At 40.1% G+C, this 288,358-nt stretch overlaps 1 protein-coding gene across 1 annotated transcript; it reads left to right on the forward strand.

Annotated features, from left to right (window-relative positions):
• Positions 1-18,765: 18,765 nt before the first annotated feature.
• On the forward strand, positions 18,766-156,881 carry LOC119661585 (protein bowel). Its single transcript, XM_038070987.1, has 3 exons — positions 18,766-20,579; positions 85,426-86,285; positions 154,051-156,881. Exons 2-3 carry the CDS (start codon positions 85,447-85,449, stop codon positions 155,468-155,470), a joined length of 2,259 nt encoding a protein of 752 aa, XP_037926915.1. The 5' UTR covers positions 18,766-20,579; positions 85,426-85,446; the 3' UTR covers positions 155,471-156,881.
• The last annotated feature ends 131,477 nt before the right edge of the window (positions 156,882-288,358 follow it).

The raw sequence follows: 288,358 nt of genomic DNA on the forward strand, positions 1-288,358 counted from the left end.
ACGCTTTTTCACCTGTTAGTCAGTGGCAGGATAGGATGCCAACTGGAGTCAGATGTCTGACTACCGATTCCGGGTATATGTCTTTTCGGCATTAATGCTTTACAAGTAAGCCGTGGTGATGCACATATGAAATATTCCATTCAAAGAGATGTCTGAATAAAAGAAATTAAAAATTCAAAAACGGTTCCCACCTTACTAGATTTTTACTTTAAGCAAATATACATATTCCAGGGACTACTGGTCGCCTTCTTCGGCGCTTGGATTTGAATGGGAAAGGAAACCCAGAATTCATCTATTTCTATTTCCTTTCTAAGGTATTGCGAGTAATTAAATCCTCATTCACTTGTTCCCTCCCATTAGTTGTTTCGTATTTTAGTTGTCAAGCCAAGAGTCTCCTTTGCCTTTATGCCTGTTGAGAAGTGCATCTTTCGGGTTCTATAAATTTCCTGACTTTTGGTCACGTCTAACTTCCTTGTATCTCCTATATATTGTTTCAGCAACCTCACGTTTTCCCTCAAAACTTATTTAAGACTATATTTTCGCTACCTTTAATCTGAGTACTTTCGCATCTGCTTTACTCTCAATTCCGTCTTCGTTCAGGCGCTATCCAAGACATACTTTTACATTCCTTCCGATTTGTCCAATGTATACTCAACTGTAATCTGAGGAATCGAAGGGTTTAAAACTGTAGTAAAAGAATATATAAAAGAGGCTATTATTTGCATGGTTGGAAGTGCTCGTTTGATGTCCGTTGGTTTCCTCTAGATCCACAATTCTCATTTCTTTTGCTTCTCCCTCAACAACAGGTCCAGGAATGTAGTCTACTGAAGAAGTCGAGCGTTTTTGGACTTTCTTTCCCTGATGATAGATACCGAGACCGATCGAAGTGAACTTAGTTTCTGGGTCGACCATTAAGATCACGTTGATGAGCGGTGAGAGGAGGTTCCCCTGCCTTGTTTGTAATGCTTCCCCAATATAAAACGAATGTAGTTTTTCTCCATACAGATGTTGATTAGCTTCATATATTGTTTTAACTTTCCTTTCCTTTGTGGTCTTTCTGGTTGTTCATATAGCCAGTCCTTTACTATAGCGGTTGCTTTTTTGATCACGACACTCGAAATGACCTCGCCGTTTCCAGGGAAACGATTTTTCTGATCTAATTTCCTAGTTTATTGATCGTGGGGAGCCCTTTGATCTTCGGAAGTCCTGCGTTTTAAAGTTTAAGTCTGTTGGTTTCCAAGATCGGCTTTCCTTAATAACTCTGTCCCAGCTTACGATCTGTAGTAGAGGATTGGTCCTAAGTCTTCTATGCGTCCCATTCTTTGGCTTGCCCTTCTCCTTTTTTCGTTAACCTCTTTGTCTAATATGACTAGTGGTGTATTTTGATTAACTTTAATATAGTAGACACAATTCCTTCTGAGATCTTCCGCTCTGTTGGTGATGAGAAGTCCGTCGTTTAGAAGTTTCAACGGTTGCTATGTGAAGGACACGACGACTGGTTTGCCACGAATTTATCGATTTGGTGGACATAAAATCCAGACGTTCTCTTCAGCTCCTTCTGCCCTAGACCTCTTCACAAGGAATTTCCTCTTCCTTTTACTTTCACATCTTTTGCTGTTTTCACTTTGGTGAGGAATACCAGGAATGCATCGGGGTAAAGACGAACTAATTTCATATCAAGGTTGCTCCTTTCCAGCTTTGATCTGAGGAGTGTAATACTATGAGATTAAACTTTCTTCTCTATTTTACTTATTTTAGTGCAGTCCAAATATTTTTACAAGAACGTTGCTTTCAAAACTGTTGCACCTACTAACCAAATAACTGAGAGCTTTTTAACATTTAATAAAGGATGGGTGGTATTTTCATATCAACGTCGAGTATAGGGTATGCACATTGTCTCTCCATTTAATCTGTAAGTTTATTTTACTACAGCTGCTTAATATATTGCCAACTTATAAAATGGAGGATAGAAGTATATCTGAATGTCAGAACAGTCGAAGTTTGCTTCCAATTTTATCGATTTAAAGAGGAACTATCGCTTGAGGTGCCGAATCCCTAGCATCACCTTCATAATGTGTGCAATTGTATGCAATTCATTACCCAAAACACTAAAATGATAAAAGCTTCTCCCGCTATGAGACACTGCAACTCTGAGAATAAAGTCCTACCCAATACGTTCTGGTCGTACCACTCAGGAAACTTGCTTACACTGGCTTGTTGAGAGAATAAATGTGTTGGGTTAGGACCAACAATTCTATCTCTCAAAGTCAATACCGTTGAATGAAATCCAACGAATGGACTACACAGAAACAAGCCTTTAACCGCAAAAGGCGAACTTTATTGAAAAAGTGGAATAAATCTTGCCTGCCTACATCAGGTGTGCAATCAAATTTCTGCTTGGTAATTTTAACAATAAGACAAAGCAAGTACCAAAATGGATTAGATGCAGTAATCATAAATAAAATCAATTATTTTGAGATTGAATCTACAATAAGCGAAGTCTACAATCTCATCAGAAAGTCTATCATGGGATCCAGACATAAACGCCTGTGGCCCTAGTCCGTAAAGTAAGTAAAGGAAATGACCCAGATAACATTCTGAAAGAACATATGCAGCAAAAGGGTTTAGTTGGTGTTGAAGACGTTAGGCAACGAATCAATGCCAGCCGACTTAGACATTACTTTGCTTTATTTTTAAGGAGAATAATGGAGCAATAATAGAGGTATTTTATTGCTGAGCATTATCTAGAAGAGATTTTCTGTTATCTTATTTGAGGGGACGCGCACATCACCATTGCCTTATATTGTCGAAGTTTTGAACCAGGATAGCAATAGCAAACAACTAGATAGTTTCCCTGTCGCAGTGTCCGGATCGCTCAGTGGTTAGAGCACAAGGGTGTCATACAGAAGGTGGTGGTTCAAATCTCACTGATGGTATTGAGATTTGTATGATGAGTTGACATCGGATACCAGTCAACTCAGCTGCGAATGAGTATCTGAGTCAAATCAGGGTAATAATCTTGGGCGACGCAATGCTGACCACATTGCCTCCTACAGTGTACGGTAGCATACCGTTACGGTCTTGAATAAAGTGCTCAACCACACTCTAAGGCCTGATCCAATTGGATTGTCGCGCCAACGATTAAGAAGCGAGACCGAATCGTTGCAATTGATTGCGAGGATTCGCATGGTCACTGCTCTGGATAAACCGTAACTGGACGGTCTTGGTATTCCTCATAAATTCCGTTGCCATGTAGGCTGCGGAATTATCCATCCTTATGTAGGAGGCCAAAAATTCTTCGGAGGATTCTTCTCTCGATAGCTGCTAAGAGTTCCGAATTTTTCCTGCTAAGCACCCAAGTTTCCGAGGAATACCTGAAGACTGGCAAAGTCATCAACTTGTACAAGATGAGAGAGATAGTTTTGACATTATGGTGTGACGTTTCCAGCGGAACAGTGTTTTAAATTGAAATGTGCTCTGTTGGGAGCTGGTATCGGTTGTGATTTTCGACCTAGGTAAGATGAATTATCAACGATTCCAAAGCTGTAGTCTCCTATCTTCATTGTTCTCATTTGAACAGTGCGATTTGACTTTGTCGCTTCCTTGTTATTTGTTTTTCGAGGCACGATAATCAGAACAAAGAGCGTCTGTCATGGAATGCTACTTCATCCAAGTTGCGCTAATACGCGAAGCAACTTCATTACACACTGACGCAATTTCATAACGGGCTGATAGCATAGGTCTGTTGAAAAAGGTTCTATTTCATTCAGATTCAGCGAGGTGCTATATTGTATGCGGCGATCATTTCACTTTCTCTTTCGTTTCTCACAGTGTTCCCCAATCATGCTTGGAACAGAAGTCGTGAAGGAAAACAACCAAACTAACAACGCTTTAATACAATTTCACACTTTATTTGTTTAAATAACAATTTTAACATGTTCACAAATCACTTGAGAATTATCTAGGGTTCTGTAAATTAAATTTATGTTATTTTACTGTTTGAACCTCCGTTTTGATGACTTTAGCTGGTCGACGGACAGGACTCGACCTGGACCTGACATTTGCAAGCCCAGTCACATGTCAGGCCGTCAGCTGTTTCTACGGCCATTGAATACAACAGCAAAGGCGAATTCAAAATGACGCTCAGGTTCGCGCTTTCGATGTACAGCCACAGTGTTTTTCCATAAGTAACAGCGCAGTATCCGGATAGCTAAGTGGCTAGAGCACAAGAATGATATACGGAAGGTCGCGGTTCAAATCTCACTGGTAGCAGTTGACGTCGGATACCAGTCGACTCAGCTATGAATGAGTACCTGAGTCAAATCAGGGTAATAATCTCGGGCGAGCGCAATGCTCACCACATTGCCTCCTACAGGCTATCCTGAGATTAAAGTGAGTTTCATCCGGTTATCAAATCGAAGGATGGCAATGCCAACATCGTATTCAGTGCGTAAGCTGCCGAAATAAAGAATTTTACAGCATTTTCACCGGATTCAATATCTCAGCTTTTGTCCCCTAATAGTGCATCTATAATAGTTTCCGCCTTCTCCGAACGGCTCTTGCGGTTTCCTTCATCTCATCAGTATGTTTACCAATATTTATCATGCACACACAGGTTTTTGTGGCTCATAGTAGTTTGCTTACGTCCTGATGTCTTCGATACGAACTCTTCTTCGTTTCCCAACAGGGCCGGACCCGTCTTGCCGTCTTAATTGAGGTGGATACGCATGCTTTTGCTGGACCTATCGCGGAACCTGCTATCAAGAGCGATGAAGTAGGAGTTAGCATAGTGGAATAACTCCTACTATACCTACTATACTATATCGCTGATCTCATAATTGCGTTTCTACATATGTTACTGATCGTCAGGATAGTTTTTTCTGACAGCATTTTGTGTGTCGTGCGATGAGTATTCTTTACAGGTTTTATGTTTCACTTCTTGTCTTTCTCTATTTTTTATATTAGGCAAACTTTTCCTTTTCATCAGGTTTCAATAGCATCACATATTTCACGGTAGTTTGAATCATTGTTCTTTCTTTCAATTAGGCGTCTTAGGCGAATTAATTTCCAGAATCAGTTATTATCAGAGCTAGTTCCTTCCTGCTTAGTTGTGCGCGCATATTGAAAAACACGCCACTATCAACAAACGACTATACTATATTAAACCCTTTCTTTAGAAGAGTCTTCCAATTCTAGAATTAATGTCAAAAACTAGAATTTAAGGACTATACATTTCAGGAACCACTAAAATAGTTGATATGTTATTTTCGTGAATTTTCTGTTGTCTCAATTGTCACCAGCATCCATTTTTTTGGAAATAGAGTCATACGAGTGAAAGTTGCTGGTCTACGGAAAGTGGTTATGTACATATGCAATTACCTCTTCTTTTTCTTCAGCTTTTATCCCGTGCACAAGCGAAGACGCCCCTGTCGCAGCTTTTCGGCGCAACCCTATATCGATCGGGGATATACTCATTTCGAGTGAGATCAAAACGTGTAACGCCAATAGTCCAATGCAACATCTTCTTTTCCATTACCGCAAGACGTAGTTCATTGTCTTTTATAGTTGGCCAACACTCAGAACCATAGAGGGCGATAGGACGAACGACATTGAGATAAATTTTAGACTTGAGACGTTCGTTGATACGTTGATCACACAGAACACCACTTGTGGAAAGCCACTTCATCCAGGTTGTGTTAATGCGTTCATAGCGCAGTTCTCCATTGGCTGATAGCATTGACACGAGATACTTTCATTGCTCAGTTCTGGGCAGGTCGCTGCAGCTGACAGTGATTGTATCTGTTTCATAGGGAATGGTCGTCGAAAACTCTGTTTTACTCAGATTTAATCTGAGAAGGTGTTGCATGAGGTGATCATTCCATTTTTGGACAAGTTGCCCGAGACCATATTTGCTATTAGACGCTAGAAAAAAAAAACAAAGCATAAAGCAGTGTATAGGGCGCTAGGCGTTGGATATCCCGTGTGACGGTATCCATAACAAGAACGAAGAGGAGTAGTGATGAACACCGGCAGAGACAAGAACCCAGCGCACGAGTTCTTCTGGCATTAAGTATTATTTTAGAACATACCAGATTAATTCGTGTGGCACACGGTCAAACGCATTCTCCACATCCAGAAATGCAATGTAAAGAGGGCTATGCTTCTCACGGTGTTTTTCCACGAGTAACCGCGCAGGCTGTATTACATCACTAGTTCCACAGTTCTTGACAAATTTGGCCTGATTTACGGTTATTTGACTTATTTCGCGAATACGATTGCTAACAATGCGTTCAAAAATCAAAAAAGTAACCGATCCGGTTACCGACAATTGAAACATTCTGCTGGACTACTTTCCTTTTTCCATGTTGGCGCTGTGGTGCCCTCTTGCCTGTAAGATGTGTTCTACCTTCCTAAATAACCCCATTGAAAAATTGACTGAGCCACAGTGTTGAGTCCCAGTTCTTCGCTTTGTAGAGCTCAGATGCGATGTCATCAGTTCCTGTTGCTTTCCCCGATTTCATTCATTTTATTGCTTCCTCACATTCAATTGCGCTGACAGGTGGAATTGCTCCAAATATCGGCGATGATTATGGAAGTGGAGGATGAAGAAATATTTCGATTGAAATCTGCTTGAAATATTCTCGCCATCTATCCGTTGCGGCTCGACGGTTGGTAAGCAAAGTACCGTTCTTGTCATTAACGCAACAGAAGTGTTCGATATCCTATGTTCGTTCGTGCCAAAAGCCGGCAAGTCGAGACAGATCTCTCTCGCCAGCCCGAATGTCCAATTTATCGTAAAAGTTTTTGTAATGGGCCACTTGGGTGATAGCGATCGCTTTCTTTCTAATAAATTTGCCAATGGACGAGCGTTTTATCGTCGAGAAACCTGTGGTAAAGGCGTTTCTTTTCACGGACCTTCATTTAAATATCGTCATGCTAAAGCCAAGTATCTCGGTTAATATAGCGCTTGCCTGGCTTGGTGATCCCGCGGGTTATAGAGGCCACTTTGTGGATCGTGTCTTTCGTTTGGTTCCACGATTCTTCCACATTCGTAATGGTTGGGAACGGCTTTGCAATCAGTGACAGTGGTAAAATGTCGGCGTCTTAGGAGAATATAGTCGATTTGCGTTTTACTATTCCCACTATAAAATGAAGGAAGATGAGATAATGGTTTGATGAACTTTATTTTTTAAATATTTGACTTTTTTTCTCAAAGGTGCGTCCTCTACCACCCCAGAAACTGGCTATCGCGCGGAAAGAATTTGAACAACTTGTTCATCAGGGTATCTGCAGGCCCTCAAACAGCTGTTGGTCTTCCCCTTTACATATGGTCCCTAAGCCAAATGGCGAATGGCGTCCCTGTGGGGATTACAGAAGGCTAAACGCACAGACTGTTCCTGACCGATATCCGATTCCACTCATCCACGACTTTGCGCATCACCTCGCGAATTGCCGCATCTTTTCGACCTTGGACTTAGCCAAGGCATACCACCAAATCCCAGTAGCTCCTGAAGACATTCCAAAGACGGCAATATGCACACCCTTTGGACTCTTCGAGTTCACCCGAATGACTTTCGGATTGTGCAATGCGGCGCAAACCTTTCAAAGGTTCATTCACTCAGTCCTGCGAAACCTCGATTTCTGTTTCGTCTATTTGGATGATGTTTTGGTCGCTTCTTCTACTGAGTCTGAGCACTTAGCCCATCTCGAGTGCATTTTTCAACGTCTCCTTGAGGCCGGTTTAGTCTTAAACGTTGAGAAGTGCAAATTCCTTCAAAAACAGGTGAGATTCCTCGGCCACTCCATTTCCCCTGAAGGAATACAGCCCGACCCAGACAAGGTGCAAGCAATTACAAGCTTCCCGCGTCCAAAAACAGTGAGGGAGTTGAGGAGGTTCTTGGGCATGCTAAACTTTTACCGTCGTTTCCTGCCCAAGGCCGCCCATCACCAGTCCGTTTTGAACGCGTACTTGTCTGGCCCCAAAACAAAAGACACACGAGAGATTGTGTGGTCTGAAGAGGCTGCCTGCGCGTTCAATAAATCCAGACAGCAACTGGCTGATGCTACACTCTTGGCATTTCCTCTACAAGATGCACCCCTAGCCGTTTTTGTTGATGCCTCTGACATCGCAGTAGGTGCTGCCCTTCACCAAAAGGTGGACCAAGTTTGGCAGCCGTTGAGCTTCTTCTCGAAGCAGTTGAATCCCGCTCAACGGAACTACAGCACCTACGATCGCGAACTGCTCGCCGCATACCTGTCCATCAAGTACTTCCGTTTCTCCCTAGAAGGCAGGCCGTTCACAGTGTTCACGGACCATAAGCCTCTCACGTTTGCTTTGAAACAGAAGCCCGACAAAGCGTCCTCTCGTCAGCTTCGACACCTGAGCTTCATAAGCCAGTTCACGTCAGACATCCAGCACGTGTCCGGGAAGGACAACATTGTTGCTGACGCTTTGTCTCGTGTCTCCGAAGTTAACATCCCCGCCTCACTCGATTTCTCGGCTATTGCCAAGGCGCAAGTGGATGACGCAGCACTTCAGAGCCTCAAGTCCAACCCCAAATACAAATTTCGGGAGTTGCCCATCTTCGGCTCAAACCTCTCGCTCTGCTGCGAAGACTCGGAAAAGGGACCTCGGCCATACATTCCGGCCACATTTCGCAAGGAAGTGTTCCACGCAGTTCACGACTTGGCGCACCCCGGCATCAGGACAACAAACCGGTTAGTCACCGGAAAATACTTCTGGCCCTCCATGAACAAGGATATCAATTCCTGGGCCAGAGAGTGCATCGCATGCCAGAAGTGTAAAGTCTCCAGGCATGTAAGGAAAGAAGTGGGCTCATTCCCCCGCACTACCAAGCGTTTCCACACCATACACCTCGACATAATAGGGCCTTTGCGAGACTCGCACGGTTACAAGTATTGCCTCACAATCATCGACAGGTTCACGCGGTGGCCTGAGGCAATACCTCTGAAGGACATTACGGCGCAATCTTGTGCCGAAGCCCTCTGCCGAGAGTGGATACCTCGCTTTGGCGTCCCTGCAGTGGTCATCACTGACCAGGGAATGCAATTTGAGTCCACCCTTTTCTCCGAGTTAGGCATACTCCTGGGTTTTAAACGCCAGCGGACTACTGCATACCACCCGCAGTCCAATGGGATGCTAGAACGTTGGCACCGGACGCTGAAAGCCGCCATTATGGCACGCGACGACCCGTCCTGGACTCAAGTCTTGCCTCTCGTCCTACTAGGCCTTCGTACAATCCGCCGAGAGGAATTTGCTGCCAGCCCCGCGGAGCTGGTTTACGGGGAGAATCCAAGACTCCCAAGCGATCCGGTCTTCGACAAGAGATCGGGTCTCACGGAGTCGGGGTTGGTGCGTCTGCTGAGGGACAATCTCCGACGCATCAAAGCGCCACCACCCACTCGACACTCGTCCATACCTGCTTGTTCGCCCAAGGAACTGGACACATGCACGCACGTGCTGATCAGGACGGATGCCGTCCGGAAGCCGCTGCAGCCTCCATATGAGGGCCCGTACCGCGTTCTCGAGCGGGGAGAACATTTCTTCCAGCTCGAGATCGGTGGTCACAAAAAGGCGGTCTCTTTGTCCAGGCTGAAACCCGTGTGCGCCCCGAAGCAGCGTCGTGTCCGCTTTGTGGATTAACGGCGAACGAAGTTCGGGGATCCGTCGCCGAAACCCCCTAGGTTTCGTCTGGGGGCGGAGTGATGTGGCGCGGCAGGATCTGCAGCATTCGAAATTTATTTCGGATGTTGCGGATGCGGACGGGTAGATGGCGCTGAACTCCGAAACTCTCCACTCACTCGTTTTCTGAACGCACCAGGGGAGTGGAGAACCAGCGGTAAAAAAATGCCGTTGGTTGGGACAGTAAGGACCGCATGGAAATAAGTCGGTCTCTTCTGTTTCCAACCACGGCGGCGTTGACACGAATTGCAAATGTCCGGTCGAACTGTTCGAAGTTTACTTTAAAAAGTCAAATATTTAAAAAATAAAGTTAATGTGTACAGAGTTTTGAATTGCTGATGTTTGTTTTGATGAAACTTAATATTTAAATATACAAATTTTTATTTATTGCCAACGAGGAGATCGAAACATCATAAGTAGCGTAAGTGCTAAATATTCATGAGTGGATAGTCATGGGTATCCGCGAAAACGCTCGCCATATTCATTGCGCCTCCTAACCCCTTTCCCCACATGGCACCTGTTACCGTCTTCCTTTTCACCCACATGACCATTAAGGTCGCCGGCAATGATGATGTAGTTATCAGCAAGCACATTACAGGTCTTTTCATCGAGAAGTTGCCAGAACGCAGCTTTCTCGGCATCAGGTCGACCTGTCTGTGGTGCATAAGCGGTGAAGAAGTGAATAGCGTGATTAGCTGATATAATGGTGTGCTTCTTCCGCCAGTCATCAAATTGTTCGACTTCTTTAGGGTCATCGTGAAAACCTTCTGAGATGGCAATTCCAACACCATATTGAGTGTGTGGGCTACCAAAATTGAGAAGTTTATAGCCGTTTTTACCGCATTTGCGCTCTATGGCGCAGCTTTTGCACCAGACTATCGGGTTTCTTACAGAGCGCAGATGTTAATGCGCCTTTTCCGAAGAACTCTTGCGAGTTCTTCGGTCTTTCTAGTTAGGGTGTCGACATTTAGCGTGGATACACGTATTTGTTTTGCTCGGGCTAATTTACTTATGTCCTGACGTCATCCATGCGTCAAGAACAAGACCGGAACCCGTCCTGCCGCATCGACTGAGCATTTTTCCGAAGCTCGTTACTCGATCCGGTCATCTTGTCTCTAACGACATTGAATGCATTTTGCTGGTTGGCCTGTCGCGGGATCTGACAGCAAGAGAGATCTGGTTGGCTTTATCTTAGTGGAATAACGCCAATTATACTGTGCCTGGATAGCTGAGAGGTTAGAATACAAGGCTGTCGTACGGAAGGCCGCGGTTCAAATATCACTGGTGACAATGGGATTTGTATCGCGATTTGACATCGAATACTAGCCGACTCAACTGAGAATGAGTACCTGAGTTTAATCATTGTATCGTATAGGGTACTGTAATCCTGAAGTGTACCCTTACGGTCTTGAATGAAGTGCTCTAACACACTTCAAGGCCCTGATTTCATTTTTGTTTTACTGAAGATAGTACAAAGTATGTTGCCCCAAACGCTCCCTCCGATGCATCAGCAATTGTGTTATATCCATCGCCGTTTTAATAGTTCAAACGACTTTTTAGAACTTCACGGATGTTTTATTTTCTATTGCCAGCTTCGATCACAACTGTATTGCAGTGTCGTCTAAAAGAACAATTAGAAACTATCTTTCCCCATATGACCCTTAACTAAAAGCTCTATTGTTCACTTTCTGGTCATTATCGGAAAGATGATCGTAAATTCTAGGAAACCATTCCCTTTATTGGGATTTTACATTTTGATTTTAAGTTCCTGTTAAAATTACGTCTGCCACTATACATATATGTGAAAGTAAATCTGAAACAAATGGATTGTTGATGTTATTTTCTTATCTATTACGAGTCACCAAAATAGTAACGAAAAAATATTTGGGTTTCCTTCCAAACATACGTAATATCGAATAAGGTAATTATCTGAACTCAGAAGCTCTAGGAATACACACTCAACAAAGATACATCTGATTAGAATGCATTCAGGCCAGCAAAGTTCAACAAAGGGTTACAGCTAGTAAAACAAGGAATAATATGGAATAGGAAATATCATCACGTATCTAGGAAACAATCTCACCGGCTTATCTTATCAGACAATTTTGTATGAATATGTCAAGCCCCGGTAAATAATCGTATAAGCGTACCCCAGATATGTCAGAGAATTTCCCTACAGACAACACCAATAACAACAAAAATCCAACATTCAACTCCATTACACTTTTCTGTACATTAAAAAAAGATACTAAAATGAGAGCTATGCCACCATTGACTGACTGTTTCACCTGAAGTAGCTGATAAAAAGCCAACAACAAATACTTTTACAACACAAGAGAATTTTCCAGTTTTTATTTTACTTTTTTTTTGTTCGACTTTTAGTGTTGAACATAAAACATTCATTTATTCATTTAGTAGGTATCTTAAGGTAGTAGTAGAATAGTAACGCTGTAGAAGGTAGAGGCAGCAGTGAAAAAAGGTAGAAAACCAAAAATCCAATAAAAAATCAACTGAAAACCGGCTGCGGGTACATTACCTCTCTTTCTGTTCACCTGAGATGTGTGTGGAAGATTTTTCCTTGCTCACCTTAAGCCGCACTACTTTGACACGGCTAAGCCACTCAGATTGAAATTTTTCGAAGTATTTTGAATTGTTGTTGTGTTGCTGGTGTAGTTGGTGTTTTGTTGGTCTTCGGTAGATCTTCATGTTGAGATTAAAAACTGGCTATAAGAGTCCAACCTAAGAATCTCAGTATACGAGATTTAAAGTGATTGCCACTGAAAATATGCCAGATATCCCGGATGAATATTGACGACTCTAGGGCTTTAAGTTTTGAAACCGAAACTTCCTTGATGAATTCTAGCGTTCATTGAATTCTGTTCTATGGAAAATCAAGGAAATTTTTCTTCTGTTTACCATCTCCAAACAAACTTAACTACCAAATGCTTCACCGAATTACTTCCTACAATGATTTGTTGTCACTAACATAAATGGTGCAGGATGGCTTAGTGGCTGGATCACTAGGCCCTCATAATGGAAGGTCACGGTTCAAACCTGCCTGGTAGCAGAGGGATTTGTATCGTAACTGGGTATTGGATACTGATTCTGGAAAGTAGGGATCATGGTGTCCTTTGGCCCTCACTAGAAGTTAATTCCCGATACCAAGCAAGGGGCTTCCCCAAGTCAACATCTTCCCGCTCATCTGTGGAGTAAGCTCAAAGTAAGCACTCGCTAAGATCATTATCTGACTAAAGAGATATCTAAATAGCGCAAAAATAATAAGAATAGTTAAATGTTAAAATATTTTGCAGAAATTTCTGTTTGTGTTTGCATTCTCTAAATAAAACTTGGATTCCATCCCTTTAATTTCTAATAATTCGAAGAAAGCTTTTTTGCATATTACAGCACTTGGGAAAGGAGGAGGACCCTACAATCATAGCGATTTCCGATTTTAACATTGAGAATTCAAAAACAAAAACACTGGTCGGGTAAGGTACTATATTTGTGCTGCCTTTCCAATTCTTTGATAAAATTTTGCTTCAATTTTTCTTCGACTCGTAAAGAATTATCCATGATCATAACCGCCCTTTTCTTCAACCGAAAATAGCTGTAGGCCATACGCCTAACTGGAGGTTAAGCAGTTTCAGTCGCCAAAACAAAAGAAAATTCGGATATGTAGTCAGGAAGGAGTACACAGATTCTCTGCATGTTTACTAGCCTTCACGAGACAATACCAGATAAAGTCCAGGAAAAAAAGAATGAAGTTGCTCCGCTAACAACCAAAGTACCATTTAACCAATGCCATGAGCATACTGAGCAACAAGGCGGCGCCATCTTTTTAGTACTCTAGCTAATAGGTACGGATGAAATCCTAAGTAATCTCAAGAGCTGTAGTAGGATGAAGGTCGCAGCCTATGCCAACAAGGGTGTGTTGTGCATATTAGGTACACTCTCCACCGTTAAGAGCGAAATTTTTCACTATGCGCTGTAAACAACAGGCTAATTGGTCCTCAAAGAGGATAGTAGTAGTAGGGTGTGGCTCTCAGATTCAAAATAGGCCAGATTATCTTTCTACTCTCCATAGCAACGATGGTATTGAGAGTTGTGGCATAAAAGCCGTCATAAAATAAAGTTGACATGAGAGCGGCTACTTGTGAACCTTATCGTTCAACATCAAGAAAAGTTCAGAGAAAAGTAAATGCAAAGCGAGGCACTCTAAGTCCCCCGAGAGGGAACGGAGATAACAGCACACGAGGAGGTAATAACCTAGAGCTAGGGAAAGAGATATACGGAACGAAAATCTGCCTCATGTTCTTAGCTCGGGATAATGCTAGTATTTGAAAGAAGAGCTGTGGAGAATGAAAAGTTTAAAAGCATAATGCCACAGTCATGCTACAAAAGCAGCAAGGAAGGCTTGTGCTGTGGCTTGTCAATATTTACCGGAGCTATATCTCTTTAGGGTAAGTACAACACCCGTAAAGACCCTGGAGTGCATTCTGGAAATCCTTTTAAGGATGATTATAAAGAACATGCCCTTCTCTAAGTCCCAATGCGCCTAATTTAAAGGCAAATACACAGAAACCGCTCTTTGTTAGGTAATTAGCATGGCTCTATGGAACAAATATTATACTTTATCTGCCTTCCAGAAGAGGGAGTACCATCAAGCAAGCCTGAACTGACCAGTATAGGAATGGAGGTGTCTTATGCTTTGGAGAAAATTGTCCTAGTCGGATCATCCAGTCTGATCTGACAGGTAGCCACTTAACCAGAGTTGTGAGCAGAGGTACGTCCCTGGATGGCATAATTTCTCCGGTGCTCTGATTGATAGTGGAGACGTATGCAGACGACTTCGTTTTTGTACTAAAATTTGAAACGACTGTAAAGCTTACAAAAAATTATTTAATCAAAATAGGTGCCAGTCGATTCAAAACACTTCTCCCAGCGAGATTCAAGTGCATTTATGCCAGTTTCGTAGAAGTCCAACTGTCGGGTGTTGATTAATTCGTCGAAAACAATTTTGAGAGCCTCTTCGTTGCTAAATTGTTTTTCCGCCAAAAAATGGTCCAAATGCTTAAAAAGTGGTAGTCGGTTGGCGAAAGGTCCGGTGGATATGATGGATGAGGCAGAGTCTCATACCGCAATTCGTTCAACTTTTGAACCGTTGTTCTGGAAACATGGGGTCGTGCATTGTCGTGAAGGAGTATCACATCATCTCTGTTGACCAATCTCGGCCGTTGAATACTCAATTTTTGGTGCATTTCGTCCCTCACAGACTGACGTGTGTCGGATTCGACTAGCAAAGGCAGCTCGTCGTTGCCAATCGATGGTCCTGGATGTCCACGTGGCTCACTTTGACGATTTACGTCACCTGACCGGAATTTTTCGAACCACCGCCGTGTGGTTCGTATCAGCTCCAAATGCCCTGTTAATGTTCTTGGTCGCATCGGTCGCTTTATGACCGAGTTTGAACTCATACAGAAAAAAGTATACGTTCTTGGCTCTTTTCCATCCTTTTTTTTCTTTCTATTCCCTGTTATCCCAACGATGGTCAAAACTGAAATGACTCCTTCATTAAATGTAGAAATATTCATACTTCAATATTCAACACCAACAGCGCCAATTGGTGGTGGTTTGATACACCAAAATCGCAACTAACTTCACTTGATTGCCAAAACGGCCACTTTATGTGCAACAACCTAATATTACTGTCAGGGATGTTCTCCTTCGTTATGAAAGAGGTTATGGATGGAGCATTTCGAAAGGTGTTCTTCTGGACCGTAAAATGTGGACTCGGCACAAGTCCAACCAAGACAGAGCCACGAAGATGAGGGTACTACTTCCCACGGTTAATTGAATGAAGATTGGTTCTTTCCTCCCATCTGTGTGTAATCCTGGACCCGAAACCAAATTGAGATTTGAGAGTTAAGAACGATCTATCGGTGTCGGAATTTTCTCGGATATACATAGTGTAGTCGAGTCGTACCTTCTCTCGGGATTCACCAGTGTACTCCAAGCGGAAGTACTGGAGATCCTGGGAGCCTGTTAAGGGTATGACGTGAGAACCAAAAGTAATATAGCCATTTTCGCTGACATACGAGCGGCCATAAAGGCACTCAGTGGGGACATCTCTAGGCTTGTGGAGCACGGCTAGAATGTGCTGAACAGTCTGGGTGGCAAGCAGGAAATCACCCTCCTCCGGGTATCTGGTCACAGGAGATGAATGAGTGGGCTGACAGAATGGTTAGATGGGGCTCTCCTCTTGCCAGTCGCCCGGTGGGCACAGTCCGTGTCCCCCTGGCGGCAGTTAGGAATGGCATCAAATCGCACTACTTAGGAGCCGTGGACTTCATATGGCGAGAGCTCACCACCTGTGCCAAGTCAAAGACAACTTGACTCTCATATAATAAGACTAAATTGTAAGAGCTCTTGTCGCTTCCAAATGCATAGACGATTACGGCAGTCTTCACGAGGCACTGACCTATAAGGAAGAATTCCGCATTCCCTTCAATTTACATTGCCGGATCTGCAGGGAAGACGGAGAAACTTTCAGGCACTTCCGTTCCGGTTACTCAGCTCTAGCTAGAGCCAAACTACAAAGATTTGGTAAATCATTCTTTGAGGACTTCAGAGAGATTTCTTACTACAATATGGGAGAGATGATTCCCTTCGTAAATGCTACGGGCTAGTTCTCATGGTCGGTTCGAAAGTACGACTGCTGACGAGCTAATTAGGTTTTATCTCAATGTGCAGTATCGGCATTAGGGTTCACAATCATAATATTACGATCCATGCCGTTGCGGTCTGGTGTCGGAGTACCGTGAACTAGCTAGTGGCCGTGGACAAAGTTTCACAGGTTCGTTTTACGAGGAGTACCCTTTCCAATATTACACACTTTTCAAGAAAATCTCTACACCTTGGAGGATGGAATCGAAAATATGAAAGGAAAACTGTTAATTAGAGGAGAATCGAATGCCGGAGCAATTGGTATGGCACAAACGAACTATCAAAGAACAAAAGCCTTAGAGTGTGATGAGGTAGCTTATGAAAAATATAGCGTCATCTAAATTGAATGGTACTTCACGGACAGTGCTGAAACTCTTATTTAGGCATGAGAAGGTTTCACTCCTGGACGCGTCCAGTCTATGCCAATGGGTGTTTTCCATTCCTGCAGAAGATTGCAAGATTCATGCTGATAAGTAAAAATAGATGGAGTTATGAGTTGCTGTTAGTGTACAATCCTTTCGGTATATTAAACAGAGCAGGAAAGCAACTGGAGAAGATCGTCAAGTGAATACTGGCTGGCTCGATTCTTCCTAAGGAATTGCACTGATCGCGTATAGAGATGATGTTACGCTAATTACCGCAAACTCCGTTCAACAGGTCATGCACAGACTGAGATCTGGCAGGCGTCCTTTGCTGATGAACTCAGTTCAGCCCACTTTCCTCTGTGGTTCTGAAGTCCAAGTTTGTTCTCTCAGGAAGCAAATCTACATTAAACGCCTTCCAGGTCCAGGAGTGGTAAGTTTTGCCATTACTCGTAGCGTCCAATTGTCTCACTGTTTTGGAACTAGGGGTATTAGTGATAGCGGAGAGAATTTCAATCATTCTGCATGCTGCCAAGCAGAGAACATCAGTACATTGTACTTAAGAAAAGATGGGGGTGATGAGAAAGCAGTTGCTCGTGAAGGGAGTAAGGCCAGCAAATTGCAGTTAAGGGATAAATGAACCATGAACAACCTAGCAGATACGTAGAACCGTGGTCCAGCTGAATTTATGGTGAGATTGATAATAACCTAACCCAGTAGCTCTGTGGACCGTGGATTTTCGGTCTTACCTGCATAAAATCGGGAAATTATTGTCACGTGACATTACTTACCGATGGGGGCAACTATTTCCGGGTACATTGAATACTGCAGGAGTACGGTTACATGTTGTATTTATGGCATACTTGAGACCCCCTGAACCATGGGTTATAAGCTCCTAAACAGAATAGGCCAAGCCCGACATATTGATTTAAGCGGTTTCAGGCTAGTAGGCTACTAGAAGCATCATAGAAATGTTTTAACCGGCAATATATCACAGAGCGGGAGTTTGGCACCCATGAAGAGATGCACTTCAGCTTCCCAACCAGAAAAAACTATAGGCCTGATTTCCTAGTCAGTTATACATATCGATATAGCTCTTTGATAAGCCTTGTATCCGATTAGACTATTTGTATGAGGTGACTCAGGAATGAATTTCCGATTCTTGGATTATGTTTAGTTGCATAACAGCCTAGGATAACATAAGATAATTTGATGTGAATATTGTAATGACTGAACCTCTAGCCGCCTTTGGTTAAATATGCGGATTTCACTCAATAACGTGGAAAGAGCACTGATCTAGAATGCTGTAAACTTGATGGGATTTTTAAGGTGTGGTACCTCCGTGGGTAGGTAGCATATCAAAAATATAACTGTTTCAGTGTTGAAATAAAAAATCTTGAGGAATAGTGCTGTTCTGTTCATAGAAAGTAAGTCCGCTTAACACCTCGATTATCCCTTTGAAATGTTGTGTAATGCACTTTTTTTCGAACAAAAGTGGGGGAGGCATATTTTCTAATTTTTTTCTGTCAGAACATTTAATCCACTTCGATTAATGTTTCACTAAAAGACATTATCTGAAATAAGAAAAAATTAATCTAAAAGAACGGCAAACAGCCAACCAATGACAACACAAAAAGTAATAGAAAGGGCTGACAAAATTCACTTTCTGAAGAATCCTCCCCACATTGGGCGCCAATTTTAAATTTTGCTTAAATAGTAAATTAAAATAATTTAGGTATTTGCAAAACAAGGCTCTTTAATTACCAAATCTGCACACACATAGGCATTTTAGGGAAATGAACAAAACTATCGTTTTTCTTGAATCTTTAGTCAATTAATTTTATAATATAACACGACATGTACAATTTTTATTGTGCCACAACGTAAAATCTTATCCAGTAAGTCGCATTAGTGGACTCGCCTTCACAGAAGATACAAAGATACACACGTACGAGGTTACTCTGGCTGCGGTAGAGATAGAATGCTGTTCAGTAGTTTGCTGTGAACTGTGGTGCGGCTTTAGAGATCGAGCCCGGTCTGCAAGCACCTTAGCGCGAAACGAATTCCAATCCGATCTGATGCCGTGTCTGAAACCCTTGCTCTTGAAGTCTTGTTGGATTGAGTTGAGCTGGTGCTTCAACATAAAGAGTTGAGGCTGAGGAATCAAAGAACTGAAGCATTGAGACCCGGAGCCGAAGAATATTGTCCGTTTCTTATGGGTATTTGGTTTTTTGTTGGTTCCCCGGTTGTTCGTTCGGTGGTTGCCTCATGGTGAGGTATTTTTCTCTGTGTACCCTCCGTGCTGCACCGCACCTCTAGCCAACTACTCTGGAAGTCAGCACTCTGGATACCGACTGGTCTGTCTGTCTTTACGGTTGGTGTCTATGGAAGCGGGTAGACAAGATCAGAGATCCAAGATGCGAACAATGCGAGACTACCTAAGTCTCCTCAACTTGGTGTGCCCCCGACGGTGTTCCTCATTCTTCAATGTTTCGAAGTGGCTTTCTAGTCAGTCTTAAAGAGTTTATCGTACCTTGCGCACCTGTGTAAACGAGTTTGGCGGAACCTGAGCAACAAGGTGCTCAATTTTTTCCATCCTACTCTCACGACCGAGGGTTTTCCATCGGTCTATCTTTATTGTACTGAAAGTGAAGAAAGAGTGAAGATTCAGAGCTGTCCAAGGCGTTTGCCACTGAAAATCGTCTCATTTTCTCGTTTTGTCGTCCCGCAACGTTTTATTATTCGGTCGAGAGTTGGTAGCGTCATCTGGGTACTACCGTAAATGTGACGCAGACGCGAGCGCGCAATTCAACCCTCATTTGCGTAAAGTGTCGCTGGAAGTGCAATGTTTTCGCGTATAGCATATTGGAGTTTACTGCACAAGCAATGATAACCGTAAAGGAGTGCTAATCTTGAGGATTTTATACGGAGCTAATCTTCAGGTGCAATAGAGCAGGTTAGGTGTCAGCAATGTTACAATGTCGTCCGTAATACGATAGTGTAGTTCAATCGCGGACGTAGATAAAACAACTCGTTCCGGTTAGCTTTCTGTGCTGCCTACCACTTCCAATTGGGCTTTATGACTTTCGAGTACGGAGTTCATACGTTCGCCGGGTGTGTGTGGCTAATAAAATGAGAAAAATTTCAGTAGCCGGAGCAGGAGCCGTGTGTATGGGAAATGCATAATAAAATTGAATTTAGAGGGATTTGTCTTAAAATTCCATCGAATTTACTGCCAGTACTACCGGTAGTCAATAAGTCCTGGCATATTAGTACTCTTAGAGCATATTCGGTTGATGTGAATGAAAGTTGAATTTGTCGGATTCCTAGTGCCCGCATAACTAGATGCAAATCGATTTAATTCAACAGAAAAATTATTTTATTGAACGGATCCGGTTGTAATAAGATACAAAATATTGGAGTGTTGTAAAATTGCTACTGATCCCAGTGTGGTGCCGCCCTGAGGGTGTACATAATTCAGTAAATCAAGTTTGTTTTTGAATTCGGAGTCGACTTGCGTGTACTATTATTGTGTTGCCGTTCGAAATCAACATAAGTTGAATGTAAAATTGTTAGTATTACTTTTGATAATTGATACGTACATATGTATAAATGTAGCCGTGTGTTGCTGGATGATGAATATTGAGCACGTTCCAAACATTTCCAATTTATGAAATATTGGCCTCGAACTAGTGGATACTATAGGAGTGGACACCTATCAAATGGATACAAACCGCTTTTGTTTGAGAGGATTATATTGTTCTTCATTCTATTTTCACATTTGATAAAGGGTAAGTGTGATTAAATTATAAATATGGTATTAATTTAAGGATTGTTGGCAATAAGTATCCTATGCACTGTAGCAAATATATAGGTTGGCTTTAATATTCTGCAATTTGGTTACCAGTGCCTTTATAATTCGTCAAATTATGTTTGGTAACTAAATTTCATGCAAAAAAATCCTTCATTCTCGACTTAATACTATAATATGCTACTTCACAGCAAGATTTTCGATATTTTTTTAACGAAGCGTAAGAGCCTGACTTTAATAAAAGCATCAAACTTTGTCTATGGATATGACCAAGAAAAGAAAGGAAAGGATATGACCAAAAATATATAAGACCCAGAGGAAAGATACCATGAAAAAAACACCCCAACCCAGGATTACTTTTGGGATAATTTCAAGAGGAATTGCCTAAAATCACTTTATTATTTGGTGAACCGATGCTATAAAACAACATTTTAATAAAACTAATTCCAACATGTCGAACAGGATCAAAGTACATCATTCAATTGAGACAAAAAACTGGATTATTCGCTTCCAGCGGAGGATATTTAAGGGCCTTAGTCTCAACGAATATATTAAAACAGCTCTGCTCTTTTTATTCCTAATCTTTGCACTTTGGTTCGGGGAGGGGAGGGAAGAACGCTAGAAGGATTCTTTACAGGATTTCATTTTAGTGTTTCTCGTTTGAGCGTAGCGCATATTTGATTCGATTCTAGTTACTAAAATATTTCTGCATCCTCTGATGGGATTTATTTACACTATGACTTGCTACAGACTTTCAACTTACTAACAATAAATGAGTGACATATGATTATTATTATTCTGCTAAGGGAAAGTCGCACCACGTCCTTAAAGAACTATTGTGCCCCTTTTACTAGTTACAGTGTACCTATTAATCATAGTATCTCAATCAGGCCTACAACCGTCAGGAACTTTATTATGTTCCCTACTTCCAGATCTTTCAGCTTTGCATCTGGTATTAAGTGGTCCCAGGTGCGTCGACCTACTTTGCATAAATGCCGGACACTGTCCCAGGACGTGTATAGAGGTTTCGTCATATTGCTCACAAAACCTGCAGACAGTGTCCGTAGATATCCCTAGCTTCCCTAGGTGATAGTTCCGCCAACAGTGGCCAGTGAGAATTCTCACTATGATTCGGAGGTTCTTTTTGGTGAGGTTTAAGCAATCCTTTGTGCGTATTGGTTCGTATCCCCCAATAAGCACCCTCGACTGCTCCATCCCTGGTAGGCCCGCCCAGTATAGTTCCCACAACCGCTCCTCTTCATTTCTTAGATTCATAGCCATGAAACCGTCTCCGATTCCACAAAAGGGTTCTGGCTCGTGTAAAGGCGTCCATGCGCCCTTCTTGGCTAGTTCGTCCGCTGCTTCGGTGCCTTCCAACCCAGCATGGCCTGGAACCCAAAGTATCCAAACCTTGTTGGACGAGCCACGTGTATTCAGTCTCTCCAGGCATTCCCACAGCAGTTTAGAGTTTACCTGGTTGAACCTAAGTGCATTGATCGCTGCTTGGCTATCGGTGAGAATAGCTATGTTCTGCCCCTTGTAGTTCTTTTGCAGATTAAATGAGGCACATTTGTCTATAGCGTATATTTCCGCCTGGAATATGCTAGTGTGCCTGCCCATTGGCTCAAAGTACATTTTCCTTGGACCAATGACACCGGCACCCGCTCCCTCTGCTGTGAGGGATCCGTCAGTGTACCAAGTAATCAGTTGCTGGTTTAAGCCGTATGTCACAGCCACGCTCTCCCCGTTTGCCTTGTTACTCTAACGTGTTTCAAACTTCTTGTCGAAGTGAAACCTCTTTGTCATGTTATCCCTTAGTATCAGTAATTCGGGATACCTCCTCGAAAGGGTATCAATCTTCCTTCGATTTAGACAGCTCCCCGCCTCACTCATACTACCAGCCATCCTGAATGTTGCCCTCTTTGCCTGACATATGATACCTATATGGTCTATTTGAAAGTGAAGGTAGTAGTTAAACTCCAACCAGGATCTTCACTCCATCATTTTTAGATCCTACTTGTCTTCTAGGTTTACTCAAATGCTTCTCCAAATTTGCATAAAGAACCTTGATCGCTTCGGTGTACAAATGTAATCCCAGGGAGTAAACCAGTATTATAAATTGTTGACAACGTAATTAAAAGCAATACTAATGCAATAATAAAGGCTTTTATTTAGTCTCGCAGATAGAAATGGAAGGCAAACTCATTAGCACACAAATAGCATACTCCGCGGAAGCTAAAATCAGTCACAAATACTATAAATTTATTAAAGCCCGACTTTTAAATGGAGAACGGTCCATCGAACGAAATTCAGGATGAAGTTTTATACACAAGGAGCTTCATCTGTGAGTAGATAACCAAGATTTCGCCAGTGTATCAAATAGAAGCTCAAATTTAACACAGCTATCGTTAGTTAAGGAGAATCTTTAAACAAATTAAGGAGCCCCACCCGAAATTGGGCAGGGAAATAACAATATTCTTCCTTTAGGGCTTCCTTGCCGATTAAAAATCTCAAAAACTGGCTGTAACTCTTTGAGGTAACACAATCGAGGTGCCTATTAGGACCGATAATTAAGCTCAACATCTCAAATTGAGAGGAATCTTTCAAGAAATTAGACACTGAAGTTCACTCGAAATTGGATAGGTTAATACCTGCATTCTTTCACTAGAAGTTCCATGCCAGGAAGGAACAGCCGAATTTGATGAACTATTTTGGGTTAGCATTGTCAATAACATGGCATTTTTGGCTCAAAATGAAAAATCTCAAAAATATCTAAATGAATAAAAGCAACATTCCACTCTGTTTCTCTGTCGCTACTTTATGGGCTATAGGGCATCCACACCGTCTATTGTTATATTTTGCCAAATTTAATTTTCAACGTGATGGTGTGTGGTGGCCACTATAAGTTCCTTCGTAATGAGAAGGATGAAGGTTCCAGGTTTGGAGTTGTGTAGGCCTGACAATCCTGTACGGAAAACCGAAGTTACGAAGCCACAATGGATTGATTTTATAACGACGAACCCGGCAATGAAGATGCGATTTGCGCATTTTCTCATGAAATGTGTGCTCTCTATATAGACCGAATGCCCTGCCAGCAGTTATGTGATACCCTGTCTCAATATAAGGCAGATGAAGCAGTGCTACAAACGATGCTCTGGACATGGCCAGGTTGCCTGGAGAAGAGCCACTATACCATATATCATAGTTGCCATCCAGTAAACCATGTGCCCGGAGTAGGTTTAAGTTATCCGAAATATGAAACCTATGCATTCTCTGCCGTCTCGATGCTCATCCTGCCGAGATAAAGAGGGAAATCTGATTTTCGATAGAATGGACATATTGGAGCGATGGGTTGAGTATTCTGATGAGCAGCTCAACAACTAGAATATCGGCGAGTTACCGGCTCTGTCAACTAAAGACGACGGACAAATACTGCCACCACCGCATTTCGTCGTCTTAAAAATCATAAATCGCAGCAGTTGAGATTTCCTCTGTAGGCCAAGCAATGGAAAAATTGTCGACTTAAAAGTTGGTAAGGGTAAAACTGTACACCGCCATGAGAGAATACGGTATTCCGACGAAATTGATAAGATTAACTAGGCTGACCCTGACCACTATGGGAGGTCACATAAAACCAATAGGATCGCTCTCGAAATCATTCAACAGCAACAACGGTCCAAGAGGAGGAGTAGCCTAAATAAAATGCCTATTGTGTACCCCTTTTAAGAGGCACCATCTTCTTTAAGTCCGCCCAACTGGCCTATGGTGGCGATCTCAACATCCATATCGAGCACCAAAAACCAAAGAGGCAACAACATCAAATATCGCTGATCAAATAAGAACATTAAAAATGTAAGACTACAACTTTGAGACGTTTGATGATTTCTCCTATCTAGGGTTGAAATCATAACCGATAACAGCTAAAACGATGAAATCCGTGCACGGTTGTTGGCAACAAACAGAGCCAAGTTCAGTTTACGAAAACTGTTTCGCTAAAAACGTCTCATCAATGGGTCAAAGCTTTTACTGGGCAAGACAATGATCTTGCCAGCCTTCATGTATTCCTCGAGTTAGGTTCACAAGCCGCGTTCGAATGAAGAATCCTCTGAGGAATCTTTGGCTTCCCATATGGAGATGGACGATTCCGAAGCCTACATAACCACGAAATTTACCAATACCACGGCCGTCCAGTTTTGAATAAAATCCCGCTCAATAGGCTACGGTGGACGGGTCACTTAATCCGTATGGGTGAGCGATGGCGTACAACAGGGCGCTCGACAGCTTTTAGGGATATCGAATTGGTGGGCCTCGGTACAAAAAACCTGAGGCAGCCCTAGACAGGATGCCCGTTGTTACTTCGTTGATGATGGGGAAATCCTTGATAACAAAAAAGAATCAAACATTTTATGGTAGCATTGTGGCTTTACTGTGTACCACGCGCTAAAAAAAATTATAGCTATCGACAACGTTCGAAAAAAAATTTGACAAATTACGGAGAAAACGCTTTAATATTATAGAACCGCTTCGATAAGACTGTATTTAACAGAACGAACGAAAGAAAGATTCCATTTCTTTCCAATGTAAAATTGGTCTTTTCTCTACTGAAAGAAATGAGTTTATTATATAGGAACATCTAGATGGGGGATTCCTTTCTCTACCGTAGATCTCTCATCATCAATTGTATACTTTCACGTTAGTTGACACGAGTTTGACCCTGAGCCCAGTTTTTCCTCCCCAAGCGCCCTTGAATTGATCTTATTTAACATGATATCAGAAACGGAGGCGCTAATTTGGTGAAATTGTCACCTTATACAACAAGTGTCTCAAATTCGAAAAAAAAAAGTTTGACTATTCAATAAGTATAAACACCACTGCGTGTGGGATTTCTAAATGTATGGCACGAGCATTTGGTCATAGACTCCAAAGTTATCGCCCCCTTAAATCAGTCAAAAAACCATCAGTGGAAACTGAGTATCCATCATTAAACATTAAACTGAACTTCACAGAAGTTACCTAATTCTTGCCAGTAATGCCTCTAGCTAATTGATTTCGGACAAGCAATTTATAGATTGGTCAATTTTTTGCATGGTGGACAATAATACAATAAAATCTCCCATAAAAAGTGTGAACTTTGCCTATAGTGGCATATGGGGGTTGGCTATGAGTCACTACGTTTTGCCCCCAAAACACTATTTAAAGTCATTCTTCCTAGGCCGAGGATAGAAGTGGATAACACTCTTCACAAGATGAATTTGGTAAACTGCAAATCATATTAAAAATCGCATGGGATTTAAATGTCGACTGGATAAATCCTTTTCAGTTCCACCACTTCAAAAGGCAAGTGAAATAGATAGAGTTAACTCTCAGAACATTCGCCCCGGCAGTGCTCAATTCCCCGTAGGCTCGCACCCTTCCTCCATTAATTGGTGTTATGTAGCGATTCGCTCATCAGCCATTCTAGGATGGTGGATTCCATTGCAATGACACATAGTTGCCGCCATTTTTCATGTGTAATCCATCCATTACCGCTTCCATCCTCTCACCAATATGTCTACGGATATCTGGCTTCTACGGTGTCGAATCTTTAATTCAATATTGTTTTAGGCTAAAGTGCTCTGAAGCCGAGACGCAAATATGAGTTATTTTAAATCTGGAGCTTTGGAGTAACAGTGGTAGTCACTTTTTATGTGCTATTTCTATAATATATTATGACGCAAGGTGAATATTGATGTTGATGTTTGTTTTGAAGTGGCTGCATTTTCATTTTTTTAACAAAACCACAAAAACTACAAAACCACACTCTTAATACGTGGGCTAACAATAAGTTCCGTACGTCGATCGATTCGTATATCTAGAATGCGCTGATCGGTTTGTATAGAAACGATCACTACGCAGCATACGAAGGCCCACTAGAGAGAACCTACTAGAGAAAACCTTAACTCATTGATGTTGATTTTCAGTCCGATACTGCCTATTGAACATTTCACCTTAAAAATCTTCCCAGGTTTTACTTTGATCATCATATGTCACTCCGATGGCAGCCCTTTCAAATACACTCTCTGCAGGAGCGGTCGAAAGAATTTTCGAAATCGGTAAAAAGCAGTTTTTCTAAAGAGCTTATGATTCAGTCCCAGTGAATTCCACAAGAAATGTCAATCAGAGCGGTTCATCGCTCAACAACGATCTCTGGGATAACACAGTGTTTTCGAAAAATGGTACAAGGATCTTTGAAAAGACGAGTGTTTCAAAACACTGCCTAGTATGGGGAGACTACAAAATTAAAGCTCTAGCTAAAGACATATTACAAGCCCCTAGAGCAATATCGGAGTTTGTTCAAATGCCTAAAAACCTCCACAAAATATTCGACCTTCTTTGAAAATTCATATTATCTATTACGCAACCTTTTGTTTTTTTTCCTACGATTTTGGTACTCCTGGATCTTTAGAGGTTCTGTTTAAGCTCTCTCTGCACTGATATTTCATTTTATACTAAGCTTATTTTGGTTTTTGAATTGAGAAAGTCATGAGCCTGCTGTCTACTTGATGGTGGAGCAAACCATTTGCTCTGGACGAAATCGCAACTCGTCTAGTTCAGCTTAGTTTGTAAATCCGGGCGTGTTACTACATGTGTATACGACTTCGCTACTTATTTGCAAATGCAAGACAATTGTAGGGTTTGGCCTTGAATAAGCCCTAAATTTTACCTGAATGAGGTGCCCATTCGGTACTCACAATGCGATTAAGGTAAACTATACTATATTCTGTTTAGGGATTGAGGAGTCCTAAGTCCGCAACCATTTGATGTCGGACCGTACCAAATGAGGAGCAATCTCCCTTTTTCTTTGGCCCATGGACCCCCCCGTTTAAGGTTTAGGAACCCAACTCCGATAAATATTAGGCGAAGTCGGTCTTCCGGTTTCTTACCAGGGCAGAAGCAAATCGTCAGACGCTGTAAAGGAGCATTTAACATCTGGGAGCCGCTTCGGTCACGCTGCTCCCATGTGAAGCAGTGTCTGAAGATTTGCCTCTGCCCTGGTAAGAAACTGTAAAGCCGTCTTCGCCTGAACTATACTAGTCAGATGAAAGTAGTGCCCATATGTACCGAATAATACGATCAGTCGATTAAACCTCTTAAGCATTGATTTTTCGTTCATAAATTCGATATGATATTCAAAAGAAATTTAGTTACCAAGATTTTAGATAATTGACTTCCTTTAGGCCTGGCTAATTTCACAATTATTCGATCAACTCTTATTTACTTTTCTTGGCATGTTTCAGCGACAATCATTATGATAGGGCTTGTGATCAGCTCAAGCGACTCGTATTACCTCATGTCAATTGGGTACTGCATAAGAATTCACGCTGGAGTGCACTGATTTTTCATCCTCACTTGGCAGATTTTCGGATTTATGAGATCAATAACCGCTTAAAGTGCCTTCTTCTAGTGACACTGATATGTATGCTGTTCACTTAATAATCACGCTTTTGTCCAAAGAAACCGTAAGTTTATAGGTAGTTTTTTGTATAGTCCGCACTTGCACATAGTGCGTGGTACGCTCTAATTCTTCTTAGAGTGCAGAAGCTTTCCAATTCAAAAATTTTATTTTCAATATTTGGAAATGTTCCCACTTTGGAAATCCGGGTGAAAATCATGCAGACTTCGGTTTGAAGTCCCAATGTAGATCTAATTTTGGTTAAGTTTCTGCTCCACCTGCTCGAAAAGTTACCGGGTTGGGATGAATAACTCTCTTTCTGCGAACCTTGTTGCGACGGTGATTGATAATGCAACAAAACTCAAGTTTGATTTATATATATTAGTTTGGAATACATATTTCATTCCACAACAACACTCAAAAAGGTAATTTTAACAGAATTATTGTAATTGAGGTTACGTGATTCAATACATGAGCTAAAGTTTTGTTTGTCCTGTAATAATTTCACTATTGTTTTCGGAGATAATATATTTTGGGAATCAGTTGTATCCTTTTGAAGAAAAAAAAAACCCTTTTACTCATTCTTGAATTTTGAAAATAACCTGTCGAAACCTATTCTGTAAGTCAATTGTGCTAAAAAATAGGCATGCTAGAAGTATCACCTTAGCAGATAATGTGAATCCTCTCACTCAATGATATTACATTGCCCTAACCGTACATATGATACTACAACACCAACATCACATATTACACTCAGCAGCCGATATCACTATAGTAAAAAATTTAATTCATTCATTATACTATAGTCATTTATACTATAGTCAGATATGTTCATATGCAAAGGACAGGCAATCACGATTTTTGCAAATGAACATTATTTATCACTTACATATAACTGTGTATATGGATTTTTTATTTTTTTGTTCAGCATTGCGAAGAATCCCTATAGTTGAACGTTACCACACACAAAAATGAAAGCATTTCCCTAGACAATAGAAAGCGAAAAGAGGAAGGATCTCAATAAGAAAAGATTCGTACGCAGTAGTCGGCATCGGCGCTCGGTACCGCCATCGCCAATTGTACCAGGAAGAAAGGTGCAATATATCAAACAATGCAGTATTACTCGATGATGTTTAATGATGTCTTATAATGTGATATCACATCGCCATAGACATTTCAAAACATTACTTGTGGTAATGGCAATATCATCATCACTTTTCTACTTGGTGGTGATGCGATGATGTTAAGTGATGATGATTGGTAAGTTAAGGATTGCCCTCGGAGTTGGCAATATCACATTTATGATATTACGATACATACATCACTATCTCTATTGAAAAATATATCGCATCTCCCTGCAGTCGAACCAGTTCTCGCGAATTTCTAGACAATAACTGATATGCGAATCTCTGCTTCTATAGGTTCTGAATATCACGACTGTGCCAGCCTATTTATCACCCTGACATCACATTTGACTTATTATTTTATCCGTACATATGTCATTATCGAAACAATATGGAAATAAAGAGGCATTTCTACCTGATGTCAGTGTTGAGCAATTGCATTCTTGGGTTTACATAGAACATATATTTTTTAGCTGCACGTCCGGTAACGTTGAACTCAGGGCGGCTATTACAGATATTACGCTAATTATATAGAAAATTCTATATTTTTTCACTTCTAATGATATTTTCTCACTTTTATTTGAGGTTTTGTGAACCGAAGCCTATTAGAGCGGGTACCACTTTGCTTCTCATTATATCCAGAATCATTTACCTTGAAAAGGTTATAAGATGTCATCCAAGTTTCTTTAGCAATTTCTATTCGCTAAGTTTAGTCTTAGCATTATTTTTTCATTGCGAACCTAAAAAAATCAAATCTTTTGCTATACAGACTACTACCTTCGTGGCTTCATACCATAGATGAATTCTCACTGGCGGCAAAAGATTTCGCACATAAATTTTTCTTAGTTTTTTTACTTATCTTATATAGATAACCGATTTTAAAATTATAAGTTACCGCCTTACATGTACTTCCCACTGTTTCTACAGTCTCACACATTCTTCCATTTTGCGCTACTTATTTGTCTCCCTGTGTACGTTTGCCCGCTCGAATTGGAATAAGAGTGAGGCAGTGAGTGAAAGACTGAGGAAAGCCCCAAATATACACAACTTTTAATTTATTTTAGTCCTTATTGGCGCAAAATAAACGCATAGATTGCCTGGTATATCTTGGATAATTAGATTTATAATATTAAATGCAAAGATTCACTTTAGATTTATGGATTAGGGGTTCAGCAAGGAAAATGTGAAAAGGTTCAATGTAATGAAGTTGAATAGAAGTAAACGACCCAAAAGGGGAGAATATGCTTGTTATCTAAGCTGCATTCAATGCACAACATTCACCTATTTGCTGGCGCTGGCGAATCTTGGCTCATTCGTAACCATCTTACCTTTTCTCTTTTCGTAATATTAGCCGTCGTTATACCTTTATCTGCTTCAACATTTGGAATCATATTGTTCCTATGTTCATTTTTACTATAAAGAGACGTATCAATCAATCGCAACCTCAGTTTGATAGATGATATACCCAAACTTCATTATATTTGAGGTCATCAGCCGTCTACACGGGAAAGATAGTTTTTAGGCTTGTCTGTTACTTGGATGATTTCATACCATTTAATTGATCAAAAGCTAGCATCCAACCATATTATATACACGTACATAGGAACCTAAAAATTACCTAGATGGAAAAGATTCGATTAGCAACCATTAGGAGGGGGTCAATATACGTCTAGATAAATAATTTGCATCTTATCTCTTAATTGTCTACTTGTGAGCTAGCTACTTTAAATGAAACTAGAAAACAACTCTTATCATGGTTTTTTGAATAAATTATTCGGAGATCAAATTTTGGAGATGATATCGTGAGTTCAAAAATGCAAATTATTAAAGATCAACTAATCGGTCTTAATAAGTTTATAATTTTTCTACACTATTTGTATGGTTCTTTTGTTTTTATTTAATTTTCATAAATTAATTACCATTTATTAACGCACGTGGTTTAAGCGTTGGTATCTTCTACCTTTTAGACAAATTAAGAACTAATCTGGAATAGATAAAGTATAAGTGCAACCGATTTTCTTATACTAAATGGATTCCAAACCAATAATATAATCAAATATGCAGATAAATTGATTTAAATTAGGATTACGTTGACTTAAAATTGATAATTTATGGAGAAAATGTTTTACCAAGACTTATCGTTCAGCATTTATCATCTTATAATCATATGCTGGAATCAGGTATTTTTTTCCAAACAGGATTTTTTAATTGACTGTTAATATCGTACTCTCAAACCATTTCCTTTTTTCATTAATTACTAAGGTATCTGCGTTTACAATCCACATCAAAATCGCATCTTATCTATGCCTCTTTATCTAAATATCTTAGACGAAACTTGATAGTCAAGTTTTTTTTCGGATTTTCTTTTTTTTCATTCGGAAAGAGCAAGTATAAATTGACTTGGATCGTGAGTCTCGGAATAATCGTTGGATACCTTTTTACTCTTTTTTTGTTCTTCGGCGTTACTGGTCACTCCGATATATTAACAGAAGTGGATATTTTTATGTTAAAAAAACATGTAAAGAAATTAAAGTCAGAAACAAGCAAACATCGCTGTTAATAACTGGAAAGTAAATGAAAAAAAAAAAAGATCATCAATTATTTAAAAGTTTTGTCCGATTACCGAGCTTAATTTGAAATGACATTTTTGGGACAGTCGGAAGGATTAAAGAGAGTTTCAACAACAGGTTGTTGCAATTTCAAACCTAGCGTATATTCAAATAGGCAGTTATTTTTATTGACCAAAAATATTACATTGGAAACTTGTACCAAAATCTCAAGTTGGATGTTTTTGTCAATAATACATAGTTGAGCTCAAAATGATAATGCCAAATGTGAGAAAGCAGACATTTTTCACTTGGATTGTTATTTTCTCCGTAATTTAGCAGCATTTAATTTTTTACTTGGAGAACAGTTAAAGAAAACCATTATTAACTCAGTGGTCGAGGTTTACAAATTGTTTGAAATTGGCTTGTCCTTTGCCTATTTTCCCAAGTTAACGCTTCTGTTATTTGAAAGAAATCGGTAGATTTGATTGTAACTGAACTCAAGATTTTTGGATCTAAAATTTAGTCAAGATTGGATAGAATATGGAACAAGAAACTATGTATCTAGAAGCATATTATACATATTGTAGAGACTCTAAGAATTTGAAAGTTTAAACCTGAAACCAGAAACGAATAAGACCAAATAAGATCTCGCTCGCCCATCGTCCACATATCAGGTACTATACCATATAATTAGACACTCAAATATATAAAGGGGAATCAAATATGAGCTTTTAACTTCATCATTATCGGTGTCCAATCTAGACCTACGCCTTCGCTTCAACTGAGGTAGGTTCTGCCTAGTATTCTTTTTCTGTCATATGTGTTACTCCAGTAGACCTTCTCAGCTGGTTCACCCCCCAAAACTTAATAGAAACTGAAATTATTCCGTTTTTTCACAAATATGTCCTAATTTTAAAACTCCACCCAGACAAGGTTTCCCCAATTGCGTCTCTATTTAAACAGAGTTTGGCAAATCTTTCTTGAAGTTTTAATCCTCGATATTGAGAGAATATCCGATAGCTCTCTAGAGAGTAAAGACAGATGTAGTATTTCGTGAAGAGAAATCCCGATTCATCTTTCTAACGTAGCATTTCTAGTTGATGATGCTACGTTGAAGACGAAAATCGATATGTTTCATACATTTAGAGCAATTTAACAATTTTTGTCCTCCTGTCATTTTGCAACCATTTTTGTCCTCCTATGAACAGGCATAGTGCGCTTAGATGGGTTATGTTCCCCCATATTGCAATTTATTTCGTTATTCTGCGGTCTCTATGACCTACCAAATTTCTAAGGAGATAATTCGTTAGGTGTATCTGGTACCTTTCTTCAGAGTTTGCTAATCCCCAGGTGGTATGTTTCCACCTGGAGAGCGCCGGGTAGTCTAATAACTGGTTTGACCTCTTCAAAGTCAGCATATTGAATCTTGGTTAAAGATTGCCATCGTTGTTTTCATAGAGGATGGTGACAGTTGTTAGACCTGCAAATGCTTTAATTTTAAGTTTACTTAGTTTCAGGTGGGGGGAGGGGTTAACTGCTTGCACTACTAATTGGTCATCATAGCTGTGGCTTTCTGAGTGCAAGTCAGGTTGCGGTCCAACAAACGATGTTTCGGATCACTTTATTGAAAGTTCATCCACACTCTCTTTGCATAAACGGTTTTTGGCCCCGATTCCACGTTATCTTCATTTTGCTTGTATTAAAATACCAGTTTAGATCTCAATCAGATCGGTGATGCGACGACCTTCAATACCTCGGGTTTATTCCATGTATTCCCACCCTAGTCTCGCCTTCTTTCCTAAATCTATTTGTGTACTTCAATATGTGGTTCCACAGATTATCATTCCAATAATTATAATGAGCTCGGCTTGGGAAATACTACCTGAGTGGTCGCCCCCAGAACATTTTTATATTTCAGATCTCTTCACTATTTCCTCTCTTTAAGACCCAGTGTAGGGTCGTAGATAACACTTAATTTACACATTATTTATTGTTCATCACTCGACTTCCTTCAACACTTGCTCCAACGACTTTTGGGTAAACATCTTAGTCCACCCAATTTCGATACGCCTAGAGGACTTATCTTCATAATATTCCGGTTTGTATTCGACTCACCCCTTTTCCTATCAAAAATTTGGTACATATGGGTGAATTCAAATCTGAGCTGAGTATACTGTTTCCATAGGTGTAACTATTCATCATCATCAACGGTGCACCAACACTTATCCGGTCTAGGTCTGCCTTAGTAAGGAACTCCAGACTCCACCAATTTCATATCCTTAAAAGCTGTCTGGCGTCCAGACCTACGCCATCGCTCCATTTCAGGCAGGGTCTGCTTCGTGTTCTTTTTCTACCATTAATAGATAATAACTGTTACATTGGGCTAATTAAACATCCACCTAGCTGTGGCGCATATCGCTGTACTCCCGCCAGAGAATCGCAAGATTTTTTTGGAACCTTTTGTAGCTGTTTAATACGACCTTGTTACTATTCAATCGAATTGTCAGTTGAGTTAGTTACTTTTGATAATATGGAAGGGCAAGTTTCTATTTGATTTCTTGAAAACTATTTCTCCGCTCTGGACAGGACAGACTCAGAAGAATCTGTCAGATTTTAAAAACTTGGGACTTGTAACATTTCTTACCAATTTATTGCAATACTAGCTTAGTAAGAGGAGACACTTTAGTCAGTCAAGGTCTACCAATTCCCACTTTAGCTAAAATCTAAAAATTGAATCCTAGTATGCACTTCACACAGACTGGGCTGGCTGACTTTTTACCAGCTGATTTTTTTGGACTGGCGATCAACACTAGAACCTGCCGTGGAGGACTGGTGCATATCCGTTGTTTACTGGTTTTTAAGACATTGAAAAAAGGAGTAGGCGGCTTGCGTAGCCCTTTACGTGCCCCCAAGAGTGTGGTCTCATGAATCGCAGATTTAAAGATAAAAGTAAAGTCTAAGGACCGACTTATTCCCTCATCGACAATATGGTTGAAAAATAGAAGGCTTGCCAATTCATCCAGCGCAGAGGCAAGTTATCGATTTTGCTTAAACTCTGTTGGGAGTGCGTAATCGAAGCGGTTACTAGGTGTCATTCACTCCTTTTATGTGAATTCCCAATTATGACGTGGATGGGAATTATATTAAACTAAAAAAATCGTCTAGCTAGTTCTGGCTTAAACCGGCCGAAGTAAAACTACGTAAATTTTTGCTTTGGAGGTGAGTAATTCCTGAGCATCACCAGAAGGTAGACCGGGCCAATTGGGAGGAAGCTTTCTCCTACCGATTTTAAAAAACAGGCGCCCTGAACGAAACTGTAGGTCGTCTATTTTTTTTTAGTATCAGCTCAGAACGTGTGGTCTGTAAACCAAAAATTGTGGGAGAAAATTTCTCCCTAATTGGTTTGGTCCGCTATCAAGAGACGCACTTAGGACTCCCTCAAAATTCGTTTGCATTGGGTGAAAAATAGATACCATTTTCAGATAAATATTTAATGACGCCTTTCGCACAAGAGCCGTTTAGTAGCCCTCCTGAACAAATAACTGAAGTTCTTGATTAGGGTAAATCACTCGTCAATCTTCTCAGAAAACCCTCTGAGCGCACCTTTCCACTTCATCTTCTTCAGGCTTTGTCCCGTTCAAAAGCGGGATTTCCTCGACCGGAACGATCGCGCCATTTTCTTCGGTCGTTGACCTGATCGAGATGGAATCGAGCGGCTACCGTATTATACCATCGTGGTATCGGCCGGTCTTTTGGTTGTTTTCCATCAACAATCAGGCCAATTATCGCAACTCACATTTTTTCAGTACCTGTTAGATAGCATTTTCAACAGTTTTCGAATTCATAAAAACTCACAAAAAATTGGGTTTTTGCGTTAGAGTCACTGTTGCTTGGTTGATACTGCATCTAGTTCTAGTCATCTAAATATGCCTTCTAATCAGCTCATTTTGCATTGTAAAGAGAATGTAACTGCGACCCGGTTCACAATACGAAACGGATGGTAAAGTAACCGCATTTCTAGATTTTACAGTAAATAATTTGGCAATTAATTCAATTTGACAATTTATCCCATTGACAAGGGTAAAGAAATGGACTTTTGACAATCACGAAGGAAGAGCTAACCCAAAAATTGAAAAACGAAGAAAGTTGATCATGTAAGTCAACCAGTATATTTATGTATACATGAATGCAGGTCCACCGAAATATCTCTTAGACAATTCAATACTTCACTCACCCATCATCATGTACAAAGGGAAGTTTTAACGTGTTTGAATACCATAGCGTATGGGTTCGCATCAGAGTGAAATAGAATGCAGAAGTGTGGGCTAATCTCTGAAAAGTTACAAACTGCACTAAAAGTTAAATCGTAAATAAAAAAAATAATGGTTCGATGGCAAGCATTGAGCCAGAAAATTGAAAGCCCATGATTTTTCACTAAATTCATTAGGGTTTTTATGTTGTCTTCGGTCATTTTCTGTTATGGTCTTTAAAAACGTACTCACTTCTTACAGCCATCCAGTGCGAAGCCATGGTCTTTGTCGTAATCGCCGTGATCGGATCATGACTGAAAATGGTGATGCTTCTATTGGGTGACATTTTTATCATTCCGTCGACTTCGAAGTTCCATCTTACCAAATAAAATATTCTACTTCGTTCAAATCGTACCAATTAAACGGACCTCATAAGTTCCATGTGGTAGTTTTGCTTGATAAACACTCGCACTCATATATAATATAATTTGAAACTAGTAGTGCCTTCGCTAGTTAAATTGCCCACCAGTCAGTTCAGAAAAGTATATATGGACTGGCTCCTTGGATTGTACCAAATTTTTTCTCCAAATAGGAAATTTTAAAATGCACGCTTTCATTCATAAACTGCATAAAGATTCCAAATGGCAATTCTCTTTCCGTTCGACCAAAAATAAGCGGAAAAATATAGCACAGAGCCCGGGCGCCGAATCCTCGCATGAAATCCTTCAGACTGCGTTAAAGTGATAGTGAACTTCCATCGGATACCGGAGGATCGCCATGTAAAAAATGTCGGAGGCTGGCTAGATTGCAATCGTGTGAAGGCCGGAGGATGCGATCCTCCAGTACACGTATGCAGACATCCGCTGCATTTGAATAACATTCGTCCTCTTTGAAGCTATGAGAGATTGGAATGAGTTACGAAGAGTTTTCAAACAGGAGGATGAAAATGACCTCGCTTTAGGTAGATGATCCGCAGAAAAAATGACACCATCTTAAACGCTATCCGTTTAAGATTTGTCACGGTTGATTGCAAGAATAACCTCGCAGTTTTGATTATCTTTTCTTGCGTGTAAACTCTGCAAGGAAGATTTACCCTGAAAGTTTTACGCTGTGAGAATACAGCGAAGTAAAACAGTCTGGTGTGGTCAATTGATCTTTCGTTTTACACATTTTGAACTTAGAACGAAAACAATTAATCATACTAATTTATTTCGCGGTCGTCGATAACTTACCCAACTTTTTTGTATTTCCGTCGATAAGTCATTGGTAACCGAATATTTGAACTCACTTGAATATTAAGTTATTTGGGCTGAATAAATGCACATGCAAACCGATGTTCCCAGCATCACACGACAAAGGGTCATGTGCACAAGTTTGACATGCGATAATAGCAATTATGTCCCTAGGCTTCTTGTCCTTCCATTCGGTTCTCTAAGTCTGCAACCTAAAAGCGTCTGCAGAAACTGTAATTCGACCATCGATTCTCCGTCACTTTCAATCTTCAACCCGGAGACGCGTTTTCTAACAGTTTCTGTATATCTGCCGTAAGGAACAAACAAGTTTCGTCAACCCTTCTTAACCTTCTCACATACCAGCTGAGAGCCCTAATCTCGCACCACATTCACCCTGTATTAACATCATGTCAAATCCTTCCATGTTGCCGATGGGGAACTGATCCTCGCGCACCTTGAATACAATAGTGTCTATATTGCATTCTTGTGGATGAAAATTTGCGCGAGTTGGGGTTCGATCCCCAGCAATAAATTTCTCTTTCAGTACGAAGCCACAGCACATCATGCCTTCTATACTAATTTTCTTCTGACAGAGAAACATAAAATGGCGGGTCCTTTGGAATGCTCTCTAACAAGATCAGGAATCATTTGATCCACATTTCGGTGTTTTTCGCAAGAGTATATCTCGGCTTCAACACCTCTTACGACGGGTAGAGGCACTCCGAAGAGGGTTACAATCAAGCTTGATTCAGGTTTTGATCAAATTGTCCAGCCATTCTGTGCAAAAATCACAGGGATTAATAAAATAGTTTGAAATAATAATAACTTGGTATCAGGACAACAGAATGCTGCTTCTATTTCATGATGACACCTATCGGAGCTCGATGGCGAAGCTTCCACCTTCCTTCAGTCTGGAAGGAAGGTTTCAACAAAGGTAGAGGTTTTCCATCACCTGAAATGTTGATTTTGTCGTCAAATTACGCATGGGTACCAGAACTGCCTCCGACGTAATATCTTTTGCTACAAGTGTGGTTCTCCCTATTTCAGCAAGTCACAATACAGCGGTATACTGAATCAAAAATGCCACGACACCCAATTTCCTTCCACCATCTCTTCCGGTGCGGCTATTGATCCGCTCCGTCTTTCTGGATCCGATCTTCACAAGTTCGAACTTAATATCGAAAATACTTTTGAATAACCGCCATTGTCCCCAGAGTATATTCTGTGATTTTAAAAAAGTTCTGAAGCATTTTCCACGTCAAAGCAATGGAACTTAGTGACGAAGCAATGGTTATTCAACTAGATTCATATCTTACCATAAATCACTCTTGGCGTACGACCAGGCTGTGAGCATCTTCTACGCAGTCTTAAATTTCATGGATAACGTCTTTGATATAATCTGTAATCCAATATTCCAAGTTTTTAGACTGCGAATCACAGTTTGTTTCTATATTTAGCGTTTAGCTCGGAGGTCAAAGCCCTCCATTTCTTTGATTTGACGTTTCTGCCGATGAATCTGAACTCAGCTGATATAAATGCTCGAATCATATAGGAGGCAATGACATGAACCAAAATCTGGAGACCTTAAAGCCGTTTTCTTATAGCCTTAAGCGTTCTACAGGGACGCATCTTTGGTTTCTCTGCCAGTGAAAGTGGATGCAAATGCTGTCATAAGTTTTTGCATAACTTTCATATTTCTGGATACTATGTGATATCCTAGGCAGCTTTGGGCACCGGCACCCATTTGATGAACTCTTTTCCGCGGCCTGGAGGATCAACCATAGCACGCATGACTTTCGAAATAATCAAGCCCATACAACCAGACCTTTGTTTGGGTATAAATGGGTCCTTATACAATAAATGGATATGCATGCCTGGTATACCAGTTGAGTTTTCGGTTAGGTGTAGTTGCTATTTAATCTTGGTAACCTTCGACTGGTTGGCAACTTCTCTTGCCCCTCAACACTTTATTTTGATCTACACATAACCTTTTATATCCAAGTGAGGTTGTTTACTTCATGGTATTAATGTTAATAATGCACGTTCTGGGTTTCATCTTTTCGAACTACGACGAAAGTGGTTTATTCAGTCGAAATAATCTCAGAGGATAGTATGATATCAATCCGTTGAGCAAGTCTAACAGGGAATCCCCAACTGCTGATTTATAAACACGTTATCACACTCTAGTAAGGGACAATAAAGTCTCTGTCTGCGTACATGTCAGCTTCGACGTTTCACTGCTATCTCTTCCAAACCCGCAAACTCTATGCCTATCTTTATCTGCAAAACAATAAAATTTAACAAACATTTAATTATTCAGGTTAAATTCATGGTGTCAAGACGATGTCCAACCGAATTTTACTCATATTCAACTGAAGCCAGTTGGAATTCTGTTTTAAATAACATGAACGGTAGCGACAATGATAAGCTTTTAACGTTGATACTTTCAATGTGAAAATGTCACGACAGACAAAACTAGATGAAAATGGAATGAAATGAATTGTGCAGTAATAAAGTAGCGAAGTATGTGACTTAGTCAAGTTATAAAATTAATTTTTATTGTCGTTTCTACTTTGTTAGAAGTTTTTTGCACAGCAATAAAAACGAATATTTCGAACAACAGAGCGTGGTAACCGGAATTTGTTTATGAGCTTTCTACAGTGTGAGATACCTAGAGTTTTTATTGGCTCAGTTTATTTTCCATCCCAGAAACCCCGATTTCTGATTATATTTTGAGTTTCTGTGGATGCCCTGATATAAAGCAATTCACAGCTTCCCTAAATGACGGAGCTCATTCAAATAGTAGGCATAAAATTTTAAATTTTGTAAGATATCCAGATAAGATGTCCGTTGAAGCTACCTGCGTGCATTCGTAACCATAATAAAATGTAAATGTACTATTATTCAGCTAGTATCTATTGCAAGCGTCTACACTACCGTCCAGAAGTTATCAGCGCTTCTGTTTTGATTTAAAGATTGTACTTTATTGGTTTTCATTTAATTTTCTGTTTAATGCTCCTGCTCCTCCTTGTCGGTAAAGATAATCTTTTCGACAACTTACTTTCGAAATGTGCTTACTTCCGGCAAAGGTCACTCAAATATAATCAACTAATTCATCAATATAGGATAGAAATATGCGAAAAATTACAGTAGTATCCTGGAAAACATGAGAATTCTTCAGGGAGCACGTGAGAGTCAAAGATACATCTTTCATTTACAAGGACTTTTAGATGCAAGATTTTAGTTAAATTTCAGTGGGTTTTTTACTTGTGTGCCTATCAGCCTTGCTCTATATTTCTTCGTAAGATTAGCACTTCTATCTATGCTAGCTGGAGTTTTAATACACTTTTCATACCTCATGGATGTCCGGATATTTTCAGCGCATATCGCAGTATGGAAGTTACCATTTATAGGCAGATCCGAAGGGGAAATCATTTGAAGAGTGTAAATCAGTGAACTCTGTTGAGGATTTCACCTGCCGCAAGAATCTTGGATGGCATACATATTGCCACCAATTGAGTGGGAAAGTTTTTAGGCGAAACCTTAGCTAACCAATCGATTAACATGTTCCCATCTAGTAATATCGAATATCTTAACACCAAATTCAGGATACCTTCCAACGAAGTTAACCGGCATCTAGTCTGGACTCTACACTAACTACCTGCTGTTTTGTAATGCTTTTAACAACTCTTGATTGTCCAAAGAGGTTTGAATGGTGTTTCTGTGCCAGTTTTGCTGCAGATATTCTTTTGCTATCAGTACAATGGTTATGTATATATCATCCAGGAAAGTGGTCATTGTTTTCCCGGCGGCTAGGTTATCTCTGGCCTCATATTTTCCAAAAGTACCCCAAAACTTGGTCTGCAGAACTAACCGACCAATGGAGGTCGCATTGTTCATAATTTGTAATTGTTGTCTCTTTATTTCTGCAACTGGAACTGTTATGGAGAAAAGATAGATGTTCATGTCTTCATTCTTACAATCTTATAACAACATAGGACTATAGCCTAGCTCAATAGAAAACTATCTAAAGACCTAGTTGTAATCTTAAGATGAGAAAATCATGTTGCATCTTCGAAGAAGGTACGAGATTTACCAGCATCCGTTCAATACCGGGAGGTTGAGTCAATTTTCTTGAAATTTTTGATTGGTGAGTAGTAGCGTAACATGCCATGATCTCATCTGAGTGGGGACTTCCGCAATCGATATATACAAAAAATTACGAAACAGGGGTCTTCGACAGTATAATCATGTTATTCGCGCTGCCAAGAACTCAATTGCTACTATCAGAACGGCATTTGAACCGCGGCCCTAACGTGGATGGGATGCAGTTGGTGTGTCAGTTTAGACTGTTCAGGTGGGAGGTGATCGCTTGTAAGATGATTCTACCAACTGGCCAGACATGTTTGTTTAGGCCGTGAACGAGAATTTTATGGTCATTTTAATCGTTGATGAACACTCATGAGTGCTCACAAATAAAAATGTCTCAAGTTGAAAGTTGAAATAATGTTGTGACTCGCTGGTATATCATCAGTGCTTTCAGTTCAACTGGCGGCCTGCTGTATTACGGGCTCATCCGGTGTTACTGACAGGCCACACTGAAAGTGAATGGCGGGCTTTATGTTCGACTGAGTATCGAAATCGCTTGGAAACGACCAAAAGGCCGACAAAAATAACGATGGGTTGATTCGCTGGATAGCGTTTTAATAATCTCTCGATTCCACCCAGATCAGACCTATGAGACCTATGGCCGAGAAAGGTGGCGCACGACGAGCCGACCACGCCACTGAACGGGAACAATGCTAATGAAGAAAAAGCTCTGGATTACATGGTCTGGCTGTCAGCTACCACTTGAGAAAATAACTCATGAACAAAACTTTGAATAAAAAATGTTTTTCTATGTCTCGAAAGGGGAAGAAATACAATTATAATGAGATATAAATCATTCAAATGACGCCTTCATTAATGATACAAAGCCGTAAAAACTCGGGCCATTTTGCGACATATGTACGCAGTCTTTAACGATATTTTGGCGGCTTTTGCGGCGATGCTTTGTTTGAGCGACTCGATGTTTGAATGGCATTTTTGGCATACATTCCGTTCCAAAATGTCCCATAGTTGGTAGTCCAGCGATTTCCGGTCGAGGTTTCTCGACGTAGAGTCTCCAGCACGGATAAATGCTGAACGATTTTCCGCGAGAGATTGTTCACAACGTTTCAACTTATGCGCCGACTAAGAATCATGTGGGAATATATAATTTTCACCAGCAGAGAGAGTATCATTGAGTGGCTTAACTACTGTTTCGAGAACAGTTTCTTCGTAAATTTTAGAGATGATTCTGATTCCAAGAATGCGGAATGGAGGAAAGGAGTGATATCTTTCCAGAAGACTCTCTACCAAGCCATGGAAGAAGTCGAAGCCGTGGGACTTTGAATCATTTTGCTTGCTTCAATTGCGGAGTAAGGAGCCTAGTATCGTTTGTAAGCTTTTAGTCTCACATCTCCGCCCAGAATGCGAGATATAGCTGTTGCTTTCGACAAGCTTTCTCGACCGCACCGCTCTAACCACTTTCTCCGTACGAGCAGAGCGGGAACAAGCTTTTCTCAGGATTCCCTCAATTCCAAGCAAAAATTATTTCAACTTCGGCGGGCTTGGGCAGTTTTGTCCTTGATATAATTCTCATAATGTGTTTGCGGATTAATAGAAAGGAATGAACTGCATCTGCTTACCATTTCGGCCACGCTGCATCCAGAGTTGAGGCAGAGCCAGCGTCGTTGCCTTTGCACTGGACGAAACCGTAGTTGTCTGTAAAAAAATTTAACTAGTAGTTCCTCTCTAATTGGTTCGTTCCACCATCAAGTGGATGCCTGATTCAGGACTCCTTCAATTCCGAACAAAAAAAAGCTTCATGATATTCAAAAATGAGAGAGCCATCCAATTGAATAATGACTATGATTTTTAGTAACCAGTTGGTCCTATTTGTTGATCCTACCATCGAGGGATAACTTTCTCTGTATTCACAATACCCGAAAGTACCTCTCGATTTCATTCAAGCACATTGCTTTTCGTCGTGGTGTACCAGCGGTTTGGAAATGTCGTGACCCCATTTGAGAAATGGTGGGAAGTGGTACCTGAATATTCTTTCGTATGGATAGGTTTCGGATATACGTTAAAACATAATGCTTGATCATCCCCTACACAAATTTAAGAGCGCGCGTGAACTCAGCTCATCTTCCCTAACTAGGCCAGCATCAAGATATGAAAGTGCGTGTTGGTAGGACATTTCATTGGAGCTTCTTGCAAGTGCTGGCCTACTAATGCGGTCAACTTTTGGCCGAAGAGTCATTACAAATGGTTATACCTCTATGAATAGTTCATTAGAAATGATGCCCAATGTGATGAAAGTAAAACGCTCGTCAGATTTGTAAATGTCCTTTTTGACTTCTGGTAATGATACAATGGGACACTTAAACATCCATTCCACAGGAGTAGGTTTCTGACAAATATTAAAATATAATGTTCCATCGTGCCTTACTCTAATTTCGCCGACTTCCATAACAAACCTAATATTTTCTGACAACTATTCATATGGTTCAAGGATTTTTTACTCTTTTTTCCGTTCCGAAAGGGGAATATCAAACTAACCTTTCACCAATAACTTCGGAAAAGCAGCTAATCTAACTATTCACAATGCAGGATGCTTTTATCTATAAGGAACAGGTCGAATGAAAAGTTTACGTTTCTAATAGGCACTAAAGAAATGATCGTCAACAAAGAGAACGAACCTTCGTCCTTGATTCCAATAGACTGTAGATTCAGGAAAAAATTATTGGTAAAGGGAATATCTGACTCTCAAAATAGAGTGTGAATATGTGGTAATCAGAAAAAAAAAGTTTTTTGTTTAATCTGGGAGTGAAGAATATTAGTGAAGGGCTGTCAATAACATATTTTATCAATTTTTTCACCATACCTCCACTTGATAGTTCACCTTATAATGTGTTAAACCCAATCCTCCTTCCACCCATTTTTGGTTATTTTCGCAGTATAATTAGACATTCAACACTTTAAGCAATCACGGGGTGAACCGCAATTTTTGATACAGGAGATGGTAATATAACTGTATTTGCGTTAAACTTACGCAAGGATCAAATATAAAGTAGAATGCATTCAGCTTTTATACCATCGTCAGTTCTCTCTGGGGTGACTTTATCAAACAACTGCAATAGCGTGCATAACTGAGCAGATAGATTCATACTAGAGTAGTTTGCCTGGAATATTATTGAGAGGGGAAGGCACGATTCACCTAATTTCAACTTGCGGTAATCATATTACATATAGATGTGATATAAGCATTAAAAGATAAATTTGTAAAAAAGTAGTGGAAATATACTTTTAGCTCAGAGACTAAATCCACTCAACATGACTATGAGTTCGGCTACAGGTCAACACTATATTGGTTTACATTTCCAATATGGAGTCAGATCGTATTTTGCTCTTAGCATCTGAGTCTCAAGTAAACAGATAAACAAAACTTCGTGCAAACATGACTACAATGCTCTCGTGTATGCAGAGTGTATAACCTTTCGTGATCCTTTCAGCAAGAATCAGGGTTCAGCCCAGAGCCGGACGCAATGTGTAAATACAATATATGAATGAAAATGAAAATTCCGGTCGGGCTGCATTCAGATACAACATGAAAACACTTCGTGTAAACGTTGAACATTCTTCGGTTTCTTGTATTCATAAAGCAATATGTGTATATGCACATCTGTATATTTACCTGCATACTTCGGTGTACAGGTAGATCTTGCAGACTCGTGGAAGAGTCGGCAGGACTCTAGTGGAGCCACATGACAAAGGCTTAAGATTTTAGCCGAAAGAACAGGAGAAACGATAAATGTCTATGCAAATGTGTACTAAGAACAAGCCAACGGATGAACGTGTTGCATCGCTTTGAGTTTCAAAAGTTGTGCATTAACTTGGGTCAATTGTGGTCAAAACTACACACACATGTAGGTATAGATGAGCGCACATGACTGAGGCTCAGGAGTTACATACTGTTTGGTAAGAAATGCACTATTACCGGGTTTCGAATGGTCAAAGAAACTTTAGCTGAACTATTTTTACTGGAAAGTTCCTTTTAATACAACGTGGTAAATAACCATTTAAAAAATCCGAAAATCAGCTTAATTATATTTCCAACTGAAAACATTCCATTTCCCATTTCCAATTTCACTGTTGTCACCGTTCCTTGAAAATTGTGTTCTATAAATCGGAGGGGTGCGGGAACGGCAATTTTCAACTTGTGTTTATATCTTACCAAAAACAGTTCCAATTTCTCGCAACAGATTGTACTTGACGGATCTACCTCCGATATTTTGAAATTAAAAACCAGATCGACCAAGAAACTCAAGCAAATAATATGGTTAAGGAAAACGTAAGGAAAGGTACGAAAGTCACGAACAGTATTTATGTAAAGTCAGGAACATAGTCGAGGAACAATACCGCAGTCTCGAATACAAAGTCCGCTTGCATTACAGTAGAAAACATCGTGATTGAAATTGAATTTGGAATCCGTGAACGATGAAGATTTATTTTTTATGATAATGGAAGAAATACGTCAGAAGTTCGTCTTTTCCCATTTATGAAAGTAGTTATTTTAGCACCTGCATAAATAGCCTTCAGTGAATTGAGCATGAATGTGTATGTTAGCAAACAGATGCTGGAGAGGAGAAATTATATAGAAAGATCTGTATTTTTAAAAATTTGAAGTTTAATGGAAAATTAAATTTCGGTTTTTTGATAGTTGCATAAGTATTCGTATTTTATTGCGGAGATGGCAACTGCATTTGTTTCAAACTTTATTTGTAGTCACTCGTCCCATCACAAAAAGTCAGAAGAAAGTGGCGAAAACCAACTGTGGAAGCGGGCCTGTAGTGGTCAGCACCAATCTTCTTCTAGTTTGTTGAATGGTAATGACGTCAATCCTTCTTCTTCAAAACTTCTTGCAGAAGTCAGTGCTCAGTTGCCTAGTTCTTTTTATGTCTGGCAAAATAACTACTTATCAAGGTTTGATACCCTGTTGTTCGTCCTGGACCTTAACATCTGCAAACGATCGCCTTGCAGAAGTCACTGTCTGCTGCCAGGTGATGATCTGATCATCTTAAAAGTGCCCTTTTATTCCCTTTTGTGGATACAAATTCTTTCATTTGCAGACATTTTTAAACTTTCATTATGTTTTCACATTCTTCGCCAGAAAGAAGGGTATGCTCGAGGCTTTTGGTGAAATGATTCTAGATATTTGACATAAAACCTCTGCACCTAGAAGTATTCAGTATTCTGTGTATTGTCGTGGACATAGGGGGTAATCTCTCCAGTAGATTTTCAGTTCAAATTGCTACTCAATACTTCAATGAAACCGTGCAACCGCATTTCTAGCCAATAGGTCAGAATAGACTGAATACGAAAGAACTTAACTTCTGCAATTGCTCACTGTGTTAAACGTGGAAAAGCGATCTTCACATATCGGAGTGGTTACCGGCCAAAATTTCAACCCAATTTCGACGCTACTAGCTTGTATGTAAATTACGAAAATTTGACAACGACCCAGCGTGGTCGTTTGTAGGATCCCGCCTAGGATGTAGACGGTAGGTTCTCTATACTCCACAAAGGAGTGAAGAGGGAGCATATGACGTGCTAAAACTCTAAATGGGCGATGGCCATCTCTTCGGATTGCACTTAATGGATTTTTTAACAATCTCTGGAGGAGTTAGATCCCGGGAGAGCTCAAAAATCGAAGAAAATCAATTTTCGAGAGAAGGAGTGCAGAGTGAATTGACGTCAACTTGTTGGTAGATTCTATTAAAGAGAAAAACGTCGCAAATCAGGGTTCCACTCTTCTGGGAAAAGTGGGGTTCAGAGGTACCAAGAGAAATTTTTGACGATATATTTGATTTTTATTTCTCGATCTCGCATATCTTTTCTTATATATTATTCAGCACTTTATCATTCCCTCTCAGACTTCTCGAAAGCTTCTGGCTACTTATATTCTTTTCTATCACTTACGTGTTTCACTAGTCTTGCATCCTCCATGGAAATGGTGTAGTCTATCAAGACGATGAACTCCACTGCCTACACTGTGAAGTCTGCCGATTACATTTTCTCCGCCAGTTTTGTCTTTTTCATGTGCTCTTCGAGACTTCTTTCGACTTTCATTCTATTCTATTCTGATCTAAACCACGTTTTCCCTGCTTTCCCTGCAACGTGAGGGATTTGGTTAAATCCCAATTCTATTATCCTTTTGGGCTGCTGATACGGAGTAAGCTTGGTGTGTGCTTTGATTGGTGTCTATCAAAATGACCTCTTTTACCTTTCCTTCTTTAGGAGTCACTCTAGGATATAAAAAGACACATTTTTATGGGAATGTAAAAATAATGCCTTGATCGCGATGCTTTTATTTATCACTTACATTTAGGTCCACAGCGCAGCTCTCCCTATATTTTCCAACGATTTTGGATTTTAGATACATTCTGAAGGTTCTCATTCTGAGGTACTGCAAAAATGTGAAATTTTGGACATGTTGAAAGTGGAAAGTGTCCAAACCGATTGATCTTCCCGAGCTACGCTGGAATAGAAATATGCAAGCCAGTGTTGAGCCGACATTTCATTGAAGCTGCACTTAAGTACCTGCCGTGAGTGGAGAAATTTGGACTCTTGCCGGCAGACGAAAATCCTTGTGAAGGAGCCTAGGGCCATTAGAGCGGCATTTTTGTTGTCCCTTAAGAAGAGGAACATGAAAACCCGAGTAGGACTTTTAACGGGTCATTGCTCCTTAAACTACCATATGGAAAAGATTGGGGTAGTAGTTTCGGCTATGTGCAGCCAATGTGAGAAGGAGGAGGAGACGGCTCTGCACTTTTTATGCACCTGCCCGGCATCCTCAGATCTCAGACGAAGACAACTTGCAAGGTTTTCTTCAATGAAGAATCTGCATACTCTCTGCCTCTGCAGAATGTTCTCAGATTCGCTAAAGCCTGCGAAAACCGTAGGTGGGGAGCCGTTGAATAGGCGATTTACGGAGATAGTACAATGGGCCTAACAATGACCTGAGTACTCGGAGCTGCGGCTCCCCCAGTAAACTAAACTAACTAACTAAGAACTTGCGGTCCTGTATGGTGAACTGATCTCTATTTTTAACGTTTGGTTTAAAACAACCCTCTGTCTCACGGTTTGTCTGTCTGTCATACTCACTTTTCTCAGAAGCAATTGTACTGCTTGCCACCAAATTTGGAGAGAAGGTGCGAACTGTAAACGCCGACACACGCAGCGAGTTACATCGTTCTAGGTGGAACTTAAAGGAGTCCCCATACTCACCAGAAAAATCTGAAAAAATGGTATCGAATACCGATATCTACTAAAATAAAATTAATAATTGTTTATTAATATATTTTCCGTAAAATTAATATGGGCTTTAACATGGAGCAACCTACTAGAAAGTTTGGTAGAAATCCTACTATTATTAAGAAAGATACAGTAGCAAAGCAGCAGTAGCAAAATTGCTCCATTTGCGTCAAATTAGTACTCCTTAAGCGATAAAATGTCAGTACCAAATCTAATTGAATAAAGAGTACTTTCGGCGTACTTCGAGCTATGTATAAATGAAAACATCGTGTACCCGAAAGCTATTAAATGAAAGATCAACAAAACCTCTCATACTTGAAGCACCTAGCTTCTGGTTTCTCTACTTGTTTTTCTTGATTTCCAAATAAGTTTGTTCTATTAACTACAAAATGTTGTCAAGCCGAAAGGAAATTTGACCATCACCAACAGTCAGAGTTATTACAAATGGTTAGACAACGATAAATATAATAGTTCACTTGTCAAATTTCTCCGGCTCTCAGACATGTCATTTTTGTTAATGACATGCAGGCGGAAGTACCAGAACGGCGAGCAAGCAAATACCAACAACAAGTAAACTATACGTAGATGGTGATGGCCTAAACTGTGAAGATTTTTGGAATTTTGATCGTATTCGCCAAAAAATTAGTTACCATTAAAAGTCCAAATTATTGATATATTCTTTAGTACTGTGGAATCTCGACAGTTCGTATCCTCATTATTCGTATTTTCGGCTAATTCGTACAATTTTTCGTTGAGAGGCAAAATCGATAATATCGTTGCGTGCTTTTTCAATAACCAGGACGATTCGACATTATACGCAAGGTGGATGTACCCAATAGATAGGTGCCAGATTCGGGGCTTAACTCCTCTTCTTTAATTGACAATCTACGGAACTCAATTGTGTAAATAAGCTCATTCCCAGCGAAAAGCCTAATCATTTAGTCTACTTTTAAGAACCACAACGTCAAATTTAAACCGAAGGAAAAAATGTCAACTCTATTTTTGCCAGAAATAATGTAAGCCTTCCAATTTCTAGGATCGATTTGATAAATGGAGTTGATATCAAAAGAAAAGTCTGTATTGGTGAAATTTCCGAAAATTTTGAACATTGACAGAAATCCTGCACTTGCAGAGAGAAGATAACTGATATCCGAATCAAAAGCTACAACTCGGCACCACCAATATTGGCACTCCTACGCCGGAGGCCTGGATGATTCGAGCTAACAATGGGGTCCATGGTGGTTTCATGTCCACGAATTGCAAACAGCTCTGGAATTTCCTTTCTTTTACATTTATAGTAAATACTAACAAACTTGATAAGAAAATGAACCAACCAACTACTTTCAGGTAAAACAAAAAACTAGAACGTAAACTTTTCCTCGTTTTTCCATAGTTTTTACAGAATCTGATGTTTCCAAACGTTTTCCAAAAATCAAAAACCTCATAATTTAGGTCTAGGAGATGCGTGGTTAACTGGGCTCCTTTTATTTTTAGAAGTTTTGAGGTCTACTTCTTCTTTCGATTTGGGATAGTACTTTGCCCCATGCTTTTCCAATATTTTGTTTTTTTTTTTATTTAGTTGCCTTAATTTTTCTGAGAAATGCCTCACAAAAATGTTCGTTTCCCGCGAACACGAACACGAGAAAAGAAGTATCAATATTTAAAAACCTCTGCCAAAACCACTTAGAAATCCACAGATAAAAAGTTTTAAATTATTTCTATTAGAAATTTATAATAACTGAGCCATTTCCAACGCTAGTAATGGCTAGAAGCTAGCCAAAAATTCTTCAGAGGATTTTTCTTGCTAAGAGGTCTCGCGAATGACGACTTGCAAGATCATTGTCTAGTATGGTAAGAGCTTTGATCCTAGGGAGAGGCATTTCGAGCAGAACACCTTTGCTAGGCTGAAATATGCTCTTTTTGCAACCAACAACCGTGCACGGATTAGAACATCGTAGCTATTATTAGTTGTAATTTTTATTTACCATTAAAATGATGATGATGGTGCACGTGACTCAGGTGGACCCCTTAGATTTCAGGACCATTGGACTTTTCGTCCGTGTTTTAAGATTAAAGGATTAAAACGGAACACCATCTCCGTCGCTAGTAGTGATTTTCTATTCGACATATATCGATATTTCGAGAACAACTCGTTCTCTTCTTCAGTGTCTAATGTATACCTAGATTAGTTAAAGGCTTAACAGCTTCATTTCTTGCTGCCAACGCTCTCTATTATAGAATCAATTCAGCCCACTTGAAACTACTATTGTTGAATTCTCATGCCAACAATGGACAACTATGAAAAAGTGCAGTTTCAGTAGCATTTTAATTTGGTAAGGTAGCACTCATATTAACTGACCAAATAGCTACGTGACCAACAACATTGGCTGACTATAGCGCAGCGCCCGCCATCGAAGTTTTATTCAGATTAAGTTGCAATTTTAGATTATGGCCAATCATTTTTGAAATTCAGTTGTCGCCAGTCTTGTTATTTCCATGATATAAAACCACCTTGTCGATAGTAAAACATGACATAAAATCTATTTAATGATAAATTTCGTTAAGATTGATCATAAAAATGGCCGCCTGACCGAATACATTCTATTTTGGGAAAATAGCTTGAAAAGAAATTGATTGAATGTGGTGCCACCGATCAATTTTAAGTTTTTCTCTGGATGATTGACATTTTTCAATTTTTATTGGAGCCATAATATTTCGAAATGATCCCGTTGGACAGGTTTCGTTCATTATGTTTGGTCAAAAAAGCAGTAGAAATGTCGGAAAATATACAAGTAAATGGAGAGATATAATTATAATGGTCAATTAAAGGAACGTGGAGAGTCGTTAAGTCTTGAATTCTCCTAGTTTTAAGAATCTAATAAAAATTAAGAGCACTATCATTAATTGGTGATAATTCTATCGAATGTTATAGGTTAAGTAGAGTTAAGTTGCTACGACGGGAAAAAATGTCTGCAGATCATAAACTATTCTGGGCGGAGAAGAACGACGGTACCTGGGTGAGTGGGTTTTCCCAAAAGACATTACAATATCACCTTCCCTGAACGCCATTAGATATAGAATTCAAAATGTTAAAATAATGTTTACGTTCTCTCCCATTCGACCAGTTATCGAACAAGCCAGTCGATTTGTTTTTGGTTCTTCTGAAGTATCTAAAAGCGGAAGACATAAAATTTAAATGAACATTTGATCACAGTTTGAACTGTGTTTTTCGTTGTGTCTTATAATGAAAGCTGGTTTAAGATGTCCCAGAATGCTATAAAAATTTCGTCGTATTTGTTGATGGAAGTGATCATGTCAATTTTTGATGCTGTGAATATTCAAAAGCTCCAGGAGATATATTGCTTGTGATTTATCATTCGGTGATGTTTGCTGTTTTGCTAGGACTTTAAATGCTTAGTAATATAAAATAGATTTAAAGCGGTTTTGTAAAAGTCATTGAATTGCAAATTTGTTTTACTTTGTTATACGAATTCTAACTCGATTGTGAAAACATCTATCTGATTTTATCAAAAAGTCTGTATCGGAAGAATATGATAAGCATGAGAAACAACGTAATCAATATTAAGGTTTTTGAATGAAAATTCAATTGGGAGCGGAATTTTTGTCTAGAATCTAAGTTTCAATCGGAATTCGTAACCTACAAAGTAAATCCTTGGTTTAGCGTTAGATATAATCTAGTAAAACCTGTTGGCATGCCCTCTTTTTAGGTCAATGGTATGAACAAATAAAAAATTTAATGAAGTGAGCTACTTATGGTAACATTTGCTGTTTCTTGATATATTTGTTATGTTCAGGTAGTTTTAAGCTAGATAAGCGGAACTAATCACTGTCGAAATATCTGCAGATATGGGAGATTCTCCCAAAGTATATATGGGGGTGTATAACTCTCCCTACCGAATTTGAAGACTGGACCCCAAGTGATAGTTTATCCAGCAGTGACCTATGATGAACAATTCTGCAGTCGTTTTTCATATTTCCCCATGAGTTCTCTGGACTGTTGCATTCCTGGTAACTTTATCCAGTATAATTCATTCCTAAACACCGTGACTATAAACCCCTTCCCCGATTCCATGGACGCCAATTCAGTCCATTTAGGGGCGTTTCTTTTCCTTTTCCGTCTTTTTTATCCACCGCTTCATTGCCCTCTACCGAAGAAAATATATACAGGACATTCTTCAATCATAGGCGTGTAAACAATTCCGCACATATTTTTGATACTGTTGGGGTCGTGGATATAATACATCGGATGGGGAAACACACACAAGAAAACCACCTAGACGTCATCGATACATGCGCCAGCCTAACTCGCATAGTGCGTAGAAATTCAATTTGCATCTCCTATATACAGTCTTCTTGCTTCTAGCCCAATATGGCTCTGAATCCAAAGTACCCAGATCCCATTGTGGAAACCACGCGTAGTCATTTTATTAAGACATTTTTAAATCAGCCTGGAATTCGCCTGCTTTGACCAAATTGGTTAAAGTTAAAGGTAGCACACCTATTTATGGCATATATTTCCATGTAAGATATGCTCGTACTCTACGTCTACTTTCCCATTCATTCTGAACACTTTTTTCTTGGATCACTGACCCTTACACCCACTCCTTCTCTTGTGAGAGGCAGGTCAGCAGATGATCAGTTGTTGTTTTAAGCTCTGCTGTACTGCTGTAATCTCCCAGTATCCCCAGCTGCTAAATATTTTTTTCAAAGTTTCTCATAAAAATAAAACTTTGTTATTATGCCATTCCTTGGTATCACTAATTCGAAAAAACCTTTTAGAAAAAATGTTAATATTCGTTCAATTTATCAGCTCACATTGTTAATACCCCTGAACATTAGGATTGCCCCCCAAACTTATATTTCCTAGTGAACGATAATATGGCGGTCTTGGCTTAGTAATCCGGAAAATCTTCTATTTTTTCTTCAGCCTTTATCCCGTTCACAAGTGGGGTCGGCTCGTCGTGATCGGTTTCGCCATTTTATTTTATTAAATGCCTGGCCTGGATGCAATCGAGAGGTTTTAAATTCCCATCCATCGTATCAAGCCACCGTTGTTTCGACCGGCATTTTGGTCGCTTACCATCGACTTCAATGTCCAGACCAATTTTGGCCAGTGAATTCTCGTTACCGTGAATTACGTGATCATACCATCGAAGGTGCCTCTCAGGCAGTTTTTCCACGGTCAGTGCAAACCCATATCGATCGCGGATATCCTGATTTCGGATGTGATCAGAACGTGTCACGCCACTAGTCCAACGCACCATCTTCGTCTTCATTACCGCAAGGCGCCGTTCATTTTATAGTCGGCCAACACTCCGAGCCATAGAAAACGACAGGATGGACGACATTGTGGTAAATTTTAGATTCGAAACGTTCGTTGATAAGTCGATCGCAAAGATTTAGTAATACGGTAAATGGTCGCTCTTTTTTCTTTGAACTTATACTCAATTAAGCTCTTTCAAAATATACCATAGGTAATGAAAAGTGGACATGAGTCTAGTGAAAAAATCATCGAGACTGAATTATTTTTTCTACTACAAATATAGATCTGCACCTAAGGTTCCACAGAATTGTATGTTGGAATGCTAGGTTGTTAAAGAATATAATACAGCTTTACTTGTTTAAAGAGACCAAAGTGCAGAGTGAATCCAATTAAAAATCACCCTCAGAAGGAGGAGATAGTAAAAGAGTTAACCTATAATTAGAACTAAAGCAGAAAGAGCAGTCTAGCAGATCACTCTGTTGTGCGTTATAACTCCGAAATTGGAAAGTGGTCCACTCGGAGAACTTTTTCTTAAAGATAAAGGATCGGGTGAAACTTTTTCAAGGACTAGACAATGACGGTTACCCCAAGATTTCCAGAAGACTGAGCAATGATACTCTACAATATGTGTTACCAAAAAGTTGAAGAATATTAAGGAAGGTTAATGAATGAATTCAAAATGAAGAGAGAAACGGAATATGAAGCTACACATTCTGGAAACACGATTAGTGCCATCAAGGGAGTATTACAAGGTCTTGGATGGAGTTCAGGTGTGATAAAGTATGCTCGACAATAGCGTAGGAAGCTACAGGGAATATAGGGGAACTGAAACAAGTGGTCGATTATTATTGTTAACTCACTCATTAATTATTGAGAGGAAAATAATTAAAGATCATCGTGCGCCATAACGCGCATCTTACTATTTACAGCATCTTATGATTAATGTAAGACACTTCCCTTTCTGGAAAATCTGGCCAACAATTAGTAAGGTAGATACGGGGTTTCAAATTAGTTATCGTAATAAATTAAAAATTATATTATTTAATAAATCAAAAACAAAAAGACTAAAAGTCTATTGAAATCATTTAAATGAAGGAAATGATTATTAGAAAACCACAAGGAAATGATAATGACCCCTATACGAATTCACAATGCCCATTACTAGGAGCAGAAGGGCTGCCGAGTCGGTTCAAGGAATTGCAAAGAGCAACTCATTATCCCCTCGGTAGTTATAGGCCAAACAACCAGAGGCCAAAGAAACCTTTTTAGCTGCTATATCAATTATGCTAATGACTTAGCCAGCGTCCTGCACACCTGGTTAATCGATGTCCTCCGACAGTATCGCATTGATCCCAAACTAATAAAGTGTTTGGCAACAGCCATGAAAGTGTGGCACAACACCTCATTCGGATTCGCTAAGTCTTCTTTGGTTTTGCATGGCACTGAAACCCTTTTCATGGCTGCTGAATGATAGAAGGCATGGTTTTGCGATCAAATATGACCTAAGTGCTAAGTGCGAACTGACACACTTGATGCACTTTTATGACATCAAGTTGTACGCTGGTACTAACAACCACCTTGAAAGTCTGTTGCAAATAGTAGTCATTTTTAGCCGTGATATTCAGATGGAATTCGGATTTGACAAGTGTCGAGTCCAAGCCATCCGTAAAGGTCATCACGTGCCGCGTGCCGGACATAGCATTGGTGAACTCCACATCCACGCTATGAGCCAGACATTGAATGTTTTCGTTACCCCTTCACCGACTTATCCTTTTGGAATATTTCCGTGGACGAAAACCGATCTGGAGAACGTCCAGCGGCTGTTACGGACTACTATGTCCAAATTCGAATGCGTAATCTAAACTGTGCCATTGAGCTGATGAACCTGTCTTGTGACATCGGAGACAGGGGTATGGTTAATGTGACGGCACAACATCACCTCCAAATGAACTCACTGCGCGTTTATCTTTACAGGAACCAGCAGACCCTTGCATGCAGCTGTTTGTAAAGCAAACTGTGGACTACTTCTATTATTGAGTGGAGTGAAATCAGGCCAAGCGCGAATTGATAAATGGAAGTCGAAAGCAATGGACGGTATGCTCCTGAATTGTCTTCGGCAGCCATTTGTCGATTTGCATTTGTCGGACAGGTGGCTGTACGCTGGGGAGCTCTTTGCTGTGACTTGTGTGACCCGCAGATAGTACTTGATAGTTTTGTTTACAGCATGTATTAAACCGGCAAGTTCTAAGTGCACAACAAGCCATAAACATCCAGTTTCATATTGGCACCGCGACCTTTCTTGAATTTTAACCTTTGCTATAAGTAAAACTTTATTCATGTACCATATTTTTATTCTGGGTTTCTTTTAAGTGTTTATCATATACATACATCAGGCGCTGAGCAGCAAAGTGGAATCAAGTTTAACGGGTTACAAAGGACAGCATGCCCATATCCTACTGGATATCTATAGTTCTGTCCATTAGATACCTTTGTTGTACACTCCACTTCATAATTGTCACTCATATTAAATGTGCTGTATAATGTGGTTCTGTCAGGCTCCATGAGTAAAGCTGGAATCTATTCGTATATTTGACAGTCGCTGGCTCCAGATGGGCAAAGCTCATCACCAAACGGCCGGAATAGTGTACAGAATTACATGTCAACATTCTCATCAGTCCCCACAAATTACATTGTTGAAGCTGCTCATTTGTGATTGCCCGGCTCTAACTAGAGCCAACCTGTGGACATTAGGTAAGCATTTCTTTAGCAACCCTTATTGCAGGGCGCATGTAGCGGGCTAATTCTAAAGATCGGAGCCGGCTGGATTCTGCTTCCTTTGTTCTTCCAACGGCAATCAAGGTCTTAAGAGTTTATGGCATAAAAATGGAACACTATAACGCTAATTTGGCTCCTCGGAGTGACCACTTATATCTACCTACGTACTACATAGCCAATCCATTATTTAATATGGAAAGTGTTGATCTAATTTGCTTTTTGCAATTGCTAACAAACACTATAATGGTCAAACTGCAATAAATTACTGGGTGGATGCAGATTATCGAATAAAATTGGTGAATGCAAATGTAATCCTTAAAGTCAATAATAAGTAATTAATTCTGAAAAAAATCAGAAATCTTGCAAAAATTTATAACCAATATAGAGAAACGTAATTCCTCCTAAAAATGGTTCTGGCAATATTCCGATCATAACTTTTGAATTTTCTTATGTTGGCTGATGAAGTCGTAATCTCCTTGTGTTAGGAATGTGATGTGTTAGGAATGTCATTTTAATTCAATAAGGGATCTATTTTTGAATTAAAACCATCCATCGCGTTCCTTGCGCTACGATTGATTTTTTTTTATTCAGACGTGTTGCCAACAGTTTTCTACGCACATTGAATTTTAAAATAGATACATATGTATATACAACTGCCGTAAACCACCATGTGGGGTACAACGCGCCAACCACACCTATCATATCTATCGGCTCATTTGACGCACTACAACATTTTCAGAGAATTATAAAGATTAAGTAAATATTTTCTGCTTAAGTCAAGTCAAGTTTTCTTTAGAGTTTTGTACACCTATAAACTGTAAAATGAATCTTAGAGGCTCCTGAGAGTACTAGGTATAGTCGTTTCCATCATTCTGATGAATTCGCCCAATTTTCTTATGAACAATATAATCATATCTCAGCCCATACGGTTTCTAACGCCCAGAGTTCCTCAGCATCTCCAAATTTAATATTGCAACTCAGTTCAAATTTCAAAATCTGACAGCTCAGAGCTGGTCAAATGCATTACTTATATATAATAAGCTCTTTCAATTTTTTTCTTCTAATTGCAAAATTCACTTTCACTCCATCAAGTTACGGGATCATCAAATGTATTGTGAAAACTTCTTTTATTTAAAAGGAATTATTGGAAAACATCTGATACTTTATTTGAAGCACATTATTGTCTTCATTATGCGGCTAACTTCTAAAACAACAGCTACTTTGGGAGAAAAGGTCCCTTCATCCATATTTTTCAACTTTCATCAGAAATATCACTCTCGTATCCGTCATTAGCCACCTCCATTCACCTTCATTTCTTGAAAGGCCTGAATTTTCGGTTGGGGTAGTTTCTGAGGATGATTTCTTAAAATAAACGGCCACTTCCCAACCCCCGTATTTCCTCTCTTTTCAACGAATGTCAACATTAACATTCGTTTCGGAAAGTGTCAAATCGAAGCTGCACTGGGCTATACCATGTTATTTAGTGAAAAAATGTTTACATACTTTTTGGGGTGTATGAGGACCTCTCCTTGAATTGAATGTTGAAAGATATGATTTGTTGGATGCATGGGGATTTGCAACTCCAACCTTTTTACCAGGATCTCACGCAAAAGCACCACTGGCGGCTAGTCTAGGAACTTACAGGATTTGTCATTTATTTCCATTAGTGATTTAATACCATCAGACTGTGGGGCACCCTGTCCAAAGCTTAAATTTCTTTCAAATTTGAAGACAGTCTCTGCATCACTGAAAATCGATAAATGACTCATGCTACTTTCGAAATCTATTCGTTTATTACTTGCAATGGATTTGAGGGTTTTGTATATTTTCAATACTTCCTCTATTAAACCCCTTATTAAAAATATTGGTGCTAACATTTACTGTCGCATTCAGAGGTTTTCTAAGTCTATACTAGAAATTTAGACAGGTATTTAGCCCTTGGCTTCCCTAAAAGCCCGTATTTAGAAAAAATAAGGGTCATCTTACTATCCCTTTCCTCAAAATTTCAGTGTATTTTCTTCTTCTTTTTAATTTAGGTTCTCAAAAGATATATCAAAGACCGAGTCCTTACTTGACTAGTTTATAGCAACCGAAAAATATTGCATTATATATTTCCAACAACTGATTCCACTACTTTTCAAAAGGCTGTTAACTAATGTACGAGAGCAGGAAAAGATGTCTGCGTAATCTACACAGACTTCTCAAATGTTTTTTATTACATTCAAAAGTTCGTATATTTGTCTAAATTCCATTCGGCCGACTTTCCAATAATAGGCTCCTTCTAACCTCAGTAAATACATTATAACGTCTGTCTCAAGACGTTATCGGTATTTCGCCAGTTCTCCATATTCAGTAGAAGTAAATCTTGATGCAACTTCCGTCCCCATTCTTCTAAATGTTCTCTTATTAACCTGTTCTAGTTCTCTCATTATCAACTCCTGCTATAGCTACTATATTTCATACTAGTTTGTACAGTCTGTGGAAAGGGAAAAGGTGTCTGCCTCCTTAGGATTGAGTTATTTCAATAACTTTTACTCCAATTAAATACCTCCAGGTTCTCTTAGTTGTGATATTTAAAAAAATATTTTTGATTGATATCCTAGCTTCTTTACGAATCATGGATAGTTTCAGATATTATTATGACATTATTACTGCAATATTTCAAAATAAGATGACTAAAACCACTAAATAATATAATCAATAATAAAACGAAACCCGCCTTAAGAAAGTGATGACTCAATTCTTTTGTCGGAATATTCTTTGCATTAAAAATGTTAGAAATATTCCACTGATAGAAATCTGCATTCAAATGACAAGGACCAAGCTAATGCAAGCATTCTACAAATGTTTGTGAATTTGATATTAAAATCTAAATATGGAAAACTGGTTCTTCTGCAAAAAAAGGAACAATGCAAATTTAGTGGCGCCATAAAAATAAAATTTTGTTTGAATAAGAATAAGAAAAATACATATAAAAGGCCATTAAAATTCCTGCCTGCAACTGAAATTAACATAATATTGTTGTGTAGCTTCGGAAGCATCAATTCATTTCAAAAATTAAATTGGGGTGTTAAAAATGTGGGATTTATTGCAGTTTTTTCAAATAAGCTTTTTATGGACAATTCGAAAATTGAGAACTATTGTAAAAGATACAGGAAAGGAGTGAATTTGAATTTAATTACGAAACAGTGGTAGTCATTAGGAATAAAGTAAAGATGAAATAGATGATTCATGTTTTGCAAACCAATAATGTCCAATTATAATATAATAGACCTCTATACCCCAATGATAAGTAATTTTTGGCTTCATTATTTTTTATAGTGCAAATTAGTCGCATTTATCTAAACACATACGAAACTATAGGGTTCAAACGTCAATTGTTTCTAAAATTAATCAATATCATCATCAACATCAACGGCGCAACAACTAGTGTCAGCTCTTGCTGGAGGAGCTTCAAACATTTCGATTTTGCCCCGAAGTCAATCAATTCAATATCCTTAGCAGCTGTCTGGAAAATTAGACGACCCAGACCGCATGCTCCATAACTGAGTGATCAGAAAACATATGTATATATAAGTTTCAAAAACAAGGGAGCTTCACCATGTAGGTTTAGTTAGACCCTCGCCATCGCAACTCCACACATTTCCAACAAGGAAGTTTGATGGTGATGTGAGTGTCAATCGTTGACACGATGATGATATAGAGAAATTAATATCCTCTAAACTTCTTTCTGGAGTGGAGAGCACCCTTTAAATTTACTATTAGACAATTCAAGCCTATGCAAGACCCTATTGCATCGGAGCTATAACAAAGAATTTGAATTTGCGGCGCCCATTGTATATATATAATGAACTAATCCGTGAAGGTATCTATTCGTACATACTCGTATATTAACCGAAGTAAGGTAGGCAACCATAATGCCTATAAGAATTGTAGTCAGATGTTCAAGATGAAAACTTCGAAAACAGTTTATGTAGAATAATAGTAATAATCGTTGCCTAAACAATCCATATTGGATCAGGGCCTTGAAGTGTGTTAGAACATTTCATTCAAGACCGTGATGATACACTATAGTACACTGTAGTAAGCAATGTGGTCAGCATTGCGCTCGCCCAAGATTATTACCCTGATTTGACTCAAGTACTCATTCATAGCTGAGTCGACTGGTATCCGACGTCAAATGACAATATAAATCCCAGTGCCACCAGTGAGATTCGAACCGCAACCTTCCGTACGATAGCCTTGCACTTTAACCTCGTAGTTTTCCAGACACACAACGATTATGGCGCGCAATAATCCGTCCTGGTCACAGGTCATGCCTTTCATTTTAGTTGGCCTCCAGGTAGTCGTCTCCGAGGATTTGGCTGCCAGCTTTGCTGATCTGGTGTATGCCACGAACCTACTAGCCCTCGGCGACCACGCTCTCTACAAGAAAGACTGGCTTAGAAACCCGATTATTGTGTCTATTACAGGAGACCGTTGTTAAATTTAAGTCGCCTCAGCCATTTCGTTGTGCGTAGGCAGCATTCCACAATCGCATTGGGCTCGAAGTTGGCCCCCACGTTCTGACCAGGACTGGTACCATGCGGAAAACCGCTACAACCATCATATGAAGGCTCCTATAAGGTCCTCCAACTTGGTGAGCATGAGTTCAGTCCGGAAGTCGGTGGCTGACCCAATTCATGTGACTGGCTAAAGCCATTATTCCAATAGGCAGACGTTATTGGGAAAAATCGTGAGCATTCCGTCCATTTTGACATTCGCCAATCAGCCGCGGTTAGGTAGCTTCACCAGGTGTTCTCGCCTCTACTTACATGACTTATGGTATGGCTTGAAATAGCACACATTGACAGGAAATTTTCAAAGTGCTTTTCGCGGAGCTTAAATTTTATTTCAACGGTTCTAGGGCTATCCATGTTCGTGGTGTTACAGCATGGTGTTCTAATTTCTTACTAATATTAAGTGTTAAGCTTAAGCTTCTCCTTTCTCCTCTTTCTAGGAGCATATCAGACGACAGCCTTGTGCTCTATCCACTCAACTATCCGGACACATAAACAAATATATTTAGCCAAAAAGGAAACAGCTTGTTTTCCTCCCTTCCAAACTTTGCAAATTGGTTAAAGAAATATTATATACTCCATATAACAAGTACGAGATCTCTGGATGTTCTTTCCGAATTCATTGTTACAAGATAATCGTCAAGGTCTGCACCTCGAGCGAGCAGTTGGCTCTCACAAAATGACTAATTTTTTCGAAAATAGAAAGAAGGTTGCGAGTGCGGGTGCGGGCTCACTCGATACACAGAGTTATAGAAGACAAGTAAGCCAACGAGACTGCCGTAGACTTTATATTTACGATGTTTCTTTCATGTCATAGTTCACTATTGACTGAGAATACCGATACTGCGTACTTAAAGCTGATTCTGACAGTGATCGTGCTCGTCTTATTGCGGTTGACCGTCCGAAACTATTTCTTAAAATTTGACTGTGAAACATGCTGCATGCGTCAATCATTCCAAGTTTGGACTAATTGCTCAAGATAATTTTTTTGGGAGGACGCTAGGAAAATACCATCTGCATAGATCAGTACGTAGAGTACTCGGAGTTAGACGCTCACGCCCCCCAGTTAAAAATTCGGGGTAGAATTTTCAGGTAAATTTATAAAATATATTAATATGCTATTATTAACTTTATTTGAGCAGATACCTTAATGGAATGTATTTGAAGCCCAGATTATAAATAAATGCATCCTTGTCATTTTTTTCAGACTTTTAGTTTGGATAGGCTCTGAGAACGAGACCCACAACACTTTTTGAGGCACACATTTTAAGTCCTTACTTCCCTGCGTTTCATCCAATATAAGAGATAAGATAATTTTCGGAAAGTGCTAATTCATTTGATACCCCATATAATCATATTTTGTGAAAAAAAAAAATTTGTTTGTCGCTTTAGCGTATATGGGGAGCTCTCCGATATAGCTAATTCAAAATGTTGCACGCATAGCGGTTTATAGGCCACATATTCTCACCAAATTTCGTAACAATAGATCTAACGGGTCAGGAGTAAATTTCATATGACAGATGGACAGATGGGCACGCAAAACTTAAAAAATAGAAAAAGGTACCACCTGGTCTGTGCCCGTGGAGGCGACCAACTCGAGATCCGAACGCCTGATCCCTTGGATCAGAATTGTAGTCTTTGGGGCTGCAGCCCTAGACTAATTTAGGCCATAGTAACTTAAATGATAGAGTGTAGGCGATACTCTTCGTTCAATTAATTGAAAATGTGAATCATCAGGATGAAGAGATGGGCGAAATAAAATTTAGATCGAATACGGCAGTTGTCGTTTGACATGTTTATTTCATCTTAAATGTTTCATTCGTCTTGCCTTAGGATTCCAAACGAAGAAGATCCTGATTTGGGTATTCTCGACTTTACTACGAGGAGCAACTCGATCGATGTTACCCCATTGATAACGCGGTATATGTTTTTGTTGATGCAGATGGTGTAGACAGATTTTTACGGCAAAATGATGAGTCCAAAATTTTTAGGAGGGAAATCCTCAATGTCGCTAAAACTTTTTCTTGCCGTCCCCTATTTCTTACTTGTTCTCATATAACGAATCCTATAGGGAACCATCACGTCGTCTTTCTTGTTGGCCACATGTTTTTTGTAATCTATTATAATCTGTGCGTTGTTGGATACATTTTCTAGCTTCTTCGGCTCCATTGTTCCTTTGGATTTAGGTAATTTAATTTACTTAACTTCTGATATATTTTGCAAATGACCCACGTGTTTATAGTAACGTCACCCACTTCACTCTTATAGTAACTTCCACCCACTCACCTCTAACTACCGCGAAACTCACACCAAAACAATAGAACATCCTCCCTTTTTAAGGTTTTGTGTAACCACAAAAACCTTATTTAAATCGGTTTACTGCCTGTCTGTCTCTCTGTCTGTCTGTCTATCCGTCTGTCTGTCTGCCTGTCCGTCTGTCCGTCACGCGCACTTTTCTCGAAGATGGTTATAACGATTGACACCAAATTTGGTAGAAAACTGGGAACTGTGAACGCTCACGCATACAGTGAGTTTCACCCTTTTACGAAGAATTTGAGGGGGTCCCCATACATGCAAAAGGAGGGCGTAAATTTTCTTTTCATCAAATATAGTCACGTGGGGTATCAAATTAAAGATCTCGGTTAGTACCGGTCTTACTTTTGACATTTGTTGGAAAGATGGGGAGTGCGGGGGATTGAAAGTGATCATTCCTTTAAGGGGGCCATTCTCAGAAACTACCCAACCGAAAAATCTGAAAAAAAATTAGGAGGCTGCCAGTATATGGTGCCTGGGCTCCGAAAAACCTTCCATACTGACATCTGTACAAGTAAAGTTAATAATAGTTAATGTTTAGTGATTGGCTACAAAACCCCCCTTAAGTTCATGCTAGCACCTCGAAATTTCGCAACAATATAGCCTATAACATAGAGCATGGTCTCACCGACCCCCCTTAAGTTCATGCTAGCACCTAGAAATTTCGCAACAATATAGCCCTTAACATAGAGAATGATCTCACCGAGTTTGGTGGAAATCGCACTATTACTAACAAAGTCATACTAGGTCAAAACTGTCGTTTTTTGCAAATTCAAGACTATGAAAGTCAATTTCATCCGAAAGTGGATATTCTGACATAATATATGCATATATTACTCGGTACGTACTAAGAAATACACAAAACCTTTCGTACCTGAAGCGTCCAGCTTATGGTTACCCGACTTTTTACAGCCTGGAGTAGAGCCTTTTTCATCTTCCCATTTTTAGCTACGCGTCTATTTAGGTTTCCATTTCGCGCGATATTCCTATTTTTCAGGATTTTGTGTATCCCACATACCGGATTCAAGGACAAAACTTCTGATATTAACATTAGAAGGACTGGAGACCCCAAAATAATCCCCCCTCCCTATTTTCGAACCTTGCTAGCACACGGATGTACAAACGCTTATTGACAGGTCATTACAGTGGAGCTGCGTTAATTGCGAGCGGACTTTCATGGTGAATTTCGCTATTTCTTTAGGTTTTTGGTGTAGACTCCGGTCAGCTCAAGTCTTTTGGCCTTGCTATATCCCTTAAGTCATTACATTATGTTAATTTGCGTTGCTTTGACTAGTTAGCACAGTGAACTTGGATTAATTGACAATATAGAGCAAATTTGTCGAGCATCCCTATTTTCCGATCAAGTAAACCAGAACATCAATACTGAAGCATCCCGAAAATAAGAAAAGAAACGGAAAACTATTTACAGATCAACATGTATTTGATTTGGTTCTAGTTAAGATTCGCCATTTATCTCTGATCCGGTTGGAGTCGAAAAGTTTTTAAATCATGATCTAGCGTATTAGCTTATCAAGCACCCGCTGTTTTGCTCGTTCTTTCGGTCATTTCTCATCGACTTGGTTAGGTTAGTTCTAACTAGGAAGTGTAATCAGTATAGATTGCGTAATCATGCAATCGAAAATGGCTTTGTTGTAATTCTTCTACGATGTTTGTAACCCCATCCCTTTCTCCGGGGTTGCGTTCATTATCTTTGGTAGTCAACAGGACGATTTGGCGAACGAAATTTTGGACTTGAATTATTCGTTGATGTGATGAACACAAGGAATGCCAATTCTTGAACACCACTTCATTTGAGTTGCGCTGGCGGCAAAATTAATTTCGTAGCGCAGTATACAATTGGCTCAGAGCATTAATCCGAATTATGTACATAAATTGGTCAGTTTTGGCTGTCGCTGTTAGCAGTGTATGTGGTATTCATTTGACTTTTGGGTAAGTCGGCTTTGTGCTGAGACGTTAGGGGAACATCATCGCCTAGGGCGTATCTTTCGCTTAATAGCATCTATGACAAAAACAAAGAGGAACGTCGAGAGAGGGCGCTTTGCGTATGAATACCGACTCTTTAATGCCATCACGAAAACTCTCATAGATTACAATACCCGCGCCGGGGCTACTTTAATTCCAGTTTGAAACAGAATTTATCAATGAAAACACTAGGCGGGGCTCAAATTGATAAAAAGAGTGCCTATATTAGGAACCAGTGATTTGTCGCCATACTGATTTAGCATTCGGGGTTATTTTAAACTTCACAAGGCGCCGTACATATTAAGGAAAAAGAACACCACAATTTCAATCTCCTTCTCTTCAATCATTTCAAAGTCAGTGCTAAAATACCATAGTGTACATTAGCATAAATACTATACTTAATAAGGTTTAGCATGCACAAAGCCAGCCACGTCACTTTTCATAATTCCATTTAGAATCTAAAATCTAAAAATTTAAATCAACCAATAAAACTCCAATTAGCATAAATTGTCCTCCACTTGCCGACAGCGTTTAGTGAAAAACGGCTAGAGCTCAATAATTTGTCATACATTAATATATAAATATGTAGTTTTGCAGGTGGGCGACACAACAAAATTGCCTTCAGACCCAAACGTAAATTTAAGCTTCTGAATGAACTGAATCGACAAACTTCAGATTGAATTGTAGACCCACACGCCATGCGATAAATACTCAGAGGTTCTTTGCAAATTCATAATTTTAAAGTGTTGTTTTCCCGTCATTCGAGCTACTAGCGAGCAACTTGTAAATATGAATAATTTTCCAATAACACGAATGCATAGAGTGTGAAAAAGTAGATTAATTTATCGCCATTGCCTATTTGAAAATGAATTTGGCTAAATCGGATTGGTATTAGATACTTGCTTAGATACTTTAACTAATGTGTTGTTCGTGATTCTAATGGGGAAGGTGTGTGCACGTACATCTACGGAATTGCGAACATAAGTATAATAATTCGAAACGATTTAAATTGATACGCTTTTCGGTTGGCCCGTGAGTGCTCCCAACTATTTCGATATTACTTTTAAGAAAGTTTCATTTTATAGATCATAACTTCCACTCCTACCTGTTGATTATGGGTATTTGATAGTGTTTCATAATACAGGTGACGATTTTCTCATCTACATATGTTTTTAACAGCAGGGGACTTCCAGGTCTGCGCTAATTTAGTATAAGATATTGTAAATTTATTTAAAGGAACATTTGGAGATTTCGGGTATGACGAAATCTTTGGTCTTGCTTGGGATAGGAATGCTATTTCACTACTGCATATACGTATATGACATCAATTGATTTTATTGTGATGAATGGAATGTTAGCTTCCTTATTCTTTATTGGTAACGTAAAGTAGGTACATGCCAACTTCGACTAATTTTTTTCAGAAACTAAATACCTGTTCATTCATTCAGGTTGTTGAGAAATCAATAAAATTCAATGTATTCCGAAAATGTAAGGAGAATATGTAATTAATACTTTCCCAACATCCCATTATTGCATTTTTAAGATAATCTCATTCTCCACCAAAAGATTGATCTCGTAAACAAGTAAACCGCCATTCATACTATAATTTTCAAATCTTGCAACCTCCAGCAACAACTAAGCAGCGGCTTTTCAAGATTCGTCAAGCATGAAGCGCTGTAGCGTTCCACCTGGGCGCAGAGGTGTTAATTACTAACTACTGTGCATTCCCACACATTTGTACCTCATGTTGATTGTGAATGGCTACTGCTAATATTTGGCTACTCGTTACCGTGCTAATTATGCATTCATTTAATTTTTTTCTTGCATGCATGCATGCATATCGAGATACTCATATATGTATGCCGCTTATTTAGCTCTGTCAGAAGAAAAATGAAATTTCCTTGGTTTTGGCGTGGGACGGCACATCTTTATATTCCGTAAACGCAAGTGATTTTAAATTTAAATTGTTTCTATAAATATTACATGAAATTTAGATAATAGTTGTGTAGTTTGTTTTATGTTGGCTTAAGAAATAAACAGAAAGCCTGGAATGCATTCGTCAGAACACGCGAAGTGCTATGTTGTGTGATCTGATAACATCGGAATTAATTTAATTATTCCCTGGAATTTGTTTGGCTGTTCGCACTTTCGCAAAACTAAGGTTTCTGTTAACCAAACAGTTTCATATACCTTAGTACGTATATTGAACTAAGAAGTAAACTTTAAATGATCTTCAGTGTACCGTATAAATATCCAAAGAAAAACCTGCAATTCTGACAGGATTTATATTAATAGTGCCATACCCGATATGGTTGAGTATCAGATTCTTGACCTTGGTGCCTCGGGTTCAAATCTCAGTTAGATTCTGGATGTTTGAGTTCATCATTGTGCTCGTTTCGCTACTGTAGTCTCATAACTTGCACAGCATTAAATATGTCGATAAAGGCACCGAAACGCAATCTAATTCCAAATGAAATGGAATATAATAACAATAGGATAAAGGATCCTCTTTGGATGCTGCAAATGTTACTAATGATTTTCTAGAAGTTCAACTTTGATCAAACTTAATCTCTGCTCTTTGGTTGAGGATTGTAAAAGTGAGGTATGTAAAGATTGTAAAAGTTGAATACGTATCTCATATAGTCATCGCTCTTAAGCCATTGACAAGTGGGGGAAAGGTTTGTCTTTCTTTGAAAATGTTGGTTTTGCTGCGTCGATTTTTATACTTACTTACTTATTAGTGATCCTACTAGGTAACTTGACTTATTGAAATAATTAAGACTTGCCTTTTCTAAGCACTTCATCAGTGCTAACAAGTTCTTCAAAATATTGGTATTTGTATTAGTACAGTTGGAGACTTTCTGCAGGGAGAGAAATTTAATTTTCAAGGACAGGTTTCTTAGGTTAAAAGCTATCTTTGGTGCCATCCTCATCCTTTTCCAAGTAAGCAAGTATTGATCATTTTCGTGAATTTAGGACTGTTTGCTGAAATATTGGTCGGCCCGTTTAGGTATAAATTTGGAGGAGCACCACCGCATACTGCTTCTCTTGTGGTGAAATATTATGCTTCTCAAAGAGTACCCCAATTTTCACTGTGACAAGGGAAAGGCTGAATCATGTAAGTCCGCTGGCAACGGAGTCCTAATTGAAATTACTTTTACTCTTTTATCCCAAATTATTTGGCACTTTATATGATTGGGTTGCTTTACTTGTCAACTCTGTTCTTTGTCTATTGTCCGGCCTCTCCTTGCGATTGCTTCTCAAGACTTTGCGAAGAATTATTTAACAGTCTGGCTAAACTTTTTGCTGTCACGTCTTCCTCTTTTCGTTTCTTCCTCCGAGAAAATTTTAACTTTCCAATGTTCAACTGGTCATATGACGCTAGTTTTCTAATCCTTTTTTCCTTCATGAATACTTACTCTGGCCTGCAATTCAACACCACCGGGAAATTCTTGGACTATACTTTCAACATCTTCATTTACAACCTACCCAGGCGATCTTGATTTTTATTTCCTTCTACCTCTCTCTACTTCCTTCACTATGGCCAAATCGATGTTCACCAAAGTGGAACTGTGTCGGTTTAACTTCAATTTGTAACTTAATTTTAGCATGATTCAACTGGAATTGCACATTAGCCAATTAATGTGCGATCAGCCCCTAAAAATTCTATACAGCATCATATCTACTCTCCCAATTACGTTCCTACTTCGCACACGTATCTGTGCACCTATCCAACTTGCTTCACCATGACAATTCACAAAAACACTCACTTGAAACATGCACTACGACAGAAGTTTCTGCCTTCCAGAAATGTCACTGGCCTTGCTCATTTCAAGGCTCTGGATTTCGCTGTGAAATTTATAATGGAAAAGGCGTTCTATCGAAATTTGATGAGTTTAATTTTATTTATTTTTATTTATTATTTAATCCCTTCTCTTTCCATCAATTTTACTGGTTCCACTGGAATTTCCCCACAATAGCCATATGACTTAATTGACTTAATTTTCTTTTACTTTTCTTCTGTATTAACCTCGGCGATTCCTGCCTTTTCTACGCCTCTTTTAGGTGGAGACTGTTCTGAGTCGCTCGTCAATACTCTGCTCCTTCCTCGGTTGAGTTCCTCATTGATAAACTTTACACAAATAACAGGTCTGATCCTAATGCGTTTCCTAACCTTTCCATAATTAACTGTAAACAATACAATTCCCTCTCTGTAGTCATATGTAGTTTCCAACAAAAGTTCCGAAGAGTTCTCCTTCCCACAAAAGGGCTCTGTTATCTCTATTCTCAAAAGCGGGGTCCTACTCTAATTGCGAAATACTGTCGTATCTCATTCTCCTCCTCCTGTTCCTAAATTCTCACGAAATGTATATATCCACTACGGTCAGATAGTGGAAGAACAAAATTGCTGAACCATTGAGCTACTGCCTACAGCTTCGTTGCTAAATGTCCTAATTCACAGCTAGAGGTGCGCGCAACAACATACTTCTCCCCTTCACACAACTTTTGGATGATTGCTTATCCCGTGCCTTCTCTCCCTCCACTGTTGATCTCCAAGGTTCTGTATTGGACCCCTATTATGTTTATTGGGGGTTACCCTTCTATCCTAACTTGTCCATAATTGCTCTACGCAGATAATATTAAACTGTTTCCCTCTGTTTCATCCCCCTGCACTGTGATTTGTTGCAGTTCGATTCAAACACTTTGGTCAATAACTTGGAGGGAAGGGTTATGAGAAAATAATAGGAGTTAAACGAGAGAAGGACCAATGGCGGGCATGAGTTGTATTATCATAAATATTTAATGACCCCTGACGACCCCCCTCCCCCACAAAATAATTACACTTCGGAAACAATATTTTGACCACGTTAAACGTATGGATGCTAAAATTGGAGGATATGATCGATGCATTAAGATGGCTGTCTCTAATCTGAAGGCCAGGGACCGAAATTGACTGGAGAACCCCAGCAACGGTGACAACAATTTTGGAGCGTTGATGCTCAGTGAAATTTTCGGCATCACACGCCAACAGTTGCTATTCAATATTTTGCTCGATTAAGCCCTCCACAACATCCTTTTCCTACTCTCTTTGTCATTTTAAGGCTTGGGTGGAAGCTTCAATGAGCAGTTCTTTTTGAATTCCCACTTTGTCGACATCTTTACTCATGCTTGCTAAATGGGTGGTTTTACGCTGCATTCCTGTTTCGACTTTGCCTCAATCTAGCTCTCCTTACCACTTTTCAACTTACTTATTAGAAATACCCTTGAATATGAAACTTGAGAATTCAAATTCTTCCGATCCTTTCTAACTCTACACTATTAATCGCCAGTTCTGTAATTGTCCAGTGAGCCGTATTGCTTTTTGTAGAGTTTGATGCCTACTTTCAACTGTCGATTCCAAGCTAATGCCAATCTTACAGTCCCTTGCAGCTTAGTCCTTTCGGTAGTTAGTTAGAGCCGAAGGTTTTTGTCGGTTTTGCTCTTTTTACGCTGTGCTGCTTAATATGTCATCTGTCCTTCGTATTGTGATGCAATTCTCTTGTTTTGGAATTTGGCGATCTGTTGAAATTCTTCGCCTGGTAAGAACCTATATACCTTACCCAGAATGATGGGATTATACGTTCCTTTTCTATCTTCTTCGCAATATTACTCATAAATACCATAAATACCCTGTTAAGTAAAGGAGAAAGGTGCCCCTCATGGAGAGGTATATATATCTCCTCCAGAAAGTAAAATAGGCTTTGCTCGTGCAAAGGGAGACTAATTTCATATATCCACGAGCCTTTTTTCCTCATTCTTTCCTCTAAGGGAAGTAAACTTCCATGTAGCACAGCACCTCCTTCCAACCGATGCTGAAAAACGGAGCTTTCACTTCGAAAGACACTACCACCACGTCGTTTACATTTCATTTCAATTCCCCCCAATCCCAGGCCGCTTAGTTTCGCTACAAGTTTGGCGAGTTCGTTGCGGCAAATACCTCCCTCATTCCGTTTTCAGACTTATGAATATCGGAAGTATTTGAGGAGTGTTAGTTCCTCTTCTCAGAAATTTTCTTTGGACCTGTTTTAGTGCTTTTTGTTTCTTCTTTGTTAGCCTTAGCTGTAATTTTCTCAACGATGCCTGTTCGTTCTTCTGTCGTGCAAACTAATTTTAGGCATTGATGACATGCCCAGGGAATTGTATTTTCTAATTTCCTGTAAAAGGAGTTGACTTTTTATTATTTCATCATCATTCTTTCTAATTTGATTTCCAAGCTTTTCGTCGTTTTTTACCGTATGGATGACGCGGCTATAATACATTTTCATTTTGGCAGGCCTTAATTATCTGCACAAAAAAAGATCTCCTTCACAATGGAGAAGGAAAAAGACTACAGTCTCCCTTTTCAGATCCCGAAATAATGAACAATTATGGGAAGGTGAACTTTGACAACCACACACCCAGACACGGTATAGCATCTCAACGACTAGAGAGAGAGTAGCATTTTCACTTTTCTTTAGGAAGGTAATGTGAAAACACTGGGTGAGCTTTCAATAAAAGCTACTGCTGCTTAATCCTGCTAATAAAAATTGGAATGGTAGTCTTAGCTATATGCACGCAATATGAATAAGAGGAGGATGAGAGGTCTCCATTTCATACCCAGTTGCTCGGGTTTTTCAGACCTTCGACGAAGACAATTTTTCAAAAACAAATTCTGCGCCGGCTCCGCCTCCAGAAGTGGTTCTCAAATAATTAAAAGCCTGCGAATGCCATGGTCAGGGTGTCGTTGATAATATGATGGACATCAATGCAATAAACAAAAAGCATAGACATGTTCGTAAGAAAACTTGAGAATGTTATGGATGAAATAGTTGAGTGTCGATCTAGTCGTCTGGGTTCGAATCCATATGTACAATGAGTCTAATAAAAGGTTTGAGTGCTTGGAACTTCGACTCCCCTTTGCCTCTATTTTTAGCCTAACTAATCTGCTACATAGTTATCCTTAGGCGGAATTTTAGTCACCTCTCTTCTATAAGCAAACCATGTTATCGAATATTCCGAAGGGTGTATAGCTTCAAGGTGCACAGGCGACCTTGCATAAGCAAATGAACCAAGTTATTTTATTATAGAGTCTTTGAACAAAAACAAAACTAATTGGATGAATTTTTTTACAGTTTGCTATACTTTCCTTTTTTTCAAAGTTAACAATCTTATTTTATTTTTGTATTATATTTTATAATGGAGTTGGAAAAGACTCTACTTTTATATGCGAATGCTCATTGGTTGTGTATTTGAGTAAACAAAATTTATTTATTGTGAGGCAAACATCCAACCGCTGTAGCTTCAAACATCATTAATATTCGCCATGGAACATAATCTCAACGATAGATGTTCGTACTAGCGATACTGAGCCTACCAAAGTTACTGGCTTAGGCAGTACCTTCTAACAAATAGAAAAGTGTCTAAACTAAAACAAATTGAAGGCTTTCTCAATTTGCCATGTAAATCATATGCCTACAAGCCAACCTAGTCCGTTGTATTTTTTTCCATTCTTCGGTTATTATGAACGCACAAGCCATTCTTAAAAATAATTTTGGAACGGCTGGAGTGATGGTACCAATCGATTAAATGTCTTGCAAAAAAACCCAAAGAGCTTGAAGACTCGAAATTCCTGCCCGTGGGATAATAATGATGGATATCACTGAAGTCATTACCCTCCAACTGACCGCCCAAAAATTGCAGATAATGTATCATAGGTTGAATCATTTCATAGTAATTTTTAGATAGGTTAGGGAAAATTGGGTATTATGAAAACTGTATAGGTACATAGTATATATTATTTTGGTTTACGAACACTTTTAAAAAGTAAGCGATATATAGCATACGATACAGCAGCATGATGGATTTTAATTTTAATTTGGAGTGAAAGTAGTCTTTTCGAAATGCACTCATCAGTACGCTACAAGCAGTTCTAGGGCGAAAATCGAAATTACCTTTTGGGTTTACAACACTTGCCTTCCTTTGCCCTACGATGATAGAGCACGCTCCTCGGCTATAGACTTCACATTCAAGTTCTTATAGAAATAGTGCGTTGAAGCCACATGCCTTTGAGCCCCTCTATACAAACTAACATCACTGTGTATCCAGAGCAAAGTAATGGATCCAAAATCGATCATCTTAAGTGATCACAAGCTGTTCGGAAGGCCACAATCTATTTCCATCATGGTACATGTAGTGTGTCGTTACAAACTAACGAAACAGCTTTTTTTTGGGGTAACTGCCCAATGGTTGCCCACCAAGCGAAAAAAAAGATACGAAACTGACTACAGGTCAGTATCTTAACGTAGATCCACTGCATAGTTGATGGTATACCCAGACAAATGGCTCAGTGATTCAAATAGAAGCGATTCCTGTAGTTTTATAATAGGTTTTTAGACTCTCACCAAGATCGGTTCAAATCTCAAAAGACCTCACTTGCCGTTTGGTCCATATAAGATCTACCTTAATGGGTTCCTGATTTGTTTTTTTTTGTCTCATCTGTTCGTTACCCATCTGTATCTTTTAAGGCACGACGTTTTTCTAGAGTACTGATAGTGAAGAACGTACACTTAGAGGGAATGGAATTTGAACGCGTAAAATATTTATCGGTTAGATTGATTATTGAGTTTGGAATATGTCTGATAGTAAATCTTTTATAATTGGCAAAAGTTGAAAGATTTTCTGTTTTAAGCTGGAGTATTTTATTTTTTATTTAATCACTTCTTTATTGGTCAACAAATAAAATTCTGAGTCAAAAAAAAAACAAAAGTTATTTATTTTTTGCAAGTTATTTAATTTTGACTAGTTTTCAGTAGTATCGGCTTCATGGTTGAATTCCTTTCAATTGAAGTGGTCCTTATTATGTGCTTTGTTTTTGGAGGAAATCACCCCCGTTTAGTGTGTTTAAGGTAGAAGTATTTAAATCAATTCCAAAAATCCTTTATGCAAATTAGTTTAAAAATGAAAACTATTCCTAACTCGCTAAACGTCTCCCAATCCTTCACCTCAATTAATAACAACCATACAAAGATCAATCTTACTTAGTGTATGCACTACATTGTAACAATTTCACTCAAATGCATCTTTTCCTCCTAAAATGAGTCTATTGAAGATTTTCCATTTTCATTTTATCATCTGCGGTTTCATCGTATCCATAGAGCGAACCAAGATACTTCGTTTCACGGTTCATTTCATGTATAGTCGATTTATCGGAAGATCTCAAGATGCTTATTGTTTTCTTGTTGTTGTTACTATTATTATTGTTATTATTTCTTAGCGGTGCGGTGATTTTTTCTTTTTCTCCATTACAATCATCTTATTCCCCTTTCTTTTCCTCATTCTTCACCCCAGGCTGGACTCGCTTCAACATCATTCCGTATTATAGTCGTAGAGGTGCTTATACGTGTATGTATCTGCATACCTCGAAATTCGGTTAAAAATCTTAGCGTCGCTTGGAAAGTTATTTATGTGTACTAACTTCTTACGATATCAGATTGTGGTTTTATCAAAGATCTCTGGTTACAGGCGGTGTGTACGTTAAGATGCTTAAGGTGAACATCTTTTGTACGCTTCGGAACGCAGGTTCGTTAAAATGAAAATCTTCCAATAAAATGTAAAGGATGAGCCTCTAGTTATAATTAATTAGAATAAAGAAAAATCTGATATCAAGCCATAGAAAAAAAAGTTTTCTCAGGTGTTTGATGCAGTCCTATAAGGAGATGACTATGTAAAATAAGGCAGAGTTGGAACCAAAATTGGAAACTGTTTAAATTGGTTCGGTTAATCAAGAACATTCTAGAAAAATTGCATAGGACATATGCAATCTATACTCTTGCCGCAAGGATAAATTGGCGTATTCACTTCGCTGATAATATTTTTCATTTATGCGTACATAAACTTTACATTGCGTTCAGGACAAAGTGTGAAAGTAATTGGCGCTAGGTAGCCATAATAAACCAAAATTCCCGAAAAAATGGTTACGCGTTCTTTGGCTACTAAATGTCTCCAGAAATTGTTATAAGGGGCGGTTCAGTTAGCAATTAACAACTTCAATTTTAACAGACATATAAATCAATTACTACAATTTTTTAATCAGAGGTTACTTAATATAATAATTGCAAGAAAATAAAATTGAATATCTGATAATCGATCTTCCTTTTTATCTGCTTGTTGGATTTCTCAATATTTTTGTTAAAGAGTGGAAGGAGTTGAAATTACTCAATATCCAATTTACTAAAATAATTATCTTTTCTGATGCTCGTAGTCTTCTCTGATACTAAAAATACATGGCTTACTTATAATTTGGTAGCTAAAGTACTGAAGCAGGCAATTAACATGTTAGTTCCCGAAGTACGAATCTATAAGAAATAACAATTTTGCAGGAGAAAAAGTTTCTTTCTTTCTTTCTTTTTGGTCAGAAGTTGAAAAGTCCTATATCCGCATCCACTTGATGTCACACTGAACCAAATGGAAAACAACTTGCTCCAACTTTTCGTGCCATAGACTCCTTTTTCCGGGCTGAGTCCTCAAGTATCAAAAATAAAAAAGCGACAAAAACGGCTTTCAGAGTCGTACCAGCGCAGAGGCAACTCATGAGACGCTGTCTCATTTCTACCCTGCGAATACTCTTCGTCGCCTCTTGACTTTTAATACTTTTAACAAGTCGGAATACCGGAATCTGGACCCTTCATAAAAAAGGTATAAAGGTATAAAGGTTTTGTGCTCATCTTGTGTGGGAAATTTCCTATGCACGTTTCCCCATTCGTACATACCTAAAAGTTCTAAGTATTTCTTGATGTGTTTCCAAATTCCAACATGGCCGTTCATATAGTGACGACGGCATATTCGATTTAGAGCGCCATGAATTCACGTGAAATGCACAATTTTAGCCTTCGATAACTTTGTTAATAATAGTTGGATTTCTTCAAAGTTTGTTTGTTCACCCCTTTTCACATATGTGGGGAGCCCCCATAAAACTCAACATAAAATGGCGCCACTTGCAATATGTAAACGGATTCATAGATCACATCTTCTCACCATATTTCGTGACAATTGGTTCAGCCGTTTCCGAATAAATTGAGTGTGACAAACAGACATCGACTCCATTCCAATAAGATTTTGTATCATACAAAACTTCAAAAATAAAGGTCAAATTTGAGGAATAAAATAATTTGATTCAAAAGTGAGTTCATATAAATCTAACTAAATAATTTAAATGGTATGAATTTTTGGATTGTTTTTAAACTACCGTATCAACTTCCTGTAATGAATATTCGCTTTTATCACTTTGCTAGAAAATCAGGTTATGGTTTGCGAGAAGTTGACAGTCTGCTTTCTGTTTTCTAACACTGTCCTCTTATCTAAATTTTCTTGCAACTATTCTGCTTTATTTGTTTTTTCCTCAATACTAGATAAGTGTTTAATAAAAGTTCTTCGTTAAGATGGATTAATTTAGATATAACCTTCTTACCCACAATCATTTCATTAATGATTACAGTCTTCACTGGTGAAGAACGTCTTTGCTGGTCTTTCCTGAATCTCTGTCAACATCACATTGAGTTTGGATTTGAGAATACATTGAAAGTGTTCCTAGCTTTTTGTAAGTGAATGCTAAATGGGGTAGAAACCTTCGGCTCGGTAGTCTGCAAATTTCGAAAATTTCTTCCGCAATTTGGATAATAGACAGCCTCACAGTCATTACTATCAAAAGAGGATTATGATCGGTGTCTGGAATATATGGAAAATCATGCAGACACGGCAACGAAGGCCCCTAGAATGCTTGTTTTCTTCAACTTGAACCAAAATACCTGGAGGGAAGTAAAGAAGTCAAAAGATGAGGCATGGGAGAGAAATTCTCTTCGTTTTCGACACTGTATGAACCCGGTGTCGGTCGCTTGCTAATGTATACCTCTAGGCGCGCTCTCTTATCTTGGGGGCTGGTTTCCGTCAGGATCCTAACTACGAGATTCCAGTTCAAGTTGAGAAGAATTACAATTTTGGGGTACTATGCATCAAGGGAGATTTTCTGTGAGTAACTTTACGCAGCTCCAGGCAAGCTTTCTACAGGTGATGTTGTGATGTTGATGGGTAATTTGAATGCCAAGGTAAGCTCTGACAACATTTTCTCCTTGCATCACGTGCGAAGGTAAAGTTCTGCTGGCCATAATACCAATAGTTAAAGTTTTGCAGAATTCCGCAACTTTCATGGCCCTATCAATGGCGCCACACTTTTCAGGCACAGAACTTACCATAAGATAATGAGACCGGCAACATCACGATCATCAGTTGCGAAGCTGTTGTGTCACCCAGCAGTGGGAGAAATTTCTAACTGCGCAAATGACATAGACTAAGCAACCCATCCAAGAATACTAGGCAGCACTGCAACGCAACCAGAAATGTTTCACCTCTGGCATCGGTGAAGTTGTTAGCGCCATCTCAAAAGACGTCAAAAAACCTGACTGAGGTGGCTTTCTGGGGTACGGGGGAGGGTATTTACGATTGGCTATGCATCTACGATGATAAGTTACTAGATAGAGAAAGAGATAAAAAGATGCGAGAAGCACTTCACCACGATTCTGAATCGCTTAACACTCCATGACGCATCAAGTTTCCAGGATGATATGACTGCATGCAATGCAGGTATCGATTATTCCTCCGGACAGAAGCGAAATTACCCTTATTTGGAACACACCCAAAAAAAGTAAAGTCACAGACCATCATAAGATTCATATTCCCGAACAGGGCACTCGCCTTGGGTTCTTTTTGCTGCTGCGAAGATAGTGGCTAAAATCATCCTGGAAAGTATTAAAAACACCTCGAAAACATGATTCACCGACATTAGACTGGTTTTTGCGTGAGTGAATTTTGAACCGCGACCTTCTGTATGACAGCCTTGTGCTCTGTTTTTTAGTAAATATTCCTTCTATATTCCTTTGCTTGTAACTTCCTTAAGGCAAAGGTGCAGTTGCACAAATTGTTTCTCCATCATTTTCCACGGAGTAATTTTCCCTTCGCTTTTCCAAATAAAGCGATTTTCCATGGTCCATGATAATTCGAAATAGCATCGTTTGGCTAGTCCCCTTAGTTACTGTTTGCTGAATTGATTTTAGAAGGCTATTATTTAAAGGATATGGAAAGGCTCTATGATAGTAACATTTGTAAGAATAATAATTAAGTTGTTTGTTTACTCATTCTGAGTGAAATAATAAGAAATTATGAACTTGAAAACCACTGGTGAAACTCTCGATTGTAATAACATTATGAAAACCAATGCGATAAGACCAGTCTAAGAAGCATAAGTTCTCATGCGGTTATGGAGCAGAGTAGAAATTGGACTTTTATTTAATATTAATTTATTAATATCTTACCCCCGAAGCAAGAACGTAGCATACTATTGTCTTCCCTTAGCATTTTTTTTTGTTCACTGTGGATATAATATCTCATTGATCGATTAAGCGATTATTCTGGATAATTTGGACCTACTAGTGCACTTCAATTTGAAGCAGCAAATTCTGATTTTGAAATCGAAAAGTCTGAATTTGAAATGGCAAATCCTGAAACTGAAGTTGGAAAAATATTAAATTGTTTGGAAAATTCTGAAATTGACTGGGGGGGGACTGCTGGGAAATTGCGAATCAGCCTTGTAAAACCTGTATATTTAATACAGATTCCATCTAAATCAGTTTCCAGCGAAAGAGCGAGTGGACTAGATAGTCAAAATGGACGTAAAATTGAACTTGAACACTCCTGTGAATCAAATTCTAGAACTACGTGCCGTTGCAGGATAATATGAATCCGACATGGAGAGTACAGAAGATACTGAAGACCCAAGTAGCCCCAGTTGTGATTCCTGCGACGAAGTTTCTCGCATGAAATTCTACATAAAGGGCTGAAAACACTCGATCTTAGGGTCGGGGTATACATCGCATAACGCAAAAAGGACTGTTCAGAAACAGCCTAATCCCTGTAGATCTGTTCTCAATTGATATTGTCTTCTAATTTTCTTTTGGAATTGAGAGAGCTCTGAGCCCACCATCCATTTGATAGTGGAGTAGACCAATTGGAGAGAAACTTTTCCCAAACTGCTCTGGGCGAAACCATAGTCGTCTGTACATTTTCGAACTTTGGGTAAAGTTGACAGAGTGCAAGTGCAGCATTTAAGAAGCAAATGGTTCCCGAAATATTGGTCTATGCGAATTAGAATAAAATACTGGTGAGGAAAAAACAACCGTCTAATGGTTTCCGTAAGAAAATACTTAGGACAGGGCAGAGGTGAGGCACCATCAGATGAGTTGTCTCTATTCAGGACTAAATCGTATAATTTGTATACTTTCTTCTAATCGCCGCTTCAAACCATCGACTCTTTTACTATGTAAATATACAGTGTATATAGAGAGTGTTTAAACATTTTATTCGGTCAAGAAGAAAACACGATACAACTCCAAAAAGAGCGCAAAATCAGTAAAGACTGTGAAATTGTGATTGCCAAAGGAAAGATCTCAAATTCGCGTACAACATCAAAAACTTCCTTCTTTCAAATGTCGCCTACTCAGAAGAGAGGTAACTTCTAAAAAGGTTTTGCATTTGGTTGACCGACATCCAAACATTCGTTAACAAATGTTTGTAAAAGAACTATGAAACCTTTGAGGAGTTTCGGGGCAGTGACCTCCGGATGACTTTGACCCAACCTCCGTAAAACAATGAAAATACCAAATAAAACAATTGGCCCGGAATGTTTAAAAGGCCCAGTTCCCAACTAGCCAATGTCATTGCAAAGGATTGTATCTGTTTCAATAGATTTAGACCGTTGAGACCATGCTATGTAAAGCGATTATCCTGGGCAATGTCCATGACCCCAATTCTCTCAGTTCTTGCCAGTTGCGAGGATGTGTTTCCTTGAAGAACACCGGCAGAGACAAAGAGTGGCTTTAATATATCTGCCGTACTTTAAATTTTGCTCTTTGGATCCCAGTGAAGCAATTTAACCCAGTAGAATAGTTCCTCTAGCAATAGGAGGTGTCGTAATGCTTACCCGATGAGTTTGTTTGGTGCACACCTAAATGCCCTGTCTCTACTTGCCTGGGGGTAATTTCCAATATGCTAACCTTCATTAAACTCATAGCTATTGGCATCTATCGTTTTCTTCAACCACATGTCGGTTTAAATACATACTTGCCTACGTTCGTTTAAAGAAAGTTGAAATAAACATTCAGCGGTATATGGTATCTCAACGAACCTTGGTCTGCAGAGAGTAGATACATCATACGCTCACTATACGTCGTGGATATACTGAATTTGAAGCAACGAATCAACAAGTGAGGGGAACCACGTATCAAATGAGAAAATGTTGACGCCGTTTTACTCCCTATAGGAGTTGAAAAGAGGTGCTAGGTTGACCTAGCTTACGTTTTTTTCTCAGAAAACATCAAAAATCCACCTGCTACCATGTTATCATAAAATCTACTTCATACAATCAATTTTACACATCCAATTAACACAATATTTCGAGGTAACCATTTAAAAGCTCAGGTAGTTGATTACACCTTAAATAAATGCGACACCATGTCTACCACCTTTTAATGAACCGAACCACCTGCGGTGACAAATTATATATAAATTTTATTGTATTGGTTGTCTGTTTCGTAAAAAGCTGAAAATTATGAAAGGAATCAATATCATAAGAAAAAAAAACATGTTTTGAAATTCTACAGTTTTGTCTTATGAATTCATATTGTAATTGACGATTAGTTCAGGACTGGTTTTCAGATATTTTATTTTTGAGTAGTTTAATGGTCAAATTGTAGAGGCTCCAACGGATGCTTCACCCCGAGCTGAACTAATTCAAGTTTATTGAATGAAATCGATAAGACGACCTTTGGCATGATCGCCAATAATTTTTTAGGGTGTGAACAGTATTTTGTTGGCAATAAATTAAGCAACCAGTTCAGATCAATTGTTAAGATTACTTTCAATAGTTTTGATTTGTAATAAATTTTCAAGCACCTATTAGACTATTGTTCAATGTTTCGTCACCCAGAAAGAGGTTGTAATGAGGGCGTTCGATAGGTTCGTTTTTCATAAAAATCGACTTTCCTTATGGAGCTAAAGTAACAGCAGAATCCTAAAGTTACTCTTGCAATGTAAATCTGTAATATGCTTGACTACTGGAGATATAGCTTCTCTGAATATATATCAGTAACACTAATTTTCTTCTTAGAGAAGCTTGAAATCAGGGAGCTCGTTTTTAAACTGCTGTATCTTGTCGACTTTAAACATCTTCTATCTTTACTTACTCTGCACTATCTCTGGAAAGATACCCTGTTGACTTCTATATTTACCTGTATCTTTCATGTATTTTTGTTCTCAGAAATATCTTTTTTTTATAAAAGATAATAATGAACAGAGCTTTTAAATTCTTTCCACTGTTCTTGCCTTATCAACCAGGAAATACTTCTGAAATACGCGCAAGACGGTGAGGTCTTCGTAGTGATACACATACATTTGTATACGAGTTTTTCGTATGTAGATACACAGAGTAGGTATTGGTGTTTATTCTTTTTGTACAAATTGTTAATTTAATAAATATGTGCGTGGTATTTTAGTTCTGCTTGTAAAATCAAGGTACCGCCAAAAGGCGTAAATGAAATTTGGTGTTCCGAAAAAGTTAAAAAAGTGCATCTAATGCAGTGCCTACTTAAAATAAATAAAATAGTAGACTGCATTTGTATGTGCATTTTGAAGTGTACATACATACATATAAATTGAATTGGTTCTAAAAGATCCGAGACTTCCTTGAAAAAATATTTAAACTAAACTGAATTCTTCATGTTATTTGGAAAGTTGGGTCGCAAAATTGATGAAAATTTAAATATGTATATAATTTACTTTGAAAATTAGTCCAACATTTAATTTTTAGTTTTTTTGAGAATTGTGGGGTCCTAAGTCCGCATCAACTTGATGCTGTGCTGGACCAAATGGGGAGCAACTTACTCCCTCTTTTTTTGGTCCACGGACCCCTCGTTTGGGGCTTAGTACCCAAACTTTAAAAAAATGTTAGGCGACTCATCGCATTACCAGGGCAGAGGCAAATGGTCAGACGCATCAAGTTGATGGGGACCCCACAATTCTCAAAAAAAATATTTTCAGCTCTGGCCAAGCTTTGGTCAATAGAATTGGCGGATTTGCGCGGAATATAATATGCACTTAATATCTGCGAGTCGCTTCAGTCTCGTTGCTCCCAGGGCAGAGGTGGGGCAGCGGCCTGGTAAGAAACCGCAAAGCCGTCATCGGCTGACATTTTTTTATTAAAGTTTTGTGTAAAACAAAACCTTATTAAAATCGATTCAATGTATGTCTGTCTGTCTGCCACACACATTTTTCTCCAAAACGGCTAAACCGATCCGAACGAAATTTTGTGGACAGATGGGAGCTATGAAATCCCACGCATACAGCGAGTGGCATAAATTTAGGTGAAGCTCCCCCATACATGCAAAGGGGGATTCAAACATTTTTTTCACCGAATATAGTTGTGTAGGGTGTCAAATGAAAGGTCTCGGTACTTTCCGAAACTGACATTAGTTTTGGCATAAATTGCAAAGTGCGTGAGTAAGGAGTCAAAATGCAGGCACTTGAAGTGAGACAGGACTCATTTTCGGAAACTACCCAACCTAGCCTAGATGAAATCTAGGCCTCAAAATATGTCCCAACCCGATATCTGCTCAAATAAACTTACTAATAGTATATTACTACTTTTTAGAAATTTACTGAAAAACCCCCCTTAAATTCATCCGAGGACTTCTGGATACCAGCATAGAGGATAATATTTTGTGTACATGCGCTAAATTTCATAGAAATCAGGCAATTAACGCCAAAGTTATAGCAGTTCAAACTTAGCAATTTTGCGCGAATTTACCGCTTCCAAAGCCATGCAAATAAGATGCTGACGTCATTATTACCCGGAATAATTGACATTCGCGTGAAATATTAAAGTCGCATTTGTGAGAATTTATTTATCTGCAGCCCTTTTTAAGGTTTTGTGTAAAACACTTATGTGAAATCTAATCTTCGAGAGATGTTCCATTCCGGTATCTGCCCAAATAAATTTACTAATAGTATATTATCAGCTTTTAGAAATTGACTAAAAAACTCCTTTTAAGTTCAACCAAGGTGTATCAAATTTTGCACCGACATAGAGGACATACACATGCCAAGTTCCATGAAAATGCAACTATTAGTGTCAAAGTTATAGAAGTTCAAACTTATCAATTTCGTGCTAATTAAGCATTCTAAGCCATACAAATAAGATGCTGACGTCATAATTAACGAGAATAATTGAAATTCGAGTGAAATATTAAAATTCCATTCAAGAAGAATCTAATTCTCCCTAGCCCCTTTAATTTAAATCGCTTTCTAGAAAATAGAGGGCAATGGAATTTTTAGCCATATTACACGGAGCTGTCGTGCACTCGTCGCTCCTCTTTTTCTTTTTCTTCAGCCTTCAGTTCACAAGCGGGGTCGGCTCGTGGTGATCGGTTTCGTCATTTTATTTTATCAAATGCCTGATCAGGATGTAATCGCGAGACCTTTAAATCCCCATCCAGTGTATCAAGCCACCATTGTTTTGACCGGCTTTTTGGTTGCTTACCATTGCTTTCGATGTTCTGACCAATACTGGTTGTTGAATTCTCGTTAGCGTGAATTACGTGACCACATCATCGAAAACGCCTCTCTTGCAGTTTTTCCACGATCCATATCAATCGCGGATATTCTCATTTCAGACGTAATCAAATCTTATCACGCCACCAGTGATGCCGTTCATTGTCCTTTATAGTCGGCCAACACTCAGAACTATAGAGAGCGGCAGACGGACGACATTGCAGTAAATTTTAGTTTTGGGACGTGCGCTGATACGTGGATCACAAAGAACACCAGTTGGGGAATGCCACTTCATCCAGGTTGCATTAATGCATTTCATTAGGCAGTTCTCCATTGGCAGATAGCATTGACTCGAGATATTTAAATCGCTGAGCTCTGGCAATGGCAGTAACCTGCCCAGAACTGAGCGATTTCAATATCTCGGGTCAATGCTATAAGCCAATGGATATGCTCCTCACATAGGGAAACACAAAACCTTTTATACCTGAAGCGTCAAGCTTCCCGTTTCCCGACTTGTTTAATTTTTGTTGTAACATTTTGGGTTCCGCTCAAGCCAAAATTACCAGAACTTTCGTTTTAAAATCAACCGAACTGCCACAATGATTTGAAATCGCATACAGTATTTCCGGGAATTTTGTCGAGAATATCATATGAGGTCTCTAATTTCAAGAAAATTCCCAATAGTTCCCAGCAGAAATATAACGCACATTCAGAAGATCATACCACTCAAAACGTTGACTTTCTGCTGCAGAAAGCACGTTTCCATAACCAGTAAAGTGACTACCGCTGGCTGTCACTTACTTACCCATTCCATTATTATCAATACGAACTGAATTCCAGATAAGAATTTTTCATTTCCAAACGCAATAAAACATCGTATTTCCACAATAAATAGATACTCATGCACCACGGTGTATATGGTACCACATTATTGTTGTTCTACTTAACAAAAAGTAGCTCTCCAAGTTCTTCTTGGACAAACAATGCATTCATGCTTTCTCGCCCTATCAGTTATTTGTTTTTAACTGACTGACGGCATATTTTATCTATTTTATCTAAGTGTAGTTTCGGTGTGTGCCGTAAACCGATGCATATAGTACCCACAAGCACGCGTTGTGTAAAGTGAGTTTTTACTCAAGAAATAACAAAAAAAAATATATCAGTAGTTATCAACGATAAGAATAGTTTCATATGGTAGAAAGCATATATTTTTTGGAGTTATAAAAGTTTCAACGAAACATTTTTTTTCTTTCCAGTGATAAGGTGATTAAACGATAATGCCAACGGAAGGAGCATCTGTGATTGAGGATCGCGCGCTTCCTCTCGTCCGACCGTCGCGTATCGATCAATTCCTCCAATCGCCCGGAAATGGGTCGAATTCAGGAAGTTCTAGTTCGAGCTCGGTCAACGCATCTGGAATGCGTAGTTCCTCTGGTGGTCGTGCGACAGCATCCTCATCAGGAGCATCAAGTTCCAGTTACGAGTTATACCAACATCATCTATCAGCAGGGATACTCAACTCTCAAGCGCAACATCATCATCGTGAAACCTCGGCATTTGTACCTGTTCTTCCATCGAGAAGCTTACGTGGCCCGCCATCCCTCTATTCAGGGATGATTGATGCAGCCGAATCTTTGGGCAAAGATGTTCCACCTAAAAGGGGATCATCATATGAACTGATTGCCATGATGGCAGATAAACGGAAGGAGTTGGCTCTTCGGGAGGCTGCTGCAATGCTACTTCCCCGACCCGGAGTGAATCCAGCACCAGGTGCTCCACCTCCACCTCCAGGAATATATCCACCACCCGGATTTTTAGGTGGTCCTGGCCCATCTCCTACTGGCCCTGGAACATTTGCATTTCCGTCAGCAGCGGCATCACTATTCCCACCAGGCGTACCGCCTGGACTACATGCAAGCCTCGATCGACGGTTATTACGTGCACCAGGACGAGCTTCACGTCCGAAAAAGCAATTTATATGTAAATTCTGTAATCGACAATTTACAAAATCTTATAATTTACTTATACACGAGCGGACACACACCGATGAGCGGCCGTATTCTTGTGATATTTGCGGTAAAGCGTTCCGGCGACAAGATCATTTGCGAGATCATAGGTATGTACTGTGATTTATATAAATTTTTATGAAAAATATTTAAATTGAGTGTTATTACTCGCTTCTGAAGCCTTGTATTGGGTTAGGAGGCTACGTAGCCACCAAAGATCACCAATTTGCTACCTTTTTAATGCAAACGACTTTTCGATGAATTTCGAAGGGAGTTTTTTCAATTTTGAGAAATTTCGATTAATAATTAAATTTTTGTGGTAAAAACGATAACAGGTGAGAAATAATTTGGATGGACAATTCGCACCAATTTTGGAATGAAAATGGTTAAGTTTGATATAAAATCCTTTATGAGATGATATTATGCCTTTTAAGTTCAAGATTGAATTCTATGGACCTGAAAAGTGAAAAGTAGAGCAGATTCGTGAATTTGAATTTGTTGATGCTAAAACAAAGCATGTACAATAACTCTAAGTAGAAAATGAAAAGATGACCTATAAACAGTTCTCGGGTCCTAGAAACATTCTTCATACTCAGTGTTTGGTATATCCACAAGATCCATGTGCAATTTTTCCATTGCCTCTTATCGATCGCTTAAACTTGTTCTCTCTGGTGATTTTTTTACTCAATTGAAAAGACAGCAATCGCAGGGAGCCAAGTCAGATGAAATGGAGGGCTGTTGGATAGCTTTGTTCGACCGTGCGTCACCGTGCTTTAATATCCATAAATTCATAAATTGCTTCAGGTACACGTTTCATAACTCCCTAAAAATATTCCTTGTTCAATGAATAAACTTCAGGCAAAAGTTTTAGCGACTTATCAATGAGCTCATTACCATCGATGCTGGTTACAGTCCAACACTAACTGTCATGACATAATCATTTATCGATAATAACGCCGATAAACTATGGGAAAAGATTAAAATGATACGAGCCTACTAGTTTTGTCCTAAGTATTCTTTTGTTGCTTTCAAAGTAGTATGTATCTTCACCTGTCTTGAGTTAACATTGAGTAACATTCTGCTCTGCTCCACGTGTCTTCGGTCTGCAGTGTAGCCTCCCACTCCCGCAGAAGAAGGACATCGTTGCCGTAAATGTAGAAAGGCCAGCGTGAGTTCTCGATTATGTGCAAGTAAGTCTTAAGATACCTGTCTCCTCTAAGTGAGTCAATGGAACCATGGTGACACGTCTTTGAAGAAATATGCAGTCAATCTACCCTTATTTCCCGCAACTTTTCTGAGGTATTCTATATAGTCCTTCGTTTTGCAGCATGGAGAGCGATCGGAATAACTCTTGATACCACAATTACAGCAGGCTCCAAGACGATACGATCGGGCGACGCAACTCGCAAACATCCTCGACGTTGTCTTTGAGGACGCCAATCCAGAACCGTAAAGGAGAATGGACTGAACTGCACTTTCAACAAAGGACGCCTACTAGATAAGGAACCATTAGCTGTCAACTCGTAGCTTTATCTAAATCTGCATATATTCGTGTCTATCATGATGTCGAGATATTTCGCTGCCGACTTCAACAAAACCGTGATTTCCACAATATGAATAAGGGGAATAATGGAAATCCTCTTCTAGGTAAGGACGGCCGCTTCGATTTTCTTTGGAATAAGAAAGAATCCTTCGATCCATCCATTTGTCAATTCATTGCATCACCATTTCTAGTATGCGTTGAGCTTGTTCGACCGAGCGTGCTTCAACTAGTGCCACAATATTATCCGCGTGCCCGACTAGATGCGATTCATCGATCATCTTGTGTCGTAGTAAATTGTTGAGGTGTTCCTAAGGTTCGGGTCAACGACTAAACCTTGAGTCACCTTCGATATAATTATCATTCTACATTGTCTTCCTGGGTTTGTAGGGCAGGCCGTCGTCGCTGGAATATGGAAATGAATTTTCAGAACATATCGCACAACCTGGTAGCGTCGAAGGCATTCCATATAACTGGTATCACAAGGAGCACCATTTTTTGACAGTGACGACTGTAGGTCTTACCCAGTCTCAGTGCTTGTAACACTTTTACAATTGCATCTATAGTGGATCGACCGCTCATATTGTTTCGGTGAAAAATCTCTCGCAGCACATATTGCGTTAATAAATTTTGGCTTGATGATCTTCTCAAGCGGTTCCCCCGCTGTGCCCATCATACTAACAGGGCTACGCTGACTGAACTTGGGCGTCGCCTTTGTTTTTCTTATCAGCACGAGTCTCGTAACCTTGAGAGCGTAAAACTTGCGTTGTCAAACATGCATTGAATGCGCTAATCAACAGGACCTTTTAATTGAATTCAAGTTTCAGCATTTCGCTGAAATTATCATCTAGGCCCGATGTTTTTTGTCTTTCGTGGACAAGACCGTCTCCTCCAGCTCCTTCGCAGTGAGGAGTACGCATTTCTTAGTACTCCATCTTTCATCGGTTCGCTCGGATGGGGTAAGCAGAAAAAGTTCCTGTGCAATTTTTAAATGGTTTCTTACCAGGAAAGTGTTTTCCATGTTCATTTTCTGCAAAATTGGTATAAAATTAATTCGTATATTGTATATTGGTCCTTATGGCATTTTCGTTACGATTCGGTTAATTAAGAACGGAAATCCATTCCTTCAGTCCTGATTTTTGAACTCCTCCAAGGAGCGCTGAGAGACTAGCATTCCCATAAACGCCGTAATGAAGTTTTCATAAAAAGTGATGAGGAATTGAACAGAATTGCAGTTGAGAAGGAAATGAGTCTGATGGCATAGAACATTAAAAATTGGGAATATTATGGCAAAATGTCAACTTCCTCTATTTCATTTCCGATAGTCGTCATCTAAACTGTTTTCTCTATCATGCTTTAAACCCTGGATACCAGGAGAACAGTAAGTTCGCCAGTAATTTGGGTCTTTCACTGTAACATCTAAATTTGTCTTATGCATTGGATAATATTCATCATAAGAACTGGAATTGTTCAATCTGAACCTTGAGTAGATGTACGCCCTATTTTGCCGCCATCTCTCCTCCTGCTTGATAGTCATGGACGAAATTTTATAAGTATTGGACAGGAGCGGGGTAGAGCCGGTGGCGTATGCCCGATGACTTCGTCACATTAGCATCATGGATGTGCCCCTTCATTATGAGTGACATCATGGGAGGAGCGTTGAGAAAGATGTGCCTTATGGCCGCAAGGTGCATACTCGGCATAAACCCCACCGAAACAAAGCTGATGCTAATCATCACCAAGGCTAGGGTACCCAAATTCTAGTTACTGCGGCTAAATGAGCCAAGATTGGTTCTTTCCTCCAATGCAAAGTATCTTGGCGTAATCCTGGATCCTAAATTAAATTGGAGATCGAACACAGAACTGAGTGTTAAAAACGCATGTATGGCTTTTTATGCCCGGAAGAGTACCTTTGCAAGGAGTCTCTGGCGGAGGATGGTTCCCTACATTTATACAGCCGCGGGTTCTACCATATCGTGTGATGGCAATCGCTGAGCAAAAAGTATAATAGAATAATAGGATTCAAAGAAACACGTGTGCAGGTGCAGGTCTTACCCGGTAGATGATCTTCATGTACTTTTACATCTGCACGTTAAATTCGCTCTAGCACACAGTTCTGTCAGGCTGCGTTAGTCCGGATGTTGGACAGCGAAGGACTACGGTCATAGTAACATCCTAGACGTGTTGAAAGGTCGTGGCACAATAATGCCGAAACTACGGAGAAGTGCGAAAAACCCGCAGGCACTTCCCTTGCGGCTGCCCATCTCTAGCTAGAACCAGGCTACCGAACTTAGATGAACCATTCTTTGAGGGCCTCAGAGAGATTTCTAGCTGCACCGTGGAAGAGCTGCTTCCCTTCGTAAACACTTCGGGCTGGGTTTGAAGATCTGAGCCCGATAGGGTTGGCCCTTGCTCTTACCACAGCAGTCGTAGTGTTAGTAGTTTGTGGCATCTCAACAATGCACCAAAGCGCTACTAGCCACTGATACCTGCCATCTAACGCAATCGATTGGACATGTTTATTCATTCGGATTAATTACTCCTCCATGCACAAAAGACGTCCTAAGATCTTATATTACGTTCATAGATACTACATATTTTAAAATAGGGCTCGTATATATGTACTTCATAATAACAAAAACTACCATTAAGTGTAACTAGAGCACGAATATATATTGTATACACGGTTACCGCGTACTTTCTTAAGGCCAATCTGAGGTTAGCTCTGAGTCTACCACGTTAGAGTAAGTGATTGGTTACTACTGATGCATACTGCTTGGGTTTGCAACAAAGTTGCAATAGTCTACCTGCCTCTTAATCCCTGTAAATTATATGTATTAAAACTTTTAACTTCTGTATGAAAAGTGATCTCTGAGGTGACGATCATTTTTCATTTATGTCTCTCTAACAAAGTTTGTGTAGGCTGGGAAAACTAGCTATGCACGGCCGGTATGGATGAGGTATACATGAATGTCTCCTAGGAAACAAAATTTATAGGACTTCATGTCAGGGAAATATCTCGTCACGCTTTGTTATGCTTACGGAAATTGAGGTAGAAAAGGGGTTATTCGATAGATACTATTTCACCGGGTTTTGTGATTTGTTTAAATTGATGCAATAATCAAGTTTGTAATACTACTTCAGGTCATGAGTTTTTCCTTATTCTTGGAAGTAACAATCCCACAGTTCTTTAATCCACATATTTCATTTGCTTCAATCCAGAGCGTAAAATTTTTAATTAAAGCCTCATACCCTGCAACCGATTCAAATCGAATACTACTCCTAATTTCGTTCTAGTACGCTTAATGCTATATTTATATTCCGCGACGTGTGTAAAATCCAATTTTCTCGGAGGTTACCTTTTAGATTTGAATTATTAACGTTGATGTCTACAGCGGGACGTGCACGTAGAAAAAAGCCTGGCAGAGAGCATTCATTCCGCCATTGTTGGGCTGACTGACAGTGCGGAGCTATGTAAATGCTGTCGGCGCTATTGACCATAACTACTCCCCTATAATTACCTGGGCATTAAGCTTGGGGAATTTTTTTATAGAGTGTGTGTCTAAAAATGTATACTAGAAGGCGCTGCTTCCAGAAACTCGGTAGTGACAATGTGAACGCGAGGAACTGTGCAAATATCAGGCTTTTCTATTATTCTAAGCAACTAACAATGATTTTCTTTAAGGGGGTCATCCCGTGTGTCGGGTTGGAGAAATCGATTTTTTTTTTTTTGCATGAATTGTATCTATATATAGTGGAGAATATGTGGGCAAAGGGATTTTCCGATATTCCGAGTCGTTCAGAAATTACAGCGTTAAACAGGTAATGAGTCTGCAACCGCGGCTAGAGTACTCGATGAGAAAAAGCATCGAATCTTTTTTTACCTGTTAGTTTTTTACCTGAGCCTTATAAATTCGAACACAGGTATAAATATAAAAAGGTGGAAAACCAATCAATTGTCTAAACTTATTTGCTGTTTGGAATAAAAAGGATAATCCAGTCTAGAGTGAGCACTGAAAGGCTTTCAAGCTATACTCAGTTATATTTTGGTGTAAGTATTGTGCTGTTTGTGTGTTCAGTGATTTTTTTAAATGGATGGTACGAAGGGATATCGCTTTAACGCTCAACGTCATGCTCGCACTGAAAAACGAATATTTCATGGGAATCGATACTTATCAGAAAAGAAAAAGGACTTCGCATCAACATCAGCAAAGAAACTTTTAGCAAGCATGAACATGGATGTTCCAATTGTGACAAGTTTTGTATATTGTATATTGGATTTTGCTGGAATTTTCTCCGGTATTTCTGTAAATTTCTGCAAATAATAAAATATACGTATTAGTAAAAAAGGAATGCGTAGGACATCTCGAGAGAAGAATGGGAATGTGGCTTAGAAATGCAAAGAAGAATCACAAAGGCATTGGTAGAAAAGGGGCTGGAAAACTTACTGATGAGGTTATTAACGATCTCACTACATTTTTGGGCTAGCTATTCGTCGACACGCAAATTCGATAGAAGGAATGAAGCAAGAAATTTGGGCAACTTTCTTCCATAAATGTTCTACAGACGAAAATCCTCAGCATCAAAATTGTCCAGCAGGCCAGGACAGTTGGTGCAAATGGCGCAAAGCGGAAGCTAAAGGAGCACTGAATAGTTTCCACCACGAGAAGGCACCTTTGACTGAAGAAGTTCAAATAGTCATCAAACCAATCTACGAAGATTTGTCACAAGATGATCTCTTGAACAAATGTTTAGGAGCAGAGACCCAGAATAACAATGAGTCGTTAAATGGACTTTCGCTCCTAAACACCTTCATTCTGGGGCCAAGGTCGTAGAAATAGCCACTTTTCTGGCTGTAATTATTTTCAATGAAAGATTCAATGGCATTCTCAAAATCCTAGTGACAATGGGATATCAAGTTGGTCACATATGTCAGGTTTACGTCGACTGCCATAATGAAGCGCGAATTTGGCGGTCCCAATGACGATTGACTGACCTCGCTAAAAGAGCCAGAATGGAAACCAGAGAGCAACAATCGGTCTTACAAGACTTTTTTGAAGAAACGGAGGGTGCTCTCTATGGACCAGGTATAGCAGATTAATAGTGGGTTAAAATTTTACTATTGATAACCACATTTAAATTTTCAAATGCGTTTTTCTCGAAACTGCATCTTGAAAATCGGCTGCCACCATAGCTCAAAATCTATCCAACCAAATTCTTTGAAATTTTCACGACTTCTTTAATACATATTTCTACGGTCCGCAAACTAGGATAATTGCAATCGGATGGGTAGTTTTTTTTTTATTCATAAAAAAAGCCGTAAAAAAACCCCAAAATTCAAAAAATTAAGTTTAAAAGCCCACCAAAAATGTACCTTTTAACATTTTCTAATTATCCTAGTTTGCGGACCGTAGAATATTGTCCACAATAAAATGCCGTTTAGTTTTTTTTCCTCAAATGAACACAGCGCCCTCCAGCGTGGCAGCAGAAAAACACCTTTTTTTGGAGATGGGTGCATAAATTGACACGTATTCCAAAAACAAGTTACGATATCAAGCTGAAAAATTTATCACATATACTAGAGATATCAGTAAACATATGGTGAAAAAATCACATTTCTAACTTTATCCAGTCCTCCAAAATAATTTTTCAAAAAAAGGCAAAAAAAACGGCCTTCACACGGGATGACCCCCTTAAATTAAAATTACAAAATTACAAAAAGTTTAGCCATTAACGATGGATTTTGACCTCCCCAACTTGTACAACTAAAGTACACGCATTTTCGAACACAACCTGTGCTAGCAGATTATATGTTATGTATGCTCTATAGAAGCTCTAAAGAAGCACGATAATATAGTGACCTCAGCAAAAGAACTGGTCAGACCGGGAGAATTATCCCATGGCTAGTATTTGTAGAAGCATACGAAGAATCGCTTCAAAGAAAAACACTGTCTTATATACTAGATATATCCGTACGTGTGTGTATGCTTGGGGGATATAAACATGAGCCTCTTGTAAGAGTAGAAAATAATATAGCCGACAGGTAAACAGGTGAGTTTTTGCAAATATCTGAATGTGTTCCACATAAGGAAAAAAATTATGATGAACTTTTGATATATGAAGGTACTGTAAAGTTTAATGGGAAAGAATAAAAATTTCTTAGACGTTTGTAGAATAAAAATTCTTCTTAAAAAGGAGGATGGAGAAAAAATGATGTGGCTTGATATTTTTGAAGCCCATATATGAATTATATTTCAGTACATTGCGCTTCTAGTGAGGGAAAAAATGTTTAAGTGTGACCGAATTTACCGGAATTGTGGTTAGTTTTTAGTCCACAAGCGGAACATGGTACTTTGATTCAGGCTGACCCAAATCTTCTTTCATTTGAATGAAATGTCGACTCCTTATGAAACCTCTATATAGTGAAACTCTAGAAGCTGGTTAAGCATAAGAAATCTGCATAGATTATGGATAAAGATGGGTAGATAGTATTAAGTTCTGTTATTTGATCTTAGTGCAACTTCTCTAACTGTGTACGTTTCTGTCGATATGATCAGAACCCATCAATGCTCTGTTTGATATCAAAGCAATTGATAGTTTCGTCAATCTCACAATTGGAAACTCATTGTTAAAATTCAGGAAAGTACGTCAGTATTCTGAAATCGTAATGACTTGCTATTCATATTTTAGACTTAAAACTACGATGTAAACAAGAAATTTAATGTCAGTGACCCGAGATAAAAAAAAGTGGCAAAACTATTGCGTCAATAAAATGCAGACAGTTTCAGATATCTAAAACTAGGCATGACTCGACAATAAAAATTCAATCACAATCTTTTTGACGCTGTAAAAAGAATTGCAGTATCCCACCCTTCAGAGAAAGCATATCGGTTACTCTACAGTTGTTGGTTGCATATAAAAGCTCATCTAGGTACATCGATGTGTAAGACGAAATGGCGTCAGGCTTTGGCTAGTCTTGGGAAAAATCTTGCACGTTTCGATGATGAGCAAATTTTTGTTCCCTAGTTCCTCAACTAAAAAAAAGAAAACACCCAACCATTGGTATCTCTCAATGGAAAGATTATAAATTGACTAAGCACCATAATCTTACATTAACGATACAGGGACCTTTCTCCAGTATTGCTGCAAGGCGGTTGAAGTTAAAGGCACAGTGCATTCCCCATTATGAGAAACAACCCTCGAATCCAAGGTGGTTGTCACATGAAGTTTTTCTGATTATTCTGTGAATCAAAGTATCCTTTTAACATGTAACTATACATTTAGCACTAACATCTGAAATTTGAATAAATGGATTCCTCGAGTCGTGATGATAACTATTTTTAGGAGGACAATTCATTGGATCGCCTTAGCAGAGCAAGCATATGTATTCAAACCAAGAAATGCAAAGGTAATTGTTTGCGAAGGATATGCAATATTGCTGTTTGAACAAAAGCCAACAGGAACCTCAAATATTATTATTATTATTATTAAAGGCGCTCGGCGAGCTTAGAGAATGTCAGTCTTCGCTGCTCTTTCAACTGCAATGATGTTCATCAGTAAATCCATGTAATTCCTTCGCCCGTAATATTCTTGAGGATGCTTCAGTAGCATGGTGTCCTTGCCATTATTGTGACCGTCATCCTATTGAAACTGTTCAGAGGTAGGTTACTGGAGAGGGAAGGTTTGTATGCGGAGAAGAGTACCCACCAACGATTTGCTACGACTTTTTGAGGAACTAACTGTGGAATTATAACACCACTACGAGAGCGTTTGTATTAAAATCCTACCGAGGATAATGTCAGCACTTTATTTATGGTTATGCCGTTACATTTGTAAACTACCCCTCAGGGTTTCGTTGGCTAATCCATTGCCACTCAGTCCTTGGAATAAATTTTAAGATGCTACCCCGAAACTGCTTTTTGCCACCAGCATGGGATGACAAGTGGCCTTAGACAAAGTAAAAGGACTATTTTACACAAAGACATCGTAATGAATTTGCCAACCACTTTGGAAGCTTAGACTTAAAAAACTACGTCTGGAACAGTGCAAAATGTTTAGTAGGGTAAGCAAAAATTGTCCTGGACGAGTTGCCTTTCATTCAAAAAAGTGTTCTTCATCGAAGGGAAATTCAAGTTCAAGTTCAAATGATAGAACTTATGCACGGGGCTATTATGAGGCTATCGGAGAAGATCCGCGGGCCCAGCGGTGCGATCATCCCACCTCAGTTATACTCTAGCGGACTGTGTCGTCTCACGAGACAAGGGAAATCCATTTCTGTGAAAGGGTGGTCAAAACTAATGACGCCGCCTATCGGAATATGTTGGACAAAGAAGTTCAACTTGTTTGAGGGAATCTCTTCCAAGATATCAGTGGAAGAACGGAATCTGGATCCTAGTCCTTCGATTACCGGATCTGGACCGTGTTGGAGGTGATTGTTTGTAAGCATACCACCCAATTTTGGATTCCTCAAAGAAAGCTGTTGTTAAAGCTGCGCGGAATTTCTCTTAAAATCCACATGAATCCGCTCAGACGTCTCGGCGCTGTATACAGCGAAAGAAGAGGGGAGGATAATTTAGAATAATAATTTTAGGGCATTTTATATTGACTAAGCTACATTCTATTTGAATTTTAAGTCTGAAGTTGCTTCCTTTTTTCTTAATGCACTGACAAAACTGGAACTAGGTACACCACATGCTGGTATGAATTTAAAATTTCACTTTTAATTTGAATTCTAGACTGAGATTGAGAGAAAGGTGATAAAGTATAAGACCTATCTATCTCGAATTTCAAACGCAAACTTATTCAATCGCAGTTATTTGTCTTCGCACAACAAAATTAAAGACTCTGCGGTAGAGTCATTACTAAGGGCTCTCTGCTTGTAAGGGATATTCTTAGAATCGCACTAGCCTAGTATGTGGTAATTATTCCAATAAAAGCAAGAAGATATATTCCTGCTCTCTGGGTTATCAAATTTATCAATTTATTTTACATCCATATTGGATGCCACTCGTAATCAATCTCTGCTTCTAGGCGCCTCCTTTTAGCGGATCCATGTCATGTTTGCGAATCTGGTGAACCACTTCGATCACGCTGTTCCCAGGGGTGAGGTAGCATCTGATGAGTTAGCTCTACCTTGGACGAAACCGAAAGTCGTCTGTTTTTTTCAAAATCGGATGTCCACGGATTAAAAAAAATAGCAGAAAGTTGATTTCCAATTGGTCTGGTCTGCCATTAAGTGGATGCCTTTAATGTTTAAGGATTCATCTATTTTTTTTCAATACACCAGGAGTCGAAAATTATGTTCCACCTTTTTCTAAAATAAAAGATTTTATTTATTCCCGACTTGCTCAAAGAATGGGTTGGCTACCTTTTGTTTTTGATATTATCCTTTTCTTTACTTCTAGACACTGCTAGAAAACCCCTTATCCTTCTATTTCCAATATCCTATACATCATAATCCAAAGTAATGATAAATTGGTCTTTGGAAACGTTTGGGTGAAAACGTCCGTTACTACTTTTGCACAAACGACTCTAAGATTTGTAGACAATCTTTTCGAAACTCATATTGAAATCCATGCATGCGTGCATTTTCGTAAACAAATATCGTGGTCAATTTTTCCAGCAGCCCAACTGCCAATTCCTTCCTCCGCCTTGCATTTAACCTCGGCTGCTTTCCTGGTTTCAGTTTTTAATGACGAGGGGGAAAAGCACAAAGCCAAACACAAACATACATCATTGTAACTAAAATTTCTTATCAAGGGTATAAGCTCAAGGACTTGGTATTCAATCTCCTCAATCGTTGAGCCATTTTCCTCCTATTTGGGCAAAAAAAAATGGCCAAAGTTCGTATGCATCAGGATCATCTCCAAAGAGGATTCAATTTAAGCCTACTTTCAAACTTAATGGTTTGTGAGTGAAAGTTTTTAAAGCTTGATAATGGTGGTAAAGGTGATGAAGGTTTCCTGACCTTTCCTTTCCTTGCACTCCATCTGCCGCTCCATTGTCAAATCGAGACATGGGATGTCATTCCAACGCAAGATTTTCATGATGGCAGGGTGCGGTTCCTATATATTTCATTATGGATGACTTTTCGGTGAACGATAGTATATCCTAGGGATTATTCTAAATATTTCAGCAGTAAATTGTCAGTACATATAACGAGGCATTAATTTAAAATATTTTTAGCTGTTAGTAGCTAATAGGTTGGTGCTTTTACTAGTAGTCAAGATGTACTCCTGAGTCCACTTACTGGCAGTTTTCTCGCTATTTGGCTCCAGCCAATGTTGCGTAATGTGTCTGTTCCAGGTCTAACGCCTGGTAGAAGTCGGCGATATATAGACCAATGTGGCGTTGTTCTCCAGGAAGTCGCAGGCGAATATTAAAAAGGTTCTAAACGCCAGGGGTTTGAAAGCATAAATTTCCGGTCATTGCCGTTGACTTCATTCATCAAAATGAATGGGTATCAGATAAGTTAATGTGGAGCACGAATGAAGGGTATTGACATAGTTGGAGAAAGCAATGCGAAAAATAATCCAAAAGCAGAAGAGCAGAAGCTGAACAACACTAATTGTGGTTCCATATCCTTTGATATCTATGCTTGTTACAAATCCCTAGGTGGGGAACAATGCATCAACTTTGCCCACAAGTTATCGCTGTAGACTCCTGGCACTGTGCGTCAATCCACGACTCTCCGGGAAGTGTATACTCTTCTTCCACTATTCTAGACCACGTAGTTTTAGGACGACTCACTCGCCGGCGATCCTAAGACAATAGCTCCCATTTCATGATCTAACCAGCATTAATTTGTCATGCTTTCTTAATGTGTGACCCATCCATTGCCACTTCCGCGTTCTCATAAACAAACCCACGGTCATCTAGTCCATATTTCAACTTCCCTCAATTGTGGTGGAGCAGTTTTCAATTTTCCACTATCACTATGCGCTACTTATTATTAAAGTTAACCACTGCTCGGTATCTTTTCTCCAAAACAGCATTGTAAAGGTTTTCCCAGGATTTCGAAGATGATTTAAAGAAAACTGAGAATATCACAGTCAAAAAGGATGAAGGCGATTAACGATTCAAACGATAATTCAGCATAGAAGCATTTACCTTAATCTTTTACTTGGAAAAATAGAAAATTTCACTTTGGCATATGTCCCTAACTTTCTTGAAATCATTTGTGTTCTGAAAAAGTGAGACTTTGGATTGGACAATACAAAGAATACGGAAGGCAAGCTTCTTCTACTTCTTCGGTCTTTTTCCGGTTCAGAAGCGGAGTCGGCTCTTCATGATCGGTTTCTCGATTTTTCTCGGTCAAAGGCCTGATCTGGACGCAGTCGCGAGGTTCTCAGATCACCATCCAGCGTATCCAACTACCGTTACTTCTGCTGGTCTTTTGGTCAATCTTGACAAGTGAATTCTCGTTAGCGCGAATTGTGTAATCATACATGGAGGACAGGAGAGTTGTCTCTCACAAGTTTTCCACGATCAGTGCAACCCCATATCGATCGCGAATATTCTCATTTCGGATATTATCATTGGGTGTTACTTAAGGCAACTACGTATAATGTATGATTCATAATTTTCATTTCATCCTTACTTCAGATGAAAGAATTTTCAGATATTTTGGCTTCCAAAACCTTCAGATTTTAAGTTGGGGCAACAAATTTGAAAACAGCAGACCGAATATGGAAACAGAAGTTGAAAAAGTGACTTATTGCATTTTCTCTCTTCAAAATTCTGTTCAAAATTTTGAAATTCATTTAGCCAAACCGCCTTTAAATTATGGAAGATTTTCACACCGTAAAAAAGTCACCAAATGTTCATGTGCCACATAAGGAACAAATATATATGCCTCCATCACATTTGTGCTTGTCTGATGAAGACTAACAATACTTTGTCCGCCCTACAGCTCGGAGCGAGTACAGAACTTCACGCGTTTTTCAGCAGCTAAAAAACCTCCACATTGCAAAACACATCTCTTTTCGAATGTTTAGTTCTACCTTCACACGAGACTATCAAAACATACTCCCTCTAGAACTAGAAGGCAGTGACACATGGTCTGCTTTGAATAAATAAAACTGAAGTACCTTAAGTACCTTCCAAAAGTGGGTACTTCATCAAAATTTCGGACAACACACCATACCTAAGTAATCTCAGAATGTTTCCTATATAGAGAAGACACAGTGAAGACGACTAGAAAAGATCAAAGCTATCCGCGCTTTATTTTCTTGCAATTCACTTCACATTATACGTGCATACTCGACCACGTATCTACTATTATAGATCTGAAATCTGTAGAAAAATATCTAGAGATCTTTTACAAAAAAAGCCTTGAATCCAAGAGTAAGTACATACTCGACCGCAAAGCCCCCAAAACAAACTTTTGAATAGACTCTTAAGATTTTTTAATTAGTATTCATAAGGAGTAAGTTCAACCCACTGGCAATTTAGTTTTTGTCTGTTATATATTGTTGACCCATCTGGATAAATGTTGTTAGCGCACCTTGGCGGCGGGCACATGTGTCACATATTCAAATTTCAGATGATACGTATTTGGTACATTAAAAAAAAAGTCCGCCTGAAAATCTAATGGTCATTCGTTCCTAGCAAACGGTTCTTTGCTGCCGGCTTTTCTAAGATATCTCATCTTTTTCAAATGTAGTGTAAAGTACTTGAGGCGGTAAGATGGAATGGTCACAACTTGTAAATGGAAAAGTAAATTTTTCCAAGTTTATCCTTCTCATATTCAGGTATCTTCGTTTGGTGTTCGATATGGGATTCGGTGCAATGTTGTTTTTCACTTAACGATGTTTGGCAGATATTGCTTTTTTGGGTCTGTTTTATTAGCTCAAATAAAGTGATTCGATTTAGGTGCCTAAATCGTACCGCTACATTCAGAGGTTGGTAATACACACTTTGGCCAGAAATTGGCCAAAATGGTTCAATACTAACTGCATTTGCTAAAGATTTTTTTTGCAACTTTCAACAATTTCGCTCAAAACTATTGGCCAGAAATATCCATTATGTTTAGAAAAATATATCCATTACTGCATTAGTTTTATTAGTTTAAAAAAATTAATCAATTTTGCCTCAGACCGAACTTTTACTTGATTCAATATAATTTATGGGGTCAATGAGTGTAAGCAATACCGCCGAGGCGGTGACAATTTATACTATCCCACGTATTTCTAGGGTTACGGGGCTGATTTTCTCATGAACATTGGCCTTCAGATACCTTTTTCTTCAAGTAAGCCTATAGGAAAAAATCTGGCGCCGTCAAATCAAACGAGTGTGGTTGCCAGACAAACGTGGTTTTTGGGGATGAATCGCCAAAGCAATATTGTGTTCAGTAAACTCGTCATCTGATTCGCTGTATGGCATATCTCATCCTGATAGAACCAGTAATCTTTTAAGTGATTTATCTTAATGAATGGCTGCAAACATTCGGTGCCCAATGAAGATCACCACTGACAGAATAGGCAAGAAACTTCCTCAACTGGTCTTCTTCGAGATCGATAAATCAAGGAGTGTCCCAACTCCAAACTCTACCGTAGGGTCGTTCACTTTGCCACCCTCCACAACTCCTAATGTTGGTGGACCATCAAAGGCAATTAACGCCGTCTCGCGGTAATGGATCTCCATGTTCACATCCGAAATGAACACTTCCTTGTCCGATATGGAGTTGCACTGAACGTGGCAAAGTTGCGAAAGAGGCGCCTCCGATGGTATGGTCATGTAATTCACGCTAACGAGGACTCACTAAAAATAGCCTAAGCATCGAAGTCAACGATGACTTGATAAGCTAAATGGTGACTTGAGAGCTTCTCGACTCCACCCGGACCTCAAGCCTATGAGAGAGAGAAAAGGGGCGCATTCGATCCAGGCGGGTAACCCCCGCCACTGAACGGGCCAATAGTTAAAGATATGTTCCACGCTTAACTATTGAGGTTTCAATCAGTTGTCTTGATAATATTATATAAAACATGAGTTGTAGCTAAACTAGTGGACAAAATCATGAAATATTTCTTACTTAACCCAATCAAACCACCAATTTTATTGTTGTTAGATCTCATCGAATTCGCCCAAGCTGTTTCCTTGAATAGTACAGTACCGATTCTACTAGTTTTACTTTCTAGATACCTTAGCAGAGTTCAGTAGTAATCGGGTGTGTGTCAATGTTACCAAAAGGTCATCACTTTTGTAAACCACGAGGGGAGAAATTAGTCGTACTTTCTAAAGAGCCCAGAACCAGACTGAAAGCTACGACGGATCGTATTCTCCCGTAATGTCCGGTAATATGTCAACAATGTCTGAGATGTTCCGTTTTGCTTACTCCATATTTCTTAAAAAGCGCTTTTCCTTTTTATATGTCATTAAATATTTGAGATTTAACATTTTTATGAGTAACTAGGACTTCCAGGAGTCTCTGGACATACCAGATCTACGATCCTTTGCGCGTATGAGCTGAAACCTTTCAAACATTTCGTTTCTTATCTCTACGTTAATGATACCCCTTTTTACTCATTTATTGTGAAATGTAAATTGATGGGCTCTAAATATTATGAAATACGGAGGTCATTGTCTGGCACTGTATCGTTCCGCTTCGAAAATCTCTTCCCCATTTAAAGAGAGAGCAAAAATTTCCTGTTTTGGATTTAGCCTGAGGTTACTTTATAATGTGTCGAAGAGTCACTTGTTCTGTTATTCCTTTTCTGTATTGAGCTCCTGTTTTCCTCTTTCTTTTCTTTTAAGGTTTTGTTTGTCTGTCTGTCTGTCACAGGCACTTTTCTCAGAAATGGCTATACCGATTGACACAAAATTTGGTGAGACGGCGGGAACTGTGGACCCCCAGACATGCAGTGAGTGATATCCTGGACCTCGGCGCAAAACCGGGATGCCTGGAGTTCCTTATTAAGGCAGGCCTAGACCGGATACAGGGTGTTGCGCCGTTGATGATGATAATGATATCCTTCAACGGTGAGATTTAGGGGGGGGGGGGGGGTCCCCATACATTTAAGAGGGGGGTGTAAATTTTTTTTTCACCAAATGTAGTTATGTTGGGTATCAAATGAAAGGTCTCGATTAGTACTTTTCGAAGCCGGTCTTAGTTTTAACATTTGTTAAAAACGCGGAGAGTGGGAGGGGTGCAAAGTGATGATTTTTTTAACGGACCCATTCTCAGAAACTACCCAACCAAAAAATCTAAAAATATACGGTGCCCAGGCCTCAAAATACTCTCCATATTGATATCTGTTCAAATAAAGTTAATAATAGTATATTACCACATTTTTGGGAAAATTGAGTAAAACCCCCGCTTAAGTTTATCTCAGAGTTATAAAAGTTGGTAATAGTATAAAATATAATATGAAGCATATTATCTCCAAGTTTGATCAAAATCATACTATTAGCAACAAAGTTACAGTAGCTCAAAGTTGTCTGTACCGTGTAAATTTACAACCCGAAGTGCTAAATCCGATATACTAAATGCATATTCTTAACAGGCTACGCACAAATGGGATAGTTCTACACTCAAATATACTCACACAAGAAGCAAACAAAACCTTTCATACCTGAAGCGCCCAGCTTCCGGTTTCCCGACTTGTTTTGTTTATTTTGGGAGCATCTTGCGGAAATTGACACTGGAGCAGTTGGTGGAAAAGTGTTCACAAATGTATCGCCAAATTGATTTATTTGCCTAACTCGTATGTCATCTTCCAATCTTTGTTTTTCCTTTTTTATTGAAGGAATTTGCCATATCGTAACAGAGTTATTACTCTTGTCTCGTGGTCATCTTTGCGGAACTATATAACAGTTCTGCAGAATTTTTAAAATGGGAGTAGCATCTGTATGGTCATTGTTCCCACATTTAGTAGCCTTTATTCCTTTATTTTATCCATTTCATTTACCAACTAAGTTAGTCAATAATTTCGCTCCTAATCTACTAATTGCCTGACGTTGTTACGAATATGGAGAAAATGGGGCAACAGGCTGGGAAAATATTTCCAGAAAGGCAGGAACTGCTCAGAGATCACGTAGCTACTAAGAACACTGTCGAGGGAAACTGTGATAACCTTTGATACGCTATCGTTCTTGAGCAGCATTCAATCTCCCCGCCAAGGGTCATTCTGACAATTCTGGCGCCACCATCTAGTCCAAACCTCTGCAAGTCGTTTCGATAGAATGAACTCCAATGCTCGATGGAGATTTAAATGCAAGTTGATTGTCTACGTTCGAAATTTCTAATATAACGGTGATAACCTATTACGCTAGATGGTGATTGGAGAGCCTCTCGACGCCCCACCCGGAGCAAAACCCTGATCAAAATAAAGGGCACATACGGTCCGGATGAGTCATCCCCACCATTGAATGGAACAAAGCCCAAAGTGTCTATATCGGCAAAATTCTCCACCAATTGATAGTTTAAATATAGTCTAACATTCCCCATGGTTCCCAACGACGGAGGGAATCACATTCAAATTGGTAAATTGTTAAACACGATTATTTCAGACTTATAGACCACTAGATGATCTAAAATAAAAGCGTTTTCGCATAGTCCATCGTGGTCCCTCATTTATCCGGAGTGGTGTTTCCTTAATAATGCAGGGTGGCAGCATTGGTCAGTTGTGGCCCTGATGCTGATGGTGATATAACAAAACAGCTTTTAAGCCAATAAAATAAAGTGGTAATTTTATTATTGTTAGACTTCACCCGACCTGATGGGGAACTCTCCTGGATAGTTAAGTACTAATTCGACCAGTTTTCCTTCTCGGGCATCTAGCCGAGTTCAGCAGTTGTTGTTTTTAATGCATTATTTTACAAAAACCACTAAAACTTTTTCTTGTATGAAAGTCGCCAAACGGCCATCCCTTGTTATCTTTTATCAACCACGGGAGAGATCTGCAAAAGTAGTGAGCCTAAGTGTAGGACCGCAGAAGCGCCCGGGAAGTGTCGATCAACACATGTTTACAAACCACTACGGTATATATAGGCTGTAATCCTTGACACTTCTATCAATTAAAGGTAATAAACCAAAAATAGGCATGTTTATTCATCGACTGTCTTTGCGAGGGATGGGTCTAGAAACCTAAAAGAAACAAAAAATGTGACCAACGCTAAGCGCTATACGGAGAGGGGAAAAGTGACTGTCCTCCACACAGCTAATACTACTTTTGAAATGTTTGAGTCGTCCTCTTTTTGTAAAGCCTTACGGGAGTAATGAGAGAGAGTAAAGACAGTGCTATCAAAACCCTCAAAAAGTTGAAATTCCGCTAGGGCACCATTCCGGAGCCTTAGTAACGGCGTTCATCTTGGGCTTCGTAGTTACGTTTCCTAAAAATAACCTATCTTGGCTCTAAACGTAATTTTGGACTGCGGGCTAAAAATTACCTTGGTCGGTTCAAATTCTATCCCTAACTCTGCGTACCCTGAACTATGTGTGTACTGTTACTCCCTGGAGTTCGAGAAAAATTCTTTTCTTTTTTTAATTTGTTCCCAAAAAAGTTGACATTTTTGTAAATGATGTTAGGTTTAACTACCAGGGGTCTCTGAATATAGGCTATGGAATCCATTGCGAACTTTAAATTGATTGGCTCTGAATACTGCCGGAAATATGGGTAGGAGGGATAGCTCGTTCTATATTTCTCCCTCTGTGAATGCTCTTTTCCTATCTTTTTAGATAGAGCTAACATTTAATAAGCCCTTATTAGAACAGACATTAAGAAAGTAGCTGGAAGGGCGTTCTCAAAAGTGTCGCTGAATTTATCAACTTAGATTATTCTTATGATATTTTCTGGTGCTTGCTTTTCTTATTTCTTTATATTGTATTAAGGATTGGATATATTGCAGCCAAGCAGTTATCTTCATCCGCAGCTAGGTGCGCGGCAATGTATACTGGTTCTGTAATTGTTCCTTTTATGGGATAGAATCTAAATCATTATTTTTGTCCATTCATTCATTAGGCGACCCGCCTACCGCAGCCTATTCTGCAAAAAAGTCATGATATCACATGAAAGATTTTTCTTCGGAAGATTCTCCTCTCAAACGCTTCTTAAAGCTTATCTTTTTTTGCTTAGAAGTCTCCAACAATCAATGTCTTACAGAGAAGAAGCCCTGACCGTACCGTGAGACGCTTCGAGCGAAACAATTTTTGTAAATTAAAATGTGATCCGTCCTCAAAAAATAACGAAAAAGCTGACTAGCGGTTTCGTCCAGGGAAGAGACAACTCATCAGACGCTGCCTCACCTCTGCCCTGGGGCAGCGTGATCGAAAGTAACGACAGATGGAAATCGCTCCACTTAAATATAATCGCAAACACGTAATGGTAAGTGAAATCCGTCATAAGTTCAGACCTAAACCAGGCCGAAGTAAATTTTTTGTTGAAGATGCTGGGAGTCCTGAGTCCATTACTAACAGCCGTATCCAGTTTTCCTCAGCATAGCTGGTATAGATTGCGGTTTAAACCCTGGATGAGAATAATTTTCAATGATATTGAATGTTCTTACCTTCACCTTTGATGTGACTTCATTAATGTGCAGCCCAAAATTTGTGGCACCTGTATATCCCAGGACGATCCTTTCATTGAAAAAAATAGTGTCTCTGACATAGGCTTCTTAATAATATTCGTAACGGTTGACGGAAGAATTCAATTTAATCAGGGCCTTGAAGTTTGTTAGAATACTTCATTCAAGCCCATAACGGTATACTACAGTACATTGTAGAATGTAATGTGGTTAGCATTGCGCTCGCCCGAGATTAGTATCCTGATTTGATTGAGGTACTCATTGACAGCTGAATCGACTCGTATCCGACGTCAAATCAAGATACAAATTCCACTGCCACCAGTGAGATTTGAACCGCGACCATCCGTACGACATCCTTGTGCTCTAACAACTCAGTTATCTCGAGACACGGTTTCTTAAGGACAGGTTAAAAAGAATGCGCGAAGGAACATCCCCTAGCGTTAAAATTTCGAGAGTAATTCCGCCTTTATTTGGCCTCGAGGATTGATCAAGGTCAGCTTAGTCTGTCTTTCTAATTTTCTCAGAATTCCGCCTTGACTGTTCAAAGTTTTAAAACAGCTTGGCCTGCCCTTAGAGTCAAGAAAAAGATGGTGCAACTAACGGCCTTATTCGAGCAGTTTGCCACAGAGAGAATTTGATTGGTTTATGACTTGCCGGGAGTGATATCTCTTTGTTATGGACTTGTTTGCTTTTGTGAATGTCGGTCTGGCAACATAGGAAGAAAAAAAATACTGTCGATGGTGTGCAGCAACTTGATACTTTTATAACTGGTGCACTGAGTGATAGCTTCCTTTTTTGTACGGGGCTGATTTCCAATCATGCGTTGATTCTCCGATCCAAACCTTACGCCTAACTTTATGAACTCATATACTTTGTTGCTTGCATATTTAACGATTTAGACTGTAGTTCTATCAGCTCCTGACGATTCATGGTTTCAAATGATCCTTACTAACCCAGAAAATGAAAGGCCACGATTGTAAATTTTTGTTTGCTGAATTTGTACAAATGATGATGTGCTTTTGTAAACAAACAAAAATGTCCGTTTTATCAATTACCTGGAAAGGATAATTAACATAGACATATACTATCTAATATTTCCCATTAATCGATTAGTAATTTATGCTGAATTTCGTGATAAATTGTCGGTAATAAAATTACAAAGAACGCTGAACCGATAACTAAAAAATAAAACCGAAAGCAAAACGAGTTTTTAAAATCCAATATTTGACCATACATCATATCAAATGGACCAAAGAAACCAACGAAAAAAAACCTAAACAAAATCTACCAGAAAAATAATTGGACTTCTTTTCTATTCCTTTCGTTTTTTCCGTTTTTTTTTTTCGCAAAAGGCATATTATTTTGAAATTACTACACCTAAAAATCCCTGTAGGATGGATGATGTCCGATACTCGCCATCGCCTATCATTTGCAATTTCAATAATGTGGAGTCTGAAAGTGAAAAAAGCGTAGCATTCGAACTAACTATAATTATTCATTGTGTCTATCCCACAGTTTCAAACAATAGCGTTCGACCGCTGGGACGAGTTGCTGTAGGCAAAAAACAGCACCAAAAAATTCCTTCAGTGAGAATTTCAAATTCCAATTAGTGGTCAGCGCTTTTTCCTAGCCAACCATTAGATACACATTGTTGGTTCGACTCGCCGAAATTAGCTCCAGTCACACAAAGTCTAATTATCGATAATTTCGGTAGGATGGAAGGCTGAAAAAAGAGGGGACGCTCTGAATGTCTTAGATTGCTTCAAAATCAATCACAGTCAGCCAGGTTCAACGCGACGTAAGATTTTGAATGTCTTATTTGGAGACAATAGGCACCACTTTAAAATAAATTTCATCGAATTATTTCAGTATATATCCACAGTTTTGGTCTATTATTATTCACAAATGTCTAATACCAGTCATTGCCCTAAAAGTTAATTATTATAAATATTTTATAAAAGAAATTCGGGGAGTTAATGAGCTGATTTCGCAATTAAATCTTTGACCATACTCTCTTTAGCTTTCCCATTTTCCTATTTATCGCTTGCTGAGGCTTTTAGTGTTGAACTTTAAATGTATCGACCTTCAATTAAAATATATTCAAATAAATATTATAATATCAAAGTATCTATTCCTTATTAAACATGCCAAAAAAATTGTTAAAATTCGCAAGCCTTCAACCCTGGTTATTTGGTACTTAACCAGAATTGTAAAATTAAATTGAATATAAAAGAAATTCGTCCTCCTTCTTAGAGCTTTGAACACGAAAATAATTACTCCTGGCGCCGGGAAATTTTACTAGATATAAAATATTTTTGCACACAAACTGGATGGGCACACCGTTAGCTAAATTACAAATATAGATGAACTTCTATCTCACAGGAATCACAATATAGGGTAACTTGGAATGGGTCGGCTTAACAGCCTTTCCTTGATCCACAATAATATGGCAAATTTTGGACTGCTTCCACGGCAGTAAAAGTGGCAACCACTCCGATAATGTCGCAGACTCTCTACAGACCCATACAAAAGCATAATCTAATTTGAGCTCCAGGCAATCTTTTAACTTAAATTCCTCTTAAATTGTAATTTATAGACAAGTATAAGTCAAAATGCTGTGCATTTTAAGGTAATTGTTCCCTGTCATCCTTATCCGTTGGAAAACTCTTCTTCATTTACAGAGAAGAATTGCTCAGGGTGCGATTCTGGATCAAGATCCATGATTTTTATCTTAGTCTATCTATCCTGTGCTACGCTTCCAGTGTCGGTTTCACCCCTAGTTCATTCACCATTAATGCTGGCCTTCCTTACTCCTCAGAAAACCATTTTCGAAAGCTTTGGCTCTAATGCTATATTTTCTTGAGATCGTTTTATACTGAAGGTTGGCCCTAAATCCAGTCATAAATAACTGATCAATTTTGTGGGGGATAAGATGAACATTCGCAATTGCTGGAAAACTCTTCCTTCCCAATGATGCAGTCCTCTCGCTACTTGCTTTTTTTTCTGACTCTCAGCTTTAACCATCCCAGCGCAAATCTCTTGTAAGGGTCTTCACTAAGCTGTCAGTTGTCATTGCTAAATCAACCATAATTATCCATCATCCATCTAATTGTCCACTGGACCACATAACATAGTAACAACGAAAGATAGATACTAATACGAATTTTAGTTAGGAGATTCATTATTGATTACAATGTTTGATCCGTACTCATTTAGAAATTAGATAGGCCAAAGAAGTCAAGAAATAATGGAAAAAACACAATGTCAGTAAAATCTTAGCTATTGAATGATTTCTTGAGACAGCTGGATATTCTACAAAACACGTTAAGGATAACGATATGGTATCGCTACTCTGCACCTGATAATTTGACTTGTGACTTAACTTTAGGTTCAGCTTGCCTATTCAATCTGGTATAAACCTCCGACCGATATGGTCATCGCAGGCAAATTCTATGGAAGCTGCCACGACTTGCTACGTCTAAGGTTGTGCAACTTTGAGGCAAAGCATCTTATCATTAAAAGGTCTCACCTTCATCAAAATTGACATGCGATATAAGCAGACCAAAAAGAATATCGGCAGGAGTGATAACATATGCCCGGGTTGGAGGAAGGTGCGCAGCGGATGTACCCTACGTAGATACATTCTGAACACTCGGTACATATCCATTGTGTCAATTGCGTCAAAAGTGACCTAAGTACCTCATTGGGAGTTGTACCTCTTGTGTATAGTCTCTTTGAAGCAGACCAACGGTTTTGTAAACCCTTCTGCACAAACTGAATATGCAAATTTCCTTCATGAAGACCTCTACCATACTTCTAAGCAGTATACTCTTTAAGGTCGAGTATTCTAAGATCAGAATAAATTACAGTGGTCCTTAGATACATAAATGGTTGGAGAAACATTAACCCTTTCTACACAATTTGTTAATTCCAGAAAGAAGCTTATGCAAAAATAGTAAAGAACCATGGACTTTCATGGAGGGCAATTTGCGTCTTCTAGGTTTATTCATACCTGTGCCTGAGAATTATATTGGACATTCTACGAATGCATGAATTATCAACATGTAAAGATCAATGTCTGTGTCTCAGTTTATAGAATTGTCTAAATAGAAGCATGCAACCTTCTTTTGTTTGATCTGGAAGTAGTACGTCAAACGGAGCAACTGCATGAAACTTTTGAGTAACGAATGATAAGAAACTGGCATCATTGTTCTAAAAGCTACGTCAGGGATAGTCCTTGAACAGCCTGAGAAAGAATTATATGTATTCTTACCAGATACTTTGGCTTTAAATAATTGGAGACTAGCTTAACATCCATAGATACTTCTAAAAGGTGGTCAGACTGAAATATGTAGTGAGATTTCTCTGAATTCCCCTTTGATTACGAAACCCAGCCATAGTCTCCTGACCTGATTCACTTGGGAATGTAAAAATTTAAATAAACCCTCAATCGGGACGAGTCAAAAAACTTTAATTTTGGAGAAAAAGCATATCATCTCCCTCAGACTCAAATCTGTTGGTTACAAGCTATATAATACATAACGTTTCTCGGTAGAGTCATTACTTCTTCCCAAATTACCATGGATCTCATTAACATGCGTGTTTAAAAAGTCAATGGGGCACAGTTGGGGACTGCTACTCAGAGAGGACTGCGCATTTGCCAACGTTTGGTAGGGCCCATTATATAATATAACATACTGTTAAAAACACCAGCATGTACATCCAAAAAATGGTAGCTTGCTTCGCTAAAGAACTTATTATCATTCGACAAACAACCTGACAGTTTCGCAGACTCTACCAGAAGATCCCAAAAATAGACTGTCGAAAGTATTAGAGCTGTTCCAACCTATCATCGACAATATCGAAATAAATTGCTAAGTGAAACTTTTCCATAATCTCGCGGTCAAACCCCCATAGAGCAACTCCTCCCTGGAAATAAGGTGCACCATAGCCACAGCAGTGCAGGGTAATCAAAAATACTTGCTGAAGACAGTTACGATGTCATGGCCACATATGCAGCACCAGTGGCAAGCTCTGTGTGCAGCTTCACTTAACCAAGGTAATTTCAACCTCCGTTTCAGGACCTAGAACATCTCGGTTCTGACGGTTTTGTGATTCTACACGCCATCAAGCAGGTCAAAAATGAAAAGGTCAAAAAGTTAGCTATCATCTCAGAAACTCTATATGCTTGTAAACTCTTTTCTTTTGCCTTCACCCACTATCTCTCATTCTAAATACATAATGCAATGGAGGAAGCGAAGTATTACAGGGTCAAACTACCTCAGTGTCTCGCACGAAGTGGTAATAATTTAAATCCATGTGCCCACAAACCAACAAAACCCTTAACAAAGTAGTTTCCGTAACAGTCGAAACAGCTTTCACTAATGCTTGTAATGTTCTAAATGGGAAGTTTTCTTATGAACTTTTCCCAACTATCCCAGTTGAACTATGCATCTTCTCCTTTGCGAAAGTCATTGAGGTCAAGTCCATAAATTACCTTCTAATTAACCAGGTATTCAAAGATATCACATCATTGTTCACTGCGTCAAGCATGAATCTCTAAGAAACAAATACTATTAGAGCCATGACGATGACTCTGCTGGTCACATCTAGGAACTAGCTGAGTTCATTGCGACAGCGAGACTAAAGCTTCAGTTCTCTGGCTTCGTCTGTTTAATTTCTTAGTTCACCAAATTACTAATTAGTATTCAAGATGGATGGGTTGGGTAATTCCCTTTTTTGTAGTTCCTTTTCAAATACACTCGTCGACATAGAAAAGAAATTCTGAAAGCTATATGATCATATCAACAGCCAGCGAAGTATAATCCACTACCTCTGATAAAGTCGATACCGCTGGTGGCATAGGAAGAAACCTGTCATTCATTCATCTGAAGTCATCGTCAACAAAAATGGCTATCACGAGGCCAAAGTAAGAAAAGTTCCCAAGTTCATAAAAGTACTTCTTCTTCTTCAGCCATTGTCCCGTTCAGGAGAGGGGTTGGCTCGTCTTCATTGGTTACGCTACTTTGTCCTATCAAATTCCTGATCTCGATTCGAAGCGCTCTCAAATCACTATCCAGCATATCAAGCCATCGTTTCTTCTGCCGGCTTTTGGTCATTTCCCATCGAATTCGAGTCTAGACCAATCTTGGCGAGGTAATTTTCGTCAGCGCGAATTACATGACTATACCATCGAAGACGTCATCATGGTATTTTATAGTGAGCTAACACTCAGAATTATATCGAAAATGCCTTCCTCGAATGTCCTCATTTCGGATGTGATGATTACATGTTACCCCACAACCGAACGATTGTTGCGAGGCGTCGTTCATTGTCTTTGATGGTCAGCTGGACTCAGAACCATAGAGGGTGCACGACACTGCAGTACTTTTGAGATTTAAGACGTCCGTTGATTCATAGAAAACAAAGGATACCAGTTGTCCTGTCTTCTTTAAACTCAAACTGAGACCGTGTTGCGTGAGGCGATCATTCCAGTTTTGAACATGTCGCTGGAGAACAGCTTGATGCTAAGAAAACCGCATCTGCATAAAGCAGTATACACACAATCGTTTGATACAACTTATATTAGCAAGTGCAAAGTGTTGAGTGTCCCTAAAATTGACTATATGCTCGCTAATTTCATTGCGTGATTCAAACCTGCCCTTTGGTATATGGTACCAGTTGCTGTCTGCCCTTTCACCCACATTAGCATTAAGATCGCCCACACTTACGATGCAGTCATCTGCAGGAATGCTACAAATCTTTCTGTGGGAAAGAAAGTTGCCAGATGGCATCTTTTTCAGCATCAGCTCGATCTGTCTGTGGGGCATATGCAATGAAGAGGTGAATCGTACCGGTCATCAAATCAATTAAGAGTGTGAGCTACCAAAAGAAGGATGTTTATAGCCGCGTTCGTTTGTGTTGCCTCTGGTAGGTGTGCTATCGAGTCTCTTATAGAAGGCAAATGTCAATGCGTCTCTTTCGAAGGACTCTTGGGAGTTCCTTCAATTTCTGATCCAACATGAACTAAAAAACGACTTTTTTTTTCAAAGAAAGCTTGTGTTGCATGCTGGAACTGATGGATGTTTGGTTAAAATGTGATGATTGATATTCTCTGAGAAGGGTTGTATCCTATAATTCCTTCCTTGTTTGTGCCAGTATAAGATATCGGTGGCTGCTATCTTGGGATTTTGCCATATTTCAACAATGCAGTCGTCTGTCTTAACCAGGGGTTTTGGAATAATAGACTGATTTTGACAGCTTATCAAAGACGTCGGACTCCTGCAATGGGCCCGGGAACTGATTTCCTTCAGAGTTTGGAAGCTGTTGAAGGAAAGGATAATATCGTTGAGCTCAAAACACGTCGAATTTTAGTTTTCTAGATCACAAATTTATCTTCTGTCGATATATTCAAGACTAGTTTATAAATCTTGAAAACATTGGATTTATGATTGTTATATTGATTCGTCCTTCCATTTTCTTAAGAACTATGTTAACTCAAGTATGCTCAACAGAAGGATGCAAACACCAAACAAAATTTAAATGGTATTTCTCCTGAGTATTTTATTTTGAACTGTCCCCTAGAAGGAAGCTGCAATTTTTGGAAGGTCGACTCTTCACTTCTATCTTCTATCTAAAAAAAAACCATAAATTTTGCTAACTTATATTATTCATAAGAGGGACAATATAAATATGACAAAAACAAGCCAAGTTTTCTACCCAATCGAATCGTACTTTTTTAGTAAAGCATTCACAGTCTACTCTCAATATGCTAATTGAATTGAACACAACAATAAAGTCTCAATTTTGTAATAACAATATCAATAACACCGTATTCTCGTAGCTACTTCATTATTGCTTCGACGAATATCATCTTTGTCATCTTGAAAATTTATTGCTACATGCCACCGTTTCCTCCGTCACTCTAGACTAGACTGAGAAAAGGTAACCAAATGAAAAGCAGAAATACACAATAAGAGATCAGGAAAAAAAAATCAAGAAATACTGGATTTTCATAATTCTGTGATATTAAAATCTAAAGCTTTTAATATGGGAAATAATATTGGTTAAGAGTGGGTTGAAGATGTTTATAATCCAAATTTATATTAAGTGGTAATCCTACAATTGATGCTCCAGACAATTTTAAAAAGCGAATATAATGGTGAGGGGTTTGAGAGATCTCGTCTTAAATATGGTATTTATATGTTAAGATTCCAATTCAATTATATCTATACGATATTTATGCATTTTACTTATTTTGTATTCCTCAAATCGGATTATTTCAAATACCTTGAAAATCCGGGCATACATCATGATTATCGGAAGCTTCTAATTATCTAGTTAGGTGGGAATACACAAATTTGCATTTAGTTTCATTGAAAGACGTTAATTGTTGGTTGTCGTGATGTGGAAAGAAATGAGGTAGTAATTATTCCCTCAATTCACGCATTTCAAAGACTGCAGGCTTGCCTACTATTACTGACTTTCATATGTGGGAAAACTGAAAACCGTTTACAATAGAAGAAATATTTACAAACGAGATAAGAGGTGCAATTAATGGAGGTACGATCTCCATACTGATTATTTCTGAGAAAAGTAATTAAGTTCCTTTGAAATTACTTGCGGGCAGCATGTGAGACGTCGCGTGCTTAGCTGCTCTAATTCAATTCTATTTTTTACGATTTAGATTTCAACGATGGTATCATAATCCGCCTATTCCTTTCTTCCTAATGAGCTGCTAACAATCTAGAGGCTTTCAAACTAGCCTAAGAATCCATTTAAGTTTATTAGCTTGGGTAAAAAAGTGAAAAAAGATATTTTTAAAAAAATATGGGAACGGTACGCGTTTTGCGTTTTGCGTTTTTAAGTGAATTTTGTTATAACTATATTTCAAGAAACTGTTCTAAAATGCCTAACGGTTTCTTTTCCCTGATCCCTATTCCAGCAATATCAGCTACTTTAACTTTATGTGGCTTTCGTGATCACCTAGGTCTTTAGGTTATATTTACCATAAGTAAAGATATCTCTAATAACGAAATATCTGTTAGTAAAGAATATCCACGTTAAATCCATTTTAGATTAACTTTAAATCCAATTATTTTACTTGCCTATTTAGATTAAGTGGTGCCTATAGATTCATGTGGCACTCAAGGATTGTACAATATATGTACATATGGACACCTGTATGGAATGCTCTGAACTACTGTGTTTCTTATTGACGTTGGATCCTATAAAGATAAAAACCTAAAGCATCACCTTCAACGGTCAAATAAAACTGAGTGCATGGACGACTTTAAATGATTTTTCATGCCCTGAAACGACTCGTAGCGTCATTTTGAACGATGTTGTGTACCAGGCACATTGGGTGACTATAAGTTTTTCAAGTATGCACCTACATCATGCAACTTATACATATTAATGCATATCACTCACCTTCTATACAAACGGACAGTCATTAGAAGAAAAGTGCTGAATCTGACGGTAAGACTCTAATTAGTGCTACTCTGTACCGTAGTTCGATGGACCGCCATCGGACCAGTATCTTTGAGTCCATTCTGTGTAAATGCATGCAGATAACCTGTAGCCTTGTCAGTGTTGGAAAATTAAGTGATACCTGTCCAATGACCCGAGTAATTACTATGTTTCCCAGACGACATTATAAAAACATAGTTTCTTTCTGTGGTCTTCGTTTTTTGAGTCGTTATTCATATCTCAACTTGGGTTGAAGGATTGACTTTTGACAAGAAAGGCAAACATTATCATCTGCAATGCACGCAATATTTAGAAAGATGTGGGGATCCCATACAGGATATTTGTTATTTTCTTGCAAAAATTGAACATTTAGAAATAATTATGTCTACTTGGACGGAGTGATTAGGCTGGATTGATGTCGTTCAAGCATTTTCATCAAACTTTGTATTTTAACCTATTCGTGATGCAAGTTTTGGTTTTTATTTCCAAGTTGGCGTTTTCCTTTTATAAAAACATCTTCCGCGCTAGGGCGTAATGCATATAGATATATTATGTCAGAATATCGACTTTTGGAGTGAAGTGATAATTTGGACATATTATAACTTTGTTAGTAATAATAATAACTTGGTAAGATCGTGCTCTATATCATTGCTTGTATCACTCCAAAATTTCATGATTCTAGGATGGACTTAAATGGGGTTCTATAGTCAATTACCAAAAATTATATTAATATACTATTATTAACTTTATTTGAACAGACATCAGTGTGAAGGGTATTTCGGAGCTAGGCATCACAAAGTGGCACCCGGCTGATTATTTTCGGATTCTTCGGTTGGGTAGCTTCTGAGAATGGCCCCGTGAAAGAAATGTCTCTTTTCCGGTTCCCACCTTCTCCTCATGTGAATTAAATGTCAAAAATGAGGCCAGTTTCGAAACGTACTAATCGAGACCTTTCATTTGATATCCCATATGACTACATTTGATGAAAAACAATGTTGCACCCTCCTTTTTGCATGTATGGAGTCCCAGCCCCTCCATTTTTAAGGTTTTGTGTGAAACAAAACCTTATTAGAATCGATTCGATGTCTGTCTGTCCGTCTGTCTGTCTGTCTGTCTGTCTGTCTGTCCGTCTGTCTGTCTGTCTGTCTGTCTGTCTGTCACACCCGATTTATTCGGAAACGGCTAGACCGATTGTCACGAAAATTGGTAAGGGTATGTGATCTGCCGTTCCCTTTACATGCAGCAACTGGCGCCATTTTGTGTTAAGTTTATGGGGGGCTCCCCATACAGGTGAAAGGAGACTGCAAATTTTTTTTTCACAGAATGTAGCCATGTGGGGTATCAAATGAAAGGTCTCAATCAGTACTTTTCGAAACTGGTTCAATATTTGATATTGGGTGAAACATAGGGGAGTGAGGACTCAAAATGTGACCCCCAAAAAGTGTAACAGGTCTCGTTCTCAGAACCTATCCAACCGAAAAATCCGAAAAAAATCACAGTAGTGCATCTCTATGAAATCTAGGCCTCAAAATATATCTGGTTCCGATATCTGCACAAATAAAGTTAATAATAGTATATTTCCATATTTTAGAAATTTACTCGGCACGCCCCTTATGTTCATCGCAGAAGTACAAAATTTAGCACAGGTGTAATGAAGGACATGGTGCACAATTTGGTCAGGTTTGAAGAAAATCCGACTATTATTAACAAAGTTATAGGGGTTGAAACTTTACAATTTTTTGTGAATTTGTTGCACTCTACAACCTGCATGACGTCATCATCATATGTCAATTCGTCAATACCACAACGAAATGAGTTCTTATGGATGGGGGCGGAAAGAATTATTTTGTTTTAGTTTTTAGTCATTTGTATATGAATATCAATTACTCCAACCAGACATCTGTGTATGTAGGTATATAGTATATTCGTGCTGATGAACTTTGCGGGTAGTGCCTATTCAGATAGATATAAGAAGTAAATCGGAAATATGGGCACTATCAATTGATATACGTGCATATATGTGTACAGTATTCGGAAATAGGCAGTTTGTTTGTTTAGGGTGAGCGTAATATCTACGGCTGTAATATGTACGTATGTCTCGTAGTTTGGAAAAATATGAAGGAGTATGTTGGATTTGTAACTATATACGGATAGAAAAATGTGCGTTGAAATTTCTTAGATAAGATGAACACAAAACCTTTATTCCCGAAGCGCGAGCTTCCGGTATTCCGACTTGTTACACCTTAAAAGGGAAACAATGCGGGATTTAGGTTAGTGCTCATAAAGAGGATATAAGGAGGTTTGGAAGATTCGCGGTTATTTCGAAGAATCTTTCTATTAGAATTAGAGCAAACTTTTTTATATTTGCTCGCCGGAAGATTCCGAGCCGCAAGTCAGAACAAGATTCGCCTATCGAATGCCACAAATATTCCCATGGTTTTCGTAGAGTACGCGAGTAGGAGCTTTACAAGCGCTTTGTAGAGAGTCAGCTTGGTTTTGATACATAAACCTGCTCTCTTGGGAAGAATGGAATGTATGCTACGAAAGGTGGTTAATTCTCTCGAACTCATGAACCTTAACTCTCAAATCCGAGTTGGCAGAACCTATATACTATATGCGGACCATATAAACATCGTGGGGCGATCTCTTACATCAGAAAAATATATTTTTATAAACCTCGATAAAATAACAAACGAAATTGGTCTACGAATTAATGAAAACAAGACAAAAATTATGATGCAATCGAGAAAATGAGTACAACCTAGAAAACTTTATATACTTGCCATAAAATGATGAAAAATGGAAATGAACATGACGAAATAAAATGACGAATCCACCTCGCAAATAGAACCTTCTACTCGGTCCTACCGATTTTCTAAGCCAGCTGCATACACAGGAAAGCAAATCTCCAAGTATACCAAATCATAATCAAACCTATTCTATCTTGCAGACGTGAAACATGAACCCTAACACAAACTTTCGAAAAACTGGTGAATATCGTCAGAGAAGAGTCCTGAGGAGAATAATATGAGTTAAACCAGAGAACGACTAATGGAGTTGAAGATACAACCATGAGTTGTTGAAATATTTACCCACCCTGAAGTCTCTAAATTAATAAAACTCCACAAGTTTCAATGGAGTATTCGAAGGGTTCTGCCTTCCCGAAGACCAGTAGGAAAACCCCGCGGGCGCTGGGCAGATTCTGTTGACGAAGACATCGTATCATTGCTTGGATTTAAAAATTCAAGAACGCGATCGATGGATCGAGGTGTTTGGATGAAAGACATCCTAAAGGCCAAAGCCTGAAATGGGCTGTAGTCCCTCGACGACGATGACGAATTCCAAGGTACTTCATTGATCGTAAACTATTTACTTTGTGGATAGATCTCGATTTACTGTACCTAGACTGTCTCCGAAATGTACAGATTTGCGTTTTGGCGTCATTGACTTTCATAATTAAGGTGTGGTAGTGTTTACCAAGAACTACCAAGTAGTTTTCAATTGGGACGAAAACTCGAAGACAAGCAAGATTGCTAAATAGAAATGGCTATGTTCAATGAAGCTTACAGGAAATCCAATCGGGGTTGTTAATTAATGGTCAATTATTTTATATATAAGTCTGTTCACCCAAACGGAGTGAAAGGCCTTTCCTAAACTTAGTAGACATGCTATCGCATCGTTATTGACGATAAATCTGCTACTCACGATATCGTGAAGACATCTCACTGAGTGTTGCGATTCGTGTGTATGTCGGAATAATACATCCTACTACCCTGCAGTCCATGCGTTCTCGAAAGGCTTAACCAAGTTAATAATAGATAATAGGGTCTGAAGTGTTGAGGTTCGTGGGAAATATCTTTTTCCTTATGGCAACTATCTTTGCTATCTTTCAGGTGCCAGACTGCAAGAAGAAGTTTCATTGATGTTATAGGCTTGTTTTCAATGACGAAGTTAGGGACTTCATCTGGTTGATTTTTTAGTAAGTTCCTTGAGTTGACATAAAGTCAACATTTCTGTCATGTCAGACGATAGAGAAAGCTTTGAATCAACAAACGGTAGCCAAGTAGCGACGGGGCAGAGGAGTATTGAGCTGGTGTTTAAAATATTTTGCTGGTGCTTGCACCTTTTCTCCGTCACTACCCGTCAGCCTATTTATGCGTTGAAACATATTTCGCCCATATATCTATTGAACTTACCCGTTTTTCGCCAACTAACCGTTTCCTCCATTAGGATATTCACCCAGCTAATCCGCCATCATCTTTTTCTTTCCCGTTAAAATTGTGGGCAGTATCGAGTCTTTTTCAGGTTAAGCAGACTTGAATTTATCGCAATTAGTATGGGTGAACAATTTCATTGTTTCGAGTATGTTTGAAGTTGTGAAGAAAAGATTAGTTTGAATTGAACTGCAAAATGGTTCAGACATTGTTTGACATAGCCGCATCTGAACGGAATGTTTGGTTCCCTCAGATAGAAGGAAATAGTCGAGAATGGACTGACTAGTGAGCCTTATGGTTGTAGAAGATTTCATGCTGGTTTAAAACATGCTGGCTGCTGATCTTTTTGAATAAGGTTACCCCAACTCGATTATTGAATCGAAGTTGCCAGTGAAAATAAGGTATATTACTTAGACTTTAACTGGAATTCGACCACGAGATCTAAGTCATGTCCTATTTGCTTGGTTGGGGAGTTGCATTTTATGCAGACAGAAATTACCATGCGTTGGAAAAGGTTAACAGGGCGTCGATGACCTCAAATTCATAGTCTCTTCTAACTATTAGGACAGCACGGTGAAAATTCAGAAAAGCAGCACGTGACCGTTTGGTACATAAGACCAGCAACGAAGAATTGAATGTTACGACATTTGACTCAAGAGATTTATGATGAGTTTAAAGCAGCAAATTGCCGCTGCTGCTGAAGCAAGGACTTCGACTACTTGGGTAGATGCGGTAGGTATTGGAATGGGGATATGTTAGCTTGAGGTTGTATGAAGTGGTTTCCTAGTGGCTTGTGCGTAAGAGGCGCCAAGACGTTTACTTTACTGGAGAAAGTTCAATGGTTTTGTTAATTTGGCAGCTTCGTTTCTAGCTTACATTTCTTTATAGGCTGAACATCCGTCGTGGACCATAGGCCATTCTCGACGGCCACTTTAAAAGACTTTACAATTTAAGGCAATGTGCTTGAAATGTTGGCAGTTGTAACACTGCATCTCTTTATAGCTCCTGGTTTTATCCGAGTTTAATTTTTAGTAAAGAATATATTTCGCCTTCACAACTTCATTAATTTCTTAAGAAGACTCGAAAGAGAAAACCCGGTCTATAGTTAATTGAAAGCGTGTGGTCTTCCCTGTGCGGAGTCTTGGCTTTCCTGCTCACAAAGTTTGTAACCAAACGTAGCATGGCCGGTTTTCCAGAGAAAACCCCGGATAATTATTGACACCGTCTTTAGGGTTAAAACAAATTGTACATTCCCTATAATAATAGCAATGATATTATCACAAAGCCCAATAACACTTAGCTTCCGAGGCTACGTCAGCATATGCGCCTAATAACTTCTGGTATCGTTGCGGTGTCGGGCAGCAGAACGTCGGGTTAGTTTCTCCAGCAAGCCACTTCCTAAAAGTCACAAGAGAGCGATTTCGATGATGACTGGAGACGGATTTCTTAACAGAAATTCCAAAGAAGTCAATTTTCTTTGTTTTCCAATTGCGATCCCAAAGACTTTCTGGGTCTGCTGCTGACAGCTGACTTGATTAACACCTGGTGCCTGGTTTATTATTTCCGAATTTTAGTGAGAAAAGACGTCTCGACAGCATTTAGCATGTTTACAGGATGGTATATTCCTGCATGATTTGAATCAGATTATTTTCGAGTCCCAGGACATTAGGGAAAGCACGAAGAATTTAGTTACAATACCTGAAGCTGACAATATAATGGGAACCACCCTGTCACATGTTCCCGTGACTTCAGTACCGGAAATGCTCAATTCAAAATGTGACCTAAAAGTCGAATTATTAATTAGCTCTCGGCCATGAACCCATGAAACACTAATGGACTAAACCCCATTTTTGCCATTTTTGTTCATTATCTTAACAGCTATGTCCATTCGATTAGTGATCAGCCGTATTATAAGCTATTTTTGAAATTCCAATCAGTAAGATAGCCATGTTTCCATCCAAAGTAAGATAGCCATGTTTCCATCCAAAGGAAATTGTTTTTAAGAGAACAATTTTGAGAAATGGCATTAGAACCTGCTTGCAAATATCAATATTTCGGGAACCACTTGTTCCCTTCATCAGTGTTAACAAGTCATTGTTCCTAGAATTTCATTACAGCCAGCACTGAAGTTTTGCTTCTATGGAACAACATATCCTTGGCCTCTATGAAAGTTTTTGTTGATTTGGATTCCTTGATCACGTGACTCGCCCTGAGTCAAAGATTGATTATGAAGAGGATCTACCGAATAATATCTCTCATCGACAACATAATCAATTCAGTTTGAAACTTGTTGCCCCCTCTCCTCATGAATAGAAGGTAAGACGGTAGATTTAGTCGATCAAGTTTACTCGACAAATGCTGTAGCAGGCGTGGTGTTTGTACACTTCGTATTCGTTTCATTGCTTATAAAGGAAAACAATGTTAAGTTTTTTTAACTTTAAAAAGCATATACAGTTTTCATTTTCAGTACATCCTCATTTTACATTTTGAATTGAGAGTGCCAACAGCTATAGTGTCAAGAATTCTGAAATGAACCAAAAGGGGTACAAATTAATCGTGCTCCACCAAATTACCAGGGGACGGAATCACCTGTAATAAATATTATTCAGGCGCATCTCGATAATATTTCAAAAGACAAGTTTGCGGCAGACTATGGTAGTCAATCTGTGGTGGTCCAACGCCAAACTCTGCGCGAAAATCAGCTAAGTTCAATTTCCACATAGCCAACTTTGGCGCTCTCAACTCAGCTCTAGGATAAATTAGCTCAGTTAACGTGCTATCAACCTGTCAGTCATTTTTAACACATCTTTCCGATCTTTTTCCCCGTTTATGTCTCTGCTTCTCCCACATGTCTGCGGTCTGATCCTACTTGATTCGTCACGGAAATTCTGTCCTCCAAAAGTGCCACTGACCTTATTCATTGCAGAGCTATTCATTCCTCTGAGAAATCAGGGATAAAAATAGCGCTTGAGCAATACTAGATTAGCGTCGAGACCCTCGTTGTTAGCATATTTTGAAACCCCGCTCAATCCTACTCCATTTTCATCAATTTTGCTGGTTCGAATGGCAATTTCCTACAATGATCGTCCGGCCTACTATATCCGTATTTCTCTTTTGTGTTTACCTTCTCGCCGACATCCTCTCTAGGGTTCTTCCAGGTGCAGGCTATTATGATTTGCACGCCACTCCTCTCTTTATTCCTTGCTTGGTTGAGTTCCTCATTGACAAACTTGACACCTATTACATTAATGACCTTCTCTTTTTCCTCGACTGCCCGTGCATACTTCATGCAAATTGTTTGCCTCTGTTTCGGCTTCGCTGCATTGTACTCTCTTGCATTTCAACTTAAATAGATTCATACTCAGTGAACAAACTGACACTAAATGTAAGCAAATGCCAGTCGATGGCTACTCACTTAAATCCTCCCCAGCATTTTTTCCTACCCCCACATTGGACAACCACTATCAGTCATCATCCTTTCAAGACCGGAGTAAACCTTCAATGGCAAGCTTTGTTTCAATTCCCACTTTGTCGACATCAGAAGCGGGTTGAGGTCTCGAACATGGTTTAAGGGAGTGGTAGAAACTGTCTTACTGAACGCATTGGCTGGTCAATGTTGTAAATTTATTTTCCAAAATATCAATTATATCATATACTGACCTCTCTTGATGTTCTATATGCCTATATACTATGTGGGAAGGGCTCTTTCTTGTGTATGTAGGTGTTGAAACACACCTCTGCGATTCGCTACCAAACAAAAGTGTTTACAGAATGTGCCGATATTTGAAGGTTGAATATTTAATATAGCTTCTCCTTTTATACACATATATATATGGTTGCCCTTCGCATCCACCATACCTACGCGCCATCGACCGCGATTACCTGAAATGCCCTTCAGCTCCCTCCACAACTTTCCGAGACGGTCGCATTCGTCTTCTACCACACTTCTACACGCCCAATCCTCGGCCATTTTAGGAGAGAACCCGCAATGCAATTGTCGTCCATTCTTAACGTGTGGCCTATCCATTGCCACTTCTGTCTTCCGTACGAGTGCCAAGCTTGTGCGCCGATCAAGTTCTTCGTTTGAGGCAATGTCAGGCCAGCGTACCCCGATGATACGACGCAAACAGGTATTGACGAAAGCTTCTCCTTTTGGCAGTTGATTATTGCATTTGCAATTGGGTTACTTCTTTCTTTCTCATTTATTCAATATGTCTGTAGTCTAATGTAACTCAAGAACAAAAGATAGGTAAACCAAGGAATGAGGCTGAAGTTACTGAGTGTTTCGGCTCTGCTAAATCAGTTATTTGTTCCAGGCGAAGGTGACATTTGACGAAATTCCACCCGAAAACCGAATTGGTACCGGACGACTCAACTTGAGGGTTCATTTTAATACAAGGTCCTCTAAATTGTTTGTTCTTCTTGCCAGTGAAGCACTTAAAAGTAAACTGCCTAATTTTGTCACCATATTCCAACTTTTTTCAGCTAATGGTTTAGTTTTCGAAATTCGCTTCGATTGACGTTGGACGATGTACTTCTATGAAACCAAATTTACGGTCAACTTTGGAAATATACAATATATTTTAAGGCAAAAACAAATTCTTTTGTTGCACTTGCCTTCGTTTTTTTCCATAAGTTTCTGCCGCGATTGCTTCAATAAATCAGAGTAACTTACCTTCCTCTTCTGTTGTCACTCCATTGGATTTGTTTCGAATACTGGATTGTAATAAAGAAGTATTGATTCATCTCCAACTAAAATGAATCTGGCCAGTCCAGTATTTTATTCTTTTTTGTTGGGACTGAGTCACAAGGCGATGAAATATTGACAGATTATTGGTGGAATGTAAAAAGACCGAAAAAATATAGGTTGATCGAATTACAGTTTGTTAAATTTTTGAATTACAATTTGTTTCCAGCAGGGTTTATTTATGATGAAAGCAGTGTAGTTTGTAGGATGAACTGGATTATTTGAACATTATTTCCATTGTTAGTGCGTAGCCCCCAACATATTTAATAACTTTATTCATTTACACATATTATAGTGGAATTGTCAATTTTCTTTTCAATGGTTTCTGCTGTAGATAAATTTTTGAAAGAGTTGGGTTTTGAAAACGTTTCAATTGCCTAAATGAAAATTGCTTTACAAATTGTGAATATATTATATAATAGTTATAAAATATTATCACTCTTTACTATAAAATAATAAAAATAGGCTAAAACAAATTATTTCTGGTCAAGTGTCCGCCCTTATGTATACACGTGTCCACTTGTCTGCCTAATTTATTTCACATCACATAAGAACATCATATCCAGGCTTTACCAAAAGAGAGAATAAAATAAAGTAATTTATATTTCTTATATTATTTGAATTTATTTTAGTAAGAACATTGAAGGACAATATTAGCATTCAATTAAACAGATTGCCAAGAACTATCTTGCAATGAAATAGGCGTAATATTTCCGAATTTCCACAGCAATGTATCATCACATATTTCCACTTTAATCAAATTGATTCAATTAATAGATAGTAGTTATAAAAACCTGTTTCACTTTAAAATTCCTTAGCACGCGTACAATCCATGACAGTGTACTCTCAGCTCTTCACATGAAACCTTTAATTACGCATGCCATCAAAACGTTCACCTGTACGTGATTGCAAGAATCAATATTAATATCAGTAATTTTCAAAAATATCCAGGCTATAAGTTAACACTTTTATACGGATCTGGTCGTGACATTATCTTGGCTTCATGAGACATGTACATGAGATACCATCCAGGTTACCAAGTGTCACTGATCTCTTGGGTATGGCTGGCATGCCATCCATGATGGAGCGTCTTGCTTTTATTTCAATATAATTAATGCCATAAATTATACAGAGGCTATCTTAATTAACATTAACATAATATTCGCTTAAGACTTAAGACTAACGTTTAGAAGAAACATTATAGAGTCAGAGACAAAAAAATGAAAGACACAAGATTGAAATCTTTACATAAGTGATGTTGAGGTAAATATTAGCTCTTCTGCTTCGGCTCTTACCTATGCAGACTGATCGCAAAGCACAATGTTAAAGTGGTTCAAGGAAGTATTTTTTAAGAAGACTTCATCAGAGAACAATTCTTCGTTCGAGGCTATTTTACGCACGTTTCGATACTCTTCCAGAACGCATACCTTAGGAAAAAACTGTATATGTAGTTTGGGCTATATAATCCATTAAGACATTTTTTCTTGTCTTCAGGAACCGGTTACCGAGCATCTTTGCAGTTACCTTTTAACCCACTGTAGGATCTTGCTTACAATTTTCTTGAAGAAGATTCATAGAACTACTGGTTGAAATTTAGATTTCACTTAATTTGTATCTAATAATGCTTCTTATCTAATTTAATATCATTGTCTCATCTTGGCACTGATATTCAAAATTCAGTAAGAATACTGTTTCGTTTTGTCAGTGACGTATGACACTTCTCTTAGGTATACATATGGTATATGGTGTACTTATTCGATCTTATAAGGAAATATATTTTCAGATAATTTCATCTATTTCATTAAAAATCCCATAGTCCTCCGAAAGGGTTAAATAAGCAAGTAGTTTTGAATCCCCATCAAGATGCCTTTAGGTTATCATCCTAAGTGTACCAAATCTTGAAGAAAAATCTTTTCTCCTCTTTCTCATTACCGCACTATATAAATGGAAGTAAAAAGAAGCACGAATAAGAATAAGAAATATTGTAATCATATATGAAAACACTTGACTCACTCTTGAATGCTGTTCGCTTGTGCATGCAATCAACATTAACATCAACATCAGCATGGCCTTCGTCATCATCATCAACGTCACGTACATACTCATATATTGTATCTTAGATATGAGTACTTATATACTCCAGTATCTATGATATACTTACGTACGTAGGAAACGTCTAGTTTGATAATTTAGTAATAGTGTAAGTTACAATACGATACCTATAAAAATAATATACCAAAGGGGCAGTGACTGGTGAAGGCTCTTGGGTGGATTGAAAACTCTAAAGTAATTACACTTAATTCATCCATAATTACTTGCACAAGATTGATCGTAAATTGTTGTTGCCGTGTTTTAACTGACTTTTTGAGATTAAAGATCTCATGTGCATGATTGTTCGTACTTGAGTTTAATTCCCTGAAAAGGACAAAAATTGCTTGGTGAAACAGAGGTTTTGCACTTAGTTTTGAGGATCTCTCGTTTATGTGGTTCTTAGTTTCAGCATATCAAATTAAATTTTTTGTTGTCTTCTTGTAAAAGGCCTTTCTCTTCGATATACTCGGAATATCTCCACAATTTAACGACCCCCATTTTCAGTGATTTTAACAATTGTGTGGGGGTTTTGAAAACTATTTTGACGAAAGATGCTTTGCTTTGAAGTCTCACCAGCAAAAAGATACACATTCTTCTTTGGCTAAATATTGTCATTTACGTCAAATAACGAACAAGATCACTAAAAATGTCCATCAGATCTCCGAGAGTTGTTTGTTGTCAACTGCGAAAAGAGAGCTTCAAAGTTTGAAAAATTTTTCTGTAGAACATACAGAAGTAAAAACTGCCAATTAAACAAATTGGAAAAAAACCTGGTTGAAAATTTATCGAAAGTATCTATATGACAATGTTCCGAATTCCAGGCTTCAATATCTTAAAAACCATGTAGGCACTTTGTGGTTTGAAATTTTATTTTAAAAGCCTTCTACACCAGCCGATAGGTTCTGAACTATCAACACACTTCATGATAACAAGGTACTTCTATTTCGAATAGGTTAAAAGAAAAGGCAAGAAAAGGGAACATTACTAGGGAGTACATGATCATTTTGAGCATTTTGAAATTTATAGATGATTCAGAAAAATATTCCTTAAAGAAATGTAATGCTTGATTTAAATCAATAACAGGAAAATACAGGAGTATCAAAGATTCGTATGCGCCCAGGAATGATATACAGTAGAATAAATTCGTAATTCGTATGGTCGAGGAACTGACGATTTGGTACGAAATATCGGGATTACCAATCATCGAGAGTGCGAAATAAGGAAAATTAAATTTGGGGATCGTCAAATTTGTACAAATTACCCGGAAATACGAATAATCGATGTACCATTTATCGGGATTCGACTGTATCACATAGAGCATGTTGTAAAATATTAATAATAATTATCGAATGATGACTAAAACAGTTTACTAACAACATCACCGGTTATGACCAAAGCGTTTTCAGATCCGGACATTCGACAACGGACTTGATCCGCGTCGGTGATCCAGATGCTTGAAAAATGGTAGGAGTATGAACTTGTGTGTTCTACCTAGCCTGTGTGAAAGGACTAGAAATCCAAGAAAACTAGTGCTGTTAGAAATGGTACGATGGAAAAAATTAGAGCCAAATAAGAGTCCAAAGGCGAACTGGCGAAGCTTTCCAAGGAGGTTCGGTTTACCGAGAGTTCGACTGAGCAACAGCTGAAGTAAGACCCAAGACCAAAGAGCTGAAAACAAAATATGAGGCTAAATTGCGCACTAGGATCAGATATATCAGTTTGTCCACTATTGGTGGCAATTAATTCCATGAAATTCAGCGACGAACCACTACCGCCAAAACATTTTAAGCTATCCTGCCAGCTATCAGCCAGAAGAGATCCATAAAAAAAATCTACAAAACATAATCTGAATCAATATATTGATAATAAACGGGCCGGAAAAGCAAATTGAAGTATTTGAGCATAAATTTTTCGAAACGAATATGGGACAGTCAAGAGAGGAGCCTCCATCAACTTCTACTAAAGGCAAGAAACGACTAACGAAACTGCAGAAAAGGTGGGTGGACTCCCTCAACGCTGGGAGGAGGGACTAATTTGACTACTTCGAGGATATTTAATTTGAAGGATGCTGACATAAATATACGGAATAAACGTACACTAGGCTAAGTCTTGACATGGGAAATACTACCATTGAAGTAGGGTGGAATGATATAAGGATGAATAAATTGCGACTTTAAATGCTCTACGCTCCTTTTCTACCTTTTAATCAAGACGTTCATGGATTCCTGGTCAATAATTGCTATTCCTACGAGATTTTACCAGGTCACAGAATACCGACGACTTGTTACAGAAAGTGCTAAAATATAATTAGAACTAGTGCGAAAAAGCCTCAACTTTATGTAGACAGTAAGGTGTATCTAGCTTTTCAGATTGACAGAGACATTTGTACTTGGAAGACTTTTCCAAAATAAAATCGCATCTTATGCAAAAATATTATAAACCCAGTAATTGCTTCGCCAAGGACTATCATTCTAAAGGTGTTGCGTTTGCATACATGATCTTTGAACGCAGTGACCTAAAGAGGAGGAACAATTTAAACGCAATCAAAGGATTTGAAATAACGTGACAAAAAACAGATGATAAAAATTTCCAAGAACCAGGGTTCCAGTAGTTTTACACGGAAAAGCAACTTTGAGCTACTGTAACGTTATCAGTAATAGTATGATTCTGATCAAATTGGGGGATATCGTGCTTCATACTGTATTACTGAAAATTTTTGTAACTCTAAAATAAACTTAAGGGAAGGAGTGACTTTTGTCAATTTCCCAAAAGCATATTAATATATTATTATTAACTTAACTTGTGTATATATTGATATGGAGAATATTTTGAGGGCAAGACACAGTATAGAGGCAGCCTCATAATACTTTTCAGATTTTTCGGTTGGGTAGTTTCTGAGAATGGGTCCGTTTGTAGACCTTTCATTTCACACCTAACAGTGCGTATTGACAGACAGATAGACGGACAGACAGACAGGCAGATAGACATTGAATCGATTTTAATAAAAATACCAAGTGTGGAGCTGGAAAACTAGGGACTGAAGTAGTGAAACTATGTAAGCCTTCTCTTCGTTTTGGTGTGACAGAAAGAAGCACAGAAGTTTCCCAACTTTGCTCCCGGCCGCTTGACTTCATCTTCTAAACTTTAGATTACACACGTTTGCCTCATTTAGCAAATGTTCCTTAGGCTCATTCTTATCCCACCATGTGAATTAGAGATCACAATCCTATTCTTCCTTAGAATATCTCACACGACTACGATTCTTTGCGACTATGTGCTGAAAGGTGTGCCCTTCGTGCTTCCGAGGATTCTCCTTCCCTACATGTGTGTCAAACTGCAATTTCATCGTTAAATTTTTGACATTTTTTCCTCTTCTCCAAGGGAGGCAAGATGAAGCTTTAATCAAATACAAAGGCTAAAGTTGTGTTTACTCCGTCCTCAGTGTTTAACCCTCACTTTTTCCTTTCATTCTAAACGAGGAAGATTTGATTCTCGTGATCCCCTTGTGCCTCATTCTGGTATCGTATGCTCTACGACAGAGGTCCTTTTTCCTTTGCAAATACACTATCTACCGGAATTTTCCTTGTGGAAAGCTTGCGTAAAGTTTACGGGCAATTTTGTGGTTGAGATCACTGCGTTGGATAACGACCACATGTTAAAAACTACAACCTTTCTCTTCATTTTTCTTATGATATTATAGCGCAGTTGGAATTTCGGCAGGCTTAGACCCTATCCGGAATGCATTTAGTCCAAACTTCGAACCATAAGTATGGAAACCAAGAAAAATCAGGACCTTATTTCTTATGTATATTTAGTGACACAGCTATCCAAAATCGGAAGAGAAGAGGAAGGAAGAAAACGTTGATCACGTCAATTCCTATCGAGCCAAGCGCAGTAATATCATATACACCACGGTACACTATGGATAGGTCGAAATATGTTTTGGAGCACTATTCAATGTGCTAAATTTATTTCAATAGAAAAGACCTGAATGGAGTCTACACTTTCATTTGAAACTTCAGAAGCTAGAAAGCTATTCTGCACAAAAAATAATTTCGATTATGATTATGCTTTGCATATTACCACGATTATAGTGGAGAGGAATTTTCATTGGGAATAGAACTCATTCATCAAAAAATTGTTATATATTTAAACATCTACCGCAATTTAGAGTACGCCGGACGGCAGAACGTAGTTTGTTACTCAAACGTTGAATAACCTTGGAAAGGATTTCATTCCGCCGCTAATCGGATTTGAACATTTTTCGATCGCGACCACCGCGATATGGTACACCTTCAGTTCTTATCTTAATGAATCTTTTACGTGGAAACGTTTCAATTGAAGTTGAAAAGGCAGAAACAATTCCTTCTGGATACTAACGCCCCCAAACTAGTATTTATGCAAGAATTTCGTGTTAAGATTTGGTAAACTGCTTCATGCTGACTTTTGTCTGTTATTTGAGTTCTAATTGCTATATAAGCATAGTGAATAATATACAGAAGGTGACACACACGACTTCGAATCAACAGCAATTCCTTACACTGATGCATCCATAGTCCTTTTTAATCTACTTAAACCTGGCAATCCGACAGGTGAATCTGCAATATGCTTCGGTATCTGTCAGTTCTGGATTCAAATGATGTATGTCGCTTGTTCACTGCTTCGTAAAGTGTATGGCATTAAAACAGTCTCTTCTTGCCTGTTGTCATTCTTTCACTTTATTTTTGCTGTGTATTTCATCATTATCTCACTTGAAACTATATAAGTGGTTATAGTACTGAGATAAATACAAAGGCGAACACAAAGGTCCATGACGACAGCGATTCGAACCCAGGGCAAAGAGATCGAGAGGCTTACGATCAGTGAAATCTACCATCCCCCTGTTGTAGGATTAGGCTTAGGAATTTACCTTAACACCATCTAGATCTGACGCTTCTTCTTGAAGATGGTGGATTTCGTGGTCTAAAATTTTGTCAGTTGTCTTCAGAATCACATCTGCGGAAATAGCCTGTAGAACTTCTAGAATAACTGCACCTAAAGCACATATCAAATCCTAATGTTGATGAGGTTCCTTAACTTTTCGGCGCTGTTCCATACCTTTACTGCTGGCTTGAATGGGATCTTCCTTAGTGGCCACTTCCTTAGTGGCTACTTTTGAAAGACGACTCCTCCCTTACTGAGTTGAGAGTGCAACTAATACACACTGGAGCGAAACTAGGAAACGGTTGAAAAAAGAAATGATAAGGTCTCCTCTCTCTCATGATTAATGGGTACCTTCTTTCTACCATTAGGCAGCATCCATGGTAATGGAGCAAATTTAACAAAGATGTTCCAGTGGAATTTTCGGGGAGTCCCATAAATATTTCGGTCCTCCTAAGCGCTTTGCTTGAAGTTATGATATGATGCAATCTAGTCTAAATAGTTGGACGGCGTCTTAACCATTACTTGCTTGGTCATTATCTGGAATGAAGTCTTCAGGATCTGTTTGAAAATTTCTGATTGGCTGCTTGTTTTACCTTTTTTTCTCTCTTTTACTTTTCTAAGAAGTTTCATTCGTTTCTATTGAAATTACCGAATCCGGTCGATAGATCGAGTAATTTGATGATACCACAGTTCCCCAGTTCTCGCAGACAATCCGCAAAATATGAAAAAAGGCTGTCATGCGCCTTAGAAGATTAAGGGATAGCTGGCTGTGAAGATCACAATGATAATGTAGAAAGATCCAGTGCTCAGGAACAGTAAAAAATTACGTCTGTTTAGGATCAATACTCCAAATAAAGTATCTGCTTAAGTAGATTGGGCTATGCAGGTAGTCGGAGCTCATAACTGAAAGCAGTAGAAAATAAATTTTTTTTTCGTAAAGGCCAATTGAAAGAGATAAAGTCAGTAGATTTCATCATCAAAATTTCAAGGAAACTTGTAGGCAAGCAAGAGCCTATAGACAGCAAAAACAAAGAAAGCTGGAGTTCCTACCGACCACTTCGGCCATGCTACTCACAGGACAATTGGCTGTCACCCTCGATTAGATGGCGGACTCTGGACTCCCTTCATCCCAAAATAAAAATGCAGATGTGAATTGTTATTAAGCTAACCATTCGACACTTTGAAGAGTAAAAATAATTTTCATGCTCCAATCGAGAATAAAATTTACCTCCTAAATCTCTACTCTTAATATGTTGACAAATTAACAAAACTTTAACATTCTTTTTGTATTACAAGTATCTTCTTGAGAATAAGATATAAATGTATGCCTTTCTCCATTGGCTCTAAAGTTGAAGGCCACGTTACTGAAATTCTCGGTTTACAGCATTTGATAAATTTTTAGAATAAAATGCTAACTCGTTGATAAAATCTAACCCTATAGAAGCGTTCCCGGTTTGTATCCTAAATAAAGATGTATCACAAAACAAGAATCTCATAAAGTTTGCGTGGTGTTAAATTTCCACATCCGGTTTTCTGGACATCTCGAGTAATAAATATATCCCAACATCATACCTAAGAGTAAGTGACCGTATATCCAAATATAACCATACACAACTATGTTTGTCTAGTTCCATTTGAAACTTTATCTCGGCAACAAACTGAATTTTAATGTACCTCCCAAAAGAATCATTAATAATATTGTAAAAGGTACGTACGATAAGGACCGGGTGACATTGTCCGTAATGTGTATGACCCAATTGGTAATGAATTTCAAAGGAGTGGTCAATTTTGATATTGAAGAGTGGTGGTCATAGGAATTGTACAGTTTCAGTATATTTATGAGAAGATCTGGTTTTCGAAGAAGCCAGCAGAGTGGTTTGATAATCACAACTGTGAGCCAAGTTCAATGAAACTTCCACGCAACGAATGGGGCACCCAATGGGGTGTTTTATCGTAACTAATGCGCCACAGCGGGTGGTTTTGCTCCATAATACTTGCATAAATTGAATCGATAATGGTAATTTTTATTAGATTACCATTTTGTTAAATGACTAATTAAATAAATTCAACGCTCGTTTGGTCCATTTTGAAACACACCTTTTCAGGTTGGTATCAAGAGTTTTGCAGCCTGCAGTGTATCCAAGAAAATGACATCAATTCAAGAAAGCTTGACTTAAGATACATGTTAGTTGCCTCCGAGAAATAAATACATATTTGTTCATCATTATCTTAACGCAAAGATTTGACGATCTGTCCAAAACGTGATTGAGTAGCAATCGCGCAGCATGGTGTGGCTGAAAGAAGTGTATTCAGTGTCTTTTTATTCAAGGAATCGTTGCAAATTAAGGTTTGCCTTGAGGGCTCTCTACACTCCTAAGTGGCTTTATGAAAGGCGTCATTTTAACTGTCTTTGTTCGTCAACGAGAAAAAAGAAACGTTACTTGCACGTTCGTATCGCACAAATTCGTTTGTGGTAATTCATCAATAATTCATTATGTTATGAAGAAATAATATCAAGATATTTAGTACCGAATCTTTATAGTGGTATTTACCCTTCGAATTTGAGCTTGTATTTTTTAGAAGTATACAATATATATCGTTGTTATATAGATACATGCTAGATTCTAGTGTTCACTTCCTAGCTTAGCCTAAGCCGCGTATATTATTCCAACTAGTTTATTCAGTTGTAGGCGATTCAACTAGACGAGTGACTTTCTTTTCGAAAGCTGCACAGAACGATACTAGTGGAACGAGCTTTAGACGGTCAGAGTCATGTAACATTCTAGGCGCAACAAAATTAAAGTAACACAAGAACTCCTCGTGTAGCACTGCAAAAGATGTGAAAGTACAGCAGAAAGCACTTAAATCGCTGTCTTAATTTTGTCCTCTCCAACCTTCCTATGCGTTGCTTTTCCCAATCCCCTGTTGTCCTCTCTTACGTTGTTCCTGACGCTATCATCCTTCCCTCGAATTTGAAGTTCAAATCACCCGACTCCACTCCTCTGTCGCACAGAAGTCCGATAAGCTTAACTTTCGTAAAGTAGGCTTCGAAGTTCTGATCTCACCCTTCATCATCATCAACGGCGCAACAACCGGTATCCGGTCTAGGCCTGCCTTAATAAGGAACTCCAGACATCCCGGTTTTGCGCCGAGGTCCACCAATTCGATATCCCTAAAAGCTGTCTGGCGTCCTGGCCCACGCCATCGCTCCATCTTAGGCAGGGTCTGCGTCGTCTTCTTTTCCTACCATAGATATTGCCCTTATAGACTTTCCGGGTGGGATCATCTTCATCCATACGGATTAAGTGACCCGCCCACCGTAACCTATTGAGCCGGATTTTATCCACAACCGGACGGTCATGGTATCGCTCATAGATTTCGTCATTGTGTAGGCTACGGAATCGTCCATCCTCATGTAGGGGGCCAAAATTCTTCGGAGGATTCTTCTCTCGAACGCGGCCAAGAGTTCGCAATTTTTCTTGCTAAGAACCCAAGTTTCCGAGGAATACATGAGGACTGGCAAGATCATAGTCTTGTACAGTAAGAGCTTTGACCCTATGGTGAGACGTTTCGAGCGGAACAGTCTTTGTAAGCTGAAGTAGGCTCTGTTGGCTGACAACAACCGTGCGCGGATTTCATCATCGTAGTTATTATCGGTTGTGATTTTCGACCCTAGATAGGAGAAATTGTCAACGGTCTCAAAGTTGTATTCCCCTATCCTTATTCTTGTTCGTGCTTGTGTTTGACCAGTGCAGTTTGATGTTGTTGGTTGATTCGTCTTCAGTGCTGACGTTGCCACCATGTATTTTGTCTTGCCTTCATTGATGTGCAGCCCAAGATCTCGCGCCGCCTGCTCGATTTGGATGAAGGCAGTTTGAACGTCTCGGGTGGTTCTTCCCATGATGTCGATATCGTCAGCATAGGCCAGTAGTTGAGTGGACTTGAAGAGGATCGTACCTCTTGCATTCACCTCAGCATCACGGATCACCTTCTCGAGGGCCAGGTTAAAGAGGACGCATGATGGCGCATCCCCTTGTCGTAGACCGTTGTTGATGTCGAATGGTCTTGAGAGTGATCCTGCTGCTTTTATCTGGCCTCGCACATTGGTCAGGGTCAGCCTAGTCAGTCTTATTAATTTCGTCGGGATACCGAATTCTCTCATGGCCGTGTAGAGTTTTACCCTGGCTATGCTATCATAGGCGGCTTTAAAGTCGATGAACAGATGGTGCAACTGTTGTCCATATTCCAACAGTTTTTCCATCGCCTGCCGCAGAGAGAAAATCTGATCTGTTGCTGATTTGCCTGGAGTGATGCCTCTTTGGTATGGGCCAATGATGTTCTCCGCGTATGGGGCTATCCGGCCTAGCAAGATGGTGGAGAATATCTTATAGATGGTACTCAGCAACGTGATACCTCTATAATTGCTGCACTGTGTGATATCTCCCTTTTTATGTATGAGGCAGATTATGCCTCGTTGCCAATCCTCAGGCATTGATTCGCTGTCCCATACCTTGAGCACAAGTTGATGAACCACTTGGTGTAACTGGTCGCCTCCATATTTAACCAATTCGGCTGTAATTCCATCGGCTCCTGGCGACTTATGATTTTTTAGCCGATGAATTGCACGGACTGTTTCTCCTAAACTTGGTGGTGGCAGTATTTGTCCGTCGTCTTCAGTTGGCGGGACCTCCAACTCGCCGATGTTCTGGTTGTTCAGTAGCTCATCAAAGTACTCAACCCATCGCTCTAATATGCCCATTCTGTCGGAAATCAGATTTCCCTCTTTGTCTCGGCAGGATGAGCATCGAGGTGTATAAGGCTTCATCCTGCTGACTTGTTGGTAAAACTTCCGCGCCTGGTGCGGTTGCTCCCTGTACTTTTCTAGTTCACAGACTTGTTGGTTCTCCCAGGCTTCCTTTTTCCGTCTGTGAAGTCACTTCTCCGCTCGACGGAGTTCGTGATAAGTCTCTGCGCGTGCCCGCGTTCTTTGAGAATGCAACATTACTCGGTATGCGGCATTCTTCCGTTCCGTTGCTAGCTTACATTCATCGTCAAACCAGCCGTTCCGACTCCTTTTGCGGCTGGGGCCAAGTATATTTGTGGCAGTATCCATGATAACGTTCTTCAGGTGGTTGTGAAGATCATTAGTTGATGCTTCATCTCCAGGTCCTCTATTGACTGCGGTTATTGCGGCATCCATTTCCCTCTTATAGGTGTCGCGGAGGGTTGTGTTGTGGATGGCTTCAGTGTTCACTCTCACCTGATTGTCAGAGGGGATTCTAGGTGGTATTGTTATTCGAAACAAGTTACTTCCAACAACCATTTCGTGTGACCCTGCTAATTGAATAGTCCGCAATCCGTTATCATTTGTTTTTTCGTGTAAGCTATGGGAGCCAACGTATCGCCTGAATACGGGCTCCTTCCCTACTTGGCTGTTAAAATCCCCAAGTATGATTTTGATATCATATCTGGGACAGGCTTCGAGGGTTCTTTCTACTGCCTCGTAGAAGGTATCCTTCTCCGACTCTGCAGTCTCCTCTGTAGGGGCGTGAACGTTTATGAGGCTTATATTTCTAAACTTGCCTCGCAAGCGCAGAGTGCATAGCCGTTTGCTTATACTTTCAAAGCCGATAACAGCAGGTTTCATTTTTTGGCTGACTAAGAAACCTGCTCCGAGCACATGGTTTACTGGATGGCCGCTATAATATATGGTGTAGTGGCTCTTCTCCAGGAAACCGGTCCCTGTCCATCGCATCTCTTGCAACGCTGTTACATCAGCCCTATATTGGGACAGGGTATCGGCTAGCTGCTTATCAGCTTCATCTCTGTACAGGGAGCGCACGTTCCATGAGAAAATGCGCAAATCGTTGTTCTTTCCTTTGGTGTCGAATTTTTGTTTGAATTTTTTTGAAATATATAAGGTCTGGATTTTTGCAAACTAAAATTCTTCGAAAATTTAACATTCGACACTTGAAGATGTGGTTATGTTGCTCAACTACGTGGCTGCTTCTACCGGTGCCACTAGGTCTGACCCTGCGGAACCACCGTTCGGTTTTATATTATGGAACTTTTACCATCCAACTTTAGTTACGTTGTCTTCTTCCGTTTGCCCGATTGTTATCGTGCTTTCGTGATTTCGAATATTTTTCTAATTTACTTTGGATCGATCCAATCATGGAGTTGGTCACATACCAATCCGTTTGGCATGTTAGCATTTTCCGTAAAAGACTTTCTGACACCAGCAGTTTTCTCCTGACTTGTCCTTTCATCAAGAGACCTTTGGAGCATGGAATAATATGTGCTTCAAGGGATTGGGAACTCCGTCGCAGTTCCAATCAAGGGAAGTTTTTAATTCAAAATAGTAGAAGTGCTGGCGGTACCCACTATGTTTTTGAGAAACTGAACTGAACGCATGCTCTCCTGCTCCGTTTTCTCCCTGATGGCAAGGATCAGCTTCGCTTACGACGCTTCATGATTTAGGTGCCACTACAGAGCTTCGACTCAGTATCCTTATCATCGTAACCCAGCAACTGAGCCTCCTTTAGAACCAGAAAATTAAGTATATATCATTTTGCATGGTATTCGACAATAGTGGGTCCAATATAGAGCGCGATGAGGTTCTCGTGAGGCAGCGTTACGATTGGATCTGTCATCAGTATCATACCAGAAACTTCTTTTATCTATGTAGCTCTCAACTACGGCAGCGAAATCGTTGGGAATACCAACTGTTGCCAAGAAGTTTTGTATTAGGCTCCAATTGGCCGGATCAATTGCATTCTCAGGTAAGTTCACCACACCACACACACCACACAATATTTGTTGGTTTGTTGTTTGTTGGTGACTATACCTTCCATGAATGCATATTCGCCAAGCTAATAGCCAAATTGTGAACTTCTAATGCTTCCGTGATGCGAGAAATACCCCTCAAACGTGTACGCTTCGGATAATGCAGTGAATATACCCGGTCTAACCCTCACACCTTATTGGTATGCCACTTACAATCGGGACTTCATTATCCTCTATTCTATTCTATTTTGTATATTTTTAGCATTACACCTGGAGTCACTATGCAAATTGTCAATTTGGAAACCATCAAATTGTTTTGACCGAATATGGGCATGTACTGTTTCAAGGGAAAGATTTCTGTCCAGTACTTTTTGGAAAACTTTTACTTTTGTTGATCGTACGAGGAGGGAGTCCGCGGATTAGAGGTTGCACATTCAAATGTATGATGTATTTCCAGAAACTACCTATCTCAATAGTTAGACGAAATGTGAACGCCATATTGAAGTAAAGAGTCTGTCATACTGCGTGCACGTTCACAACGGACTATGAACTACCCCCATCGTGCCTCGAAATATTTCTACAAGGAAATACACAAAATTGTTTATACTTAAAGCGATGAATTTGCAACTTGTGACTTGTTTTATCTTAAGTGAGGAATGGTTTTCCCAGTTCCATTCTTGTCCTCAGGTTTTTGTCCTTCTACGGAAACTTTAGCTCTTTCTTAATTTGCCGTGATCCTGGGGTATGGCAAAATAGTGGAACCGATCACCTCAAGCCCGCTTTTGAACGGCTAAAAAAAACAAGAAGAAAGTCCCATTTTTCTTCTGAAATTCCTTCAATGCGTTTTTCAGTATAGGCAAAATAGGCAAACCGAAACATAAATATCGGGCCCAAAACTTTTTCACATCTTCGAATTACCATATTTCCTGGCAAGGTGTTCTATCGTCATCATGAACAGCGCTGCCTACCTTAGTAAGGAACTCCGGATATCTTGCTTTTGCGCCGAGGTCTTACAGATCGATATCCCTTAAATATCACTCCATCTGAGGGGTCTTGTCTTATATGTATTACTGACCATCGCTATAGACACTTGGGCTTCGACGAAATCTGAGATATGTTTCGCGTATTTTGGGAGAAGACAATTAGTATTAAGTCCAGAAGGAACTCATTTGGAATACGCTAGGACAAATTTTCATTAGAAATTATCTCATGTTATGGGAACAAACAAGATTGATGTCAATTTGGCAATCAAAGCTTATTTCAGTGATTGATTGTTGGTACCTTTTTGTTAAGTCGGAGGTGTTAAGTATCGGAACTGAACTTACAAAGTACAACTCTAGATATGGTCACAAAGGCAATCCTTGCCTCAAAAAGGTCGTTGTATATATTTACACAGAAGTTAACCATCTGGACTTTTATACTGTTCCCTGTTCACATAGTCAGACTCTGCTTCACACTTAAGGCTGCGTAAGTAGTAAGCACACAATAGCGGTACAAACACAAGACAAACACAGACACCCATTTGGGTCGATGGGATTCGTACACAGTGCAGTGAGATTGAGAAGCTTACGCTTTACCCCCTCAATCATCGCGCCATGGACTTTTATGGCTTTTAATAACTATTCCCTTTGGATGAAAGTAAAGAAGTTCAGTTTTTCATCAAATCCAACTTTTCCTTTCTAACATGGATGTGTTAATTGGCAACAGTGTGTCTTGAAGTCAAATGCGCTCATTTCACGATTTTTTTGGGGTTAGATTGGAGATAAGTCATGCATTCTTAAAGCTGTTTTGAAGCACTATCGGATTGCTTCAAACGTTACCGTAGGTTGATCTTCCCTTCACGCCCTTCGATCCAAATTAACTCATTCAGTCAATCTTCAACTTAAATAAACAAGTCAAAAGAATTCGAACGAAATAACTCCAGCATCTTCTTTTGAAATGCATACATATTCTTACTATAAACAACATTTTTTCAAAAGCAAACTGCCTCCATGTCCAAAATTCAAATTTAATCACATCTTAAAAATACGAAAAACTCAACACCGCCTTCTTGTCGCATCGATGAAAGACTTAAGAAAAAAATCAAGTTTTCATGAGTCTCTAATCCCTCCCCATATGCATACTTGTAAATGGATAAAATAAAATAACAAAAACCAAAAAGTAAACGAAGTATTTTAAGAAAACGCTTTTGCGCGACCAATTGATAGTCATAAATCTTGGAATTTTCTTCTGGCTTTAAAATTTTGAAATATCTTCCAGTCAATTTGCATTTGAATCTGCCAACGTTTAGTGTCTTCTGGAAATACGTTTTCAGAGCATTTTATACAGAGGAGGTTAATGCGGTGTTAAAACGGTAAGCAAATGGACACAAGCCATATGAATTGATCATTCAATGCTACCTACATTCAGATTTGTGTCTCTGGCTATATTACTTGGCTATATATTATTGAATGGATATAGTTGGGATCATAAGTTTCAGTTCAGGTGATGAGAGTTGCCAGCTAATTAGCATCTTGATTGTGATTTTGGTCCTCAGTTGCAGTTTCCCACGTCCCTTGAAAGGGTTTCATTATGGTCCTAGTGTGCAAACTGATTATTTGGTGAAATTTTCACTCAAAATGATTCAAATCATGTTTTGTAGGTTCGCCTCCCAAAAGTTGCCGGAGCAGATTCCAACCAAAAAATAACACACTTTAACCTAATTTACAAATGATTAATTAAAGTTGCTATGCATTGAGACGTCTCCACTTCTGGGTGAATCGGTAACACGTTTATCAAAAACACTCATCTAACCAAGCACGTATATTGAGCTAGACGTCTCATCTGAAGCTGAAACCTCGTTTTCAAGTCTACTTGATCTCGCCTCGCAAGTCTTTCGCGCTACAAGTCGATGCATCAAGCAGAAAAGTCATTTTAAATTAACATTTCCGAGAAGTAGCAAAGTAAGGTAGCAGAAAATTTAGCATCGAATGAATATCTTCTGAATATCTTACCGATCGCAGCAACTGTCTAAGAAAATGCACCATTGATCCCAAGCAGCATCGTAGACAGCAACCTTACCTAAGACGATCGTTAACTCCGCACTCATGGCGGAATAAGATAAAGGAAGCCGTGCGAAGAAATTAAAAAGACAGTTCAGTCGTGATGCTGATGACAACTTTTGTAGCAATAAGACACGTTTACGAGCTGGTTGTCGCGATTGCAGCTCGTTCGTTTGGAAAAATTTATCAACACTTTCAGATCGTCTTGGCAACGAGGATGTGACTAGAAAATTTATTTACGAACTTGAATGTACGGCAAGGCGAGGTCGGAATCGTTTTATCTTTTAAAAACTAGCTGATCTGATTAATTTATGTGGCTACTTGGAATGGGGTTTATTTCCAAAGTTAGACCTCATTTTCGCTGTTTCTGTCACCTTTAAATTTGTGTCGTTTTAGAAAAGTTTACTGCTTGCAATACACAATTTGCCACTTCGGGTCCGAACGAAATAAAAGATTGAAGCGAGAAACTTTTGTGACGACCATAAATTTTATTAGGATTCACTCTAAATTAAATAGTGTATGGGGGCCACATATATATATCTATGATTGTTGAAAGTTACAACAGTAAAGCATCTCCCTGCGGATTATGAAAGAACTGTTATCATACAATGTGTAAGCGATCTGTAGCCGAAAACGTGCCAGCTTTTGACCGGATTCAAATCACTGAATTCATGTAGCTCCTATACCACTTAATTTAATTTTTTGGATAACAAGAAATGATCAATCAAGCAGTGGACCTGCATTACCTCACCGAATAACAATGGCAAATAAGATTTTTGAAAAGAAATTTGTTATTACATAAAATAACGTGCAAAGTGTGCTCATGTAGGTAAATGTCTCCCAAAAATCCATCAGTAAATTTAAACTTGATTCAGACAAGATAACCTGCGTACACCTGCAATGCTTCTTTTTCGAGACAGATTTATGTGTGTCCATTTGACATAAAAAATATCTTTTACGATACGCTAATTTCCTTCCTTCACCCACAACGGCAGATACTTTTAACCAACAATAAGGTCAAGCACATTTAACGAAGTGCACTTTCGTCGACTACTTGGATCAAGTGCCCATAATTGCAACTTACAAATTTCTCGTTTGTTATTATTTGTTTCTTTTGAAGATAGCAAAATTAAAGGTAACTATAAAATATTGTATCTAGAAACTACGTGTTGGAGTATGTTTTTATGACCTGATCTTACTCCGGGTTTTGGACAGAAGGCATTGTAAACTTGGTGAATGATGGTTTGGTGAAAATGTAAATCAAGTTGAATTGTTCGCTTAGGCCTCTAACGAATTCTGGGTGATTGGGCGGTATTGTACCGTTTGACAAAATAGTTTTGCACATGCCTATTTTTGCTTTATAACAGATGTATTCATTTAAATTGGGTTAGAAGACGGTGTTACGCCGAATTCTAATGATTTAAATTTTACTTAGTATGTTGTTTACGCTAACTTCTTACAAGCATTCAAAAGCACTCAAGAAACCTAGATGATTTTTCGAAAAAGTATCCTCAGAAAATGTCATGCCTAATCATCAACGTCTTTAACTTATAGTTGTTTGGTGAATTTATACAAAGCGATCCTCAATTTGCATTTTTCACATATTTATTTTAATAAATTTATTGCCAATGCGCTGGAGCCAAACGTTTCTGAGGAGGAGTTTCAATTGATTAGCATAAATAGTTTTCACGAACTGGGTGTTAAAGTTGGCAAAATTCATAATTATATTCGAAAGAATGTGGGAATGGAAGAAAAACAGAAGATTTTTAATTTGTGAATATGCCAATTAGGAATGAAAAAAAAAAATTATTGAGATTTGAGAAATTATGAATTCAGACAGTTCATATTTTGGGAAAAAGTTTTAATTGACAGAGATTGACGATGGTGTCTAGTGAATGTTCGTATTTGTCTGTATCTGCAGATTATACCGCATACAACAGGAATTTTACTAGAAAATGATATCCACGCGCTGAATCAAATAATTATAAGCGCATAAAATAATAAAATAATTTTTCGCCTTTAAATGTCAGTTTGTTCTTTATCACTAGTAGCTGGATTCGAAAAAATAAAAGAGCTGTCTATTGAACGCACTTCAACATACTTCAAAAAGCTTGGTGTCGATCTTATAAGGTTAAAGAATAAATTAACGCCCACTTTTGTACGCTATTTTTATTGTCGATTAAAACAATAGGTTAATTATTAATATTTTTTCTCTTATTGTTTATGATACCCACTTTGCCTAATTTACTGAAAAATGTAGTCACGATCGAGCTCCTTCGACAGCCAGTTTTTATGGTACTGGTATTCATCTGCTTCTACTTAGTCTTTTTTCCTGTTCAGTAGCGGAATCAGTTTGTCTAGATCAAACTAGTAATTTTTCGAGGAAATATATTTCGTGAAGTCCCAAGATGCTCGGATTATGACCAAGCTTATCAACCCATTGCTGTTTAGGTCAACGTTTTCATCATTTCTTATCGAATTGGATGTTAAGGCAAGTCTCAGCTGCTGACATCTCGTCAGTACAGATCATATGACAACCCCATCGAAAACGCCGGTGTAATCCCATTTCAATCCCGGATGTCCTCACTTTAAGTGTGGTCACAGCGCTCTATTCTACTGACTCAAGACAATGTTTTTGTCTCCATTATCGCCAAGTGGCGTTCATGGTTTTCGGTGGTCAGCCAGCACTCAGGCTTACAAAGACCAACAGGATGAATGACACTGCATTAGATTTTTATTTTGGGACATTTGTTAATGCGTCGATCAAAAGGAACGCTAGTTATGGAACACCAAGATGTGCTGATGCATTGACTGATATTGTTGACTTGAGATAGTTATTTTCACTGGCATTGACGGTGCTTATTTCGTTAGACTTGCTTGTCAAAAAACTATGTTTTATTCAGACCCAGTCACAGAATACGCTGCATGAAGACACTATTCTACTTTTCGTCAAGCAGCTCGAAATCAGTATTTTTATGAAACGCTAGGGAAACATCATCTAGATAGAGCAGTTTGTAGGGTACTGTGTCGATGACAAGAACAAAAAGACGTGGTGAGCCGGCGCTTTTTCGATGGGTACGAACATAGATAAGTATCGGGTTCGATATACCTGCCATACTTCGAACCTTTCTCTCTGCCGTTCGAAAATCTTCATGGCGTGAGGTAACAACTGAAACGATGAACTCGAATATTCTACTTAACGTCTCGTTTCTTTTTCCATATTGGGGTGGTCGTACTTTCTTAAAAGTTAGATGGTGTTTTACCCTCCCCAATTAGAGGCTTGAGATCCATATGTTGGCTTCCCGAACTTGGCTGCGATCCTGCTGCTTTATCCAATTTTATTCGACTGATTTCCTGTTTCACTCCTATGGTGCTGACAGATAGATATAGCATATACCCGACAACCGTCCAACAAATGCATGCAGGTACATTTTTCGCGCACAAGTTCGCGGCATTGCAAATAATATTCAAGTTTTTGCAATTACCGAATGCATCTTGCTACTGGTTTGACTGCGCCGCCCGCTTGCGAAGCACCGCGCGCAGTATCCGTAAACATAATTAAGTTGAATTGTCAACGTTTCAAGAATTTGGAAAAAGAATTGCAAATGAATATCTAAGCCGAATTCAATATTCCAATTGCGTGTCATTCAATTAGTGCCTACAACAGTTTCCTAAATGAAGTCATGCGAATTATTCCCATTTAAATGTAACAGCCGAAAACGAGAAGCGTCGCCATACTGCAAACGGCTGTTACCTGTCATCAGACCGAACCTTGCCGACGTGGAGCGATCTTTGCCAACCTTAAATCTGCATTGTACATTGAAGCTGTGTGCCGGCCGCAGCTTCTCGCATCTGCGTGCCGGACGCAACGGAATTGTGTTTCGGCCATGTTCGACTACCGAGTGGTACTCTGACAGAGAAGTGCAGCTGGATATGATTAAACAGACGAGATCGTTTAAAAAAGGGGCCAATAATACCAATGGCAAGTTCTTAAGGGCACTCAGACATCTCAAGGAGGACTCTTGCAAGTTGTAGCAAAAAAAGACAAAGTAAAGATTTAATTCAACGACCAAAGCAGATAGGTCACGGATCAATATTGCGCCAAGCTTACATTTGAGTTACCAAAAAGTGACGCTTCTGTCTATCGTTACGAAAATCCTGGAGTGGAGTTTCTTATAACTACTGGCGGACCTATGAAAGCGTTGCTAGAGTCAATGCTATAGCCCAGGTATTTTCATTGACCTAAACCAATGACTCATGGAAAATATTCTGCGTCACTACGGTACTGACTTCTTGGACACCGCCTTCGAAATTTCGAAGGCTTAAAGCCTATCTGTTTCAATTTTTCTACGTCTCACATTATAAATAAATTGTGTGCTCTTTCTGGTTGACTTTCCCTAACAATGAGATATGTTTCTAATCGTAGATGCGCATTTTGGGCACCAATTGTACCCTTCTTTAGTACGCTATCAACTGTCTCTTCTGCAATTTATATATGTTATCTTACTAACAAGGCAATCCGAGAAATCGCGGGTTTGATGAGACCGAAGGATATTGTACTTCTCTTTTACCACCGAAATTTATTTCGAATGTCGCGAATACCAGCGGACAGATGACGTCACCGGCGCTCCACTCAGTTCAGACCTCGCAACAAGAGTGAGGAACAGAGTAGGTAGCGAGAAATGTCAGATAAAAAATAATACTAAGAAAAAAGAGTGAAGAAGATAGTTGGCAGTCATTGTGAAAAGAACGAGTTTTGTGCAGAAAGAAAATAGTTACGGACGGAAATCAGTATAATTTCTAATATCCCTGAATTATAATAGGAGTACTTTTTTGAAATTGTATATTGAACGTTGTTAAATACAAGCTCCTAAACTACGTCCTTTCAATATGATGTGCTCTTCCTTTCATTTTTTCTAGCCGTTTCCAATTCTTTCGCTTGTTCTCTTCAGTGATCAGTCTTTTAGTTTACCCTGTATAGCTTTTCTCACTTTGTATATTCCACTGTACTCGTGTTTATTTGCTGTTTTTGGGAGATCCTAGCCTGGTTTTGATTTGGTGTATCCTGCTCGATGGCACCATGTCGATATTCAACACTTTCATCATTCCTTTAACTTAAATGTGTAACTCCTATTATTCTCTTCTTCTTGATAACGTTGACGAGGGATGTCAACACTCGTACCAGTCAGTGTTTCGTTATTTTCTCCATGAGGCTTTCAATGACCCATGGTTGGAAGCTGCTTTTAACCGCAGCATCAATGATAGTTTCTTTGCCTTTATAATTTTTCTGCACTGCGAAGCACGGAGGACAACCGGTGGATCATTGCATGGAAAGCGATCATTTTCTGTGGGCGGTAGGGGTTCGAATCTTCCGGAATCGTTTGTTGTATGTGTCAAAAATAATCCTCTTTTCTCCTCTAATAATTCTTAAATTTAGGAATAGAGCAAATCATGTCCAAAATGCCCAAGCGTTCATCGAATAATGCGTGAGCCCCTGGGGGTTGGTAGGACTCGTCTCTGGGTAACTACCAACGCATAAATGCCACAACTACAAAAGATTCAAACGCATTATCATGTATTGATGATTCACTAAAATATGGTAGTTTTAAAGGCAAACAATGGAAAACCAATGCGCCAAAACAGTAGAACTACCGTATTTAAGTGAATTTGCTCCATATCAATATGCGTAATATTTCCAAATTTTCCACAATTAAGCCAATCATTTCTATACGTCATTTGAAAGTTAACATAATGAGGCAACTTTTCTCAACTTTGCAGGTGTGTAAGTTTGAAATAGCGTTACAATAATGCATATTGGAATTTAGTTGGAAAATCGATTTTGAAATTTCTTTAAAATTGGAACAGTTACATTTTCGAAGGGATGGTGACCTCTGCAATTACACACATATCCACCTATAAGAAATTTTACGTAGTTTCCGAAAGTGGTATCATATATGGGATTAAATGATTGAGAGAGTGAGGAATTGTGATTTTTTTGGGAAGGGCAAGTTCTTCGAAACTTTTCACGAAAAACGCTACAACTGCGTAATGGTAAAAGTTAGAGTACCCATTTCTTGGACCAATTTTCGTCAAAGAAATGGTACTGCCCACCATTGAAATTTGTACCTACGAGTTGACAATCACCAAGCGAAGGCGAGGAACTTCGATTCTGATAAAACCTTTTTTCGTAACTCTATTCAGAAGTTTTACATTCCATCAACTAGCATTCACCCTGAGAGGGGCATTGAACACGATTCAGCGTTTTATTGAATATTTCTGTGAAGGCTTACAGGGTGTTTAATGCTTGTGTATTTAGATGAATTGATTGTGATATCAACTAATTCAAATTACATACAAACCGTTCCGAAAATGTCTTCACGTCGTCCCCATTAAAGCATTTGCATCATCGGATCATCTGAGGGCGAATTTTGATTGATCCTCAATGAGATATCACGCGGATCTATGAAACGTGAAGTGCAGTCGTTTCTACAACCGGCGAGTTGGCATCACAGACGCGTCCTTTGAGTTAGTTAACCAATTTTCGTTAGAAATAAATTTAATGAATTCCCTTTTGAGCTTTAGTATTAAGGCATGTGGGTGATACTAAACCATTTACCATACATTCTGACGGCAGTGGCTACACCCTGGTTTCGGTTTTGTTTCAAAGGGAAGATTCGTTGAATCAGTATCAGTTGATCAGTATTCATCGGGACGTTCATGAGAGAGGTCATGCTGTAGTATGGGCTTTAAATAAGTTTTCCGGCTACATTGACGGTTCGCGGATCACTATTGAGACGAATCATCAAGCACTTCCTTGGTTTCTGCCTTTAGATCCTCCGGTAAATTGGATGAGTACTCTAACTTCAAGATGTCAGGTTTAGCATTAAACTTTCGTGGTGGAAGAATGTGGTGGCTGATACGCTTTCGAAACCACCTTACCTGCTCAGGAAAGAATATCCAAATGTGATTTGATTGAATTATCGATTGAACCGCGACGTCAAGGTTGCTCAGAAATAAAAGATGAATAACAGTAAGATCCGAAAGTAAGGTAAATTATTTCTTGTTTTGAGGATACCGCCAACAATACTGCATTATAGACTTATCGAAGCTATTTAATGCCTGATGGGATATTTTACAAGTCGTCTTCCGAAAAAGTAGGTTATTTCTCCTCACGAGCGAAATAGTGATTACGAGGCAATATTTTACTGGGATGCAACATTCTGTGGCTAAATATATTAGCAAACGCCCTGAATGTCAAACATATAAAGGAAGCAATCAAACGCCGTTTCCACTGTTACAGACACCTGTATATTATCAACTTGAAAGCCGTTTGCTCAGAAATGATCTACTGCCGAAGGATCTGCTATGTTGCTAATCAAGGACGTTTGCCTATGTTATAGACCGTCCAGAAAGATCATATCTAATAACGGTGTCCAAATTGTCTCTGCCGCATGGTGGCACATTTGCTTTGCACTTGGCATTCAGAAAGACATCATGCCATTTGATCGCCCTTTCGTCAATATTATTTAGAAGAAGGGTCGTGATTGAAAGCCAAAGTTACCGACTTGAGTTGGTTCAGAACTTTCTCCTGAGGAACTACCATTGATTGATAACTTCCACTCCGTACTGTGTCAAATTACTAATAAAAGTTCACTTTTTAACAAAAAGCTCCACCCAAAGTTCGCAATATCCTTCGTAAAATATTTCACACACATACAGGTGAAAATGGAGTAAACCCAGGAGCTTCACATAGGAGTAAGAAAAGAAGGCTAACCATGCATGAAAAGTAGTCTCTCCTCGGAACAAATATGAAGTACTTACTGGACAATGAGCCACTTGGCCACCTTTTTACTCATAGGCACAGAGACTAATCTGTATTACGTGGATGAGTGCTGGGTGTTAAATGAATATTATTAAGAAGTAATTTTAGAAATACAGTTGCTAATATAATTATCAGCTGAGCATTGATTTTGGAAATAATTCATAAGTTTGCGCGTTCTATAGAATCTCACCCGTCTTTTTGTGAGAAAGACATCAAGAGAAAGCATAAGGCATTTCTAAAAATCTTGCATCTGCCTGACATTTTTCAACATCATAGGAGAATGCGTTATAGGTGCGTCTTTATATTATTGACTTGTCTGCAAGTACTTAAAGCAGAAATTGTTTTCGATTCTCTGTCTTTTAGCCTATGTTCTGTGTACTTTATTCTCTGTCCTCTGTTCTCTGCTCTCTGCTCTCTGTCTTTTGTCCTCTGTCCGCTGTCTTCTGTCCTCTGTCCTCTGTCCTCTGTCCTCTGTCCTCTGTCCTCTGTCCTCTGTCCTCTGTCCTCTGTCCTCTGTCCTCTGTCCTCTGTCCTCTGTCCTCTGTCCTCTGTCCTCTGTCTTCTGTCCTCTGTCCTCTGTCCTCTGTTCTCTGTCCTCTGTCTTCTGTCCTCTGTCCTCTGTCCTCTGTCCTCTGTCCTCTGTCCTCTGTCCTCTGTCCTCTGTCCCCTGTCCTCTGTCCTCTGTCCTCTGTCCTCTGTCCTCTATCCTCTGTCCTCTGTCCTCTGTCCTCTGTCCTCTGTCCTCTGTCCTCTGTCCTCTGTTCTCTGTCCTCTATCCTCTATCCCCTGCCTCTGTCGTCCCTTCTCCTCCTTCATCATATCAACAGCAAATGCTCCAGAAACATTCATTACCTCGTAGATCAATCCGTCATATACCTGGAAAATGTCACTGGGCGATTTCCTGTGGTACGCATACTTAATCTGCTCAAAGAATGCCTCCTCATGTACAGAACTAAACTAAACCAGGTAGATATGCCGCATTAATCTGACATTATTAAAAAGGCAACTGATGATTTCGTCTAAATCGGAGTCAAATTACTAACCACACCTCCGTCATGAAAACAGGGTGGTCCCTAGATATTGATAGCTTTCTTATTTCTACCACGCTCGCAAACTATATGAATGTGAACTATATCCAGAACAAAAGTCGTCTAGTTCAGGTCTGACCTTAACCGAGATCCATTGAACAAAGTAACACTAGTCTGGAGGCAGCACCTTTTTCATCCTATGCGTAACACCTTCGTTCTATACCCTGGAAAATTCTGACATGTGAATCCTGATCAATTTTTGAATGTATTCTTTTTAATTGAAAATGGAAGTCTCATATCATTTGAGTAATAGTTTTACAAACAGTTTAGAGATGTTAAGCAAAGAAGAACAGGGTTCGTATGATGTCACTTGCATAGCTGACGTCTTTGGTTTCTTTAGCACAGTTGACGTATTTTAATGCGTGCCTTTATGGAAAACGTGCTGGGCGGAGAAGTGTTATTATAATGACAACTCTGTTCACCTATTACTAGTGAAATCAAGGAATCTGATTACATCCAGTAGCCTTCTTCGCATTGAAATTAACATCTGCCGTTTGTTGCAAGCATGACAGGTACAGATATAGGATGATGTTGGAGCAAGCAATATTGGCATTTTTTGGCGAATTCAGAACCACTGCCTCTACGCATTAAGTTAATATATAAATCCTTATGTATGAAATACCGCTATATTAATACAGACCCCGAATAGACATGAACTCGCCTGAAATGCAGCAACTATTCAACAAGTGATTTTTGACGGAATATATATATTTCAAATATATCTTGATCTCAATTTCATTATTCCAACTGCATTATTTCTTCTTCAATTCCATTACCTCATTCTTCTCATCTTACACTATTCAAAAACCAAATATGCAAAGTCATCTCACCACATAGCCATCTAACCGAAACCACATTCAATTTGTGGTTTTAATTTATTGTAGTCTCCCATACTTCTTGGCACATATAATAATCCTAATCAATAACAAAAATAACATCAAAGAAAAAATGCTGGAAATTGAAAGAAACCTCAGGAACATCTCCAATTGAAGATGCTGGACTTATAATTGAATGGTTGTGAATAGAAAAAAAAGAATAGATATCTGCTCGAAATAACCAGGCGAGATGAAAGACTTTAAATTTGACCTCACCACGAAAGTGGCATAATGGACACCGCAATAGATCAGCCGATGGTGTTAAAAATCATATAAAAGACATTACCAAGTAGTGTTGGTCAGGCGCGAGTTGACCGCATAGTATTTAATCTTGATTAAACTTGGTAAAAATAAGCTCAAGCAGCTGGAAAATTCTAGTAACTGAAGTAATGAGAGTTCAATTTCTAGATGTGTTTATTTCTTTTCTTAATACCAGCATAAGAATGCTCCATCTGAATTATACGACTCTGCGTCGAGAAATTCGACTATATTCACTATTTTTTAAGGTTTTGTGTGAAACAAAACCTTATTAGAATGGTGACGGTGTCTGTCTGTCCGTCTGTCCGTCTGTCTGTCTGTCTGTCTGTCTGTCTGTCTGTCTGTCTGTCACACCCGATTTATTCGGAAACGGCTGGACCGATTGTCACGAAAATTGGTGAGAGTATGTAATCTGGTGATCCCTTTACATGCAGTAAGTGGCGCCATCTTACGTTAAGTTTAAGGGGGGCTCTCCGTACATGTGAATGGAGGGTGCAAATTTTTTTTTTACAGAATGTAGCCAAGTAGGGTATCAAATGAAAGGTCTCAACTAGTACTTTTCGAATCTGGTTCAATATTTGATATTAGATGAAACATAGGGGAGTAAGGGTTGAAAATATGACCCACAAAAAGTGTAACAGGTCTCGTTCTCAGAACCTATCCAACCGAAAAATCTGGAAAAAATCACAGTGGTGCATCCCTACGAAATCTAGGCCTCAAAATATATCCGGTTCCGATATCTGCACAAATAAAGTTAATAATAGTATATTTCCACATTTTAGAAATTTACCCGGCACCCCCCCTTATGTTCATCCCAGAAATACAAAATTTGGCATGAGTATAACGAAGAATATAATGCACAGTTTGGTCAAGTTTGAAGAAAATCCAACTATTATTAACAAAGTTATTGGGGGTGAAACTTTACAATTTTTTGTGAATTTCGTGCACTTTACAACCCGCATGACGTCATCATCACATATCAATTCGTCAATTCCACAACGAAATGAATTCTTATGAATTGGGTCACAGACAATTATTTTGTTTTAGTTTTTTAGTTATTTGTCAACCAGACATGTGTATATGTAGGTATATAATATATGCGTGCTAATGAACTTTGCGGCTAGTGCCTAATTCAGATAGATATAAGACGTAAATCGGAAATATGGGTACGATAAATTTAGATACGTGCATATATGTGTACAGCAGGTAATAGGCAGTTTGTTTGTTTAGGGTGAGCGTGATATCTATGGCTCTAATATGTACGTATGTCTCGTAGTTTGGAAAAATATGAAGGATTATGTTGGATTTGTAGCTATATACGGACAGAGAAATGCGCGTCTCTTACATAAGATGAACACAAAACCTTTATACCCGAAGCGCGAGCTTCCGGTATTCCGACTTGTTTCATTTTATGCTTCCATCTCCTTGCAATCTTACTCCATTATCAATAAATTTTCACAAGCACATCAATTATAATAATCTTCCATCGCATTCTTCCCATGCAACATATTTTTATTCCTTAAAATGAATAAATATAATTCAGTACATAATTCATCGTATAATGACGTTTTAAGCTGCTTTAATCTAATTGAAATATTCGTGGAATTCTTCACTTAATCAAAATCAGAAGAATGTTGAGGGTCCAGGAATTTCTCTTAACATGCTTGCCTTACTTTTAACAACCTGTTTTGTTCTAACTTTCTTGTCCGACAAAAATACCAACGTCATTTGGTTGACTGGCCAAGGGTACTGCAGGGTACTGCGAACACACGAACATATAGATAAGCAGATAGATGGTTTTGTCATTAATTTTACCTTATAAGAAAAGTGAATGTTCTAGCAAAAAACAAGGTTGCCGTCTTAAATCTTATGTTTTTACAATGTTTTGGAGTAAACGCCCAACTCCTAATTAACATTTCATTTGGAGTATTTCTTTGTTAAGACAAATCTTTTCCATTGCCGCTTTAGATACCGGAAACATTTATCTTTAATAACGATCATCCCATTTTTTGAGACTTTAGTCCAGTCAGAATTTTTTTCGCATTTCCTTCGATAAATATAATCTAATAAAATCAATCCAAGACGGTATCACTGTTTCACAGATCCACGTTCTGCGGACTTGGTTTTTTAAGGTATTAAAACCGTCTCTGCTAGCAAGGTGCTGTTACCACTTCAAATTTTTGCAATACACCGTAAACTTAATGGAAATACTTTGCTTTTTAGATAAAAAATGCAAGTGCACTTTTCAGGTAGTAATTGCTTAGTAAAGTGTACCTTCTAAAGCCTCTCTGGGAGGCTAAGGGTGGAAGGGTAATAGTAAAAGCAAGTTGAATTGAAGATAAAAGACACGTAAGCGTTAAGTGAAATGCTCACTTGTTAATAAGCAAATATACATGCTCTGAATAGATAATTGGGATTATGTACGAGTAAATTAAAAAATAAAATTTCCATAATACATAGTATCTAATTTATTCAATTTTATCTTTCTTCTTTCCAGATATATTCACTCGAAGGAGAAGCCATTCAAATGTACAGAATGTGGAAAAGGGTTCTGCCAATCACGCACGTTAGCTGTGCACAAAATCTTGCATATGGAAGAATCACCGCACAAATGCCCTGTTTGCAGTCGAAGTTTCAATCAACGGTCAAACTTAAAAACACATCTATTGACCCATACTGATCATAAGCCATATGAATGCTCATCTTGTGGCAAAGTTTTTCGGCGAAATTGTGACCTCCGAAGACATGCCTTAACTCATGCAGTTGGCGATGTTCCCTCAGAAGTATTGGATGTGGGCGAGGAAGACCGTCATATGAGCGGAGATGAGGAAGACACTGTGCTTGAAGTAGATTCACCTCGTCAAAGTCCTATGCAACGCGTAGGGTCTCCAATTCCTGCGGAAGGGAAAAACTTCCGAGATGATGAAGATGATCTAAACGAAGATGACGATGACGATGATATTGATGGTGAAGATTTTATTGAGCAGCCTTTAGAACTTAGTAGGAACAGTGTGGAAGTTTCTGAGGTAACACATTGTCATCACGAAGGAGCAGGAGATTCGTATACCATGCGCCCTCTGCATGATTATCGACCTTTGAAGGAAAGAGATTCTAACCAAGGCATTCAAAATATGCAACAACCGCTCATGCGATCGCAACCCATTTCGACACTCCCACCTCCAAATCACACCCCGCCATCTAAACCACCTGAGCCCTATATTCCAATGTTACACGTTAGACGGGATTTGCACCATAAGAATCCTCCAAGCAATTCAGATCCACAAGAGCAGACATTAGGCACTGGTGCATTAATCTCCACTCATCCAGGACCATCTTCGCAAGTTACAATAACCAGCGGGCTACTTGATCCAGTTCCAAACTTCCTAGGATCTATTCCAATCCGAAAACGTGCAATGGGACTCGATGGAGAACCTCATCCAATCCTCCATCACCGTAATTTGTCTGGTGGGCATCATCACCATCAAAACCATCATTCCAGCCATCACTCAAACCACCCTCATCATCAGCCACATCATATTAACATTGGACTTACTCGCCATCACAATCTTTTAAAACCTCCTGACGAAGTCCTTTTGTCCCCAATTTCACCTTCAATAACTTCGCCGCCTATCGTGCTTGAGCCATTAGCCTTGCATCAGGGTGCCGCTGCAGCACCACCTCCAGCTGTTGTTCAGCCACCAGAAGCTGTTGTTGTCACTGCTCCAACAATACCCAGAACTCGGCAAATTATGTCGCCACCATCTCAACTCCATCCAACTTCATCGCATCCAATGTCAGTATCTCAAACAGTGCAACAACAAACTCATCCGCAACCTTTGCAGCCTCCACAACAGCAGCCCGCTCAACCTCCTGTTCGTCGTACTGGATTCAGTATAGAGGACATTATGCGACGGTAATTGAATCGATTGCGACAGCGTGGGTAGAAGATTTTCAATCGATCAGGCAGTACAAAACAACCTGAAGACTTCCAATTTATTCATATTGTAGACAATATCTTTTGAGATCATAACTTATAGAAAGAATGCAAACTAGGTTTCATAAGTGAGTTTCTGCTGCGGTTGGTGGCGGGTTGGTGAAAATATTCATAGTGCGAGCGAGGTTTCCTTCTGAAGTATGACTTTTGTACAGTCTTCATCGACTTTCCCCGTTTGATTCTCCAGACCAGATTTATTTGTATTAATAACCATTATTTCAATCAAGACGATTCAGCGAATCTATACCGCGAACAATTAAACATATTGCAAGGAATTTCGTCTCATTTTGAGATAGTAATAAATTATCTCATTTTCAGTTCCTTTAATGGAAAAATTAGGTTGAAGAGGATATGTTGACCACCATAATCCATAATATTATGCATACATTAACTGCCGATTGTTTAAAACATACCTGCCATAGCTAGCGAGCAGTATTGGCTTGCTCCACAAAGGTTTGAAATAAACAAGTTTATCTTGAATTCGACAAGTGCTCAGTACTTTCATGGGAGCCTATTTGGTTTTTTTGTTCAAACTAATTTCGATGTAGCCCAATTATCACCATCTTCTTACATCCAACTCGCCAAACATCTCAAAATATGAATAGAGACTCATTTATGTGCCATAGTTCATACTTTTGTTAACAAACGTATGCAAAACGAAAGATTTGAGCGAGTAACTCGATATTTTTTTCATATTCATTCCAGTGTTTTGAAATATTGAACGTATTATTTAAAATACAAATTATTTATAAGAACAGTAACATAGCTTGTAGAATTTCTATGTGATGATTATAAAATACTGTTAAGACCCATAAGCAGCGGAACAGTTAACTGTTCAATGTATTTTGTGCTTCCTACAAGTAACTTTAAGTGGCGGCGAGTATTCCTAAGCATCGCGAAATATTTCAACTTTAGTTGTACGTTCTTGCATAACAATCTCTAGAAAATTAAAGTCTCAGTTACTGAGTATTAGTTTATTTGATTTAGTATACCAGTATCTCAAGTAATGAAAGAAGTAAAGTAACATAAATATTAGTTTTTACTCAAGAGTTGTGCCTTTGGCTAAGCGTATTTGAAACGGTATAATGTTGTGCATATGTGGTAATTTTGACATTCTTTAGTAACATTAAGGATCTCTATAGAGCGAAGCGAATAATTTTAGAACATCTAGATTTCATCTTAGTTAAGGACTTAGTTAAAGGAGATTTTTCATAAGTAGTTTAAGTAATTATTTTACATAAAGTATCAGAAATGTAGTTTTAATGGAATTATATAAGGAAACCATTTTTTAAATTTTCAATTGTAATATTTTTCAGTATATCATTGAATAAACTTGACAATATGAATTAAATATGAAAGGACGTTTTTTATTCCAAGTTCGTCATCTATAGTGGTAGTTCGCAAGAAGCGCTGACCACAAATATAAATTCAGTTTACAGTTTGCCAATGTTTCATGTCACTAAAGAATGTTTACTCACTGATCACCTATGGAAAATGCTTTATTTAATTTTGACCGTGGCAGTTTTGATGGTTGCTGGTCAGTTAGAAATTAATTTTCAAATTTCTTCACCAATCTTGAAATCGGAGGCCTTATCAAACTCATGTCCCTCTACGGAGGAATCCGTAAAAAACATGCTTTCCAACTCAATGGAAAGCTTGCATTTAGAGCCTTCGGCGAAGCAAGCCAGAAAGGAAACTACGACAAATCTCACCTTAGAAATCCGACTACGGTCGGCCCGTTCTCGAAATTACGCCAGTATGTCGAAATGAAGCCAAGCGGGTCGGACACTGTGAACATGGGGAGACTCCAAGCTGGCGGTGGAGGAAGCCACCGAGGAAGAAAGTGCAGCACCTTGGGAATGAGGACATGGATGCACCACCGCGGTATTGTCCAGAGAAATCATACGCAAGGAAGGTGGGAGCAAACTGGTAACCCCGGTGAGCCTCGCACTGTGTGCATCAGACTCCTTTGTCAGCGGTAATGCCTACCCTAGCGCCTAGATCCGCACACCCTCGACAGGATTAGGACCGGTCTTCCGTCATCAAATCAACGAAAGAAATTTCAACGGAGCAGGTCTCTTCCACAGGAATACGGACACGAAGGCGGGAAGAAAAAAGACGTATGAGCAGCCCCATTTCTGACTGCTGCCCTGGGAATTTTCTGAAAGGCGCCAAAATGCCAGAGAGACAATTTAGCTTCCTCCGGAAATGCCTGTAGAGAAAAATACTGGAGCTTGGAAAGAAGCCAAGATTTAACAATCAAGGTTTTCGCAATGTCCTTCTCCGTTTGGAGTGCATTGATGAGGTTACCTATTATGAACACTGAGCTGCGCAAGACAGAACGTCATGGATATTGATTATCTGACCCTCGAAGCAAGACAGGGGACATTATACGCATGTTTGGTGAATAGAACCCGTGCATGGACTTCGGACACTGGAGGATAAATTTGATGAATGTGAAGGACAAATCTACAAACGTGGAGAGTTTGAGCTTGGTATTTGAACTGGACCAAAAGAGTCTGAAAGTGCTCAGGGACAATCACTATACGTTGTCCCGCTCCTTTCTCGATAGATTGAAATTCAATCATGTCAGCAAACCAGTAAATGTGTTAAGTTGAAAAAAGACGAATGCTCTGCATATCAGATGAGACTTTTCGTGGATGAGGGCTTGTCAACTGCCGTACCTCCGGTATGGTATGAGGAAACCCTGTAATGCGCCAACCATGGGATACGCTTCTAACTGTTTTTCATTACACATTAGACTAAGTTTATGTTGAAGAACTTAAAGATTAGTCAAATAACCCTGCAGCATATCAAAGCCTCCTCCTATCTGCTGACAGCAAGGTTAACAAAGCTGCAGGACTACATCTACATTTTTCTGGTGCAATAGCCTGTGGCATTGGATCAGTAAAGGGGCGAGGATCTTTTACGATGAAAGATTCATAAGACCGAGAAATTGTGTCCTGATGTCAAGACGGTTAGAGGCGACCATGATAAAACAGTTCTGTTCCCAAGACCTAGTTACGGTCCTCATACACTTCCACATTAATGGCGAAAGGAAAAACATCATAGTTGCGTCTGCTTAGCTATCCTATAATTCCTTGTGTCCTCCACTGACGCAAGAACTAAGGGATCTAGTGGCGAAAGCAGAAACAAATTCTCAAACTCTCAATAGGTTCCGATGCGAATGCTCAGCATATTTATTGGGACCATAGCAAATGCAATATCAGAGGAGCGAAAAATTTGATTTAATACGTCAGCTGGTCTCATGACTGCAAACGTAGGACGCGACCCTACATTCATGAGGGCAAGAAGAAGTGAAGTAATTGACCTAACAATCTGCATACAAAATTATTAGAGTCAATTAGAGAGTGGGGAGTGCTAGATGAAATCTCACCCTCAGATCACCGTTACTTAAAATTTAGTCTGACTATTGCAAGAGAACAGTCCGTAATAAAAATCCTAGGAAACAAAGTGCAACTCCCTATGCTACTAAGGTCTCCTTTGGCGCTTGAAGATGAATTGAAAACTCTGAATTGTACACTGTTGGAGTGCTATGAAGAGGCGTGTCCCATTTCGCGGGGTCAAAGCGGTAAAACGGTTCCTTAGTGCAACCGTGTACTGCAAAATTCAGTAAATCAACCAGATGACTTCTGAACCACGGTTCTTCTGAAAGCGATAAGAATGAAGACCGGTTATATTTCCGGAACTCCCAGCGTCAATATAAGAAGCTCGGTAATTGTTCGGAACCGGTCCCTTTAAAGCGTACTGTGAGAAACTGGAAGGCGAGAACAGACTTCAAGGCTATGCAGAGTCCTTCAAATGGATAAGTTGGCCAAGTTAGACTCTCTTAGAAAACCCGATGGTACTTTCACGAGCTCTAGATAGGAATCAGTATAGACCCTCTTGGAAGTACACCATCCGGGAGAACTAGTGAGAGAATTGGAAGGAGGAGTGCTGGCAAGGGGGACACTACGAAAGCGGTTGTTACCAATGAAAAGGTGAGAGCGGCTGTACTGTCATTTGCACACTTCAAAGCAACTGGTATGGATGGTATCTATCCAGCAATGCACAAGGAAGGTATAGAGCACTTACAGCGACTGCTAAGAAATATCTAGCATGTCTTGCTTTTCACTACGTACCTACCTCTTGGCAGAAGCTTAAGATAGTGTTCACACCGAAGCCTGGGAAAATGACTATACTATGTTAACGAAGTAGATGTCGATCGCTACCTAACAGCAGAAGCAACGAAAGGCTGCCCTCAAGGAGGAGTGCTACCGCTATTTCTGTGGAGTATGCTGATCGACTCACTATTATATGAGCTGCAAAATTTGTCAATACGCGTCCAAACTTATGTGGATGATGTGACCATGGTTATTGCTAATCAGGATCTCGGAACAGTACGTGAAAATAACACAGTTAGGAGGGGTTTATTCAAATAAACAGTTTACCGACAGGGCAGCGGATAGACTTCTTTTTTGGAACCCAGTGTACGCTGTGGTGTTCGGCTTTTGCATTTCAAAGGAAGGAATGGTTGTAAATTTTACGAATGACGTGCCAATAGCTGCATTACCAGAGCACGTCGGAATTTTCAAACTATACGCACGTGAAATCATTCATATCATCAAATCATGGTTACAAATAGTGAAGTTCGTCTTGGTTGAATAAAAAACGTCAGCTATTGTTATCATCAACAGTATGAAAAATATCGAGGATAGTAAGAAGGAAGTTGTCTCAAAATCGACAGTTAAGAACCGCGGATGGATGATCGATATGAGACTGAGTTTTAGAAGGTTCTTATATTTATATTTTATTTCTCCTGTTTACTCCTTTGTAGAGCATAGCGCATCCCCGTCATCACACTTAATGCTGAACAAGTGATAAGCTTAGAGTAGAGGGGTAGCACGAATAAGAATACCAATAAACAAGATGACTGGAATTGGAACCCGAGGTAACGAGATCACATAACCACCTTGACCACCGCACTCGTCAGAAGACACTTGGTTTGTATAAATCCGTGAAAAATCAACAAGGGCTAGCTCATGTTTGCAAATGAGGATTCCAACGAAATGTAGTCATGATGTGATCATGACCTCAAAGGAGTGATTGATCCTACTATCCTATTGGACGACAGCACCACTAATTTCGGCAAATTATGTAATTGGATAGAGAATGTGTAATTCATTTTGGGTAACTTTGTTACCGTAAGAATGGTCTGTATAAATCTTTTAGTAACTTGCATGCACTAAAAGATATATAGAGAGGGCAGAGAAAACAAATCTGTCTGCAAGCAGCACTGGCGGAGAATAATGTATTGAGAAATGGATTAAGCTAAAATACAAATAAGTAATTGAAGTACGACCCGCGGAAATTGCTGACGGAAGGTTATAGAAGAAATTTGCATTACTATGAGTTGGATTTCCAAGCTACCCTAAATGCACAGCTATGCCGGATGTCGCGGACCACATTATGTTCTTTTGTCCGAGTACCAGGAGTTAGAGGTTAAGTCCTGGTGATTTTTGTGAGTTCCCGCCATGTAAACCTAATCTCTCTGTCCGGTCTGTTTCCTCGTAACCTCTGAGCACAATGGATAGAAGGTTGAAAAACATGAATAGTGTGGACAAGATCACTTAGGAAAACTTCACAGCGATGAAAACCGCAATAGTAAAAATACAAAACAAACTACTATGACCACGGCGGATCGTCACGAGCTATTAAGGCAGCCTCTAGTGTCCAGTGCCAACTTTCCAGTATCCCATTAGACTTTGGATGGTATGCAGTAGTCCTGTTATGTTTGAAACTAAGGATGACTTCGGCTGGCACAACAAATCGCGGGATCCATTCTCGACCGAGGTATTTTCTCAGGCCATCACGTAAACCTGTCGATGATGGTGGGGCAATACTTGTATCCATGCGAATCTCACAAAGGGTCAATGATATCGAGATGGATGGTGTGGAAGGGCTTGGTCGACCGAGTGAATAAGCCTACTTCCTTTCTTACGTGCTTGTTGATTTTACACTCCTGGCACGCGAAGCACTGCCTGGCCCAAGAGTTTACATCCTGATTCATGGACGACCAGAAGTATTTTCTAATGACTAACTGGTTGGTCATCCTGATGCCTCGGTGCGTAAGATTATGTACTGTGGGAAATACTTCCTTCCGAAATTAATGGCCTAGATCCCTTGTTTGAGGTCCTGTAGGGTAAGTAGGAGTTTGAACCGAAAATGGGAAACTCCTTGAACTTGTATTTGGAGTTTGGCTTCAGGCTCTGAAGCTACGCTGAGCTAGGTTGAGTTGTTGCACCTGTTAATGATGAGCAGTGCCTACCGCTGTGTCTGAGGCATCAACAAACACAGCCAGGGGTGCAGTTCGTCGAGAAAATGCCAGTACTGTAGCATCCACAAGCTGTTGTTTAACCGTTTCAAACGCCAGGACGGCCCCAGTAGACCAGGCAACCTTGCGGGAGTCTTTGGTTTTGAGCCCAGGCAAGTAAGCGCTGATGATCGCTTGGTGATGAGCGGCCTTGGTCAAGAAACGACGATAGAAATTTAACATGCACAAGAACCTTCGTAGATCCTTCATCGTGGTTGGCCGAGGAAAGTTTTTTTTTTGCTTCAACCTTATCTGGGTCAGATTGGATTCCGTCAGGGGTAATTATGTGTCCGAGAAATTTCACCTGCTTCTGTAGGAATTTGCATTTTTCAACGTTTAGAACGAGTCCAACCTCAAGATTCGGAAGAAGAAGCGACCAAAACATCACCCATGCATACGAAACAGAAGTTTAAGTTTCGTAGAATAGAGTGTATAAACCTCTGGGTATCACTAAATTTTTCGTATTTGGCTAGGAAGTTCCCTCGAATTCTACTACAAAAGGGTAAAGCACAAAATAAGGACTGAGATTGGAAAATTTGTAGGTAATCGCATTATTATTGACAAAGTAATAATAGCTAAAATTGTCTATTACGTGTGAATTTGTTGTACCTTAGGACAACATAGAATGTACATACAATTTGTTATGTCAACTATGTGCAAGTGAAATCGTCGTGAAACGAAGTATTCTTACAAATCAATTACAAAGAATCTTTCATACCTGAGACGCTGCGAATCCGGTTATCCCTCCACATTTATTATAATTTCATTTTTTCTAAACCGTTTTAAGCAACTTCTTAAAATATACACTTTCTACATCGCTCATTGAAATCGTCCCTTATTTTTGCTTCTGAAATCCTTATGTTTGCATTACATTATACTACATTAAGAAAAACCTTCGTGTAGAGCGTTTAAGTAAAGTTACGTAGAAATCTGAAACCGTTTCCGATAACTTTACTAGAATTTTTTTTGCCTAGTTCCGCATATTTCGACGACTACTTGCTGCGTTCCCCAGTGCTTGGATAGCATGATTGAAACTAGGATACTGTCTGTCACTGATTCCAAAATTAGAAGGGTCACCTTGTAAATGCCGTAACAACTGAAATTCATCCAAGCCTTTCCAGCATATAGATACAATTGCATATATTTACAAATCTCTAAACTCCCATATTTGCTCCAAAAATCAAATCGCTGCGCATTTTCTATAAAAATGTTTAAATATTATTTAAAAAAATATTTACAATGCTGAAAATCTTTCCTGAAAAAGTAATAAGGTAGCACGTGCGTGAAGATAATCTTGAGTTATGTTTTTTAGTTACTTTGAAAACATCGTAAAATCCCAAACGAAATTCTGTAGATGTGAACGTTGGCTTTTAAGCTTTATTTAAAGTATATTTATTCAAATAAAATTGTTTAGATAAGCAATCTGAACAAGTCTAAGCTTGCCTCACAGATTTAATCCGTTAATGGAGTTTAGCACTTTGATTCTTATTTTTAAAGTTTGCAATTTGCATTTGGGTTATTTAAGTTTGAATCAAGAGAGACTGGACCAGCTGCAAAAGTTTGCTAAAAACAGTTATTTATTTCTACGTCAGTCACTTATAGAAAACTATTTTTAATTCCAACATAAATTATCAAAATGCGTTGCAACGCGAATTCAATAATGTCGCGTCAATGTTACTTTCAGATTGGAGGTGACTCAAAATTCGAAACTTATCAAAATTTGTGTAAGAACGGACAGAAATTGACATAGTGGAAATTCAAATTCAAAAACTAATTAACTGTTTTATATACCCGTACTTACAACCTAGTACACGGGTTGTAAGTACGAGCAAATCGTGAGACGCCGCCGCACCTCTGCCCTGGGAGCAGTGTTCCTTTATATAATTCGCAGAAAACAACGGGATTACAAATTATATTGACCGTAAATCCGCCCATACTTTGGGCTTATTCTAACTTGTTGCTAAGAATAAATTCAAGAAGGTATTCACCTCTTTGATTGGTGTCCCTGCTTCTCGAGGCTTTGTCATGGGCGTTGGAATCGCTGCCGAGGAGAAGTGGTAACGCCCTATTCTCACAGTACTTCACCAGTTTAGCGACTTGTTCCAGTGGAACCCGGATGTCGTCCCCTGAGAATTATCCTGATGCCACGACTGCCTGTCGAGCGCTTCTCCCTGTTTCCAATGAGACTTGGATAGTCACAATGTTCCGGTCGGGAACTCTGAAAGAAATATATAGTGTATTTTAAATTATGTTTAAGAATTAGGCAAGCTCTTGGTTTTTCACAAGAGGAGTCCCAAATTACATGCTTCCTCTGCGCCAATCTGCCCCGATACACCCAGGGCTCCTGAGCTAGCACTATTCCAATGTTCTCCTTGGAATTTGCCCTTGCATGGTGGAGGTTTATTGGTTGCATCACCGTTTGGAGTTCTTCTCCACAGTCGGAGTATCGTCGTCCTCTTCCGAGATGGTGCTTTCCTGCGCGTCGCTGGCCAACCTGAGCCCTAGAAGTCCTAGGTCTAGGTCGCCCAGCTTCTGCTCTTCACTGAACAACAGGTCTTTCCCTGGCTAATCCAGTCCTTTCCGCCTCTATGGCTTTCGAGACTTCTTCGGGGATATCGGCATGCTTTTCACATGGTGCCCATCCAAGGTCTGTTTCCTCGGCTTTTCTGTGTGCACCCTTGCCATTTACCTTGCTTCTGAAGACTCTCCCAAATCGCATATGGAGATCCTCATTCTGAGCGATTAGGAGAACCATGAGACCATGCGCCTCCATTGTTGTGGCTTTCGGAAGAAAAACTGTCACCATTTGTGCTCCTGGTATATCATGGTCGAAAGTGTATCTATCCTTTGCACATCTGCCTGATGACTAAGTCTTCGATAGTTTCCTACTCCTCACGAGTGAGTATTTGCCCGAGAACCATTTTTGGCAGTATCACCAGTCGAATGGCGGGCCTGCTGATTTTTGCCTCCACCCCTGACCTGCCTGTGTTTTCTCCCCCGAGAGGTGCAGTCCTCTTCAAGTCCACCCAACTACTGGCCTACGCTGATGATATTATCATCATGAGAAAAAGAAACTTAGATGTACAGTCTACCTTCATCCAGATCGATGTCAGCCAGCAGAGCCTATCTCAGCTCACAAAAACTGTTCCGCTCGAAACGTCTCACCATAGGGTCAAAGCTCTTACTGTGCAAGACAATAATCTTGTCAGTCCTCGTGTACTCCTCGGAGACTTGGGTTCTTACCAAAAAAATTACTGCGAACTCTTGGCGGTATTCGAGAGAAGAATCGTCCGAATTGTTTTTGGCAATCTACATGAGGATGGACGATTCCGTAGCTTACATAACGACGAAATCTATGAGCGACCCACGACCGTCAAGTTGTAGATAAAATTCGGCTCAATAGGCTGCGGTGGGCGGGTCACTTAATCCGTATGGCTGAGAATAATCCTACCCGTAAAGTCTGTAAGGGCAATATCTATGGTAGAAAAAGACGCAGACCCTGTCTGAGATGGACTTCGGCACAAAACCGGGGTATCTGGAGTTCCTTATTATGGCAAGCCTGGACTGGATACCGGTTGCTGCACCATTGATGATGAGATGGTTTATCAACGGCTCCCCAAACCAGTCTATACCAGTTCTGGCGAAATTCAAGAAGGATCTACAAATACGTCTGATTTCATATTTGGACTGATATTACTGGTTTTTTACCAAGTGCAAATGAACCCGCAGACAATTACCCTTGACACGAATAGAATGATGACGACTGTTAAAATGTTTTCGGAGGCCGAGAAGCTATTCCCTATCAACAATTTATTTTCCATTCCTATGAGTAAACAAGTCATCTATTTAGGCGCCACCATCACTTATTCCAAAAGCTCTCACGTTAACAAGGCACTAAATCACGTGGATGGTGCCTTCAAATGACTATATTCTATCCGGTCGGTTCCATAAATCCACTTCACAAAAGGTCAACTTTTTCATGATTCAACTTCTGGACGGTTATCTCTCCTTGATATACAGAGAACTGCATCTCAGGGAATAATAATAATATTGTCAACGGAAGGTACACTGTGCCCCATTAAATCGTGTCTCTTTAATGGTTATAGTATACTTATTAACTATAGTATGTCGACCAAACCTATAACCGGGCAGAATTTTAAGATGTTCCCTACTTCCAATTGCTTTAGTCTAGGATCTGAAATTCAATCTTCCAGGTAGATTAACATACTTTGCACAAGTGGCGGAATCGCCCAGAGAACATGTATAGGAATTTCGCCATTTTCCTCACAGATAATATCCGCAGATAACCCCAGCTTCCCTAGGTATTAATTTATCCCGCAGTGGCCAATGAGTGTTTGAGACACTTCATGGTGAAGTTTAAAAATACTACGAGCAATTGGGTTCGTATCATCCAATGCCCTAGTAAGTTGGACCAGTGTATGTAGTTACCCCAGTCGTTATTCGTATTCTATTCCGATTCCATAAAAAGGTTCTGGTTCGTGTAGTGAAGTTCCTGCCTCTTTACTGGCTAACTCATCCTCGTGCCTTCTCTCTTAATACGGTCTGCCCTTATTGTGAGAGCCGACCGTACTCAGGATATTAAGACACTCCTATACCAGTTTAGAATTCAAAGTTTCAGCCCACCAGTCCAAGATCTAGTCGAAATGATGACAAGGTCTTCGATGATTTCCTGCTCCTTATAAATGAGTACAGCTCCGGAAATAATTTTATCAATGTAACCAGTCCCCCACGCCCCTTCCCCTCCCAACATAGCTAACGTCGGGCCGCTTGACTACTACTTTCGGCGCTGACCTTCCATGGATTTCCTGCTTCATGGGTTTGGATTTTTTGAGAACTTTGCCCTCTCGTAGGCTGATCTCTGCCACTCCTCTTTTCTTCGATTTACTTGTTCAACGCTTAGGTCTATTCTCAATCCACTTAAGAGCTTTCCTCCCGATAGTGCTAAGACCATCTAGCGCCTACGCTGCTGAGGTATGTCCCTTTCCTTACGTCTGATATGATTGCCTCAGAACACCTTTTGCTGATTCTTTCTTTCTAATCAAGGACTTTAGTTGATTGCTGTCTTCACATTTGGCAAATGTTGATGTTGTTGAGGCAATGTATTATAGCTATTGCCTGAATATCTAAACTCTCTCTTCTTGGATATAATCACCTGGTCGTCAATATTACCGATATGTCCCTCCGCCTGGTGTACCAGTTTGTGTTCGACTCGAGGCCTCGCTTGTTAGCCGCTTTTTTTATTTTTTTAAGGTTTTATATGAACCAAAAGCTTGTTAAAATCAGTTCGATGTCTGTCTGTCTGTCAGTCACCTCAAATTTATTCGAGAACAGTCAAAGTTATGATTACGGAATTTGAAGAGAACATATGGATTATGAATCCCTCAATATGCAACGAGTGACATTATTTTATTTTGTGTTTAAGGGGGACTCCCCATACATGTAAAAGGGGCTCTATTTTTTCACAGAATATGGTTATGCGGAGTATAAAATGAAAGGGCTCAATTAGTAATTTCCGAAACTGATATAATTTTTGGCAATGGGTTAAACCTAGGGAGGTGAAGAATCAAAATATGTCCCCTGAAAAGTGTGAATGGTCTCGTTCTCAGAATCAATTCAACCGTGAAATCTGTTAAAAAAACACAAGATCCCATTTCGATATCTGCTAAAATAAGGTTAATAATGGCATATTACCATGTTTTAGAAATTTACCCGAAAACCCTGCTTAAGTTCATCCTAGAAGTACAAGATTCGCCATCAGAATAAATAATGATAGCACATAATTTTGGAAAGTTTCAAGAAAATCAAACTATAATTAACTAAGTTATAGAAAGTAAAAGTTTTTTACTTCATGTGAATTTATCGCATTCGAAGACGTGTGTGACGTCATCATCAGATAAAGTAAACTCATATGAATGGCGGGTTGCATGGGATCATCTTATTTTTCTTTTGTCAGCGTTTTCTGTATCAATGACTCGCAGACATATGTGTGCATGAATATGATGACGAAGTTTACGTTTAATGTCCATTGAAGGTAGATATACATCTACGGTATTGCCAACAATATTCAATTTATGAACATATGCATGCTTGCGTGCATGGGGTGAAATGGAAATATTCACATAGATCCCATCACATAAACATATCCATCAGGATTCGATAGTAACTGGATAGCTAAGTGGTTGGAGCACAGTACGGAAGATCGCGGTTCAAATCTCACTGGTGGCAGTGGAATTTGTATCGTGATTTGACATCGGACACCAGTCGACTCAGCTGTGAGTGAGTACCTGAGTCAAATCAGGGTAATAATCTCGAGCAAGCACAATGCTGACCACATTGCTTCCTACAGGTTTTCCTGTAGTCTACCGTTACGGTCTTGAATGAAGTGCTCTAATACACTTCAAGGCCCTGATCCAATTGGATTGTTACGCCAACTATCATTCTTATTATTATCAGGGTTCGGTAATGGACAATAATTCGTTGTTTCATCATCAGCATTATCAATAGCGCAACAACCGGTATCCAGTCTAAACCTACCTTAGTAAGAAATTCCAGACGGTTTTGTGCCGATGTCCTCCAATTCGATATCACTAAAAGCTGATTGGCCGACTTACGCCATTTCTCTATCTGAGGTAGGGTCTGCTACGCCTTCTTTTTCTTTTTCTACCACAAATATTGCCCTTATAGACTTCCCCATTGGTTTCATCCTCACCCACATGGATCAAATGACGCTGCCATCGCACTTTATCCATAACTAAACATTCGTGGTGTATATAAATTATCTATAAATTAATTAAATTGTATAAATTTCATTGTTGTAGAGGCTCCAGAATCGCCCACCTTCATGTAGGTTCTAATTCTTCTCTCGAGTCATTTCCCCGCTGAAAACATCGTGACTGGAAAAATCATAGTCTTGCACAGTAAGAGCATTGACCCAATGGTGGAGCGTTTCGAGCGAAACAGTATTTGTGAGCTGTAAAAGGCTTTACTAGCAACAACCTCCATGCTTGGATTCCATCGTCATAGCTGTTATCCGTTGGGATTTTCGAGCATACATAGAAGAAATTATGAACAGTCTCAAAGTTGAAGTGTCCTATCTTTATTATTCTCGTTTAACCAGTGCCATTTGATGTAGTTGTTTCCTTTTTTTTTAGTGCTGGCTTTGCCACCATGCAGTTAATCCAGCTTTGCTAATGTGCGCCCAAGATCTAGCGCCATCTGTTTGATATGGGTGAACATAGACTATACATATTGGGTAGTTCTCTTCTTCTCATAATGTCAACATGGTAGCATACTGGCATACTTAACTGGACTTGAAGAGGATGGCGCCCCTCTCATCAACTAACATCTGCATCATGGATCACTTTTTCCAGGGCCAGATCAAAGAGGACCCATGACAGGGTATCCTCTTTTCTTAATGATTCGTTGTTCCGCACCTAGAGCACCAATTGATCAGCCACCCAGTTTAGTTGGTCGCCTCCATATTTAACCAGTTCGGCTACAATTCCATTCGCTCCTGGCGATTTATTATTTTTAAGCCGATGGATTGCACGAACGGTTTCATCTATGCTTGGCAGTGGAAGCATTTGCCCGTCGTCTTCAGTTGGCGGAACCTCCAATTTGCCGCTATTTTGGTTGTTGAACAATTCATCAAAGTACTCAAACCATCGCTGCAAAATGCCCTTTCTGTCGGAAATCAGATTTCCCTCTTTGTCTCGGCAGGATGAGCATTGAGGTGTATAAGGCTTCATCGTGCTGACTTTTTGGTAAAACTCCGCGCCTGGTGCAGTTGCTCCCTATACTTTTCAAGTTCACAGACTTGTTGGTTACCCTAGGCTTACTTTTTCATCTTCTTCTTCTTATTGCGACATACATTTTCCTCTTATAGGTGTTACGGAGGACACTATATGTTCTGGCTGAGATGTGGCGGCGTTCGATTAGCACATAGAGAATTTTGTTAAAAGTGGTCCCGCCTGGAAAGGCGCACGGGTGTTTGTTTGCTTTCCGCGCGAACCGGGGACTCTCAAAAGCCTTTTCATATTACACTGCTAGTTGGATAGTCCGCCGTCCGTTTTCGCTGGTAATTTTGTGTAAGCTAATGTATTGCCTGTATATGAGCTCCATCCCTACTTGACTGACTGTTAAAATCCCCAAGTATGATTTTAATATCATACTTGGGGCTAGGCTCAAGGGTTTGTTCTACTGTTTCGTAGAAGGTATCCTTCTCCGACCCTGCAATCTCGTCTGTACAAGCATGAACATTAATGAGGTTTATATTTCGAACGCAGAGCGCCTAGCCGTTCACTAATATTTTCAAAGCCGCCAGCAGATTTCATTTTTTGGTCGACTAGGAAACCAACTCCCAGCAAATGGTTTACTGAATGGCCAATATACGGTGTAGCGACTCTTCTCCAAAAAACTGGTTCCGGTCCAGTGCATCTCTTGTAACGCTTTTATATCACCCCTATATTGGGACCGGGTAACGACTAGCTCCTTGGCAGATCGTTTTCTGTACAGAGAGTGCACGTTCCATTAGAAAATGCGCAAATCGTTCGTCCGTTTGCGTTGCCGGGTTCGTCGTTATGTTGTCAATCCAGCCTGATGCTCCATTCGTGGCTCAGTGACTTGAGTTTTCCGTGTCAGGTTGTCATCCCTACCCGACTAACCTGGAGGACCACTTGTCCCGTTTTAGCGCGGGAGAGTTGCCTTCATCCATCTAGAGTTTTTCATTAAGAAAGTGATCACCACGTCGAAATGGAGACAGAGTTTGATATTAGAGCTATTGGTGTTGGTTTAGCGGGCATATTGCAGGATCTATGCTCCAACGTGGGTACCAATTCACTTCTCGCCCTGGGGCCTATACTATACCCTTTGACCGCTGGTATATATGGTAAAATTGCTCTTTTACAGAAACCAGTGAACAGCACATTTCTTCAAACACGCCTTATATAGGAACAGGTTGTTGGCTAGCTAATTACTATGTATTGCAAGTGCTAGTTTAATGAGAAAATGGCAAATCGTTGCACTTGTCTTTGCGGGATCTGTAGAAATCTGTCTTGCCCAGCGTGAAAGGTCCGGTTCATGGTTTCACAATGGGTAGCTTTGCTTCCATCGTAGAGGACAAATTCGCATACAGAGGTTGTTAAGTTTTAAATTTTGAACGGGCCGGCATTGTCCTGCTCTTCAAAAACTTTTTTTTAAAGTTGAATTTTGACCCAGGGCGATCCAAAAATAAAAATTGCTGAGACGTATATACCTATGCATTCGACGATAGGAGTTACATTAGGTTCTTATCTAAGATGCATCCCACTTGCAAACCACCATTTTTTCCGAATTTATCTTTAATGGCGGTCCCATCCTGCTTTTCTAGATCATGCCATTGCTACTCTCCGCATCCTTCTCAATTTACACATTGAACTGCACGACACTTATCATCCGCATGGCTTCTAGTTTTCTGCACATTTGCATCTCTTCATAAATCAATGTTGGCTGACATACTGGCCTTGTTGTTTCTCAAACCGAATTCATTATTCTGACTGACACCTTTGCATGAGACTCCTATTGGCAGCGCTCGCTGCAGGTATCTGATAAAATCTCCTACTGAAATCGTAAATTTAACATTTTTTCAGAATGTATTGCATGCCTACGCACATAATCCTTCGTTTTAACTTACCTCGCCTAACTGTCATGTGTACTACTGCAAAAAACTGGTACCCAATTAAATCGACTTTGAAGATCAGCAATCTCGATACCAAGAATGCGATGTACAGTGAAAACTTTGCGATGATGCAGAACCTGTTTTACCACACATGACTATCTTTGTGGTCTGCCGAAAAATGCATCATGTCATGAAAAGCTGCAGGGACGGCTGTAACAAGTTCCGTAACACAAAGTACTTGTACCGAAGAAAACCTGGCGTCCGTTTGCATTTATTAAATTTGTCATCTTGCATTATGGCCAGGAGCTTGAAAAGCCGAAATCATTTATCAGATGGCTGCTAGCACCACAGAGCCCACTATGATTGGATCATCACGAGCTCAATCACCGTCGGAAGCAACAAGTGCATTGGAATAATATGTTCGTGGGTCGATGGTGCATGTTCACAGTCCACGAATCCTGTTGAGTTGCGATCGTAATACAAAGCAGTTCAGAGGAATTTACTTGACACTTTGGAGCTACAAGGATATTGCAATCATGATCAGTAGAAGGGTTGCAGTAAAAACTCTTAGATATCACCTTGGAATTGAAACCATAGTTTGAATTTCCGTTGTTGAGGTGGTTTAATAATAACATGCAAGGTTCAACTAATCTGTTCCCACTTGCATTTCCAGCAGTGTTGATCCATCCTCACGAATCAATCGCCATTGCATGGCCGATTGCGCTGAACACCATCGACCAAAGGACAAAGCCGATCAGGTATTGCATCAAAGTACAAGTATCTTTGGAAGCTGTAGCTTCTCTTGACGTTGCACTCTGCACAAAGTGCAGTGTCATTACTTATCATTAGCCGAGTCTCGTGCGGGTTCTTGCAAATAATTCATTTCATGCCGGTTTTATTGAAACCGTATTTTTGCCGATGGTATTGGCACTGAAGTTCACTTCTAATGCACTTCCATAGTAATTATTAGATATATTGATGTTCGGTATGTACGTGGAAAGATGGGAGAGTGATTTGCGGTTAGGAAAATTCCGTAGCTTTTTCAACTATGGATACGCGACATCTTAGGGACAGTCATAAAAAAATTATATTCTGCGTTTAGTTCTCCTTCAAATATCCTTAGTGGATCAGGTGGATGTACGTGATAAAAACTGATTACTTAGAATGGTTGCATCCATCTCGTGCTTCCAAGAAACAAGATTTCTGGTAATGTTCATTCGGCACGAACCAAAAATCGAGAGTAGGGTAATTAAATGCTCCTGTTCGCAAGCAATGCGTTCTATCCGAATGACTGCTACTGGTATAAAATTAATGACCCTTGCATCTTGTTCATTGCTTTATGAGTTTTAATTACACATCTAGCATGAATCATATTATTAATGAGATTTGCCACAACGTCCATTTTACCGGCGTCAATGGCGCGTCCGTCGTAAACTCACGCTAACTCATTTTAAAGACTTGGCTTTTTGAGACTAAATGCTAGTTTAGCTACTTTGTACCGCTGCAAGGCATATTTAAATTTAAGAAGTGGTCTATGAAGTAAACTGTGCAGTGGTACATTCGCGACTTTTATTTATTGTCAGCCATTTTGAAAGAATTATGAGACAATATCTCTGCAAGCTATTATATGTACCAACGTTGTGAAGAAGTAATTTCAGAGAATGGGCGTTGGAAATGCTCAAACGTTTTTGCATATCATACGATCGGCGAAGGAAATTTAAATAGTTTGTGGAAAAAGATAAAATTTACTCACTTGTTCGTTGTTTATTACTCAAGTCTTGGTGAAGATTCGCTGGAATGGTTGCACATGAAATTCATGACATAATGAAATTATGTTTATATGAAACACGTAAAACGCAATTCTCAGTACAACAATATTTAATGTGTAGTCAGAATCAGTGAGGACAACTTCAAATGCAAATAGACGATCGAAAATTATAATTTACCGCCTAAGTATCCCTTTTATAAAATCAGTTAAAAACACATAGTAAACTCCGCCAAATTATTTACATAGCATGCTGATCTCAAGTCCAGATAAAATAGGAGGGTTTGAGGCAACTGACTTTGTACTATCCTCAGTAAAACAAAAACGAAATTCTGAAATCAGGGAAAGAGGTAAATATTGTATAGTTGGAGTTATGCCACTATACTAAATCCTACGTGGTGACAGGTCCCGCGACAGGCCGATCAAGAAAATGCATCCAATATCGTTAAAAATAAAATGATCGGATTGAGTCACAAGCCTCGAAGAAATGCTGCTTAGTCAACGCGGCAGGACAGGTCCCGGTTCTGTCGAGAAATGGGCAAGGATTCTTGACATATGAATGGCGTCAAGACGGAAGTAAATTAGCCCGGGTAAAACAAATACGTGTTTGCACGGTAAATTTTGGCACCCTGACTGGAGAGACCGAGGAATTCGCAAGAGCCCTTCGGAAAAGGTGCGTTTATATCCGCACTCTGCAAGAAACCCGATGGTCTGGTGCAAAAGCTGCGATATAGACCGCGAACCTGATAAACTACTCTATTTTTGTAGCCCACATACTCAATACGATGTTGGCATTACCATCTCAGGGAGTTTCCGTGAAGCGATTAAAGAATTCGAATACAGTCACACGAGTACGAATACACACTGGCTGCCGCATATTAAATGGTGGTGATTTCGTGAGAAAAAAGAAGACGTGATCACACTTACGCGAATATTAACCATTATGTGGAATGTGGAAGAATCGTGGAACCAAATTAAAGAAACGATCTACAAAACGGCCTATACAACACTCGGAGCCACCAAATCAGGTAAGTGGTTCATCAACCGAGTTACTTGGTTTCGGAATGTTCAAATGAAAATCCGTGAAAAGAAATGCCTCTACCACAAGTTACTCGACGATAAAACGCTCACTAATTGGTAAATTTACAAGAATGCCAACCGAGGAGCATAGAAAACGATCGATTGATGACAGTTGGAGCGATTCCATCTGTCAGTGCAACCGAAGTCGAGGAAGCAATAAAACCAATGGAATCGAGGAAAGCAACAGGACCTGACGACATTGCATCGAAGCTCTGGAAAGCGGAGAGATGAGACCCAACACTGTGGTTCAGTGAATTCTTCAATCGGGTTATTGAAGAAGGCAGAACATCATCTGACCGGCAAGAGGGTATCACAGTTCCAATATGGAAAAAGAAAAGCAGTCCAACAGAATATTCAAATTACCTTACGATCCGTTTACTTTCCCATACCATGAGAATTTTTCAACGCATTTTTGACAAACAAAATTGTTGAACTGTTGGGAATCAAGCCGGGTTTGCCAATAACTGCGGAACTACTGACGCAATACACAATGCGTGGTTATTCATGAAGAAACATCGCCCTCTTTACATTGTATTTCTGGATCTAGAAAAAGCGTTTGACCCTGTCCCACACTAACTCGTCTGGTATGTTCTACAGCAAGACCTAGTACCAGAAGAACTTGTGCGCTTGGTTCAAGTGCTCAACCACGACCCGAAAAGTAAAGTTCGAAGTGTGGCGAATGCATCAAGACCGCTTCGTGTCTCTGCCGGTGTACATCAGGAAAGTGCCCTCCCACCACTCCTCTTTGTTCTTGTTATGTACACTATCACACGAGAGATCCAACGTCCAGCGCCCTATACACTGCTTTATGCAGATGATGTTTTTCTAGCGTCCAATAGCAAAACTGATCTCGAGCAACTAGCCCAAATTGAATGATCGTCTCATGTAATACGGTCTCTGATTGAATCTGAATAAAATGTTTGAGACCGATCCCCATGAAACAGGCACTATCACCGTCAATGTCAGTGACTTGCCAAGAAGTGGAGAACTGCGTTATGCAATTGCTTCACGAAACGAACGTTTCAAATCTAAAATTTCCCGCAATATCAATAGAAAGCCTCGTAACTGCATCTAAATCAGACTTTAAAAAGAACAAAATGGCGCAACTGATCACGACAAGCCAACCCCAGTTGTAAACGGGGCAGATTCTAAACAGAAAGAAGAATTAAAAATACATAGTGAAGAACTGAAGCTTCTTGCCATTGAAGTTTGATAATGAGTACAAAAAGTTATTGTAATATTTTAATGCTCGGTGGGAGATTACCGGCAACTTATTAACTATTCTTATCCAAGCAATAAAATTATTTAAAAATATAACCCTTCTGTAGCCGATGGAGAAATGAGAAATGATGGGCATCTTCAATCCAAATAGGCCCAACCCAAAGGCGTCCAAAAAATCACCTGAGTAGGTAATGTGATATCATACCACTTTTCGAAAAGTCACCTTTCATTTCCTTAACCATACATATGATGTCATATTAACACTTGGCAGCAGATAGTACCAAATACTACTTATTACTAGAATAAATCTCTCTGCATTTATTACATTCATAATGACAGTGCCAAATAGGTATCAATGAAGAATGAATGGACCTTTCATGCAAGAGAAGAAAAAAAACACAAAAGAACCTATAACGATATAAGATAATAGCTAGCAGATAGATATAAGATAATAGCTAGCAGGCTATTTTCACAGAGAAAGAGCGAACATTACATCACTAAGAAATTACCTCTGTTTCACGTAATCAAAATATTGTCTAACACACACACACATGATTCACATGAAAGGCAACCCAAAGAATAGATTCGCCACTGATAGTCGGCATCAATACTCAGGCGGTCGCCTCGGCCGCTTATACTAGGAAATATTAGCCGACATTCATTCTAATCCATAACATTACTAATCAATTACTTAAAGCCAAGAATCTGCATCCCTATATTCACATGCACCCGAAATCGTTTTCTATCCTGAAGCCAGTCCAAAACCAACTTGAAAGCAGCCCAACAGCTAGGCCGAAGCCAAAAGCCAGCCCGAAATCAATCTGAAGCATGCCTAAAGCCAGCACGTTACTCAATCCGCGACCTATGCTACGAAGAACGGCAATGTTGGGTGATATGTTGAAATTTGATACGTATTAGAACATCACTTTTGAAGTGCGCTAATGTTTGGTAATGCGGAGATGTTAGGTGATGGCGAAATGTTAGGTGAAGGGGTAATCTTTAGATCGCGCTCGATGGTGGTAATGTGATGTTACATTTCAAGATAATATCCCTTTTGTAGTATTAGATACATCAACTATCCATCCCAAAAGGAAAGTGCAACAAGGTTGCACAGGTCTTTCAGAGCATTCACGGAAGAACCAACTATGACACGTGCTGATTAGGTTTAAAATGCATGACAGTATTAACACGGAAAGAAGAAATTCAAGGTGTTGCCCGACTTGTCCTGAGATCTTGTAAAGGACATTCCTTCAAAAGGCACGGCTCGAAGTCGATAACCGTGGAGCTTTCTTGCTCCCCTTTATTAATCACTGTTTGTTGAACGCTGATTTCCCGCAAGTTTGAAATGTATACAAATTACATTTGCTTCAAAAAAAAAACACGAAAACCCGTCTTTCCAGATAGTTATAGGTCTATCTCAATTTCTGTCTCTCAGCCGAGCTATAAAATCAATCACTAATAGATACTGCGATAGAAATTCAAACTTTCAGATCATTAAAATTTGTTGAACACCTTCTTTCTGGCCATTAAAACCGATATCTTGCTCAGAAATGATTGCAAGACACCAAGCATAGCCTGTCTCCTGGATATAATGAAAGCTTTCCTTCCTTATGGCAATGCAGACTCGCTTATGAGCTGAAAAACATATTTAACTTCCACAAAAGTTTCCCAACAGTTGTCCTGATTGACGGCAGATGCAATCAAGCATGATGCAATCAAGATAATTCAATTCCCCACGTAAGATATTGTGTGCGATTAGGCTCGTCTGAACTCACATTTGGATGAACATTACCGATCCTTTAACAAATGGAAATTTGTCCTCAATCCAAGGCACTTCCGGTATGAAAGGTTTTGTTGACTTCTTATACAAGAATATTTGGTCACACGATGGCTGCAATTATATGCGGCTGTAAAGCCTATAGTATATACACGTTGAATATACCCGATATTCAATTTGACGAGGTACCGACATTTTATCTCTTAGCAAGTAGTGTTTTGATTCGAAAGGAGCAACTTTGATCTACTGTAACTTTGTTTATAATAGTAGGATTTCCAGCAAACCTTCCACTATGATCCTGTCTACTAAAGCCTATCTTGTTACAATTTTGTTGATCTAGAATCAAGTTAAGGGGGTCCGCAATAAATTTTCAAAATGAAAGAAAATACTATTATTACCTTTTTTGAGCAGATATCGTAAGGGAAAGTATTTTGAGTCCTAGATTACATGCGCACGGATCACAATAATTTTTTTCAGATTTCTTAGTTGGGTAGTTTCTGAGAGCGAGTCCTTGAAGTAATTGTCACTTTTCAACACCCGCCTCCTCCCTGTTGCAATTGCACGCGGCAATATTCGGTGAAAAAATTTACACCCTTCTTTTAGGTGGGGGGACCTTCCCCCCTTAAGTCCAACGTGCGGCAGTCTAATTCACCATATAATGTTAACTTTCGTATGACAATGGTGATTTTAATTTTAAAAAATTAGGGATATTACGGATTAAATGGGTAGTAACGTAGCGAATCATGGAATCATGGAAAATTGTGATTTTATTGCGCCGGTCAAGCTTTTTGACGCTATTTAAGATAAATGCAATAACTCCATAACGGTAAAAGATAGAGCTGTGATTCCATGGGAAAATTCTCCTCGAACGGGTGATACAATCGTGAACCCTGTATATAAGGGGGCAAATAACACCTTGTAACCTCTTCGGCCACACTGCTCGCAGGGCAGAGGTGAGACAGAATCTGAGGAGTTGCCTTTGCCTTAGACCAAGCTATTTTGTCATCTGCTTTTTCTATGAAGTGAGTTCCTGAAAAGCGCCCCTTTGAAACCCATGCTGCTCCTTCGCAGTGTGATGCTTTAAGCAAAAGGAGAGTTAGCCTTTAACATACTATTCCAGAATCTAGACATACTATAAAGCAGAAAAATTATATCGGGCTTTTTTCCTCTAGAAGAATGTTAGATGCCTCTTTCTGCTTGTTTGACTAGGTACCTTCAGATCTTTTTTTCTTAAATTAACCATTGGAGAAGAGAAATATGCTACATTTTTGTCGTAAAAAACTACTAAAAAGTAGCGAATATATCGAAAGATGAAAAATAATTTCGGAGAAGCTCATATGAATTATGAGATCATGAAATGTAACCGACAAATTATACATTTTCGTGGATATGTTTGGTGAGAGACCAGGATGGGTAGACCGGCAGTGGTCGATCTAATTAAGGGAAAATTTGGGTCGACACAGAGATGAAAGGCTGGTTGGGATATTTAGTTGAACGGACTTTCGCAAGCATATCAAAAAATTCTTACACCAGAGACACTGGACAATACGGCACAGCCCAGCCGGGGCTTAACTAGATGATAGAGATAGCTGTTTGACGATTATGAAAACACCTCCACCTATAAGTTTATCAGAAAGCTGCATATCGCAAACACAACGCATTATCAAAGTGATGGTGATATTACTTGTGTGATAGGTAATTTTTTATAATGTGATATTACTTTACAAAACATCACCTAACATCAACGCTTTTCTCAGTCCAAGTAACGTATCGTAGTTGTGGTTGTGTGTTCTTTGGGCTGGCTTCGAGGTGGCCTTAAACAAGTTAGAGCCTAAAAAATGATTTCAAGTGTATGTGAATATGGGGATTCAAATTCGTGACATAGTTGATTTGCAATGTTATCTCTTAATAATGAATGTCGACCGCTGATTGATGTGTATATGGCGTTGGTCTACCTAATATTTTCTAGTATAAGTGGCCGAGACGCCTGTCGAGTGTCAATGCCGACTATCGGCTTGCTTGGATATGAAAAGATTAATTTTGATTCGAGAAATTCAACAAATAGAACCCATCAAAGGTCACGTGGATACGTGATTCTAAATGGCGCTAGAACTCTGTCCGAATTAAAGCTAAGTACGCAGGTTGCCCTTGCATTCATTTGTGATTCAACTTAATAGTCTTTCCTTAATCGTTTTTTCCAGGATAATTCATTGCTTCTGAGAACAAATGCATTATAGAATTTTCGGGAACCAACCGTAATTTAGCTGCATGCAAGGATCGTATAAAGCACCTCACGATCAATCTATTTAAGATTAGTTGTAAGGCGGCAACTTTCTTACATCCCAATTCTTAAGAGTCAATTATAGATAGAAGTAAATCTTGAAAAGTGCACATACATGTGTATATATTCTACGATCCTGCAGTCCAATATAATGAAATTGAGAAGGGTATGTCTGCACATTGTCGCGTTCAACTTAGATAACACATTTTTCACTAAATGCCAGATTTCCATGTATTTCTGGATGAAAACTTTCAATGAATTACAAAGTTTAATTAATTTTACTTCGATATTATACTTCCTGATCTCGTGGACAAATTGTTATATATGTATGGAAGGTTTCTCTTTATCCATTCAAAATGTATAATTGTAGTTTCCTTTGTTTTCCTATTTATCGACTTTTCGGTTCGTATAGTAACCTGCTGACCGAAAAGAAAAAGTCACGACATATAAAATATGTATATGTAATATTGGAAAATTTCTTTTGTTTCTTGGGTTTTACCACGTTGCCACTCATATATCTATTTCAATCCATGCATGCTCAGCCAGTATATGAAAGGTTACTCACAATAGATCATCCGCATGATCGAACAAACATTCTTTATCTAACCGAAACAAGCTGCGGGAGCAATCGAAAAATATCGAAAGAAGATATTTCTCGTCCTCGATCAATTAATCATGTCAAAATTAATTATCTCAGTTACAAACTGATCTCCTAAGCTGCGATTTTCTTTGACTGATCCGTTTCAAAGTCGACCAGTACCAAAAAAACAACATTTATATCATGTGAAATGTTAATCCGCTTATCCACAACGGAAATCTTACTAGTTTTTACTTGGCATTTTGAGACACATACGAGTTTTAGTAAGTTTACACAGCGATGTCTACCTCATATGCAAAGTCAGAGCAGTAGTGGTCCAGGCACCGCCTATCAAGTGACTGAAACCGTCAGCCATGATTAATAGCTGGAAGTTTTTGATCTTAACATATTAAAATGTAGCTGAAGCTTTGGGTAGTCACGCATACACAGCTATGTGTATGTTTTCATAAGATGCGATGGACTCAGCTAGATAAATGTTTTTCTCTCAAAACGTAAATGATTTCATTTTGAGCTCAAATTTTCTTCTAGCCTTAGTGGTACTGCTCCATAGCCGATACTGTATCTTCAATTCTTCTTTCTTTCAAAAATAAGAATTGATTTCACTTTGCACAGATAGTATATGTGTATATGGATACCCTCTGGTCATTATACTCTTCTATCTGCCAGATTGCTTTTTCCCTTATTATTATAATTTAGCCACATACAATAGGCACAATAAAAGGAACAGATCCCATATTTTTACCAGCGCTTGGACATCACGAATTTCTTTGCTTCTTCCTAAATTCTGTATGTTAACAGAGATATTCGCACTTAAAATTTTTCAAATGATTTGCTCCCTATGGGGAAATTGAGATGGTCATGCAATTCGCTCTCAACGGAATTCATTAGCTAAGATCGGGGTAACCATCAAAGTCGATAGGAAATGTCTAAAAGGCCGACCACACAACGATGATAGTTAATACGCCAGACGTTGATGTGAAAATAATAGTCAATTCAATCCAGGCGATCTGACTCGATAGCCCTTCTAATTTAGTTAGCATGAATATATCAGCGTTAGTTGATTTCGATGAGAGTTAAAGAGAGCAGTATCCTCAGTAGTAGAAGTAACCTTGACGGAATAAAACGTCGAATTCAGCTCGCGAACAGAACCTTCTACTCGGAGGCAGAGGTGAGGCAGCGTCTGATGAGTTGCCTCTGCCCTAGATGAAACCGTTAGTCCCGATTTTTAAATGCTTTGGTGTCATGCCCCAAACGAGGGATCCGTGGACCGAAAAAACGTGAGAGTAAGTTGCTTTCCATCGGGTTCGGTGCAACATCAAGTGGATGTGGATTTAGGATCCCCCATTATCGTAAACAATAAGGTAGCTTTAGTCTAGCTTAGCCTAAAACTATTCGTGGTGTCACTTGGATATAATTCGCACCCTTGACGTGTTTTTTGCGAATATATAAAGGAGCGTTTTCCACTTGTTGCCACTTACAGTCACACTGCTCCCGGGGCAGAGGTGAGGCAGCATCTGATGAGTTGCCTCTGCCCTGGACGAATCCATTAGTCCCGACTTCTACCCGGTCCTACCGATTTTAAAAGCCAGCCGCTTACACATGAAGCAGGAAGTGACAAAAGGCACTTATGTATTTGTGGATAAAATGATATCCAATCAGCAAATCAATAAAAATACCAAGGTTGGCGCAAAGCAAGTTATAATTTCTGCTTGAGTTATCCACTAAAAGTAACTTTACAATAAACCCAACACCCTGGAGTATAGAGGAACTACCAAAAAGTGAAAGCCAACACGGGTGCACACGGAATATTGAGTACTTCTGCTGTATTCGTCACAATTGTTGAGCCGCGACGGACAAACAATAGGAACAATTCAAGAAGATATCAAAGGAAGAAATTGTTTATCTAGTATTTCAGCAAGCGGCTATCATTTGGCGCTATTCCCACTGTCAGCACCCCTTTTGCATATATGGGGACCCCCCCCCCCCCCTTAAATTCGACGTAACAGGATGTACTTCACTGTATGCGGGAGCGTTCACGATTCCCATCTTTTTACCAAATTTGGTGTCAATCGCTATAACCATGTCTGAGAAAATGCGTGTGACGGACAGACAGACTGACAGACAGACGGACAGACAGACAGACAGACAGACGGTAAACCGATTTTTTGTGTTTGCACAAAACCTTAAAAAGCGAATCGAACGATGGAAATCAGGGAAAGAAACGGAGCCTGAATCTGAGGTATAAGCCATAGTGTTGCAGTACTCATACATTAAATCATTGTTGTTGGCGGATGGAACAACATCTGTTTAGCTAGACGGCGCAACAGTTCCAATATGGAAGAAAAAAGGCAGGTGGTGGAAGGTTTCACATCTCGTGAAGAACATATTGGTGACTAATACAATCCTGACATAGTTGAAATCATCCCCAACCTTCCTCGGGTATTCCAAATCCGGGGCACTACTGACCTTGCCTTTTCTGAATTTCCTTTCCGATATAAGAGGATGTTTAACTTGGTATCGTATAAGCCCCCCTCAAGTGTTCTACCACGATCGATGATCACTTAATACAGAACCCTCTGCAGCGTAAGATCGCCGTGATTGACAGTGACGTAAGCAGAACTGAGGAAATGAAGTAGTAGTGGAAGTAGAGATAGTGCACTGGGCCACTTAATTACTATCAACGCAACCTGGATGAAGTGACACCTCCCAATGGCGTTGTTGTGAAGGATGATTCAACGAACGCCTTATATACAAAATCGATTGCACCGTAGTGCATTCTTTCGTCCTCTATGGATGCCACTTTAAGGATACTAAAAACAATAAACCTCTCCCCTGTGGTTTGTGGTCCGAAGGTATTGCGCGAGATCAGAGGTACAACTTCGTAGTATTATATTTCAAGAGGAGATAATCACACTCGGTATGCCATCGCACCTATCGTCGCGAAGTTTCAAAGAAAACACTTTCAACAGCCCGCTCATATAATACGGACTGGAAATAACTCGTTAAGTGCGATTGAGCCAAACATCCGATAGAAAATGATTCAAAGGCCAACTGTAACAGCAATGGCTCCGCACGTTATATTGTAAGTTGGAAGCGTTTCAACTCAAGCGAGCTTATTACCAAGAAAAGTGGCTTACTCGTTTCAGAGGAGCAACTAAAAGAGAAAAGCTAAAAAATATAGTTGCTTTTAAGGTACGTTTTTAAATGTGTTCTTCTCATTTTGACAATTTCATTAGCTTTCTGTCCAACCAGCTGATATGCTGCTTTCCAGCGCTCTCCCATATCTAAACTGGTGAGCAACAAATCTTGCTACTTCCCCAGAATTCGGTATGTTAACAGAGATATAAGAATTTAAAATAATTCCGGAGACTTAGTAATAAGCAACACGCTTTGGATGCTAAAAATTGACATCCAAGCTTACTATTGCCAATCATTCACCATCGCAGAGTAACTCCAACGTTGCGCCTGTCGAAAAGCCATTACTATTATTATTCTGTTATGAGAAAGTTCCCCCGCGTCCTTAAAGAACTATCGTGCCCCTTTTACTGGTTATAGTGTACCTATTGATCGTAGTATCTCAAGCAGGCCTATAACCGTTAGGAACTTTAGTATGTTCCCTACTTCCAGATCTTTTAGCTTTGCATCTGGTATTAAATGTTCTCCCAGATGCATCGACCTACTTTCCACAAGTGCCGGACACAGTCCCAAGACGTGTATAGAAGTTTCGTCATCCTCCTCACAAAACCTGCAGGCAGTGTCCGTAGATATCCCTAGCTTCCCTAGGTGATAGTTCAGCCAACAATGACCAGTAAGAATTCCCACTATTATTTGGAGGTTCTTTTTGGTGAGGTTTAAGCAATCCTTTGTGCGTATGGGTTCGTATCCCCCAATAACTCCTCCTGGTAGACCCGCCCAGTATAGTTTCCTCAACCGTTCCTCTTCGTTTCTTAGATTCATAGCCATGAAACCGTCTCCGATTCTACAGAAGGGTTCTGGCCCGTGTAAATGCATCACCGCTCCCTTCTTGGCTAGTTCGTCCGTGGCCTCGTTGTCTTCCAAACCAAAGTACCAGAGCTTGTTGACGAGCCGAGTGTATTCAGTCTCTCAAGGCATTCCCATACCAGTTTAGAGTTCACCTGGTAGGATCTAAGTACCTTGATCGCTGCTTGGCTCTCGGTGAGAATAGCTATGTTCTGCCCCCTATAGTTCCTTTGCAGATTAAAGGGGGCACATTTGTCTATGGCGTATATTTCCACCTGGAATATGCTAGTGTACCTGCCCATTGGCTCAAAGTACATTTTCCTTGGACCAATGACACCGGCACACGCTCCCTCTGGTGTGAGGGATCCGTCAAAGCCCTTGTTAACCGTCTTTATCCCCTCATTTCCCACTTGCATAATTTACAAGGATTATCAGTCTTTGGTACTCCAGTTTGTTTGACATTTTCACCAGAATGAACGTCAAAACTCATAAAAAGAGATAAAATATGGCTGAGACAAAAGGTGGAGAGGAAATCAAAGACCAAATAGCGGCTCAACTGGGGCCAAACTATTCTCTATCCGGATCTAGCAACAAAGGAAAGAAAATCCTTGGGTTGCATCCTTATATGTTACTTACTTCTCGCCCATATAGAATAGAAACACCATCTTTGGAGCCCCGTCCCTTTCTTGACATCGCTTAGTCTAATTATATGAGAAGGCCCCTTTACTTGTTACCTAACCTAACCTTCAAACGAAGAAAAAGGGGTGATATTCTCAAATTTAACTGAACATACTCTTACAATTTATTATAATTTCTATATAATATAGAGAACATCGAGGGCTTAATAATAATCAATAAAGACAGAACTCTGATATTGGATAAATATGCACCCATGATGTACATGATATCAGTACATAAAAACGAAAAACGCTGGTATCGGTTAGTTAACATACTTGAAGTACTAAGTCCCTGGAAAAGGGGAAATGGTATAATATAATTGAACCGAATGATGATAAGTCGCCAGGAGCCGATGGAATTACAGCCGAATTGGTTAAATATGGAGACGACCAATTAGACCAAGTGGGTCATCAACTTGTGCTCAAGGTGTGGGGACAGCGAATCAATGCCTGACGACTGGCAAAAAGGTATTATCTGTCTCATACAGAAAAAGGGAGATATCACACAGTGCAGCAATTATAGAGGTATCACGCTGCTGAGTACCATCTATCAGATATTCTCCGCTATCTTGCTAGGCCGGATAGCCCCATATGCCCAGAACATCATTGGCCCATACCAAAGAGCCTTCACTGCAGGGAAATCAGCAACAGATTACATTTTCTTTCTGCGGCAAGCGAAAGAAAAATAGCTGGAATATGGACATCAGTTGTACCACCTCTTCATTGACTTTAATGCGCCTATGATAGCATAGCCAGGGTAAAACTGGTAAACCGGGTATGAGAGAAATTCGGCATCCCGACGAAGTTGAAAAGACTGACTAGGCTGGCCTTGACCAAAGTACGCGACTAGATAAAAGCATCAACAACGGTCTACGACAAGGGGATGCTCTATCATGCATCCTCTTTAATCTGGCCCTGGAGAAAGTGATCCGGGATACTGAGGTAAATGCAAGAGGCACGATCCTCTTTAAGTCCACTCAACAACTACTGGCCTATACTGACGATATTGAAGAAATACCCGAGACGTACAAACTGCCTCCATCCAGATCGAGCAGGTGACATTCGGCACGAGATCTTAGGCTGCACATCAATGTAGGCAAGACAAAGTATATGGTGGCAACGTCAGCACCGAAAACCAACCAACCAACAACATCGAACCGCACTGGTCAAACGAGAAGAATAAAGATAGGAGAATACAACTTTGAGACCGTTGATAATTTCTCCTATCTAGGGTCGAAAATCACTGCCCAACCGATCACAGCTACGATGATGAAATCCGCGTGGGGTCAAGTGGAAAGGAGAGGGACAGATTCCCCCGGGCCCGAAGTGTTTGTTCCAAAACAATCACTCCACTATTTTTTTAATTTTTTGCCCAGGCATTAAGGAGACACTCATTGGCCCAAGTAAAGTTGTGAGTGTTTGGATTTGGAAAATTATGAAGTTGACACTAGTTTCTGACTCAGATAACTCAGTTTGCGGATACAGTTTCGCTCATTTGGTACACCCTATAGAGGTAAAGTTATATATAATTTCGTTCCTCATTTGATTTGCTTTTCTTGTATCCTCTGCTGTATTGTTAACTAACGTTTTATCTACGTTTGAATAACAAAGTAGTTATTTGAATTGTCTAAGTTTTCATACTAAGAAGATAGCGGTCCAAATTGCATTGGTGGCAAAAGGATTTCAACCATAAGCCGGATGTCGGGTGCCAATCGACTTAGTTATGAATGCGTACCTGAGTCAAAGTGAAGTAATAATACCGGACAATCGCAGTATAGTCAGATTGCTTTGAACCGTACGGTTATGGTCTCGAAACAAAGTGTTCTAAGTGTGTTAGATAATAGGTAATTCAATTTATCACATTTGATTTAAGAACCCAGACAATTGCAGGAACTTCTGTTTGTAGGATAACTCCATAAATAGTAATCAACTGCCTATAGTTGACTTAGACAAACCGATGGCACTTTCGCTGGTAGGCGTAATCCTGACAAGAGCATGGGCTCTGAAAAAAATGCTAAGGCCAGCCTTCCACTCACGCGGTTAACATTTTCAGTTAATTCAGGCCAATCAACACTAATAAGCACCGTTCATGCTTCTTTTCACAGCGAACTTATATGTTTTCGGTTTACTCCTTCGTAAAGTGTAAGCAGATTGGACGAGAGGGGAGGGGGGAAGTTTAATTCTTCCTGGGATAGGAGATTTCTCAAAGGTCTGGAACAGAAACTTTTGAACAATTAGGTATTAGTTACTTATATACATATAATGACAGTTCTGAATTGCTAATGAACTAGAAACTATTGAGATTGGCAATTTAGTTCCAGTAAATCGATCTCACTTTCGAAATCATAAAACTATGTGTTTTTGAGAAATGAATCAAATTCGGTCAACAAGACTCAAATTGTGTGCCCCATAAAGGCGGTTGATATTCCCTGCAGTCTTTGGTTTTCTCGACAGCCGCCCAGAGCAAACACGGCTTCGGTATGACACTAGTCCTGAACTGTATGTATCTCACTTTTGTAGAACGTCAAATACAACGATGTACTCAACGTTCAACTAGTGGATGAAGCTAAGGATACCATTGGTTATGGTGACAAAATATCTTATATCGAACTATGGTCAAGTGAAGATAGCAATTCGCGAGGCAAAAAACGTAAACAATACTCATCATAACAATGCTCCATGGAAGAACTTGGATTTTTGTTAGCATTGAGAATCACATCATCACTTTTAAGCCGGTCTATATACGGGGCCGTTAAAATTTAACCAGCTCTTGTAGTATACAGATTACCAAACATCCACTGACAGTAAGGCCAAAGCGAGGATAATATCGAACGCAAGCAATGTGCAGTATACTTGCCAGTAGATTTCACAAGTTTGATGAAAGACTCTGTCAAGCTCTCTTTCAAGGTTTACTGCGACTCATTGCTGTTCTTAACTATCGCATCTAACCCTAAATGTATAATAAATGAAACTGTCTTATTTGAAATGATTAGATGTTTTTTACCTTTCCTGCTAGTGTTATTTATTTTATTCGCAATATACCGATATTTCAGGAACCACTTGTTCTTTCATCAGTGCTACATGTCAGTGTATCCCGAACATCAATAAATGCGAATAAAATAAATAACACTAGGGAAATGGCAAGAGCCGCATAATTATTTCAAATAATTTTATTGCTATAAACATTGGAAGATTACACGTAGATGAAATCACCTTTTTTTGTTTGGTTAGTTGATTTCTGTCAGCTCTACTCTACGGTTCATCTCTGTATTTTACAATCTTCCGAAACGGGGATATTCGTTTTTTTTAATTGCTAGAAATATTTTCCTACCAATTTATCCTTCCTTGTTACTTTTTCTAGACGATCACTCAAATAGGCTTTAAAATTTCCTCAAAAGCTTTCTCCATTTTGACCCACTTCTCCTACTCCAGCCCCCTAACAGTATACTATTTGGAGCCTTTTTCCCTTCTAAACTAGGTATTGCTCCTGGAGGTATCAGCGTTGAGAATTTTCCAAACAGGTTTAAAGAAGAAGAAAATTGAATTGCTATCTTTTCTTGGAATGAATTTTGACCTACCCAGGGACTTATTCGTTTTTGTAAGGGACGGGGAAGAGGAAATATACTTTCAAGTATGCGACATATTTCATTTCGCATTCTTGCTCTCATCGATTCAGATGCTGGCAACTGGCCTATGCTTCGATGTAGCTTTTTCTGGTAATCTTGCGCAACATAAAACCTTACCAGAATTGGTTTAGTGTATGTCTGTCCCTCTACCTGGCATATGTATTTCTGTCAAAAGTGGTTGTGCCTGTTGATATGAAATTTGGTAGAAAAACAGAAACTGTGGAACCGCCTGCCCAATATGCAATTAACAACATCGTCCCAAGGCAGAGTTTGAGGGAGATTCTTATAAATGCAAAGAGGTATCAGCGTCATCAGATGTAAAGAAGTATAGTGCGGAGTTAGAAAATGATCACTCTCTTCAAAGACCCGTTTTCAGAAGTTATCATGTGGTGCCCATAAATAACATCTAGGTCTTCGAAATATACTCCATACTATCTGTTCGAATGAGGTTCATCCCAGAGCCATCGAATATTGCCTATAAATTCAATATATTGTATTAATGGAAGCTTCGGTTGAAAACCTACTAACATAAAAAACGTCAGTGTCACACTAAAGTGAATAGTCGGGCTCAACGATTCTACACTAAGAGCTATCACTCAAAGATTCTTACATAAAAAATCATAAAGCCTTCATACCTAAAGTTCCAAGCTCCCAGTTCGCGACTTGTTTGCTGGAATTTAGTGTGAATTTGGGAAACAGAAGGCCCTCAAAGACTCAAAATCTTGTATGGACCCATATTGACGAAATCCATTCCTTCTCCTGAAAAAATAGGTGTTCTAGAGGCCTTCGATATATATATACATATATGTGTGAAATTCATAAATTAGAAACGAAATCTATGTATGTAATCATTTGGTATACAAAATTATAATAAAAAGTCAATCTGCATCCGAAGCGGTATGTTTCTAAGCAAATGAAATCTAAAAGCCTAAAGTATGTAAAGGCTTGCAATATTCTAACGCCTTTTAAGTCCATGAGTAACTCAAAATGGTTGATCCTCATAATATCTAAAAACATACAGGAGGCAAAATAATTTTTAATATTCCAACTACCCACTTTTAAGATTTAAACATGTAGTATGTAGCAGAGATGTGGACAAAAAAAGCAAATATGTTCATTCACATATAAGTATACCTACGCCAATAATAACACTCCTTGGAAATCTTTGTACCTATTAAAAAACAGACTTCTAAGCGCCTTCTTTTTCTCTGCAGAACACAAGGCCCAAACCCGTTTCCATTGCATAGTTGCATTGGACCTGGAAGCGAAATGGAAAATGGTAATCAGCTTACCGTTGAAGTTTCAGATATCGTGAACCATCCTCGTGTCTGCATGAAACACCATTCGCATGTTAAGATAACCACGCAAAGCACAAGAATTTCTCAACTTCACTGACCAACGTGTCGCGACTAGCGAGCGAACAATAGCCCACGAACCACTTTTTGTCGTTCTGGTCCATTAGATGCTGTTGTATAGGAGAAAATATATAGAAATGAAAAATGCAAGAAGGGCCACGCGGTCTTGGGACTACAAAAGTGAACAATGGATTCACTTATGTAAATCGACTACGAGGTCCACCTTCGAGATTCGAGTAGGTCGTTGCAGATAAGGTCCTTCTTATGATACGTAATATGTGCATATGTAGGAAGTGATTCCTTAGTTTTGAAACTTAATTTACAGAAATAACTGAAAGTGACTTGTTTTTAAAATAACGCTGGCCTCCAGTAGTTGACCATTCTATATTTACATCAAATTTCTTATTAATGAATATTCGTGCAAATATCTTCACGCCAGGTTTTTATATGATCATAATCATATGACAGCCGTCATATGATTATATCTATCGGCTTTTCGGAAATGCTCTCTTCCCGGGGGAAACCGGAAGCTTGACGCCTCAGTTATAAAAGGTTTTGTGTTTCCCTATGTGAGGAGCATAACGCAGTTCTCCATTGGCTGATAGCGTTGACCCGAGATATTTAAATCGCTCAGTTCTGTCAGCGGCAGTAACCTGCCAAGACCTGAGAAGAACTCCCCTTTAAACTTCACCTAAATTTATGTCAGCGGCAGTAACCTGCCAAGAACTGAGAACGAACGTCTCAAATCTAAAATTTATCGCAATGTCGTCCGTCCTGTTGCTCTCTGTGTTTCTGAGTTTTGGCCGACTATAAAAGACAATGAACGGCGTCTTGCGGTAATGGAGGCGAAGATGTAGCGTTGGACTAGTGGAAAGCCTTGTCTTGATAATAGTCAACCTCACACGCTAAACATTCTGAGTTTAATACTATTAGCAAATGCTGGAATGGCTGGATCATCCTCATCCTTGCGGATTAAGTGACCCGCCCACCGTAACCTATTGAGCCGGATTTTATCCACAACCGGACGGTCAAGGTGTCGCTCATAGATTTCGTCGTTATGTAGGCAACGGAATCGTCCATCCTCATGTAGGGAGCCAAAAATTCTTCGGAGAATTCTTCTCTCGAATGCGGCCAAGAGCTCACAATTTTTCTTGCTAGGAACCCAAGTTTCCGAGGAATACATGAGGACTGGCAAAATCATAGTCTTGTACAGTACGAGCTTTGACCCTATGGGGAGACGTTTCGAGCGGAACAGTTTTTGTAAGCTGAAATGGGCTCTATTAGCTGCCAACAACCGTGCCTACTATTATTAACTTCATTTGAAGGGATATCGGTATGAAAGGCACTTCTGAGCCTAGGTACAATATAGTGACAGCCTCTTGATTTTTTCCAGATTTTCCGATTGGGTAATTTTTCAGAATGGGACCATTAAACAAATGATCAATTTCGACTGCCCGCATTCCCTACCTTCCCAACAAATCTCAAAACTAAGACCAGCTTCGCAAAGTACTAACCGACACCTTTCATTTGATACCCCACGTGACTATATTTGGTGAAGAAAAAAATGTATACCCCCCTTTTGTATGTATGGGGACCCCCACTTAAATTCGACGTAAAAGGATATAACTTTAAAAGCAGTAAATTTGGGCGAAATTGCTAAGTTTGAACTACTATAATGTTGCCGTTAATGGTCAATTCTATGAAATATGGTCCTCTATGCTGGAACGAAATTTGTTAGTTCTACGATGAATTTAAGGGAGTTTTTCAGTAAATTTCCAAAAGTTGGTAATATGCTATTAGTTTATTTGAGCAGATATCAGAATGGAACATATTTTGACACCTAGATTTCATCGAATCGCACTTTTCTGATTTTATCCAAATTTTTGAGTTGGGTAGTTGCCAAAAATGAGTTCGCAGGTGCAATATTATGACGTTTTCCAGTCTGTACCATAATCTCGCAGTACGTCTCTTACGAGAAACCATATTCGCGTTTACTTCTGGAAAGATTAGAAGAATGCAATACTGTTGAGGCACACAAGGGGAAGGAGTGGTGTCCAGAGGAAGCGTGAGTTTATAACTAAAAAATCCGTACTGCAGCGGACCAATGTAATTAACATAATCCACAATCATCACAATTTTTAAATGGAGCGGAGGCAGGAGATACCTCTCCTCCCAAAGATAGAAAATGAAAAATGAGTAGGGACGAATCGATGCCATTAAACCAACGAGAGAAAGAAACTATCTTCACCGAAGGAAATTGAGCCGGCAAAATCCCGGCAATATTTTGATTCCTGCTTCAACACCTCCAAATGTAAAAGAAGCCAGAAATCGATTAAATAGAGGTAACCAAAAACAAGAAAAAGGATGAATAGGGGGTATGTGATACATTGATACCCTTTGAAAGGTGAAACTGATCCAGAGCTGGAAGCCTTTACCGACAGTTTGGGCTGTATTAGGTGAACACAGAATGGGGGCTAGATGCTGGAATCGAATAAACTCAGCAAAAGGACAATTAGGCATTTCAGGAGGAAAATTAGGCATATTGAAAATATGATGAGCCACGTGTTGTAGGATACACCGGCTAATAAGACAGGTCAAAAAGGAAACTGAAGTATTTAGAAAAGGGATATTGAATCAAGGATAGCACTGTAGAGTAATGAGGTATTTTTCGTATAGGAAATGGAAGTATGGATTGATTTGAACCGCGATCTTCCGTATGATAGATAGCCTTGTACTCTAACCACTCAGCTCCGGATAAGAAACTTAGAACTGGTAATTTCCAATAATGAAGAGAACTCGAGTAATAGATGGAAACTCCAATGAAAAGCTATTTACAGCTAGCTAAGTTTTGATATAAACCGATTTTATTGTTTTTTGTTATTTTGTTAAAAATTGAAAAGTTGGCATTGATTAGCAAACCCAAGTAACTACCAACGTAGTGAACAAAGTAGAAAGGATTCTGGACAACTACATAGAATAAATGGTCCTTTCAATCTATACCAACGTACATATCTGAATCTGTCCTTAAACCGAAAGAAGGTCGACATCATTCCCAAACGAAGTTTCATTTCGGCCAGAAATTTGAGACGGAAATAATCAATAGGACAGGCGAAGCAATTATGGCAAGGACCTACTACTTAATTCAGCGAATGATAACTTGGTATAACGATTTCTTCTTGGCAACCGAGGGAATAGGTGTGAGAGTTTTCAGTCTCTATAAGTTCACCAGTATATTTCAGGGGAAATACTTCAGCCTCTAAAAAACTATACTGAACTAGTAAGCAGAACATTGCAATTCTAACCGCTAACCAGACGGCGATTAAGGCACTCAAATCAAACTACCATAGTTGGACTCTAACCTGGTTTGGGAAGATATTGGGATAGCATAAAAAAGAAAAGCAACTCTATTGACCAGAACCCATCGCGCAATCGGAAAGGATCTAACATTCAAGAAGACAGAAGAACAGATGAGTTAAGCACCCTGTGTGAGCTAACCTGGAATGGAATATTTTAGGCTATTTATGTTTTACTGGGTTTTACTGGTGGACACAGATGACGATATGGAACACCATGCACCTTGGATCATGATAGAGCAGTTTGACTAAGCTGATGAGTCTCCCTCTCCCCACAACATGTTGTTGGAGTGCTTAACAGATGAGTTTTTCAAGGACGCGGCCAAACACCATTCTTAGAATGACGAAGCCAATGTATAGAGGTCAATATGTAGATGAGCTACCGCATGGTACGTAATGTGACGGTGGCACCACAAGTTGTCGCAAACGCCGTTCCAATGACGTTAATTTAGGTGATGTTATGAGTTTATTTTTCGAGGATGCGTTACAAAGTCTTGATAATATGAGATGACAATCGAATGGAACAGCGGTTTTAATATTCCGCCTGACAGCAGTTACTCGTTTACATTGGAACGGTTGTATTTCCTTGCAGAACTTTATAACGCCATCAAATGCCTCAGTTCTCCATTCCAGCTTTTCACCTACCGCTGTTCAGGTACAATTTTTTCCTTAGGTGGTTTTTCGACTACATTAGCTTATTGTTCCTTCCGCTTTTGTGACCCTCATAGGTGAAATTATTTTGAATGTCGTCTTGTGAAAGGACGACCATCTCATCGATATCTTGGTTGGAGAGCAGTTTATCAAAATACTCAACCCATCGCTGCAATGTGCCCATTCGGTTAGAAATCAGATTTCCCTCTTTATCTAAGCAGGATGAGCATCATCAGGCTTCATCCTGCTGACTTGTTGGGAAAACTTTCACCCCTGGTGCGGTTGCTCCCTGTACTTTCCAAGTTCACAGATCTGTTGGTTCTCCTGGGCTTCGTTTTTCCGTTTGGGTAATCGCCTACGTGTGTTTGTTAGGGCGCATAAACCAGGTACTTCCAACAAGAATTTTGTGCTACATGGCTAACTGAATAGTCCGCAGTCCGTTATCTGCATTATCCTTATTTAACTATGGGGGCCAACGTATCACATGAATACGGGCTCGGTCCCTATTTGGTTGTTAAAGTCCTCTCGTATGATTTTGATATGATACCTGGAACAGGTTTCGAGTGTTCGTTCTATTGCCTCGTAGAATGTATTCTTCCCCGACTCTGCAGTATCCTCTGTAGGGGCGTGAACATTAATGAGGCTGGTATTTCTAAATTTGCTCCGCAAACGCAGAGTGCGTAGCTTTTCGCCTATATATTCGAAGCCGATAACAGTATCGGCTAGCTGCTGAGCAGCATTCAATTTGTACAGTGAGCATACCTTCCATGAGAAAAGGCGCAAATCGTTATTTTGGTTGCCGGGTTCGTCGCTGTAATATTCGTCCAGTACGAGGCTCCTTTCGTAACTTCATAACAAGCTGTTTTTCATGTAGGGTTGTCAGCTCTACCCAACCCGCAACCTGGAAGACCATTTGATACTATTTGTCCCGTTTTAAGACTCGGAAGAGAAGTCGGAAAACTCGCCTTAACTTTCAGCGGTGGAGGTGGAGATAGAGCGGCTGGCGTTTCCCACGTTTTATGCTCCATCGTGGGTGCTAGTACTACTACTACCCTTTGACCAGAAAGTTCATCAAAGGCCTTAGAGAAGTTCAAATAGATAACACGCACTTCCTAGATCCAATTCAGGTATTTGGCCATGGAGTTAGCGAAGTCTAGTAAATTGTGTGTTCTGAGAGACGGTGCGGAAAGTAATATCCGAGTTTGCAGAGCAACCCATCAGGCAATTGCATAGTTTGAAAAGAGTACACACATCAAGGAAGATACGACGTTGCAGCAGAGAGGGGAGATTGGGAGTGCGGCGTCGTGACGGATAGTCAACCCGTGGCAGTCACGGATGCAAAAGGCGGACCAGACTACACAATATTTAAGGATGTTTCTGACAGGGGGTTGAAGAGTGTTAAGGAGGGCTGACTTGAGGTAAAGTCAGAGGAGGAACATAGGATAAAACCAGACATTTTGGAAGTTCTATTAATGATGTTAACAAAGTGGGAATTGAAACGAAATTTGTCGTCGAATATTACACTCAGTTTTTGGAAGGAGGTCATTAGTGGAAGAGGTTGCCCACTAAGAGAATAGGAAAAGGGTGTTGGGGACGGTTTAAGCGAATAGCACATGCAGTGACATTTGTTGAGAGGATGGAGGCGAGGTCGTTGATAAAAAACAGGAAGAGTAGGGGGCCAAGTATAGAGTCTTGACGAACGCCAAAGGAAGGTCAGAAGGAAAGAGATGAGTAACCATGAAAACATTTTGCAGGGACGGTATGAGAGATTGGATGAAAGCCAGGAGATGATTGAGGCAGGAAGGTTGAGTAATGAGTTTCGAGAGAAGAATATTATGGTGAACGGTATCAAAGGTGTTGGAGAAATCAGTATAAATAGTATGTACCTCATATCGTTAGCATTTAACAAGAAAGTTTATAAAGAGCAGAAGGTTTGAAGCCATAGATCTATTTTTCAAGAAACTATGCTGCTCTTTGACAATAAGGTCACCGAATTGTGCGGTCAACGAGTAGTTGACGTGTCTTTCCAGGGTTTTGGGGCGAGAGGAGGGAAGAGAGATGGAGCGATAGGGGAGGGAAATGGATTTTCTACAGTTAAGAAGGAAGAAGTTAGGAAGCCCATCTAGGCCGTCCAACATTGGGGTCAAGATTACCAATAAGGAATTCAACCAAGGAAGGCGTAAGGAGAGGAATGGCCGGTGATTCGGAGCAATCTGCAGTTAGAAGAGGCGTAGAGGATGGAAGGTTCGAGTGGGAAAATACGAAAGAGAAATGGATCCAGGGAAGGTCGCAGGATTGTTGTGGGGAGCTGGCAGTGAAGTTAGCAAAACTGATAGAAGAAGGGAGAGATTGAGAGGGATTACGAAAATCGCGAGTATGAGACCAAAAGGTTTCAAGTTACCGCGGGCAAGGGCGGCTTCAACGCTCAATAATTACCTTTTATGCGCTTATCATTGACTTCACAGTGGAGCGCATAGCCTTAAAGTAAGCAAGGTCGGCCCGAGACTTCTTCCACAATGCATGTTTCAGGCGAATGTTATTAAGAATTTCCGTTGTAAGTTGGGTACCAACGCAGGAAAACAGGGGAAGAAGGGACTTAACAGGAGAGGAGATCGGACAGGATATTATAAAAGGTGATTAGAGGTTGATCACACGTTGAGTTGCTTAATATATGTACCCAGTTGAAAGACTTTCGCTTTGCGGAAGTTGAACTTAGTAGATTTTTGCTAAACCGTATCACAAGTTAGCTATAAGGCGGCCAAAGTAAACAGTCGACCGGTTGCTGACACATCTCTCATGGATTTTGTAATGGGAAGTATAAGGTTGTAGACAGCCGTTAAAAATCGATGATATGAATTTCGCCCTGCCATAAGCGTTAGGTCGAAGAGTTACCAGAAAGCATGTTTCTCATTATTTTGTCAACCTGAATGCGGCCTGTAAAGAAGTGAAAATTATTTCCATAAAGGTTTACTTTCTTTTATCTTTTCACATCTTTAAGGTAATGACCAAGTCTCGACCTTAACATTACAATAAACTCTTTCATCGGGTGCAATTCTGATGACAAAATGAGATTACTGTTAAAATGTTAGATATTGCCTTCTGTTTGTAGTTAAGTCTAAAATTAATAGACCGTTAGCTTAATCCCAACTACAATTTTATTTTATTGTGTATATATATATTTCGGGAGCAACTTACTCCCTTCATCAGTACAAAGATTACTGTTGTCAAACGACCATCCTAAATGGCCGGAGATGACCAGGAGGACCTTCATTCAACTCTCCTCTCCCGGTCATCTTCTGCCACTTAGGGTGGCCTTTTACACCATACAATCACATTTTTGTTAGCAAAAATAGTTGGACATTTGTTGAGAGGGTGCTGGGAGGGTCCCAATGTGTTCTGCTACGGTTGCGAGCGTCTGAACATGCGCACACCCGTATGTCCAAAGTGCTGATGATGGCATATGATGATCTTTTTAGGTTTTTGGGATAGCTCTCCCCCCTTGGTCATCTTCGGACACTTAGGCTGGTCTTTTAGACCTTGACAATCACATCTTTGTCATTACACAATATACAATTTATAATTAAACAGCTACGGTTAACGTCCGGGGTCCTGTTCTCTAAGGATGACATTTCTACTAATCGTATTATCACAGATACAAAACTATCGAGAAAGAAAACGAGGACAGGATTATTATTTTTAAGGGAAAATGAGGCTGAACGTCCATTACAGAACTGCTTTGCTAAAAGTATGGGTTTTGACCAGAGATGTCAGATAGCGACACGGTGGAATTTATTGAGAAGCAAATAGCAGAGTCTCTGGCTCGTCATCGTCTCATCTAACATCAATGTCAAAGACGATTTCAGGTTAGTACCCTGCGTGCATGGATGCAATTTCTTCTCTGCTTAGCAATAGATGTATATGTATGGACGTCGTTCTTCGGAAATCTTATGAGATCACTAATTTCCGAATGGACTATTTTCTGGATAAAAACTTACCATAAAAATATATAATGACCTTTAAATGAATGAAGGCATGTGTCCGTCCAATTTAACAAGCCAGTAATTCAATGTCCAATCTTTCTGCAGAAAATCCTAGAAATGGATAAATTTTTAGGTCTCTAACTTTTCCTAGAAGTCGATATTCACTCCAGTCGTCTGGGATGGCGATTACAAAGATTACGTGCTTGGACTAGTAATTATTCGATTGAGTAAAAACAACAGTCACTCTCCATCTTCAGAGAAGTTTATCTTGAATTATGGCTTAGCGCTTAGATTAGTCCACTGATGGCATAGATGAGTAATTGCTTATGTAAATTTACATTTGGGGTACTTTGAACGTTGCCGACACTATTGCAAGCCATTGTCGTCCAACGTTCATTTCACGGCGAAGCAAAGTTTAAACTACGGTTTCGGTCAAATATTTGTTCAAGTGAAAAGCACAGTAGAATCTTGAGAAGGTCAATCCAGGCGATATCGGGACGGGGAAGTCACCGTGAGATTGTGGAATCAACAAGTGCGCATTTTGCTAGCCACTAAGCTAAAGAGTCGATTTTTTAGGAGTAGATTCACTGAATTATAATTTATTCATATTTACACTTCGTCTTCTGGGAGAAATGCATAAATTTAATTTCCACTAAAATACAGGCACCTGTACCTGTACCTGCTGAATATCCGTTTTCAATCTTTTCTAGTGAACATGGGGCTTGTTCGACATGTTTTAACTGATGGGGATAGCAGAGTTAATTGAGCGAACGCTATCCGAAACTTATGATAAAAGGTATGTTTTTATGAAAATGGTCTAGTGAGAAGCTAGATACTTGTAAGGAGGTTCTTTCCAGTTTATTACTCATCGGGAGCATACGCACAACTCTGGATTTTATTTTGCAGGAGAGAATCATATCCATCTCCTTTTTGAGTTTCCACTTGCTTCCCAAATAAATATGCATCCAAATATTGAGCTACTTGAATGTCTTTATATTAAATTACAAGGCTTTCCAAGCCTCAACAAGCATTTCCGTCGTGCTGTTGACCTACAACAAATCTAACACTTTCCATGGTAATTTAGTAAAATCTAGAATTACATGCTACCGAAGCAGCTACTATTGAGCGCTTTCTTCGAAGAACCCGGAGCATTTCCACTAAATCGGGGACCGTAAAATATGTTCCTTTGCTTCCAAGGCTGAGTAATGGTCGTTGTAGGTGGTCTCCTCAGTTACTTTTCTCTTTTCTCAGTTTTCCCCATCGTTCATTATTTCACCAGGCTTTCCAGACGCATTGAAATATGGTGTCATGTTGAGTCGATTCATGAATTTTAAAATGCAAAGCACACACGCGCGTCTTCAAAGGTTTAAATTTGTAGCCGAAATTTTCTAGTAGGAGCGTATGGGAATTCCTTAACCACAAGGTACGGATAAACATTCGATTGTTGAAACAATAAGCAATTGCCCTCGATAATGAGATCATTATACTCTGATTCATTGATCAATGTTGATAAAATTTTCGGTTCTTCTGATTCATTTGAATCAGTAACAGTTTCCATGAACTTGTTGCAATTGTACACAAATGGCGTTGTAAGAAAGAATTGATCAATGGAGTATTTCCAAGTAAATTTTGTTGACTGGAAATTCGGGAAAGTAAAATGTCCCGCCTGTCATCGCCTCTAAAGCTAAGTTCAATAGTTATATATGTACGCTAAAGTAAGGGTTATTTTAATTCATTTTCGGCACAAATTTATGATATAGTGAGGTTGACCTCGATTCATTTGTCGGAATACATCGAGTCAGTTAATAGACAACTTTTTGCTAACAAGATCAAAAGCTTAGCCAAAGATCACCGTGAAAATTAAAATGTATTTATATATATAATCCGTGATAAAGGTTGAATTTCCAACCCCATCTTTGAAGGTAGTGAGGAGATTATGAAAGGTGGGGGGCATTTAGATGTCATCATCATTATCAGTTTTGCCAAGAGGTCACGAATTCGATATCCCTTAAAGCTCCCATCTGCGGCAAGTCTGCCCCGTCTCCTTTTTCTACCATAAATATTGTCCTTTCCGGGTCGGATCATACTCATCATCATATAGATTAAGTGACCAGCCCAAGGTAGCCTATTTAGACGAATTTTATCACTAAACACACGGTCGCGATTTTGCTCATAATTTTCGCCCTTATATAATCTACAGGATCGTCCATTCTTGAGTAGCAGGCCAAAAGTTGTTTAGAGTGCTGTTTTCTCGAACGCAGCTCGGTTCGGAAATTGTCTTGTTAAGAACATGGCAAGATCATTAACTTACCTTTTGCTAATTTGCCTGCAATGATACCTCCTTGCTATGTGTCGATGACGTTTTGGGCTTATTGAACCCAGCAGGATAGCGAAGAGTATCTTATAGACTAAGGTAGATCTTATAGAATCTCCCCCTGATCAGCAGTCCCATATTAGGCGCAGGTCTCTTATATACCCCGTAACCTTGCTCAGCTTTTCGGGGAAACTTACCACCAAATCAACGTCAATGTTTCTATCATTTTTAAAAAAGTAGCCAACCCTTGCATTCGCGCGTTTCTTCAAAAATACGACAACGTAACTAACGAAATTAGTTTCTCGCAGTCAGCTAAGCATGATGTGCTGCACTACATCCGCCTTACTGGCTCCCCTATCTTCTCGAAGATGCGTCCATTACCACCCTTCAATTAGACATACTTTTTAAGCAGAGTATTTGCAGCCCATCAAATAGCTGTTGATCTTCTTTACTAGACATGGTCCCAAAGCCCAAAGGCGGATGGAGACATGCTTAAACTATTGTGGGCCGCTATCTCATACCACTAATGCACGACTTTGTATACAACCTCGCTAACTGCTATGTTTTCACTACCTTGGACTTAGCCAAGGCGTACCATCAAATTCCTGTAGTTCCAGAGGACATTCCAAAAACGGCAATATATCTAACCTTCGGACTCTACAAGTTCAGACATGCAATGCAGCACAAACTTTTCAGCGGTTTGTTCACTCTGTCCCGCGGAACCTTAACGTTTGTTTCGTGTATATGGATGATGTTTTGGTCGCCTCTTCCTCTGAGTCCTCTGAGCATTTGAAACATCTCGAGTGTTTTTTTCAACGTCTCCTTGAAGAAGATCTTGTACTTAACTTTGAAAAATGCTAAGTCTTTAGGCCGCATGATTCCCCTGAGGAAATCCACCGACCGGTTCAGGCAGCACAGACTTTCCGCAACCGAAAACAATCAGAATCTGCGAAAGTTTTTGGGCATGTTAAACTTCTACCGTCGTTTCTTGCCCAAAAGCCCACAACGCCAAGCGATCCTCAACGTCTACTTGTCTGGACTCAAGACCAAAGACTCGTCCGTGATTGCATGATCTGCAAAGGTCATCTAGCCATTTAAGCTAGCCAAACGACAGTTGGCGGACGTAACATTCCTGGCATTTCCTCAACCAGATGCACCCCTAGCCATATTCGTTGATGCCTCAGACATGGTAGTAGGTGCTGTCCTTCACCAAAAGGTGAACCAAATCTGACTGTCGTTGAAATTCTTTTTGAAGCAATTAGATACAGCTCAATGGAACTGCAGTACCTACGTGAGCTATTAGCCGCATACATAGCAATCAAACACTTTAGGTATTCCGGTTCACGGACCACAAGTCTCTTACCTTTACTTTTAAGCAGAAGCCCGACAAAGCTTCCCCTCGCCAACTCTAGCACCTAAGCTTTATAAGACAGTTTACTTCCAACAATCAACAAGTATCCGGCAAGGACAATGTAGTTGCAGACCCTTGGTCACACATTTCAGAAGTCAATATTCCTGCCACTGATGATTTTTTTGCAATCGTCGAGGCACAGAAATATGACGCGGTGCTTCAAAGCCTCAGCACTGCCTCACAATCATCGATAGATTCGCGCGGTGGCTTGAGACAATATTTGCCGAGGGCCTATGCCAGGAATTGACGCCACCCTTTGAAGTTCCAGCAGAAGTCATTACTGACCAGAGAATGCAGTTCGAGTTTATCCTGTTCTCGGAGTTAGGCAAACTCCTAGGCTTCAAACGCCATCGGACGATTGCTTACCACCCGCAATTCAATGGGATGCTGGAACGCTAGCATAAGATGCTGTAGACCTCTATAATGGCACACGATGACTCTTCGTGGTTTCAAGTCCTGCCTTTCGTTCTACTTGGCCTCCATACAGCTCCAACGAGCTGGTGTACGGGGAGAACTTAAGACTCTCTAGTGACCTTATACTCGATACTAGGCCTTTCCAAGGACCTGGATGTCTGCATGCACGAAAAAACCTGCCCCTATATAGGGACCCATATGAAGTTTTAAACAGAGGGGGGCACTTCTTTGGGCTTGACGTCGACGGCAGGAGATTCATCGGAGCTCTACACGAAAATAATCACAGCACGACTCACTACGGCTAAGCGAATCGGAATACACCCACTTGAGCAAATCGCCTACGTGTCAGGTGGAGAATGAGAGCCACGAGACTAGGGCAAGAACCGGTCTCGTGACAATCTGCAGACAGCCCGCACTGGTCATTTTTAAAATTCTACAAGTATTTATTTTGGTGAATTTGAAATAATAGTAGTTAATTAGTAATAATAGTTTATAATACAATAAAGAAATGAATTAATTACCAAAAGTCGCATAATATAGGAAACGATACTGAAAAATTTAGTGGCAATATAACTATAACTAGCCGTGCTATAATAAGCCAAATTCGCTTTACTCTTAGATTTAATCAAACGAGTGACATTAAAGTGAACAGTTTGACATACTGAAAAGTCGTGTATTCTTACTAGCTGTAAACGATTGTCCAATCAGTCGATAACTCCTTCCAAGTAGAGTTTATTTACTAGGCAGTAGACAAACTGAAAAAATGTATTTAACTTTTTTCGAGAATGGATGAAAAATTCAGTTTAGAAAAATAGTTTTAGTTATATTGATTAATGTAGGCATATTGTAGTTTGGACTTTGGTAAAATAAAAATAGCTCGACTAAATAAAAACAGTTTGACTAAAAATTGTGAATTCCTTCATATTTTTTTAAACTACAAGATATACGTACATATTACAGACTTAAATATAAACTCCGCCATGCTATTAATATAGTATGCTGGTCCCAAGCACAGGTAGAGGAGGGTTTAGAGCATATTCTCAGTAAAACAAAAATAAAATGCTGAGATCAGGGAAAGAGATAAGTAGAGTATAGTTGGAGTTATTCCACTATGCCAAATTCTACCAGATCTATCTTGGTGGCAGGTCCCGCAGTAGGCCGACCAAGAAAATGCATACAATGTCGCTACAAACAAGATGAGTCACAAGCCTCGGAGAAATGCTAGGGTGTCCACCTCAGTCGACGCGGCAGGACTGGCCCCGGTCCTGTCGAGAAATAGGCAAGGGTTCTTGACGCATGAGCGGCGTCAGGACGTAAACAAATTAGTCCAAACCAAACGAACAAAACAAATACGTGTCTGCACGCTAAATGTTGGTACCCTAACTGGAAAGACCGAGGAACTCGCAAGATAATAATAATAATAATCGTTGGCGCAACAATCCATATTGGATCAAGGCCTTGAAGTGTGTTAGAGCACTTCATCCAAGACCGTAACGGTACACTAGGAGGCAATGTGGTCAGCATTGCGCTCGCCCGAGATTATTACCCTGATTTGACTCAGGTACTCATTCACAGCCGAGTCGACTGGTGTCCGACATCCCATCACGATAACAAATTCCTCTGCCCCCAGCGAGATTTGAACCGCGACCTTCCGCTACGACAGCCCAGCGCTCTAACCACTTAAGCCATCCGGACTCGCAAGAGCCCTTCGGAAAAGGGGCATTGATATCTGCGCTCTGCAAGAAATCCGATGGTCTGGTGTCAAAAGCTGCGATATTGAACGCGAAGGCAGTAAAAATGAATACAGACTTCTCTATTTTGATAGCCCACACACTCAATAGGGTGTCGGCATTGCCATCTTAGAGGGTTGCCGTGATGCCATTAAAGAAGTCGAACGATTTGATGATCGGCTAATGAAGCTCACCATTATATCAGCTGATCGCACTATTCACTTCTTCACCGCGTATGCACCACAGACAGGCCGACCAGATGCCGAGAAAGATGCCTTCTGGCAACTTCTCGATGAAGAGACTTGTCACGTGCCTGCTGACGATTACATAATCATTGCCGGCGACCTTAATGGTCATGTGGGTGAAAAGGCAGTCGGTAACAGGTGCCATGGGGAAAGGGGTTCGGAGCGCGCAATGAGGGTGGCGAGCATATAATCGATTTTGCGGACACCCATGACCTTGTACATATGAATACATGGTTCATCAAACGATTGTCTCATCTTCCTACATTTTATAGTGGAAACAGTAAAACGTAAATCGACTATATTCTCATAAGACGCCAACATTTCACCACTGTCACTGATTGCAAAGCCGTTCTATATGAGACTATCGCACCTCAACATCGATGGTTGATTGCCGTTCTGCGAACTAAGCCACCGATAAAACAGCTTGAGGAACGCATTGACCCGCAGCGCATTAAATGGTGCCGATTTCGTGAGAACAAGGAGGAAATTATCTCACTTACGCGATTCCCGGCCATTACGAATGTGGAAGAATCGTGGAACCAAATGAAAGACACGATCCACAAAGCGGCCTCTGCAACCCTCGGGGTCACCAAGCCGGGTAAGCGGTATATCAACCGAGATACTTGGCTTTGGAATGACGATGTTGAAATGAAGGTCCGTGATAAAAACACCTCCACCATAAATTTCACGACGATAACAAGCTGGCGAATCGACAAATTTATAACAATACCAACCGGGAGCAAAAAAAGTAATCGCTGTCACTCGAGCGGACTATGACACTGTGGCTCAGTATATTCTTTAATCGGGTTATTCAGGAAGGAAGAACACCATCTGACTGACAAGAAAGTACCACAGTTTCAATATGGAAAAAGAAAAGTAGTCCAGCAGAATGTTCAACTTGCCATCCGATCCGGTTACTTTCAAATCCCATGAAGGCTTTTGGACGCATTCTTGAAAACCGTATTCGCGAAATCGTTGAAATAACCGTGAATCAATCCGGATTTGTCAAAAACTGCGGTACTGCTGACGCAATATACGCTGCGCGGTTACTCATGGAGGAACATCGTGAGAAGCATCGCCCTCTTTACATTGCATTTCTGAATCTAGAGAAAACGTTTGACCGTGTGTTACACGACCTCATCTAGTATGCTTTACGACAACACTTAGTGCCAGAAGAACTCGTGCGCTGGGTTCAATTGCTCTACCGTGATCCGAAAAGTAAAGTTCGAAATATGGCAGGTGAATCAAAACAGCTTCCTGGCTCTGTTGGTGTTCATCAAGGAAGCGTCCTCTGACCACTCCTCTTTATTCTTGTTATGGACACTGTCACACAGGATATCCAACGTCAAGCGTTCACACTGCTTTATGCAGATGATGTTTTCTTAGCAACTAATAGCAAAAATGATTTCGAGCAACTTGTCTAAAAATGCCTCATACAACACTGTCTCAGATTGAATCTAAACAAAACTGAATTTTTGAAGACCGACCCCCTGAAACAGGCACAATCACTGTCAGCGGCAGTGACCTGCCCAGAACTGAGCGATTTCAATATCTCGAGTCAACCCTATCAGCCAATGGAGAACTGCGTTATGAAATTGCTTCACGCATTAATGCAATCTGGATGAAGTGGCATTCCACAACTGGTCTTTTGTGATCGATGTATTAACGAACATATCAAATCTAAAATTTACCTCAATGTAGTCCGTCCTGTCGCACTCCACGGTCTAGGTGTTGGTCAAATATAAAAGACAATGAACGGCGTCTTGCGGTAATGGAGGCGAAGATGTTGCGTTGGACTAGTGGCGTGACACATTTTGATCACATCTGAAATGAGGATATCCGCGATCGTTATGGGGTTGCACCGATGAACATCGTAGTCGATGGTAAACGACCAAAAGGCAGGCCGAAACAATGATGGCTTGATACGCTGGATGGGGATGGGGGATGGGGGAAAGCGTCGAGATTGCACCCAGATCAGGCATTCGATAGAGCTAAATGGCGAATCCGATTAAGACGAGCCGACCCCACTTGTGAACGAGACAAAATAAGAAGAAGAAGATTACAGACTTACATATTATGCTTACCATAAACAAGCAAACGTTGCCTGTATACAGTGTTTATAAATGCATATATGTATATGTATATATTGATTGTACACATATTTCCGATTTACTTCGTGTACAAAAGCATATATATGTACATATACAGTACGTACATTGAATACCGCTGGTTTAATGTACAAATATTTTTATCTGAATTAAGCGCTACCCCAAAACTTCATTAGTTTATACATATAGATACATACAATTGTTTGTCTTGAGTAATTGATATTAATATATAAATGATTAAAAACTAAAACGAAGGGTTTCCCTCTGACCCATTCCTACAACACACTTTGATATGGTATTGACGAATTGATATGTTATGATGACTTCATACACGTTTTAGAATGGACAAAATTCATTGACAATAAGTTTAGCATTTTGTACGTAAACTGGCTGTGATCGATAGACTTTGAATTGATAATAATAAGGTTCTGCTTTCCACAATCTTTTAAAAACTTGGAGACGATAATTTCCTGATTATTCACGCTGAACATTTGACAGGCACTAGCAGTCATTTTTAGCACTTTTGCGAATCAACCTTAATCGCTCGCAAAAGGAAGATTAAAACCATCCTCATTCCCAGGATTGTCAGAGAGTTCTCAAGATCTCCACATTATTTTTCAAGTGATTCAAAAACTTTCCGGTGACCCGGCAAAGGGTTAACTGGGGACCGAGTCATCCTAGAATTAGGTATGTCATTCTTTGCTTATATTGAGGAGCTCAATCTTTCGTTTCCAATGGTTCTTGAAAATGGTTGTTTCTCATTTGATTTGTGTCTTCGATACTGGTTGGTGCCCTCACTAAATGGCGCCCGGGTTGGGTATTAAATAAAATGTGGTGCTTTTCCGAAATTGGCAAAGAAAATTAGAAAAGGTCGAAATCCATTCACAATTCCAGAACGAAGAATTTTATCGTTATGGAACTCCGGGTTTAAGATTGGAAAAGAGTCCCTGTCTTCGATATTCGAGTAGTTTAGACGCGATGTTTTGACTTTAGTTCTCATCTTGGACACGAGAGAAACTTTAAAAGTTATATTGTCAAATCAGCAACAAATGAAAAGTTGAATTTAGAAATCCTTGCGTTTTTTGAGATCATCCCGTGTGTCGGATCCCAGGAATCGATTTTTTTTGCATTAATTATATCTAGATATAGTGTAGAATATTTGGACGGAGGGATTATTCGATATTCGGAATCGTTCGGAAATTACAGTGTTAAACAAGTACATATGTCGACAGCCTTACAGAAGTGCGGATTTATCGGGTGGAACGACGTTCGGATGATTTCCCTAAAAGAGCGAAAATTGAAGCCAAGGCCTTACATGTGTTCTTTAACGGACCGAACCTTTGTTGACTAGGTATAGCAGATTAATGGTCAGTTAAAATTTTATGATTAATAATTACATTCTAAGTTTTAACTGCGTTTTTCTCGAAATTGCATGTTGAAAATCTGCTGCCACCATAGCCCAAAATCTATCCAACGAAATTCTTTGAAATTCTCATGACATATTCAGAACATATTTTTACGGTTCGTAAACTAAAATAATTGCGATTCATTGGGACATTTTTTTACTATTCAAGGAAAAACATCAAAATTTACAAAAAAAAGTTTAGCAAGGCGCCAAAAATTTACCTTTGAAAATTTTTTAATAATCCTAGTTTGCAAACCGTGATTAAGTCCGCACGTTAAAGTGCTGTTTATTTTTCTTCGTTAAAATAAGCATAGCGCCCTCTAGCGTGCCAGCAGAAAAACACCCGCTTTTGAAAATAGGCGTATAAGATGCTTCGCACTTCAATAATGGATTATGCTATCCAGCTGGAAAAATTATTACGTATGCTTCAGATATTAATAAACATATAGTGAAAAATTCGTTTTTGCATCTTTATCCAGTTCTTCACAAAAAATTCCCAAAAAACGGCCTTCACACGCGATGACTCACTTAAAAGGACAGAGTCGTTAAATTACCGCAACTGAGTTTAAAACTACTGAAATCCCCTTTTCGCTCAGATGGAGACAAGACTTCCAACAGACTTTAGCGTTATGTCAAAGACAAGCTTTTTTTGAGCCAAAAAAGTTGTTCTAGATTACGTCACCCACGTGGCCTATTTATTCAATGCAATTACACGTCGCGCCGGTTACCGCAATCATCATAATTAACGGGCCAACAACCGGTCTCCGTAGCCTAGACCTGCCGTAATAAGGAACTCCAGGCGTGCGCCGAGGTCCACCAATTCGATATCCCTAAAAGCTGTTTGGCGTCCTGACCTACGCCATCGCTCCATCTTAGGCAGGGTCTGCCTCGTCTTCTTTTTCTACCATAGATATTGCCCTTATAGACTTTCCGGGCTGGATCATCCTCATCCATACGGATTAAGTGATCCGCCCACCGTAACCTATTGAGCCGGATTTTATCCACAACCGGACGATCATGGTATCGCTTACAGATTTCGCCGTTATGTAGACTACGGAATCGTGCATCCTCATGTAGCGGGCCAAACATTCTTTGGAGGATTCTTCTCTCGAACGCGACCAAGGGTTCGCAATTCTTCTTCCTAAAAACCCAAGTCTCCGAGGAATACATAAGGACTGGCAAGATCATTGTCTTGTACAGTAAGAGCTTTGATGATGAGACGTTTCGAGCGGAACAGTTTTTGTAAACTGAAATAGGCTCTGTTGGCTGACAACAACCGTGTGCGGATTTCCTCATCGTAACTGTTATCGGTTGTAATTTTCGACTCTAGATAGGAGAAATTATCAGCGGTCTCAAAGTTGTATTCTCCTATCCTTATTCTTCTTCGTGTTTGTGTTTAACCAGTGCGGTTTGATGTTGTTGGTTGGTTGGTTTTCGATGTTGACGTTGCCACCATATACTTTGTCTTGCCTTCATTGATGTGCAGCTCAAGATCTCGCGGCGCTTGCTCGATCTGGATGAAGGCAGTTTGTACGTCTCGGGTCGTTCTTCCGATGATATCGATATCGTCAGCATAGGCCAGTAGTTAGGTGGGCTTAAAGAAGATCGTACCTCTTGCATTTACCTCACCATCACGGATCACTTTCTCGAGGGCCAGGTTAAAGAGGACGCATGATAGGGAATCCCCATGTCGTAGACCGTTGTTGATGTCGAACGGTCTTGAGAGTGATTCTGCTGCTTTTATCTGGCCTCGCACATTGGTCAGGGTCAGCCTAGTCAGTGTTATCAATTTCGCCGGGATACCGAATTCTCTCATTGCGTGTACAGGTTTACCCTGGCTATGCTGTCATAGGCGGCTTTAAATTGCAACTGTTGTCCATATTCCAGCAGTTTTTCCATCGCTTGCCGCAGAGAGAAAATCTGATCTGTTGCTGATTTGCCTGGAGTGAAGCCTCTTTGGTATGGGCCAATGATGTTCTGGGCGTATGGGGCTATCCGGCCTAGCATGATAATAATAATAATAATAACTCCGCCGAAGCCGGTCCCAAGCCCGGTTGTGAAAGGAGGGAGGGATGGATAGCTTCAGTCTGAATGGCTGTGCGTCACCGCAGCGTCTCAGGGGGTAGGCGAGGAAAGTGCAGGAACTTTGCAGTCTTGCAGATTACTCACTGAGGAAGCTATCCCAACACCTGGCAGTTAGGTATGAAATGCAAAACCATCCAATGAGAAGAAGGAGAAATTTGAGGTCCGGTACGGATAATCGGCGGTAGTCGTCTGACTTGGTGACTGGGTCGGGCTCTCGTAATGGACAGCACGGCGTCGAAACCGCTAGTCGTAGGGCGGTTCGACGTATAGGCGCCACGACGACCAGGAGCACAGCTCCGCCTGCTGCAGCTGTTTCGCCAAAATCTGTGGCGACCACTTCAGCAGGTTTCTCGCAATTCGCGCACGTGACTGTGCAATGAGTCGCAGACCAGTACCGCTTTATTACTCGCAGCGACACAATCCCGGCCACCGTCAGGGTTCGACTTGAGGTCATCGGGGAAACTAGTGATCGAGAGTCGATGGGGGCAGAGGCGGCGGCATCGATAACACCACGCCGCACTGCAGGCAACAGGTTCAGTACTCGCCGAAGCACTCTTCTCCACCGTTCAGCTGAGGTTTCCGCTGAGGTTCGGGACGAATTCCAAAGAGCGTGTATAGAATTCTCGGATATGGATCCTTTGCATAGACCAGGTATTCCCAGGCTCTATGCATCTCCAGCAACTCCGGGAATTCTATCTCAAATCAATGATGAGATTGCGTCTCGACTGTGTGCTGATATGTCGCTGCTTCAACTACAATCACTTGTGTATTGTGGTGCAGTTGCGGCTATTAGATTGCACGGTCAGAAGATTCGCTTCCGTGTCATTGGTTTGAGTGACCGAAGAGATCCACCAGGGAAAATTCGTATAGAACGTCATTGGGACTCACTAAGGCAGGACATTGCTAAAATGATTCAGATCAACACTGGCAATGCCAGCAGACGGGTGAGAAATAAAGTGCAGAGGGTTTACCGGAACTATGCCATCGCCAGTGAGACACCCGTAGTTGATATTCTGGACACAGTAAAACAGAAACTTTCTGTCATATGCAGTCGGTTACGACGGTATGGCGAAAGTTATTCCAGACGTGTCCAAAATGCAACAGACGCGAGGAATCAGCGGAGTTTTTTTCAGATCTCTCAACGAATCCCAACAAAGCGTCCAGACAATACAGTTCTCTGTGACGGAAGTGAAAGAGTATTGGGGTGAACTTTGGGGGTTACCCGCCCAGTATGCTGAGCATTCTGAGTGGATCACCGCCGAAGGCACCCGCCATGCCAATACGCCTGGCATTAATTTTGCGGATGTTACCGAAGAGGAAGTTCGACAAGCCATAAACAGTTCGAAGCACTGGAGAGGCCCAGGTCTGGATCGGGTGCAGAATTTATGGTATAAGAAATTTACCAGCATACACAGTCGGTTGGCACGCAGCATAAATGAGGTCATGAGTCGGCCGGAGGAATTTCCACCCTACCTCACTGCGGGGATTATCTACCTTATCCCTAAGAAGGACACGATGAAGGACCCCGCAGACACAAGACGGATCACTTGGTTACCAACCCTCTACAAATTCATCACGTCCATTATTAGTGGAAGGATCAATGTGCACCTCGAGACCAACAATATAATAACAAGGGTTGCCGCGTTGGGTCAAGGGGTTGCAAAGAGCAACCCATTATCGACTCGGTAGTTGTAGGACAAGCAACTATAGGCCAAAGAAACTTCTTTAGTTGCTATATCGATTATGCCAAGGCTTTCGATAGCGTTCCGCATACCTGGCTAATCGATATCTTACATCTGTATCGCATTGATCCGAAACTAATACCTTATCAGTGCGTACATCTGAGGGTGCTAATACCTCAGAGTCCATCCGTATACGGAGGGGCATTTTCCAGGGAAATTCATTTAGCCCCGTTGGTTTTGTATGGCACTGAACCCCCTTTCAAGGCTACTGAATGTATTGGGACCGGCAAGTTCTAACTGACCGCCATACTGCACATAACAAGCCTGACGTACTGTTAGTTGACAAGAAGGGTTGCTTCGCGTATATTAGTGATGTTGCTATCACCCACAATAGCCACATTGAACGGAAATACCTGGAGAAGAAGGTGAACTATGAGCCATTGGCTCGGGAAATCAAAGAAATTTGGCTTCTCGAGCGGGTGGTTATAGTTCCCGTAATATTGACAGCTACAGATATTGTACCTAAATCCCTCACGGCTTCGCTTGATATCCTGGCACTTTCGCACAGTGGTATTGACCACACCACAGTCCATATTTTGGAACACTGCAAGGAATTTAGATCTTTGTTGTATCTACTCATCGTCGATTTCGAGGAGGCTTTCAAAAGCGTGAACAGGAAGTGTATCTAGGGTGCTCTACGCAGGAAGGGCATTCGGGGCATAGCGACATATAATGTCGCAGGAGTGAAATCGCAATGGATTTTAAGGTTCAAAACGGAGTCTGCCTGGGTTGGGTCTTGTCACTGTATTATTATTATTATTTCTTCTTGCTATCATGCTGCTTAATCCGGAGGAATCCAATGGACGATGGCATCTTTGCTCAAAGATCTCAACTACGCTGATAACACCTATTTGCTCTCTTACCATTCTCACTGGGTCGTGGACTTTGGCCAAATGGTTGGGGATTTGAAAACAGAGGCAACAAAACCAAGGTGGTCTGACGGATCATCGTACTCTCTCTATTTACATAGAATGCGTCGATTAATATATATATGTATATCTAGGAAGGATACCTTCTACGAGGCAGTAGAACGAACCCTTGAAGCCTGTCCCAGATATGATATTAAAATCATACTTGGGGATTTTAACAACCAAGTAGGGAAGGAGCCCGTATTCAGGCGATACGTTGACTCCCATAGCTTACACGAAAAAACAAACGATAACGGACTGCGGATTATTCAATTAGCAGGGTCACACGAAATGGTTGTTGGAAGTCTTGATCGAACGCCGCCACCCCTCAGCCTTGATGAATGTCAGAACATATAGGGGGGCCAATATGGACTCAGATCACTATCTCGTTGGCATGGTGCTCCGAGCTCGAAAAACAATACCTCCTAGAATCCCCTCTGACAATCAGGTGAGAGTGAACACTGAGGCCATGCATAACACAACCCTCCGCGACACCTATAAGAGGGAAATGGATGCCGCAATAACTGCAGTCAACAGAGGACCTGGAGATGAAGCATCAACAAATGATCTTCACAACCACCTGAAGAACGTTATCATGGAACAGAAGAATGCCGCATACCGAGTAATGTTGCATTCTCAAAGAACGTACGCACGCGCAGAGACTTATCACGAACTCCATCGAGCAGAGAAGTGACTTCACAGACAGAAAAAGGAAGCCTGGGAGAACCAACAAGTCTGTAAACTAGAAAAGTACAGGGAGAAACCGCACCAGGCGCGGAAGTTTTACCAACAAGTCAGCAGGATGAAGCCTTATACACCTCGATGCTTATCCTGCCAAGATAAAGAGGGAAATCTGATTTCTGACAGAATGGCCATATTGGAGCGATGGGTTGAGTACTTTGATGAGCTACTGAACAACCAGAACCTCGGCGAGTCAGAGGTCCCGCCAACTGAAGACGACGGACAAATACTGCCACCACCAAGTTTAGAAACAGTCCGTGCAATTCATCGTCTAAAAAATCATAAGTCGCCAGGAGCCAATGGAATTGCAGCCGAATTGGTTAAATATGGAGGCGACCACTTACACCAGATGGTTCATCAACTTGTGCTCAAGGTATGGGACAGCGAATCAATGCCTGACGATTGGCAACGAGGCATTATCTGTCTCATACATAAAAAGGGAGATATCACACAGTGCAGCAATTATAGAGGTATCACGTTGTGTTGGAATATGGACAACAGTTGCACCATATTTTCATCGACCATATTTCATCGACTTTAAAATAGCCAGGGTAAAACTGTACACGGCCATAAGAGAATTCGGTATCCCGATGAAATTAATAAGACTGACTAGGCTAACCCTGGCCAATGTGCGAGGCCAGATAAAAGCAGCAGGATCACTCTCAAGACCTTTCGACATCAACAACGGTTTACGCCAAGGGATGCTCTATCATGCGTCCTCTTTAACTTGGCCCTCGAGAAAGTGGTCCGTGATGCTGAGGTAAATGCAAGAGGTACGATCTTCTCTAAATCCACCTAACTACTGGCCTATGCTGACGATATCGGCATCATCGGAAGAACGACCCGGGCTGCACATCAATGAAAGCAAGACAAAGTATATGGTGGCAACGTCAGCATCGAAAACCAACCAACCAACAACATCAAACCGCACTGGTCAAATAGGAAGAATAAGGGTAGGAGAAAACAACTTTGAGACCGCTGATAATTTCTCCTATCTAGGGTCGAAAATCACAACCGATAACAACTACGATGATGAAATCCGCGCACGGTTGTTGTCAGCCAACAGAGCCTATTTCAGCTTACAAAGACTATTCTGCTCGAAACGTCTCACCATAGGGTCAAAGCTCTTACTGTACAAGACTATGATCTTGCCAGTCCTCATGTATTCCTCGGAGACTTGGGTTCTTAGCAAGAAAAATTGCGAACTCTTGGCCGCGTTCTTGAGAAGAATCCTCCGAAGAATTTTCGGCCCCCTATATGAGGATCGACGATTCCATAGTCTACACACTGACGAAATCTATGAGCGATACCATGATCGTCCGGTTGTGGATAAAATCCGGCTCAATAGGTTACGGGGTCGGGTCACTTAATCCGTATGGATGAGGATGATCCCACCCGGAAAGTCTAGAAGGGTATATCTATGGTAGAAAAAGAAGACGAGGCAGACCCTGCTAAAGATGGAGCGATGGCGTAGGTCAGGACGCCAGGCAGCTTTTAAGGATATCGAATTGGTGGACCTCGGCGCAAAACCGGGATGTGTGGAGTTCCTTATTAAGGCAGGCCTAGACCGGATACCGGTTGTTGCGCCGTCGATGATGATGATGATATCTAGGAAGCGTAGTTTCTTCCGACGGTGGAATCGAACTGAATGTTGTCTAACGCATTAACAGCTGATCTGCTGTCGCAGACTTATCTTAAATCTATAAATGCAGTTATCTCAAAATCAAGATCAAAAATTATAGGACAAACGGTTTCGTCCAGGGCAGAGGCAACCCTTCAGACGCTGCCTCACCTCTGCCCTGGGAGCAGCGTGACCGTGAGTGGCATCAGATGGAAAACGCTCCTTTATAAATTCAGAAAAACACGACCAAAGAGACGTGGGAGTAAGTTACTCTCCATTTGGTCCGGTCCAACAACAAGTGGTTGTGGACTTAGGATCCCTCACTTATCCTAAACAATTATCAAGATCAAGTTTAGACTGTTCTGTGCTAGTGATCTATCTGTGTTGCTATATGACAATCTGCTACTGAAAATGGACTCTACTGTTAATCAAAATATATATATAATAATATATATAATCTCCGAGTTATATCAACGCAGTGCGCTGGCCTAAAACCATCACAAGCGAAGAACTTGGTCGGCGCACGGGCCTGGCACTCATATGCACTGTAATCGGAAGGCCAAAGTGGTAGTGGATAGGTCACACATTAAGGATGGGGCAACAATTGCATTGCTGGCTTCGCCATGCAGTGGAATCAACTCTACCAAGATGACCGACTGGTGCTTCGTCCTAAAGGCTCTTGACGCAGAGCAGGTGGGGTTGACGGACTAGCCCTCACCGAAAGGTAAATGGTAACCATATATATATTAAACCCGGAAATTTTCAATCTGCCCCATGTCGCCTATGTGATTTACTGATGTGTCCTTAAATAGAGTTGTTTTTGGTGGGAATCATTCCATAATTATTTTTGCTAAGTTTAAGTAGGACTAAAATTACCAGTGTTCAAATTATTGTTCAGTTGATCCCTAAAGGTTTTAAACAATTGAGAACTGAGTTCAATAGTTGATAACTAATTGCAAGATCAACAATTGATAAGACAATTCGATACTAATATAAGAATAATAACCTATTTAAGGGGCGCTCTTAAAAGCTGATGCTAAAAGTGAGTACCAGATTTTCAAGTACGCTATGTAATCTACCATCTGCGTTGTATTGGTATATGCACTTAGATACTCATATGTAGGAAGATCAGTTGAATGTATTCTGCAAATTATTTTCAAATGATAAGAATGGGGCGAACCCTTTCAGAACAAAATTAATTCAATTTATAAAAATTTGAAAAAGTTTCTTAATAAAATCGAATAATTTATAATATCAACTGGTAAACCCGGTAATGCCTTCCGTTTCCTGAATGCAACAAGTTAAAGGAAAAAATTCGAGAGCACCACACGATGTCCTATCCCACAGGGTCGTCCCACAGAGAACTTGCTTCAAGATCACGCAATATGCAGTAAAATCTTTCAATACAAAATCATTTCCTATCAAAACAAATAATTAATAAGTCCTACCCGCTCAAAAAGAGGATTATCTGTCTTTCCGCACAAGACTGTCGGATTCCTAAGCATCTTGGGGGCGACAATAAAAGATGCCTTTGTAGCCTACGGCCCAATCTTGCTTCTGCTGATATATCCCGTCGTCGTTGTCGCAGACGCAAATTCAAAGCGCAGCATCTTCTGCATGTCCGGACCGGAACCCCCATCGGACGGAACATATTGCAATACGATAAATCAAGTATCGACTGGAAAAGGAGCTCCGCTGGATTTCATAGTGTCCCTATTTAATTCGTTTATTGAATTAACATGCATCACGCCATCCGTGGAAGGTGATCATACATACCTTACTGTGACTTACTTTGTAGACTGCGAATGGTTGAATAAACAGCATCGATACCTGCCGTGATCGATTTGTGAGATCCACGGATCATATCACTCCAATTCTTTGTGAATTTATTCAGTTGTAAATCAAACAAATGATTTTTTTTCGAAAATACCCTTTTATTAATCTTGTAGACTTCTGGTCGAGAATTAGAGCTTCTTTATTAGGTTCTGATTTTATCATGTCGTCTACAAACACATATATGTACACATATCCTGGAAGAAGGTCGAACCCTGGTACCACCTCATGATCTACGCCTTGACATTCACGAATATCGATCTGTGTTGACACTTTGGAAACGATCAAAGGCAATAATTGTCGACTTTAGTAGTAAGGCCAGCTCCTACCGGGGTCGTTAATGTCCAGTCATTTTCCTTACATTCAGACCAGCCAGGAGTCCCGGAGCGTTTTCGAAAAAGTCATAATGCTATTTTACTTCGCTAACGGCCACGTTCAATGTTTCTCTTTTTGCCGTGAGAGAAAGAAAAATTACAGAAAAATTACTTTTACTCAATTCTGAAAGGCCCTCGGAAAATGAGCGATGAACGCTAAACGAGCAGTAAGTCCTTGACCATAAAAATGCACAAACGGCGACCTGCACGCTGTCGTCCATGCAATTATTATTAATGGCCCAAATAAATGTATCGTAAAAGTTTATGAAAGGCATTTCTTTTGCTTCCATTTCGTCTCTGCAACAAACATTTTATAATTCTTTTGTCCGTTTTAGTGATTTTCTTCCGTTTTTATGTGATTATTGCATACTAGGATTTTATCGTTTCCTAGCATGTTTTTCGAGCACTTTTTCTGCGGAATTGCAGTACGAGTCGCGTGGTAGAGTCCGTGTTGGTTAGACCTAGTCGAGGGACGTCTTAAAAATTATGCATTCTGATAATATCGTATAACGATCAACCTTTCGACTGTTACTACTTAGAATTTTTCAGACGGCCAAGCAGCAAACAATATCAAAAAATCCCTTATTGGAAGGATCGAAATCAATCGATCCCCAATCTTTATTTAAAGCTTGCCCAGAAATATAATAATTTAACTCAGTTTACGTTCAACGGCTCAGTCGCACCAAACTGGACCCGGAAAGAAGAATATTAACATTTTCATTAAACGGGAAACCCAATTGTGAGTTTGGAAAGCGATTTAGCTCAGAAAACAAAATGATGTACTCAACTCAATGAAGGGAATGACACAATAATCACATTTTCCCGGGAAACTCTCTTTGAAGCCAAAACAACTTTCCACTGTCACATAAAGTATCTAAGGATCTAATTTACATACTTTTGAACATTGCCCCACGGGCAGAATCCTGAATTCGCTCAGTATCTCTTATCTACGAATTCAGATTTTATTCAATTAGATAATCGCTTTGACTTTTTGCCCCCTAACGTCTGCTTGATATTGTTCAGAGGCAGGGCGGTGACATCGATATGCATAGCGCATATTTGTTTTACTGTAAATGGGCGTTGAATATTTTAGATCAGATAAAATACTTTTCAAAATGATGATTCCTTCAATTTTTGAATGTACAATAGTTGGTATGGGGAAGCTCTGATTCTGTGTTAATTTTTGCATAAGCAATTGAATTCAAACTAAGCTGGAGGGTGCTAGCGACAACTTTAAAAATATTAGCGAACAACTATAAAAATTCAGTAGTTGACGCGCTGCATGGGAGCATAAATAACAATCTTCAATATCCTTTTCCCCTCACCCTTGGGGCGGTTAAAAGGAACTTTTGCAAAAATTCTAGCTTAGCCTTTGCTCGGTCCCTTATTTGTGGCTGGAAGTTTTCGTGTCAAAATGTCATGGAAATTTGGGAAACACGTGCCTACAGATTTGAAACTTTTATTGTTAACCACAAAGATGCTTCGGATATGAGATTTCTTTTTGCTCTGGGACAAGCTTGAAGGTTTGTGTTGGTACTAGACATCGATATATCGATATTTGGCTGCTCAGAAAGAATAAGGATTCATATGCCACTTGAGTATTGGGCCTAGGAAACAAATATGAATATAAAGTCCGCAGGTCGTTTTTAATTTACGCAAGCGTCGGTAATAGACTCCTGGGTTAGAAAATGACTATATGTTTTCTTTACGACAAAATAATAGTTTGACCTGCCCAATTACCATATCCGTTAAAAAAACCAATTAAGAACGCTCATTTGTTTGTTATAATGTTTTAAAAATTAAATTCTCACAAGGCGGAAAAGAAAACGCGAACGGCTCGAATCTAAAATTTACCGCAATGTCGTCTGTCCTGTCGCTCTCTATGGTTCTGAATGTTGGCCGACTATAAAAGATAATGAAAGGCGTCTTACGGTAATGGAGACGAAAATGCTGCGTTCAACTAGTGGCGTGACACGTTTTGATCCCATCCGATATGAGGATATCCGCGATCAATATGGGGTTACACCGATTGTGGAAAAACTGCGAGTGAGTCGTCTTCGATGGTATGGTCACGTAATTCGCGTCAACGAGAATTCACTTGCCAAGATTGCTCTAAACATCGGAGTCGATGGTAAGGGTCCAAAAGGCCGAAACAACGGTGGTTTGATACGCTGGATGAGGATTGAAAAGCCTTGCGATTATATTCGGATCAGGCATTTGATAAAATAAAATGGCGAAACCGATCACGACGAGCCGACCCCGCTGGTGAACGGGACAAAGGCTGAAAAAGAAGAAGATGTAAGGAGCGATGAGTGCATGACAGTTCCGTGTCACATAGTTAAAAATTCTAATGGCCTCTATTTTTTAGAAAGGGATTCAAATAACTCATTTGATGGAAAGCACTGTATTGATAATAGTCAACCTGACACGGTCCACACTCGGAGTTTAATATTATTAGCAAATATGAAGAACTGCTGGGGAATTTTAATATTTCAATTGAATGTCAGTTACTATCGTTAATTATGACGTCAGTATCCTATTTACATAGCTTAGGATACAATTAATTCGCACAAAATTGTTAAGTTTGAACTGCTATAACTTTAACATCAATAGCCGGATTTTCATGAAATTTGACATGCATATGCACGATACTGTCTGCTAAGAGGGTCATAAATTGTTAGACGACGTGGCGCTGCGTTCTGGGTGGCCATCGTCAGGACTCCCCGCGGACCTAGTTTTTTGAGGTAGGCGCGATCGCCCTTTTCAAGCAGAAGTCCGCGAATGAGCTCGCAACCTGCCGCCCGAACGCTAAGCATCCAGCATTCACCCTCATTTTAGCCATACTGGCCACTAGCGCGGCTATTTCACGCTTCAGCTCGCCAACTTCGTCAGAAGGCTGCTGAACGGCCGCTATTGTTGTACGTGCCTGCATCTGGTGCACCTTATTGGCTGCCAGCGCCTCCAAAGAACCGGAGACGCACTCGAGGACCGCCTGGATGCCCTCCAGGGGTCGTCGCAGCCAGAGTGATTTCAACGAATCGTCGTCGATTTTGACTCCTTACTCGCGCACTTTACAACTCACGTCAAAATTAATATCACTTTCGAAAAGCACTAAGCACGGCTTTTCATTTGATAACCCATACGATTACATCCGGTGAAAAAAATATTAAACCCCCGCTTTGCATATATGGAGACCTCCTTTTAAATTCCACCGGGGTCGGTTTAGCCATTTTGGAGAAAAGTGCGTGTGACAGACAGATAGTGAATCGATTTTAATAAGGTTTTGTTTTACACAAGGAACCTGAATTTAGTCAGGGGATAGCGATCCACTTGCAAATATTTCCTTTTCCTTTCTGCGGAGTTTTTGTGGAGTTGTGCAGCAAGGTACGAAACAATATTTCACGGCCCTCCTTGGCACTTCAGGCGGGGAAATTAATTTTGAAAGTTTTATATTTTTATGAGTAACTGCCAGTTGTCGGTTTACTGAAGTTTCTTGGCTCGAGTTGGATTTGGTTGAAATTTCAAATGCTGATAATTTCTCACACAGTTTTTTTTTTTCAAAAACGGTCTATGAGAGTTTTGTTATATTGCTCCTTAGAAGTGATTTCCGTCATTAGTGAAAATAAGGCGAGGAGTCTATTGTCAATAACCTATGTTGGTGTCTTTTATTAAATAACGTATGTAGCCTACATAACGAGGAAATCTATGAGCGATACAATGACCGTCCGGATGTGGATAAAATCCGGCTCAATAGCTTACGGTGGGCGGAGATGGAGCGACGGCGTAGATCAGGACGCCAGACAGCTTTTAGGGATTTCGAATTGGTGGACCGGGATGCCTGGAGTTCCTTATTAAGGCAGGCCTAGACCGGACACTGGTTGTTACGCCGTTGATGATGATGATGATTTTTTTTACTGGTACTTTTCAATGCTGCTCTGAGTTCCGATATTTAACGCAACAAGGGAGAGAGCGGGGGTTAGAAAGTGGTAATTTCTTTCACGAACCCATTCTCAGAACTTATCCAACCGAAAAATCTGAAAAAAATCGCAAAGCTGGCGCTATACGGCGCTCCAAAATACCTTTTAAACCGACATCTACTCGAAAAAAGTTAATAATAGTAATTAAAATAAAACTAGGTAGCTTGCTCCTACTACAATATATTTTAATAGTTAGTAAATACGTATTTCGAAAGCTACTTACTCTCTTCCTCAGTACTTAAGCTACCTACCTACGCATTTCCATAAAACTTGTTATGTGTATGCACGAGACTGTTCTTTATGCCGATACTCCTAAGATGAACTTAAGGGGGTTTTTCAGTCAATTTCTAAAAGATGTAGTATACTATTAGTAAGTTTACTTTAGCAGATATCGGAATGGAAGATATTTTGAGGCCTAGATTTTCATATAAGCGCACCACCCAATTTTTTTTCTGATTTTTAGGTTGGATAGTTGCCGAAAATCAATCCTGTCTCACTTTAAGTGGGTACATTTTAACTCTTTACTCACGTACTTTGCAATTCACGCCAAAACTAATATCAATTTCGGAAAGTACTAATCTTCATTAGACCTTTCACCTTTACACGACTATATCCGTTGAAAAAAGTTTTTAAATCCCCCCTTTGCATGTATGGGCTGGAGGCCCCCTTTAATCTCCACCTAAATTTATATCAGTGCGTGGGATTTCATAGTTCCCCTCTGTCCACCAAATTTCGTTTGGATCGATTTAGCCGTTTTGGAGAAAAGTGATTTTAATAAGGCCAAGCTCAATGAATTGCAATTATCCAAGTTTGCGAACTGTGGAAATATGTTCGTCGTGAAAATTTGAAACAATTTCGTTAGACAGATTTTGGGCTGTGGTGGCAGCAGATTTCCAACATGTAGTTTCGAGAAAAATGTATTTAAAAATTAGAATGTGATTGTTAACCATAAAATCTTAACTGAACATTAATTTGCTGTATCTAGTCAATAAACCTTCGGTATCTTAAAAAACACATCTAAAGCCCTAGATTCAATTTTTTCTTTTAGCGAAGTTATTCAAACATTTTTCGGACCAGTAAATCTGCATTTCAAAACGGTGGTCGACATAAACCTGACGTACGACACTTTACCTGTTTAACACTGTAACTTTCGAACAACTCCGAAAATCAAAAAATTGCTTTGCCCAAATATTTTACACTATATCTAGATACAATTGATAGATCCAAGACAGGGGATGATCCCCTTAAGGACTTTACTGGGTACACCGTTTAGGCTTGGCAATTTTTACCAGTTATTATTGATATTACTTCCGTTTCGTAGAGAATAATTCCCAAAATTATTAAGAAATTTAGAGAAGAAGATCAAAGCATATTATTTGGCATTTCATGGAGGCTGACGGATTTATATCCACCTCAAAATAGCTTAAGATTTCTGCGACCGAGGAGAGTATGCATATTCCAGGGAAGGCAGACTTGAACTTCGTAACGATATATTTCGTTGTATAAAGAGTTTTCTTTATGGGTGTACTCTCTATGTTGTTCTGCTCAGCAATAGAGCCTCCAAAATTCAATGATCTTCTGGAATAGTAAGTGAAGTTCCTCTCCTGGCAATACAGCTTGTCCTCAAAGTCCGCTAATGTGAAGCCTGAACAAGCTTACATCTTTGGTTTGGTTGCGCATTATCTATCTGCCGAATCACGCTCGCATTTATTAGATTTCCAGAAAATTATTATGACAATTTTTGTTTCCGGTTTGTAAGTTTTACGAAGGTTCAATGGTATGTCGTCACGCCTTTTTAAATTCATGATACTTACTGCTTCGAGCGCTATAGTTGAAGTAAACCCATTGGTATTGTATTCTTCTTACATTCATGAATTTGTGGCTACTTCTACTGAAAAATGTGTAGTCAGCGTCTGTGTTACACTATACGTTTTCCTGAGGCAGACAGAGGATTTCTCCTGCAAGGCACCTAGTTTAAGTTACTCCACAAAGCCAGCTCAATTTTCCCTAAGAAAATTTTCACTAAATGGAGAGGATTCCAAGATTTCCTTCACAGTAAATTTTCAACTCCAATAAGAGATACTTCCTTTAATTCCTCTGGATACTGCAGCTATTACAACTTTTCATTTGAGGATCAGCTTTTACTTTGAAGCAGTAACTCGGTAGAAATTGCATAGAGAGCGATATACAGCTCTGCGGGGAGACCGTCAAGCATAGCAGCTTTGCTCCGCCTGAGTGCATTTGTGATTGAGATACTGATGGGATGCGCCATTTATGTTAAGTCTATTAGCAACATATTCTGACGCGATTTTAGATAATGTCTAAGGTAATCTATTAATTATAATAATAATCTTTGGCGCAATCCATACTGGATCAGGGCCTGGAAATGTGATGGACCACTTCATTCAAGATCGTAACGGTACACTACAGCACACTGTAGGAGGCAACGTGGTCAGCAATGCGCTCGTCCGATTATTACCCTGATTTGACTCAGGTACTCCACAGCTGAGTCGACTGGTATCCGACATCTAATCACAATAACAAATCCCTTTATGACCAGTGGGATTTGAACCGTGACCTTCTGCTACAACAGCCCAGTGAACCCACTTGAGACGTCCGGACACACAGGATAATCCATTGCATTCCTTTAATTGGAAATTTGCACCGAAATATCTTGTCAGTTGATTTTGTCTGAATTGCCTCATTGCGTCATTGCGTCCTTCATTTACTCCTTAGGCTATATAAGTTTCATAGCTCAAACCCTCTTGGTTTTGTTTTTTTAAGGTTTCGTGTTTTGTGTCTGCCTGTCATACGCCCTTCCGCAAAAGTGGTTATACCTATTAACATTAAATTTGATAGGAAGGTTGGAACTGTAAACTTCCACGAATGCAGTTGCTAACTTCCTTCTACATGGAATTTATATTTTTTTTCGCCGGATATGAACATGTGGGGCACCAAATGAAAGATTTCGATTGCTACTTCCGACGCGTGGATTAGTTTAGCTATGATAGTTGTGAAAGGGGAACTGCGGGAGCTGGAAAGCGATCACTTATTTGACAGGGCCATTCTCAGAAACTATTCAAACGAAAAATCTGAAAAATCACGACGGTGTTACTATACTGTACCTAGGCCTCAAAATACTGGAGATATACCGATATCTGCTGAATTGTAGTTAATAATATTATATCATTATATTTTTTGAAAATTCAATTTTCTACGAAGCAGTAGAATGAACCATTGAAGTCTGTTTTAGGTATGGTATGAAAATTATACTGGGAGATTTCAACAGATAAGTATTGAGTGAACCAGCATCTAGACGATATGTTGGCAAATATAGCTTACATAAGCGTATAAATCTTAAGTTTTAGAAGAAATGGTCGATTGACGTACATGGGTTGGAAAGAGATTCACAAATAAATGGTGGTCTCTTCAGACGGGCCAGCTTTCAGCCAAATTTTTCATGAACGTCGCCACCTCTCAGCTTTGATGAATGTTGGGGGACCCAACATAGACTCTCTTTACAATGTGTTTGGCGTGGTGCTCCGTTCACGAATAACATCATCTCTATTTTTCACTGACAATTAGATGAGAAATGGTTCGGAATAAAGTGTCATGTCAGCACCTGACCTTCACATCGCCTGAAGAATATTATCATTGGTATAGATGCAAAAATATTTGGCCTAGTTGAAATGACTGGTTTGATGTTGGTGTTAAACAAACGATGGAATGAAGGAATGCTGATCAGTTGGTAATGCAACAACCTCAAAGAACGCGGGCGCGGACAGCGACTTATCAAAAACTCCGTCAAGCGAAGAACTGAATTCACAGGTAATAGAAGGAAACCAACTAAGCTGTGAACTCGAGAGTATAAGAAGCAACCGGAAAGTCCGGAAATTAGATCAACAAGCAAGATGGAGCCGTATTCTTATCTCAATATCAACAGAATCCATCGGGGTGCTTCCAACTGAGTTTGTCCTTCTCCTTCTCTATGCATCCTTCTTTCTTCGAATACCCTTTTACGTATCCAAGTGACTTCCATATTATGTTGAATGTGGTCAACTCCATTGAGTTGCCGGAGTTTGATTATTTTGGATACTTTGATTTTTTGGATACGTCAAATATTCATCTTCTCGTTTAGCTCTTATTATTCTCTTCAGGATTTATTGACCAGTTTTCGGCAGTTTGTTTTAGGGTGCATGCTTCACATCAACAGCATAGCACGAATAAGCAACGCGCCCAGTTCATATCTGTTTTTCTTCAGTTGTACACCTAAATATATTATATAAAGATGTCTAGATTTTTCAAGTTGTATTCGTCGATCATTATGTTTTACCTGGTATGGCTATGGTGGTACTGTTAAAATTAAAACTACACAGGGTCATGGGGAAATTCGGTATCTCGGCAAAATCTGTAAAACCGATTAAGAATAAGCAGTATAGTCACACTGGGAAACTTTCATAAGAACGGTATCGGTTGAAGTACCTTTCTAAGTCAGGCCGACATTGAACACCGGATGTTCCGACTCCTATCAGCTTCGCCTGTATTTATCTTTATCTGCCTACAAATTTCGAATTCAGGGTATTCTTCGCAAATATTTTGGCCCGTGTAGCAGAAATATCGAAACATCTTCTGTGGTACACTATTATCAGATGTGCATGTGTTCATACTTATATAATAATGAGTGTGCCCTAAACGTCACTTTGGGTTGCACTTGATTTGGCAAACCCTCCATCTTTTTCCAAGAGGATTTTTCATAGAAGTGCTTTCCGCGCAATGATTGTAGCAGATCACTTTGTATATAACATCATAACCTCTTCGAGCCCTATATCAACCCTGAGCTATTTATTGAAGTATATTATTTATTGATATGCTTCAGATCTCTCTTGAGCAGAAGCGCGACAGTATTGGAAAACACCACTAGGCCTTTATAAGATGCGTGAATTATGCAACGGAATTGGTTTGCGATGGTGCATGATGAAAGTTTTCATAATACTTTAACATCCATCTCCTTTCCCTTTAATAGACAGTTACAGATTGAGTGATATTCACATCTTACGAAATTCGTACTCTAAAATAGTAGTATCAATTAAAGGTATGTATAAAATCGATGGCGCAAGCTGGGGCAATTGACCGTTAGCCTCGCAATCTCGGTACTCAACTCGAACTCTGGTTATGTTATGGATGCTTATCTTTATCCTTGTGCTTTTCCAGTGTATAACTGTAATAATAATGAAAATGGGACAAAATTTCCTGAAAATGAAAAAGGGCAAAAACGAGAAAGAAGAGGCTTATTAACAAAGATTTGTGATAATATTCCAGATGGAGCCTGCTGCAGTATTGCCTTATTATCCTCCTCACGCAATTGCGACATGCTTCTAACTAGTTAATGCCTCTGATTCCTCGCTTACTGGATAATGACCAGGGTAGGGGTCTTATTTGAAACTGAAGGCGCCCAAGGTATTCACTAAAGACCAAGCCCACATTTGCTACGCAGCCCTCGGCGTTTGCTTTTCCACCTTGGCTTAGGGTCTTGTAAGCACCTTCTCTAGTGCATGGAGGATGATCCTCAGGCTCGTACTTCCCATCTTCGTGTCCTTCACAGATGATCAGCAGACAAACAGATCCTCGTCAGGTAACAGAAATTGCTCTTAGCTCGGCCCTAGACACTCTTCGTCCATCCAAAGGCGATTTCTAGCGACATCGTGTGAGAACTTGCCAAATTATGTAAGCTTAACCTGAAACATGACTAGACCAGGCCGCCAAATGATGGATGAGAATTGCCCTTATCACTATAATATTGTAGCAGTGCCCCAAATGAATTGGGAAGCTTTTGAAGCAGGGTTCAAAAGTTGGACACAGCGACCCATGCAGATCACAAGACTGACCCTTTGTAGAGACTATTATTCCTTCATCATTTTGGAGATAGATTCTAAATTGAATTGTTGCCTTTAGATTAGTAAAAATGTACCGTCACATTCAAAATCCAATAGATACATTGGTCAGTTGCCAATTTAAGATATATATACTACGTTTCTATTTGGGATTTATGTTAGAATTGACTGCTCATTTTGCCTTTGTAAATTTCGCAAAAAGAGTCTCCTGCTTCATACATGCTGTTAACAATTGACTTGTATTCAACTTGTGTAGGGATATATTTATATGGGCTGGAAACACACCCTCACTAAGGATAATAGTTTTCAAATAATTTTCCTTTCCTAGCCAGTAAGTCTGCAAATTTTTCTGTTCATTGAAATGTTTCGAAGAATCAATTGTCCATTCCAAGCAATAAGACAAGGTATGTACAATATTGTTCACAAAATGTTGGTCTTACCACCAATTCAGAAGGAGAATTGACAAAAGATCGAGACATCCGAATGAGTTGTATTGTTGTAAGGAATTGAATGGGTATTATTGGGCAGTTGGGCCACACACGCAATTGTGGCACACATGAGGGCATCTTAAGATCCTCTCAAGGTGTGCATTTCGGAGTCAAACTGTCTCATTACAACAGATTTGATGGTTTCATTACTATTGATTCTGAGGTAAATACGCCTTTTGTTGAAGTGCAATGTTTGGTAAAATATCTGAATTTCGTATTGTTGTCACGTTGTTTGTGTTTTGTTGTAAAAAATACAAAGACGATGGTGTGAGGTTTGACATCAGGTCGATTTACTTGTTATCGTCTATTGACAACTGTCCAAAGAGCTCAGTGAAGGTGTGCTTAGACACAGTTAAGTTTGGCATTCTATGGACACAGTAAAACCCAGAAGGGATGATTCCATGGTTTTCTCTGAAATCAACTCATGCAGTGAAATAATGGTGCTTGCTTACATCTGGGGTTGGTCTTCAAAGTTTCGGCAAATAATATGCTACGTATTTAGATGTTAAGTATTTAGATCTGACCTCAGCAGTTTGCAGGCATCTATGTACCACACAAAGCATCAGCAGTAAAATGAAACATCAGACAGGGCATGTGTTAAAATCCTTCTATTCTAGATCTTATTCGTAAGAAATAATTCTCTGCACGACATTGTCCACAGAAAACATAAAAACATTAAATTGTCTCTCCTAGAACCGTTCCAGATCATTACAATAATGAAGAAGTCATCAAAACATAGAAATTCTGAAAAAATGCATTGATAGATGCCATTCTAAGGAATGGTGTGGAATTTTACTGTCCTTGCGACATCCTGCTGCTGAATGGTAATTGCCTCAAAACGGTGAGCATTCACAAAACAATTTGCCTGTTTATGGATTTTTACGAGGTCTCTTAGCAGTCGTTAGTGACGGTAAGGTAATGTTTAACAACATCAAGGTAAACGAACGTAAATATGTAGCGGGCATGCCAAGGATCTAGTGAATTTGGTGAAATGTTGAGTCCTGTCGTAGCAGTAGGTCGTGTGGCCTTTGGCCTCGACACAATGTAAGGTAGTCGGCAAATGCTTCACTTAATTGGCTATTATGAAGAAGGTCAGTGAAAATGTGTAAGTGTGAAAGAAGAAATTGCGCGTGGCTAAATGTCCAATTGTTTAATTTACTTTTGAACGTGATTTTTTTGGGAATGTATGAAAAATTTCGTTTATCAAAATGCACCAACGTAAATTACTTGAGGACGAAATAAGAGTTGATGTGACTTTGAAGAACTTACGCCTTATTAGAGAAGTGGAGTAAAATCACGAAAGTAATTGCGGAGTTAGGAAAAAGTGTCAAATATATGGAAATTGTTCGTATACCGAATCGAACTACGACCCTTTGTGCACAAATATAAATCATAGGGTTAGCAATTTTTTGCTTACATTGGAAACTTTCTTCTTCTAGACATATAGTTCATATGATGCTTTTGTCATTCTCGAAGGGAATCTTTGGGCGCCAAGTGTGGCTTAAGGATCACCATCAGTTTTAATATAACTTTAAAGAATGGATGCTTCAGGTATAAAAGGTTTTGTGTATTTCCTTTATAAAGACATTTGAGTGTGAATTTATCCCATTAGTACATAACACGTAATATACGCATATATTATATGAGAACATACACGTTCGGCTGATATTGACATTCGAAATCTTGAATTTCCAAAGAAGACCTATTATAACTTTGTTAGTAATAGTGCGATTTCCACCAAACTTGGTAGGATTAAGCTCTATATCATATTCGTTTTGAATGATGGGGTCCTAAGTTCGTATTAACTTAATGCTGGACCGGACCAAATGGGAAGCAACTTACTCCCTCTTTCCTGGTCCACGGACTCCTCGCTTAGGGCTTGCACCCAAACTTTTCAAAAAAGTCAAGCGATGACGGCTTTACGGTTTCTTATCAGAGCAGAGGCATCCAGCCGTCATCGCCTGACTTTTTTGAAAAGTTTGGGTGCAAGCCCTAAGCGGAAACTCTGCCCACTTAAGGCTAAACAGATTGGTAGTATTTTACTGGCACTATTCCATGCGTACCCCATACCGGATGATGACGGCGGCACGGAGAGCGCCTAGGAATGGCCACTTTTCTCGATAAACAGTTGGAAGAGGTAGTCCTCTCTATAAAAAGAAGAAGAAAAGGATCCCAGCAGAGGTATACAAACTGGTGTTTCAACATCGGCCAGATCTACTGCTCGATGCATTCAATGCTTTCCAGAAAGAAGGGCTTTTCCTTTCTCGTTGGGAGGTGGCGAGACTTGCGCTGGTCAGCAAAGGGAAAGGCGAATCTGAGTTGCCATTTTCATACCGCCCACGTTGTATGCTTGAATTTGTCGGGTAAGTGGTAAACAATGGCATTAGAAGTAGACTCGCTGGAGCGATACGTGCTGCCGGACATTTACCCCATGACATCTCGGTTGTAGAGCAAGGAGATGCTTAGCGGTTGGTGTCATGCAATTGCGGATGCCGTTCGTCGGGCGGAGGCACACAGCCAGCGAGCTTACTCCTCGTAAGACTTGACGTTAGAAACGACTGTAATTCCGAAGATAGAAAGATATTTTAGGCACGCTAGACAGTACTTTCCACGTACTGAACTATCTCTTACGAATATTGAGGGATTATCTGAGGAACCGCTCCCTGTTCTATGAAACGCTAGATTGTCAGTGGAAGATGGTCGCGGGTAACGCAGGGATCCATCCTGGAAAGCTGGACGCCTGGAACGTTTTCTATGATAGTCTGTTTAGACTAGAGGAGTCACGCCTGGTCGGTTATGCAGATGATGTCGCGGCACATATTGCTGGACGTACTGTCGAACAGGCGCAAAACAGACTTGGCAAATTGATGCGACGGTTAAGCGGATGGATGACTGTTCAAGGTTTCAACCTTAGACTGGAAAAAACCGAAGTAGTCATTCTGCCTAAAAGGAGAATTCCGACCCTGTGTCCCATATCGATCGGCGAATCGATAATGGAGTCAAAACCAACGGTTAAGTATCCTGGACTGACTGTTCGCTAAAGGATGTTTTTTTTTTGCTGTAGGCTGTAGCTGCAGTTTCGGCCTTAAGTCGGCTAATTGCAAATATTGAGGGCCCTACGTCTAGCAGGTGACGTCTCCTGCTGATTTCAACGCTATCTGTACTGCTCTATGACAGAGAGATGAGATGACGCGGTTGGCAAAGGCGTATGTCGTAAGCGCCTCGCGTAAGTACAGAGTTAGGGTGCTTTATGGGCTGTGTCTGCGTACCGCACTGTCTTTGAAAATGATCACCGGATTGATCCCCGTTGTCCTTGTTAAGGAGCATAAGACCATGTAGAAGCGCAATATTGAAAAGACAAAACAGGTGGTTCCTCGTGAAGAGTGACAACGTACCCTAGATGAGTGGCAACTCTTTTAACAAAATGAAACTAGAGGTAGATGGACTGCGCGGCTCATTGTCAACTTAGGTACCTGGCTAAGTCGGAAGTATGGTAAGACTGACTATTTCCTTACCTTGGAGGTTTTCAGTTCCTGCACAAGATAGGAAATGCACGATTTACTGATTGTGTTGCGGATGACCCCCAGCACATATATTATTCTTGCGAAAAATGGGATGGGATTCGTCAGTAGTTCTATTTAAGCACAGTGGGTCTCTATCCAGACAAAATTGTCGCAAAATTGCGGAGGAGCGCTGGCAGATGGAGCCATGTTGCACATTACTTTCGGGTTCTTCTCGCTGCAAAGAAGATAGAGCTCGACCGGTGGAGAGGTCGGGCAGCAGGAGGCTCCTTCAACTAACAGTTTCCTTTCTTCTATCCCGCTGGTCTAAGGAATTCCCTGATTTGAAGTCTCCGCAAGGCGGGAAAGTTCGAGGGCAAGCCCAAAGTAATGAGACAAACGGTTCAGGACCAGCTCTCTTACAATGGGGAGGTGTTTAGTTGGTAGTCCGATGACGTACTACTGTGGAAGAAAAAAATTCCATATATTTCGACATACTTTTTGGGAGAATCTGAAATTGAATTATTTCAGCTAAATCAACACGATTTGATCTGGCCCTAAGTAAGTAAGTATAAGTATATTAAAAAGTATAATGATCATTTATTCGTTGCGCGCCAATGTAACAGCCTAGAATATCTAGAAGTGGTAAATTTATATGCATATGCTTATTAACGTAAAAATTACGTCAACCGTTTATACCTATCCCGGGTTTATAGAATGGATACTTTACATGATTTTATTACCTAATCACTTGGAACATACAAGGGATCGGTAATAGTGTTACGTACGCGCAATTAACGTTATTTAACACATGAAGTTACTCACTATCAGTGAAATATGATATAATATATGTAACACTATATCCGGCAATCCTTCATATAGAACAGATCTGTGTTTGGTGGAATCCGCTGCATAATAAACTTGCGTCAGACTTTAACAAGATTTGAAATCGGGAGAATCTTGTGAAGATTGCGTGACTCCCAACGAGCTGTTCATGCAAAATGTCCAAACACATGTAGATCAAAATTAACACGACCACTATAAATACTTTCATAATAAGAACCACCAGGGGATGTGTTCAACATTTTCCGTTAATATATGCCGCCGGAAAAAACTAATGAAAAAAATCAATAAAATTTGAACTTCCTTGCAATCTGTGCTCGCTCAAATACCTAGTAGGATACGACATGTGTTCAGATCGATGTTTTTAATCTGATCGACATAAGTTCTTACGATCCCTTTACAATAAACGTAGGTTATGAATTCAATCTTGTATTTAGCACGTTTTATTAAGAGTTACCGATTTGTATGTTCCAATATTAGCTAAGTGTGGGTCATGTGGTGTCAGAAGTTTCGAAAGCACAAATTCTAGATATTATGCCGCGCGAAATCTAGGGAAACCCCTGTTACTAAAAAGTGCAGGTATTTTTTTAGATTCAAATTTTATCTGTAATACCTATGGTAGATAAATCTGCTGAAAAATGAAACCATCTTCCATAGACTGTTCTCGACAACACTTTTCCATCAAAACGGTATGGAGTATTGATCCATGCTTACAACTCCCCAGTCAGCATGCAAAACGCAACCGACTATGCTTATGCTAATTTTCTCCTGTATAACTGCCCTTTCGAATCACATAAATCCGGGAACAAAGTGAGAGGCGATTATGAGCAGTTAATTTATGATTGAACGGAATTGGATGATCGCATGTGATCCATTGATCAATAATGATTATTATGAGACAAACAATAATGCAAACTACTCATCAGCATGCCAACCGCATGGAGTGCAGCCTACGATTATTCGGCATTAACAAAAATAATAAATTATATTCCTCCGGAGCAGCCACGAATGCATGGGGCTGCACAAATCAATTAAAATCTATGAAAGCCTGCGATAAGCAATAGGAATGCAGCCCATTTGATTTGGATTAATGCGAGTAAAGCTCGCCGCTTGCTATTACAAACAAGGACACAATGCGAACTAGCGTGACGTGTGTTATCTATTTGCTCTTCAATCAGAAGCCAAATCCAAGCTCATTCAAAGACTTTTGATTGCCAATATCAAATTAAATTGGAAGTTTAATAAAGATAGATTACCAGCGGACAGACAGATGGTTGATGGATTACATTTGCCAACAGCAGTTCGATGGGTTTTTGTAGGTGTGCTATCTAGAAGCTCAACATGCATTCTGGATTTTCGACCAGTTCCCAGTTTCAGCGAAATTAATGGAATTATTTATTCAATATTATTTGCGTGAGTGGGAAATAGGTGGATATTGATTTGCGATTTTTCCTTTGGGAAAAGATTGCATAACAACTTTTATAGATATTTTGCGGGCTTCAGGCAATAATAACAACTTTTGCGGAAAAGAGGATATAAGCGAACTGCAGTGGTTGCACAAAACTTTCCTTTAAAAGTTTGGGGTAGCAACAAAATGTGAAAATGCTGATGAAATTCAGAAGCTTACATTCTGTTGAGGCATTTGATCTGTTCATCTGGAGAGCATTGGGGGTGGTCTACGTGTTTTTTTTGGTTAAGGTCTGTACAGCCTTGAGTGGACATTTGTGAAATTTTCGCACACAGACAAACACCTTCGCCCCGAGTGGGTCTAACCTTCGGCCCTCATGATTCAAGCTCTTTTAACTTTTCTCGTTCTCTCCCTCCCCCTAAAAAGATCTTTCTGAATTTTTAAAAAAGGGGAAATAACTGCAGCTTATTTCATTATAGTTGAAATATATAGTCAGTATTCCGAAAGTTAGAAGAATAGCCTCATTAACGTCCATTAACAAGGTATTCTTCTCCGGCGCAATATAGCGGACCCTCGAAAGTGGTCTGAAGTATGATATCAAAATCAGACTGAGCCCGTATTCAGGCGATACGTCGGCTCCCATAACTTAAATACACGAAATGGTTGTTGAAAATACGTGGTTTGCGAGGAAAGCGGTCCAGAAACGAACGTGGGCCTCTCCAGACGGGGCCGCATTTAACCGAATTGAACACGTGTTAGGTGAATGCCGCATCCTGTCACTCTTGTTGAATGCCGGAACATAGAAGGGGTAAAATATAGACTCAGATCACTATGTCGTTGGCATGGTGCTCCAAGCTTGAATAACCATATTATCTTGAATTTCCTTCGACACCCGGAAACAGTCAACACCTTAGTTATCCATAACAGAGTTCTCCGTAGCAACTACAAAGGGCAAGTGGATGCCGCAAAAACCACAGCCAACAAAGGCCATGGAGATGAAGTATCAAGAAATGACCTTCGCAAACACTTGAAGAACATTATCGTTGATACGGCCAAAAACATACTTGGCTCCAGTCCTTGAAAAGTCGGAATAGTTTGTTTGACGATGAATACATGTTACGGAACAATGCTGCATACCAGGCAATGGCGCATTTTCAAAGAACGGAGGCAGAGACTTGTCACGAACTCCATCGAGTGGAGAAGTAGTTTCACAGACAAAAAAGGGAAACCTGGAAGAACCAACAAGTCTTTCAATTCGAAAAGTACACGGAGCGACCGCACCAGGTGCCGAAGTTTTACCAACAAATCAGAAGAATGAAGCCTTATACACCTACATGCTCATCCTGCCGTGACCAAGAGGCATATTGGAGTCATGGTTTGAGTACTTCGATAGAGGTGCCGCCAACTGAAGGGGACAGTCAAATGCTGCCACCATCAACCACGGACGAAACAATCCGTGCAATCCATGGAATTACAGCCGAATTGGGTGAATATGGAGATGACTAACTACATCAAGTGTTTCATCGACTGATGCTCAGGTGTGGAACAGCGAATCCATACCTGACTACTGGAAGCGAGGCATAGTCTGTCCTATGCGTGACAAGGGGATTCACGCAGTGCAGAAAATATAGTGGTATTACGTTGCTGAGTATCACTTTTTGGATATTCTCTGCTAACAGCTCCATTCGCCCACAATATCATCGGTCCATACCAAAGGGGGCAAATCAGCAACAGATCAGATCAGAGAAATTGTTGCAATATGGCCATCAGTCGCACCATCTTTTCATCGACTTCAAAACCACCTATGACAGCATCATCATCATCATCAACGGCGCAACAACCGGTATCCGGTCTAGGCCTGCCTTAATAAGGAACTCCAGACATCCCGGTTTTGCGCCGAGCTCCACCAATTCGATATCCCTAAAAGCTGTCTGGCGTCCCGACCTACGCCATCACTCCATCTTAGGCAGGGTCTGCCTCGTCTTCTCTTTCTACCATACACATTGCCCTTATAGACTTTCCGGGTGGGATCATCCTCATCCATACGGATTAGGTGACCCTCCCACCGTAACTTATTGAGGTGGATTTTATCCACAACCGGACGGTTATGGTATCGCTCATAGATTTCGTCATTGTGTAGGCTACGGAATCGTCCATCCTCATGTAGGGGGCCGAAAATTCTTCGGAGGATTCTTCTCTCGAACGCGGCAAAGAGTGCGCAATTTTTCTTGCTAAGAACCCAAGTTTGTGAGGAATACATGAGGACTGGCAAGATCATAGTCTTGTACAGTAAGGGCTTTGACCCTATGGTGAGACGTTTCGAGCGGAACAGTCTTTGTAAGCTGAAATAGGCTCTGTTGGCTGACAACAACCGTGCGCGGATTTCATCATCGTAGTTGTTATCGGTTGTGATTTTCGACCGTAGATAGGAGAAATTGTCAACGGTTTCAAAGTTGTATTCTCCTATCCTTATTCTTCGTCGTGTTTGACCAGTGCGGTTTGATGTTGTTGGTTGATTCGTCTTCGGTGCCGACGTTGCCACCATATATTTTGTCTTGCCTTCATTGATGTGGAGCCCAAGATCTCTCGCCGCCTGCTCGATCTGGATGAAGGCAGTTTGTACGTGTCGAGTGGTTCTTCCCATGATGTCGATACTGTCTGCATAGGCCAGTAATTGGGTGGACTTGAAGAGGATCGTACCTCTTGCATTTACCTCAGCATCACGGATCAGAGGGCGCATGATAGCGCATCCCATTGTCGAAGACCGTTGTTGATGTCGAATGATCTTGAGAGTGATCCTGCTGCTTTTATCTGGCATCGCACATTGGTCAGGGTCAGCCTAGTCAGTCTCTAATTTCCTCGGGATACCGAATTCTCTCATGGCCGTGTACAGTTTTACCCTGGCTACGCTATAATAGAGGGCTTTAAATTCGATGAACAGATGGTGTAACTGTTGTCCATATTCCAACTGTTTTTCCATGGCTTGCCGCAGAGAGAAAATCTGATCTGTTGCTGATTTGCCTGGAGTGAAGCGTCTTTGGTATGGGGCAATGATGTTCTGGGCGTATGGTGCTATCCGACCTAGCAAGATAGTGGAGAATATCTTATAGATGGTACTCACCAACGTGAAACCTTTATAATTGCTGCACAGTGTGATATCTCCCTTTTTATGTATGAGACAGATAATGCCTCGTTGCCAATCGTCAGACATTGATTCGCTGTCCCATACCTTGAGCACAAGTTGATGAACCACTTGGTGTAACTGGTCGCCTCCATATTTAACCAATTCGGCTGTAATTCCATCGACTCCTGGCGACTTATGATTTTTTAGACGATGGATTGCACGGATTGTTTCTCCTAAACTTGGTGGTGGCAGTATTTGTCCGTCGTCTTTAGTTGGCGGGACCTCCAACTCGCCGATGTTCTGATTGTTCAGTAGCTCATCAAAGTACTCAACCCATCGCTCTAATATGCCCATTCTGTCGGAAATCAGATTTCCCTCTTTGTCTCGGCAGGATGAGCATCGAGGTGTATAAGGCTTCATCCTGCTGACTTGTTGGTAAAACTTCCGCGCCTGGTGTGGTTACTCCCTGTACTCTTCTAGTTCACAGACTTGTTGGTTCTCCCAGGCTTCCTTTTTCCGTCTGTGAAGTCGCTTCTCCGCTCGACGGAGTTCGTGATAAGTCTCTGCGCGTGCCCACGTTCTTTGAGAATGCAACATTACTCGGTATGTGGCATTCTTGCATTCCATTGGTAGCTTAGATTCATCGTCAAACCAGCCGTTCCGACTCCTTTTGCGGCTGGGGCCAGGTATGTTTATGGCCGTATCCATGATAACGTTCTTCAGGTTCTCTGTTGACTGCGGTTATTGCGGCATCCATTTCCCTCTTATTGGTATTGCGAAGGGTTGTGTTGTGGATGGCTTCAGTGTTCACTCTCACCTGATTATCAGAGGGGATTCTAGGTGGTATTGTTATTCGAGCTCGGAGCACCATGCCAACGAGATAGTGATCCGAGTCTATATATGTTCTGACATTCATCAAGGCTGAGAGGTGGCGGCGTTCGATCAACACGTGGTCAATTTGGTTGAAAATGGTCCCGTCTGGAGAGGCCCACGTATGTTTGTGGACCACTTTCCACGCAAACCAGGTACTTCCAACAACCATTTCGTGTGACCCTGCTAATTGAATAATCCGCAGTCCGTTATCATTTGTTTTTTCGTGTAAGCTATGGGAGCCAACTTATCGCCTAAATACGGGCTCCATCCCTACCTGGCTGTTTCATATCATATCTGGAACAGGCTTCGAGGGTTCGTTCTACTGCCTCGTAGAAGGTATCCTTCATCAGACTCTGCAGTCTCCTCTGTATGGGCGTGAACGTTTATGAAGCTTATATTTCGTAACTTGCCTCGCAAGCGCAGAGTGCATAGCCATTCGCTTATGTTTTCAAAGCCGATAACAGCAGGTTTCATTTTTTGGGTGACTAAGAAACCTACTCCGAGCACATGGTTTACTGGAAGACCACTATAATATATAGTGTAGTGGCTCTTCTCCAGGAAACCAGTCCCTGTCCATCGCATCTCTTGCAACGCTGTTACATCAGCCTTATATTGGGATAGGGTATCGGCTAGCTACTCATCCGCTTCATCTCTGTACAGGGAGCGCACGTTCCATGAGAAAATGCACAAATCGTTATTCCGTTATTGTTGCCGGGTCCGTCGTTTTAAAATCCGTCCAGTCCGAGGCTCATGTTGTGGCTTCGTAACAAGTTGTTTTCCGTGTAGGGTTGTCAGCCCTACCCAACCCCCAACCTGGAGGATCAGTTGGTACAATTTGTCCCGTTTTTAGGCGCGGGAGACTCGCCTTCATGCTTCTCCGTCTGCTGCTTTTCGTTAAGAAAGAGCTCCCAGCGGTTACCACGTGGAGGTGGAGATAGGGTTTGGTAGTAGAGCTGTTGGTGTTGGTTCAGCAGGCATTTCCCAGGTTTTATGCTCCATCGTGGGTAGCAATCCACGTTTCGCCCTGGGACCTATAATACCCTTTGACCACTATGATAGCATAGCGAAGCCAAAAACTGTACACGGCCATGAGAGAATTCAGTACCCCGACAAAATTAATAAGTCTGACTAGGCTGACCCTGATCAATGTGCGAAGCCATTCATGAAGAACGAAAGCCTTACCATTTACCTTCTTGAATCTGGACCCGGAAAATGTGATACGCAATGCAGATGTTAGCGTGAGAGGCATCATCCTCTTCAATTTCATCTATGCTGACGATATTGGCATTATGGGAAGTATGTAAGTGTGTACGATCTAAGTACAGATTGTAGATCAAGCAGGAGACACTAGATCTTGGGTTGCATATTAATGAGGCAAGACGAAGTACAGTGACTTCGTCAGCACCTAAAATGATACCACCAACAACATCGCACTGGTCAAACAAAAGCAATAAAGATATTAGACTACAACGCGTGCGACCGCTGATAGTTTCTCTTATCTAGTGTCGAATATCGCGAACGAAACAGCAACGACTATCAAATCTGGGCACGGTTGTTGGCTAGCAACAGAGCCTATTTCAGCTTACAAAAACTGTTTCGTTCGAAACGTCTCCCCATGGGGCCAAAGCTCTAACTGTACAACACAGTGATCTTACCAGCCCTTAGGTATTCCTTGAGACTGATTATGTGTTCGTGGCAAGAAAAATTTCGAAAATTTAACCGCGTTAGAGAGAAGCATCCTGTGGAGAATTTTTGACACACTACATAAGGACGGACAACTGCGTGGCCTATACCACGACAAAATTTATGAACGATATTATAACCGTCCTACTCAATAGGTGGTAATGGGCGAGTCACTACCTGTATGAATGAGGATGATCCAGCTGGAAAAGTTAAGGCCAACCAACATTTATAGTAAAAAAAGAAGATATGGCCTTGCCTCAGATGGAGCGCTGGCATGGGCCAGGATGCCTTGGCGCAAAACTAGGATGTCTGGAGCTCCTCACTAAGGCTGGCCTAGACCGGATACCGGTTGTTGTACCGTTGACGATGATGATGAATAATATTTCAAAGTGATCAGTTTACGGCCCGCCATCCACAAAACAAAAACTACTCTGGGATTCTGGATTGTTAGGTAACTAAAGAAAACTACTGTTAGAACCCTCCTTCAGCAGGCATAGCAGTCCAGCTAAAGAAATGGATTAATCACAATATTATTGACCCTGTGAAGTCAAAACACCCCCAGATGCAACTTCCCATTCAAAAGTACAGCCTATAAAAGGAGGAATGGATGATTATCTATGATAACGACACACAGGAGTGATACGTTTCACATTTCAAAGAGCTGCTTAACTTTCCACTGACAACTTAATCACTCAAAAAAAAATTAGTGGACAAACAAAAGTTTGATCCTTCGTCGCTGGGAAATGTAACATCAAGAGCCAGGTATCGAAGAACAGCTTATTAAAGAAAGAGGGGAGGGGATCAGACATGTCATCTAGAATTTGGTTTGCATGACCCAAGAAATCAAAAACGAACGCTGTACAAGTAGTCGTAGTCTGTTATTTGTTCTACTCATATAAAGAGGTGTAGAGTGAGAACTACAGAGGTCACTTCTTTGTACATGCAATTTGATCGTAACAAAAATATTAGAACATACGATTGGGTGGGACACAGGATAGGGTAAATAGTAGAATAAAGTAATTAGCGAATACAAGGGAGGTTCCCAAACTGGACGATCGATAGTGGAACGAAGGCCACTGAATATTTGAGGAAAAGGAACACAACAGTATAGACTAGAACATACTGCGCAAAATAATGTTAAGTTGGCCGACTCACCAGAAGAACGCATTCAAAAGTTGCTGCACTTGGTACTCGCTCCTTCACATGCAATCGTAAACACCACTTCCTCTTTTTTTATTTTTTGCCGCGTTCACAAGCAGGATCGGCTCGTTGTGACCGGTTGAGCCATTTTGTTCTGTCATTTGTCTGAGCTGGATGCAGTCACGTGGCTTTCAAATCCCCATCCAGCATATCAAGCCACCGTTGTTTCGGCAGGCCTTTTTGTCGCTTACCAGTGAATTCTCATTAGCGTGAATTACATGACCATACCATCGAATATGCCTCTTTCTACAAGGGGTGCAATCCCATATCGATCTCGGATATTATTATTTCGGATGTAATCATGGCCTATTACGGCGATTACTGTGTTTTAACAATACAGGACGACATTGCGGATGTTCATTGATACGTCGGCCACAAAAAATACCCTGGCAAATCATCCGGACGGAAAGGGCCTAGAAATAATTTCAAGATTCCTTCTGAGGGTGCTAAGGTGCAGCATAGTGACCTTCAAACCGAACCGTAGAAAATTTGAGTGCACATCCAGAATATTCCGTTACATGGGGAAGTCAAGTACAATCGAGCACTTTGTCTTTCCCCCACTTTATAAATACATACGGTGGTGAAATCATGGTTATTTTCGGCATTTTCCGTCCCTCTATATGGTGGTGGCGATGGTTAGTGACCATCAAATAAAGGCGCTTTGCAGTAGCCGACAATCGCAGTCCAACACCGCATTCACGGTGCCACAACAATGGCTTGATTTGGAGAAAACGTACATTCTCAGGGTAATTAATACTGCTGTTGTGGAGCGGAGCACGTTCCAGAGACCAATCGGGTTTCGATAGCCAAGGGTAATTAGCTTTGAGGCCAGGTTGAAGTTTCGATAGCCATAAAATTTCAAAATTTGTATATTGCTTTTAGTCGTCTTTTACCAGGGAATACTTTCCGTGTACTCTTTACCCAACTCGCAGGGCTCACTCAGGATAATGGGATATAGAAAAATAATATTTTCTTCTAATGAGGGAGAAATTTCCTTGTCTTCACTGTAGTAGAATTTCAACTGATAAGAAAATGTTTAAATCAGTATTCGGTTCATGCAGCACCGTTTCATCTAAAAAGCATTACTACCTCGTACCCAGGAAGGAGTAAGCTTGTAAATGCTGCCACTAAAAGAAGGTGCCTTTCCTTGGGAAAATTTAATCCAGCCCCAAGAGATTCGTTTAATATAATCTACAGGCATGTGTGTGGTTGTTGGCAGCCTGTTTCAGTTTATAAAAGCTGTTCCACTAGAAACGCCTTAAGGCAAAGCTTTTACTGTGTATGACAATGACAATATGACGACGAAATTTATGAACGAGATAACGACCATCTAGCTCACTAGAATGCGAGGGGGAGGGGGGAGTTGCTTTAGACACATGGATGATGATAATCCAGTACGGAAAGTCTATAACGGAAAATCTATGATCATGCCCGAAACCGAGGAAGATATCAAGCTGGATGAGCGGATGGAGGTGTAGTTAGATCAACCTAATAAAGTCGGAAAGGATTGTTAATGTGGTACAATGGACGGGCAAAGTATACGACGCGTCCATGCCTAAGAACCTTCTCCAGTAGAAGACCCAATTACTGGTAGAAAAGTTCACAAGTTAGCTTCTAATCAACCTACCACCGAGCTAGACGAACAGCTCAGAGAGTGGTAGGTAGCTTGGATCAGAGACAAAAGCGTACGCCTGTAAAGAAGCCCGAAAACACAAGGCCATCTAGTGGAGCAAGATGCTTCAAGGAGCTCTGTTTGTAGGCTGATGTTCACCCTTGGGGGGCATCTATAAGATCGTGATGCCGTCGATCTTCAATAATCACGTACCCTACCATCTTGTTGAAAATCATCCACAGCTGCTACAGCGATAGTCTACAATAGATTAGTCCCGGCTGTTGAAAGCGAAAGAGACCCTTTCAGATTAATAGTTCCATAGAGTTAGGTCAATCTTTGATGCTTTCGAATTGTTTACTGGCTTGGCTGAAGATGCGCGGCTGCGGAAAGAGTAGCACCAGCAAATATTGTGTGGTGGTGACCCTGGACGTGTGAAATGCATTCGGTTTAACATTCAATCTAACACGAAAACCCTTAGCGAAGACTGGTATTCTCGGCTGTCTCGCTGTTATTTATTTACCAGAATGGATCCTCCGGTGTGACACCATTAGCCCACTGCTGTGGAAGATCATGTACAATGGTGTACTTAATCTTCCGGTCCTGGTGAACTGGTTGAAGTCGCAAAGCATCTCAAAGATGTTGAGTTTTACATGTGCAAAGCAATCAGCGCTAAAAATGAGACTTGGCTAGAGAGTGACACTTGCGGAGCCAAAAAATGGAAGCGGTCCTCATTACCAAGCAGCGTTAAAGAAATTTTGCCCGCATTCGAATTGGGAGTCATATCATCACTTCCAAGATGGCCATTAAATACTTGTATGAGATCATAGATGCGAAGCCTAGTTATAAGCAGCACGTGTAGTATGTTTGCGACAAAGAATTCGCAGCAAATGTGGCGCTGACAAAGATGATGTCGAATGTGGGCTACAATATGCTTGTAGGTTGTTTACAGCTAGGGTGGTGAATTCGATGTTGCTCTATGTAATTCCAGCTTGGGGAAGGCATTGTGTATTTCAGCTAGCACTCATAAACTGAGCGCAGTCTACAGAAAGGCAGCCTTAAGGGTGTTCGTCATCTCGGGAATGATGTGAAGCTTATCTTTCCTTTACGACAGACGAAGAATTCCAAAAGGGAGAGAATTGTAAATAGATGGCAACTGCGTTCGCAGTGCTCGTGAAAGGGCCAGCGGACACATCGGTTGATCCCTACAACCAAGAAAGGTTTGAAGAGGCGACTTGGTGAGGTCTATTATAACCTTACTTAGTTTCTCACACGCCATGAAGAATATCGACAGTACCAGCACAAGTGTAAATGGGACGCCTCGTCACTGATGTATCCAGGCCAGCGCTTCTTAAAGATTTCTACTTCCTTAAAGAAAATAAAAAGGCAATTTCCCAATCAGGAAAGGTTTGTGCCAAACTGGTTCAATCTCCAATGGAAATTCAAAATGCAAATTCCTGTTTTTGGTGTACTTTCTATAATGTTAGGATCTGAGTTGCAAAAAATAAAATGTTCCTCAATTTAATACAGAAAGTGTGAAAATTATTTTTTTGAGTTTGACTTTCCAATTATTACGTCACTTTTGTACCATACTCCATATAAGTACATATATCATAAGGGCAAAGAAATAGGGATCAAAATCGATAAGAGTATAAGTTCACAATTAAGTAAGTCTAATTTATACTTCCAGGTTCGTAGATAAGTTTCAGAATTTGGTCCAAAGCATCTTAGAGGTGCTTCAAAATAAGGGCTACAAATTTGCCGCCGTCAAATTCAATGCGCTACTTCATACATAGATATTTTCCAAACATAACACATTTCGATTGCATCCTATAACTCGCATTCAGTTTTCCCATAATAAAAATATTGAGATTAATATACAAACACTTGAAAACTAATTGCTCTTAATTTTCTTAACTACTTCTCAGATAAGCGCCATCCATAATGAGATGACGCTTGGTAAGTGCTGGGCAAGCAGCAGATGATACTCGAGGAACCAGTGGAAGCAGCAGCAGACCAATTAGTGTGCTTGTGGGATCCGACAATCCGAATTCTGTTACCAGCTCAGGGGGAGTTTTCGACTTTCCCATGGGTCTATTTGCCGCTGCTAACTTGCAACTGTGTTGCTGTTTGTTATTTCATCACCATTTAATCTTTCAGTAGAAGCAGAGGCACATTACTACAATACGTGTTAGTATAACCGACCAATCATTTTTGGAAAATATTTGAGTCCTCGATCAAAGGACCTTGGTTATGGGAAAAATTTCACTGCAGAGAACTCACCCACCGTAATTGCAAGTAGTAAGTAACTAAATATTAAGGACTTTCATCATACATTATTACGTTTTTGTTGAGACAATATATACTATCTAAAGACTAGTGTCAGTTTGAGGTTTGCCACCGCTGCCGGAACTCTCGAGTTGACGCTGCTGTAAACAATAATATCTTCCATGATAAGAAGTATTATATTCAGATAAATAAATTATTCAACATGGAATCTTGAGTGCCTCATATTATAATAACGCGTTTGCACCGTAGACGTCGGAGAGATGATTTTCTGAAGGGTCGTGGCGCTTAAGCTCTACATGTTATTGTAAAAAGATTGTTTTCCCCAGTATGTCTGACACTCGAAAATGGCTGAGTGCGTATCTGAAATTCCCATACTCGTGCTCCGGAACAATATCTGCATTTTTCGAAAGTGCGCCTTGATTTGCTGTCGTTTCGTACCGTTTATGTAATTTAACAAAACTACAAAGCGTTAAAATGAAGCGCAAGCGTGTAATTACTTCAACTTTTATCTTTATGAAGGTGTTTCTATAAAGAGAGCACAAGCACTTGTTGCGGTACCTTTTGATTGATGACCAACACGGGATTATCAAGGTGTTGGCTTTTGATTATGGTCTTCACGACTTCTTAGCAAACGATTAATTATGGAGCGCAATGGTTGCCTTTCGGTACGCTACAGAAAACAGCTAATAATTGTTTGCGTTTATTATAGCATGTAGTATTTGTGTTTATTGTTGTTTGCGTTAAGTAGACAAACGCTTTTTGTCGGCATTTTACAGTTCTTCCAGAGAACCCACCTGATTGTATGGATTTGTACGGTGTCATGTACATGTGAGCACACATGGGTTGTGGGAGTTGATTTAAGGCTCGAGGTCGTTTCGTAAATTCACTGGGGATTTTTTGTTCGCCGTGGTAGTAGAGGTGACATATTGTTTTACAATTGGGTTTGCTAAATTTTATAGCCTATTTGCAGAGCTAATGCAATTACAGAATAAATCCTTTAAGCGCTTCTTTGCTCGGGTTTTCATCATTAAATCAACATTGTTCCGGGGGTTTTGGAAAAGAATTGTCACCTTGACACAATATCTGACAAAAATAAGTCTAATAACGCTGCAAACGAATTGTTCTCATTCGGACACATCAGTAACATCGTGAAGTAACAATTTGGGAGATTTAGCGTTGTGCAAATACATAATTCCCAGAGATTATTCTGAATACCCTTATCTTAAATTTCTAAGGGGAAACTGTTTGGAATGTCACTTCAATCCCAAGTTCCCCCAAATTAATGTGAAATTTAAAATATCATGAAAGCATAATTACCCTTTGGGCGACTTTAGTTTTTGTAACAGCATAACCTACAGAAGTTCCTGGCTAGCTCCGGTTGCCGAATTTAACTTTTATTTGTTATTAACTCGTTTTCTCCAAAGAAAAAAGGAGCAAATAATTCAAAACCGGAAACTTAATATTGCCTTTGATGTAAAACAATATGTCACTTTTAAGGTTTTGTGAAAAAAAAGTTAAAATCGTCTTTCTGTCCAGCAGTTTGTCTGTCTTTTTCTCCGGAGGTGAAAATCTCTGATCTGTATGGGACCGCACCTCTCCACGCGGAACCATCGTAAAGTATTACGTCGCGTCGTGGACTTGGCTCTAGTCTCTCCCTCAGCATCAAAATTGTCCAGCAGGCGAGGGCAGTTGGTGCAAATGGCGCAAAGCGGAAGCTAAAGGAGAACTGGATAGTTTCCACCACGAGAAGGCACCTTTGACTGAAGAAGTTCAAACAGGCATCAAACCAATCTACGAAGATTTCTCACGGGATGATCTCTTGAAAAGATGTTTAGGAGCAGAGACCCAGAATAACAATGAGTCGATAAATGCATTGATCTGGACTTTCGCTCCTAAACACCTTCATTCTGGGGTCAAGGTCGTAGAAATAGCCACTTTTCTGGTTGTAATTATTTTCAATGATGGATTCATTGGCATTCTCAAAATCCTAGTGACAATGGGATGTCAAGTTGGTCACATATGTCAGGTTTATGTCGACCGCCGTAAGGAAGCGTGAATTTGGCTGTCCGAACGACCATCGACTGACCTCGCTAGAAGAGCCAGAGTTGAAACCAGAGAGCAACAATCGGGCTTACAAGACTTTTTTGAAGAAACGCAGGGTGCTCTCTGTAGACCAGGTATAGCAGATTAATGGCGAGTTAAAATTTTACTGTTTATAATCACATTTAAATTTTCAAATGCGTTTTTCTCGAAACTGCATCTTGAAAATCGGCTGCCACCATAGCTCGAAATCTATCCAACCAAATTCTTTGAAATTTTCACAACTTCTTTAATATATTTAATATATTTCTACGGTCCGCAAACTAGGATAGTTGCAATCGGACTGGTCGTTTTTTTATTAATAAAAAAAGCCGTAAAAAAACACCAAAATCTGAAAAATTAAGTTTGAAAGCCCACCAAAAATTTACCTTTTAATATTTTCTAATTATCTTAGTTCGCGGACCGTGGAATATTGTCCACATTAAAATGCCGTTTATCTTTTTTCCTCAGATGAACACAGCGCCCTCCAGCGTGGCAGCAGAAAAACACCTTTTTTTTATGGGTGCATAAATTGACAAGTATTCCGAAAACTAGCTACGATATCAAACTGAAAAATTTATCGCATACACTAGAGATATCAATAAGCATGTGGTGAAAAAGTCATGTTTCAATCTTTATTCAGTCCTCCAAAAATTTTTTCAAAAAAAGGCAAAAAAACAGCCTTCACACGGAATGACCCCCTTAATAGCGTCGACGGTTGATCTAGACGTATGGAGACCGAATTATCTGTTTGATAAATCTCCCAGACATTCTAAAGCCGGGAGCCATCTGCTATAGACTATTCGCTCCAGCATTTTGTCCATTATGTCCAATAGACATACAGGTCGATAGCAAAATGATTCACAGGGGGCTTACCAGGTTTAGGCAACAACACTAACCTTTGTCGTCTCCATGTTTTAGGGAAGAACTTATCCCCAAATCATGCTTAAAACAACTCTTCAAATAAATCTGGTCTGTACTCAACAGCCAGCTTTGTTTGGTATACCATCGCGACCCGGTGCTTTTTTGTCTCCCAGACTACTGCGAATCTCCAGTACTTTTTTTTTGTCGTTAATGGTCGTATGTGGCAGTACCACATTTAAAGGTGTCTACAGACTGTAACTGCTCGTGCTTCTGATGAAATAAACCCTGAACAATTTTCAGTAGAAGATTGGGACCTGTAATTTGCGGAGCTGCCTACCTTTTGAATCACCGTATTACAATCCTGTAGGCGCTACTTCATGGATCCATATCCGTCTCTGCGCAGTGTTGTTGCAAGCAATCCCTCTTAATAATAATAATCGTTGGCGCAACAATCCATATTGGATCAGGGCCTTGAAGTGTGTTAGAGCACTTCATTCAAGACCGTAACGGTACACTACAGAACACTGTAGGAGGCAATGTGGTCAGCATTGCGCTCGCCCGAGATTATTACCCTGATTTGACTCAGGTACTCATTCACAGCTGAGTCGACTGGTATCCGACGTCAAATCACGATGCAAATTCCACTGCCACCAGTGAGATTTGAACCGCGACTTTCCGTATGACAGCCTAGTGCTCTAACCACTGAGCTATCCGGACACATTCCCTCCCTCTTGCTTCACTGTAAAGCTAACTTCAGGTTTCTTCGAGCTTCCTTGTAGACACTCAGCTTGACTTCAATGATACCTATTGCTCTGGGCCGATCGTCTCGGCATTGATGAGCCGCATGCCGCCGCGATGCACTCCGTGATGTGAAGGCCTCTTTCCTAGGGTGACCGCTTGCTCGTCAATTGCTTTCGCAGGTCAACCGCTTGATTTGTTTTTTAGGTCAGGGACGATTATCTGATAATCACTGTGGATGTAATGTTCAAAGACGTTCAAGGACATATCGCGAAATAGTGAAGGACTAACAAAAGTCAGATCCACAACCAAACCGGACCCCCTTTTCGGTAAGTGTTAATCTGACTACCGTTAGCCAATATGGTGTGTAATTGCGCGAAGGCCTCGAAGAGGTAACGCTCCCTAGCATTTGTCAGTGTACTTCCCCAATCTGTGGCACATGGATTGAAGTCACCGCTGATGACTTTTTGAACATGTGCTCGAATTCACCGCGTGCCCACCAAGCCACCCCATTTGTAGGATCGGCTATCCATACATTATTGTTAGGGTCTGTATAGGGTTCGGTTATTATAGCCACTTGCACCCCCATTCGTGGGTGGTCCGCGAAAGCAAGGATCAGCTACCCTTGTACTAACCTTATTTTTTCACTGCATTTAACCTTTTTGAACTTAGGACATTTGCCGCTTCTGTAAGTCTGCCTGCTGTCCAGGCTTACAATCGATATAAGCCGTACAGCCTGAGTTGTTCTGCTAAGGCACTGCAGATTTTTGCCTTAGAGCTGACCTCATCCAGGTCCTTACACTGTATAACGATCTCATACTTTTGAGCATGCAAAACCTGCGGAAAATTTGGCTTTCCTCTCTTACACCTTTTAAGTTCCTGTATGAGATCAGCCTTTGGTTTTTCCGGATCCTGCCTATATTTCGTCTCAAATCTTTGAGATTATGGTCAGCTTTCACCGTTCTTCGTTTGTCTGCGGATAGTATACGTGCTTGAAATGATGATCGCCTCGGGACCGGTTTTCATTCTTTTCATCTTACTTTTAGGCTTTTCAGTTGGTTTGAGAAATTTTTTTCAAAGTGGGCCATACGTCTTTTGTTTTTGAAAAAATGTTGGTTCGCTGAATGTTTCGCCTTTCTTTTCCCAAGCGCTCTTGTTTCTCCGTCCATCCAGGAGTATACGGTTGAGTGTTACCTGCATTGACTGTACTACCTTTGGAGAAATAATTTTAGGCTCCCTTTCGATTCTTTTGCATCTTCTCGTGATTTGTTGTATAGAACTCTGATGCATTGCAGTGGAGGAAAAGTGAAATCATCTTCTTCTCGCAGAACTTCGCCAGTTTAACAATTAGTTCCGGTGGGATGCGGGTGCCGTCTCCCGGGAAATATCTGACGCCACAACTGCCTCTCAAGGTCTGACACCTTGTAAGGGATTGTAAGGGAGAGCATAGCCCTGGGTAGTCTTTATTCTGAAAACGGGTAAAACGATCCTTTTCACCTTAAATCTAAGGCCAATTTGCCTAACATCGTTCGTACTCAAAACGGCGGAGAAGGTAGGCAACTATATTAGAACTAACGTGTTAAAGCGCTATCCCTTACATTAGCGTGAACACGCTTATCGGGAAGGACGGTCAACCGAAACTTTGATACTGAAACTTTGACGGATGTACTACCGGATGCCATGGAAACAAAAGAAATAGCACTATGCACCCGAAGGAGCATTCAATAACACGTCGCACACTAACATATAAGATTCCCTGATTCGCAAAGGGGTTGAAAACACCCTGGATTTCTAGATGGACAAAATGCTAGAGAGTAGGCTAATAGAAGTACCGACAGGTACAAATTCTACTGTGATGAATATTACTCAGGGTTGTCCCACCGTTTATGTGGAGTATGGTAGTGGGCGAACCCCTGGACGAGCTTACAAATACTGGTTACGTGGACAACATTGTTTTAATCTCTAGGGACAAATATGAGGATACTCTACGTGATAAAAGCAAGGGAAGTTGCACCATATCTTGAAAGAACTATAGTGTCATTTTAATGATTATGATGTTAACTATGTGTCAATCCAGCTTATACCAGACATGAATTTTGACATGTTTTCTACTTCTGAGTTTTTCAGCTTGGCATCTGTTATTAAGTACTCCCCCAGATTCATTAAGCCACTTTGCACAATTGCCTGACATTGTCTCAAAGTATGTATGGAGATTTTATGACTCCCTCTACAGAATCTGGAGATAGTGTTCACAGATATGCCGAGCTTTCCCAGGTAAGCGTTTGTGTTTGTATATTCTTCTGCGTACCTTATTTAATTCCTGGTAAGTGCGCTTAGTATAGCTCCATCAGCAGTCCGTCCCATTGCTTAGTGTCATGGCCATGATTCCCTCCCTGATTCCACAAAAGCGTTCTGGCCCGCATAGCGGCGCTCCTGCTGCTTTGTCGACTAGTTCATTAACAGCCTCATTGCTTTCCAATCCATTATGCCCAATATACCCAAAGTAGCTTATTGTGCATGCCAAGTGTATTGGATTTATAAAGGTATTCTCATACCATTTAAGTAGTTCATCTGGTTGGATTTAAGTGTCTTAGTAGCCTTCTGGCAATCGGTAGAAATCGCTTTATAGTTCTTTTGAGTATTGAAGGGGCCACGCGTATCTAGGGCGTATATTTCCATCTGAAATATATCAGCGTGCTTACCTATTCATTGGTTTGAAAAACCTTTTCCTTACACCAATGGACTTGCAATGTATCTATCTTGCTATCGAAGGAATAGACAAAGTAGTTTCGATTTCATTTGCATTTAAGGTTCATAAATGAATAGTCTGGAGCTCCGAAGTGACGACCAAATTCAAAATAAGTATTCCACCAGTAAATACTTTCACACCAACAGTCCTGCAATACTATGTAATGTCCCAGCCCACTAAAAATTGTTATCAGTCTCGCCATTCCTAAAAATATTTATTTATCTTGTTGTTAACGCCTTCATGGTGGTATGATAATTGCTCTTAACACATTTCAAGTAAACCTTCCTCCAATTTCACACCGATAAATTCTTTTCCGTGAAAGTGTTTCCAATGGCGCCTTCGAGACTGTCTCACACTTTTCTAAAATTTATTACCATTTCTTTTCCACTGCACCAATAAAATTCGTCTCGAATTGCACTTTCAATCTATCGACACACCCTGGAAAATTTATCTTGCGTCTTGATAAATAAACTGAAATGTACTGTATCAGTTAATTTTCTATTGAAATGGCCAGTCTATGTGAAAGTAGCCGCAGATTCTACTGTGGAGATGAGCGATTTTAAGGATATACCGCGTGAGCTTGGTGCGATGATTTTAAATTCTTGGAAGATGGAGTGGAAATTATCGCTCATTGCATAGCAAATTTTATCTGTCTTCATGGTAAATGATTCAATTTTCATATTAACTCTGAAATCCAATTTAATATAAAATTTGTTGCTGAGATTTTTGTAGAAAAAATATCTTAGAATTTGAGGTTGTTTTACACAAGCTACCCTTAAAACTAATCACTAAAATCATTTGGGACCATCATAAGGAAAGACCAGTGTCGTTTATCTGACCCATGCGCCAATTTGTCTCTCAAGTTACTGCTCGAGTTCAGATGTTTAAATAAACAAATGTTGATACTGAACATTTTTAAGGACATGGACACTGAACTCTTCATAATTCATTGTCAAAACTGCAGGGACTAGAAATTTGTGTAAATTGGCTCTAATTTCAATGTTATGGAGGTCTTGAGCAGAAGCAAGAGCTCACTTAGGAGGATCTTGAAGGTGCTTCAAGGTAGTGGGCGGTTTTACTGCGGATTCAAAAGGGAAACTGAAGTGTCAAGAACAAGTGTTCGAGTATCCTTTCACAAATCTATCAGATGTTTGACACTTGTTCAAGTGGCGCTGTGGGATTTAGCCTGTTGCGTCACTTGGAATGTGTTACTTTTGGTCAAATGCACTTTTCACAATTTTTTGTTATCTTTCCTATTAAGGCCAGTCGATGTATCTAGTGGCAGTAAATCAATAATTTTATAGTTGGTCATTAGTTGGAAAATTTGAAATTGTAACTTGAGGAGTTTTCAATGATGAGAGAAAGTGATTTGAAAGGCGGTTGTTTAGCCTGTTTAAATTTAACTGCATGAATATGATAATAATTTATAATAATATCTGATACTAAGGCCTGATAAGGCAGATATACATACGTTAACTATCAGGGATCGCACAAGTTAGATAAATTCACTTTCCTGCTGTTAACATAATTATAGTGAGGAAGAATGAATGAATCAAAGCATATTTACAAACATTTGGTATGTATAGCTATTCAACTTTTACATGGATTAGAGACATGTCAGCGAGGGCTGTAGACTTATCAATTCATCTTCTAATTAGTTGATTTTTGTCAGTGGATCCTATGTTAAGGATAAAGTATAGAGTATGTAGACATATTCTGGTGGCAGGTTTCTCGCGATGAAATTAGGATGTTTGCCCTTCTTTGTTGAAGCCTTGTTAGCAGCCGCTAGGTGGCTAATTGTTCCACTAGTCGTTTCATTTCGAAATATTTCTTTAAGAGGATCAAAGAGATGGAAATTTGAAGATGCTTCCTTTTGACAGGTAAAAAGTGTGTAGCTAATGATGATCTACTTTCTAGTCATGTTCTAGGCGCAAGTGGTGCTAGTGGATGGATCAACTGACGCGAAAGCTTAAAGATCGTCCTCCCAGCAGCATTTGCCAGGGAGTAAATAGCCAAGGAGGGATTTTATTTTGAAAATGCGCACCTCCAACACCCTAGGCTCATTTTGTTTTATCTAAAATGTTTGCTCTGGTGGCCGGGCCGGGTGAGTGTCTTTTCCGCAATATCCGTGACATAAAGAATGGATTCTACCGTAACAAAGAAAATCGTTAGATGGTGAAGACTTGAAGCCAGGTACATCATTGTTTGCTAGCGATAAGGCACCTGTGCTGAAATCAGTTACTACAGGGACCGCTGACAGTAAGGCGGAAGACAGGCTTTTAATTTTCTGCCGTGAGATCACTATCTGATGGGGTCCTTCTCAACAGCCAATGCCAAAAAACTATCTATAGTCTGAACAAAATTTACAACAATAAGGAGGTTTGCATTGCTACTAAATTTAACAGCAAACAGCAACTGGAGAACCAACAGATGATGCAGCCCACTGCAGCTAAATATAACCTATTTAATTAGTCGATTGATTACGCTGCTAATAGAGGTGAGTGTGCAAAGTTTTGGAATGTGACCAACTCCAGCAAAAAAGAAAACAAATAGCACTAGTGGATAGAAATTTCACTAGTGAGTTGATGTGGAATCGATAATTAATTTATTATCTTATCTACGACAAATCCTCCTAACTTGCCCTGAGTATCACATTGCAGCATGAGATGAACAGTTCTTATGAGTTTTTTTCGCGTTGCTAATATGAGCGACGTTTGGGTAAAATCCGTGTTCATCCTAAATTAAACGATTCTTAGGAAACCGTTTCCAGGAATTTAGTTGCTGAAACTTGCATACACGAAGGCACGCCTCTTCCAGATCAATGCAATATCTGTGGATGCCTGGTTGCATGCTTGTAAGAGACGAAACTTTATCATAAGTTCGACGGCCAACCCGCAAAACTATTTATAGCTCCACCTGTAGAACAACAGTACCTGCACATCTGCTAGTTCCGCTCGTACAATGCTGCGAAACTTAAATCTTTCCTACAGAGTGGAAGAAGGGGATGGTGATTAAGATTTTCAAAAAGGACACCCCTTTTAAGTGTAACAATTGGAAGGGTATCCGTGTGCTCTAGATAGCAGCTAAAATAATCCTACAACACATCAAAGAATACCACAAAAGCTTGATCGACAGAGATCAGGCTGGTTTCCGCTCCGGATCACTATGCGTTGACCATATTAACATCCTACAGATTATTTTGAAACGGTACGCGGAGTTAACATCTTCGCTGGACCTGGTTTGTATTTTGTTGTATTTTGTCACCGACATTATTTTTTCTTGTTCTCGTTAACGTTCTTCATATTGCCTTGTCCAAAGGACGGGGAGGAGTTCATTGGCTATAATGAGGAAAGAGCTTCTCAAACACGCCGAGTAAGCAGATGAAATCTGTTTGTTGTCTCACCAGGTCATGGACCTTGGCCAAATGGCTTTGGATTTGGAATGAAAGGTAAATAGAGTTGGGCTTAAGATAAACATTTAGTTTGTATATACAGGAAGGGTGGTTTCTACTCATGTTTCCCTATGTATTAGCAGCGCTAGATTCGCCTTCGTTACCTTGTCGAAAATCTCAACGCCAAGATCAAGTTGAGATTAGAAAGTGCCCCTTAATATCACTCGAATGGTTCAGTTCTTCGCGAACACCTTTTTACGTCGTATGATTAAAGTACGCTGACCTGATATTATTTCAAATGAATAGCTTGGTTAGCGCTCAGGTCTCTTACCCTCTGGATCGGCCACACATTAAGGACGGGGTGGCAAATGCATTGCTGGCTTGGGTCGTCTCAAGAGCACAAGATTACTTGGCGCATAACAATAGAGGAGGAGCACAGGCGGGAGCTGAAGCGTAAGTGTGATTGACACGCTATACCGTGCTAATTCACCATAGCTGCCTTCTTAGACTTTGAAGGGGTATTTAACAATGTCAATGCTAAGGACATGCCAGAAGCCCTTACTGGAATAAGGTTGGAGGGGTGGCGTGCGCACTGGAAAACATATGTGCTAAGCATCAGGGTAGCTGATTCATATCTGGGAGGCCACCAGCTAATGAAGATAGGAAGTATAAGCACACCTTAGAGGGGTGCTATTTCTCCGGTTGCGAACACAGAAATCTTGACAGGGATGGACTGTAGGTCGAAGTGCATGCCGATGACGTAGTGATATTAGTATCAAAATTGGTTTCCTACCATTATCGGTAGAGTGAACCTGTATGCTCCAGGATATATATTTAACCTGAATCTAACTAAAATTGATTTGAAATTGCTCCCCCGCTGCTGAGTGGGCAAATACTAATTGTAAGTTGAATAAACGGCTAAACATAGAACTTCGGGTTAAGAAAACTGGCGTAATTATGGCAGCGTAATTAATACAGCTGTAATACAATCAATCTTTACTCATGGTTTTATATACAAGGAGGGAAGCAAGACGGGAATACAAAGGATCCAGTCGAAAAGAATCCTTCTACTCAACCTCAATATTAAATGAATTGTATCGCATAGTGCTGTGAAGTTGGAGGCAGGCACGTACCAACACGAACAAAATCATTGCAATTTATTTGGGATACTGACGATTAGTGGTCAGACCGGGCATAGCATAAAGTGTGTGTTACGAAGACGAAGTTGCAATCCTTATGTATTGCTTTTGTGATTGGCCAGTTATAGCTAGAACCAGAGAAAGGATACCGCATCGTCTACTACAATTAGACCATTCTCCAGAAATTTCAAGGATAGAGTTGGTATATTCCGTTGAAAGAACCCGCCAGAGTTTGCTGCTGCCTTCTATAACTGTCATGGCCTTAGGAGTTCTGTTATTAAGACCTACCTTTATGGCATAAGAAACCAGGAAGAAATTTACACAAAGGAAGAGGTCAGACTGAAAGTTGACGCTGTGAAGTGCGCCATGTTAGGTTTTAAGTGTTTCATTTTCCACCCTCCCCTACCTTATCCTGTTTACATTTTCTCAAACTTTAAATGTGCCACGTTTTTATTTCTGTATCACACCGGCAATTCAAGGAGGTACCTGCCTCAGGTACTCTTCTTCTTTGTCGTCAGCCTTTGTCCCGTGCACAAGCGAGGTCGGCTCGTCGTGATCGATTTCGCCATATGGCTCTATCGAATGCCTGATCAAAGTGCAATCTCGAGGCTTTTAAATCCCCATCCCGCGTATCGAGCCACCGTTGTTTCGGCCTGCCTTTTGGTCGTTTACCATCGACTTTGATGTTCAGAACAATCTTGGCAAATGAATTCTCGTTAGTACGAATTGCGTGACCATACCATCGAAGATGTCTCTCCCGCAATTTTTCCACGATCGATGCAACCCCATAATGATCCCGAATATCCTCATTTCGGGTGTGATCAAAACGTGTCACGCCACTAGTCCAAACATCTTCATCTCCATTACCGCAAGACGCTGTTCTTTGTCTTTTATATTTGGCCAACTCTCAGAACTATGGGAAGCAACCGGACGGACGACATCGCAGTAAATTTTAGATTTGAGACGTTTGTTGATACGTCGATCACAAAGAACACCAGTTGTGGAACGCCACTTCATCTAGGTTGCGTTAATGTGTGAACCAATTTCATAACGCAGTTCCCCATTGGCTGATAATGTTGGCACGAGGTATTTAAATCGCTCAGTTCTGGGCAAGTCACTGCCGCTGACAGTAATTGTGCCTCTTTCATGGGGATCGGTCGTCAAAAACTCAGATTCAATTTGAGACCATGTTGCATGAGGCGATCATTCTATTTTTGAACAAATTACTCGAAATCATTTTTGCTTTTAGATGCTAGGAAAACATCATTTGCATAAAGCAGTGTATTGAGTGCTGGACGTTGGATATCCCCTGTGACGGTGTCCATAACAAGAACAAAGAGGAGTGGTGAGAGGGCGCTTCCCTGATGAACACCAACAAAGACACGAAGCGGTTTTAATACACCCCCATCACACTTCGGACTTTACTTTTCGGATCGTGGTAGAGCAATTGAACCCAGCGCACGAGTTCTTCAGGCACCAAGTGTTGCCGTAGAGCATACCAGATGAGTTCAGCTTTCTCCAGAACCAGAAACGCAATGTAAAGAGGCGATGCTTCTCACGGTGTTTCTCCACGAGTAATGGCGCAGCGTGTATTGCGTCAGTAGTTCCGCAGTTCTTGATTCACGGTTATTTCAACGATTTCGCGAATTCAGTTGTCAAGAATGCGTTCAAAAATCTTCATGGTATGGGAAAGTTATGGAATTGGACGGTAATTTGAACATTCTGCTGGACTACCTTTCTTTTTCCATATTGGAACAGTAGTACTTTCTTGCCAGCCAGATGGTGTTCTACCTCTCTGAATAATCCGGTTAAAGAATTCATTGAGCTACAGTGTTAGGTCCTATCTCTTTGCTTTCCAGACCTCAGATGTGATGTCGTCAGGTCCTGTGACTTTCCCTGATTTCTTTCTTTTTATTGCTTCCTAGACTTCAGTTGCACTTATAGGTGGAATTACTCCTAATGTCGGTAATTATTCTGGAAGTGGAGGATGTGTGCTTTCGTTTCGGCTTTTGACAAGTTAATACGGATCTCTTTCGCTATCCCGAGTGTACAGAGGTAAAATTCCGGCTTTTTAGGAGAATATAGTCGATTTGCGTTTTACTGTTTCCACTATAAAATGTAGGAAGATGAGACAATCATTCGATGAACCATGTATTCATAAGTACAAGGTCATGGGTGTCCGCAAAATCGCTTATACGCTCGCCACCCTCATTGCGAAGTTGCCAGAAGACATCTTTCTCGGCATCAGGTCGACCTGTCTGTGGCGCGTACACTCCGATCATTAATTCGTTCGACTTGATTAATGGCATCACGGAAACCCTCTGAGATGGCAATGCCAACATCATATTGAGTGTGTGGGTTACCAAAATAGAGAAGTTTATAGCCATTTTTACCGCGTTCGCGTTCTATGTCGCAGCTTTTGGCACTAGTCGATCGGGTTTCTTGCAGAGCGCAGATATCAATGCGGCTTTTTAGAAGGGCTCCGAGTTTCTCAGTCTTGCCAGTTAGGGTGCCAAAATGTAGCGGGCAGACACGTATTTTTTTACTTTTGCTGGGACTAACTTACCTAGGTCTTGATGCCGTCCATGCCGTCCACTGAGGTGGACGCCCTAGTATTTTTCTGAGGCTTGTTACTCGATCCGATCATCTTGTTTCTAACGACATTGGATGCATTTTCTTGGTCGGCCTGTCGCGGATTTGTCACCAAGGTAAAGATCAGGTAGGATTTAGCATAGTGAAATAACTCCAACTATACTTTATTTACCTCTTTCCCTCGTCTCAGCGTTTTATTTTTGTTTTACTGAGGATAGTACAAAGTACGTTGCCTCAAACCCTCCTCCTTTACCTGGGCTTGGGACCAGCGTAGTATGCTGGTATGTATGTTGATAGCATGGCGGAGTTGTTGTAGGAGCATTAACAATGTTAATACTAAGGGCATCCTAGAGGCCCTTACCAGAATAGGGTTAGAGGGGTGTCTTCGATACTGGAAAGTATTTGTGCTAAGCATCAGGATAGCTTTAAAGTGTTTCATTTTTCACCCTCCTCTATCTTATCATTTTTTCTAGCTTTAACTGTGGCACGCTTTTAGTTCTGTATCCCACTAACCATTTAAAGAAGTACCTACCATTATACCTGCCTCGGGTACCGTCTAAATACAGACAGGAACACACATGCGATCATTGAACTAATAAAGATGACGGCATTGAATTAAAATTGAAATCGAAATCAATGTATCACCAATTCTCTGCCAACTCCAATCAATAACTAATAAATTCAATTCATGACACTTCACCTCGATTCATCGAAACTACCCAACTCTAGCTGTGAGTACACGTTTGGAGGTGTCGGCCAATTATGATAAGTGACTTGAAATTCATGTCCAGCCCGGCCCCGTTCATTAGTTGCGCGATCGTAATAAGGAATTCAAGCTTTGTAAGAAACTCACCAGTGAGGTGTGCCTCCCAGTCAGGGTCCAAATGTCGCATTGACATTAATTCAAAGAAATCGCCGTTGCCGCAGATAGATATGGTGTCATCGTGTCGAAAGGTTAAATATGTTTATGGAAATTTTAATCGCTCGTTGTAAACAGGCATAAAGGAAGGATTCTTTACTGGATAGACTTTTTTCTACAGGATCTACAGCATTTCATTTTAATTCGGATAGATATGAGGAAAGAGGTCAAAAGTGTGCCAACCAGAATACCTGGTACTTGTCACAAGCACAGTAAGTAACCCCATGAATGATCCCAGAAAATTGGCCTGAAAATGACTTTGGTTAGTGATATGCTTACACTACAAAGGCTAGTCAACTAGTGGAAAATTTTAATTTATAAGAATTTGCATCCAACTGATGGAAGATAGACTGGAGTACATTATTGTGTAAGTAGGAAAACCCAAAGTCAAAAATTGAACCTCGCTTTGTATCAATGGACTTTGTTTCAAGCCTGTTAGTTAGAGTTTAACAAGGCTGCGTAATGCACGAATAGCAACAATATATATATATATATATATATATATATGTATTCAATATCAAGTTCCCTAATAAAAAGATTTTAGCTCAGTAAATATAAAATACATTGTTCCTCAAAAACTACCTTGGCTACCTTGGCTTGGCTTTAAAGTGACTTTCCCCAGATGGACAATTTCTATGTTGGCTGTCTGTAAATATTATCCTCATTGATCCACCTTTCTACATCACCTTTATTGAACTTGTGTCAGTCCATCACAATCGTATAAACATTTAATAGTTTTCACCGTAACGAAAGGCTGTACAGTGATTTCAAAAGAACTGATCGGAGGTTTATTCGCGTCATCTCAATAATAATGATCGGATGTGGGAGTCTTCGACGTCTTGTGGACTCATCACCCAGACATAATTCAGTCTGACACCGGTTAAACGTATTGCATACATCTTTCGTGGCCGTCAATAGAATCACTTGATTGATGAATGCTTTGGACAAGATGTTTTACGGTTTATGGTGGATCTGGACACCAGAGCGTTTCAGCGATGCTGATTGTTTGGTTGTTTTATTCATAACTTGCTCTTCTCCCTTGATCTTTTTGAAATTTATGATCACTTAAGTTGTACCGGTTTTCTTGTAACTTATTGTTACAACCTATCATACAACAAGCATGAGTGACTAAGGAACAATGCATGAATGAATGAAATCAAAGCCAACCGAACCGGGAAAAGCAGGAATCAGTGTTGACTTCTTGGAGTACACAGGAAAATTCCGAAAGGAATTACTAAAGTTAGGGACCTCATTTGCTGTGACAGTTAGCGTACACACCCCCTATAAGGTTACTGTTTGTGGACACTGCTTCTTGAAGCAATGATAGCTCCGTGAAAAGCGATGTTGTACGGCCACCACCTTATTAGGATTATCAGTATGGACTTACTTGGAATTCTAAATCACATTAGCAGGACTAATTCTTTATCATTTGAATCTAGAGAACTAAAAGAATCCTACTATTGCCTGCTGAGTATACCCCAAATGGCAACCCATTGATCGGGGATGCTTCGTTTACTCGAAGAACAGTCATTGTCGGCTGTTAAAAAGCCTCGCTTGAACGGTATGACCGTATTATGGACAATCACTTACCATTCTTTGCCAATGAATGAATTATTAACTCGAAATGAATGGTTTCGGTTAATTTTGATTAATTAACATCAAACACCTCGGCAGTGCACATTGTTAGTGATTATGTCGATTTGCTTTGATGATCGATGATCGATGATCAAACTATGAGGTAGGTTAAAAACGGATGACCATTGGATTCCTTAAAGACGTCCAATTTGTAGCACTAATTGAGTGACTCGCATGGAGAGTGCAAGTATCTACGATGGGTGGTCATATGATTAGGTAATGGTAGGAGTTCATTAGTTACATATATCTCCTAATTGACCTCACCCCAATTTTTTATAGAAGATCATCAACATGAAAAAAAGGAAAAGTGATTCACCAGTTTTTTATTAATAAAAACAAGTCCTGGTAAGTTTGGAATGTTTGAATAATTTTTTTTAGCGTTTTAATATTGCCCATGTGCATAATGCTGAATATTTGGAAAGGATTTATGTATTTTTAATGCAGCCCAATTTCATTCCATTCTCGCCTTGTGAGTTGGTGCTTAAGAATGCGTCTTTTTCTGATTGTCGTAAGAGGCGACTAAAAGGAACAGAAATTGTGGGCTAGCAACCTGCAAATTTTGATTCTTTATTGCTACCGAAATGTCAACAACGCCTCGGATAGGGGTTGATCTTACGGTTTGGTTATCGAAAACGGGCTATATGGTTTCTGGAATGAGTGCGCGCTTCTCGACAACGGCAACTAGCGTCCTCACAATGCTCACTTTCTCCAACTCAAGCCGCAATTCCAACGATATAAGCTGGACATTCTGGGTCTTAGCGAAGTAAGATGGTGGTATTCTGAAGTACTCCTCTCCCTCTTACGGCAATGTGCTTTTGTATTCTGGAAATCCAAGTGGTACTGGAGTCGAATTCGGTGTTGTGTTGCTTTCAATGACTACTGCAAGGGGCCCTCCCTTGACCTGGCAGCCGATTTCTGACAGACTTCGAACAGCAATATTCCAGTCCAGGTTAAGGAGTATCACAGTAGTACAGTACTATGCACCATTTTTAGGGGTGATCTGAATCCCAAGGTGGGATCTGACAGCACCTTGCTCCAACATGTGATGGGAAAACACGGTCTTGGCGAAAGTGACGGTAATGGTGGAAGGTTCGTGGATTTCTGCAACTTCCACCGCCTCGTCATTGATGACACATTGTTAAAGCACAGCACCTGCCGTAAGGTCAATTGCGCTTCAGCTGGTTGACACTGCACGAGTAATCAAGTCGACCACTTCACGATCAACAGTAAATGTAAGAGTTGTTTCCTGGAGGTAATGACATCGGCATCAAAAGAGATCACCATCTAATGGCACAGTACAGTTTCGTTCGCTTGCGCGTTGCGTAGGCCACTTTTCTCAAGCTTGGAGAGCTGCGACCTCTCAAGTTGAATATCGACCGCTTGCATGATCTAGCTGTCACTCGACAGTGGGAGAGGTATCTTCCTGATCGAACTGTAGATATACTGAGTAACCCGCCTATAATGGTGGGCTGCTTTCAAAAATGCTCTTTCCTCGGGTGCTGAATATTTAGTCGGGAAGGCTCTCTGGACCGCCGCGAATGATGGCGGGCTTGACGTGCTCAACTTCGATATCGGGCGAAATCATGGGATGTTTAGCGAAATGTGCGGTATGACAAAAGGTAGAGTGCTATTGCGCTGGTCAGGTAACCGGAAGATGCCGTAAATGCTGCGGAAGGCAATGATTCCAGAAGTGTACACTGCATTTAGAATGAACCTACATGTGGTCGCAAATCTTTCGATGGTCTCGTGAAGAAATTCTATTGTCGACTCCTCATCCACAATGGCGAAAAATTGGAGAGGTAGAAAGGACACTTCACCGCGGTTCCTAGCCGTACCACATTCGGTGGAGGTCATCCTCTTCTTGATGAAATAGCTAGTCATCGTACCGCGGATATGATCTGTTCCCCGAAGCAGAAAAGAAACTGTGCTGTGTTTGATTGTCTCGCAGAGTTAAAGATCTGATACTTCCACTCGTAAAGAAATTTTGGGATTCCGAAACTGTTCTCAGAGAGTGGAATTAGCGGGTGATCGCTAAGATTCCAAAGAAGGGCACCCGTTTCGATTGTGACAATAGGAAGCGTATCTGCGTACTCCCTGCTGTCGCAACGAACATAGCTAAAATAATCCTGGAACGCATCAAAGAACATCTCCAAAGTTTCATCCAGCATTGACATCATCAGCACCCTATGAAGCGCTTTGGAGCAGTGCGCGGTATTTGGTTTTTGGCTGCACCTGCTTTTCATCGATTTCGAGAAATTTTAGTGTGAACAGGGAGTGTATCTGGAGTGTCTTAGGCAGGAGGGGGGAAACTTACAGGTATTATCAGAGCAGAATATGATGGTGAAAAATGTCACACGCTGCACCGAGATAAAATCTTAGTGGAATTTGAGGCCGAAAGCGGAATCCACCAGATTTGCGCCCTATCTCCGACATTATTTCTTCTTGTTATCGGTAGCGTTCTTCATGCGGCCTTTTCGGAGGACGTGGAAGACTCCAGAGGACGATGTTATCTTTCCTCAAACACCTCGGCTACGTTGATTACATTTGCTTGCTCTCTCCCCGAGTGGTGGACCTTGACCAAATGGCTTTGGATTTGGAAAGAGAGGCAAGTAAAGTTGGACTGAAGATAAACACTAACAAAACCAGGGTTCTCAATTTGGCCGGCCATCGCACTCTATCGGTCTGTAGTAATGTGCAGAGCATCGAAGATGTCCATCAGTTTGCATAGTTAGGTAACGTGGTGTCCGCCGATGGTGGCCCCGAATTGGATGTTGCCCGACGCATGAACAGCGTTAAATCCGCTTTCGCTCGTTCCAAATCTGGAAAGTTGAGATTATTTCGTGCTAGTTTTATTTTTGTGTTCTTTTTGTGTTGCTGCTGTGAGTAGCACATGGAAACTGAGTTCCACTGTTACTCAGAAGCTGCAAGCCCTCGTGGACACCTGTCTGCGTCGTGTCATCGGAGTAGGGTGGTCCCATACTTTTACAATCGAAGATTTTCGTCGAACCACAGGTCTGGCATTCGTACACACTGTGATCAGAAGGCGAAAGTGGCAGCAGACAGGTCGCTCATTAAGAAGAGGCGACACGTTCATTGGTTGCCATGCCATGCAGCGAAATTCGCTCTCCTAAAGGCACGTGGAGCAAAACAGTAAAGAAGGAGTACAGGTGTCTTAGAAAATCGTGGAGGGAGCTGGAGGGCATTTCAGATAACCACGAACGATGACACGTAGACATGGGATAAATTGCAGCCGTACATATGTAATTTCATTCAATGACAGTCGAAATAGCGAGGAATGTAAACTCCAAATTGATTGTCAAATATAAGTTACACTTGTTACCAAATCCATGGTTAATTTACCTATAGAACGGAAGAGTGGATTGTACGTTGCAAGAACAGTTCTCAAGGATTAGTAAAGATGCAGATTTCCTTCAACCTCTCACAAAACCTCCGTTTACCAGCGGCGTCAAAACAAGGACCTGCTTTCAAAAGTACTAATTAATAATTTTCATTTTAAAACCAATGTTTGTTTATTTTGCAGATGAAAAATTCATTTTCGCTGCTTTTCTACGTAGAGTTTACACTTGTAACGTTTCCATTGAATTTCGAGTCAACAAGTATACTTATTCGAATAACTGTGCACAATAGATAGACAGGAAGGCAGACAATCAGACGAACAGGCGTGTAGTTAACCAATGTAAAACCAGGCTAAGGGGAACTTTTACAAAGCACACAAACAGAGGGGAGATATCATCCATTGCATTATGATCGAGGTACCAAACTATTTAGCGCCACCTATAACCGCTTCTCAGTTATTCTCCTAGGCGAGACCCGAGTTTGCAAGGAACTCATCGGAAATGGCTCTTGTCACGAATTTTTACCGAAGGTAATCGGTGTAATGGGAATCTGGATAGTTCTTTGCGATCATATGCTGCAGTAGAATTCCTGGAGGGTTTTCTTTGCAGTTGTCCAATTGCGGGCGCTTCATGGCAGAGCTCCTTGTGGAATCAAGCATGGAGTTGCGCTATGCAAATCAGGTGGTGTACCCTTGCCAATCATAGCGGGGCTATGATTTTGATCTATAAATAAATCTGAGTCCAAGGAAGATGACGGAATTATGCATACACAGGAGGTATTGACGTTAGTTCTTCAACAAATTTATCAGCAACAGTCTAATACAGGGGAATGCTCTATCAAGCATCCTTTTTAACTAGACCCTAGATTCGCGACACTGACGTGATTGCCAAATGGGTCTATTCTTGCCAGGTGCATTCTATTGCTCGCTAATGCTAACTATATTGATATAACTGGAAGAGCAATTCCATATGTAAGAACTTTGCCTTCACTCGCGTCGTACAACAAACAGGTGACGCGGAACCTTAGGCTATGCCATTATGAAAGAAAGAAGGACTGCATGGTGGCAGCGTCAGTACCAAAAACAAAACCATCCAGCAGTACTGGCGAATTAAAAATATTAAAGATAGGAGACCACAACGTTCAACATTTCTCATATTTACGGTCGAAAATCACAGTCGCTAGCATTGAGGGTGACGAAGTCCGTGCACGATTGTTGGTTGGCAGCTGAGCCTACTTTACTGATTCTAGGACGAACTTATGGGAGGTTTCGCAGTTAATTAATAAAAATTATGGTAATATACTATAATTAACTTTATATGAACAGATGTTGGTATGGAAGGTATTTCGGGAGCCTAGGCACCATCCTTTGCAGCTTGCAAAATTTTTTTTCAGATTTTACGTTAATCAGCTTCTGAGAATGGGTCCGTGAAAGAAATGATCACTTTCGAGCCCCCGAACTCGCCACCTTTCCAACAAATGTCAAAACTAAGGCTTCGGAAACTACTAACGGAGATTCTCATCTGATATCTCACATGACTATATTTGGTGAAAAAAGTTTACCCCTCCCTTTTGCATGTATGGGGACGCCCCTCTTAAATTCGACGTAGAATGATGTGACTCAGTGTATGCCTAAGCGTTCACAGTTCCTACCTTTCCACCAAATTTGGTGTCAATCGCTATAACCGTTTCCAGGAAAAATGTGTGTGGCAGATAAACAGACAGACAGAAAGACTGACAGACAAACGGACAGAGACAGTAAACAGATTTTAATAAGGTTTTGACAAAACCTTAAAAATAGCATACCTCCTATGCAGAACTACATTAGGTCTGCGTTACTGGCTTTAAAATAGGATTATCGCAAAAATATCTGAAAATCCTGGAACCATCTGAGCCCCGAGCCCAGCAACACTTTTGGCCAGATACGGGGCCGAACAGATAGGAAAATCAGGTGCAGGTACTTTAGTTAAATTGCACAAGCTGCAGTGTCTAGGTAATGTGCAGCGTATGGACAACGCAAAAATCACCAAGCGTACGTCAAAGGGGGAAGTTCGAGGTACACGACCAGGAGGAACACCTTGAAAAAGAAGAAAGGACACAAGGTACGACCACAACAGGCGGTGTTTAGTAAAGGGTGGAAGGGATGCGGGGCCCGAGATTCCAGATTCCAATGCAGAAGGCATTCTTCGTAATGATGACGTTCACATTTTATAGATAGTACACTGATATCGCTAACAATTTGAAAACTACATTCAACGTATTCGGTTTATTACAAAAATAATAAAGACAGCAAAGACCAGAACAAATTACCTGTTGCCAATGTCCGGGAAATACCTCAGCAGGACACTGTGCTATACAAACAGCGAAAGGCAAGCGGTTTTCAAGCTCCACGTGGGCATAATATGCGGAAATATATCATAGGATCGATGACAACACGGCCTCAGGTTAGGATTGCATGTCTAAAAGAAGGAATGTTTCCTTATCAGTGGAAGAAGCTTCTCAAACACAACAATCCACCTGGAGGCCCAACATGATATCGTCGAATCTGCCTGTTGGAAACAATGGGGAAGATTAAGAAATCCTTCTACAACAGACTTCTAACTATCGACGAAAACAGCAATGGCTTACCGGAGTGTCAGTATGATTTTCGGTGTTCCCACAGTACGTTGGATGAAGTTCTCGACTGTTTAGCGAATGCCGGGCTGAACTTAGCGAACGAGAAACGATCTTAATAATAAACCGTAGAAATGAGAACACTGTGGAAGTGGAAGTCGGTATCCACCGATATGTCAGGCGACATACGGTCATATCAAAAGCACCTATCAAATACCTGGAAGTGACCATTGAAACTGGCTTTAGGAAACACCTAGAGTATTCATCCCAAAAGGCAGCCAGTGCCACCGCGGCACTTGCAAAAATGTTGCTGAAAAACTGTCGGAGATTGCTTCTGGCCAAAGGAGTGTGATCCATTCTGCTTTACTTGTCACTTCTGTGGGCAGAGGCGCTTGCGAACTTTCAAAAACGAAAGCAGGTGAATTCAGTTTACTGGCTGATGGCTTTAAGGGTTTGCATCACTTTCAGAATCACAGCAGATGAAGCAATATTGGTAGTGGCGAACATGATCCGTGTAGATATCCTGGCGAAATAAATAAATGTGCTATACCATGGAAGACGTATGAAGGGGGAGACAGAACGCAATAATGCGGTAAGGTTATAGTCGAGTGGCAACGCAGATGGGACTAATCTATGAAGAGTCGGTGGAGGCATTGGCTCACTTGTTATAGGCTTACGCAGAAATATCGTGATGCCAACTACCACAGGTAGGTTGAATGATTCACGGAATTGTCTTAGATACGATGACATACCGGAGGATGCAGAGCATGCCATATTCCACTGCCTTTGCTTTACAATGAAGAGTTGAACTGTGTACCAAGCGTTGGGTAGGAGTGTGAGCCCGGAGAAATTAGTTGTGGAGATCGTGAGATTGAGAGAGGACCCGCTAAGGTTAAGCTTAAAGAAGAAAGGAGAGGAAGGACAAATGCCTGAAGGCCACCCAGCGAAATAATATCTAAATGGTGGTCCCGCGGATCGGATGTATCTTATATACAAAAAAGAATATGTTAAGGAAGCCGCGAGGCTGAAAGTATTCTGAACCACCACAGCATTAACTATATTTGAATAGGCATTTACTTTTTCTTCAAATGCTATCAAGCGCCATCTTCCTGGTCATTATATTTAATAATAACGTACCAATCATGCTTCCGAATTGCGCTTTCAATCTACATGATGGATGATTATCCCAGGGTTGTTCCTTAAACCACTTCTTGTATCTAACCCAAAGTTTGTCGCTCGAATGTATTTATTAATTTTGATGTCTTTGTCATCGTCTAAGTTACAAACTAGCACCTCGGAATATTGGATACTTTATGACCTTTTAGTCGCTTCTTGATAATTTTCTTTTTCCAGGACGTGCATCACAACAATTTACCCCTATTATTTTGGCTGCCAATTTGACTTTTTTAAGGTTTTGTGTAAAACAAAGCCTTATTAGAATCAATTCAATTCCTGCCAGTCCATCTATCTATCTGTCACATCCAATTTATTTGAAAATGGCTAAGACACTTGTCACGCCTGTCCTTTTACATGCAGTAAGTGGAGAAGGCTTTGCGATTCCTACAAGCCTTTTAAGTTTTAGGGCTTTTTTTTTTATTTTCATCCTTCAAGACAATCAACGAAACTGAAAGGAACCAGATTAAACTATATCCTAACTATTTGAGCTGATTTTTTGCCCCACGTTTGCGTTTGTTTAATTTTTTGCACGACTTTGGATTTTGACTTTATATCAAACCCATTTATTTAGATCTGAGCGACTTCTAGCTACGAATAGGGTCATTGTTCTGTTACTTTCCAAAACCTAAGAACACAATTACCCACCCAACATCAACATCCTTTATTCGCAAATTGAGTTCCTCTGAAGCAATCGCGTATAATGTCATCTAGAAACATGACTCCCAGGGATGTTTTATTTCACATTACCTGCAAACAGTACAGTGCGCGTGTGTAAAATTCGGCAAATACCCTTGCCTACTTGCGAGCATATCACAAGGGAAATGGGGAAAATATGGTGGCAGTAAATTCGAGGCTTCTTCTGCAATCCTACTGGTTGGCTGTCGTCCATAAGCCAAGGGTAAATGATTATACACCCCGTCCTTCACTCACAAACGTATCATAGCAACAACCCTGTCAGTCATAAGGGTGTGATTGTTGGTTGGTAGTCGCAAAAAGGGAAACAATTGGAAGTTGTGTCGCGCCCAATGACTTCCAATAACAGCTATCATAAACATTGATGACGGTGTTTCTTCGGCGACAAGTTAACAATAAATTCATCCTTTCTTTACTCGTTCCCTTCGTCTTGAAATGGCGTTTATTTGCAGGGAATTCAGGATCTGCGCATAACGTGTTTTCGCCAAATTTTATTTGGAAGGGTTTTAGTTTCGATTTTATATCGGTTGTATGAAGGGGCGTTGGTGAATTTTCAGAATCCTTTTTTGCGAAATAAGTCTCGAGTTTTTATATGGTTGGTACTTCACCTTTTTTGAAGAGAAAGGATGTGGTAATATTTTTTAGTGGCGAATTCCTTGAAATGGTAGTTATCGCCAACAAGATTTGCGAAAAAATGATGTGCCAAAGGATTAGCTTCGTGGAAGACACAATTGGAAAGGATTAACTTGACATAACGAGTTGCTAATTTAGTGAAATTTGCAGTTTGCGAATTTTGTAAGCCTTTGTTGGACATTGTTGTATAATAATTATGTGGTTGAGGTGAGTTTTGAGAAGAAAACCCATACCCTATCATCGAATTAATATAAGTTGGCCATTTTCTGCAGGTTAGAAATTTATATTTTGGTGAATTGTGTACAGGATCCACTATATTTGCTATCTTGGGAATATGCATGGAAAAACGTTGGAAAGAATTGGTTTGTAATGATTGGTTGCAATAAAGCGCGAACTCGTGGATGCCGAACTGATAGTATCGTTATGGTTCAGATATTTTTTTTTGAATTTATATTTATATTTTATTGAATAGAATAAATAAAGAGAAGGCATACATTCGTTGGCTTGTATTATTTAATCTAATTTAGGGCACTGCGTTTACAGAGGGTGCGACCAACATATATTTTATAGCAATTGGTAATTGGAAGCACCGGTCTTTATTTAGAATCTTTAATACAATGATTGAGATTTTTCAAAACAAATACCTAATATTGGGGCACGGTGGAAGAAATAGCTGGTATTTAAATTTAATCTGCATGTTCTAAATGTTATGTATTTAAAGCCTGCGATACCCTGTATTAGAGATAAGAAAAGATTTATCTCTAAATTATACAGCAAACTAAGCAATGAAGAAAATATCTGTAAGCTAAGGTAATAGTAGTCATCTGTAATACTTTCAATTGGCCCAATGGAAGGAAGCACAACTTATCTTTGAAACTGGAGATCAGCCTTCACTCTCCTGAAAATGTCAGCAGCCCTTCACCTCACTTGAAAATGATAGTCACCTCTGGTCTTACCTTCCTCCGATCGTTTTTTTCTTCGAGGTGCCACCATTCTCCAGGGTTCCATATCCCCCTTGAGAGATCTGCATTCCTTTTCCCGCAGTCGTGGCAGCAACGATTTCGCTGGCGGCTTCAGCCGTTACCCTCAAGTGCTCCGTTTTTTTGGGAGCTGAGCGCTTTTTTCTTTTCCAAGTTTACTGGCTTGCCAATTTGTTCAACCTTTCCCGCAGCCCCTTCCCCGATTTCTTTCCTTTCGTGTTTTGAACAGGCACACTTGTGTAGCCTGGCTCACTTTTCGATCTGGTTTCCCCTTCTTTCGTCCTGGCCTGCCCATACGCCAGCCAGATGTCCCTTTTCATGGTCCTTATATCGCCATACACTTCCCAATGGGCGGGGATCTGCGAAGAATCGAGATCATTCTGAACGGTCCCCACAGGAGCTACCGTCCCCAATACTGAGATTCTGGGATCGTTGAATATCAACGGCCCACTCCCAAAACCCGCCGGTGCTGAGTTTCAGAAGTTCTACTCCATAACTTCATTTCCCTTCTGTTCCTCCCATTTTTATCCACGGCGATTCCCACCTACTTGGCCTGCGCATACACGCTTACCTCCCATAGTAGTGCCCTATTCGTATGAAGGGACGCGCCTGATGGGGAGATTTGGCAAGAGGAGGAGGTTAATCTAATATTTGGACTTCACCTCAATTCAAATAAGTCTTAATCATCCTTCTTCGGTCAAATGGTTGAAGGATTCAATCATCTTTATTTAACAATCGGTCATCTATTGAGATGACATGATTGTTCAGTCCTGGGATGTACCTTTTGTGGTATATTTAATTCATTAGTAGGTATTAAACCTCCAGCCTTATTGTATGAAATCATCATCAACGGGGCAATAACCGATAACCAGTCTAGGCCTGCCTTAGTAAGTAGTAGTAACTGCATACATCCCGGCTTTGCGCTGAGGTCCATCAATTCGATATTTCCAAAGGCTATCTGGCGTTCTGGTTTACACCATCACTCCATCTCTGGCAGGGTATGCCACGTCTTCATTTTTTCACCCATAAGGATTAAATGATCCGCCCATCGCAACCTATTCAGCCGGATTTTATCCAAATCCAGACAGTTCTGGTATTGCTCATGAATTGCGTCATTATATAGACTACGGAATCGCTCATCTAGGATTAATCTCTCAAATACTAATCTACTCAAATAGAGTTCGTAATTTTTCTTGCTAAGAACCCAGGTCTCCGAGGAATACATAAGGACTGGCAAAATCATTGCCTTATAGAGTAAGATCTTTGATCCTATGGGGAGAAGTTTCGAGCGAAACATTTTTTGTAAGCTGAAATATCCCAGTAGTTGGGTGAACTTGAAGAGGGTAGTACCTCTCGTATTAACATCAGGATCGCATGTCGCTTTTCTAGGGTTAGGTTATATAAGGTGCACGATAGGGCATCCTCTTTTCTTAAACCGTTGTTGATGTTGAATGGTTTCAAGTGTAATCCTGCTACTTTTATCTGATGTTACACATCGGTCAGGGTCAGCTCAGTCATTTATATTAATCTCGTCGGAATACCTAAATCTCTCATAGCAGTGGACAGTTTTCACTGGTTATGGTATCGTAGGCGGCCTTGAAGTCGATGAAAAGATGGTTCAACAGATGACCATATTCCAAGAGTTTTTCCATCAATTTCTACACAGAGATAAGCTGATCTGTAGCTGATTTGCCTGGGGTGAAGCCTCTTCGGTATGGACCGATGTTGTTCAAAGCGTATCCGGCTTGCAAAGATAGCGGAGAACATCTTATAGATGGTACTCAGTAACGTGATATCTCCGTTTTTATGAATGGGACGTTTTCAGTCGGCAGGCTTTGATTCGCGGTCCAACACCTTGACCATTTGGTGATGAACCGCTTGATGAAGTTGGTCCCCTCCATATTTAACCAGTTCCAGTGTAAGTCTATTGGCTCCTGGCGACTTATGGTTTTTAAGTGGATGGATTACATGGACTGTTTTTTTTCATGCCTGGTAGTAGTAGAATTTATCCATCATCTTCAGTTGGCGGGACCTCCAACTCGTCGAAATTGTTTCTGTTGAGTAACTCATCTTTCAACACATCGGTTCAATATGCCCATACGGTCGGAAATCAGATTTCCTTGTTTGTCTTAACTGGATGAACTTCGAGATGTACAAGGTTTCGTCCTGCTAAACACCACATCCAAGGCGTCGATCGTATGTTAGATTACATTTCTGGGTATCTCACTATGAATGCCTCAAATATGATTATAATAGGGAGTCTAAGGGCTTATTAGGAACATCATCCAAACCGGGGGTTTATTTTCAATTACCGCAGGTATAGTGAAGACATTCAACGCCTAGTTATACTTTTTGCGCTTCTCTTTATGCGGCGGGAAAGCGATCATTGATATGTATATTAGTATATCTTTCTTACTAGGAAGCATATACTTCGTCATCTTCGCCCCCTTTTGTGAAACCACGTAATGGGAATCATTGCCTTCCAATAGCATCTCTGTGAATGCGTTTCTTTCAAAAGGTTTTCCGGGCCAGCCTTGATTTCCAGTTCCATGGCAACGGCCTTGCTGTATGGCCCATTTTCGATCTGAAAGAAAACTTCTTGGTGACTCCAGTGACTGTAATACTCTCTGGCAAACTAGACCATTCTCCCCGCCAAAGTACTATTTACATATGTCAAATTGACTATTGAGCCCGAGCTTGCGATCTTGTCCTTTGATCGGTGGACACATTCTTTTCAAAGATGGCCTGTGAGGGTAGGTTTTGCGCTGCTTGCCAAATGATTTGCAATAATATAGTTGTTCACGAAGTATGTATTTCTCACATCTTTAAGTCGCGGAGTAATTTTCTAAGAGATTATTTAAAGTTTTCGCTAAGGTTCACAGATTAACAAATTACCAAATTAACTTAATAATTTTTAGTTGTGCGGGTCGGATAACTAGTTAAAGTTTTGCTAATTTTTTGCGTCAACAGTGGATAATCATTAGTGAGCGGCAGAATTGTCACAGTCGCTGCTTGATTTTATACACTAGCGTTTGTTTTACTTACTGCGTGTAATGTAGATTTAATTCAAAATTTCTGTCTTACGTAGATTCCCGTAGATAAGACATATCATGCGTACGGCAGGTAGGTATCAGTAATTCCTCGGAGGAGCCAAATTACTGCTATAATGTTACAGTAAGCCGGCCTAGATCCTCAGAGGCAAACTGTAGTATTGGCGGTGAAAAGTAGCTCTCTCACCCTGCCGGTAGAGATCTCAATGAGGTCCTCGAAGAATGGTTGATCTTGTGTCCATAGCCTGGTTCTAAGAAATTGAAAAGGGAGTGCCCAATGGTTTCTTCCTTTTCTCTGCAGCTCCGGCTCCGAAAAGAAAAAAATGATCTGTATTATTTCTCACTACAAAATCATTGAGTGGAAACCAAGGGGAGAATGACCTTGAACGTGCCGCCCAGAGTGTCTAGCCGGTTTGGGCACCGCTATACCAGCCTGGAGGATGTTGCCACTGAATATAAGGCTGTTGGCTGTCGGTCAGAATGGCTATGTTAGACTTCGGGTGCCGATCATGCCTCAGCTGTGGTTAGACTTTCAGTGTCGGTAGCACTTCCGCTTGGAATACATTGGCAAATCTTGGAAGATCCGTCGGTGAAGAATACGATGCCATAGCCTTGCAACACGCCACCGGTCTTCCACTCTACCGTGCTTAGAGAGCAAAATGTTTCGTGAAGTTCAGTTTGGGTGTGGCGTAGTCCATGGAGAATGCCCAGAGTTCCCGTGGTACTTCGTTGAAGATGTTACTATTGCCATAAGTCTTCGTTGTCCAACATCCTAACATACGTAGCCTGACAGTATTGCACACTATAGTGTATTTAATGTGGAGGTCTAGGTTAGAGTATGTAGAAGTACATTGAGGGCATCTACCGGGAAGGATTACAGAATCCCGGTAACAACTGCACACGCGGGTCTTTGAATCCTAATGAGCTTCCTTCTATTGCACTTTTTGCTCAGCGCCTACCACCACACAATAGAAAGGTACATTAGGATGGGCACTACCAGGGCTGTGCACATCCAGAGAACTATCCTCGGCCGGAGACCCTATTTACCTGCAACGGTTATGTCGTGGCCAGGTTACAATTTGGTTCATCGCATCTCGAAAAGAATTCACCGCATCAATATACAACCCCCTCCGTCTTCTTGTATAACACGTAGTAGAGCGACCAGAATTCACATTCGTTCCTTTCAATTCATTTAGTATTAATTACCCTCGATTGGCGGAGCCTAATTATAGAAACTTCTTGATTCAATTAAGCTGTTACCAAAATAAACATCGAATTGGAAAAGATACACAAATTGAATGCGTTGGTTGATCAATATCTAACTACAATTAGCACAAGCATTCTATACACATCATTTGATAAATCAGTCTAACTGGTGCAGCAAATTTAAGGTTTTAACAAGTAAGCGCTGAAAGACACAATGACCCAAAGCTGAAAAAGAGAAAAACTGTTATGCCTCGAAGTATGTACAGCGTGCAATCTGTAACTGCTTGAATTTCGTGGACAAGTGGAGAAAGCTGGAGGAAACTTCTATTTTAATAAGGCTTTGTTGACTCGACGAACTTTTTTAAATATTTTGTAATTTTCTGTAACTTCCTTTGTTTGACATACACATTTGGCAGTGATATTTCGATGTTTGCGAAACAAATGGATGAATAATGATTAGTTTTTCTACCTGCAGAAACACTTATCAATACTTTTGATAGTAATTTACTTTCGGTCGCACTCTGTAGTGTACGGAAGTATCTACTTAGCTGAATCACGTTTTTGAAGAGGTTTATAATTGTGCATAAATTACATCTAATTTCCGATTAACTGAATAGCTACTTGAAGTGAACAAATTGCTACTGAAGTATTGACATTCTACCTAGCGGAAATAAAGTGTTAATTATAGCATTATCTATTTGAGTTGGAATATCCGGAAACTCAATACTGTATCAAGTGAGTCATTTTTGATCAAACATCGTCTAACACATGGCTCGGTTTGCAGCAATCAAACGAATTCTTCGCGCCAGCTTGACGCCTTATCAATTTTAATTAAAACGCACTATCAGCGTACAAATCTATTTGTGGTATCACAGGTGATTACTTGAATCGAATGTTGCTCGTTGATATCAAGTAGCTCAATTGACATGTACTAACCACTACCAGTTCAAGATTTCCAAACACAGTTTTGCCTTTGCTTTCGCCTTACCGATATTTACGTTTTGATATCTCAAAGATGTTAACACGCTAAATTGAAGAAGGTAGATAATTGTTCCAGTAAGAAAAGGAAAGGGAGGGGTGGGAACATGCCAGTGAAAATGACGAAAAAAACTTCTTTTGATCAAGCGGTAAATTAATAGCGTGTACTTAAGAAGTGATTATAATTAAAGATGTTCTGATAAAAAATGAGGGTGAAATTTTCAGAATTTAGAGCGAAAGGTTTGCAGAGCAATTTAGTGAACATAAAATCATTCCCAACGGATATGGGCGTCCGCCATTGTTTGGCAGTCTTCGCTTTTTCATTGGCAAAACGTTTTTAGTGGACATTTATAATTTTTCGAAATTAAAGTTAAATTAATTCGTGTGCTCCGTTTCTTTTTGTCGACATGAGTATCAAGCATGCTTCTTTTCAGCTTTTGCCTTTGCTTTAATTGAGTGTGGAGAGAGATTTAGAAAGAACTATATTTAATATTTTATTAGTTTTTTTGTGAAGGATTACTACGTGCCCACGTAATAAGAAGTTCTTAAAAATCGGATGCAGTACCCTAAGGTCTATGCGTCCTTGCTAAAATCTCTTTATCGGGAAAATGCACTAATCAATACAAATTTCCACTTGAGAATCAAAGTTTTCCGAAATAAAAAAAATGCTTTAAAAAGAGTCAAAATTGGTTGAATTTTTCATTGTCAATGCTTTGCTTTACATTTCTGCTTTAATCTGTGAGGCACACATACGCAGGATCATGTAAGAAAGAACCGCTGCCCACATTGTTGCAACATCTTTTGACGTCCCCAAGTATCGCATTATGTCTTCAAAAAAGTACTACTTAATTTCCAATGGGGTGTAAAATTCGGGGAGTTTACTGACTGTGACTCTGGGGGAATTCGCGGAATCCAAATTGGAAGCAGATATTGGGAGTTCTAGATTACAGCTACCTGAAAAATTTTTAAATACGAACTTAGAGGATAAAAGATATCTACACCGTATATTATAACATATTGGAGCTATACTGTTTTTGCAATTGCTTATGCTAAGACTGGTAAGGATTAACTCTAAGCCATAAGTAGTAAACTTATGAGGATAATATAGTACATGCGAGTGGCTATCTTCAACATTGAATGGTGAGTTTAGAGAATATGAAATATTGATCAACATTAGCCCCCATATCAGCTAATCTTATTAAGCTTCTTCTACATAAGCAGCAGTTTCGGACTTTGAGTCTTTTGTCCGATGTTCCACATCTCCTTACCTGAAATGAATCAACTAGTGATCTATACGCTGATTGTCAACGAGAGTTTCAACTTAAGATCCCATCCCCCAAGATCTTAGGCAAATAGGACAAAACATACTAAAAGGAATGTAATAATCTATGGCTCAATAACCCAGTTGGACCTAAGCACTTCATTTCTAGACGGTAACGGTAGGCTAGAAGACAATGTAGTCAGTATAGTGCTCACTATGCACTGCCACTGGAGAGGTCCGAATCACACTTTTCCGATGCTACAGCCTAGTTCGATAAAGCAAAGTTATCATCATCATCAACGGCGCAACAACCGGTATCCGGTATAGGCGTGCCTTAATAAGAAACTCCAGACACCCGGGTTTTGCGCCCAGGTCCACCAATTCGAGCGGCAAAGTTATAGCGCGAAACGGATTCAAGAAGGATTTGTAGAGTTATGCATCCTTTTAACTTCGACCTGGAATCCGGGACGTCATATAAATATAAATAGCGCAATCCTCTTCAAGCTTACGCAGTTATAGGCCACTGCTGACAATATCAACATTACGGGAAGAACAACTATCTTCATCCAGATCGAGCAAGCCCCAATCAGCGCGAAATTTTAGGCTACACATCAATGAAGACAGAATGAAATGAAATGGCATCGTCAACACCAAAAATAAAGAAAAATGTCACATAGTACAGGAAAGTACAACTGTGAAACCATTGATAATTTCTCCTATCTAGTTTCGAAAATCACAATCGATAAGAACAAGGAGGACGAAATCCGCGCATTGGTTGTTGGACATGAACAGAGCCTATTTCAGCTTACAAATTCTATCCTGCTCGAAACGTCTCACCATACGGTCAAGGCTTACTGTACAAGACAGGGATCTTGCTGGTTCTCATATATTCCCCGGAGATTTGTGTAAGAACTCAGGAAGGAAATATGTAAACTCTTGGCCGCATTCGGGAGAACACTCTTCCGAAGAATTGGTGGCCCCCTACAGGAGATAATGAGTGATACTACGATCATTTGGTTTTCGATACAATCCATATGGATGATGATGATCCAGGGCGGAAAAGTAGACATGGCAGACGCTGCCTCAGATGGAGCGATGACGCAGGCCAGGACGCCAGACAGCTTTTAGGGATATTGAATTGCTAGACTTCGGGGCAAAACTAAGATGTTTGATGTTTATTTATTTAGGCATAGACCGCAAACGGGTTGTTGCGTTATAAATAATGTTGAAGGATGCCAGTGAGAAGTCTTTAGTGGTAAATCTAAGAAGAATAATAAGGTAGTACCAGTCCCGACAATGAACGCTGATGATAGTTTCAGAATTGGCCCTTGGTAAAGAAGGCAAACAGTGTGGTGGAAAGGATTGAGAAGCTTGGGGCAATGATTAAAAACCTTATGGAGTTTGTCGCTCGGCGTAATGTATAGCAAGCACTTGAAGATCAGATGCGCGCTCTTGCATATCCTGATAGACGCAAATAATGAAAGCGAAAGCCGACAGAACCTGCAGTAGTGCAGTAACACCAAGAGCGTCTTCTTCTAGGAGCAACTCCCACATTATTATGGATGCAGTGGCACAACATTTTATCAATCTCAAGAGAAATTTCGTTGCCCCGTAAAAAACTGAGAGAATCCAATACGGAAGGGGAATCTCCTAGGCACAGCCAGAAACGAAAAGTAGAAAAAAACTATAGCTATAGATATTTTACTATTTAGGAAGCGTAAGACGCCGCACAAACTGCGTCCGTAAAACGGCGAAACGGCTATCACTGCTAACAAAGTCTGGACTGGTTAGGTCGGCTGCCGATTGCGAGAGCAGTTGTCCTTAAAAGATGCTTTAGTTGTTTAGAATTTAGGCACATGACACGAAACGTTCGTGCTGTGCCGCAAATGGGGAAATGGGGTAGCATTTCTAAGAATTACGGAGAAAGACCCAATTGTCTGTCCTGTAGGGAAATAACTGGTATCGATAGCGCCCATATAACAGGCAGCAGCACATATCCGGTAAAAAGTAATAAATACAATGCATAAATGGGATTGTTAGAGTTGAAACTGAACTATTACCAAGGGGCTCAGAACCTGATCTCCCAAACCGAACGTGAAAATAATATCGACGTCGGTACTGTCTATGAGCAGTAAAATTAGAGCGAAAATTGGTTGCATAAATATGTATGTGCTATGCGCTACCAAGCCTAACGAGAGAGGAGTTTCAGTCAATGGTGGAAAGGCTAGCGATGAATACAAACGACTGCAGCCCTAAACATAACAGCAGACGATTCCAACAGGTGAGTTGAACACTGAGGAGGTCGGAAAACGAGCGCAAGGAGGGAAATAGGGTCAGTAATAGATGTCATATTTTTTAGCGATATTTCAGCTTAGGATCCCCAGTGGCACGTCAGTTAAGATTCCAAACAGTGACCACCAGACCAACGTTTTTGAAATCATGCAATGTACTAGAATAAATTGGAACTGGAAGAGAGCTTTAAAATTCACAGCCAACAAGTTGGCTTCGAAAACTTTCGAAGAAATTTTACAGCAAAATTCAGCGCCAAAACGAAACGCTTTACAGATCGGCGGAAAGTTAGATCTAGTCTGTGACGCGTTCATGCCAAGGTGTATTGCATCCCGAAAAAGTGTACCGAACTTTTGGTATAACTCTGAAATCGTTGCATACAACCAGGCCTGCCACAAGGGTTAAAGAAGCAGTCAGTAATACAGATACAGTCGGGATAGATAGGAGCAGTTACATGAACAACACAAGCAGTCGTCAAACAAGTTTTGTTCCGCTATTCACACCCAGCCGAAGTTCCAAGGGGGAGGTCCTAGAAGTTGCAAAGAAATTATTCGAAAATAAAGCGGTCAGCTTAGATAACATTCTCAACCAGGCTCTTAAGACAGCATTCATTTACAGCATAGTTTAAAGAAGAAATATTTCCCACATAGTGGAAGTAGGAGAGAGTACTATTTATTCCCAAGTCAAACAAAACTTTGTGCCCTATATGCCGATATGCTGTCTAAATAATACTGGCAAATTATTACAATCGATAATCTATTACAGATTACCTCAAATTGCCGAAAAGGCGAAAAGGCCCCGAAAGGGGCCTTCCTCCGAAAATCAGTCCGAGTTTCAAAGGAAGAAGCCCATGACGGCAATTAACGCGGTGGCTACCATAATCAAAGCCGCATTCGACGAGGATAAATGATGCGCAGTAATAACACTTGATGTGAAGCATGCCTTCAGTTTCGCGAAATTAGACAAAATACGTGAGTCCCTCATCAAATTAGGTGGGTTAAATTACCTAGTGTGTATCGTTGCCGACTTCTTAAGTGGTAGGTTTTTATACTGCAATTCAGATCATCGTCGTCGACGGCAACAACCGGTATCCGGTCTAGGCCTGCCTTAATAAGGAACTCGTAACACCTCGGTTTTGCGCCGAGACCCACCAATCCGATATCCCTACAAGCTATCTGGCGTCCTGACCTACGAAATCGCTACATCTCAGGCAGCGTCTGCCTCATCTTATTTTTCTTCCGTAGATATTGCCCCTATAGATTTTGCGGGCTGGACCATCCTCATCCATACGGATTAGATGACCCGTTCACCGCAACCTGCTGAACCGGATGGTCGTGGTCGTGGTATCGTTAATAAATTTCGTCGTTATGTAGGTTACGGAATCGTCCATCCTCATGCAGGGGGTCAAAAATTCTTCACAGGATTCTTCTCTCGAACGCGGCCAAGAGTTCGCGGTTTTTCTTCCCAAGAACCCAAGTCTCCGAGGAATGCATAAGGACTGGCAAAATCATAGTCTTGTATAGTGACAGCTTTGACCCTATGGTAAGACGGAATAGGTTCTGTTGGCAGCGAACAACCGTGCATGAATTTTATCGTGGTGGCTGTTATCGGTTGTGATGACTTTCGTCTTAAATTCGAAGTCTCCTATCTTCATTGTTTTCGTTTGACCAATGCGATTCGATTTTGTTCGTACTATTGTTTTTGGCGCTGACGTCGCCACCGTGTACTTCGTCTTGCCTTTATTAATGTGCAGTCCGAGATCTCGCGCCGCCTGCTCGATCTGGATGAAGGTAGACTGTACATCTCGGCTTGTTCTTCCCATAATGTCAATATCGTCAGCGTAGGTCAGTAGTTGGTTGGGCTTGAAGAGGATGGTCTTTCTCGCCTTTATATCTGCATCGCAAAACACTTTATCCAGGTCCAGGTTAAAGAGGACGCATGATAGGGCATCGCCTTGTCTTAGCCCGTTGTTGATGTCGAATCGTCTCGAGAATGATCCTGCTGCTTTTATCTGGCTTCGCACATTGGTCAGGCTCAGCCTAATCGGTCTTATCAATTTCGTTGGAATACCGAATTTTCCCATAGGCATATACAGTACTACCTTGGCTATGCTGTCATAGGCGCTTTAAAGTCGATGGAAAGATGGTGCAACTGATGACCAACAGTTTTTCCAATAGTTTGCTGCGCAGAGAAAATCTGGTCTGTGACTGATTTGCCTGGAGTGAAGCCTCTTTGGTATGAGCCAATGATATTTTGGGCATATGGGGTTATCCGCCCTAACAAGATAGCGAAGAATATCTTACGGATGGTACTCATCAACGTGACACTTCCATAATTGCTGCACTGTGTGATATCTCCCTCTTTACATATGGGACAGATAATGTCTCGTTGCCAGTCGTCAGGCATTGATTCGCTGCCCACACTTTGAGCATCAGTTGGTGAACCGCTCCATCCATCGGCTCCTGGCTACTTATGGTTTTTAAGCCTGGATTGCAATATGCCCATTACATCAGAAATTTTCTGAAAATATTCCTTCTATTTCTCTGTGATTCCTTTTTGTGTTCAGCCACTTTGTTTTCTGCTTCGGTTGCAGTTTTCTCCGTGAAATAAGTTTTTAATCGTTTTCTCTTTAGAGCTATTTCCCAGTTCCTACCATCTTGGCTTTAGAACAGGCTCTGAATGGATTGTTTGTTCCCCATCTTGTATCTTTATAGACCTGCCTTTATCCGCTGATCTAGACTTCTCATTTGAATGAACAACTTGGCCAGCGTCAGGCCTTGATATTTAGATCCCAATTCCTGTCAAATGGCATTCCTAGATTACTTGACGTTTCTTGGATTAGATTTTAATCTGATCATATAAAATTCAACGGTAGCATTTTCGGACTTGTGCTTCGCTTCATGAGTTCATAAGACAAAGGCAATCTGAATGTGAACTATGATTGTTTAATTCGTTGCCAGAATTTAATTTGCAGATAATTTGATGCTACCTTCGACAAAGTAAGTTTTGCAGTTTTACGCAGCACAGTGATTGCTCTCTACTCTTTCCCCTTATTTGCCTCTTCTTATCTAGAAGAAAACTAGTGGAATGTAGATGTTGAAACCACAGATTAATATACTCAACAGATGGCTCAAACGTCCACCATAATCTTACAGTTTCTTTAAGGAATAGAATTAAATGAACGAAACTAAAATAATACATATGGTTACGCTTTTCGCAGCTTAATATGAATATTCAACATTTCTGCATTTTCGGTTGCTATTTCTAATACTCATAGGTGCCTTGAACAAACACCTCAGTTGAATCAAAGTATCCGCTTTGAATTTCACCTGCAGACAATATGTCTAGCAGTCACGTTCTGTTCAACCCCAGCGGAAATTTTGATTAATATCTGCATATGTACAATGAATACACTCATATGTTTGAACGTGATTTTTGGTAAAACCTAAACCGATTGAATTTGAGTACACACTTGACAGTCACTTCCATCGACGAAAGATGAAAATACCTGAAAAGGACCCACGTAAAACAGTAGTGCAAAAATAAATTCAATTAAAATACGCATGGGAAATCTATTTATCTTGCACCTTATATCCGTGCATGGAGCATTAAAGGGTCCGAAAAGATATGCACAATATTTGTACAGATGCCCTGAGAATCCCTGCATAAGCTGAAATGTGTTGATGGTGTCCTTCCGATATTTGTTTTGTTCGGTTGATGTCGTTTTATCCCATATGAAAGGGATTAGCTAATGGAAGTCAAACTTGCCTATTGTGAATCTAAATCTGTTTTTGAAGCGAACGTACACGATCGTGATCAAAGAGGGATTCAATTTAATTGGGATAACGAATGTTAGGCAGTGTTAGGAAAGAAGACATGTTCAGATTTAACTAATTAACGGATTTCGATCATGTGATCTAAATTGGGTACATTTGCCAAATTTTTAAGGGGTTGTAAAAGATTCCATACATCCTACATAAAAATGCATTTACAGGTACATATTATATGTACGTTCCATTTATTCTTGCAATGTAATAACAGGTTTGGTTGAACAGAGCGACCTTTTTGGGTCAGATTATTCTACGAGGCTTGTGAGAACTTTTTTTACCTTTTTGCAACCAACTTTACCCTATGAGATTTTTTTCAGAAGGAGGTTTATGTGGTGAGAAACATTAACTAGCACCTAATCGAGTCCCAACTGATGAAACAGGTCCACTCTTTTGCCAATTCAGCAAGTATTAATTACGCTCTTAACTTCAATTATGAACCTACTTTGATAATTCATCCCTATACGTTCTGCAAGTCTCAAATGAATAGTGAAAGCCATTGATTGTATTACGAGTAGGTGTATTATATTGGTGGAAGACGGTAGGCACTGACTGAGGCTAGACATATCGAACTGGTGAAACTCATCGCAAAATGCTTTCGAGAGACTTTTGATTCCTATAAGTTTGCATTGGACACCCAGTATTAAATCAAGCCAGTTCAATTTCTCTTTAAAGGGAATACATTAGGTGTATGCTTCTAGAAGGTTTTCTTTCCCTTTTTCATTCATTTCTGCATTAAAGCCACCCTTGCTTATGCGCTCATATCCCTTGCGGGACCACCGTGAGGTACTATTTGGTGAGGACCTACACCAACACCTTTAAATAAGGCGTCCCCCTTGCTTTCCGACCTTGATATAGTTTGTGAAGCTTTTGTTGTATCGCAGGTGTTGTTGCGTTTACCCCGCCCCGCTTATAAACTTAACATTTATCCTCGAATCTTGAGCAAGGGAACAGTACATGCTCTGGACCCTTGGGGGTAGCGCATCCAGAACACGTTCAATTCGGAAAGATGCAAAGAGGGCAGATTTGCCCTCCTTCTCTAGTACAGATAATGGAAATATTTCCCGCGATGAAATACACTGTCTTACTCGATACTATCCTATAAGCACAACAGACTCTTAGCGTTTTTGGTCGCTATACCTGATTCTCAGTTCTCTGGTTCATCACGTTCCCGCTCAGATGAGAGGCGCGTATAGCAGAATGGATTTCACCAGCCCTGCGATAAGCAACCGCCGATTATATTTCACCTTCCAATATTAGGCATGATCTTTGCCTTTCTCGTTCATAGTCAAAGTGTCCCAGTCCTCCATTGAAGATCGTAACAATACACTACAGTATACTGTAGGAGACAATGTGGTCACCCGAGATTATTAGCTTAACTTGACTCATGTACTCATTCGCAGCTGAGTCGCCTAGCATCCGATATCCAGCCATGGTACAAATCTTTCTGCCACCAGTGAGATTTGAACAACGACTTTCCGTACGATAGTCTAGCGCTCCAGCTACTGAGTTATCAGCGTATCACTCCACACAACCCCTCCGACATTTTCGTCGTTATGTCTAAAAGACAGATAGACGATATGAGGGATGTGAAGGGTAATTTTTGGGCTCCGATAACAGAGCAAACCTCTGCCTCTTTTATTGGGCAAGAAACAATCCTTTCACCATGCATGAGTCAAACGCGCTTATGAAGGCTTTGCAAGCAATTCCGTCCAATTCCCGAGCCTTATTATCTCCAATTCCTCCACGGATCTTTTGTAGTTCTTTTTCAGTCAACTCGAGGAACATGAAGACGTCCCGCTGAACAATTGGCAGGGGTCTTTCTTCCTGTTCTGAAGAAAAATTGCAATTATTTTTAACAAAAATCATTTAGGGTCCTTTTTACCCATAAATCTTGTGCATTACAGTCTGAATTTTGAAAGGGCGCTTACTACTGTGCCTAATATTGCAGCCTCAACATCTTTTCAGGAGTCAGGTGTGTACATCAGGCCTTTCAATCTGAGTTAATTTCATCTGCAATGCCCCTCTACATCAGGGCTGCTTCAACTGGCTCTACATCCCTGATTCAGCCGCCTGTATGGGACGAGTTACGGTCCACCGAGCCTCCGATCTTATCTCGCTCCATTACACCTTCAACGGGACAATATCCGCAGCTTCCTCAGCAGGTTACGACTCGGAACACCGCCGCTCCACTTTTTGACATCATTTCACCAACGAAGCTCCAATTCCGCCACTGCTATATACCCTTTCACTTCATCCACCCATGCCAGTAGCCCTGGGCTACAGGTGGCGTTCCCACCTAAACAGCTATTTATCACCAGGCTAACATAAAGAGCAAATTGGGTTTACTTTATCCTCTGTCCTGTGTCAAACTGACAAAAGACAACAACACCGACCGGGTGATTGCGTCTTTCAAGGTCACTTATCCTCACGAATTTAACGTATTTGACTATACAAGTGCCCCAATTCGCGAGTAAATTTCAGGGCAACCAGTCTACCGAATAATATAATTGGATCCATGTTTACTGTCCGTCTGTTTTATCAGAAGGTTAGGGGTTTAAGAACCAAGCTTGGGGCCTTCAATTTGGCCGCGCTGACTCAGCAAAGCCATATTAAACTCCTAGCTGGGGTCCCTCCGGTGGGGTCCTAATTGCAATAAAAGATACACTCCCCGCCGAACTTGTCGTCTATTCCTCTGGCTTTTCTTTTGACTGCGTTGCGTTGGCTCTCCGCCTAACTTCCTCCCGTTCATTGCATCGTGTGTATACGTCCCCTGTGCTTGCCCTTCGCCCCAGTATGAAGAATTGTTTGACAGTTTGTCTTAACTCTTTACTGTCAGATTCCCTTCCCTCCCTTTCATCCCTTGCGGCGATTTTAACCTCCCCATGCTCCACTGGCCCAATCATCCGAGCTGTCCAACAACCTCTCCCATTCTTCCCTTTTAGTTTTTTCTTTTATGAACACTTGCCCTGCCCTGAATTTCAATACCACCAAAAACCCCTTGGGCCGTACTCTTGATCTCTTCCTTTTCAATCTCCCCGAGCGCCATCTCTCTTTATTTCCTTGCATATCCCTGTTTGTCAAAACTGACTCTCTCCACCCGCGTTTGAATTTGAAGCGCCTTTTCTAACTGCAGACTGCGCCGAATCTCTGGCCATAATCTATTTATGCCTTCCTTGGTTAAGCTCCTCATTGGTAATCTTAACCTCAATGACGAACCTAACCTCTTCCTTCTTAACTGTGGAAAACTCATCCCCCCTGTGTATAATCTACAATTGAATCTAAAATCGTTGTAAAATCTAGAAGAATACTACTTTCCCCGTCTCTGGAAAGAGGCCCTTATCACCGCTATCCTCAAGAGTAGAGACCCTTGTCTTACTATTAATTACTACTACTACTATTAATTACCAAATTCGCTGAATGCTCTAATTCAGGGCAGGAGGTACTATTTAAACTGATTTCCCCAAAGCCGTTGATACCATTGACCATAATATTCTCCTCTCTAAATTCTCTCTACTCAACTTTTTTCCCTCAGTCATCTCTTGGCTTTCCAAAATGACTGGTTTTGTCCTGCCTTACTCCTCTGAATTTACCTCAATTCAGCCCTCCTTAACACTATTCAACTCCCTTGTCAGAAACAACAACCGTATCCGTGGCTGCCACGCTCTTGAAGTTGTATTACGCAAATTCGCCCGAACCCTGTTTTGTAAAAAGTGCCTTCCACAGGTTGGCTATCCGTCGTGACTCCGCACTCTCAATTCCTTAACCTTATCCGTCGTTGGCTAGTTTAATGTAGAGCTCTGCGAATGTTTACAAGAAAGTTTCGCCCCTGGTATACGTGGTCTCTAGAATCCAACACCAAGCTGTCTAGCACCATCTCTTATTGTGCTACTTATGCACTAGGAGGAGCATAACGACTGAAAATAAACGTTTTCTGTATGTTTTGCCTTCCACGTGCGCATATCGTTACGTTTCCGGATATGTCTTTCATCTACTTAATACTACCGCAATTTCAATGTAGTTCGCAGGTTACTATATCCCAAATATCTGCTGGTTTAGACGCTCTTCCTTTAGCACAACACGGATCGTGGATCCCTAGCATAAACTTTGAAGAGATGGCCCTCTTCTCAACCTTCCTGCACCTTTTCGATCCATCGTGCGGGCTGTGGACGCTGCTCTCAAGTGACTGGAATCGAGGTATCTGAATCATCTCCTAAAGGATACTTGGTCCTTAAGTCGGGACACTATTCAACGTATTCTTGCCTTGCCAGCGGTAATCAATTTAAGCGCTGATTCTACTGGCAAACTAATAGTAGTAGAAGTCTATGTACCTCCATATGCCTACTTCATCCTCTTTATGAGGATGTTGGCAACAGACATATTTACATTCTTGTTAATAACGATTATTTCTGGACTGATCTTTTTTCTGCCCTTTTTGTGTCAATGTTGAGGTCGTAATCGAGAAACTAGCAATTCTCCCCGGCTCAGCTTTCTTCGACGAAGAGGCTTTTTTCTTCTTCCCCCCATAATAATAATAATAATCGATGACGCAACAATCCAATCGGATCAGGGTCTTGAAGTGTGTTAGAGCCTTATAGGAGGTAATTGCGCTCGTCCGAGATTATTACCCTGATTTGATTCAGGTACTCATTCACAGCTGAGTCGACTATGTAGTATCCGACGTCAAATCTCGAAATAAATTCCACTGCCACCAGCGTGATTTGAACCGCGACGTTCCTTATCACAGCTTTATCCTCTAACCACTTAGCTATCCGGACACATAGGGTTCACAAATACTTTCCCTGCTCCGATTTCTACTTCCCCACCTACCTGATGTTGGGGAGGTGTCACCTGCCTTTCTCGCGTGATTTCGCCACCTGGCCCAAAAGATTCCGGTACTGGATTTTCGAAGCCCTGCGCCTCTCGTCCTCCATATTTGGTTTGGTTCCTGGGTATCCTTTTCATATCCAATTTTTATGCATGGGTGGGAGTTTGCTCCGACCTACTCGGCCTGCGCATGAGTAAAGAAGAATCGTAGCTGATAAATCTCCTGTCGACGTCGTTCTTGACCCTTCGGCGACATTTTTCGATATTTCGACTAAATTGTATAATCTGTTGGTCACTCCGGTAACTGATGATAAATTCCGGAATCTCAGTATTTTCCAGGGAGTTATGAGGATAGTTTTTTTTATATTTCAGATTGCCTCTATGTTTACTAAAGTCATCTCCCCTTCCAAAAAAAGAATGAAACCTCATTATCCTAGAGATCCTGCCAAAATTTAGGCTCTCGCGTCATTCATGGTGACGAAATCCATATTGGCCCAAACAAAATTGTCTAAAGGTCGCACGTGGGCCTCACTTTCTGAATAAATTTCAATCGATCGATTCCTTATTCGTTTTGAGACATACTATATTTCGTCGTTGATCTGAGGAGACGATCAATTTATTTTATTGTATCGTCAATCAACTACTGTAGTTACGCAAATCATAGCCGTTAGTTCTAGTTCGGCAATCTGTTGTCTGAGGTATTCAGCGAATACTCGTGAATACGCCAGTAGCAACTTTAAAAGAATAGCCTTTATTGGTGTCAAATATAATTTCTTAGCCCCACGAACCCCGATAGCTACTTCAAAGTTTTGGAAAAAATAACATGTGTGGAATCCTACAGCCGTCAAACTCGCCATTGAACAGAAAGCTGCTTACACCCATAGGAACCTCCGAATCATGAACTAGCCAACGATCTTTCGGTTCGAGTAACGCTCCTATTTTGGCGGATGACCTTATGCCTACTACAGTTTATAAATTTGACTCCCTTTCTTCCGAGATTTATTATCAGCAATAACTCCCTCGCCATGCTGTTCAAACATAATAGCTTGTAGACGTCCATTACGGAACAAGAAATCCAAAAAGCTTCATATCTATCTATTCCACTGTCGGATATATGCTATTTGCTCTCCTACGAAACGGCGCAGTCAGCCGTCCTGATGAGTTACGGCTTGTGACATCGATATAATCCATATATGACTACTTTATAATGTTCATCGATATTCGATAAGCTGATAAAACTCTGTCGGCACGATTGATGCTCCAATAGAGGTTTTTGGATCACCAATCTTTTTGTTGTCTATTAGGTTATTGGGAGTTAATTTTTTTCTTCCATTTGTAAATACCAATTGCTCGTATGATTTGCCTTTTTTGTGGTTTCTCTTTCTTCTTGGATGTATATCAACGCTGGCGCTATCTTCAAAGCAAAATTGTTATCAGGCGGTGTCTTCTGTGCAATGTTGAACACAATTTATGTGAAAATAAAAGGCAAACTGTGCAAATTTATGAAACAACTCTTTATCTAGATATGAAAATTCAAATAGTCATACGTCGATGCTTGCACTAATGTCGCTTTTTGGGGAACATTTACATGGTTTGTCTATTAAAGAT

This window comes from Hermetia illucens, chromosome 1 (assembly GCF_905115235.1).
Source record: "Hermetia illucens chromosome 1, iHerIll2.2.curated.20191125, whole genome shotgun sequence".
In the NCBI taxonomy this organism is placed as follows: domain Eukaryota; kingdom Metazoa; phylum Arthropoda; class Insecta; order Diptera; family Stratiomyidae; genus Hermetia; species Hermetia illucens.

What these genes read in the sequence shown, in the direction of transcription:
- LOC119661585 (XM_038070987.1), top strand. Translation starts at nt 85,447, where the DNA reads ATGCCAACGGAAGGAGCATCTGTGATTGAGGATCGCGCGCTTCCTCTC. An exon ending in GATCATTTGCGAGATCATAG is followed by an intron (nt 86,286 to 154,050) that starts GTATGTACTGTG and finishes TCTTCTTTCCAG; the next exon opens with ATATATTCACTCGAAGGAGA.